General features: G+C 36.4%; 3 protein-coding genes and 1 long non-coding RNA gene across 15 annotated transcripts; all 4 read left to right on the top strand.

Moving 5' to 3' along the window:
• The first annotated feature begins 23,033 nt into the window (after positions 1 to 23,033).
• LOC129397596 (uncharacterized) lies at positions 23,034 to 44,266 on the top strand. The gene is made up of 3 exons (XR_008625156.2): positions 23,034 to 23,172; positions 25,188 to 25,265; positions 43,143 to 44,266. It is a non-coding gene; the product is annotated as an uncharacterized LOC129397596 (long non-coding RNA).
• A 12,383-nt stretch (positions 44,267 to 56,649) lies between these two features.
• Positions 56,650 to 202,651, top strand: MTHFD2L (methylenetetrahydrofolate dehydrogenase (NADP+ dependent) 2 like). Of its 10 annotated transcripts, none has more exons than XM_063603556.1 (9): positions 57,921 to 58,021; positions 59,789 to 59,822; positions 74,242 to 74,426; positions 75,017 to 75,139; positions 99,308 to 99,460; positions 100,797 to 100,904; positions 124,876 to 124,968; positions 180,986 to 181,111; positions 201,249 to 202,645. In XM_063603556.1, the coding sequence occupies exons 4-9, from the start codon at positions 75,094 to 75,096 to the stop codon at positions 201,359 to 201,361; spliced, it is 639 nt and encodes a 212-aa protein (XP_063459626.1). In that variant the 5' UTR covers positions 57,921 to 58,021; positions 59,789 to 59,822; positions 74,242 to 74,426; positions 75,017 to 75,093; the 3' UTR covers positions 201,362 to 202,645. The 10 variants fall into 10 exon arrangements, with proteins under 10 accessions (XP_003832373.2, XP_054967407.1, XP_034814558.1 ...); XM_063603555.1 differs by lacking the exon at positions 57,921 to 58,021 and adding an exon at positions 58,180 to 58,311; XM_003832325.6 differs by lacking the exon at positions 59,789 to 59,822 and having other exon boundaries at positions 56,650 to 58,021; positions 201,249 to 202,651.
• Positions 202,652 to 207,832: 5,181 nt separating this feature from the next.
• EPGN (epithelial mitogen) lies at positions 207,833 to 216,801 on the top strand. 3 transcript variants are annotated; one of them, XM_055111426.2, is made up of 5 exons: positions 207,833 to 208,124; positions 208,641 to 208,703; positions 211,724 to 211,844; positions 212,556 to 212,708; positions 214,119 to 216,801. In XM_055111426.2, the coding sequence occupies exons 1-5, from the start codon at positions 208,082 to 208,084 to the stop codon at positions 214,174 to 214,176; spliced, it is 438 nt and encodes a 145-aa protein (XP_054967401.1). In that variant the 5' UTR covers positions 207,833 to 208,081; the 3' UTR covers positions 214,177 to 216,801. The 3 variants fall into 3 exon arrangements, with proteins under 3 accessions (XP_054967401.1, XP_003832372.1, XP_063459627.1); XM_003832324.6 differs by having other exon boundaries at positions 208,641 to 208,730; XM_063603557.1 differs by lacking the exon at positions 214,119 to 216,801 and having other exon boundaries at positions 208,018 to 208,124; positions 208,641 to 208,730; positions 212,556 to 212,878.
• A 22,670-nt stretch (positions 216,802 to 239,471) lies between these two features.
• Positions 239,472 to 288,132, top strand: EREG (epiregulin). Its single transcript, XM_003832323.5, has 8 exons — positions 239,472 to 239,572; positions 239,858 to 239,941; positions 258,136 to 258,215; positions 264,423 to 264,634; positions 278,726 to 278,812; positions 280,269 to 280,392; positions 282,002 to 282,151; positions 284,078 to 288,132. The coding sequence occupies exons 4-8, from the start codon at positions 264,586 to 264,588 to the stop codon at positions 284,157 to 284,159; spliced, it is 492 nt and encodes a 163-aa protein (XP_003832371.1). The 5' UTR covers positions 239,472 to 239,572; positions 239,858 to 239,941; positions 258,136 to 258,215; positions 264,423 to 264,585; the 3' UTR covers positions 284,160 to 288,132.
• Positions 288,133 to 288,358: the final 226 nt, after the last annotated feature.

Below are 288,358 nucleotides of genomic sequence, written 5' to 3'. Positions count from 1 at the left end.
ATGCCATATGTATTTACCAGCATCCTGGGATTGGTTCCCTCTAGAGAAACAGCTATCGAGGAAATTTTAGTTCTAGAGGAATGTCAGTAAAGCATTTCTAAGCCTGTTTAGCTGATGTCTTCTCACTGGATTACTGACTTTTCATCATCAATTTCAATGACCCCCTCTCTTTAAAAATTAAGCTGTAGGCCTACAATACTCTGTCTTAATTCTTCCTGGTGGATGCAGACTTCAGGGATTTGGAGATATTCTGCCACTGCTATGAGAAGGGCTGGGAGTGGCACGAGGATGAAGAAGTGGGACTACCTTAGGAATAGAGTGTTTCCTGGATGCTGCAGCTGTAGAGATCACTTGATAAGGATGTCAGGGCTGAAGTCTCAGCCATACCACTAACTTGCTTCATGACCCTTGGTAATTTATGCTTTATTTGCTCATGTTTCTCCCCTGTAGAAGAGCTTATAATAGTGCTTGCCTCATGGGGTTGTTAGAAGTATTGATTGTTAATATGTGTAAACCATCAGTGCATGTAAAGTGTTATGTAAATATTTGTTAAATAACAAAATAGAAGTGGTGTTTCACAACCTTACTGATATAGGCTGGATGTTTGTGTCTCTTTCAGATTCAGATGTTGAAGCCCTGACTCCCTTATGTGCTAATATTAGAAGACAGGACCATGGGAAGTAATTAGGTTTAGGTGAGGTTATGAAGGTATGGCCCCCATGATGGGATAAGTGCCATTACAGCAAGAGATCAGTGAGCTTTCAATCTCTGGCTCTCTCTCCCTTTCTGCATTGTGAGGACACAGCAAGAAGGCCACCATCTGCAAACTGAGAAGAGGGCCCTCACCAAGCATGAAATCTGCCAGGATCTTAATCTTGGACTCCCCAGCCTCCAGAACTGTGAAATAATTGTTGTTTAAGCCCCCTAGCCTATGGCATTCTGTTATAGCAGTTCAAACTGACTAAGACACTTAACTAAACAGAAGCACTCTGATAAAGCCTTATGAACACACACACACACAAAGAAAGAAATATTTTCAAAGAAACATCTTCTAATTTAGCTTTAAAATTTTTCAGCATCAGAAATTTTAAAGGAGGGTGCATTTCTATCCTTATGGGATCTTACAACAATTTTTTGATCCGTTGTTTGTTTGAAATTTTAGTTTCAATCACTTTCCATATAAAATGAGAATAAGAGTAAAATTCTACCCTATCCATTTATTAGAAAAGATTTATGAAATGACTCTGCCTTGGGCATTAACAGCTAGCTGCCCAAACTTCTTTATTTTGTGCTAAAGAACTAAAGAACAATAGAAAACATCAGCTTATAATGATTGCCAGACTCATCCCTAAGTATTGATGTGAGTAAATAGAAAGAGTAAAATTGCTATTATCTACAGTAACAGCCCCTCAAAAAGATGAGAAATTTCAAGAATCAGCCCATCATTTGTAAAATTATGTACGTTATTCCTAGAATTTGTTTACTAAAAATTATTTGCTTTAGGAAGGGAAGTAGAATTCCTTTTTCTTTTCTTAATATACCACTTTCCATGATTTAACTTATGACAGCCCCAGACCAAGCTTCTGAAGTTTTTAAGGGTACCAGTGTTATGAAACTTACCATAATAAATTCCTTCTTGTCTTAATATGAGTTGAGTGCCACTGTTACAGGCACAAGTTGTAAACCCATGCAACTACTAACTCAAAGATGCTATCTCTAAAATGGAAGCACAGTTTCCTAAATTCCATTCTCCCCTTTAATTTTTATTGTATTTTTCAGATTTGACTAGTACAATCTAATATACCTGCAAAATGTAGGCTTGCTGCTCCATGCCGACCACTGACATTCTTGATACTTGGGCAGCAAAATGAGTGGTGTGGCTCTGCTTTACCGTGAATTGCCTTGAAGACTTTGCTGATATAACCTCCAACATATAGCTTGCTCCTCTAGAGGAACAGACTAGAAAGATAAATAAAGAAGTACAACTGATTTTAGAGATAGATCTGATGGAGGTTGAGATATGGGGCTCTGGAATTACAGAATAGAAGACAGATAACATGGTTCATGATAAGACTTGTTAGTCCTCACACTGTTTATGCTTAGTGACTCCTTTGCTTTCAGGTTTTGCTGCCACGCATACAAAGTGGACAGTGGTACAACCCCTTTGTTGTGTCTGACTGCATGAAGAAATATATAATTGACTTAGTTACATACTATGTGTATTTCTTGTTATTTTTTTCACTAAAGAATTAAGGCAGTCTCTCAATGACCAGAGCCTAGGAATACTTCATAGTATTATAAACATCGCAATTGACATGTTCTGTGGGGCTTTTGTGATTTTTTGAAAACTGTGGTTTATATTCATTGTGCTAAATTTTTCCTTACTGGCTCTGGCACCCCAGCTTTGGGTTGTGGTCCTGCGGAAGAAACATTCTTCCTTGTCTGTGGTTCTTTAGTGGATTGCTTGTTAGCTCAGGGATTGTGGCCACCACTCATCGAAACATGTGCTCTGGAGATAAAGCGCCAAAGGAAAAGAAGGGAAGTAATATTTATTTATTAGGTTCCAATTCTTGATTAGATGCAGTGCCTGAGTTTTTCAGTGTACTGTCATTTTAATAATTTCAAGAATGCTGGGAGGCTGGTATCATAAGTCTTATTTTATAGGTAAGGAAACTGGAGTACAAGGTCTTAGAAGTGGAATTAAATTCAAACCCAAGACTGTCTGACTCAGAAGCTCATAGCCAGTCTTTCTCTAGACAAGAAAGGAAGTGACTGGGGAAGAAGAGGACATGTAAAAGAATCTTAATTAAGTCTATGGAGGATATTTTATTATTTTTCAACCCTACCAGAAAACAATGCATTTATTAAAACATTTAATACAGTTTTGATTAGGAACCAAACAGACATGTAGAAGTGATGACAACTAGTAGCCTCCAGAGTCCCAGCAGCCCAGAGAATCTCCTGCTTATTGTGCCATCAGCCCCCAAATTCACTCCATGAAGTTCCCAGCAACTCCCAACACCATATCAGAATCTGATATTATGATTGAAGGCAGGCTGGGAGTGGTGTCTCACACCCGTAATTCCAGCACTCTGGGAAGCCAAGACAGTAGGATCACTTGAGGCCAGGAGTTCAAAACCAGCATGAGCAAGATAGTGAGACCCTGTCTTTATGGAAAAAAAAAAAATTGAAGGCAGATGGTAGCGTAGGTAAAGGATCTAGCTAAGCATCTTACCTCTAGCAGCTCTCAAAGTATCTTAGAAGGCGCTAATAAGAAGGTAGATACCACTATAAACTGTCAAAGCTTGGTCTGTCATCAAGAGACTAGAGCAATATTTCAATATCTATAAACTACAAGTCATGATCCACTAGAGGGTCATAAAGTCAGTTTTGTGGGTTGTAACCAGTATTTAAAAATATAAAGGGGCATTGGCTCAAGCCTGTAATCCCAGCACTTTGGGAGGCCGAGGCGGGCAGATCACGAGGCCAAGAGATTGAGACCATCCTGGCCAACATGGTAAAACCCTGTCTCTACTGAAAATACAAAAAAAAAAAATTAGCCGGGCATAGTGGCAGGTGCCTGTAGTCCCAGCTACTTGGGAGGCTGAGGGAGGAGAATAGCTTGAACCTGGGAGGAAGAGGTTGCAGTGAGCTAAGATTGCACCTCTGCACTCCAGCCTGGCAACAGAGCGAGACTCCACCTAAAAAAAAATAATTGTATATATATATATATACACACATATATACATACACATATATATATGAATAAAATAGGATAGAATTAAAAAATGCATATGCCATAATGCATCACATATTGTTAGTTTAACTGTTATTTTATGACACTTTTGTGTCTTATACAGATAGGTAACTGTGTAAAACTAAACACTTGATGCACAAGATGCAAAAACAGAACTTCCAGGAGTGAAAATATCCCTTCAGAGATGTTATTATATTGATCAAGGCTGTGACTATATAATAAGTTCCAAGTTTGTAGACATTATCTCCTGAGAATTTCCAATCAGGAAAAAAAATTGAAGCATATTCCATTTTAATGTCATCACTCCCTAAAAGTTTGCACAACAGGGAGTTCCAGTAAATTGCTGAGCTTTTCCCAGCAGGAATGCCAGGTTCGGATGTTCCTGCTGATAAGGGTGGCCACTTGGCAGTGTTCTCAGCAGAGTTAAAAGATTAACATAGTACCAGTATTGGTTCACTTAGCAGAATTTGTTTCAGTCCCTTGGTCATTTGGGCCACACTGACGAATTATTATATCCAGCTATGAATGTTGCTTGTGGCAGGTACAAAAGGGAAATAAAGAAAATATTAAACCTTAATACTTTACCATTGGCACCCTACTTCCTGGTGTGTTAATTTTTCAAAAAAAATCAATGGAAGTACCTGTTCAATTTTAACATTCTTTGTTTATTTTTGCCAAAATCTTTGTCTTTTCTAAATGTCTAACTCAACCTACCAAATTATCTATGACAGTACACAAATAACAATTTACTAATATGAAAATTATAATTATCAATAATAACTAATAACAAAAATGTTATTTTGTACATTTTTATATCTGGAAGAGGGCTGAGATTGTGCATGCATGTGCATATGTGTGTGCATGTGTGTGTGTGTGTATGTGTATAACATCTCCTTACACGTAGACACAAACTCAAGAGACAGATACTCAAAATATGCCCATGTTTCACATTATGAAACCACGGTATCTGCCATACTAACAAAATTGGAACCCAAAATATGGGTGAAAGAGAAACTTTGAATGTTTATACATAAGTGAGTGACATGGTTGTATTTGTATTTTAGCAATAACTTTTGTGGCATTGAAGGTAAAATGCAGGGGAAATATTTAGGTTACCTGGGATAATTTTGATATTTTCCAAAATTGTTTCTAAGATTTCTTATTGTGGGTCCACAATACCCCTTAGTTTTGGATTAATTTGACCCACAGAAGGTATTGAGGCAATACCTTTCTGAAAACTCCATATTTGAGCCTGAAGCATGCTTTGACTTTTTCAAGACCAATATGAATTTTATATGCTAACAATGTAACCACATTCTTTGTTTCTATTATAGAAGTTTGTTGAATTTAATACATATATTATTAATTTATAATACATAAATTATTTGTTGGATACAAATTGAAAGTCTTTGGACTACAGAGGAGTTTCTGTAATAATATATTTATCTGGGATGTAATCCTTTTCTGTTACATCTTTACTGTCATTTTTTTCTCTACTTTGCATGCATATCTACGATAAAAATAGATAGAAAATACAGTTTTGTGAGGTAAAACATTGTTAGCTCTCTTGTATACCTGCAACAATTACACTTGGAACAAAACAATAACGGTGGCTATATTTTAAATTTTAAGGTCCCAACAGTCCCTTATGAAAGTCTAATCTCTACTGTCCTTAAACTCATTTCCTTTAAATCAGATTAAATTTGACTATATGCCTTCATTCCACCAAGGAGAAAACTATTCAATCTCAGTCATTATTGTAGCTCCCAGACAACACTGAAAGTACAAAAGGTCCCAAGGGATTTATCCAAGCAAAATATTCAGGGCTGTCCATCTGTACTTTGACTTATACTTGTTTTCCATAAAAGGACAAACATTGATATGGTCATTTTAAGTGCAGTACTGTCCAGCTTTTATCCATTCTGTAGCACAGAAATCTTTGCTAAGGTTGGTAATAACAGTGCTTGGTAGTCTCTTAAGTACAAAGTACAGTCTTTCTTCCAGAGTCCTGCCACCTCCCTGGAAGGAGAGAGCAGCAAGGAGAAACAAAACTGTTAATTTTGGCAGTGTGTGAAACACTGTGAAGGCCCCTTTTCCCTTCCCACTCCTCCATCCCTGTGGCACACAGCCAGGAAGCAGATGAAGGATAGTTCGTGAGTTCAAAAAGAAGGGGAGATTTGAGAGTGGTAAGAAAAATAAAATAAAATAATGAATGATTCTCAAGAGAGGGAAAAGAGAGGCACATCCAAGGGATTTGAGGTTACTTAGCTAACTTTGAAAGTTTTGCCAACTGGTAGTCCAAGATTCAGGAATGAAGATTTTGAAATGAGAAATAAAATTAAAGTAGCTGAAAAGGTGGAATGGAGACTAGGAGCTACTTCTGTGCTCCAGTGCCCTTCTGGTTCTATATTTTCTTTTTGCCTTATTCAGATGTTTGCCAAACTAACATTCAGGCCATGTAGGACATTGACTAAACTGTCTCTCCTCTTCCTCAGTGCAGTTCTAAGGCTACACATATACCCAACCACTGGACTTATTTATTAAACAGCAACCATATCTCCAGGATTGAGGGAGCCACTGAGATCCAGAAATCAAAGTGTCTATTCCTTCCCTCACAACAGCCACACTCTGGTTGAGCAGACAGGGATGTCAACAGGTGATAATAACCCAGTGTTTATGCTAGGCATTGTGTATGATTACATATGTAAGGAACTGGGGATAAAAAGAAGGGCAAAATACTGAATTTGTCCTTAAAGTGCTTAAATTCTAAAATGTAGAATAAACAATTTTTTTAAAAAAATGTATTATGTTATGGTCAGTTCCATATGGGGTCCATTACTGCTCTTAGACTCAGGAAAGAAGGTCTCCCTGTCCTGAGCCTAAGCTTCAGAAGATCTCACTAGCACAACCTTGCAAAAAAACCACAAATGTATTAGAGAACCCCGGGGGCACTTCTGCCACCTGAGGAACCAGAGCCTAGAGTGGGCACCAAATGACCCTTAACCTCCTAAACTTCCTTAACACTAGATACTTACTTTCTTGATTAACGAAGTTCAAGCCCAAGGCTGAGATCACAGAGGGACACAGTGGGGAGCCTAAAGAATAATGATCATGGTGGTTGAGCTCCCTTCTGTTCTCTTTGGCTCTGGAATGACTATGAGGAGCTCGAAGCATATTTACAAACCAAAATTTTCACAGGGAACTTGGCCGAAGAAGCTTGGAAAAAGTCAAGAGGACCATGTATCCTTACTGCCGACTATTTCCACATTTTCCACATCTTTTTCTGAGATCAGTTAATAAGCATAACCCTAAGGAATCAGTCTACCAGATGCTTTTTAATTTATTCTGAAAGCTCAGTGTCTAGGTAACTTACCACAGATGACATATTACAATGTGTGAATATAGCATCAAATGTATGCTTTGTTTCTGCATCCAAGTAGTGCTTTAGGAATCTTATTGTCACTGCATTAGAAGAGTAAAATGTCTCCAAATTTAAATTAATTATAAATAAATGTAAGAAATGATTGAAGTATCATCTAAAATGGCACTATTGTCTATAGAACAAAAATTATGTGACCATTTCAATTATAAAAATGTAGTTACTAATTTTGCTGAAGTGAAGAAAAATAAATTTTATATAATAAATATAGAATAATAGAATAAATCTTAAATTATGCATGATTTTATTTTGTATGCATCCAGACATTGCCTACACAATAACAGAATACCCAGATATGGAATTACAAATTCATTTTTCTCTGATATTTTGCTGATTCTCATCATACAAATTCCATAACTTTATATATTTTTTAAATGTTATTAATATACGGTCATGTGTCACATGAAGATCAGAACACATTCTGCAAAATCTGTCATTAGGCTGTTTCCTCCTTGTGTGAACATCTTAGAGTCCACTTATGCAAACCCAGATGGTGTAGCCTACTCCACACCTATGCTATATGCTCTATTCTATTCTCCCAGGCTACAAGGCTGTACATCGTGTTGCTGTACTGAATACTTAGGCAATTGTAACACAACAGTATTTGTGTATCTAAACACACAAAGGATACAGTAAATATATATATTAATAGTACTGTAATCCTATGGCCTCACCATTGTGTATTCCATCTGTAGTTGTCCAAAATGTCATTATGTAGTGCATGACTGTATATCTGTGAAGACAGGAAGATCCTCAGACTCATTTTATTTAACATTTTGTTAGCTAGTTAAGAAAACCGTAAATATTTAGACAGAGAATCATGGGCCTCTCTGAACTCTCTCTCAAGACCCCACAATTGTTAGATATGGCCTCATGAAGCATTGAAGAGTGCATATGGAGGAAAATTATGAAAAATTATCCTAGAACAGATGACTGAAAAGATGAATTTTGGAAAAAATCTAGGTTATTATAACATATTTTAATTTGTACTAATTTTGACACCCCCTCAGAGGAATTTTTATGTTTTTGAAACAAGAATTATTTCTGTTTTTATCTACACATAGAGTTCATTTTATAAGTGCTTGGAGCCTGACAGAGCTTAATGAATTGAATAGGATGTTCTTGGGAAAGAAAGTATAGATAATATGTTTCAATGCTATCTATAGTATTGAATAGTATTGAGAAAGCCATTAATTTTAGTTAAAATTACCATTTTAATTAGTCATTTTATGATAACATAGACAATGGAAAGTGATTAAGAAAAATGAAGAATCAGCATTTCTTGATTCTTCAATGGACACTTGAAAAACTACAACACAAGGAAAACCCACTGTTTGATGGTCTAAGATCCTATCCCACTATGCTGACATTTGTCAAAACACTTAAATTGTTTGGTTTAAAAAAACTCCTTTTTATCCCTGCTTCTAATACAAAGAATATACTTGTGTTTGTTCATTGAAGAGTTTCTAAGTATTAGAATTTCAGCAACAGGAAATTCATTTCTCAACTTGTATTCTTCACACAAAAGGCATCAAATTGCTCATGAGTTAATAGGCTGACAGCTATTGTCATTTCCTGGTGGGACACTTTCATAGTTAGAGGAAAAGAAGGCTGAACACCAGATGCTGTTCATCATGTATTTTGGGATATGTTCTTGAAGGTCTGAGATTTACATTGAATTTATAAAGCAATGCCATTGAGTCAAGTAGAGAAGAATCTAGATTATAGAACAAGGCTGTGAAGTCAGATGGTTGTGCCAACAGTGTCTGCTGTGCTGAACCTTTAGCTCCCACTTCTCTCTCACATGCACTGAGTCAGAAAATGCTATTTTGTAGGCTGTAGCTACTTTTCAGGTTTATGACTCAACAAACTGAAATATTAGCCAAATGAAATATTGTTGTGCAATTCAGGCTGCTCACTCATAGCACATACAGTGTTGAATATAATCATCTGTAGCTTCAAATGTGATGGTCATGAGTCCACTAAGAAATGCAGAAAAGAAGCAAGAGGAGAAACAGTCTGACCTTAGCTGCAAAGGGCACCAGGATGCCAGCATGCTAGAGTCATGCTGGTTTCCCCCTTCATGGAAGTGACAGGCCCATGACAAATTTACGCAAATATGACATGGAAAATAATTTCTTGAAGAAAACTTCTTTTGCCATATGTTTCCTGGTTTTCTTCTGGTTTGGCCTGTGAATGGTATCAGTTTATTTTCGAGTCTAGTATCCAATATTCCTGGAAGCTAAGGCTGAGGAATGTTCATTTCACAGGAAGGCCAAGGTCTGATATGCAAGGCTGGGAGTGAGTGAGGCCCCAGGGCAGGCTGAGAACAGGAAGTGGTTTCACTGACATTCCATTCCTTTCTCTCCCTGACCACTCCCATCTCAGAGTGGCCAAGGATCACGGAAGAAATAGTAATTGTCATCTAAACCTCATAACAGGGGTGTCTGGCACTTGAGAGTTGACCCACTTCAATTTATTCAAGCTCCCACTCAAAAAAAGTCTCCTTGACTTACAGGATAAGAATACCAATTCTCTAAAGCAAAGCATAGTGAGAATTTCAGTAAAAGAAAAGAAACGAAAACCCCAGAAAAAGTATTCAGTAATTGAAGAGTCACCATCCCGAGGGTCCTATAGGAGCTCACCCTTGGTCGGTGAGAACTACTCAGTCAGCCTCACTTACCTCATTGCTCTGGCCAGCTCAGACAGGCTTACAAGAGCAGGTTATTAAATAGTCAGGAATTTTGATAGCCAGTTATTCATTGTTGGAAGCATAAATTTGACCACAGTGGGAGTGTTTATGGAAATCAGCAAATACTACAAATCTGATTTTTTTTAAATTTGAAAGCTGTTTTACCAACACACCACGGCTTATAGCTCTGCATAAACATAATCTATATCAACTTTATCCTCTTTTTCCTCCCCTTACTATAGCCTCTGTCCTCTGCCCTCATTATCCTCTGCTGGGATCTCTTGAATATTTTTTCCCCTTTAGCTGGTTTTCTCTTTCACTCATTGATTTGTCCTGGGTTTCATCATCTAGGCAACTCTCACGCACAGAAAATTCTTGGGAGTTGTTCTCACTAGACTGATAGCAATACCATTTTTATTTATTATTATTATTATTATTTTGAAACAAGCAAAGGCTCTAGGAATGAAATACTAGAAGATGAAGGATTTTTTTCTTCTGGATCATAAATCTGGGCATCCCATGCCTACATGTTCTGGGGCTCATGAGTCATTCTGTTGATCCCCAAATTGCTATTAATAGATACCAAGTGAAAATTTGGTATCTCTTCCCATCAGCCCTAATCTCAGAATGCATTATCTTTTCTAAGCAACAAATGAAGCCTGTGTGCACTAGCAGTTAAATGTGTATCTGCAGGAGGTTTAAATATTCCTAAGTGAATGTGGGAAGTGGTAGTGTATTTTGGAATTCAAGGGATCTTAGAAATAATCTAGTCTAATTTGCTCATTAGTCTGGTGAGTAAACAGAGTTTCAGACAGATTAGCAGTTAGTGGTAGAATCAGTACTAGAATTCAGATCCCTGGCTTCCTCTTCTGGGCATTTTCAAATCTGCAACAATGTCTATCTTAATTAACATTATAATTAGGACCAAGATAATCTTCATTCAACTCAACAAATATTTTTTGACTACCAGATATATTTCTATGTGCACTTATTTTATACTAGGTACTGTTCCAGGAGTTGAGACTACCAAGAAGTTCTCTAGTTTTTAGAGCATTCTTTTGAGAACTAACATTATTTGTATTAGTATGACTTAACTCTTTGTTCCAGGAAATTCTTACATAGAAAATAAAACTAAGCTCATGGAGAACTTTGCCATTTGCTTAAGGAAATTCTTCTAAGTCAGTTTATTCAAGACATCAGTTTGCACATCTGAGCCAGCAGATCACTCCTCAGACAAGTTTGCTTTTTCTAGCAAGACCCTCATCTGTTTTGTCCACTAACTCTATTATGTCAACAACTGTGCCCAATTCCAGTCCATTCCCTACCTTGTCAGATAAGTTTTAAACATTTTGAGTCCAATTCTCTGAACATCCTCCTTCTGAGACACTAAAATGCTGTCAGAGCATTGTTCTTCCTGTTGAGTAATTCTAATAAATTTAACTTTTCCTGATTGAAGGGGTTTTTTGTTGTTGTTGGTGGTAGTATTTCTGATGAATTGGCAGTTGATATGTTCTATTGGAGACTAGAACATAAGAATGGGGAAGGTGATACTTATAATAATCTATCTGGGTATAGTTAGGATCTTCACATGCCACACTACGTAGTGACATAATTTGACCTGGAAATAGCTGGTCAAATTGGCTATATTGATAGCAACAGGAGATAGACAAATTCTTAGGCAGACAGGGATGCGTCCCTGGTAAAACCTGATCTCCAAGCCAAAGACAGCCTGAAGCCTGAAAACTGAGCTGCCAGTTCGGGGTAGAGCCCATGATCAGAGTGAGAATTTCCTCGATGCCTTTTAGCCAATATAATGATACTTTTTCCAGGCCCACCCATGGACCAATCAGCATACACTCCCCCATTCTGAACCCATAAAAACCCCAAACTCAGCCTTACAGACAGCCACCTGCTTTTGGGCCTCCTCTCACACAGAGGACCATCCACTTCAAGTCCCCTCTTGTGTTGAGAGCTTTTCTGCCACTCAGGAAAATTCTTCTCTGCTTTGTTCACTCTCCAGTGTCTGTGTACGTCATTCTTCTTGGTCACAGGACAAGAACCCGGAACATGCCAAAAGGGTGTAACACATACTCCTGCTCACTGAGTTACAGGAGTGAAAAAAACCACTGGGTGCCACATGCCCTTATTTAGCAGGAACAAATGAGCTGTAACACAACACACCCCCATCCTCCAAGCTGCAGGCAGCAGGGAGAGCTGTAACATGCCTCCATCCTCCGAGCTGCAGGCTCAAAGAAGTGAAGCAGTTAGGCACTATTCCCTCCTGGCCAGCTTGCTGAACTACAAAAGCTGCAACATTTCTTGGGAGCTTAGACCTCAGGATTCCCCAGGCAAGAGCTGTAACATCACCTGGGGCTCCACAGTTGCTGGCATCTCTGAGTTTTCAGGTGCCACTGCATTCCCCTCATCTAGACTCCGGCTCCCAATGCAAAAGCTGCCTGTGGCATGCCAAGTTTAGCCACAGGCAAAACACAGAGTCCCTGTTCAGATGTGGGATCCAAGCAGGTAGCACAAGCTGAGTACAGCCCATCAGGCTGAGTGGGAAGAGTGAGCCCAGCAGGCCTTGGCAAGACCACAGGCAGAGGTCACAGCAGCCACAGAGATTTCCAGCTGGTGAAGCAGCACCGAAGGAGTCCTGTAACAGTATGTTAGTCTACAAACTTGGTAAATTCTCATTCTCTGTTTTCTGTGACATTTTGATTTTAAAAATTTTATTCTCCAATACATCGCAAGGACTGGATATCCTCCCCTCTATTTTGAAAGTATGGTGTCCAAATTCATAGGAGAAGGCAAGGGTAGGTGACTCAGAAGGCACACACACAAAAAAGAGTCATTGGAGGAACAACCCAGGAAGCCATAGAAGAATGTTATCCCAAACTAGATGGAAAAGTTTTGTTTTTATGTAATTTACAAAAACATTCTTATTATTTATTTGCTTAAAATTTGTCACCATTTTTTCAAAATTTTTTTTATAGAATGCCATCCTATTTAAACTACTATTCACAACATGAAATATAGTTACCACAAACATAAAAATAGCCAAGTGGTGGAATGGGAAGGAGGGACCCTGAACTGTTGACCAGGAGGTGGCCTCTGGTAAGCCTCACCATACCTTGATGAAAGAGCCCTCAAAACTCTCCAACTCCTTTGACTGTAATTCTGTACAATCTTCTAATTTAGATACTGATATAGTTTGGATGTTTGTCCCCTCCAAATCTCATGTGGAAATGTGATTCCCAATGTTGGAGGTGGGGTCTGGTGGGAGGGGAATGGATCTTGGGGACAGATTCCTTATGAATTGCTTAGCACCATCCCCCTTGGTGATAAGTGAGTTCTTGCTCAGTTAGCTCATGTGAGAGCTGGTGGTAGAGTCTGGGACCTTCCCTCTTCTCTCTTTTGATCTCTCTCTCACCATGTGACATTCACTGCTCTCCCTTTTTCTTTTGCCATGATTGTAAGTTTCCTGAGGCCCTCACCAGAAGCAGTTGCTGAAGTCATGCTTGCATAGCCTGCAGAACTATGAGCCAATTAAACTTCTTTCCTTTATAAGTTACCCAATCATGATTATTCCTTTATAGTGCTTTATAGTCCTTTATAGTGACTCATAAATGGCCCAATACAGGTACTTAGCCTTTTGGTTAAAAGATACCAACACATAGGTGACTAGATTGCAGATCATTGGCATTTTGAAATTGTTTTAAGTACCCATATTACTGTGGTTTATGCCAAATTGAATCTATTATGTAGAAACATGCCTATGAAACTACTTTCAAATTTGTACAAATATCAGTTTCTCAAAGAGTATATATATATATATATATATATATATATATATGCATGCACGTGTATGTGTCTGTCTAAAACACACCTGCTGGGAATTAGCATTAAGCTGAAAGACAAGGTCCAGCCCTTGCCCTAGAAGAGTTTGCAGTGTAGATGGAGACCACCTGACACCTCACCTGATCCCTGACAGCAATTCCAGGCCAACTTTCCTAAGCACTATGGGAATTCAGACTAAGGGCCAGATCACAGTTGCCTGAGATTCCATTGTGATGTTAGAATTCACATTCTCATTCTTATTCAATAGAACTGACTCGTTCACCAGAGCACCTATTATGTTCCAGGTGGTATTATAAGAACTTGGGAGACATCACCAAACAAAATAGAAAAATCCCTGCCCTTATGGAGCTGACATTCTAGTGGGGGCTTGGTTTTTCTCCTTGGGTACTGGGTTTGTTTTTCCATGATGAGCATATCCTATGATGCACTATAGCACTCAAGCAAGATGTCTGAAGCAAAGGAGGTGAGTCACCATAACTGGGATAATAAAACAGTTCAGGGAAGTAGAAGTTATTTTCTCTTATAATTTTAAATTGTGCCTTAAGCTCTTCTTTTGAAATGTTCTAGGCCAAAGTAATAATTCATGGATTCAGCACACTTTCCTTTGTTGAAAAGTGCTGCTTGTTACCCCTCAAAGCTATGTGAGAGGCTGTGTAGGAGAGAGTGGAGAGCAGGTAGCCTACTGGACCTACAGTTCACCATTTCAGCCCTGTAATTGACCAGCTGTGGGACCTCAGGTAAGCTGGCTAACCTCTCTCTTACCAATGGTAGATGAATATGAAAGCTCCAAACTCTCTCACAAACATAGGAGATTATTAGCATACAAATTAATGTCTAGGTTTGTGGGTCTTGAGGCTTCAGTGGAGGTCATGGGCAAAGCTGCAAAGAGCATGGGAATTAAAATACATGCTCCAGGATAGGCAGTGTGCTGGCTTTTTCTATGGATTAATTCATTTGATTCTCACACCAACCTCAAAAAGAAGGATTAGCCCTTGATAGACGAGGTAACTGGGACTCAGAGAAGTTGTAGAGCCAGGATTCTAGATCAAAGCATTAAGTCTTTGCTTCTGTGCTCTTTCACCTTGGCCAGGCAGCTGCCCTTGCCCAGTAAATGGTACATCACAGTAAGTGTTTTATTAAAATGCCATTTCCCTGAAACAAAGAAATGATGGTATTAGGGGGAGGGCAAGGGAGACATTTTGAGAATATTTAAGTATATATGAGGACTATTTCTTCTTCAAATATCTATCTGGTATAAAACTACTATTCTGTTACTCTAATTATTTTTTGACTACAGGAGAGACTGTGACAGAAATTCCATCAGTGGATTTGAGACTGAGTTTAGAATATTTATTTAAGTAGAGCTAAGTGTGGCAATATCAGTCATATCTATTAGTTTGGAGAAATGAAGAAGCTTTTTTAGTTATAGATCCAGACACCAATGCTAATACCAAATACGACAGCCAGTGTTCTTCTGTCGCCATAGTTGTTACAAGTATGAGAGCCTCCCAAGTCATTTATTGATTCAACTCCCTTTTTGTTTTAATGTTGACACACTAGTTTGTATGAACAATGAGCACACTAGCTCAGAAGAGGACAACAAGAATTAGCACGGATGGTTCTTCCCCTTGAGGGGGTGCTCTGTCAGTATGAACATGCCTTCATGGGCAGAAATTAGGAGCCCACTAGCTGTCAATGAAGAGTGCTTTGCTTTCCTTTCAGGCAGCAGTTTCCAAAGTTCCTCTTCTCCTTTAATGGCGTTGCCCTTTAGTGTGTGTTAACCTGTGGTTTGAAAGAAATACTCATGTATATTAGCAATGTAAATATAAGTGATTAAATTAAATTACATTTATCAATAAAAATAGCTATTATCGACAGCTGAATGCATAAAGTATGCAGCATCACATACGGATGAACTCACCGTTTGTCATGCTGCTACAGGTACATGCTCTACAAACACAGAAATTCTGATATTCTATGAAACATTATTAAATTCCAATTGAACATGATCATTCCAACCAAATAAGGGAAAAAAATATAAAGTATTTGTAATCAAAGACCCTGTATTGTTGAGTATATTCCTGAAGGAGAGGGGTTTGTTTTGTCTAGGATTGATATAAAGTGAATTATCTGCTTATGATTTTTCACTCTGATTATTGGAATAATATTCCCCACACTAGCTCCTGGATCTGTGCATTTCAACCTTGTCTCTTCCATACCTGCATCATTTTGGTATTGTGTATATTAGGATACATTCTGATTTCTGCATCAGAACCCTGAGTGAGTGTGCAGAGTAAGCAAAGGAGTATACCTGGGAGCCAGTCTCACACCAGGATGGCTAGTAAAAACAGAATCATTCATAACATAACTGTCAACCAATAAAATACATATCACTAAAGCTAAACTAAATTCGAGTACCCTCAACTCAACTTTCCCCAGCCACATCTCAAAAACATGTCTAGCTACTCCAACATCACCCAATATAAGGAGAACTGTAAAGAAATAAAGTCAGAGTGAGAGAAAAAAAAGCAGTCCTAATCAACTTGATTAAATATATGACTTCACAGCAAATTGCATAAAACTATATGACCACATGAGCACATTCTTAGAGCCCCTCCCAAGGCCCTGAAAAAAGCCTGAACTAGGGAGGGGCTCTAATTAGCTTAATGATACACTTACCTATGATTGTGGTTATGTCTTGATTTATCTGATTGACATTGTTTTTTAAATTATCTAAAAGTGTTCATCCTTATTTTTAGGTTAGCAACTGTGACCCTAGTAACTAGTAACAGTAACAAATGAAAGAAGATGCTCTTGTATGGCCAAAATGATGAAACAGACCTACATGATTTTATGAAAAGTTTTCCTTGGCTTTGGTTCAAAGAGATTTTTCTTTCCCTGACACTAAAGTGGTAGTTTGCACTAGGCATATAGATACCGTTCTATCTTTCTGGTTCTCCACTCAAATCACACTCATGTCTGCTACATTAAAATTAGCTTGTTAGGTTTTATTTCACCAATTTATAAAGTAAACCACATATTGTTTTCTCTTTTGTAGATGCTGAAAGCAAAGTTCATGTGGGAAATGTTTGGCAATAGCTGATTTATCCTCAGGGTAACAATATTCTATAACTCCTTTGATCTTGAGGCCTCTGTGATGGAAATGCTTGGAGAAAGGGATTTTAAAGGGAGATTCTGAAGTCCTTGGGAAAGTCCACAAGTGGACGGGGCTTCATAGCCATGACAACAAATGACATTGTCTAGGAAACAGTGAGTCATGGCATGCTGAGCTTAGAATGGAGCCAACAGAAGGAACCTGGCCTCGGACACAGAATCTTTTGGCTGCTGACCCAGAATGACTGTGAAAGACTAACACTGTTTAGCAGATTTTTCTTGAGTGTTTACTATGTGTGAGGTGCCTGGGATTCAGATTCAGCTACTATTGTTAAGAGGAAATCAACCAGGAAGTCAGTTAAGAAAAGGTACAGTGGGTTTTCAGGCTGCAGGGTACAGAAATGTTCCCAGGCCTGGAGAACAAACCTTCAGATCTTAATCTGTACAGGGAGGTGGAGGGTGAAAGAATGATCTTTCAGGAAGCGTTCAAGTAGGGCTGCTGCTTGGATTGAATTTTGAAGAATGCATAGGTTATATGCAGGATCTATATATAGATCAATAGCTTCCCTGAGCACATGTTCAAAGGTTCGAACATTTGGGGTCATTTCTTTGCAAGAAGAGTCACTCAGTGGCCTGAAAGTCCATGCAGCAACTTCCCTCATGAGAGCTGCTTCTGCAGCAGGCCCAGGGTTTCTAAAGGAGAGAGCACACAGATGTAAACACTCTGTGGTTCTGAGGACTGTCACCTCTTCTTTTCACCCATCACTTTTGTCTTAAGAACTCTATGCTCAACCCTAATTCTCAGTTTCTATATCAATTCCCACCAAACAGATGCAAAGTCCTGTCCATTTGCTTCCATGAACTCTGTACTTATCGATGATATAATACTCTGCTGACTACATTTTACTTGCCGCTTCATATCCTCACTAGACTGAAAGACCTATAAGGGAAGAGATATCTTATTTATATATCTTTCTTATATATCTTTCCCATATATCCTACTTACTGTTGTACTTACAACTCCTAAAACCGTGCTTGGTACATAGGATGTTGAAAAAGTATTTATGAAATTATGAATAACACTGATTCTATTAAATAACATTATTAAGTTAATGAACAAATAATTAAGTTTAGTAAAATATCAAAAGTTAAAGATATCAAAAACTAAACACTTATAGAATAAAAGTTTGCTTTTCTTGTCTAGTGAGCACATTAATACAGATTTTAACCCTCTTTTGTCCTCTCCTGACTCACACGAAAAAATACATAGGCCTCAGCTGTTCATTGGTGCCAGATAAAAATAAAGTACTTTTTAATTGTAATTACTGCAAAGGCTCTTCAACAGTGCACAGTATACCAGGAACTGAAACTTTTCTTATAAAACAAAATAAATATCAGTAGAAACAGAGCAAAGGCATTTCATTAAGTATTATGGACTGAATTGCATTCCCTGTAAATACATGTGTTAAAGTCTGAACTCTCAGTACACCTCAGAATATGACTGTATTTAGAAATAGGGCCTTTAAAGAGGTAGTTAAGGTTAAATGAGAACATGTGGATTGGTCTTAATCTAAGATGACTGGTGTCATTATAAGAAGAGGAGAAGACACCAGAGATGCAACCGCACAGAGAAAAGGTCATGTGAGCAGGGATCCCCAAACCCTGAGCCAAGAACTGACAGTGGTCCATGGCTTGTTAGGAACCATGCTACACAGCAGGAGGTGAGCCAAAGGCAAGGGAGCAAAGCTTCATCTGTATTTATAGCCGCTCCCCATTGCTCACATTACCTCCTGAGCTCTGCCTCCTGTCGGATCAGTGGTGGCATTAGATTCTCATAGGAGCGCACACCCTATTGTGAACTGCGCATGAGAGGGATCTAGATTGCATGCTCCTTATAAAGTCTAATGCCTGATGATCTGAGGTGGAGCTGAGGTGGTGATGCTAGCTCTGAGGAGTGGTTGCAAACACAGATTAACATTAGCAGAGAGGTTTGACTGCCCAGAGACCATAATAAATCAGTTGCCTGCAGACGTATATCAAAACCCTGTCAGTGAGTGGCAGGTGATAATTCAGCTGCATCTGGTGGCTGGCTTTATAGTAGCAAGTGAGTTGATGTACTTCAACTGTACAGCTGCATCTGGTGGCAGGCTTTAAGTCAGAATCTGACACTTATTTTAGTCCATGTGTGTCCTGCCCATTATTTTATTTGTCACTTCCATCCGCACCTCTTTCCTGCACTGCACACTTGTCTCAATCAGTTTTGGTAAGCCCACAAGCTAACCCTAGCCAAAATGAATAAAAACAATCATCACTGGAGAGTTTCTTTGAAAAGGGGGAAAGAACCAATGATGAGACAGCAGAAGATTCTAAGACTGCCAACAAAAAGAAAGCTGCATTTACAAGAAAATACTGACTGGGCGCGGTGGCTCATGCCTGTAATCCCAGCACTTTGGGAGGCCGAGGCGGGCGGATCACGAGGTCAGGAGATTGAGACCATCCTGGCTAACACGGTGAAACCCCGTCTCTACTAAAAATACAAAAATTTAGCCGGGCATGGTGGCGGGTGTCTGCAGTCCCAGCTACTCGGGAGGCTGAAGCAGGAGAATGGCGTGAACCTGAGAGGCAGAGCTTCCAGTGAGCCGAGATCGTGCCACTGCACTCCAGCCTGGGTGACAGAGCAAGACTCCATCTCAAAAAAAAAAAAAAAAAAAAAAAAAAAGAAAATACCATGAGTCCTACTTAAATTACAGGGTCATTGCACCAGATAATTCACATTCTCCAAGCCCTCTTTGTATAATATGTGGTGGTTGGCTATGCAACGAAGCCATGAAACCTTCAGAACTGCTTCACTGCATGGAGACCAAGCACCCTGTGTTAAACAAGACTTTGGAGTTTTTCAAAAGAAAAAAAAAAGCATGAACAAGAACAGAAGCAATTATTGAAGGCCACCATTTTATCAAATGTGTCTGTACTGACAGCATCATATCATTCGTAGTGGCTAACCACATTGCGAAAGTTAAGAAGCCCTTTGCTATTGGTGAAGAGTTGATTTTGCCTGCTGCTAAGGGTATATGTCATGAACTTTCAGGAGAGGCTGCAGTTCAAAAGGTGGCATGTGTTTCTCATTTGGCTAGCACATAACTAAATGATTAGATGAAATAGCAGAGAATGTTGAGGTACAATTGTTACAGAGAGTTAATGAGCCACCGCAGTACATGATTCAGGTTGATGAGTCTACCAATGTTGGTAAGGCAACAATGCTTACTTTTGTGCAATATATTTTTCAGAAGATGTGCATGAGGATATGTTATGTGCACTTTTGTTGCCAACTAATACCATAGCTGCAGAAATATTCAAGTCTTTGAATGATTGCATATCAGGAAAACTCAATTGGTCATTTTGTGTCAGTATATGCATGGACGGACCGACTGCCATGACTGGACAGCTTTCTGGTTTCACTACTTGGGTCAATGAGGTCACTTCTGAATGTAACTCTTCACACTGTGTCATCCGTAGAGAAATGTCGGCTAGCCAAAAAATGTCATCTAAATTTAACAATGTTTTGCAAGGTGTGATTAAATTTATTAACCACATTAAAGTGCATGCCCTTAACTCATATCTGTTCACACAGCTCTGCAAGGAGATGGACACAGAGCACACAGTCTTCTCTTATATACATAAGTGAGATGGCTTTCTAAAGGTAGATCACTGGCCAGAGTGTTTGAGTTATGAGAGCCACTCCAGAGATTTCTTTTAGAAAAACAGACACCACTGGCAGCACATTTCAGTGACACAGAATGGGTTAAAAAACTTGCTTACTTGTGTGACATATTCAACCTATTCAGGGAATTCAATCTTTCACTTCAGAGGAGAATGACAGCTGTGTTCAAGTTGGCAGATAGAGGGGCTGCATTCAAAGCCAAAGTGGAATTATGGGGGCAACAAGTGAACAGTGAGATTTTTGACATGTTCCAAAATTAGCAAAGATTTTGAAAAAGACTGAGCCATGGCCTTCTTTCTCCCAGCTAGTGCATGATCACCTGTCTCAGCTTTCAAAAGAGTTTAAGCATTATTTTCTAACTACAAAAGACCCTAGAACTGGGAAGGAATGAATCTGTGACCCATTTGTGAATAAGCCAAGTGAACTGACTTTGTCCATCCTAGAAGAGGATCAACTGCTTGAGATGGCAAATGACAATGTCCTTAAAAGTATGTTTGAGACAACTTCAAATCTCCATACATTCTGGATTAAAGTCAAGGTGGAATATCCTGAGACTGCCACAAAAGTACTGAAAATCCTGCTTCCATTTCCAATATCCTATCTTTGTGAAGTAGGGTTTTCTGCAGCGACAGCAACCAAAATGAGATTATGGAGTAGACTGGACATAAGCAATATACTTCAGGTGTCACTGCCTCCCATCACCTGCACATGGGACTATCTAGTTGCAGGAAAACAAGCTTAGGGCTCTCACTGATTCTACATTATGGTGAGTTGTATAATTATTTAATTATATATAATTATTTAATTATACATATATAATTATATATAATTAAATATATATTTAATTATATAATATATAAAAATATATAATTAATTATATATATGGTGAGTTGTATAATTATATATTATAAATGTAATAATAATAGAAATAAAGTATACAATAAATGTAAATGTACTTGAATTATCCCTAAAGCATCCCCTTATCCCAATCCACAGAAAAATAGTCTTCTATGAAATTGGTCCCTGATGCCAAAAAGGTTGGGGGCCATTGCATGTGAGGACACAATGAGAAGGCAACTATCTTCAAGCCAAAGAGAGAGTCCTCAGAAAAATGTCAAACCTGTTGAAACCTTGATCTTGGACTTCCAGTCTCTAGAACGGTGAGAAAATAAATTCCTGTTGTGTAAGCCACCCAGTCTGTGGCATTTTGTTACAGCAGCCCTAGCAAACTAATATATTCAGCAATTCTTTTTTTTTTTCTAGGACATAAACATATTTTAATGTCCTACTTCCTGGGGAGAAATCCTTTTAATTATTTTTGTGTATTTGGAAATAGGGGTTGCATTCCAAATTGTAGTCTACCATAAAGAACTACCTGAGGCTGGGTAATTTATAAGGAAAAGAGGTTTAATTGACTCACAGTTCTGCAGGCTGTACAGGAAGCATGGCTGGAAAGCCACAGGAAACTTATAATCATGGTAGAAGGTGAAGGGGAAACAAGCACATCTTCACATGGTGACAGGAGAGAGAGAGAGTGAATGGGGAAGTGCCACACACTTTTACACCACCAGATCTCATGATAATTCACTATCATGAGAAGAGCAAGGGGGAAATCCATCCCCATGACTTAATCACCTCGCACCAGGTACCTCCCCCAACACTGGGAATTACAATTCAACATGGGATTTGGGTGGGGACACAGAGCCAACCATAACAGGGATATATTATAATAAAACGTACTGAGAGGTACACAACAGCACCCTGGAATATTGCTGCCAAAAATGGACCTAATCATAAGGAAACATCAGATAAATTCAAATTGAGGAATTGTTCCAGAATAAACAAGACTAAAGCAACATGACAACTAAATGCAATACTTGAATCTGCATTGGATCCTGAAACAGTTTTCTCTATCTATCCATCCATTTATCCACCCATAACAGTAAAGGATATTATTGGGATAATTGTCATAATTTGAATAAAATCTATAGATTAGGTATTAGCATTACATCACCATTAATTTTCTAGTTTTGATAGCTGTATTCTGCTTTTATAAGAGAATTTTCTTGTTCTTAGGAAATACTGGATAATCTGGGCAAAAAAAATTCTGGAATTCTTTAGACTCTTCTTTCAACTTTTCCATATAAGTTTTAAGTTTATTTCAAAGTATGAATGCTATAAAATTAGGAATTCAAACAAAAATAATCAAATTGAGAGGTGTGTACATTTAACAAAACAGTTATATTAAATCAGGTTAAATTTTAAGCATGCTGAAAATTTGCTGAGACCTGGGAGTGTTTGTTTCTGCCAGTGTTAGTTTCAAAGTGCATAGTGGCATATTGAATTTTGTGTAATTTCCAGTAACATAGTGCAAGGATGAGTAGCCACACACATTTAGTGTTGCAATAATATAAAAAGCCTCAGGAGCACTCCAGCCAGCACAACAAGTCCCCAGGGACAGCTAAGCACTCCAGTGTCTAGGGGCTGTGGGAAACTGGAAAGAAACAATCCAGTGTAAATATGACTTCCAAGCTGGCTGTTGCTCTACTGCTTTCTTGGCAGTTGCATGCTTTCTGTAGCACTGTGTGAAGGTAGGCTCATCTTTCTAATCAATAGAGTTTTCTTTTGTCTAAATATGATTCTCCGAAAGCAAGGCTATCCAAAATGCTTTGAGATTTGCTTATTAAAACAAAAAAAATCCCCATTTGCATTCATTTGATGTTGTCATGAGTACAAAATAACTTTTGTGGGCCTTAGACATTTTTACCTTTGTGGGACTCTTCAGCCATCATAATATCAATACTTAAAATTTTTTTATGTAACTTAAAATGCTTCAACATTTTTTCTGTTTTAGGTAAAATTTAGGGGATTTTTATGGGCCCTAAAAATTTCTTTATTTCTGTTGTGAGAAAAAAATAACACTTTCTTAGGCTCTAAAACTTCATGTTTTTCTTCCGACTTTAAAGGCAATTAAAACAATTTCACGGGCTTCTAAAATTATTGTGGGCCCTAGGCACTATGCCTACTGGCCCTAATGCATAAGTTACCCCTAATTTGCATTAAATTTGGAATTATTTAGGTTCTATCTCTATACCTCTCAGAAAAGTGTAATATTTGCATTGATGTAGACATTTAGTTGCTAAAATTCACAACTTGTCCTATAACACATATATCACTATATATACTTATATTCATTTATAATTTATATTATATTCCATTGGGGGCCACAGTTGGTTAATATTGCCTGTTAAAATTGAACTAGGTAACCACGTATTTTTACTCAGTGTTCTACTGACAAAGGCTTAGACAGTAATCATTTTCTGCCTGCTTTGAAGAGTTTTGATGGGCCCTAGACCATCTTAAGATCCTGCTGTATAACAAATAGTGTGTTTTTAGCATGCGTTTTCTGTATTTGCTTTTTCATTTTATCAGCATTAAAAGTTTTTTTTAAAAAAAATACAAGTCATCTCTGTAAAATAGTCATGTTTCTGTTCATTCTTTCTGAAGGTGATATATCTGTTGATAAGATCATTGTTTACCTCCTATAAATAACATTATAGCATCATGAAGAATACTGCAAAATCAAATAGAAGAATGGCCATATGGATATAAAATATTAATTTTAATAAATTTATAGTTTTATGTATTTATATATATTTATATATTAGTTTTTATATTGACATTCAAAATAGTCAGTGAGAATCATTTTGAAAGAAAGGAAATTAATTTCAAGGGTTGGTCTAAAACTAGTCTTTCTATTTGTAGCAACCTGTTTCGTTAAGACATTTCTCATGGTCCTAAAAATCATCATATTCAAATTTAAAGGGTATCTAGCAGAGTTGTGCCCTTTGATGAAAGCAGTCCTTACTTCCTTGCTATGTTCACTGCTTCCATTGTGCCAAGTATTAGTACAGTACCACAATGCCAGTGCATGAGGACACATTTTATACCTTTGCATCCCAAATTTATTAAAGAACTCAGAATTATTCAGAGTGGATTATATTATAAAAATTAAGAAATCATGTAAGTACTTTCAAAAGTTCTTAGTTATTTTGCTTCTGTACATGTAGACTGTTTAGGTGCTGAGAGTACAATGGTAAACAGAACAGCAAAAAAAAAATTCTATCTTTACAAATAACATGGTACTGACATCTGGTTAGTTTTAGCTATTGTGTCTCCCTTGCTTCTGAATTCCAGAGCAATACTTTCATTTTTTTGATATAAGCAAATTCTAAAACACATTGTGGGGAGGTAGATAATCTGACATTTTGCAGAGTTAAAGTAATTAGAGAAGCACAAGAAAGTTTCGAAAATGATAATTACATTTGAAATAGGAATTAGCATGAGTGAAGCAACTCCAGGTACATGTTGATTAACCCAAGTAATATGACTCCAGGTATCCTGCGAATTCCTTTCACTGTGAAAGCTGCAATCAGTGGCCTTTGGAAGAGTAAGCGGGGTTGCTGCAGCTCCCAGAAAATTGTGAAAAAATCCTGTTGGGATCATTTCCATTTACCACTGAGCCAAATGACCATGATTTCCAATTGCAAAGGGATATCTAAAACCAGATAAGTAATTCACCTAAGTAGTCTTTCTCTCTCTTTAGTGTGAAGCTTATTCATGAAGAGACCTCTGCCTGAACATACAGCAAATGTAAGAAGGTTGTGCAGATAGTCTGAAGGAGGTGAGTTAGTTTTTCCCACTTTCTCAAATTTCTCAAATTTCATTTGTCATGAAACTAATAGGAAAGATTCACAAATGTCAGTTTAAGAGTTTTACCTGATGGAATCTCACTTTTATTTATTTTTTTGCTTCTATTTAAAAGCTTTTTTTTCAATGATAGAAAAAATGCTAGCGATAGTAATTTGCTTTTTTAATAATGGAAAATGTAGAGCAATATAGCAAACCTCAAAGAGTATTGATTTCTCAAAACAAAAGCATAACAAAATTTGTTTATTCTCTTTTAATTTACGGTTTTAAAAATTTTACTTATATTTAGAAATAAGGAAAAATTAATAAGAAAAAATTAAAGAGCATTCTTCCATGGTTTCCAAGAATTTCTTATTAAATATGTTAACAAAACTCGAAGTGAATAAAAGTTAGAGCTATAGCCTATGCTATTGGATACCCACCCATATCATCTGATCTGCACCACTTCAATGCTCACTGTTTTGTCTTCCAAGGGCTTTCTCTGGTTACCAGTGTCCACTATACTAGCAAGGCCCAGGTTGGAAATATTGGAAAATTAATGGCCTTGGGCGCAGTCTTTAACTAATGACCCACTAAAGCAGCGTACTGTAAGTCCTCACTTAACCTCATCAATAAATTCTTGGAAACTGTGACTTTAAATGAAATGAATAGCAAAACAGATTTTATTATAACTTATTTGATAGAAATAATAGTTAAGTTTCTAAGGCATATTTCTAGTCACAAAACATCATCAAACTGCCAAATAAAGATCAAAATAATTCTAATATTAAACACTGAAATATATGTGAACTATATATACATTTCGGAAAGATTAATAAAAACAAGATAATTACTCAATTTTTGGTGAATCTGTGAGTGACAAAGGTCATAGTAGTGGTGGGTGATGTGGGGAGGGATGTTTACTCCTTATCCTAGTGAGGAGTAAACATGAGTCTTCCAATATCCACACCTTGCTGTCCATCATCAAACCTCTTAAAATATCTAGTTTTGTTTCTAATGTCACACTTTTTCTCTGGTGTGTGTGTGTGTGGCCATAGACGTAAGAGGTGGATAGTGCAACTTTAAAGTTTCTTACAACAAAGTTAAGTCAGGGAATGAATATGTAAGAAGCACCCCCTACCAGTATATAATTCAAAAACAAACATAACAAATATGGTGCCCTCCCTGAGCTCATACGATATCTTTTATTGTCATGTACTTGTATGATTATTGTATACTTTATATTTTTTTATTTTTTCATTAATACATAATAGATGTACATATTTTGGGGATACTTGTGATAATCTGATACATTCATGATATGGTTTGGCTGTTTCCCCATCCAAATCTCATCTTGAATTTCAGTTCCCATAATCCCCATGTGTCGAGGAAGGGACCCGGTGGGAGGTAATTGAATCATGGGGGCGATTTCCCCCATGTCGTTCTCCTGATAGTGAATGAGTTATCATGAGGTCTGATGGTTTTAAAAGAGGCTTCCCCTTTGACTTGGCACTCATTCTCTGTCCTGCCGCTCCGTGAAGAGGTGCATTCTGCCATGATTGTAAGTTTCCTGAGGCCTCCCCGGCCCTGCCGAACTGTGAGTCAATTATGCCTCTTTTCTTTATAAATTGCCCAGTTTGGGGCAGGTTTTTATAGCAGTGTGAGACTGAATTAATACAATCAAATCAAGGTAATTGGGATGTACATCACCTTAAATACTTTTCTTTGTGCCAGGAACATTTGAATTATTCTCTTCTAGCTATTTTGAAATGTACAATAGATTGACTTACCCTACTGAACTATGGAACACAATGTCTTATTTCTTTCAATTAACTGTATAGTTGTCCTCACTATTCAATCTCTGTTCTTCCTCCTCACTTCCAACAATTCTTGGCCTTGGTAACCATCAATCTACTCTCTATCTTCATGATATCTACTTTTGTGTCTCCCACATATGAGTGAGAATAGGCCATATTTGTCTCTCTGTGCTTGGCTTATTTCACTTAACATAATGACCTCCAGTTCCATCTATGTTGCTGCAAATGACAGGATTGCATTAGTTGTTGTGGCTGAAAAATATTCCATTATGTATATATACCACAGTTTCTTTATACACTCATCCATTGATGGACACTTAGGTTGATTACATATTTTGGCTATTGTGAATAGTGCTGCAATAAATATGGGATTGCAGATACCTCTTTGATATACCAATTTTCTTTCTTTTGGATATATACCCAGTAGTTAATTGCTGGGTCATGTGTAGTTCTATTTTCAGTTTTTGGAGGAACCTCCATACCGTTTTTCATAGTGGTCATTTTAATTTACTTTCCCACCAACATGTATGAGGGTTTCCCTTTCTCTCCATCCTCGCCAGCATCTGTTATTACCTGTCATTTTGATAAAGGCCATTGTAAGTGGGGTTAGATGATATCTCATTGTGGTTTGGATTTGCATTTTTCTGGTGACTAGTGATGTTGAGTATTTTTTTCATATAACTGTCGGCCATTCGTATGCCTTCATTTGAGAAATGTCTGTTCAGATCTCTTGTCCGTTTTAAAATCAGATTATTTTGTTTTGCGCTATTGAATTGTTGGAGCTCCTTATATATTCTTGTTACTAATACTTGTGAAATGGATAGTTTATAAAAATTTTCTCCCATTCTGTCTCTTTACTTTGGTGATTGTTTTCCTTGATGTGCAGAAGCTTTTTAGCTTTATGTAATCTCAATTGTCAATTTTTGTTCTTGTTGCCTGTGCTTTGCCCAGCCCAATGTCCTAGAATGTTTCCCCAATGTTTTCTTCTAGTAGCTTCATAGTTTCAGGTCTTAGATTTAAGTCTTTAATTCATTTTGATTAAATTTTTGTATAGCCTGAGACATAGGGGTCTAATTTCACTCTATGCATATGGTTATCCAGTTTTCCCAGCACCATTTATTAAAGAGACTGCCCTTTCCCCATTGTCTATTCTTGGTGTCTTTGTAAAAAAATGACTTGGCTATAAATGTGTTTATTGATATCTGGGTTCTCTATTCTATTCCATTGGTGTACATGTCTGTTTTTCTACCAACCATGCTAATTTGGTTACCATACCTTTGTAGTATGTTTTAAAGTTGGATAGTGTGATGCTTCCAGCTTTGTGTTTTTTACTCAGGATTGCTTTGGCTATTCAGGGAATTTTTTAGTGTGTGGTTCTATATAAATTTGAGGATTTTTTTCTATTTATGGGAAGAAAGTCAGAATTTTGACAGGGATTGCATTGAATCTCTAAATTGCTTGTCATTCTTGAAGGCAGCATGTACTTGGGTCTTGTTTCTTTATCCATTCAGCACCTCTATAACTTTCAGTTGGAGAATTGAGACCATTTGTATTCAGTGCTATCATTGACAAGTAAGGACTTACTACTGACAATTTGTTTCTTGTTTTCTGGTTGTTCTGAGACTCTTCTCTTCCTTTATTACCATCTTCCTTAGTGGTTAAGTGATTTTCTCTGACAGTAAGCTTTTAATTCATTGTTTTTTTATTTTTACTGTAATGTTACAGGTTTTTGCATTGTGGTTACCTTGAGGCTTACAATAAACATCTTTTAAATATAACAAGTTATTTTAAGGAGATGACAACTTAGATCACAAATGAAATAGAAATAAAAGAGAAAACTAAAAAACAAAACTGTTCACAAGAATATTCAGGACTTGAACTCAGCTCTGGATCAAGCAGACCTAATAGACATCCACAGAACTCTCCACCCAAAATCAACAGAATACACATTCTTCTCAGCCCCACATCATCCTTATTCTAAAATTGACCACATAATTGGAATAAAACACTCTTCAGCAAATGCAAAAGAACAGTAATCATAATAAACAGACTCTCGGACCACAGTGCAATCAAATTAGAACTCAGGATTAAGAAACTCACTCAAAACCACACAACTACATGGAAACTGAACAACCTGCTCCTGGATAACTAAATGAAACAAATGCATAAATAAATAAGTTATTTAAAACCAATTAGAAGAAAGACACAACATACCAGAATCTCTGGGACACAGCTAAAGAAGTGTTTAGAGGAAAATTTATAGCACTAAATGCCCACAAGAGAAAGTGGGAAAGATCTAAAATCGACATCCTAACATTACAATTAAGAGAACTGGAGAAGCAACAGCAAACAAATTCAAAAGCTAGCAGAAGACAAGAAATAACTAAGATCAGAATAGAACTGAAGGAGACAGAGACACGAAAAACTCTTCAAAAAAATGAATGAATCCTGGAGCTGTTTTTTTTGAAAAGATTAACAAAATAGATAGACCACTAGCCTGACTAATAAAGAAGAAAAGAAAGAAGAATCAGATAGACACAATAAAAAATGACCAAGGGGATATCACCACTGATCCCACAGAAATACAAACTACCATCAGAGAATACTATAAACACCTCTACACAAATAAAATAGAAAATCTAGAAGAAATGGACAAATTCCTGGACACATACACCCTCCCAAGACTAAACCAGGAAGAAGTCGAATCCCTGAATAGACCAATAACAAGTTCTGAAATTGAGGCAGTAATTAATAGCCTACCAACCAAGAAAAGCCCAGGACCAGACAAATTCACAGCCGAATTCTACCAGAGGTACAAAGAGGAGATGGTACCATTCCTTCTGAAACTATTCCAAACAATAGAAAAAGAGAGACTCCTCCCTAACTCATTTTATGAGGTCATCATCACCCTGATACCAAAACCAGGCAGAGACACAACAAAAAAAAGAAAACTTCAGGCCAATATCCCTGATGAACATTGATGCGAAAATCCTCCATAAAATACTGGCAAACCTAATCCAGCAACACATGAAAAAGCTTATCCACCATGATCATGTCAGCTTCATTCCTGAGATGCAAAGCTGGTTCAAGATATGCAAAACAATAAATGTAATTCATCACATAAACAGAACCAATGACAAAAACCACACGATTATCTCAATAGATGCAGAAAAGGCCTTCAATAAAATTCTGCACCCTTCCTGCTAAAAACTCAATACACTAGGTCTTGATGGAACAAATTTAAAAACAATAAGAGCTATTTATGACAAACCCACAGCCAATATCATACTGATTGGGCAAAAGCTGGAAGCATTCCCTTTGAAAACCGGCACAAGACAAGGATGCCCTCTCTCACCACTCCTATTCAACATAGTATTGGAAGTTCTGGCCAGGGCAATCAGGCAAGAGAAAGAAATAAAGGGTATTCAAATAGGAATAGAGGAAGTCAAATCATCTCTATTTGCAAATGACATGATTATATATTCAGAAAACCCCATCATATCAGCCCAAAATCTCCTTAAGCTTTATCAGCAACTTCAGCAAAGTCTCAGGATACAAAATCAATGTGCGAAAATCACAAGCATTCCTATACACCAATAATAGACAAACAGAGAACTAAATCCTGAGTGAACTCCCATTCACAATTGCTACAAAAAGAATAAAATACCTAGGAATACAACTTACAAGGGATGTGAAGGACCCTTCAAGAAGAACTACAAACCACTGCTCAAGGAAATGAGAGGACACAAACAAATGGAAAAACATTCTATGCTCATTGATAGGAAGAATCGATATTGTGAAAAAGGCCATACTGCCCAAAGTAATTTATAGATTCAATGCTATCCCATCAAGCTACCATTGACTTTCTTCACAGAATTAGAAAAAACTACTTTAAATTTCATGTGGAAACAAAAAAGAGCCCATATAGCCCAGACAATCCTAAACAAACAGAAAAATGCTGCAAGCATCATGCTACCTGACTTCAAACTATATTACAAGTCCACAGTAATCAAAACAGCATGGTACTGGTAACAAAATAGATATACAGACCAATGGAACAGAACATAGGCCTCAGAAATAACACCACTCATCTACAACCATCTGATCTTTGACAAATGATAAAAATAAGCAATAGGGAAAGGATTCCTTATTTAATAAGTGGTGTTAGGAAAATTGGCTAGCCATATGCAGAAAACTGAAACTGGACCCCTTCCTCACACCTTAAACAAAAATTAACTCAAGATGGATTAAATACTTAAACATAAGGCCTAAAGCTATAAATGCCCAAGAAGAAAACCTAGGCAGTACCATTCAGGACACAGGCATGGGCAAAGTCTTCATGACTAAAACACCAAAAGCAATGGCAGCAAAAGCCAAAATTGACAAATGGGATCTAATTAACCTAAGGAGCTTCTGCACAGCAAAAGAAACTATCATCAGAGTGAACAGGCAACCTATAGAATGAGAGAAAATTTTGCAATCTATCCATCTGACAAAGGGCTAATATCCAGGATCTACAAAGAACTTAAATAAATTTACAAGAAAAACAAACAAACATGCCCATCAAAAAGTGGGTGAAGGATGTGAACAGACACTTCTTAAAAGAAGACATTTATGCGGCCAAAAAAACATATATAAAAAGAAAGCTCATTATCACTGGTCATTAGAGAAATGCAAATCAAAACCACAATGAGATACCATCTCACACTAGTTAGAATGGCAATCATTAAAAAGTCAGGAAACAACAGATACTGAAGAGGAAGTGGAGAAATAGGGATGCTTTTATATTGTTGGTGGGAGAATAAATTAGTTCAGCCATTATGGAAGACAATGTAGCGATTCCTCAAGGATCTAGAACCAGAAATACCATTTGACCAGCAATCTCATTACTGGATATATACCCAAAGGATTATAAATCATTCTACTATAATCACACATGCACAGGTATGTTTCTTGCAGCACTATAGCAATAGCAAAGATGTCAAACCAACCCAAATACCCATCAATGATAGACTGGATAAAGAAAATGTGGCACATATACACCATGGAATACTATGCAGCCATAAAAAAGGATGAGTTCACATCCTTTGCAGAGACATGGGTGAAGCTAGAAACCATCATTCTCAGCAAACTAACACAAGAACAGAAAACCAAACACCACATGTTCTCACTCATAAGTGGAAGTTGAACAATGAGAACACATGGACACAGGGAGGGGAACATCACACACCAGGGCCTGTCAGAGGGTGGGGCGCTAAGGGAGGGACACCATTAGGAGAAGTACCTAATGTAGATGACGGGTTGATGGGTGCAGCAAACCACCACAGCACATGTATACCTATGTAACAAACCTGCACATTCTGCACATGTATCTCAGAACTTAAAGTATAATAATAATGAAAAAAATGCTCTCCACTTTAACTCCACACCTCCCACAAACACTTTGAATTTTTATTATATCAGTTCGCATATTTTAAAAATATCTATTTTGAACAGGTTGTTGTCGCTATTATTGTTTTTGATAGATTTGTCTTTATAAGCTTCTTACTAGAGTTATGATTGGATTGCACACCACAATTAAATTATTAGCATATTCTGGGGTTGTGTTCATACTTAATTTTACCAGTGGGTTTTATACCTTGAAATATTTTCTTTTAGTTAGTACACTAATATGTTAGCATTTTTTAATTTCAGGTTGAAGAATTCCCTTTAGCATTTCTTGCAAGATGGGTCTAGTAGTGGTGAATTCTCTTAGCTTTTGTCTGTGAAAGACAATTTCTCTTTGTTAATGCTGCCCTATTTCCTTCTGGCCTACATGGTTTCCATTGTGAAGTCTGTTGCCAGATGAACTGGAGTTGCTTTGTTATTTTACTCTTTTGCTGCTTTCTGGATCTTCTCTTTGTCTTTGATATTTGAAAGTTCAATTATTATATGCCTTGGTTAGTGTTACTTGGGTTGAATCTGTTTGGTGTTCCCTGACCTTTCTATATCTAGATATTTCTGTCTTTCATGAGTTTTGGAAAGTGCTCTGTTATTATTTCTTAGGATAAGCTTTTCTCCCCTTGCTCTTGCTCAGCTCCCCCTTAAACACCAATAATTTTTAGATTTGGTCTTTTGAGGTAATTTTCTATATTTTATAGGTGGCCTTCATTTCTTTTTATTGTTTTTTTCTTTTCTTTCTTTGGACTGTATTTTCTTAATAGCCAGTCTTTGAGCTCACTGATTCTTTTCTCTAACCCATTCTGTTATTGAGATCCTCTAAAGAGTGTTTCAATTCAGCAAATGTGGTTCTCCGTTCCAAGATTTCTGTTTCATTTTTAAATTATTATTTCAATTTTCTTGTTAAATTTCTCTGATAAGTATCTGAATTGTTTTTCTATGTTATCTTGTAGGTCACTGAGTTTCCTTAAAATAGCTATTTTGAATTCTTAGTTATAAAGTTCACATACCGGTTTTCTAATCCCAAAATGGCAGCATAGAAGCAAGCTTGCTTCTCTCCCCTCCACCAGAAACCAAAAAGAAATACATAGCAGCAAGATCTTCACCAGCAGCAACCCAGAGATCCTGTATGAGGATGAGACAGTTCCTGTAGCTACAGAGAAGTGGAAACATTCTGAGCAGATGGTAGGAGAACCAGATTCTACATCCATGAGGCCTCTTCCCTGCATTACACCAGGCATCAGCAGTATGAAAAATCTGCCCTCAACTCATGGTTTCTGCACTGAAAAACGTGAAATTGAGATTGTCAACCAGCTTTCCCATCTTCTTCGGTTTCCTGCCAGGAGACCTGCCTTTGCCTTAAACCACAGGTAGCACTGTGACTGCCTGGAGGGAGAAATGTCTGTGAAGGCTGGCAAAGACAAATAGGGAAGCCAGGACTACCATCCTCAGCCGTAAAAACTCCTTGTAACTTGACCAAAGGAGATGCCAAATCAGTAGAAATCATGTAGCAAGTATGTTCCACAAGTCCCCTGGGAACACACCCGCGGCCAGCCTTCCCACAGTGCTAGGGTAATCCCTTTGGACCTCCTCCTTATGGGACAGGCAGTGCTAAGGCCATTTGCAAAAGTCAAGGTAAACATAGGCTTATGGCGCCACCTAGAGCCGAAAACAAGGCAGCAAGCTGGCAGTTAAGATTCATAAGCAACTGTATTCAATAAAAACCAAACCAAACTAGACAGATAAAGCTGGACTAAATAATTATTAATACAAATACATAGATGTATACCCACAAGAAACAACAGCAAACATGGAACCATAACCTTCTAGACAAAGCAAAGTTCCAGCGACTGACCCTCCTGAGATGGCGATTTGTGAACTCTCTGACCAAGAATTCAAAACAGCTGTTTTAAGGAAACTTTGTTATCTCTAAGATAACACAGAAAAGCAACTCAGATATTTATCAGAGAAATTTAACAAGGAAATTGAAATAATGATAAGCAGAAATCTTGTAACTAAGAACTACATTTGCTGAACTAAGAAACTCTTCAGGGGATCTCAACCGCAGAATAGGTCAAGCAGAGAAGAGAATCAATGAGCTCAAAGACTGGCTGTTAAAAAATAAACAGAGGAGAGAAAAGAAAAAAAGAATGAAAATGAGAGAAGGCCACTTACAAGATATAGAAAATTACTTCAAAGACAAAATCTAAAAATTATTGATGTTCAAGAGAGAGCAGAGCAGGAGCAAGGGTAGAAAGCTTATTCAAAGAAATAATAAGAGAATACTTTCCAAAACATGAGAAAGATAAAAATATTCAGGTACAGGAAGGCCTTAGAGCATCACATTAGTCAAATAAGACTAATGAAGGTATTTACTAATCAAACTGTCAAAGATCAAGCATAAAGATAAAACTGTAATGGCAGCAAGAGAAAAGAAGCAAGCAGCATATAAAGGAGCTCCAAATTATCTTTAGCCGGAATAAGAAAAAAAGAGAGAAGACCCAAATAAATAAAAGTAGGAACAAAAATGGACACATGACAACTGAGACCTCAGAAATACTAAGAATCATTAGAAACAATTAGGAACCATTACATGCCAACAAATTGGAAAATATAGAAGAAATGGATAAATTCCTGGACACATGCAACCTACCAATATTGAACCATCAACAAATAGAAAACCTCAATAAGTCAATAATGAGTTATGAAATCAAAGCCATAATAAAAAGTCTCCCATCAAAGAAAAGCTCACGGCCTGATAACTTCACTGCTAAGTTCTACCAAACATTTAAAGAACTAAGACCAATTCTATTCAAATACTTCAAAACGATTAAAGAGGAGACAGGGAATACTTTCAAACTCATTCTACAAGGCCAGTGTTACTGTGATACCAAAACCAGACAAGGACACATTTTTTTTTTTTTAAAGAAGCTAGAGGCCAATATCACTGGTGAACACAGATGTAAAAATCTTCAGCAAAATACTCATTTACCATTGTCAAGTAGAATTCATTCCAGAGATACAGGATGGTTCAACATATGCAAATCAATACATGTTATACACGACATTAACAGAATCGAGAATGAGAATCATATAATTATTTCAATAGATGCCATAAAGGTAAAGGCATTTGATAAAATTCAACATTCCTTTATGATAAAAATCCTCGACAAACTGGGCATAGAAGAAACATACCTGAAAATAATAAAAGCCGTCTATGACAAACCCATAGCTAACATCACACTTAACACGGAAAAATTGAAGGCCTTTCCTCTAAAGGCTAGACCAAGATAAGAATGCCCACTTTCACTATTATTTTGCTGTTATTCAATATAATACTGGAAGTCCTGGCCAGAGCAATTAGGTAAGAAAAAGAAATGAAGGAAAACCAAATTGGAAAGGTAGAAGTCAAATTAGCTTTGTTCATCTTATATGCAGAAAAACCTAAAGACTCTACCAAAAAAAACTGTTATAACTCATACAGGAATTTAGTAAAGTTGTAGGATACAAAATCAATGTACAAAAATTAGTAGTGTTTCTACACACCAAGACTGATCTAGCCAAAAATGAAGTCAAGAAGGCAATCTCATTTAAAACTACAAAGAATATGCAATACCTGGGAATCAATTGAAACCAAAGATGTGAAAGACCTACACAAGAAAAACTATAAAACTCTGGTGAAAGAAATAGAAGAAAGCACCAAAAAATTGGAAAAATATTCTCCGCTCATGGATTGGAAGACTTAATATTGTTAATATGACAATACTACCCCAAACAATTTCCAGATTCACTGCAATCCCCATCAAAATTCCAATGACATTCTTCACAGAAATGTTTTAAAAATCTGAAATTCATATGGAACTGCAAAAGATCCTAAATAGCCAAAGCAATCCTGAACAAAAAGAACAAAACTGTATACATCACACTACCTGACTTCAAATCTATTACAAAGCTATAGTAACCAAAACAGTATGGTACTGGCATAAAAACAGACAGATAAATAAAACAGAATAATAATCTGGAAATAAATCCATGCATTTGCAGCCAATTCATCTTCAGCAAAGGCATTAAGAACCTAAAATGGGGAAAGGTCAGCCTTTTCAATAGGTGGTGCTGAGAAAATTGGATAACTATATGCAGAAGAAAGAAACTAGACCCCTATCTCTCACCATACACAAAAATTAAATCAAAATGAATTAAAGACTTGAATCTAAGACCTAAAACCATGAACTACTAGAATAAAACTCTGAGGAAATACTTCAGGACAATGTTCTGGACAAAGATTTCTTGTGTAACCTCTAAAGCACAGGCAACCAAAGCAAAAATAGACAATTGGGATTACATCAAACTATAAAACTTTTGAATAGCAAAGGAAACAATCAACAGAGTGAAGAAACAACCCAGAATGGGAAAAAACAATTGCAAGCTGTTTATCTGACAAGGGATTAATAACTAGAGTATATAAAAATCTCAAACAATTCAATAGGAAAAAAATTTAAACCTTAATTTAAAAATGGACAACATGTCTGAATAGACACCTCTCAAAAGGAGACATACAAATGACTAACAGCTATATTAAAGTAATGCTCAACAGTACTATATATCAGAGAAATGCAAATTAAAACCACAATGAGATATCATCTCATCCCAGTTAAAATGGCTTGTATCAAAAAGATAGATAATAACAGATGCCGGCAAGGATGTGGAGAAAGGGGAATTCTCATACACAGTTGGTGGGAATTAGTACAGCCAGTACAGAAGATTGTACAGAGGTTCTTCAAAAAACTGAAAATAGAACTACCATATGATCTAGCTATTTCACTACTGGGTATATATATTTAAAAAATCAATATATCAAGAAGATATCTGCATTCCCATGTTTACTGCTGCATTATTCACAATAGGCAAAATATAGAATCAATTTAAGTGCCCATAAATGGAGGAATGGATAAAGAAAACATGGTACATATACACAATGGAATATTATTCAATTATAAGACGTATGAAAGCCTGTCATTTTCAGCAACATGGATGGAACTTGAGATCACTATGTTAAGAGAAATAAGCCAAGCACAGGCAAACAAATATGGCATATTCTTACTCTTGTGTGGGAGCTAAAAAAAAAGTGGATATCATGAAGATACAGATTGATGGTTACCAGAGACCAAGAATGGCAGTGGGAATGAGGGAAATAAGAGAGGGGGGAAAAATAATATAAATATATTTATTACCAATGAGCTTTACACTTAACAATGGTAAATTTTATACATAAATTATATATATATATATACACATACACTTTTTTATTTTAAGAAAAATAAATAAATAAGTAAATTCGGCTTTACCTTTCAAAAAAAAGTTGACATATCTCTGTCTTGTTAGGGTTAGACAATGGTTCCTTGCTTTGTCTGTTTGGGTTGGTCATGGCTCCTCCTTTGCTATTATTTCTTTTCGATGTACATCTATGTCTTTGCATTGAAGTATCAAATATTCCAGTCTTCTCTGTCTGGCTTTGTTACAGGCAGGTCTTTGTTGTTAGAGCTCCCAAGATGTGGCAGGCAGCTCCCAAGATGGGGGCGGGCTGCTCCCAATATGGCAGCAAACCTTTTGTCCTCTGACCTGGGGTTCTTGGCCTCACGGATTCCAAGGAATGGAACCTTGGGCCATGCGGTGAGTGTTACAACTCTATTAGAAGTTATGGGTCATGGTAGAGAACTGTGGAACCCAGCGACTAGTGTTAAGCTCAGTTAGGACAAACCTGGGCACTTAACCATGCAGGAACAATGGCGAGCCTTTAGCCCGATCCAGAGCGGCAATGGGAACCTCGCTGGATCAGGAGCGCAGCAGACACCCTGCTGGATCCGGAGGAGTGGAAGTCAATGGAGGGTCTGGGAGGGCAGCGAACAGCAGTGGTGGATGGTGAGCGAAAGCTCAGCTCGAGTGTAAGAAACATGGACCAGAAGAGTGTGCAGTAGCTAGATTTAATGGAGTGAAAACAGAGCTCCCATACAATGGGAGGGGACCCAAAGCGGGTTGCCGCTCCCTGCTCAAATGCCTGGGTTTATATCCCAATCATTGTCCCTCCCTCTATGCTCTCAGGCGATATAGATTTGACTATTTCTTTACCTCCTACTTTAGCCTAATTTGTATTTTAGTGAGCCGTCTTTACTACCTGATTGGTTGAGTGTGAGCTGAGTTATAAGCCCAGTGTTTAAAGGTAGGTGCAGTCACCTTCCCCAGCCAGGATTAGGAATTCTTAGTTGGCCTAGGAAATCCAGCTAGTCCTGTCTCTCAGCTTGTTTTGGTGTTTATTGGGTATGTTTGCATAGACAGTCTTTGTAATTTACCTGTAGAATTTCTTATTTGCTTTTCCACTAGGTCACTTTCTCCTATTTGGCAGTAGAATGTGTCTGAAGCCCAGGTTTGCCCTAGCTCTAGAAAAAGATTAGGAGGACCTGGGAAGGTCCCAAAGGTGATACCCTAGGGGATGGCTAGTGGGGATTCATAAGGAGGGAACCTATGGATGGTACTTCTTACAGCATGGTGCTGATGAACAGCTACTCTGATTTGGCATCTCCTTTGGCCAAGTTGCACAGCAGAGTATCCAGGGCTAGGGATGGTAGTGCTGCCTTCTCCTTTTGTGTCTGGCTGTCCTCAGGGGTATTTCTCCCTTCAGGCACTTGTGATGCTTCCTGTAGGTTGAAGCAGGAACTGATCTCCTGCCAGAGAGCCCCAGATGGTGGAAAAGCTGGTAGTCCACCTCCATCTCACTCTTCCCATGAGTTGGGGGAAATGTTCCACAAACTTGGTTCCAGGCAGACTGGGAGGAAAGCAGTCTTGGAAATGGAAACTTGAGTCTCTTACTGTCTGCTCAAAGTTTTTTTCACTTCTTTGTGGACCTGGGAACTAACTCATTCTCATATTTGAATTCTGGGATATTGTTGGTGATAAAGCACTGCTTCTGCTGCACTCCCCCAATTTTGACATGTTCTCTTTTAATTTTCCTTTGGGTCAAAAATAGTTTCTAATTTCTCTTTTCATGTCTTTTTCATTTCCTAGATTAGTAAATGTTTGTTGTCATTTTTAGGTACAAAATTAAACTGCCTTTCTCAGAATTTTGGCTATACCACTTACTAGATTTGTAACTTGGGTCAAGCTCCTTAATGTCTTTGAAGTTCAGTTTTATCACAGGTAAAATGGTAATAAGGGACTCTATCTTCCAGGGCAATTAAGGAGATTAAATGAAGTAATCAACCAGATGTGGTGGCTCATGCCCATAATTCTAACACTTTAGGAGGCCCAGGTGGGTGGATGGATTGAGCTCAGGAGTTTGAGACCAGCCTGGGCAACATCTACAAAAAATTAAAAAAAAAATAGCTGACATGGTGGCACATGCCTGTAGTCCTAGCTACTCAGGAGGCAGAGGTGGGAGAGTCACCTGAGCTCAGGCAAGTCAAGACTGTAGTGAGTCATGATTATGCCACTACACTCCAGCCTGGGCAACAGAGTGAGATCCTGTCTCAAAAGAGAAAAATATAAAAGATAAAAAAATGAAGTAATCTATGTAAAGCACATAGAAGAGTGTCTGGCATAAAGCAAACCTACAGAAACTGCTATTATTATTGGTAATTTTATTAGTTTTAATTTTATGTAATTAATTAACTTAATCCACACAAATACTCCTGTTTTTTTGGTATTTAAATTATTTTAATTTTCTCAATTATATATTTTTCACTTTGTGCACACCTTTTTCATGTTGTGCATTATTCATTTAGGCTATACTACAAAAAAGGCAATATAATTCAAGGACATTTTATTAGTCCATTCTCACATTGCTATAAGGACATACCAGAGACTGGGTAATTTATAAAGGAAAGAGGTTTAATTGACTCACAGTTCCACAGGGCCGGGGAGGCCTCAGGAAACTTACAATCATGGCAGAAGGGGAAGCAAAAGTGTCCTTCTTCACATGGCAGCAGGAAGAAGAATGAGTGCCCAGTGAAGGGGGAAGCCCCTTATAAAACCATTAGCTCTCATGAAGCTAACTCACTATCATGAGAACAGGATGGGGTAAACTGCCCCCACGATTCAATTTTCTTTTCCTGGTTCCTCCCACAAAACATGGGGATTATGGGAATTACAAAATGAGATTTGAGTGGGAACGCAGCCAAACCATATCAGGCATGAAGATATTTGTGGGTTTTTTAATTTATATTGTTAGATTACCTTACCAAATATGACAGTACTCATATTCTCAAATTTTTATGCTAGTTTTTGTAATATTTTATGAATGTACTTAGTGTAGCTTGTTTTTGCCCTAACTTCAAAGATGAAAACCAAACTTCATTATGTGACAAATTTTCTCATCTTATTAGGGTAGTTTACTGGTGCTCTAAGTAATAACTGAAATACGGCATTTTCAAGAAGGCCAAAGTTGCTCAGCAAGAATCGAGATAATTGGCTTAAGCAGGGTTGATTACTATTGTAGAAAGGATTAGAGCTAAATAATTATCCATAGGATAACATGAGATAACAGATGAAGTGGTAGTCCAAGCAAAATTCACATTCAAAGGCTGAGGTACGAATGCTAGAGAAAGTCAGGCCTGCTGCCAAATGTGAGTTCTCACATTCAGTGTGTCACTAGATTCTATTGCTCTTACCTCCTTAATGAGTTTAATCTGTCTCCTCCTTGCCATTCACAGTGACATAGCCTTAGTTCTGATGCTTATTGTTTCTCACTTTGATTACTAAAACAGTCTTCTAACCCTCCAAGGTCTTCCTTCCTTTAGTCCATTTACTCATTCATTCATTGAGAAACACTGACTTGACACAAAATTTCTGGCTCTACTCTCTTGTCACTCACTTGATCTCAAGTAAATTACCTAACCTTTTAGTGTTTTAGTTTCCTCATCCATAAAATAGGATAATTTTTGAAATAATATTATTCTTGTAACTAAAGGGGACCAAGAAGTTTTAGGACAAGTTCAAGATTTCATGGAGCAGAAGGAAATAAGGCTGCCCCTAAAAAGAACTTGGAGGAGAGTGGAAAAAAAAGAACAAAGTTGTTTTATGGGATTATCCCATCCATTATAGCTTAATTAGGAAAGCAATTACACAGTTAAATAAATATGTAATGAAATGATGTGTGTTGGCTTTCATTATGAAAAAAAATCAACTTAGATGTGAAATGAAATATGTAAATGGGAGAGTCTCAGCTTGAGCCTAAGCTGGGCTCACATTAGAATTCAGGTATGTCTAAAATTCATGGAGTCTCTGCATAAAGAACCAACGATTCTCCTATGAAAAACTCACTGTAATATCCCAAAAGGCTGAACTAGGTGAGGAAGTGAGGTCATTGGCTAAGAATGTTTGATTGGAGAGCATAGCTGCACTACAAAATTTACTTGAAGTCTTATGTTTTACCTTTTAAAATATCCCAAATTTTACACATTTTAAAAAATGCTAGTTAATGTTATGAGCTGAATATTTGTGTTCCCCCAAAATTCATACACTGAAATCTAATCCTTATTGTAACAGTATTTTGAAGTGGGGCCTTTGGGAGGTAATTAGGCTATGAGAGTGGAGCTCTCATAAATGCGATTAGTTTTCCTCTAAGAACAGACCAGTGGGCTAGCTTGCCCTCTTTCCACTATGTGAGAATACAACAAGAAGTCAGAAGTCTGTAACCTAGAAGAGGACTCTCACCAAAGCCTAACTACGCTGGCAACCTGACTTCAGATTTTCAGCCTTTAGAACTGTGAGAAATAAATGCTTGTTATTTAAGCCACCCAGTCTGTCATAATTTGTTTTAGCAGCACAAACTAAGACATTTAATATGTTAAAATATTTACTATGAAATAATTGACATGTATTATGGGAAACTGATGTATCAAGATAACAACATACTTATTCCATGGCTCCAAGTACCTCTTTTCACATTTCTGCAACCCCTACGTGCACTCCAGTTTTAGAAGCAATGACATGGTCCTGCAGAATGGGAGAGTCAAGAGGCTTCTTCAAGGTATTATTCAAGGATAATGGGTCAGTCTTGGACAAAAAAATCCCCTGAATCTTAGTAAAGATTCTTAGTAGATTCTTGGTACACTCTGCCACTCGAGTAATCTTTCTGTTCCAACCAATGACAGAGGTCTTGCAGATTTAAAAAGTATCAATGCCTGAAAAAGGTGTTGTCCGAAATCACCAATGATCATGGAGGATGGATGCATGGGTTACTGATTCTAACAGCTTTTGTATAGTGTCAGGGGTTAAGGTGGTGATAGGAGATGATGTCTTTGGTGTAGATGTCCACACTGTCTATATATTACCAGCATTAAGGACCTCTTCAAATACAAAACAAAAACAAACAAACAAACAAACAAAACAAGCATCAACAGGGGGTATCACAGTAAGTTGGGAAAGAATGTAGGAAAAATTGTAGGAGCTTAATGGTGACCAAGAGGAGCTGGAAAGCATACGTGCACTGATTCCTCACAGCCTTCAGAACGATCTGGCTAGAATTTGAGTGTAGAATGGAGTTTTCATATGGCTGGTGACAGTGAAGGCAAAGAAATATACTCTTTGAGAAAAATATTTGTGACCTTATTCTTTTTGTCTAGGCTGGTGCAGCATGGAAACACGGATTTGAACTCATTACTCCAATTTTCACGCTGAGTTTGGAAGGGTCCTAGAGGGTATGTGGAACTGTCTCAGGGGCCATGGATGGAAGGTGCAGAAGACTAAACAAGCACGGTTCCCTGGAACCCATGTCAGCCAAAGCAGCTCCATTTTCTATTTTCCTACTTTCCTTTTATACATTTGAAGTAAGATTTTTCATGTCAAATTTGGTTTGAAAAATGAATTTTGCTGCTTAGAAAAGAAAATCATTTAAAAGTTATCATACTAGAACATTGGTAAGAAAATGGATAGAGAAGAAATTTTTTAGGTTGTGGAAAATAAGATAAGCAAGAGGAGAGTCAAAAATTTTGAGCCCTAGAAGAATATCTTAAGATTGTTTTGTGCTCAATAATATATAACTTATGAGAAGAAAGAGAAAAGCATTATGTTCAGATAGGATAAGGAGAAACATTTATATGAATATATTTTTAAACTTCTAGTATGTAATTTCAGCGCCAAGTTAGAAGCTGTGCCTAGAATTTTGTTTTTGAGTATGAAATGAAATGAGAAGGTAGCAATTGGAAAAGACTAAATCTAAGAATCATTCCTGGAGAGGTATGGCAGAATAAGCTGGCCATATGCCATGAGTACATGGATTTGTGTATACTGCTCTGTATCCTGCCATTATGCTAAACTATCAATAAATCTGCTGTCCTTATCTGTATTCCTCAGTACATAAGATTTTTTATTCTCTCTGGTTGCTTTTAAGAATTGTTAGATGGCTGGGTGCAGTGGCTCACGCCTGTAATCCCAGCATTTTGGGAGGCTGAGGCAGGTGGATAACCTGAGGTCAGGAGTTCGAGACCAGCCTGACCAATATGGTGAAACCCTGTCTCTACTAAAAATGCAAAAATTAGCTGGGCATGGTGGCAGGCGCCTGTAGTCCCAGCTACTCGGGAGGCTGAGACAGGAGAATTGCTTGAACCCAGGAGGCAGAGGTTGCAATGAGCCGAGATTGTGCCACTGCGCTCCAGCCTGAATGACAAGGTGAGACTGTCTCAAAAAACAAAACAAAACAAAAAAAACAAGCAAACAAACAAAAATTATTGTTCACTCTATTAGTGGTGCTGGGTAATTTGATTACGATATGCTTTGGTATAGTTCTCTTTATGTTTCTTGTGCTTGACATTCATTGAGATTCTTAGATCTGTAGGTTTGTACTTTTCATCAAATCTGGAAAATATTTTACTATTTTTTCTTCCAAAAATGTTTTGGTTCCCACCTCCCCACTTTTAAGAACTTTAGTTACATGATATTTGGTGTCTTGGAGATGTCCCATGGCTCACTGTTGGCTTTGTTTTTTCTCTGTACATTTCATTTTTTATAATTTCTATGTCTTCAAGTTCACTAATCTTTATTTCTGTCATGTGAATCTGCAAGCACAGTAGCAGATCAATACCTATATAGAGACTTCCTATAAGAAAGAAGTAGAATTGTAGATAAGAAGAAATGAATGAATTAATAGTAAGTGCTGTAAGTGGTATAATTTTGATTATCCATAGCTAACAGTAAAGATATCTGATCCTCACCTCACACTGTGCATTGGAATCATTAATTAGAGATTTAAATAACAAAGTCAAAACTTTAAAAGCTCTAGACTAAATTAATAAGAATATATCGATATAATCTTGAAATAAAGATTGCTTCAACATTACAGTAGGTTCCAACCATAAAAGACTGATAAACTAGACTACAGTCAACATTCCATATTTGAAAAAAAAACCCCAAATCATTCTGTATTTGCAGGTTTGAATCCTCGAATTCAACCAACTGGGGGTTGAAAATATTTTAAATAGGCAATCAAAATAATACAAATAAAAAATACTGTACAACTATTTACATAGCATATACATTGTATTGATATTATAAGTAATCTAGAGATGATTTAAAATATACAGGAGGATGTGCATAAGTTCTATGCAAATACTTCACCATTTTATATAAAAAGACTTTAGTATCCTTGAGATTTGGTATCTGTCGGGGAGGCAGGGAGGTGATGTCCTGGAGCCAGTCTCCTAGAATACCAAGGGATGGCTAAACTTTCCAATTAGGAAACTCTATTTATTAGAGACCTGAAAGGTAAATAAAAATAAACTAAGAAAAAAATACATGTTACACATGCACCTAACAATATATTGACATTTGGACATATATAATTCCTATAGCAATAACAAAGTTACAAACTGATATGGTTTGGGTTTCTGTCCCCACCCAAATCTCATGTCAAATTGTTACTCCCAATGTTGAAGATCAGGCCTGGTGGGAGGTAACTGGATCATGGGGGCAGAGTTCTCATGAATGGATTAGCACCATCCCCCGCTTAGTACAGTATAGTCAGTTCTCACAAGATCTGGTTGTTTGAAAGTTTGCAGCACCTTTTCCCCTGCTCTCTTGGTCCTGCTTCTCCTCCTGCTTTGCCTTCCACCATAAGTAAATGCTCTCTGAGGCCTCCCAAGAAGTAGAAGCTGCTATGCTCCCTATACAGCCTGCAGAAACTTGAGCCAAGTAAACCTCTTTTCTTCATAAATTACCCAGTCTCAGGTATTGCTTTATAAGAGTAGGAGAATGTACTAATACACAAACCCATTGAAAAAGACACATATTTCATAGAACAAAAAACTAAAATGGTTAATAAACAGAGAGAAAGATGCTTCACACATTAGTAGTCAGGAAAATTTAAATTACGATTTCTGCAAATACTATTTGTTCTTCATTAAATTGGCTAAAATTTAAAAAGATTGACAAATCGAAATATTGCTAAAGATGTGACTCAATAATTTATTTCTTGCCACTAGGGGTAAACATTTCTAAGTTATTATCAGACAAGATCTGGTGTGTTCAGGGTGGTCTATGACTCCTAAGTTATTAAAAAATTATTACTAATTTTTAAATTTTTTAAATTGTGATAAGTTATACATAAAATAAAATTCACCATCATAACCATTTTAAGAATTTAGTTTAATACTGTTATGCACATTCAAATTAATTTGTAAGCAATCTCCAGAACTCTTTTCATCTTGCAAAACTGAAACTCTATATACGCATTAACAATAAGTCCCCATGCCCCTCTTCCCAATAACCTGGGAACCACCATTCTACTTTCTTTATGAATTTAACTACCTTATAAAATTAAATCATACCATATTTGTCTTTTTATACACCTTGGGGTAGTCTTATTTTGGTCAAATCCGTTTGGTGTTCTCTGATATTCCTATATCTGGATATTTAATCTTTCTCATATATGAAAAGTTTTTGTTATTTCTTTTGATAAGCTTTCTACCCCTTTCTCTTGCACAACTTTTGCTTGAACAGCTGTAATTCCAGATTTGGTCTTTTGAGGTAATTTTTTATATCTTATAGGCAATCTTCATTGCTTTTCATTCTATTTTCTTTTTCCTCCTCTGACTGTGTATTTTCCAATAGTCTGTCTTTGAGCTCATTTATTATTTCTTCTGCTTGACCTATTCTGCTGTTGAGAACTTCTAATGAATTCTTCAGTTCAGCAAGTGAATCTCTCAGTTTTAGGATTTTTAAATTTCAATCTCTTTGTTAATTTTCTCTAATACATTTCTGAATTGCTTTTCTGTGCTATCTTGGAGAATACTGAGTTTCCTTAAAAATGGTTCCCTGTTTGCTGTTGTTTCTTGTGGATGTACATCTATGTATTTGCATTGAAGGATTAGTTATTTATTCCAGTCTTCTCTGTCTGATTTCTTTGGGTTTGTGTTGGATATATTTGCTTGGAAGTTCTTTTCTTTTTTTTCTCCCATGCTCACCTGGGTAGAGGTTCTTTACCAGTAAGTCATTGTCTCCTTTTTGGTTCTAGGTCAGTTCTTTAAGCTCAGGTTCCCCTTGGCTCTAACAAACTCAGAACCCTGCTCCTGTCTAATAGAAGGAGTCCAGAAGGTTATATCCTGGCAGTGTGGGAAGGCTGGCTAGGGGTTCTTGTCTAGGGGAAGTGTGGGAAGAATCTTCTACAGCTTGGTGGTGCTGAACAGCCACTCTAATTTGGCATCTCCTTTGGGCGAGTTACAGAGCAGAGTTTCTACTTCTCCCCTTTTGTCTTTGGCTGTCCTCAGGGATATTTCTCCATTTAGGCATTCATAATGCTTCCTGCAGGTTAAGTCAGGGACATGTCTCCTGCCAGGGAATCCAAGATGGAGAAAAATCTGGTTGTCTACCTCAATCTCATCTTTCCAATTTCTCCACATCCTCCCAACACTTGTTATTTTGTTTGTTTGTTTGTTTGTTTGTTTTTATAGTAGCCATCCTAAAGGACATGAGGTGGTATAACATTGCGCTTTGGATTTGCATTTCCTTAATAATTAGCAATGTTGAGCATCTTTTTTTTATTGGCCATTTGGAAAAATGTCGATGTAAGTCCTTTGCCCAATTTTAATTGAGTTGTTTGGTTTTTGTTGAGCTATAGGAGTTTTCTTTTTAATATATTCTGAATATTAACCTTTCATCAAATATATAACTTGCAAATATTTTTTCCTGTTCTCTTGATTGCCTTTTCACTCTGTTGATTATGTCCTCTGCTGCACAGAAGTTTCTTACAATCCATTTCTTTGATCCATTTTAAGTTGATTTTTGTATGGCATAAGGGTCCAACTTCATTCTTTTGGTTATGGATATCCAGTTTTCCTAACACCATTTATTGAAAAGACTATCTTTTCCACATCGAATGATATTGGCACCATGTCAAAAATCAATTAATCATATATGCAAAGCTTTATTTTTAAGCTCTTTGGTCTGTAAGTCAGCTTCTACTTTTGTATAGGGTAGCTTTCTGATAAGTTTGAAATCAGAAAGTGTGAGACCTCCAACATTGTTCTTTTCATGATGGTTTTGGCTATTTGTGGTCCCCCCCCCCTTTTATTGCCTTTTCCCACACATTTTATTTATTTATTTATTTATTTATTTATTTATTTATTTATCTATTTAGACAGGGTTTTGCTCTGTTGCCCAGGCTGGAGTGCAGTGGCGTGGTTTCTGCTTACTGCAACCTCTACCTCCCAGGTTCAAGTGATTCTCCTGTCTCAGTCTCCCCAGTAGCTGGTACTACAGGAACATGCCACCACACCCAGCCAATTTTTGTATTTTTTGTAGAGATAGGGTTTCAAATTCTTGGGCTCAAGCGATTCATCCACCTCAGCCTCCCAAAGTGCTGGCATTATAGTCCCTTAATATTCCATATGAATTTTAGGAGAGTGCTACTAACTTTTAAAATTGAATATGCACATATCTTATGACCCTACAAATCTACTTACAGAGAAACTCTTGCATAAGTGCATCAAGAGTCATAAACATGAATGCTCACAGCCACATTTTTATTTTTACTATCATAAATAAACGGAGAAATCACTGGGTCTGGCTTGTTTACATTTAGATTTATCCCATTGCCTTTCCCTTACTTAGTCTTTTCTGTATCCCAAAAGGCTATATTTCTTAGGCCCCTTTGCTTTTTGGTTTCCAGGTAGGTTTGACCAATGGGAAACAATAGCCAAATATTGGAGTGTGAGAGAAGGGGAAACCCAGTGTATTTTTCTTCTTATCTTTCTGCTGTCTCCCTTGTGGACATAGCTTCCTCTGATCAGTCATTGCTTAGATAGTTCCAGGTCCTGCAAGGCAGAATTTGCCATGATTCCAGCTCTCATTAGATAGTTTTATCTTCTCAATTCTGATAGTGCCACTTGCTCCATCCAGTTGTCTCTCCAGATTTAGCAGTTTCAGTGGTTTCCTGCTGTTGGGTTATTTTGTATCCTTTTTGGCTTCTAAGTTCTTCCATTATATACTTAATTAAATCCCTATATTAAATTTCCTTTATTTGAAATACCTACAGTGGTTTCTGTTTCCTCCTAGATTCTGCCTAATACAAACTCAGACATTTGTTAATAGGCTGCTGAAAAACGAAATGCCCCAATTTAAGAATATTTAGCAGAAAAAAATGAATGAATTATAGCTACATGCAACAAAATAAATATGTTTTGGAAACACGGAGTAAAAGGGAAAAAGCAAGTGCTTGAAGACTGCATCCAGCTCAATATCATATGTTAAACTCAAATAACAAAACAAAAACCAAGGAAGACTGAGCATTATGTTATTAAAAGATGTATTTGTGATTAAATTATTTTTAAATCAAAACGATTAAACTACAAAATTCAAGACAATGATTACCTCTAATAAAAAATTGGGGATATGAAAGAAGCACCTAGATTTATTCATTGATATCAGAAAGGTTCTAATTCCTACATTGTGTGGTAGGTTCAGGAATATTCTTCTTGTTGTTATGCTTCATAATTCGCAAGGGTGTTATGTGTTGTGGTAGGTAGAAGAGTGCTCCCCCCAAAAAATGTTTATATCCTAGGTTTCAAAACTTGTGAATATATCACCTTACATGGCAAATGGTACTATTACAGATGTGATTATGGTTTGTAACTTTGAGATATGGAGATTATCTTGAATTAACCTAGTGGGCTCAATCAAATCATAAGGCCTTTAGAATAGAGACCCTCCCCTGGCTGTAGTAAGTAAAAGAGAGAGACAGAGAAAGAGAGAGAAATAATGGAAGAAGAGTAAGAGAGGGATTTCGACATTGTTGGCTTTGAAGACGGGGGAAGGGTGCCAAAGAAAGTGGGTAGGTTGTCTACAGAACATGCAAAAAGGAAGGAGATGGATTCTCCTTAGAGCCTCCAGAAGGAATACAACCCTAATTGACTATAGCCCTGTGAGACTCACACCAGACTTCTAACTTAAAGAAATGTAACACCATATGATTTTTTGTTGTTGTTGTTGTTTGTTTGTTTTTGAGACAGAGTTTTGCTCTTTTTGCCCAGGCTGGAGTGCAATGGTGCGATCTCAGCTCACTGCAACTTCCACTTCCCAGGTTCAAGTGATTCTGCTGCCTTAGCCTCCTGAGTAGCTGGGATTACAGGCATGCGCCACCATGCCCAGCTAATTTTGTATTTTTTAGTAGAGACGGTGTTTCTCTATGTTGGTCAGGCTGGTCTCAAACTCCCGACCTCGGGTGATCCGCCCGCCTCGGCTTCCCAAAGTCCTGGGATTACAGGCGTAAGCCACCGTGCCTGGCCAAGTTTGTATTATTTAAACCACTAAATTTGTGACAATTTATTACAGCAGCAATCGAAAGCCAATACATATATATTATTTGCATATTATGTTCTGCTCCAAACATTATCCCATAACTTAAAAAAATTAACATATGTTGTTTTAAATGACACACATCAAAACAAAGTGAAACAAAATTTAAATGTAAAAAGATACAGGTATACATGTGTATATGTATATGTGTGTGTGTATATATATATAAATATATACATGTGACACTTTTCATATTAAAACTAAACAAGGATAGGAGTAGTAATGTCTAACAATTACCATGGAAAACAAGAAGGCTTAACAAAATAAAGAAGGCCATTATATAATGATAATAGATAAACTATATGGAATCTCTAATAATCATTATCCCATATTCACTGATGAAATAATGCTATAATATGTAGTAAAAAATAAAGAAAAATTGGGTTCTTTACATATTCTTAGTCTTTAAAAAGTTGAACAGAGGAATTAGAAAAAAGACAATCATTGTAACATTGATTATATATTGACATGTATATAGATATATACAGTATATATAGTTAACATTATATTCTAAACCAGGTGCACTTTTTATACAGTTAATGGTATTATAAGACCACAAATAAACTATCAATAAGTTATTAAAATATGAAATTGGTAGTCACATTAATTATCATGAAATAAAACTTGGTAATCAATTTTTCAATAGAATCCACCATTCATTTGAAAATTAAAAATTATTTTCTCCTTATTACACAGATTCAAATCAAAAATCAATTTTATAGTTACAGAAGATTGTATAAATGACTAAAATGCAGACACTTGGATGAGTTCTCTGTACCTTAGCGATGTAGCATGCAAACTTTTCCAGGAGAACCTTAGATTTAGAAAAGCACTGCAGTTAGAAGTGTGGGCACTGGTTTCACACTACCTGAGACTTGAACTCCACTTTCATCACTTGATAGCTGTAGGTCTTGGCAAGTTATCTAGCCTGTTTTACCTGTTTCCTCATAGCTTCATTGTGGTGAGGGTTAAAAGAATAACTTCTGAAAAGTGTTCAGCACAGCCTTGGCACATAGCAAATTCTGGGAAACATATGCTGTTATTATTATATTAAATCTTCCCCCATTTGACTAAAAAACTGAGATATTTTATTGGGTATTGGATTAATAGATTATTTTAGTGAAAGTTGACATATTTACAATATTAAGCATCTTAGTCTTTCTATTAATTCAAGTCTTTGCATACATTACTCATCACAGTCTTAATGTTTCCTTCATAGGTTTTCCAAATTTTTATTGGAATGTCCCTACAGGCTCATTGTTAGGAATGCTATTAGCTGTTGATCTGAAATATTTTTATATCTAGTTTATTAAATGTTATTAGGAAAGGTTATTGAATTTTATCAAATACTCTTTCTCTTATTTTCCATATTTATGTGATATATTAACTGACACACTTCCAATATTATCCTAATTAACCCATCTTTGTATTATCGTTTAGTTGTGGTAAAGTTTTTCCTTTTATAATGCCATCAAATTATATCAACAATGTTTTCTTTCATATCCTAATAATTACATTTATCAGTTATATTGTTCAATAGTTTTCTTTTTTTGTATTCTTTTAAATTGGGTTGGAATATAATAAAAATACCTGGGAAATTCCTTCTCTATGATTTGGAAAGATTTTTAGTATGAATTATCATATTTTGAGGGCATAAAAAACTTCTGCTTTAGGAAGCTTTATAGTTGTATTTGATTAGTAGCTTCTTTTCCATTTCTGTCTGTTTTGGTTTTCTACTTCATGAATCAATTTTAATAATTTATATAAATATCAGGTTTTTAAAACACATATGCTGTAAAGTTGTTTATATTTTTATTGAGAATTCCCTTACAGAAAATATGATTTGGAAGAGCTCATGGAAAATTTTCTTTGACAGACAAGCACAATACTTTTTTTTTACTTTAAGTTCTGGGATACATGTGCAGAACATGCAGGTTTGTTATATAGGTATACATACACCATGGTAGTTTGCTGCACCTATCAACCCATCATCTAGATTTTAAGTCCTGCATGCATTAGGTATTTATCCTAATGCTCTCCCTTCCCTTGTCTCCACCCCCTGACAGGCCCCAGTGTGTGATGTTCCCTCCCTGTATCCATGTGTTCTGATCGTTCAACTCGTGCTTATGCATGAGAACATGCAGTGTTTGGTTTTCTGTTCCTGAAGTACAAACTTCTTTAAGAGCAGCTAGTGACAAGCAGGATACATCAATCTCTTAGTTAAATTTAAAACAAAAACAAAAAGAAAACACTCTGGGACAGAAAATATAATGATCTTAAAATATCCTAGGGAACTTGCCTCTTCTAGCTGATGCTGCCAAGCTAAGCTTCTTCAGCTCATTAGCTTCTGCTTCATCTCAGGCAGTAGCTACCCATGTTGTTTATTGCTTTGGCTCCACTCCTGGTTTTCTGGATCCTTGTTTATTCCTTGGCTGTGATTTTCCCTTGACATCTCAGTTTCTTAGTAAGCTTATCTTATGAATGGGCTTCTTTGCTATTCTCTGGAGTAAGCTATGCATCTGTCTGTCATTATTCAGTACCAACTCTGGTTGCCTCACAGCAACCTACTCCAACTTTGGTGGCTTTTGATGCCAGTGCTAACTGTTCACATTCTGATAATCATTTTGAAACATTTTGTTACAACAATGAATGCTATATAGTGAAAAGATAACTGATGATATAAATGGAGCCTATTAAATAAGATGCCCCAAGCAATGTCATGGACACTACAAATAATTACATGGATGCATATATCTCTGTGGCATAAAAATGTATTGTACTCTTTAAAGCAACTTCCAAAATTTTCACTGGAACACTTAAAATAATCATGGGAGAAAGTTTTTATTCCACATTAGCAACTAGCTTTCTTTCTCTGTAATTTTTAATCATCCCTGATTTAACTCAAAGGAATTCAATATTTGTTGAGTAGGTATTAGAAGCACATTGAGGATTAAAACAGGGAAAATATATCAGCTTTACCTTTTTCAGTTCAGGAGGAAATATTAATAAATAAATTAATAACTACAAATAGAGCAATAAATAAAACTTGGATAAAGTCCACCTTTAAAGATTCTCTCCTGGTATTGATTCTAATATATACCTACCCTGGCTAAATAGACATTTTAAAAAATAGACTTTATTTTATAGAACAGTTTTAACTTTACAGAAAAATTCAGAAAATAGTACTGAGTTTCCCATATGTCACACATCTAGTTTTTCCGATTATTAACATCTTACCTTATATGATAAAATGAATCTATATTGATACATTACTATTAACAAAAGTTTATACTTTATTTAGATCTTCTTCGTTTTTCTGTAATGCCGTTTCTCTGTTCCAGGATCCAATCCAAGATATCACATTATATTTAGTTGTCATGTTTTTCTAGGTTCTTCTTACTTGTGACAGTTTCTTAGACTTTCCTTGTTTTTGATTATCTTTACAGTTTTGAGACATACTCTTCGGGTATATTGTAGGATGTCCTTCTGTTGGGATTTAATTGTTTTTCTCACGATCAGACTGGGGTTACAGGTTTTGCAGGAAGATTGCAGAGGTAAAGTACAATTCTCGCCACATTATATCAAGTATCCATCCTATCAGTATGATATATTGGTGTTGATGTTAATCCTGATCACTGTCTGAGGTAGTGTTTGTCAGGTTTCTCCGTAGGTAAGTTACTCTCTTTTCCCATTTTCTAAACTGAACTCTGAAAGGAAGTCACTATCATCAGTTCCCATTTAAGAAGTGAAGAATTCTACTCCTCCTTCAGAGTGGAGTATCTACATAAATTTTAGGAATTCTGCATCATGTTTCTTCTCTCCCACATTTATTTATTTATTCAATCACATATTTATTTATATGATTATGGGCTCATGGATATTAATTTTATACTTTGGGTTATAATCCAATACTACTTTATTTTACTACTCAAATTGTTCCATCTTTGGGCATGAGGAACCCTTTCAGTTGGCTCCTGTCCCTGACATATCCCCATCAATGTGGGATTTATTTGAGTTCCTTACTTTCCAGAATTACACGATGCTCTAGGATCATCTAATATATTTCCTGAGCCTAGAATCAGCAATTTTTCCAAGGAGTCCTGGTTCCTGTTATTGTAGAATGACATTAGAAACCAATATCTGGGCTGAAGGTGTGCTTATTGCTTTCGGGTGTTGTTTTAGGCATTCTCAGCTGGCAAAGCAAATAAATATATGTATGTAAACTAACTCCTGAATATTCATACATCTATAAATATTTGTATATGTAACCATCTGTATTTGTATTAAGCTAAAACTGATGTTCCCAACTCTAATCCATTATCATATGGATTATTCTAGCCTCCTCCCATTGCTTATCTGTAAATTGCCACTCTAAAAATGAGGAACCTGGCTCCTATCATCCACTTCCATTTAAATAACTGTTTAATTCTGGTATACATGTATAGTCATATCAGAATTGGTAATGTAAATCAACAACTTTATTAACTAGAGCACAGTGCCTATGTGCAGTTTCTTCTATTGTTAGATTTTTAATCTTGCAATTCCAAAGTTATTTAGGTCAGCACCTTTTCCGCAGTCTTTCCCGTGAGATTGTTTCATGTAAGTGTAATACAGTTAGATTATCTTGTCACAACCTTCATTCCTTCCTGGAAACCACCAACCTGCTAAATAATGTATTTTTTCCATTCCTCACAGCACATTTATTTCAGTAATTCTGTTATGTCGGTTCTTAGCATGAGCACAGTGTTACATGATTTTCATGCATATAATCACATCCAAAACAAGTTCTAAACTTTACACTGTAAACATTCTCATCATGTGTATAAATATTTTAATTGGTGTATTAAGTTTTGCTAACTGATCAAATTTGGAAGATATAAAATAATGTCTATTCTAAATTGTGTAGTGAGAATTGTTTGTTAATTACATTTCTACAGTGTTAAATAAAGTAAGAGGCAAATCTGTCCTGAAAGCATGTCAAACTTTAGATAAAACATTAAAAAAGAAACAAATCTGTTAACAAATGAATGTCTGCAATAAAGAACATTAGATTTTTAAAATCTATTATCATACAAAAATATAAAGGGTAAATAGAATCTTTGTTGATAAAATATGAGGTAGCATGGATTCACCCCTTTATTGTCTGAGAAATGCAACAGGAGTAAAGAATATTTCCTTACCACAAATAATTTTCAGGATGATGTACATATTTCTTTTTGAAATACTTGTTTAAACAAATGTCCCTCCACTTTTTAGTACTGAAAAAGCCATTCCATGTGATTTTTTTAAAAAAACACTTTTACACATCTAGATAAAATGTGTAAAATGTTTGTATGTATTTAGAACATACAAACAAAATTTAATGTCTTATTTTTCTATGCAAGTCTTGTGGAGAATAAACAGAGTCTTGATTCTGGTAACACTGCAGAAAACATAATTTTCCAATGTGAATAATATTTTTTAATATGGTATACTTTGTTTCCCTCTTCGTGTTGTAAAGTTCTGTAGGTTTTGACAAATGCATAGTGTCACGTGTCTAACATTACAGTATCATACAAAATAGTTTCACTGTCCTAAAAACCCTCTGTGCTACACACTATTCAAACCTCCACCCTATCTTCTTAACCTTTGGCAACCACTGATCTTTTAACTGACTCCATAATTTTGCCTTTTATAGAATGCCATATAATAAAAATCATGCAGTATGTAGCCTTTTCAGACTACCTTCCTTCACTTATTAGTATGTATTTAAGGTTCATCTATGTCTTTTTATGGCTTGGTAGCTTGCTCCTTTTCATTGATGAATAATATTCCATTGTATGGATATTTCACCGCTTATTTAAGAACATCTTGGTTTCTGGAGAATATGAATAAAGATGCTATAAACATTCATATGGTGGTTTATTGCAGACATATTTTAAAATCAGTTGGGTAAATACATAGGAACATGGTTGCTGGATTGCATGGTTAAATGATATTTAGCTTTGTAAGAATCTGCCAAACTGTCTTCCAAAGTGACTGAATCATTTTTTTATTCACCAACAATGAATGAGAGTTCCTGTTGCCACACATCCTTGCTAGCATTTCGTATTATCAATTTTTTGGACTTCAGCGGTTCTAATGGGAGTGTAGTGGTATCTCACTGTTTTAATTTGTATTTCGTTAATGATAAATGACATTGAATATTTTTCCATTTTTTTTGACCTCTGTATACCTTTTTTGGTGGGTGTTTTCAGATCTTTTGCTCACTTTTAACTGAGTTGCTTTTCTTTTTTCTTTAATTGTTGAGTTTCAAGAGTTCTTCGTATATTTTGGGTGTAAGTCCTTGTAAAAATGTTTTGCGAATATTTTCTCCCAGTAAGTGACTTGTTTCTTTATTATCTTAACAGTGTCTTTTGCATGGCAGAAGTTTAAATTGTTTTTTTTCTTTTATGAATTGTGATTTAAGTGTTGTATCTAAAGTCTCATTGCCAAACCCAAGGTCACCTAGATTTTTTCCTGTATTTTCTTCAAGGCTGCTTATTTGTGTCAAATGGATTTAGATCAGCCAGGAAAGAGTAGGGTATCCCATTCTTATTGATATGATTTTAAAGAGCATATTTTCTGACAGTCTATGATTTTAAAAAACAAGTTTTCTCAGTAAAAGTGCAGCTATGAAAGACGTTGTTCTGACTCAACAGCGGCAGCCTGACCTTGGGAGAAAAGTTGTTTCCTGTTAACTTCCCAGCTGGTTTTATCTGTGACTGTTTTTTGTGTGTCTGTCTTAAAATTTGCACAATGAATGGACAGTCTAATGTTTTACTTTTTCAGAGGGAGCAGATATTTTGCTTCCTCACCACACAAGCTCACCACACAATGCAGGGTTCTTAGCCTGCATCGACTTGATCATAACTCAGGAAAAGACAGATATTGGTCAATATTTCCTTCCAAAAGTGGAGATGATAAAGTAGAAGTATAGAAATCCTAAAGTCCAGACCTTCCTTGTTCAGCCAGGTTTTGCTCCTTCTCCACACACCTTTGTTCTTTTCTCCAACTTCCAAGGAATCTCACAAAGGAAGTGGGAAACAATGAACCTATTACTTCTTTCCTGCTTTAAATCCAATTCCACGTAGTCACGGAGACTGTTGGGCAGGATCTCTGGCTTGGTGGAAAGTGGGGCGTGCTGCCTAAAGTGATAGTTTGGAGGCCTTCTCTGTGCCGTCGCTATGGGAATGCCAGCTATATGTTGGCTGGGTGCGGGGCCCAGTCGCCAGGCCACACTGCACGCCTCCACATCCTCAGAGGGCCCGGGACTTGGGTCCTGGCCCCGCCCCCTGCGGACCCGGCACTCTGTCAGTTCCGTCCCCGGTCCTGGGAACCGCTCTTTACCCCACTCTGCGTGTCTGCCGGAACCTGGCTGGGCAGCGCTACTTGCTGCCCTGCCAGGCCGGGTGAGGGCGGAGCCAGGCCTCCAGCCGCGAGGACTGGAGTCGCGGGAGGTGGAGCCCCAGTCCGGAAGCCGGGGATCCGCGGCCATGACGGTGCCGGTCCGCGGCTTCTCGCTGCTCCGCGGCCGCCTTGGCCGAGCGCCGGCGTTGGGCAGAAGCACAGCACCCTCCGTAAGGGCACCGGGAGAGCCCGGGAGTGCGTTCCGGGGCTTTCGGAGCAGCGGTGTGAGGTACCAGGGCTGCGGGCGCCGGGTGCGGAGCCGCTGGCGGTGGGAGGTCGGCGGGGGCGCGGGCGGCGCTCGCGCGCGTGGGGCCCAAGGCTCGTGGGCGGCCGCGCGGCGGCGGGCTGGGTCGAGGACAGCCTTGTCTGTGAGGTGGCCTTGCCGGTCGCGCGGGCGAGTCGCAGTTGTCTCAGCTTGGGGAACGAAAACGTGCTCTGCTCTGGGCTCTCGCACCAGAATGTTCCATCTTTGCAGCAGGTGCACTTGATTTAGGAAGATATTTGAGGCACTAAGAAAAGGTAGTATAAAAACACGTGGTCGGCTTGGTCAAACATTTGTTTTTACTTTGGTTATTTTAGTGTTTCGTAAATAAAGGAGTAGGCGTTGTCCAGATGACTTACTAATGTTTGCGTTTCTGAATTCCTTTGTTAATAGTTTTGTCTAAGTCTTTTCCAACTCTAAAATTATTTATGGTTTCACAAAACCAAATATCAATCCAGATTTCTCAGTCTTTTCATGTATGGCTCTCCCTAAACCTCTGTCAGGTGATGAGACTTAGATTCATTACATGTCTTGGTTGCTGGCAAGAACCATGCAAATACAACAGGGTACGCACTCTTCTATCTTATACTTTACCAGTCTTAGTTGCAAAATCCGTCTTAACAAGATGAAAATATATCTTCTTGACCCAGAGCTTGTGAGTCCAGAAGAGCCTCTGTTTTCAGACTTTCAGGGCTTCCAGAAATGCGCTTTCATTGCCATTTTACGTCCAAAATTGTGTCTCGAGTTTTTGTATCCGCCAGTGCCCAGCACAATCCCTAGAAAAGCAATGACTGGTAACGTGGAAACATAGATACTGTTTATTTAATTTAAATCAGTTAACTCCCTATTGTGTACATTTAGATCTTAGTCTCGAGTGTCTGAATTTAAAAATTACTTCCTATAGGATTTGCTTTGGACATAATTTCTTGTGACTAGGTCTTCCACAAGGATATGTGAGAAAATAACAGTGAATCAGAGCTGTGTAAGCTGTAGTAGGTTGGGTAAGAATGTTCCACTTAGTTTGGAACTACCAGCTAGATCTACTACCTAGGAAAAGCAGATTCTGTAGAATTCTATTTGTTTTAAAGAATTGAGGAAATTATTTGCCGTCACTCTAAATTACTTGTTTGTATCATTATTTTTTGAATTTCAGTTGTTTGAGGGGTGCTTTTCAGGGTGAGGATAACTTGTTTCAAATAGTACAACTTGATTAATTTCCCTTTGTCAGCTTGCTGTAAACAACTCCATCTCCCCATCTTCTCCATGACCTGCATACATTGAATGGAAGTCATTACAAACAACAGTTACAACCCCAAAATTTGGTTGTAGCCACTTGCTTTGTACACACACACCAACTCATGTAGAATTCAAAACTTTTAAGTTACACATAATGACCTCTTTATAATTTAAAATAGTTGAGTGCAAAGGTTTTGGAAAGCTATTATCCCTATGCACTGTAAGAGTTACTAATTTCAGCCCAGCTGCTTTCAGTTCCACTTGATGCAGATTATAGTTATAAAAAAAGTAATATATTTTGATAGTTTTTATTTTTTAAAGAGGGCACTAGGCAAGTTAAGATAAGGCGGGGGTTTTGACGCCCTCTTTGTACTGAATACCATCTCTGAAGATGAGGTTGGCCCCAAGGTTGAGAAACACCTGTGGACTGGTGGGTCTCGGGTGGGGAGGAATTCGGACAGTGTGTTGATGCTTATTGGTGTCTCTTTTCTCTTCTAGGACCAGCAGAGAGAAGAGATTCCATCTTCCAGAGGTTGCCACTGTCTGCCTCCCCACTTGTCCCCATCCACAGTCATCTTTTTTATATATATAATGACACGTTAGTTGTCTAGTTCTTCATAGTTAATGTGGTTTAAGTCTGACATCTTTTCTTTTGCCATGAAATTTACACCTTAGTGTTATTCTCACTGAAAATTGCCTTTGAGTTTGATAAACTCTTATCCCAGTGATATTGACTGTTTTAAATTAACAGATTTATCACCATTTCTGAGCTGTGTAGGGCCTTAATTGAAAAAGTATCTTTGTTAATTTTTTCACATTTTGGCCACATGCCTATAATAATGGAATATTTACAGTACTTTTTAGTGGGGAACTTTTTTAAGTAGAATTTCAATAATTAATGTTTGATGGAGTTTGGAAGTTACCGTATTTTGAAGTATCGTTTAACATTCTCCTCTCAATGAGTTTTCCTTTAAAATTTGCAGTGAATTTGTTTTCCTGTTTATGCATGAGAATTTAGGTCTTATTAATTGGGGGAAATTAATGTTAAAGTAATAAATAAGCCCTTGTTGCAGCTTATTGTTTCTTGAAATGAATTAACTATCCAGGCAAAAGGTTAAAAATGAAAAAAAAAAGTCTTTGTAACTAAATTTTTCCCATTTTATTGTGGTATTTGAGGAGTTTACAAATCAAAATGTCCTGGGTTAAAAGGCATCACATGAGTTTGTGCCCATTGCTTTTCAGTGTGAGGAGTCTGATAGCAGCCCATCCCATTTGGGTGGGAAGGTTATAGACCTTGCACATTAATGCCATGCTCAAAGCAGATTTGCAGGTATCCTGCAACACAGGGACTTTCAGAAAACCCGCTTTGGCTTATTCTACCTGAACTACTTATTTTAATTAACTAAATGGATATCCCAAGCATTCCATGTTTATCCTGTTGCTCAGTGAATCCTCAAATCGTTAATTTGGTAGATTCTCTTTTTTGTCTTCATACTATTATTTCTTTTAGCTTTTAAAAAAATTGTGTACTGCCTACAGGTCTTTATGGAAGTTTCACCTTTCTTTGTGTCGCACTGGCATCGGCTGTATAATTTTTGCAGCTAGACCACATTTAAAAAAAAATCTACATTTTTGGAACTAGTAAAAGATACTTATTTGTGTTATTTAAGTATTCATGTCTTTTACCGTGGGTAGTTAAGTTTAATAATTTAAAAAGACACATTTTATCAGTAACAATGTTCATTTTATTTTTCAGACTCTTCCCTCTACTACTTACTCTGTATTTCTGTCTCTTCTAATGACTAGGAAAGGCAGTTTCTCAAAATCATCTTCTATTTAGTTGGCAAATGTGATAATGTGGGTGGTGTTCCTATCTTCCTGCTGTACCTGTTCTACTGAAATGAGATATAATAGCCATCTGGCTACAATTTTGATTTCTAAGAAGTTCTTATGTCATTTTAAATTCAAAAACTAAGTATTTCAACATTTGGTCTCTCATATCTTAAGTTTTATTTTCTTTGTTCCAGCTGTTCAGAGATAGTGTGTTCTAATATCTCCACAATCAAGATTTTTGACTAAAATGGATCAGTACATGAAAAAGAGGGACTAGTATTAATTTTAGATCTTGTTAGTTAATCATGGTCTTACTAATAATTTGGCAAGTTCTTTAATGACCCAAATCTTTGTATTTCAAATGCCTTGAAGTTGTTATTCTTTCCTATTAGTACCCTGATGGGAGGATGAAAACAGCAGAAAGGAGCAGCACCAGATGATCTTTTCATGGGCATGTACTCTTTCAAGGAATCCCATGGAGCTCAGTGAAATTACACTTTGGCTTAGAGATAATTAAGTTGTGGAAGGAGGTTTAAGAGAGGAGCTTAGGTGAAATTTGAGCTGTAAATGAGTATGCTAAATTAAAGAAATGATTAGTAATAAATGAGATTTGCTATTAAGAAATTCACTTTGGATCTGAGACAACATTTTACATACAATGTAGAAAACTTTATGGTCAGAACAGAACACAGTCTGAACCTAAATTAACAGTAGTGTTAAACAATTCAGGGCAGGATATTATCCAAGAAGGCCTAGCCAGCTGCTCTACTTAATGTTACATCATAAGTGGTTTCTGTGTTGCTATTGTTTTTATTAGCATTTCAATGACTGTGTCATATTACATTAAATCAATTGGCTCTAACTTACCTAACCATCTTGCTGCTTTTTAATGTCTAGTTCTTGGAAAATATGTAATAATTTACTCTCAGATTGAGGTCATGTCCTTGTCAATGTCATACCAACCAGGTTTGTTCACTGCATCATCTGAACACTATGTAGGTTTCTATAATTAGGCTCATTAGAGTGTTCCTAGATCCAAAGACTATCTAAAGATCTAAAGATTCATAATTCTAAAGTGAGGGTGTGTGTATAGTTTACAACAGATGTTCTCTCCCCACTTTTTTTTTTTTTTTTTTTTTTTGCTGTTTGTGATTAACTGGAACTGCAATGAATGCCATCATGCTTTTAAGGAATTCAGTTGTATTGTTGAAAAATACAATTTTCTTAATATCTAAGGAGCTCTTAGTCAGTGGTAAGCACTTTGCTGAGATTTTGCATATACAGTATGCCCTTCGATCCTCACAACAACTAAAGGAAGTAGATAGACACTATTACTATTCCCAGTTAACAGATTGAGAAATTGAGGCTTAAAGAAATTAAACTTGTCAAGTTGACACAGTAAATACGTGGTGAAGACAAGGCTTGAACCCACATCATCTTTCCGGTGTTCTTCTCTACAAGCAGTTTATAATTATTGACTTATCTCACTTTTTCTTCTTTTTGAAACATTTATTAATATTAAATCTCATACAACTTTTGTGAATCTAGAAAGCTAATTTTGCATGTAAATTTTAAAATTATTTTGTTAGATTCCCTCAGTTTGAGATGTTCTTAACCTGGGACCTTATGGATAGAATTCAGAGGATCCATAAACTTGGATTGGAGGTTACTAACTTCTGATAAATTGAGCATTTTTTTTCCATTGTTAGTGTTGGCAACAAATACATAATATCATCAGTACATGTGACTTGCTAATATAATTTACAAATATTTCAGTATCACAAAGTTGAGGCAGATACCACAAAACATCATCTGCACATCACTATTTTGTTATGGTAGTTAGACCTACCACTAGATCCTGTTATTTAATACTTTTTAAAAAAAGCATTTGATAATATTTCAGTAAAACTGGTTTTCCTTGTAATCTGTATTTTATATTGAATGTTTAAAAGGATTGTTCTGAGAAAGAGTCCATAGGTTTCAGCAGATAGGCCAAGAGCTTTTGTGGCACAAAGCTTAGCATCTAAGGTTCTTTCTGACAAAGTTAGTTTGAAAACAATGGATATTGTTTAGTACAGAGTCAGAAAGTTAACTAGTTAAAAAACTGGATATGAAGAAGAGTCATATATAATGAAAAGGTATTTTACTTTTTATTGATTTGCAGATGTAATTTCTAGTAAAATTACTTCAAGATGTGAATAGGGTACTTGGGGTATGAAACAAATTTTTTTAAAGAGGCCATAAACTTAACACTTGCAGGTATTCATTTATTTTAATAACACACTTCAAAAGACTCCCTATACTGGTGATTGGTTTTATTCCCTATGGAATTTTGCCCTGTTTTGGGGGGGTTTCATTTCTATTGTACAAACTCAAGACATCGAAGATATGCCCTAAGATATAAAGCAATTAAACTGTATGTTAGGGCCTGGGTAGAGCTTGGAATTGTTAATCATTCTATTAGGATTTTTCGTCTTTTTTTGTTTGTTTGTTTTGTTTTTTGTTTGAGGCAGAGTCTTGCTCTGTCACCCAGGCTGGAGTGCAATAGCACGATCTCGGCTCACTGCAAACTCTGCCTCCCGGGTTCATGCCATTCTCCTGCCTCAGTCTCCCAAGTAGCTGGGACTACAGGCGCCCGCCACCACGCCCGGCTAATTTTTTGTATTTTTAGTAGGGACAGGGTTTCACCGTGTTAGCCAGGATGTGTCTTGATCTCCTGACTTCATGATCCGCCCGCCTCAGCCTCCCAAAGTGCTGGGATTACAGGCGTGAGCCACCGTGCCTGGCCAGGTTTTTTCAACATTATAGAGATAAAATGGTTCATTGCAGCTCTAGTTGAAGTCGTGAATAAAGATGAGATTGAAACTAAGATATGGATTTGCCAAGTATACGAATTAAATAAACTCTTGATCTTGACTAGGTTTTATTTGTTGGTAAGCTACTTTTTTGTGGAAGAGTATTTTGATACATAGAAATAATCCTCCCCCTTTGTTATTTTGCTCTAGTTTATTAAATACATCATTTGATTCTAATAAGCGTAGATAAGGTGGTTAGTTTATTTTCTGGAAGTACAAGTAAACAAGCCCATGGAAACAGCACTAAGTGCTGAAGACTTTCTGCTCTCATAATGTTTCTGGTTATCGAAATATGTCTCCATCTGTAATTTAGCAGAAACTAAGAGAAAGAGCCACTTTTGCAAACCAGCCCATGAACTTTTAGCCAAATCCTCTTATGTAATGTAAGGTCAACAAGAGAGTATTCCCATTATATAGATGAAGAAATTGCATGCCGTTGAGAGAAGCTAAGTGACTTGCCTAACTTTATTATTGCTACTAATGGTAACCCAGAGCTCTGATGCTCAGGACTTCTAATTTCAGGTGAGTAGTTTGTACTACATAGTGCTGCCCTGCTACTCACTAGCCACCACCTCCCTTCTTTAATTTTTGCCTCCTGATGAAGCCACATTTCGTGGCTAGCCCAGCAGTAGGCTGGGCTTTTGGAAGGGAGGGCACCTTTTCTTGCCTTTGGGGGAAGGTCATTTCTGCCTTTGTGGGAAACCACCTGAGCAAGTAATGACAGGGCATATCATGTAAACAATATCTAAGGGGTCAAATGGATTTTATTTTTGATATGCATTAATGGCAAGGTCACTATGTAATTTTTTTGGCCAAACTAGCACATTTTTTAGAGTAAAAAGGGGCACGAATGTAATGAAAATTATATATTTGGAATATCTATTGGCTTACAAATATATTAGTGAACTTATAGAATAGTTTCAGACCATTTTCAAAATTAACATTTTAAAAGATAATTTATATCCTTATATGTTAAAATAAAAATTTATATTACCTGAACATTCAGCATCAACAATTATTCCTGGTGCATATTCACATGCTTGAATCAGTTTTTTAGCTGTATCTTTTAACACCTTGATACTGATAATTTTCTGAAAAAAGTTAATAAGATCTTATGCTTTATTTATTTATTTTTTTTTGAGACAGAGTCTCTCTCTGTCACCCAGGCTGAGTGCAATGGTGTGATCTTGGCTCACTGCAACCTCCGCCTCCTGGGTTCAAGTGATTCTCCTGCCTCAACCTCCCGAGTAGCTGGGACTACAGGCGCATGCCACCATGCCCAGCTAATTTTTCTATTTTTAGTAGAGACGGGATTTCACCATATTGGTCAGGCTGGTCTTGAACTCCTGACCTCGTGATCCACCCGCCTCGGCCCCTCAAAGTGCTGGAATTACAGGCGTGAGCCACTAGGCCCGGCCCTTATGCTTAATTTTAAAATTAAATTTTCTGCAATTTTCTTAACAGTTGCAAATAGAATCTTTGCTTTAGACAATGGTTATTTTAGTTTTAAAGGTACTGTCTCTATAGATGCTGAAACACCACATAAACTGCTAAATGGAACAGTCTTAATTCTACATTTTGCACATTGAAATGGGAAGATATTTTAGCCTAAATATTTTCACAGGTGCTATCTTGATGTATCTTTTCAAAGTACTTTTCTTTGACAAATATTTAGATAAAAGAAATAAGTTGTTTTTGTGTATGATTTTAAAAATAGTTTACCATATTTAGATAGGGAAAAATTAAAGTTTTTCTCAATTGTATTCCAATGTTTTACAAAATGGTAATTTATTCCAGGAAATTTTATTCAACAAAAAATATGAGTTCCATCAGAAGATTCTTCTCAGACATTGAACTATTTAAAATTGCTATTATAGATGTATTTATTTACTAATTCTGCTGTATACAAAGTTCCACAAACTAGCTAGCTTGAAACAGCAGAAATCTGTTTTCACACTGGAAACAGTGGAAGGAGGCTGGAAGTCTGAAATCAAAGTATCTGTAGGCCCACACTCTGTCGACTAGCTTCTGGTTATTGCCAGCAGTCCTTGGTGTTCCTAAGGAATTTGCAGCTGCATAACTCCAGTCTTTGCCTCTGTTGTTAAATGGTTGTCTTCCCTCTCTGTCTTCACTTCCCTTTTTATGTGTCTCTGTGTCTTCTCTTGTAAGGACAGAAATTAAAATTACTTGTGCATTGTTTGAGCTATGATTTTTTAAATTAGTTTACTTCTTCCCTTCCTTTTGAAGAGATAAGGTTTCTGTTTGTAAGCTTTGGTTTCACTGATTACAATTCACTAAAAACTTTAAATCTGAAGGTGTCCCTACCCCCATTTGGTCTGTTTGTTGAATATGTTGATTAATAATGACCAACAACTTTTGAAAAAAATGCAACAAGTGTTGCCCATCCCAGTGCCAGGCCAGCCCCCACAGACACAGCTTGTAGGCCAGTCCTTGCAGACCCAGGCTCTAGGCCTGCACTAATGCCGGGGCAGCATCCAAAGATTCCAGCTGAGCCTCTGCAGACTTAGGCATCAGGTAGAAACTCATGGACCCACACTGTAAGCCTGCCCCAGTACCAGGTCAGCTTCCATTAATTCAGGTCCAAGCCTATCCCCAGGGACCCAAACTCTGCACCCAACCCCATGGTTCTAGGTACCAGGTCTTCCCCTGCAGATCTAGGTACCAGGGCCATTCCAGAGGACCCTGGGCAAGCCTAGTCCCCACAGACTTGGGACCAGACCCATTCCAGTGCCAGGCTGGTCCCCATGGACTCAGGCTCAAGACCTACCCCAGTGCCAGGATGGCCCCTATGAACCTAGGCTTCAGGTCTGTATTTGCAGACCAAGGCTCCAGGACTACTCCTATATACCCAGTTGACAGCCCACCCCAGTGGACCCATGCACCAGATTAGCCCCCTGTGAGTTGAAGTATTAGGCCCACCACCTGCTGACCTAGGCATCACCTGCCAACTAATCCAAGGGCTTTAGCAGCAAGCCCACCCATGGACCATGCCAGATGGCCCATCAAGAATCTCTAGATCCACTGACTGGTGAAGGGCTTTCCCTACTGAAGCCAGTTTATAAAGACTGGAATAGGCGCCTACTTCTTCAAGCTATAGACAGCAATGAAAGGCCACAGGCTTACGAACCATTAGGGAAACATGGCACCACAAAAAGAACAAAATTAACAATAATTGACATAAAGAAATTGAGAGCTACAGGCTGCCTATCCAGAGAACACAGGTAGACAACTAGACAATATCAGTGATTTAAAATACTACAAAAGGGTAAAAACCAGGTACTGTGGGAGCTCACAGCAGATTCCCAGGGTACAGGGTTGGGAAAACATTACAAGAGTGTTTTATAAGCTGAGACTTGAGCAATGTGTGGGACAGACTTGGCAAAGTGGTTGGAGAGGTGAGAAAGGGAAGGAAGAGTGTTTCAGGCAGAGGGAATATTATATGTGAAGGTCTGGAGAGAACATGGTGCAGTTCGTGAATTAAAATATGACTGGTGTGTAGTGCGTGACTCACTAAGCACAGTGTTCTTTAACAGTGAGGCTAAAGTAGCTCATGCAGAAGTGTGTAACCCATAGGGGATTGGGATTTTAGTTAATTTTTTCCCCCAATTTCTCAGGTCAGAAATGTTAGAGTCATGTTTGCCTTCTGTTTTTCTTTTTTTCATATCCTACACCCAATCTCAGTTAACTCCCAAGGGTTCCACTCTCAAAATAGATTCAGAATCAGACTACTTAGCACCTCCATGGCTACCCCTTTGCCTAACTCCCCATGATCCCTTGTTTGTTATACTACACTAGCTTCTTAGCTGGAGTCTCCACTTCTCCCCTTGATCTCATAGAGTCTATCCTTCATATTTTCACCAGTTATTTTAAAAGTGAAAGTCACGTCAAAATCTCTAATTGGCTTCGTGTCTCACAGTAAAAGCCAACATCCTTTCAAAGGCCTGCAGGGCCTTATATAATCTGATGTCCCATTCCTTCTCTGACTTCATGTCTTATCCTAGTTCACTTGTTCTTTCCACTGCAACCATTGGCCTCTTGCTATTCCTCAAAGATTTCAGGTATGCTCCTTGCTAAAGGCCTCCATACTTGTTCTTCCCTTCCCTTGGCCTAGAATGCTTTTCTTCCAGAAATCTACATGACATTCCATTCATTTCTGCCCACATGTCACCTGATTTATCAGAGAAGTGATATCTTAACCCACCTATGTAAAATAACTCTGGCCCTCAGATAAGTCCTTTCTCTGCCTCATGTTACACATATTAAATACTTGTTGTTTTTCAATTTGCTTATATCTTCTTCAACTAGAATATAGTTTCCATAAAAGTAGGTAATTGTTTTGTGCCCTATTATTTATATTCCCAGTGCCCAAAATAGTTTTCAGCACATAGGAGACTTTCAATATATATTTGTTAAGTGAATAAACAATGAGCATGTGGTGGGGAGTTTTAACCAGGGAGGTGCTGTAATTAAATTAGAAAACAATCACTCTGGCTGCAGTATGGAAAATGGATTAGAGGAGATCAAGACAAGCCGGAGAGAAATTTTAGGAGATGTATTATTCAGGGGCTGAACATTTGAATTGTTGCTGATGTTTAACCTTTTTAGCTTTTCAAGAATTTTCATGTTGAAAAATCTAATTTGTTTATGCACTAAAGTAATGAGAATGTGTGAGTTGACTAGTTCTTCCAGCACATGGACCAATACAGGCACTCTCTCATTGGACCTGCATTAATTTGAGGTTGCTTCATTTTGCCTCTTATAGTGACTCCTACAGAGCTAGGCTTGCTGAGTCTCTACGGTGACTGATGGAGTCAGTTGGAGGGGCCAGTTGCTACTGAAAATGCTCAGAGACCTAACTCCTAATTTACCCATAAACACCAGCTAGCCAGGCTGTATCATGTCTGCTATAATTAGTTAGCGAGCTGACTTAGCACCTCAGTGCTATAATTTAAAGTAAACCCTGAACAGTCTTAGACTTGAGTATGCACGGTACAGTTAAGTTTAATCTGTATACAGGTTGTCTCTTTGGAGTCTGGGAATCAGTTTATGCTATTGGTCTTCTCTGACAATCTCCAGGTCACGCAGATTTGTACTGTCTAGGACATAATTAGCCTAGATTATACTCAGTGATTGCCAGCTTCACAGTGGCCTGTGAACAAATTATTTTGTTTAATGTGAGTGAATCAATAATGTGTCAGCAGTAGCATCACTACTCACATGCTATAAAATGCAAGACAGAGTTCAGATGTTTTTATATTTTAAAATAGAATGTATATTCCTTACTGTGTTAGGTGATTACTAGTTTTTTTAACAGATGAATCTGCTTCTATAATAGTGTTCTACCCTAAGAAAATATTGCTGACACAAATTGATTTATGGAAAGTTTTATTTGCTACTACTTATAAATGAGTTGTGCTGGAATTTGTTGCTGTATCTGCAGTTCTTAGTATTTGCTAATATACAAGATCCTTGTTATCTTAGTGCCAAAAGGCTACTTAAATGAATTCATAAAATATCCTCACCAGAAATTCATAGGAAACAGTGAAAAAAGTTTGTTACTTTACTTTGAAAAATAAAAACCTCAAAAGTTTTATTTTATTTTAACTTGATTTGCTTATAATTACATACAAAGTATTGGAAGGTACAAAGCACAAGCTACAAAAATCACTCAAGAAATATTAGATAACCTGAATTGCCCTCTATATTAAGGAATTTAAGTTTGTAGGTTTAAACCTTCCCAGAAAGAAAACCCCAGAATCAGATAGCTTCATGGGTGAATCCTACCAAACATTTAAGCGAGAAAAAAATGCCAATTCTTTACATACTCTTCCGGAAATTCGAAGAGGATAGAATTCTTCCTAACTCATTCTATGAAGCTAGCATCATCCTGGTATCAAAGCTACATGATAACATTATAAGAAAAGAAAACTACAAACACCTCTTATGCATGTAGATGCAACAATTTTAACAAAATTTCAGATGAAATCCATGATAGTCTGGAAAGGATAGATACATAATAACCAACTGGGATGTATCCCAGGAATGCAAGTTTGATTTAACATTTGAAAATTAATCAGTTACCATATTAACAGACGAACACTCGAGAAAAACATATAATCATCTCAATAGACATAAAAAACACTTGGCAGTAGCCTCATACAAATTCTCACCAAACTAAAAATAGACATAAATCATAAACTGAATGTATAACTTAGGCCCATAAAACATCTAGAAGAAAACGCTGGAGAAAACCTTTGTGACCTTGAGTTAGGCAAAGATTTCTTTTATACAACACTAAAAGCATGGTCCATAAAAGGAAAAAATAATGAATTGGAGTACATTAAAATTAAGAACTGTTCTAAAAACATGAGAATAAAAAGGCAAAGCACAGACTGGGAGACAATATTTCAAACCCCATATCTGATAAAGGACATGAATCTAGGATACACAAAGAACTTTAAAAAAACCCAAATGTCCAACAACGATAGACTGGATTAAGAAAATGTGGCATATATACACCATGGACTACTATGCAGCCATAAAAAACGATGAGTTCATGTCCTTTGTAGGGACATGGATGAAACTGGAAACCATCATTCTCAGCAAACTATCGCAAGGACAAAAAACCAAACACTGCATGTTCTCACTCATAGGTGGGAATTGAACAATAAGAACACATGCACACAGGAAGGGGAACATCACACTTTGGGGACTGTTGTGGGGTGGGGGGAGGGGGGAGGGATAGCATTAGGAGATATACCTAATGCTAAATGACAAGTTAATAGGTGCAGCACACCAACATGGCACATGTATACATATGTAATAAACCTGCACATTGTGCACATGTACCCTAAAACTTAAAGTATAATAATAATAAAATTAAAAAAAATTCAAAATAGGAAACAACCTACTAAACAATGGGCAAAAGACTTAATTATTTAATTCACTAAAGAAGATCACAGATGGCAAATAAGCATATGAAAAGATGTTCAACATCAGTATTCATTAAGGGAATGCAAATTTAAAGCACAGTGACATACCACCATATGTCCACTAAAATGTCAACAGTTTTAAAACCTGACCATCTGAAGTGATGACAAGTATATGGAGCAACCAGAACTCATATAGTGTTTGAAGGAATGCAAAGTTGCAAAGTGGTACAGTGTTTTTGTAACATAACAGTTTTTAACATATTTAAATATACACTTACGATGTGATCTAGCCATTCCCCTTTGAGATATTTGCTCAAAAGAAATTAAAGCGGCCAGGAGTGGTGGCTCACACCTGTAGTCCCAGCATTTTGGGAGGCCAAGAGGGGCAGATCACTTGCAGCCAGGAGTTCGAGACCAGCCTGGCCAACATAGTGAAACCCCGTCTCTACTAAATATACAAAAATTAGGCATGGTGGCGTATGTCTGTAATTCCAGCTACTCTGGAGGCTGAGGCATCAGAATCATTTGAACCCAGGAGGCGGAGGTTGTAGTGAGCCGAGATGTTGCCACTGAACTGCAGCCTGGGTGATAGAGACTCTGTCCCCCACCAAAAAAAATTTTAAAGCATATGTGTACAAAATATATTAAAGCATATGTGTTATAAAATGTTTGTAACAGCTGTATTTGTCATGATCAAAAACTGGAAAGGACCCAAATATCCATTAATTACAATTGAATGGATAAACAAATATTGGTATATCCATACAATGTAATACTACTCAGCAATAAAAAAGAAATGAACCATTCAAACATGCAACTATGTGAATTAATTAAAAAATAATTATGCTGAGTGGAAATAGCTGGCCAAAAAAGAGTATGTAGTATTTGATTCAATTTTTATAAAATTATTGATAATACAAACTAATATATACTGAACAAAAGAGGTCAATGGTTGCCTGGAATGGTGAATTGAGGAGTGGAATCTGGCAGAGACAGGTGGAATGGCAAAATTTTAAAGGTGCACCCGGAAAGTTTTGGGAATGATAGACATGTTCATTTTCTTGACTATAGTGATGGTTTCTCAGGTATATACATATATTAAAACTTAAACTTGTACATGTTAAATATATCCAGTTTATTATATGACAATTATACTGAATAAATCTTTTACAGAAATAAGACAGCAGAACAAGATTATTATATCGAATTCATCATGACATTTCATGTCTTGAAAGCTATTAAAATTTTAATGAAGAGTAGACAAAATTAGAATCAAAAGTAGAGTTTACTTAGAATGTCTAGTTGTGATTGTATTGTCTAACCAATTTGCTCAGTTATTTACTCATAAATTATGATTGTTATTAAAATACACTTTTATGGTAAACTAAAGTGGTTTTCAAACATGGTCATACACAAGAATCACATGTAGGAAATTATTAGACATGCAGATTTCCAGGTTTTTCCCCTGCCCCCAGGAATTCTGAATTGTAGATGTGGATTGTGGGGTCTGGGAATCTGCAATTTCAGGCAGTTTTTGATGTGTGTATCCATAGACCACGCTTGGAATTGCTTCTTAGCAGAACATTGTTTACATCAAAATTGCATGAACTGAGATGAATGCAGTGGAAGACTGGTGCCATGCTATAATGGTGTATTTTTGATCAAGTTCTACCTATACGTCCACAAACCTGCTAGAGAGAGCAGTTGACTTATTTGGAAGGAGCACAAAGTTTGCATTTTGTGTGTTGTCGGATATTTATAGCACCCGCCCTCATTAGAAACTTAAAAGTGTACAGATACCACAAAGAATTAAGGTTTATAAGGGCTTCCTTTCCTCCTCCTCTTTCTCTTCTGCTTCTTACTCTTTCCCTTTTCCTCCTTTTCATAATATTTATTGACCTACATTTGATGTTTTTTGTAGTAATCATGTTTTTACCGGGCCATTCAATAATGAAAGGACAGGGGCAGAAGGAAGAAGGGACCACCTTCTACTTTATCAGATACCTTTAAAAAAATAAACACACAGTAAGAGCAATGTAATTCACCACTTTAAAGTTTGAGGTCATGGAGAGCAGAAAAGCCTTTCTAGAAAGTATTTCTTTGTGCCTTTCCAGAGATAGTTTATATCATCTATCAAATTATGGCACTTCTTACCTTCTGAAATACTTATAAACTGCCAGGAAGTAATCTTCTGTGGAAACTTACTCCATTAGAAATGATGCCATTGCATTGGGAAGGAACTAACCTATCAGTTTACTGACCTGATCCCCACCATAATCAGTGACAAGCATGGCAAGACTCACAGCTGTTGTCCGGGGCCATGCCTGGGGCCATGGAATAACATTTTTCTTTGAGTAAGTTAAAAGAGTTGTGTAGTATGAAGCTCATGACTTCAGAGTCTTGTGCTGGATATGCTAACCAAAAACGAACTGATTTCGCCTTAGGGTCACAAGATTGTGGGGCTACGTGTATACATAGTGGAGTCCAGTCTTCAAGATGGTTGCCAGTTTTAACTAGGCTGTGCTGATTGATCTGCCTCTTTAGAAAAAATAGCAGAACTTTAAATTTAGGCAATATTATAGTCCAGATCTTGAGTATGTGGTTTGATAATTTATATGAATACATAAATGTGTGTATATGTATATACATATGTATGCATATGTGTATATAATATATATGTTTTATATATGTATGTGAAAGTTGTGAAGAAATGTACACTGTCGTTAGCATCTTAGTCTATTTGAGCTGCTATAACAGAATACTGTACACTGGTTGGCTTATACAAAAACAAATTTATTTCTTATAGTTCTGTAGACTGGGAAGTCCAAGGTCAATACACCAGAAGGTTCAGTGTCTGGTGTGGGCCTGCTTTTTGGTTAATAGATAGCTGTCTTCGTGCTATGTCCTCACATGGCAGAAGGCACAAGGGAGATCTCTGGAATTTCTTAAAAGGACACTAATACCACTTATGAGGGCTCTATCCTCATGGTATAATCACCACCCAAAGGACCTACCTCCTAATACCATAACATTTGGGGTTAGGATTTCAACATATGAATTTTGAAGAGACATACACATTCATTTTATAGCAGATAGATTTTACTGTAGAACTAAATAACAGAGTTGGAATCCTTCACAAAATTATAAAATATTTATGAACCTGAAGAGTAGGTGTCACTATAATTGAAAAAAAAATCAAATTTTGGGTGCTTGGAGAATCATGGTGGTTTTATTGAGTTTTGTACCTTAAATTTGTGCAGTTGAATGTTTCTTATTTTCTTTTTAGTATTTATTGTTTTGCTTTCCACAGACATGAAGCCATTATTATATCAGGAACCGAAATCGCCAAGCATATCCAGAAAGAAATACAGCGAGATGTGGAATCATGGGTTTCCCTTGGAAACAGAAGACCTCACCTCAGTATAATTTTAGTGGGAGATAACCCAGCAAGCCATACATATGTCAGGAATAAGATAAGAGCTGCCTCTGCTGTAGGTGGGTGTGTGTTTTAGTTGTAATTACTACTAAATATGTTTTCTGTTTTTACTTCAAATCGTGATAATTATGAATGATAATTATCAAATAAGTGCCATTTGAATTGCATGTATTATTATTAAAGATTATTCAGTTACCAAAGCTTATGTTAATTTCATATGAATTTTCTTCAAATTTCTTATAGGGTTAATTCAGTGTGTTTTATATTCTATGGCAAGATATGCAAAGGATAGTTTACATCTAAAAGGCCTGCTTTCATTATATTTGCTTTAATCAAATAATAAACCTGGCTTGTTCACTCTGTTAAACTTGGCCTAATAGTTGTGTGGTAGTGATATTTTTATTCTCTTCAAATCTACTAACAGTAGCTTATCTCAAACAAGTACAAATTGTCACCCGGCATTCCAGGCCAAAGAATACATGTGGATCAAGAGGAAACACCTGTACTATTGGAGAAATCCTTCCTGATGATGCATGGAACATCAGAACCTTTCACGGCAGTAGGAACAGTCCCACACTGTGTCAGACACTATTGATGAAAAACCATATTCAGTTAGTCAAGTGACCTTCTCTACCTGTTTTTCTTCTAGGTATTTGTAGTGAGCTCATTCTAAAACCTAAGGATGTTTCTCAGGAAGAACTTTTGGACATAACTGATCAATTGAATATGGACCCAAGAGTCAGTGGTATATTAGTTCAGTTACCACTACCAGGTACATAATGCTCCTCTTATTTATCTGATTTTGTTAAAAGTGAAACAAAGGGCATCTTTCAACATCATATTATGATACTGCAAGTAATTTATAAAATACATTCAGAAGGAGACTAGCTATTTTACTAGTAATAGGTGTAATAGTGATTTCTGAATGATTTGTGCTTACATGGACAAAATCCTTGAAAGTGAAATATAAGCATTGGCAATACATACACTCCTTGCTTTGCACAGTAGTATGGGACCCTAAAAATGACGATGTAAGATGAAACCAGGTAATGTGATCTTAATAATCAAAGGTAAAAATAACAATTTTTCTGTGGCCTTTAAAACTTCTTATCCAAGCATTGAAAACTCTCCTACTGTGGTTCATAAATGTATAGGGAAATGAATAATTAGTAAAACTAAACTAATGTTTTTTAGTACACTCTAATTTAAAACATTAGAAACATTGAGAAAGTGTATGATATCTTTGCAAAAGCTCGTCAAAAGTAGTTGGAGCAGTGTTTGTCTTCTATCTAATTCTATAACTTATCATATGGAATGGGCATCTTTTCTATGTCTTGGTGAATTGAACTGTTATATTCCTTTCAAAGTTTATATTAGCTCCCAGTATTTTGTCTATTCTACTTTCAATGTTGTGAAATTTCTCTGAGAGTTCCTTAACATTTAAAGGAATTTCAGTATGAAGTTTCACATTGGCATCACTTCATCTGAGATGTTGTTGTCTTTTTTATTACGATCACTTTCCTCGTTTGTGTGATGGATTCACCCTCATTAAGTTCCTCTGGCTGCGTAACTACGTCTCTCCAAAGGATTCAGTGTCAGCATTCTATGGTCAGCTATTTCTCCTACAACTCCATTTACATTAAATTAGATTCCTATTGAAATGACTTTGTTTTTTATGTTTATCAGGCTTTTTCAACATAAGACTTACCTTCGCTTCATGCGGGCCTAGGTTTCTCTTGTCTTTGTTTGCTGTTGTTCAGATCTTCTACTTACATCCAGTTTCCATCCCAGCATTATCACATTTTGTTTCTTTGCTATACTTTCACTTTTATAGGCTAATCCCCTCTGTCTGTTATCCACTTTTGTAAAATATCATGTGGGTTTATCTCTGGGAAACATGGAGAAAACAACACTTTGCCATCTATGTTTGATGATTGTAAATGTGCAGTGACCAATCATTTGAAAGAAGTGCTATGACTGGTCACTGATCATCATCTCATCTGTTATTTCTGTAGTGATTTGTGGACTAAAGAGCTAGCAGCTCTTGTATAATTACTATGAAATTTGAAATGTGTTATTGGAGGACTAGTATTATTTAACTAAATTGTTGTTCTGAAATTTGTGCATATTTAAACTGCACAAAATGAGGACTGCAGGTATAGTATAGGTTACAGTAGCTTTGTAGTTTTGAGTTCTGTAAGCTTTGATTAACAATTGTGATGTGCAAAAAGTAAAGCTATATAATGCTATTATATGGGATCTTTATGTGGTATTAATATTTTTCTTTATCCAGCAATATAATGTAATATCTTACTTAGCATATGTTATAGCTTTTGTGCTGTTTACATTATATCAAAAATTCATACTTCTAATTCTTTTCCTCCAATATAGCTGCACTGACAAAAATCATCAAGTTAATAAGAATCTCAGAAGCTATCAGTTTCCCCCTGAGAAAAATGCTCTGGCAGATAATGCTTACATTAATGATGTTAAAGTTAGTATAGTGATAGTATCACTTACCTTTAAAACTAGAAAAAAAATTCAACACGTGCAGCACTCTTATATCATAGGAAAATGAGATCTAGAGAAGATCAGGAGTTTATTAACATCACAAATCTGTCCAAAAAATTTTAACAGTGTTTCTTAATTGTTTGATTCACTCACAATGAATCTCCTGTTGGTACTGTATTTATCAAGCAATCTTCTTATAGTTTGCAGTTTTTGAAATTTTCTCTACTTGGCATTTCTATGACATTTCAATAACTGTATAAACGTGTCACAACATTAATTCTTAAAATGTCCATTCTACACAAAATGACCTGAAAAGACATTTCTTAAGAGAAGACATACAAATGGCCAACAGGTATATGAAAATGATAAACTTCACTAATTATCAGGGAAAGGCAAATTAAAACCACAATGAGATATCACCTCACACCTGTTAGGATGGCTGTTATCAAGAAAATGAGGTAAGTGTCAAGGATGTAGAGAAAAGGAACCCTTGCTCACTGCTGTTTAGAATGTAAATTGGTACAGTCATTTTAGAAAACAGCATGACAGTTCCTCAAAAAATTAAAAATAGAATACCGTATGATCAAAAAATTCAATTTCTGTATATATATCCAAATGTCATGATATCAGTATGTCAAAGAGATATCTGCACTCCTAAAGTAATGCTGCACATTGCAGCATTACTTTAAGATACATAATCAACTTTAGTGTCTATCAGTGGCTGAATGGATAAAGTAAATGTTGTTGTATATATACACTATGAAATAAGAATCAACTTTTTAAAAGAATGAAATCCTGTCATTTGCTATAACATGGAACCTGAAGTATATTATACTAAGTAGAATGAGCTAGGCACAAAAAGAAAAACCTGCATGATCTTACCTGTAGAATTTTTAAAAGTAAACTCATGGAAACATAGAGTTAATGGTGGTTACCAGGGACTGAGGACTGGAGAGGGGATTGTGGAGATGTTGGTTAAAGGATACAAAATTTTAGTTAGACAGGAATAAGTTGTGGAGGTCTATTGTACAACATGGTGACTTAGCTAATAACAACATACTATATACTTGCAAATTGCTGAGAAAGTAGATTTTAAATGTTCTCACCACAAAAATACATATCTTGACTTAGCTGTTTCATAATGTATACATATGTCAAAACATTGTACACCACACATATCTACAAATTTTTCTTTGTTAATTTAAAAGTATTAAAATAGTCATAGTTTTCAAAGTACATTACATTTAGTTTGTCACAGATTTCTAACTACGTTGGATTGTTTGTCTTAATAAATTTATATCTGTAGAAATTTTACCCCTTTTGAGCAACATTCCTTATTTGGTGAATTTATTAGCAGCTCGCTGCTAGATGGCACTGGTGATTTGTCTGTATTAAATACTAAATTGCCTGAGTCCTGTGCTAGAGACTAAATTGTTTGAGTGTCTCAAACAGAGAGTGTGAGAAGCATAGAGCTAAAGTGACCGCAGTGATTAAAAAAAAAAATCTGGATGTTCTGAGAAAGGGCAGTTTTCTATGTAGCCAAAAAGCCAATAATGCCAAAATTGTGGCTAACATTTATTACATTATGACACTTTTGTATGCCATTTATATTACAAATGGCACTTTGTATTTATTAACCCATTGGATCCTCACAATAATCCTGTGAAGCTGGAGCTATTATATATTTTTTACTGATGAGAAATTTGAGGCATGAAGAGGTTAAGTAACTTCTTCCAAGTTCATGGAGTTGCTAAGTAACTGAGTTGGGATTTGAATCCGGGCAGACTGGCCCCCATGCCAAGAATACTCTTACCGATTATATTAGCACCCTCACTGGCACATCAGTGTTATCTAGTGAGTCATGTGTGCTTACTATGTGGCAGGCACTCCCTTACCTGGATTATTTTATTGAATCCTACAAACACCCTTATATGATAAGAATTAACTTCTTCATTTTATAGTTAAAGAGACTGAGACACAGGGAGGTTAAGTGAATTGACCAGTATTACCTGTTAGTAAATGGTAGAGCCAAGACCCAAACCCAGATCAACTGATTTCAGAGCCTGCCTTTTAAACTTCTTGTTATATTTTACTGTCTCTCAGAACATAGTAAGGCATAACGTAAGCACATATATTTCAAACATTCACATACAAGTTCCTAGCACATGTAACCACCAAGTTGCTGATCATTCGGTTTCCCTGTTTCCATACTTATAACCTATATTTTTTATGGTTTTTACCTTGCTCAATAATGGTATTCCTATTTTTATTCATAATTTCTTTTTGGTAAGGTTTAAAAATGATAGCAATGGGATTAAAGACATATTAAATATACTATTCCTTTCAAAGTAGCCTCTATTTTAGTAATTGCGCTTTGGTACATTTTTGCTAGCAGAAGATACTATTCAAATATGGGTATATACAGTCTGAATTTATAATGTGGCTTTGTGATTTACTGACTGTTACTTAACTTTGATGAGTCTTACTTTTCTCATAAAAAGAGAATTGAAAATCGACCTTTTATACTACATATTGGGAACATATAGTTTGTTAGTTAATAGAAAAAGTTGGTTAAAGTAGAAAATTGTAAAACAATGCATATGTACCTTAAACATTGTGTTATATAATAAATAATTTAAATATTCATTCATCAATCTTTAACATAGATTAAAAGCTTTCTGGAGCCCACTGATTGAACTTCTGCATCATCTTCTGGCATTAATAATACTTATAATTCATTGCCTGTAATTTTCAGGTTGCGGTGTAACAGTGAAAATTCATCTAGATTTTCAAAATGTCTCCCAGTCTTCAAAGTCGCCTTGCTGTTACCTAAGTCATACTAATTCTTTTTAGTTCTTGAGAGTCTTTCCAGATCATTCAGCTTAGTTTTCTTACAAATAAGAACTGTTCCCTTTTGCACTCCATTGTCATTTATTTATATCATTTTTACCTATGTTATAGAATTTACTATGAAAAAACTGGCAAAGACAGGCTGGGAAATACAAAAATTGTCTCTTGGTTATGAAACTCAACTGATAGGGTTAGGAATAGTTTATTAACTATTCTCTGATATGTCCAGCAAGGGCTGGGCATCAGCCTTCATGTTTTACAGAATAAATGGAGCTCATTAGTTATTTTGATAGATTGGCTGTATAGAAGTAGATGAATACAGCCTCTCCTGTGTATATCTCATAAGACTGTTATAATGAACAAATTAAACAATAAGCAAATGAAAAAATGAATGAGTCTAGTTGATTACACCTTCAAGCTTAATAATATAAAATTATTTTCTATAATTTGGTTAGTAAATGTGTATTTCAAATTATTTTATCATTAGAAATCTGAGATTTCTCACAATTAGGGCAATGTCTTGAGTAAAATAAATTCCAAGTTAGAATTATAATTCTAATGTTTGAAGACAGGTTTGCATAAGAATTAAACAGAATGTGCAGGGAGTTTCCATGCATCTCATTTGAGCAACAAGCAAAGAAATGAGATAGAATTCTGTACTGTTTAATGGTACTGGGGTTGTCACAAGCTAAGCCTTGTTTATGTTCAGAAGCTGTGCAACTTTGTTCAGGATTTGAAATACTCGGGATATAAGAGTACACAGCCTTGCTGTTTGTCCAGTAGCTGACCCTAAAGCTAAGGAGAAATAAAAATGACCGAATGCAGATGCTTTCCTACTCCTGTCCTGACCGTGCAGAGATTCTTATCAATAAGTGGTCACTTTGTCGAGGTAAGAAAGGGGTCTGTTATTTATGTTATATTCTTTTTTTCTTCTAAGTAGGCATTTTATTTTTTTTTTTAGCTTTTATTGAGTTATATGTATTAAACTGATATCATATTAAAAGTTAAATTTTTGGAGTATGTATCTTTGTATAGAGTAAAGTAATTAGAAAAATAGTCTTTTAAAACTGGGAACCAGTGGCATCCTTTTCAAACTAGAATAATAAAAGGGAAATTATAATATTCAACAAACTTGAAGCACACTGGAATTCTGCTATAAATATTTGTTATAGAATAGAATTTGGTGCAGGGTGAATTTGATTTAAGAGGGTTTAAATTATATGAACTGTGTGAAAACATTTAGATCTAAGGCTGAAAACAATTATCAACTCAATGAAATTTTAATATGGTATTTCACAACTGTGACTTCATGACAGCTGTTACAAGTGTCAAGAATGGTAAATATGTACTATTTACTAATGCCAACACCGTACAGAAGTGCTTTATATGCAATAAATCATTTATTACTCACAGCAATCCTTACCAGTAGATGCTATTTCTATCTGAGGTTTGTGGTTAAGGAAAAAGAGTGAACTGAGTAACTGGTGTGAGTTCACTCAGTGAGTAAGTACCAGAGCGTTGTCAAGAGAACCAAGTGTAGCATCCTTCGTACCATAGTCACAGTCCTACAGCAGAAATTTAAGAGAGCATCAAGAGAGATGCTTGCTTACCCGCTTTGTATTTACTTGCTCTCTGAGAAGTCTACTTCTCATTTATTTCTGGAACACAATTAGGTAAACTCTATCTTATCTATCTTTTTCTGAAATAGTTTTTCAAATGTTCTCTTCAGTTGTCTAGTTTGAAGCCTTTGAGGATTAGCACCTTCCAGTTTATTCAAGGGAATTGGACAAAGAAATGAGAATGAACTATAGGATTAAAGGATAAAACTAAAGAAGGTGAGTTAGACGAGTTTGAGTTCATGGCGCAGATTTAACATAAAATAATCGAATAATTAGTAGGCATAAAAAGGTGGATATCGACCTAACTAGTAAGCATGGAGATATGTGTATTTGTCTAAAACTCATTTCTTCATTTGGGGAAAAAAAGTATTGCTATAATTACTTTTCATGAGAAATTATCAAATTTATGTATCCAGAACACTGATTATTATTAAAATGTTTGACCAGAGTGGGAATTTTTTTTTATCATTCTGAACTCTTTCCTATTTTATTCTGTTTAATTCAAGATGGTTTCTAAATTTTAATTTTACTTTGTTTTAGAATTTATATTTCCTTTCTCCATGGGAGAAACCCCAGTTCTGTGTTTGAGTGTATAGAATAATTCCACATAGGGAGAATTGCAGTAAACATTATAACCCTGTAATCTGCCTTGTATCTGTTAGACAATTAGTGAGTGCTGTTGAAGAAATGAGTGAATCCTGTAGTTTTTCAGCACCACTTTTTTGTGTGTTAAGTCTCATCCTTCTGCATATGTTTCTACATGTAAGAGATTAGCGCATAAACAATTTAATTGATCAAGATTGGTGAAGATCTTGTGCCCGCACCCATGAAAGTTTTCTATAGCTATATAGTATCTATTGTATACAGGCCATGTTAGGAATGCATATTTTATAACTTGAATAATGTGTTAGCCTCTTACCTCTTCACTATATTGGTTATCTTTCAAACATACAAGGGCTGAGTTCTTTCTCCCTTTAGATCTTAGCGTAAATGTCATTGCTTTGGGGAAGCTTTTCCAGCCCATGCCCCCTAAGTTGTTTTCATTCTGTTGTTCTCTATTTGGAACCTCCTTTTTTTCTGTGACAGAGACAGTTTAAGTTCTCCAAATATCCACATGTCCTCTTATATTTTGGGGCTTCTCTTTGCAATTAGATTGAGGCCATGTGACTACTGGACAATAGATTGTAAAAGGAAGAGACATTTTTGGAACCACTTCCAGACTGAGACGGTTAAAAGCTGTTGTGCCCTCCTCCTTCACTTCTGTTTCTGTTGCATTGTTCTTGGAAACTAGGTATTATAGATGGTTGTAAATTACAAAAAGTAGGGCAGTAGAATTCTTATTGGACTTGAGATGAATAAGAAATAAATACCCTTTTATAAATGACTGGGATTTCAGATTTTTTTAAATCTATAAACTCACAGATCAAAGAAGCTCACCAAACTCTCAAGCTCATGAAACATGAAGAAAACTATGCCAAAGAACACCATAATCAAATTATTCAAAACCACTGATAGAAAAAAATCTTAAAAGCAATAAGGGGGTTGGGGGAGGGCATTACATACAAAGGAACAAAGAGGACAGTGACAGAATATTTATTGATAGAAACAATGCAAGCAAGAAGACAACAGAACAATATCTTTAAGTATTAAGAGGAAAAAAAACACCTGTAAACCGAAAATTCTATACCTAGTGAAAATACCTTCAAAAACAAAGGCAAAAAGTCTTTTATGAGACATGTGAGGAAGAGAGCTCAAAACTAAAAACAATTATTTACTAGCAGACCTATGATCTAAGAAATACTAAAAGGCCCGGGTGTGGTGGCTCATGCCTGTAATCCCTGCCCTTGTGGGTGGATCACTTGAGGTCAGGAGTTCAAGACCAGCCTGGCCAACATCGGGAAACCCCATCTCTACTGAAAATACAAAAATCAGCTGGGCATTGTGGTGCACACCTGTAATCACAGCTACTCAGGAGGTTGAGACAGGAGGATTGCTTGGACCTGGGAAGTGGAGGTTGCAGTGAGCCAAGATCATGCCACTGTACTCCAGCCTGGGCAACAGAGCAAGACTCCATCTCAACAACAACAACAAAAAAGAGATATTAAAGGAAGTCCTTCACCTAGATGGAAATGATACTAGATGGAAATATGGATCTGTCCAAGGAATTAAGAGCTCTGGAAGTGGTAACTACTTGAATAAATATATATTATTCATGTATATATATGTTATAATATATTGTTCTTATTACTCAGATTATTTTAGAAGATAATTAATGTTTAACCAAAGCCAAAAACAATGTAGTTTGTGGGTTGTAACATACAATTAAAACGTATGGCAACAATAGCACAAAAGTTTGTATGGAAGAAATGGTGGAATATTATTGTTTGATTCCTGTAATATATGTGAAGTGACATAATATTACTTAAAGGTAGCCTGTGATAAGTTAAACATGTATAATATGAAACCGAAAGCAACCATGAAAATAACACAACAAAGAGTTATAGCTAATAAGCCAACAGATAAGAAAAAGTAGAATGATCACAGATATTCAGTTAATCTAAAGGAATACAGAACAGTGGAGAAAAGACGACAAAGATGTTAAATTTATTCCTAGAAAATGTAATGTAAATAATCCAATTAAACATCAGAGGTTGTCAAATTGGTTAAAAATCAAGTCCCAACTGTATGTTGCTTACATGAAACTACACCTTAACTATAAGGACACAGGGAGGTTAAAGGAAAAGACTGGGAAATATATGCCATTCTAACATGAATCAAATGAAAGCTGGAAGAGCTATTTAATATGAAAGTATATTTCAGAGCAGAAAATATTACTTGGGATAAAGAGGTCATTTCATAATAATTAAAGAGTTGGTTTATCAAAAGTAAATAACAACCTTAATATCTTATATACCTAATAAGAAAACTTCAAATTACATGAACCAAAAGCTAATATAATTGCAAGGAAAAATAATCAAATAAAAAATTATAGCCATGTTTCAAAACTTCTTAATAATGGAGAAAACAAGTAGACAGAAAATCAGTAAAGAATATAGAATACTTGTAGTATGATATCAACCAATTTGACATAATTAAAATTTATAGAATACTCTCCCCCAAATGGCAGATAATACCCTTTCTTCAAGTTAATGTAGAATATTTACCAGTATATACCACATTCTAGGCCATAAAACTAATCTCAATTTTAAGAGAATTCATGTCACACAAAACATGTTCTCTGACCACAATGGAATTAAATTAAAAATGAGTAACAAAACCTTCTGGAAGGCTGTGCACAGTGGCTCATGCCTATAATCCCAGAACTTTGGGAGGCCAAGATGGGCAGATCAGGAGATTAGTAGATCGAGACCATCCTGGCTAACACGGTGAAACCCCGTCTCTACTAAAAATACAAAAAAAATTTAGCTGGGCGTGGTAGCAGATGCCTGTAGGCCCAGCTACTCGGGAGGCTGAGGCAGGAGAATGTCCTGAACCTGGGAGGCGGAGCTTGCAGTGAGCCGAGATTAAGCCACTGCACTCTAGCCTGGGCGACAGAGCGAGACTCCATCTCAAAAAAAAAAAAAAAAAAAAAATCTGGAAAATCCCTAAATATTCGAAAAGTAAATAGCATACCTCTAAATAACCCCTGTGTCAAATAAGAAAATGAAAGAGAAATTTGAAATTGTTTTGAACTTTTTTTGAAAATGTAACACATCAAAGTTTGTGGGATTCTATTAAAGCAGTACTTAAGGGAAATACACAGCACTAAACACATATCTTAGAAAAGAAAAAAAGGTCAGAAATCAGTAATCTCATCTTATACTTTAAGATGGTAGGAACATCAGAGCAAATTAAACACAACATAAAAACAAAAAAAGAAATAATAAAGAACAGAGTAGAAATTAATGAAATGTAAAATAGAAAATTAATAAAAATCAGTAAAACCAAAGCTAGACCTATCAAGGAAAAGAATAGATACAACTGACCAATACCAGGACTTAGGGTGGTAATATCACTACAGATTCTACAGATATTAAAAGGGCAATAAGGGAATATTCTGAGTAACATTATCCCAATTAATTTGACAAGTTAGATGAAATGGACAACTTCCTTGAAAGATATACATTACCAAAGCTCACTCAAAAAGAAATGTCTTAATAGCTCTGTTAAGCAATTGACTTTGTAGTTCAAATCCATTCCACAATGAAAGCTCTATGTCCAGATGGCATCCCTGGTGAATTTTACCAAATATTTAAGGAAGAATAGTGATAAAGTAGAGGGAATGCTTTCTAACACATTTGAAGCCAGCATTACTCTGTTACTAAAAACCTTGCAAAGACATTACAAGAAAGGAGAATTACGAGTCGGTATCCTTCATGAAGATAGATTCAAAAGGTATTAACAAAACATTAACAAATCAAATCCAACAATTTAGAAAACAATTCATCATGACCAAATGTGTTTTCTTTCAGGAATCCAATACAATTTAACATTAGAACAGTAAACAATGTATTTTACCATATTAACAAGCTAAAAATGAAAATCATATAATCATTTCCATAGATACAGATAAAGTATTGGATAAATTTCATCATCAATTCCTGATGAGAAACTTTCAAGTAACTAATAATAGAAGAGAACTCTTTCAAGCTGATAAAGGGAATGTATGAAAAATCTGTAGGCAACATCATAATTGATTATGAAACACTGAGTGTTTTCCTCTTACAATCAAGAAAGTCAAGGATGTCCACTATTACCATGTCTATTTAACATTGCACTGGAAATTCTAACTAGCACAATAAGACAAGAAAAGCAGATGACATGATTGTCCCGTGGAAAATTCAAGGGAATCCATGAAAAAAAAAAAAAAACAGCTACTAGTACTAATAAGTGAGTTTAGCAAGATTGAAGGATACAAGCTTAATATAGAGGAATCGATTTTTATTCTGTATACTTTCAACCAGATATTGAAATTTTAAATATACATTTATAATAGCATCAAAAATATGAAATCCTTAGGCATAAATTTGACAAAAGATGGGAAAAACCTATATATTAAAAACTACAGAACATTTCTGAGACAAACTAAAGGAGGCCTAAATAAATGGATTAATAAACCATGTTTATGGATCAGAAGACTAAATATTGTTAAAATACCAATTTTCCTCCAACTGATTTGTAGGTTCAAGGTGACCTTTGGTAAAAACTTGGGAGAAACTGAGTAAAATTCATATGGAACTGCAAATGACCTAAAATGGGCCAAACAATTTTGAAAATGAGTAACATGGAGGATTAACATTGCCTGATGTCAAAATGAGTTATAAAGCTACAGTAAGCAAAGCAATGTAGTATTGGAATCAAGATAGAAAAACAGATCAATGAAACAAAATAGAAAGTCCAGAAAGAGATTCACACTTATATTGATAACTGATTTCTGACAAAAGTGGAAAGGCAAATAAGTACAGAAAAGAATGCGATTTTCAACAAATAGTACTGGCTGGAACAATCAGATATTCAAATGCAAAAGAATATCTAGAAAAGAAATGCTAGAAATTAAAAACACTCTAACAGAAATGAAGAATGCTTTGATGGGCTCAACTGTAGACTGGAAATGGCCAGGAAAAGAATCAGTAAGCTTGAAGTTATGCCAGTAGAAATTTCTCAAAATAAAACACAAAGAGCAAAAAAAACCCCAAACCGCTCCAGAATAGAATGTCAAAGAACTGTGGGATATTTTCAAAAGGTACATGCATTTGGAATAGCAGGAGAAGAGAAAACAGGACAGAAAAAACTTTTGAAATAATCATCGCTGAAACTTTCTAAAAATAATGACGGAGAGAATAGCAAGAGCAAAAATGGTAAAAGTTTTTGAACAGACACTTCAAAGAAGAAATACAAATGGTAAATAAGCATATGAATAGATGTTCAACATCATTAGTCATTAGGGAAATTCAAATGAAAAGTATTAACAAGATACTACTGCAAACCCATTAGAATGGCTGAAATTAAAATATCAACTGACTATACTGTGTGTTGGTGATGATGTGGAGGGATAGTAACCATCATGTTCTCCTGTAGTGGAGATGCAAAATGGTACATTTTGGAAAACTGGAAAATAGTTTGGCAGTATCTTAAAACGTTAAACACACACACACACACACACACACACACACACACACACACTGGTCCAGCCGTTCCGTGCCTGTGTATTTCCCCAAAAGAAAATGAAACATATGTCCATACAAGTATTTGTATATGAATGTTCACAGAACCTTTATTTGTGATAACTAAAAACTAGAAACAACCCAAATGTTCATTAGCAGGTCAATGGATAAATAAACTGTGATATTCCATACAATAGAATACTACTCAGCAATATTAAGGAACAAAATATTGATGCATATTACAATATAGATTAATCTCAAAGTAATTATGCTGAGTGAAAGTATCTAGACAAATAAGAGTATATACTCTGTGATTCCATTTAAATAAAATTATATGAAATGAAAACTAATGAATTGACAGCATATCCGTGGTATATTAGTCTGCTTCATCTATCATAAGAAAATACCATGGAATGACAGGCTTAAACAGCAGAAATGTATTTTCTCACAGTCTGGAGGCTGAAAGTGTGCAATCACGGCGCCAGCATGGTTGAGTTCTAGTGAGAAGTTTCTTCCTAGCTTGCAGACAGAGCCTTCTCATTGTGTCCTCACATCATGAAGAAAGCAAGTTCTCTAGTTTCTCTTCTTATAAGGACACTAAATCATATCACAAGGGCCCTACCCTCATGAACTCATCTAAATCTAATTGGCCTCAGAAGTCCTATCTCTAAATACCATCACATTAAGTGTTACAGCTTTAATATTTGAATTTCGGGGGGACATAATTCAGTCCATAACAAATGTTTGTAGATAGTTGGGGCTGAGGGGATAGGAAAGAGAGGAAAGGATTATGAAGAGAGTAGGAGGAAAGTTTTCAGAATGGTAAATATGTTCATTATGTTGACTAGGATTCTGGTTTTATAGGTATATATATATATGTGTATATATATGGGTATACATATGTATATATATGGGTATATATATGGGTATACATATGTATATATATGTGTATATATATATCAAAACCTATCAAATTGTACTCTCTAAATGTATGCAGTCTATTATATTCAAATATTCTTCAATAAAGCTGTTTATCAAAAATGCAAATCTACTAGAAATAGAAAAAATACAATAAAACTATATAGTAAAGGACTCAAAAGAATGACAGGCACAGGACTCAGGATGAAATTTACATCTGTTTGGAGCAGGATGGAGAATGGACTAATTGGGTAGACTATAAGGTTAAATATAGATTAAGGTTAAATATAGATCAAGGTGATAACTTTTGTTTGGGGTAGTAGATTTGCACATGCCTAATTTATTATGAAAAACTAATTTAAATTGCATTGTGTTTGGACCAATATTGAGGTTGTGTCACAAGCCCGTGAATTATGATTAATCCAATTTCTGCACTTGAAGTTCATTCAAAGAAAAAATACCCAATATTTTGTTTCAAATTCTTTTTGACATTATTTGTTTAGTCACATAGAAGCAAAGCCATCCTCACAATATTATTTATCCAACTTAAAAAAAAACTTTCTCAGAGGGAGGTTTATATCAAAGAGCTTATGAGCAAGGGGAAGAAAAGTGAAGACCACTCTCTTGCATGTAAAGTATGTTAACCACATGATGGCAGCATTGAGCAAGCAGTGTTTTTCTTCCCTTTTTTTTTTTTTTTTAAAAAAAAAGATTAATGGTTTACACTGGAAGGTGAGTAAATCACTGAGATATAATTTACATAGCAGTGGGATTGGTTGGTGTCTATAGCCACTTATGTCTCTCTCTCTCATTCATATTCATGTGGAAACCATGCCCAGAGATTTTTAGTGGCTCAAATCTATAGAATTACATCTTTTTGAACAGTTATTATCAAAAATTTGTTATATCATCTAACTTGAGATGATTTGCTTTTCACAATATCTTCAAAATCATGAATTTTTTGAACAAGTTACTTTTTTATTTTTTTCTTTACCATTATATCCTCATCTGTTTTTGAGTGTATTCAGCTTGAAATGATGACAAAGCATTTACCAAAATCAAAAGGCCCTATGGAAGATGGATATTTCTCTGTGGAAAGTATTTTAAAATATCTAGTTATATGATAGTTTTCTGACCCTCATCATTCATTTACCAGGTCAACGAATATTTACCTAGAATTTATGTAACTCTGTACTAGGTACCCGGGGAAAAGGTACCTTTTAGTCAGGGTACTGACGAAATAGTCAGAAAGCAATTTGAGAGTAAATCATTGTCCTTGAAAAGTTTGCAAGCAAGATTCCCAAAAAAAATCTTTTCTTTCTCCTTGTGTGTTTAAAAGAAGCTTATTAGAATTGGCATGTTCACTAATCTAAGTGTTTTCTTCTATAGAATACACTATTTCAAGGACAGTACTGTATATTTGACAGAAGTTACCAAGGGCTCAATAAACCAAGGTGTCCTTAACATTGCTTACAAGAACAAGGTAATTTTAGGATCTCCATATACTCTTCAGGTCACTTAAGATAATTATATAGGGTAAAGGTTAGCAACCTTTGCGTGATGTGTAGGTTCCAACTTCATTAATTTTTATTTTTTATTTTTTTACATCCTATGAAGTAAGCCTGCCTGGGGACATCCTGGGGCAGTTTTCGTGGCTGTAGGAGAGGCTCAGAAGGGTGGAGAGCCAGACCCACCTTTTTCCGGCCTAGAGAACTCCTTCCAGTCTACCTCCAAGCTCCACTGTGTTCTCAGAATTTGGGGTGGAGTAGCTCAGCGAGGTTAGAGTGTGTTCCCATTCCTTTTCTGTCCCCTTGTCCCTTGATGTTGAAACAACTCTTAAATAATAGTGGGAAAGTGGTAGGCTACTCTTAGAAAATAAATCATTGAGAGACTATAGGTAGTTTGAGTAGGCAGACATTTATTCCATTAAAATATAAATTCCAGAGGCAAGAATTTTGTCTGTTTGCCTCACTTATATATTCATTTTTGTTTTTTGTTTTTTTGAGACAGAGTCTCGCTGTATTGCCCAGGCTGGAGTGCAGTGATGTGATCTTGGCTCACTGTAACCTCTGCCTCCTGGGTTCAAGTGATTCTCCTGACTCAGCTTCCTGAGTAGCTGGGAGTACAGGTGCTGGCCACCATGCCCATCTAATTTTAGTATTTTTACTAGAGATGGGGTTTCACCATGTTGGCCAGACTGGTCTCAAACTTCTAACCCCAGGTGATCTTTCAACCTCAGCCTCCTGAAGTGTTGGGATTACAGCTTCCTGAAGTGTTGACGTGAGCCACTGTGCCTGGCCCTCACTTATATATTCTAAACCCCTACTGGTAATATGGTAGACATTCAGTAAATATTTGTTGAGTAAATAAATGATTGAATTTTCAAGGGCATTGTATACACACTCAGGATGTGGACTTTGATCTATTAGCATAAAGCTTTACCTGTTTTTTTTTTTTCATGTCCAGAAAGGAAGAAGTAAATGAAAAACAAGAAACATGAATCTTTCACCTTAAATTTATGTTGGAGGATGTAATAGTACCAGATAGTCAATAAGGTAGATGCAACAATATAAAAAATTATGATTTTTAACGTAAGCCACCTTTGGTTTTTCTTTATATTTTTATTTTTATTTATTTATTTATTTATTTATTTTGAGATGGAGTCTCGCACTGTTGCCTGGGCTGGAGTGCATTGGCTTGATCTCAGCTCACTGCAACCTTTGCTTCCCGGGTTCAAGCAGTTCTCCTGCCTCAGCCTCCCGAGTAGCTGGGATTACAGGCACCTGCCACCACGCCCAGGTAATTTTTTGTATTTTTAGGGTTTTGTATTTTTAGGGTTTCACCATGTTGGCCAGGCTGGTCTCAAACTCCTGACCTCATGATTCACCTGCCTCAGCCTCCCAAAGTGCTGGGATTACAGGCATGAGCCACCGTGCCTGACCTCTTTGTATTTTTAAAAGGAGGATGTTAGAGGATATAGAAGGATCAGACATATTTTCCTTATGGCAGCCTGTTCTTCTTACTGTGTCCAGCTGCCCACTAATTTTGTCTCAGTTTCTTCATCTATAAATTAGGGTTAATAGTAGCCATTTATTCAATAAATATTTATTGAGTGCCTGTATGGTCCAGGCACTATTATTTGTACTGTGGATCAGTGAAAAAGAAAAAGACAGAAATTTCTGTCCTTTTGAGTAGCAGAGGAGGCGGTAAAAAAAAATAAATATAATAAATAAACAAATATATTTACTAGATGTTGATATGCTATCGGAAAAAGGAAGAAGTAGATCATGGTAGGAGGGATAGGATGTTGGAGGACAGGTTGTATTTTTATCTGACCGCCTCCCAACATATTGTTATAAAAAATTCAAACATACAGGAAAACTAAAAGACTGGTACAATGAACACTCATATGCCTTTAAACTAGATTCTGTAGTTGTTAACATTATGCTATATTTGTTTTGTCACATACCTATCCATTTGTTCCTTCACCCGTCCATTTTATTTTTGAAGCATTTAAAGGTAAGAACACTTAATATACCCCTAAAACTTTAGTGTATACATCATTAAGATTCATTATTTATGTTATGTGAAATTTACATGCATTGAAATGTACACATCTTATATGTATTATTCCATAAGTTTTGAAAAATGCAAACTCTCATGTAATCTAAACCCCTATCATATTATGGAACATTTTTGTCAACTGAGTTTCTTCATGCCCCTTCCCAGACAGTTGCTATCTCTTTCATCCTCACACTCAGGTAGCCACTGTTCTGATTTTTTTTGTATACATATTCCATTTCAATATCTTACTTTGTAAAGTGGCTGTTTAAAATGTTTAAAATGTTATTTTAAAATGTTATTTATTTAAAATATTATTTATTTTTAATGATTTAACTTTGAGTGCTTTTTTTTATATATCTGGTTACAAGTTCTTTAACTGATAGGTGTTTTGCAAATATTTTCTCCCAGTCTTTGGCTTACCTGTACATTTTCTTAATGGTGCCTTTTGATGAGCATAAGATTTTAATTTTTCTTAAGTTTAATTGGTGGTATTTTTATTTTATGCTTTATGTGTTTTGTGTTATTTTTAAGAAACCTTTTCTTACACCCAGCATACAATGATATTCTTCTAAATTTTCACCTAGAAACTATATAATTTTAACTTTTATGTTTAGATTTCTAATTGATTTCTAGTTAATTTTTCTGTGTAGTATGAAATAGTCATCATAGTGAGTTTTGCCACCCCACCCCCTACAATATAGCTGCCTAGCTGTTCAAGTACTATTTGTTGAAAACACTTTGCTTTCGCATTGAATTACTATGGCATTTTTGTGGCATTCACATTCTATAAGTGTGACTCTAAAGCTGGGCTCTCTTTTCTTGTTCCATTGATCTATTTGTCTGTTCTTATGCCTGTATCACACTGTCTAGATTACTGTAGCTTTGTAGCAAGTCTTGAAGTCAGATATTGTAAATCTTCTAACTCTGTTTTCAAGATTGCTTTGGATATTCTAAGTCCTTTAAATCTTCATATACATTTAAGAATCTAACAAAAAACGACATAGGATTATGATTGAGATGATTGCAATGACTCTATAAATCAGTTTGGGAATTGACATCTTACCATCATTGAGTCTTCCAATCTATGAACATGGTATGCCTTTTATTTATTTATGTCATTTGTCAGCAGTCTTTTGTAGTTCTTATTATAGCTGTTATTCTCAAATTTTAAACAATTTACTCCTAAGCATTTTATGATTTGTCAGCTATTGTAAAGAGTATTTATAAAATTTCATTTTTCTGATAGTTACTACTTGTATCAGGAATTCAATTGTTTTCTTATATTGACTTTGTAATCTTGCTTAATTCACTTTATTAGTTCTATTAATTGTTTTATAAATTTTTAAGCATGCTCTGCATAAACAACTATGCCATCTGTGATCAGAGAATTTTACTTATTCTATTCTGATCTCTATGCCTCTTTATTTTTTTGTTATCTTATTACACCCACTAGGCCTTCCAACAAAGCATTAACTAGAAATTGTGGGAGTGGACCTTATTCAGATCTTGAGGAAAAAGGTTCAGTATTTCACTATTAAGTAGGATGTTAATTGTAAAGTTTTTTATAAATGCCTGTATCAGATTGAGGACTTAAAGATTTGCTTCTCCTCTGGTGAACCACAGGTACAATCTCTGGTAAGTTATCTTATCCTTAGATGAGCTTCTTGGGGTTTGTTTCCTGTGTGTTTGTTCAGGGGTCATTCAGAGATACAGAATTTGTATACAATGTATGGGACTCCTTTCTGTGGCTTTCTCCTTTCCTGGATATATCGCTTCAATTTTCAACTACGGTGTTAGCCCCAAACTTCATCTTTTGATCTCTTAAGCAAGTAGGACTGAATATTTCTATCCAAATTCTAGCTGTCCTGTGGCTAGAAAAGCTTTTAAAGTGGAGAACTCTTTCAGTGATTTTTTTTTCTTTAAGCTATCTACTTTCCTCTACATCTGTTTGTTTTTAGTGACTTTCCATTTTTTTCAGATAGTTGTTTTTGTATTTTTTCAAACGATTTTACTGAAGTTTGCAGTTGTTTTCTGTAAGAAGTTTAGTCCAATATAAGCTACTTCACAATCACTAGAAACTGAACCTACATTTTTAAATAGTGTGGTCAGAATTGTCCTCACTGATGTTAATCAAGTTTAGCCTAAAGCTGCCTCCTTACGTATTTAAGATTAGCCTAAAAGTTTTTCTGTATATTGTGAACTATAACAAGTAGAGGTGTAAACCAATCGTGGCCCACACCTGTGCCAATCACTGAGTTTTGGCCAATCAAGTGTAGCCAGCTGCTCCAACCATGTTCAAATAAGGCAAACACTGAGCTGTAACCAATCCAGTTGTTTCTGTACCTCACTTCTGATTTCTGTGTGTTGTGTCCCTTTTTTTGTCTACAAATCTTCTTCTACCACGTGGCTGTTCTGGAGTCTCTCTGAATCTGCTGTGATTCTGGGGGGCTGCCCAATTCGTTAATTGTTCATTGCTCAATTAAACATCTTTAAATTTAATTTGGCTGAAGTTTTTCTTTTAACAGTGAGAATGTGGTATTTAAGAAAACATTTGAAAGAAGGGAGGGATTTAGCCTAGGTGACAGTTCTTTTTTAGGAAAGCCTTCCAGGCAGATAGAAAGCTGTAGCTAAGGTGGCAAAATGCCTCATGTTTTCAAGGAACATCAAGGGGACCAGCTTGATGCTCACAGATTGAGAGAAGACGAGAGTAACCAGTGATGGGATTAGACACATAGCTATGGTTTTGGTGCAGTAAAAATCATGTAGAGCCTTGTTTGCAATTTTTAAGGTAATAACATTGCAGGGTTTGGAGAAAAGCAATGTGATCAAATATGTACTTCAAAGGTATAACTCTATTGCTGTTTTGTGAATAAATTGTATGGTTGCACATATAGAAGAAGGAAACTAATTAGGAGGCTGTTTCAAGAATTGACAGGAAGAATAATGTTCACTCAAAGTAGAGTAGTATCATGAACATGGTGAGACTGATAAAGTGCTAGATATATTATTATGAAGAAAGTCAACAGATTTTCCAATGGTTTGGATGTTAGGTGTGAGAGAAAGAGGGATATTTAAGATGACTCCAGGTTTTCTTGGCAAGTAGCACAGAAGGATGGGTTTCCCATTATGAACCCTGAAAATTTGAGACAAATGTCAGTTTATTTTGCCAAGGTTGAAGACATGCACCCATTAGACAGTCTCAGAGTCCTGAAAACATGTGCCCAAGGTAGTTGGGCCACAGCTTGGTTTCATACATTTTAGGGAGTCATGAGACATCAATCAACATATGTAAGAAGTACACTGGTTCCATCCAGAAAGGCAGGGACAACTTGAAGCAGGGGAGGAGTCTTCCAGGTCACAGGTAGGTGAGAGACAAATGGTTGTATTCTTTTGAGTTTCTGATAAGCCTTTCCAAAAGAGGCAATCAGAACATTCCTCTATCTCAGTGAGCAGAAGGATGACTTTGAATAGAATGGGAGGCAGATTTGCTCTGAGCAGTTCCCAGCTTGAATTTTCCCTTTAGCTTAGTGATTTTGGGGGCCCAAGATTTTTTTTTTTCACACCATCAACTGAGATGGAGTAGTTATAAGTGAATCAGTTTAAGACAGACTGTGTCCTAAAAGGCTCACATTCATAAATGATAGAGATAATTAAACAACTAATATCATTAACTGAACTAGTGTGCTAAGTATTTTTTATAGCAGTTCCATGGGAAAGCAGAGGAAAAAAATATTGTTTCAATTTGTGATCATTTCAACAGGGGGCAATTGATCAATGCATTGAAGAATGAATAGGATGTGAAAAAAACTGAGAAGAAAGGATTAGTAGTGAAAAAAATCATCATGAGCAATAGCAATGCAGAAGTTAATGCTAAGGGCTTGGGGAAAGGACATGGTTTGGTGTGACTAGAGTGGAGGGCATGTGATGATGATGGTTGGTAAAGGTATGGAACACACAGAAAAGAGACTATAGGAAAAATAAGCTAAAGGACACAATGTTTACTATACGGATGAGCTTGCACTTATCCAACAGATGTGGGGGAAGTGGAAGGTGGTATTTTTAAACAGTAATGTTGTAAAAATCTATAGGTGGAAAATAAGCCAGTAATTTGTTTGTTCCTTTTTTTTTCTGTTCATTGTCCAAAGGCAATTAAGCATATTATAAATACATCGCAAAAATATATATTCAGTGGCCAGGCTCAGTGGCTCATGCCTGTAATCCCAGCACTTTGGGAGGTCGAGGTGGTGGATCACGAGGTCAGGAGTTTGAGACCAGCCTGGCCAATATGGTGAAACCCCATCTGTACTAAAAATACAAAAATTAACCAGGCATGGTGGCACATGCCTGTAGTCCCAGCTACTCGGGAGGCTGAGGCAGAAGAATCTACTGAACCCAGGAGGCGGAGGTTGCAGTGACCTGAGATCATACCACTGCACTCCAGCCTGGGGAACAGAGTGAGACTCTGTCTCAAAAAAAAAAAAAAAAACCCGTACAAAACATATATTCATTCAATATAGTAAATCTACAGTGTCCTAAAGGCATTATCTGAGCTGTTTTATTACAGTGGTTCAGATTTTGATTTGATGACTTCTGTTTTTCCTAGCATGATTTAATGACTTCTCATAACTTTAAATAGAAGGGGGGAAAACACAAAGTGAATAAAAGCAGTTTTATCATTCATTTGGGTAAGATATTAAATGGTTTGTTGTTTACCAATGTATCCTGTGAATCAAACATGTTGTATAACTGCTGTGAGAAAATTGATGCTATTAAGTCTCACGATGTTTTTTCTGTTCAAGTTATGTGCCCCAAGGGTGAGATTTTGGGAGACTTTTAGTAACAGTCAGTCACAAACAGGAAATGTATTTATTTCTCTTACTCATATAACAAAAGGAAGTAGGATTACCTGTAATCCTAAATGTAAAATGTTTGATGCTTTTTTGCATGTGCTTAGACAAGTATTACTTAATCTAGGAATAGTGTTATATTTGGAGCCCTAGGAGAAACAATACATTTCTTGGGATATTTTAGAGTTATCAAATGTCTTATTAGGAGTTGGGAGGGAGGCCTCTGTGATTTTAATTTTTAATGGTATTTAAAATGATTAATATTTATTATGACTTCTGTATGATACAAAAGGAAAAACTGATCTTAGAACAAAAAGATATGGATTTAAATTCTGGATTCTTAGTAGTGATTTGAGATTGACTCTAACTCCTTGAACTTGTCTTTAAAATGGGCATGATCATACCTTTTCTACTTTTATCCCCAGTAACTATGAAGATTAAAAGGAAATTGATGTAAAGGTAATATAATCATTGTAAAGCACTTTTTAAATGTAGATAGAGTAGTTCAGATTATTGCTATATACTGTATACTACATAGTAATAGGTAGATCTCTCCTGGAAAAAGATATATGTTAGATTTAATACACTGCTGAGATAGCAGAGTTACATAAAAATGATAAATGAATTGGTTTTCTGGATTTTTATGATCTTCACTTTTTTCATCTACTCATATGGAGCTCTTTTCCTTTTAGATTCAGGTTTTATGAATCTGCTATACATTTTGTATGTCCATTCATCTGTCTTTTAAACTACTAATACTTAAATATTTAAGACAAACCAAAATGGTGATCTGAATTATGATCTGAGTTGAAGTTGGCATATGCAAGAGGACAGATCTGTAACCACCAGTCTCTAGTTCTGGCTTCCAGATTTTCAGATGCTTACATTTCTTCTCAAGTATTTCAGCTGGTGTGTGAACTGAAATATTTGTTACAGCTTTAATGTTATTTTCAGTGAATGGGAGCACAAAAAATGGTAGATGGCAAAATACAGTGTAATTGAGGCTTATTGTTTGGAGAATGGTTCTTAAAATCTACAAAGAGTCCTTGTTGAGTTCTTTTTAATCAGTAGCCCAGCCCATGCTTATATTAGCCAGTTTTGAACTTAGAAATAAACTAATTTGAGTCCTAGCTAAAAATAGATACTCCAAATATAGTTGTTTTTCTTTTCATCTATAAAGCTTTTCATTTCATTGTAAAAAATATCCATGTCATGAAGCTTCCGCGTGAGTGGTAGGTGATTTAAAAATGACTTATCATCATCATCACCTAGATTTTTTTAAAAAAAGAACCAGTATTTTTACCCTCATGTAATAAGTTAAATATGTATTCTTTTAAAAGTTTGACTAGAATCTATATGATGATCTCCAAGCTATAGAGAAAATAGATGGAGGCCCTGCTAAAACATTCTAGACTGAATGCAGTTATTAAAAGTGAAAAACTATTGAATGGAGAGACTTTCCAAAGACTCAGTTTCTATGTGAATATGATTCAAATGAATACTTTTATATATTTCAAGGACTTTTGTAATCTAATCATGGTTAATTAGCTTGACTTAAAGTAAGGTAGCAGTAGCACACTTTTAGAATACAAAAGATATAAAACCCAAGGCATAGCTTTCTGAAAAGTTTGAACTTGGACTTTTATAATGTTTTAAAGAATTATGTCTAAATCGCATTATATAATGGCCGAATAAACTTTTACATAGAAAATATACTTTTAGTATATTAGGCACATGGGTTAATTGTTAGGTTAGTGATAATTTAAACTACTCTGCATAGAGTAATAGGAGCCTATTTTATATTTCTATACTTACTTTTAAAAAATGAGATGATTGGCATCCCATATTTCATTTGATTACTTTATTACTCAGGTTGTGTTCTTTTTCTTCCATATAGCAAATCATAGTAATATTTTTTATTTCACTGTGACAATGCTTTAGAGAAAAGATGTGTGTGTGTGCATGTGTGTTTTATATTAGATTTTTTGTTATGTCATTTAAGAGGAAGCTAAGAACTCATGATGTTATGACTATTCTTAACAGTAACAAACCCCTTTTAATCTCCAATATTCGAAGTATTTAATAGAAGCCTATTAGGAGAACTGTCTTGTGTCATAGAAATGTGGATTCAAACCCTGTAAATATACAGACTTACTGAAACAAAGACATGACACCTGGATATTACCAGATCTCATTGGTATTGTTTAATTCACAATTTTTTTTCTTTCACCGGTCCAGCCACTTTTAGCTCTGGAATAGCATATACTCCAACTGCAGTTCATTACAGCCATCAGTCAAGAGCACTTTGGCTTACTATTTTGGTGGCAAATAATAATAATAATAATGACTTTACACCTTTTTTAGAGCCGAATTATAAGTGATGTGGCTTTAGATTCTCAGATTTCATTTTTCAGGCTACCAAATAAATAACAATTTTAAAATTAGACAAATTTTATTTATTTTTCAGACCACGTTGATGAGCGAACAATATGCAATGGAATTGCCCCAGAAAAAGATGTAGATGGATTTCATATTATCAATATTGGAAGATTGTGCCTTGATCAGCATTCTCTCATACCTGCCACTGCCAGTGCTGTTTGGGAAATAATAAAAAGAACAGGTTGGTAATTTGTGGTCTGCAGGACATGGATGCTAGGTGCTGAGCTGAGCCTTTGTGCACTGAGACTTGATGGGACCACCTCAGTCCTATAGAGTGACAGAAAATCATAATCCATAAAACGTCAGTGTACAGAGAGATATAAAATTGTAGAAGTCAAAACATAATACAATCCTGGCTAACACAGTAAAACCCTGTCTCTACTAAAAATACAAAAAATTAGCCAGGTGTGGTGGCGGGCACCTGTAGTCCCAGCTACCTGGGAGGCTGAGGAAGGAGAATGGCATGAACCTGGGAGGCGGAGCTTGCAGTGAGCCGAGATCATGCCACTGCACTTCAGCCTGGGGGACAGAGCAAGACTCTGTCTCAAAAACAAAACAAAACAAACAAAACAAACAGAAAAAAAAATCCAAAATAAAATGAAACGAAGAGCATTAGCCAGATTATAGATAACTGCAGTTGCAACTTATAGGAAGTGAATTTTCCACACAGTAGTGGTATATGTCTGCCTTTAAAATGTAAACTTCATGCATTTTGATGAAAACTTTTCTAAAATATATTTTTCTGTACCTTTAAAAATATGTTCTGATCACATAGTTATCATTTCTATTGGCTTGGGTTTTAATTTTAAACATTTACCCTTGTACTGTACTGGATACGGTAATGCTCTCACAGACTCTTATAAAAGAAGTTTTCTTTCTGAGAAAGTTGTCTTTCTGAGAAAGAAAAACTTCCAAGGGAAAACAGATCCTAGAATCATACTCCTACACTGTGAGTACTGGAAAATCCTTAGTTCTAACTTCTTTGCTTTACTTATGAAGAAACTGAGTCCAAAAAAAGTAGAAGGTTCTACAGGCTTTATTTTTTTACATCTTTCTAAGTCTGTAAGTTTAGTGCTTCTTTCCTATGGAGTAAAATGCATGAGCTTTGTGGAAAATGCCTCTTTTCTTACTTGTTTTGTTCCAGCGTTGCTCAAAATTTGATTGCCAATTAAGTTCGACATCGTTGTACTTTGCTTATTTTATAATTAGCAGTTAATATATGTTAAAACTCTACTCTTCTAACTCTTAATGTGACTCTCAATGTTTAAAAGCAACTTAATGTCAACTTAAGAATGTCTATGGTTTTTAATGAGTACATAATCAGAGAAGAAGTGACAAATCAAAGAAGCATAAAATGAATTATTTATAAATAATGAATGTGCTCATATTATAGATAAGCCACATAATAATTCAGATTTAATTAGAAATTTTTAAAAGAATGTTTCAGTTGGCTGTACAAATGTTTAATTTACTTCTTGTTGTCAATTCTGCATTTAAACCGAACTCTGTATTTTAAGGAATTCAAACATTTGGAAAAAATGTGGTTGTGGCTGGAAGATCCAAGAACGTAGGGATGCCTATTGCCATGCTTTTACACACTGATGGAGAGCATGAACGGCCAGGAGGTAGGTAGAACCTTGCAGATTCTACACTCTCTCGCAGTGTTCTTACTTCTTACATCATCAAATAAACACTTTTGATAATGCAGCTTATTATATTTGTGGGTTTATGCAGTTCAAAGTCTCCTTTATTCCTCATTTAGTGATGTGAGAGTCTTGAAAGTGACTGTAGGAATTACTGAAAATATGTGGCCATTTTCTCTATTTTTTTTTTTTTTTGGCTATATGCACTTTGTTTAAATAATTAACGATCAGACATTAAGAAAGGTGCAAAGCTACTAGATACAAAAGATTCACATGCCCTCAGGAAATAGAAAACAAGACATCTCTTGGATGTAGAATTCCTATAGTGGCAAGGTCTTAGCACTTTAGAAATCAGCTAGTTAGTTTATTTTACAGACAAGAAAGCTGAGGCTTAGAGTTGTTATCTGATTATATAGGTTAAACAAATAGTCATTGTCCTATGAGTAGTAGTGACACTCCAAGTCACTGACAAAGCCCAGGAAGATGTGTTAGCCTTAGAGAACATGCAGCCATTCCAGGTGTTGGTCATCTGAAGATCATCCCAAGACCTTGGTTTCTTCAGCAGTCTAATAGCTAGATACAGAATAGCTTCCCAGAAATTTGCAGGGGTCTGTCCCACAGACCCTGACCCAACGATGGATGAATAAAGTACACTGACACACAGATATTCTGCTTTACCAGTCCAGCTGAGCATCTGGGCCGCTTACAGACTCCACGCACAGTGCTGTAAACAGTTGCGACTATGGTCTCAATCAGTCAGCAAGACTTACATTTATTCAGCAAAGATTAATTGACAAAGGCTTGGGTCAACACCACTAGAGTGTAATTGACATTGTGGACTTCCCAAGTAGAAAGCAATTAAGCGCCCATGGTAGATCAAAGGTTAGTCTTAGGACCACACGAGTAAACAAGCTAGTTAGGTAAACTCTCCACATTCCTTTGTTTCTACTCTAGTTTATTTAACTAAAGATAAGGGGACTAGGCTGCCTTCAGACTGATTTATTACTGAAGTTATGCAAACCCTCAGACCTTCCAACAAGGTTTGTGGCTATTAAAACTAAAATTTTTCCCACCAGCCTGACTGAACCACCACAGAAATGGAAATGGAGATGGAATGAAAAGGAAATACAGCAAAGGGGTGATGGGGCATTGTTCGTGGTTGTCTGAGCCAGTGCTGTGGGAGGAGGGCACAAGGGTTATTCAGCTTATCACTGTCTGCTAAATTCTGCATCTTGTTCTAATCTAGGTAAAACACCAAGTTTTCATGTTCTTAATAGAAGTAGTTATTGGTTTATCTATGTGTTAGAGACGTTTTGTACTTTCTTTACCATTTATTACTTCTAATCTTTCTCCCCCTAATTTTTGATACAGTACTTCATTGGTTTCTCTAATTCCAAAGAAGAGGATGGGCTACTTTTCTGCTTGCTTTCTAATATTTAACCAGAATGATAGACACCTATGTGCTCATCATGTACAGCACACGCACACATGCACACATGCATGCACACACACAGCATATATATAGAGATTTCTTATTATTAACCTTGTTGAATTCGAGTTTCCTGATCTCAAACTTTCAATAATACTTGTTTTAGGATCTTGATTGACATGATACTTATGACATAATTTTTAAAACACAAAGCTCTGTGGAAAAATAATCCCAGTATTAACTTATCTAAAATGATGAATGATGACACTTTTGAATAATATTTTCCCTTTCTATGCCTAAAGAATTAAATATTGCCAGAAATCAATACATATATATGTGAATCACAGTAAATTAAGACTTGATAATGACTCCAGATAACTTTAAAAAGCCTTAGTTTTGAAGAGCTCTTAGCCCAAATCCAGTGGTATGACAGTTTTCATGGTACCCATCTCCAAAGTTGCATTCCTAGTTTCACTGTTCACTTCTAGCTTAGTCTATTGCTGCTTATCTCTTTCTCTCTCTCTCTGTAAATAAAGATAGTGATTCTTATTTGCCTTTATGTAATAATTTCTGTGTCTTACCTAAGCAAGGTGTATTAGTCTGTTCTTGCATTGCTGTAAAGAAATACCTAAGACTGGGTAATTTCTAAAGAAAAGAGGCTTAATTTGCTCACAGTTCTGCGGGCTGTACTAGAAGCATGGAGGCATCTCCTAGGCCTTTACGAAGGCCTCAGGAAATGTATAATTGTGGCAGAAGGCAAAGGGGGAGCCAGCATTTCTCATGGCTGGAGCAGGAAGAAGAGAGGGGGGAGGTGCCATACAATTTTAAACAACCAGATATCATGAGAACTCACTGTTGCAACAATAGCACCAAGGGAGATGGTGTTAAATCATGAGAAAGTGCTCCCATGATCCAGTTACCTCCCACCAGGCCCCACCTCCAACACTGGGGATTACAATTGAAAGTGAGATTTAGGTGAGATTCCTGTTCCAGCCATATCACAAGATAAAACAATCAGTAATGTTTACCTAAGTATACTATTTCTTCTTGGAAAATTTTGACCAAGAGCCAATTTGCAGTTTTTTTTTTCATTTGCAATGTTGTTTTTATCTGTAACATAACGAGCAACAGTGTATTGCTCCGTGATTTGCTCAGTACTTTCTCTTAAACCATCCTCATTAATTCTCAGTAATCCTAGCATATATTAATGTTATTCCCATTTTACAGCTAAAGGAAATGAGCTTTAGAGACTTCAGAGGACTCATCTAAGGCCATGCAAGGAAACAGGCATTCTGGGGAGCTGGGTTCTGACTTTGTGGTTAAGAGGATAGACATGGAGTCAGGCCCCCTCCATTACCAAGCCCTGTGATCTCGGGCAAGTCATTTAATCTGTGTAGGCCTCCGCTTTCCTCATCTCTAAAATGTCAATAATATTAATATCTCCTCAACTTGGTTATTGTGAAAAGTAAATGAAATATTAATGTAAATCACTAATTACTGTGCCTAACATATAGTAAGTTAAGTAAGCTATTGGTGCATGTAGCTGTGGCATTATTACACTTAAGTCAATAATAATCTGTAGCCATTCTAACTATCATGTGTGAAGTAACATGATCTGAGATTAATGATGTGATTTTTACCTTTATTTGGATTTTATTTTCTTCTGGTGGATTTTGTTTTTGCATTTTTTGGATCATATCTGATCTTTTCTGTAAAAATTTGAATAAACTCAGAATTTATAAAAGTTTATAAAGTATTTGATTAGAAATAGGACATCATAATTCTCCAAATAGTACTTTACAATATATTTTTAATAGGTATCAATATATTGCATGCTAATTTCTTGATAAATTTCAATCTTGAATTATATATTTGTCTATAAAATGCCTATCAAAATTTATTTACCTCTTTTATATGCAATTTTAAACTAGGTTATCCTGTGAATTAAACATTTTAATTTATTTTTTATCATGTATGATTTATTTATAGATGCATACATATGCAGTAAAAGCAGTAAAGGAAGCATGAGAAAGATAAACACAAATTGATGGTGGCAGTGACCTCTGGGGAAAGAATTATAGGATAAAAACAAAAACATATATACTTTAAAAAGTATTATACTTCGTGTTATGAAATATTCTCATTTGAATGCATGTTAAAATGGAATAAAAGTAGAATAAGTTATAATACTGGTTACTTAGAAACCAGATAATTAAACTTACCTTTATTATAGTGGTACCTGGGTGCCGTTAGAATTACAGTAACTAAAAGGTAACAAATTATACTAAAAATGATATTGGAAGATTTGCAACATGGGTGGTTTTTAGTCTCATGCATATTTAAGAGGAGTATGATGACATGTATTATTAATATAATGAATCATTGAGAGCTGCTTACTGAAGGTTTGGAGTCTGTGGGAAAGTTAATATTTCAAACATGCGTGTCTGTTAGGGCAATAATTATGGGCAGTGACTCCATGTGCATTGTTAGCTAATGAAGATAATGAAGGAGGACTAACTCGGCAAATGCATATCTATAGAACTTGTTCTAATGACACTCAATGTTGAGCATTCAGCTCATGCCGTGTATTTATTTCTTTTCCAGAAGACATGCAGAACCCTAGTGATTCATTTTTGTCTTAAAGCCAAAGATAATTGTACTAGAAGAAAAATGACCATACTGTAATTTAGCTTGATTGATATGTGTCTACCTATGGCTAGCTTTTAGTTTTGTTATTAAGGACATGGATCCTAGCTGTTTCTTGAGTATTTTTTTTTTAATTCCCCAAGGGCTTGAAATATTTAGAGGAATGAGAATGTGCTAAAATCTTAAAGTAAAGGGATAGTGCTGACACTCAATACAACAAGGAAGCAAGGAAGGAGTTACCTTCTGGTGAGAACAGACCATCACAGAAGGCTTTGCAGAGGATGTAGCACTTTAGCTGCTATGTAGTTTATAAAGAGTAGGTGAGAGATGGTTCCTGTCCTCCCAGAGCTATAGTCTTGGTGGTGGTGATGGGGGAACAAGGGGATATGATATACAAGTATGGGTAATTTAAATTTTAAATAGTCAGTGGCACAAAATAAAATTTGGCATCCCTAAATAAACATTCTATGTGCTTCTCAAAACTCATGGCTAATTGAGGTGACATGAAGAGAATGAGCTCCACTAATTATTAGAATGTTTGAGTACCATTGTGACCACCTGTAGATCATTGTATATTTGTAACCAAACACGAGTCCAGATGCTCTCTGCTTGTGTAGTCCAACAAGAGCAAGGCCTGGTAGAAAGACAGTAACTTTATTAACCAAAACTAGTAAAAAAAAAAAAAAAAAAGGGAAACAGCCAGATTTCTATCCAAAGTAACTCCTTTGATTTGGGGCAGGGTGGTGGTGGAAGGCAGAGGTTTAAAAAGGGAAAACTTGATAAAGAAGGCATGTAAGAATTGGGTGGAGTAAATGTCTGTGTGTCTTGTTCTGGTGGCTAACTTGGGTCGCAGTCCAGCTGGAGTGTGGGCTGATGTCATCTCAACAACGGCTGGGTTGTTAACCAGGGGCCTTGAAGTAATCTCTGGAATTTTGTGGCTGGGTCTTCAGACTTAGTCTGTCTGTCTCAAGATTAGCTCCTGGAACTTCTAAGAAGGCACATAATTAGATACTAGCATACGGTTAGATAGATATGAAGGGAGTATATACTGTGAGAAAGGGAGAGATGTGGAGTCTTTTTTAAGGCTAAAGAAAGTCTTCTGTAATTTGCCTCAAGGTTGTATCCTGAAACCCAAGAGAAAGAAAAAAAAAGTTGAAAATGCATTTTGAAGTTAAGCTGCCCAGTTACATTTTTTTTTTTACTTATTTGTATGTAGTCATCTACCAGTTTCACTTTCTTTCAGAATGAAAACTGAATACCATTGGTTTTAGCATAGTGTCTTTATTTTTAGATTTACAATGAGGAAGTAAAGTTTCCAATTTCTCTAAAACATTTATTTTTCCTTCAAGATTACAAATTGTCATAATGACTAAGGCATTATGGTTACTAACTGTCATAAGAGGATATAGAATCAGATTTTATTTCATATTCTTTTATTTTAATTTTGAATTTTTACTTTTGAGACAGGGCCTCACGCTGTCACCCAGACTGGAGTTTAGTGGCATGATCACGGCTCACCGCAGCCTCAACTTCCTGGACACAGGTGATCCTCCTGTTGGGAGCACGGTTGTTGGGACCACAGGCACACACCACCACACCCAGATAATTTTTTGTATTTTTCGTAGAGATGGGGGTCTCCTTATGTTGCCCAGGCTGGTCTCGAACTCCTGAGCTCAAGCAATCTGCCTGCCTCCACCTCTCAAAATGTTGAGATTACAGACGTGAGCCACTGCACCCAGCCTCATATGCTTAGAGTAAGTTTCTCTTGGCATACTTTTATTTCTAAGTAGGACATCTCTTCTAATTAGGTGAGATTTCCCTAATCAGCCACAACATGGAGTTGTATGCCGCTCCTTTGACTAAAAGGTTCTGGCATCATTGGAGTAATATTGATGCTGGCTGATTTTTAAAGAGTATTTTGACAGGGCCAGCAACCAGCTGGTTTTGCTTAGAGTCCAGTGGGTCTGGTGTTTTTCTTGATTTCATTCAGCCAATACTCATCTAGTACTTATTATCTGGGAAACACTGTGGGATACTACTGCATCCCACAGAAAAAGACTTAGTCCTGTCTCTCCAAAAGTTGACAGTCTGAATCATCAGGATTCATCTTTGCAGTGGGTGTTTTCCGAAGGCACTGCCTCTGCATTGGCATTCAGTTTTCACACTCAAGCTGTGCTGCTGCAGCAACTTACTGTATCTCAGGTAGTTTTTCTTCAAGAGGCACCCTATCTAAATGGAAAATGACAATAATTTTTGCCAGTTGAATGCCTTCCCTTTGTGAGAATTAACCCCAGTTGTGAAAAAGAACTTTTTTTTTTTTTTTGCCAGCCTGGAAGTTTTATCTCCCACCTACAGGACATAATAACACAGTAGTGGATGCTTGAGGCAGTGCAACGTGATGTGAGTGGTATGTGTGATTAAGCTCAGCCTGGTGGCAGGTTGAGCCAAGCTCTTTTAGGTTTCAAAGAGAGGAGCCAAATAGGAACGCCTAGGAATGCAGGAGTCATGCAAAGTGATCACACCACTGAGACTGACACTCTTAGTCTTATTGGCAGTGGAGTGGCTTGGGATGTTTGCTGCCTCTGGGGAAGGAACCATTGTCTAACTGGGGCAGGGGATGGCAGGTATTTAGTCTCTGCCACTCTCATCCCACTACCCCCAGCTTAGAAGGAAAAGATGTTGGGGATATTATGTTTTGTGATGTCTCTACATTGATTAGACTTTACTGAATTACATATTTGAATTTGGGTAGTGGAAGACTGTAGAAAAGAGCAAATGATAGTTCTATTCTCATTTTCTAAATTGAATAATAGGAGCACTGTTTCATTTTCAGTGTCTTCTAAATTCAGTGTCTTCTAAATTTCAGTGTCTTCTAAATACTAAATTTCATTTTCAGTGTCTTCTAAATTCAGCCATTTAGTATCTGCACAGCACTGCACTTGGAAATTATATATTATTATCAGACAACTGGGACTATCACACTGTTGAAAAGAACAGTAAAGCTTATTTTAAATGGAGAGTGAAGTCCGAATCTTTTTCTTTCAATTCCTCTCTTTCTCCATGACCTCATAGTGTTGTAGGACATTTTTCTAAGTTCAGCTAAAAGCCGAGTTCTTGTCATACAACCAGGAAAAATTAGGTTTGTGGACACATAAAAGGGTGAGAAAAATGGAATTTATTGGGTGAAAAGGAAAAACTCAGTAAAGTGAGAAGGATTCCGGTTAACAGGCCCAAATCTCACCAACTGAATCCCAGATTACCACCCAGGAACAGGAAAGGCCAGGCTCCTACCAATGGCAAATGGCATGAATTTCCATGGCTCCAACCCATTCTCTCAGAGCGCCACCCAGTCAGAAGTTCTCTAAGGAGCCCTTTTTGCTTGGCTGTCTCATTTCGCCCTCTAAAGAAGTACATCTAACTGCCATTAGAATAAGGATTGTGATAAGGACAAAGGCCAATCTTAACTGCTTGCTGCTGACAGGGGGTGCTGTTTTGGGGAAATGTCAGTCCAGTCTCCCTCAGAAGCCTATCTAAGGGTCCCCAGCAGAAGGGGTCATTGTCTGAGGCTCCAGTTGCTTGACCATTTGGAGTATGATGGCCTGCAGGTGAGAAGAGACAAACTGGATTATTAGAAAACATGTATCAAAACAAAACAAGTTGGGGCAAGGACAGCTCAAAAATCCTAGACCTTTTACCAGTTTGCACAGGGAGAGTGAGGCCAAAAGCCTGACTGGTTAAAAAACAAAAAACAAAACAAAACAAGAAAAACGTTTAAGTTCTGGGATACATGTGCAGAACGTGCAGGTTTGTTACATAGGTATACATGTGCCATGGTGGTTTGCTGCACCCATCAACCTGTCATCTACTGTAGGTATTTCTCCTAATGTTATCCCTCCCCTTGCTCCCCACCACCCAACAGGCCCAGGTGTGTGTGATGTTCCCCTCCCTGTGTCCATGTGTTCTCATTGTTCAACTCCCACTTATGAATGGGAACATGTGGTGTTTGGTTTTCCGTTCCTGTGTTAGTTTGCTGACAATGATGGTTTCTAGCTTCATCCATGTCCCTGCAAAGAGCATGAACTCATTCTTTTTTATGGGGGCATAGTATTCCATGGTGTATATGTGCTACATTTTCTTAATCCAGTATATTATTGATGGGCATTTGGGTTGGTTCCAAGTCTTTGCTGTTGTGAATAGTGCTGCAGTAAACATATGTGTGCATGTGTCTTTATAATAGAATGATTTATAATTCTTTGGGTATATACCCAGTAATGGGATTGCTGGGTCAAATGATATTTCTGGTCCTAGATCCTTGAGGAATTGCCATGCTGTCTTCCACAATGGTTGAACTAATTTACACTCCCACCAACAGTGTAAAAGCATTCCTATTTCTCCACATCCTCTCCAGCATCTGTTGTTTCCTGACTTTTTAATGATCTCCATTCTAACTGGCATGAGATTGGTATCTCATTGTGGTTTTGATTTGCATTTCTCTAATGACCAGTGATGATGAGCTTTTTTAAATATGTTTGTTGGCCACATAAATGTCTTCTTTTAAAAAGTGTCTGTTCATATCCTTCACCCACTTTTTGATGGGCTTGTTTTTTCTTTCTTGTAAATTTGTTCAAGTTTCTTGTAGATTCCAGATATTAGCCCTTTGCCAGATGGATAGATTGCAAATTTTTTCTCCCATTCTGTAGGTTGCTGTTCATTTTGATGATATTTTCTTTTGCTGTGCAGAAGCTCTTTAGTTTAATTACATCCCATTTATCAATTTTGGCTTTTGTTGCCATTGCTTTTGATGTTTCAGTCACGAAGATATTGCCCATGCCTATGTCCCGAATGGTATTGCCTAGGTTTTCTTCTATGGCTTTTATGGTTTTAGGCCTTTTGTTTAAGTCTTTAATCCATCTTGAGTTAATTTTTGTATGAGATGTAAGGAAAGGTTCCAGTTTCAGTTTTCTGCATATGGCTAGCCAGTTTTCCTAACACCATTGATTAAATAGGGAATCCTTTCCCCATTACTTTTTTTTGTGTCAGGTTTGTCATAGATCAGATGGTTGTAGATGTGTGGTGGTATTTCTGAGGCCTCTGTTCTATTCCATTGGTCTATATATCTGTTTCGGTACCAGTACCATGCTGTTTTTATTACTGCGGCCTTGTAGTATAGTTTGAAGGCAGGTAGCATGATGCCTCTAGCTTTGTTCTTTTTGTTTAGGATTGTCTTGGCTATACGGGCTTTTTGTTGGTTCCATATGAAATATATTTTTTTCTATTTTTGTGAAAAAAGTCAGTGGTAGCTTGATGGGGATAGCATTGACTCTTTAAATTACTTTGGGCAGTATGGCCATTTTCATGATATTGATTCTTCCTGTCCATGAGCATGGAATATTTTTCCATTTGTTTGTGTCCTCTCTTATTTCCTTGAGCAGTGGTTTGTAGTTCTCCTTGAAGAGGTCCTTCATATCCCTTTAAGTTGTATTCCTAGGTATTTTATTCTCTTTGAAGCAATTGTCAATGGGAGTTCACTCATGATTTGGCTGTTTTTCTGTTATTGGTGTATAGGAATGCTTGTTATTTTTACACATTGATTTTGTGTCCTGAGACTTTGCTGAAGTTGCTTATCAGCTTAAGGAGATTTTGGGCTGTGGTGACAGGGTTTTCTAAATATACAATCATGTCATCTGCAAACAGAGACAATATGACTTCCTCTCTCCCTATTTGAATACCCTTTATTTTTTTCTCTTGCCTGATTGCCCTGGTCAGAACTTGCAATATTATATTGAATAGGAATGGTGAGAGGAGGGGATCCTTGTCTTGTGCTGGTTTTCAAAGGGAAGGTTTCCAGCTTTTGCCCAATCACTATGATATTGGCTATGGGTTTGTCATAAATAGCTCTTATTATTTTGAGATACGTTCCATCAATATCTGGTTTATTGAGAGTGTTTAGTATGAAGGGGTGTTGAATTTTATTGAAGGCCTTTTCCGCATCTATTGAGATAATCATGTGGTTTTTGTCTTTGGTTCTGTTTATGTGATGGATTCCGTTTGTTGATTTGCATGTATTGAACCAGCCTTGCATCCCAGGGAGGAAGCCAACTTGATTGTGCTGGTTAAGCTTTTTCATGTGCTGCTGGATTTTGTTTGCCAGTATTTTACTGAGGACTTTCACATTGATGTTAATCAGGGATGTTGGCCTGAAATTTTCTTTTTTTGTTGTGTCTCTGCCAGGTTTTGGTATCAGGATGATGCTGGCCTCATAAAATGAGTTAAGGAGGAGTCCCTCTTTTTCTGTTGTGTGGAATAGTTTCAGAAGGAATGATACCAGCTGCTCTTTGTACTTATGGTAGAATTGGGCTGTGAATCCATCTGGTCCTGTTTTTTTTTGGGGTTGGTAGGCTATTAATCACTGCCTTAATTTCAGAACTTGTTATTGGTCTATTGAGGGATTTGGCTTCTTCCTGGTTTAGTGTTGGGAGGGTGTATGTGTCCAGGAATATATCCATTTCTTCTAGATTTTCTAGTTTATTTGTGTAGAGGTGTTTATAGTATATTCTTCTGGTAGTTTGTATTTCTGTGGGATCAGTGGCAATATCCCCTTTATCATTTTTTGTTGTATCTATTTGATTCTTCTCTCTTTGCTTCTTTATTAGTCTGGCTAGTCGTCAATTTATTTTGTTAATCTTAAAAAAAATAACATTTTTTAATACTCCTGCATTCCTTGATTTTTTGAAGGGTTTTTTGTCTCTATCTCCTTCAGTTCTGCCCTGATCTTAGTTATTTCTTGTCTTCTGCTAGCTTTTGAATTTGTTTATTGTTGCTTCTTTAGTTATTTTAATTGTGATGTTAGGGTGTCGATTTTAGATCTGTCCCACTTTCTCCTGTGGGTATTTAGTGCTATAAATTTTCCTCTAAGGACCACATTAGCTGTGTCCCAGAGATTCTGTTACATTGTGTCTTTGTTCTCATTGGTTTCAAATAACTTATTTATTTCTGCCTTTATTTCGTTATTTACCCAGTAGTCATTCAGGAGCAGATTGTTCAGTTTTCATGTAGTTGTGTGTTTTTGAGTGAGTTTCTTAATCCTGAGTTCCAATTTGATTGCACTGGGGTCTGAGATACAGTTTTTTATGATTTCCATTCTTTTATATTTGCTGAGGAGTGTTTTACTTCCAATTATGTGCTCAATTTTAGAATAAGTGTGATGTGGTGTTGAGAAGAATGTATATTCTGTTGATCTGGGGTGGAAAGTTTTGTAGATGTCTATTAGGTCCACTTGCTCCAGAGCTGAGTTCAAGTCCTGAACATCCTTGCTAATTTTTTGTCTCATTGATCTGTCTAATATTGACAGTGTGGTGTTAAAGTCTCCCACTATTATTGTGTGGGAGTCTAACTCTCTCTGTAGGTCTCTAAAAACTTGCTTATGAATCTGGGTGCTCCTGTATTGGGTGCATATATATTTAGGATAGTTAGCTCTTCCTATTTCATTGATCCCTTTGCCATTATGTAATGCCCTTCTTTGTCTTTTGTGATCTTTGTTGGTTTAAAGTCTGTTTTATCAGAGACTAGGATTGCAACCCCTGCTTTTTTTTGTTGTTTTCCATTTGCTTGGTAAATATTCCTCCATCCTTTTATTTTGAGTCTATGTGTGTCTTTGCACGTGAGATGGGTCTCCTGAATACAGCACACTGATGGGTCTTGACTCTTTATCCAGTTTGCCAGTCTGTGCCTTTTAATTGGGGCATTTAGCCTGTTTACATTTAAGTTTAATATTGTTATGTGTGAATTTGATCCTGTCATTATGATGCTAGCTGGTTATTTTGCCCCATTAGTTGATTCAGTTTCTTCATAGTTTCCATGGTCTTTACAATTTGGTATGTTTTTGCAGTGGGTGATATCAGTTTTTACTTTCCATATTTAGTGCTTTCTTCAGGAGCTCTTGTAAGGCGGGCCTGGTGGTGACAAAATCTCTCAGCATTTGCTTATCTGTAAAGGATTTTATTTTTCCTTCTCTTATGAAGCTTAGTTTGGCTGGATATGAAATTCTGGATTGAAAATTTTTTTCTCTAAGAACGTGGAATATTTGCCCCTACTCTCTTCTGGCCTGTAGTGTTTCTGGAGAGAGATCTGTTGTTAGTCTGATGGGCTTCCCTTTGTGCCTTTGTGGGTAACCTGACCTTTCTCTCTGGCTGCCCTTAACATTTTTTCCTTCATTTTAACCTTGGTGAATGTGACGGTTATGTGTCTTGGTGTTGCTCTTCTCGTGGAGTATCTTTGTGGTGTTCTCTGTGTTTCCTGAATTTGAATGTTGGCCTGTCTTGCTAGGTTGGGGAAGTTCTCCTGGATAATATCCTGAAGAGTGTTTTCCAACTTCGTTTCATTCTCCCTGTCACTTTTAGGTACACCAGTCAAACATAGGTTTTGGTCTTTTCACATAGTCCCATATTTCTTGGAGGCTTTGTTCCTTCCTTTTCATTATTTTTTCTCTAATCTTGTCTTCTTTCTTTATTTAATTAAGTTGATCTTCAATGTCTGATATCCTTTCTTCCACTTGATCAATTCTGCTATTGATTCTTGTGTATGGTTCACAAAGTTCTCGTGCTGTGTTTTTCAGCTCCATCAGGTCATTTATGTTTGTCTCTAAACTGGTTATTCTAGTTAGCAATTCCTGTAACCTCTTTTCAAGGTTCTTATCTTCCTTGCATTGGGTCAGAACATGCTCCTTTAGCTCAGAAGAGTTTGTTATTACCCACCTTCTGAAGCCTACTTCTGTCAATTCATCAAACTCATCCTTCATCTAGTTTTGTTCCCTTGGTGGTGAGGAATTGTGATCCTTTGGAGTAGAAGAGGTGTTCTGGTTTTTGGAATTTTCAGCCTTTTTGTGCTGGTTTTTCCTCCTCTTCGTGGATTTATTTACCTTTGGTCTTTGATGTTGGTGTCCTTCAGATGGGGTTTTTGTGTGGACGTCCTGTTTGTTGGTGTTGATGCTACTCCTTTCTGTTTGGTAGTTTTCCTTCTAACAGGCCTCTCTGCTGCAGGTCTGCTGGAGTTTGCTGGAGGTCCACTCCAATCCTTCTTTGCCTAGGTATCACCAGTGGAGGCTGCAGAACAGCAAAGATTTCTGCCTGTTCTTTCCTCTGGAAGCTTCATCCCAGAGGGGCCCCTGCCAGATGCCAGCCACAGCTCTCCTGTATGAGGTGTCTATTGACCCCTGCTGCAAGGTGTCTCCCAGTCAGGAGGCACAGGGGTCAAGGATCCACTTGAGGAGGCAGTCTGTCCCTTAGCAGAGCTCGAATGCTGTGCTGGGAGATCCACTGCTCTCTTAAGAGCTGGCAGGCAGGAATGTTTGTCTGCTGAAGCTGCGCCCACAGCCGCTCCTTCCCCCAGGTGCTCTGTCCTGGGGAATGAGGACAGAGTTTTATCTATAAGCCCCTGACAGGGGCTGCTGCCTTTCTTTCAGAGGTGCCCTGCCCAGTGAGGAGGAATCTAGTGAGACAGTCTGGCTACAGCAGCTTTGTTGGCTCCGCCTCCTTCAAACTTCCTGGTGGCTTTGTTTACACTGTGAGGGGAAAACTGCCTACTCAAGCCTCAGTAAATGGTGGACTGCCCCCCTGCCACCCTGAACAAGCTCAAGCATCCCAGGTCGACTTCAGACTGCTATGCTGGCAGTGAGAATTTCAAGCTAGTGGGTCTTCGCTTGCTGGGCTCTGTAGGGTGGGATCCGCTGAACTAGACCACTTGGCTCCCTGGCTTCAGCCCCCCAGAGGGAACGGTTCTGTCTCACTGATGTTCCAAGCGACACTGGGATATGAGAAAAAAACTCCTGCAGCTAGCTTGGTGTCTGTCCAAACAGCCACCCAATTTTGTGCTTGAAACCCAGGGCCCTAGTGGCGCAGGCACCCGAGGGAATCTCCTGGTCTGCAGGTTGCGAAGACTGTGGGAAAAGCGTAGTATCTGGGCTGGAATGCATCGTCCCTCACATCACAGTTTCTCACAGCTTTCCTTGGCTAGGGGAGGGAATTCCTCTACCCCTTGTGCTTCCTGGGTGAGGTGATGCCCCACCCTGCTTCAGTTCGCCCTCTGTAGGCTGTACCCACTGTCTAACCAGTCCCAATGAGATGAGCCAAGTACCTTAGTTGGAAATGCAGAAATCACCCACCTTCTGCATTGATCTCGCTGGGAGCTGCAGACTGGAGCTGCTCCTATTTGGCCATCTTGCCAGTCACCTTCTTGTTACTATTCTTAACTTAAAACTAAAAATTCCACCCTCATGAGCAGATAGCAATGTATAAAACACAATGCAAATGAGAATAGTGAAGAAAAAGGGGAGGAGAGGGCTGGAACTAAAAATAGAGCCAAAGACTTTTACTAAAGATAGGCATATTATTAGGTCTGCATAGATATATTCCTACTGTCAAGCATACTGCATTTTATATAATGGTGCTGAATGTACGTTTGGTGAATTTATTTAATTGAGTTTGAACTAGATGTGCTATGATTGGGTCACTAATTTTATCCTGAGAGCTTGTTAGCAGGAAAAAAAATGACAGTTATCCAATGAATTGTCTTTAAGATTAAAAAGAAACATGTGCTCAATAAAAATAAAACATTTTTCTAATATTAAAACTAAAGTATTTCTCCTAAGGGATTTTATAAACAGAAAACTATAAAATAAATTGAATAATATTCATAAAATGCTTGTTAACAAAAGGGCCACATTTTATAGGGCAATTTCCTTTATCATTTAAGCACAGATTAAAGCTACCATTGGCAACATTACTCTTACCTCCCTAAACATTTCTTCTCATTCTCTGTTTCTGGGACATTCTTTTCCTCCCAACTTTTAAACCAGCAGTTCTCAACTTTAGCTGCCCACTAGAATCATCAGGAGGCTTTAAAAATAGAGCTACCTATGCCCAACACAGATAAAAATTAAATCAGAATCATTAGAAGTAGAACCTGAGTGTCAGCAAGTATATTTTAGAAGGCTCCATGGAAAAATCCCAGTGTGGTCAGTGTTGAGAATGATTTCTCAAGGAAACATTGGAATGACACCAGGACTTTTTTATTCATAGCCAGTCCCTCAGTGGGCCTTTGCAGCCCTATAGCTTTAAATATCATTTCTATCTCCTGTATACTTTAGACCATATAACCACTATGCACTTGAGAACTCCAGTTGCATGTCTAATACCCATCTCAATCTTATATGCAAACCTTCACTCCTAATTTTACTCCCCTTAGTTTTCCCCATCTTAGTTGAGTGGTACCATCAGTTTTTCTGATTGATCAGTCAATCCTTGACTTCTCTCTTTCTCTTACATCCTTTGTCTAACATTAGCAATCTGTGTAAAATATGCCTATGATATCACCACCTGGACTAATAAGATCCTAGTTAAGACAACTTCTATTTCTCACTTGGAACACTGAAATATTTATGAACTAGTTTCCCTGCATCCACCCTTGTCCCATCTTTCATTCACAGTCTGTTTTCCACATCGTAGGTCTTGATCACCCATGTCTTCCTGTAACACCCATGACAACATGACACCAGAATAACATCCAGGTTCCTTACCACGATATGCAAGACCTTATATGATCTGTCCCTGGGCTGTATCTCCTAACTCACTTCCTACCATTCTCATGCCCCATCACTGACCCCTGCCCTAGCCATATCTGCTTTCCTGGAATATGTCTTGTGTGCTTATTTCTCAGTGTCTTTTCACCTGGTTTCCTTTCTTCCTGAAATGCTTTTTTTCCCCAAGTTACTTACATAATGTATTTCCTCACTTCCTTCAGGTTTTTGTCCAAATGTCACCTAGGGTTGCCCCTGACCACCTTACCAAAATTGCATTTAGTGTCTATAGAGTTTCTCTGTAGAAAGGTTATTTTTAGTTTGTTTTTATAATTTATGTATTCATTGCTTAAAGATGCAATAGTAGCTTGCAGAGATAAAGAAATATTCAAATCTAGAATCTTTTGGCTTCATTTGTCTAAAAGAGATCTCAGGCTTCTTTTTTTCCATTGCTGTTCTGTGCATGATTACTGAGTTTTCCTTCCTGTGATTTTCTCTCAGTGATTTCTCCTTTAAACCACACCGTGACATGAACTAATATATTGGGAATGACTCAGATTTTCCGTATCCCGAGAAAGTGACAAAGCAAAACTCTACATGTGAGGTTCTAGCTCAGATTGGTTTGCCATTTTGCTTTACCTGCTGATTCAGGATCAGGCAGGTGTTTGAAGATTTGCCTCATGGGAAAGGAAGTTGAGACTTATTTTGTGTTTCTGTTGAAGACAGATCTAGAATCATGGTAGAAGCAGCAAAAGGGTAGACTTTAGCTCTTATCATGAAATTTCTTACGGTCAAGACTAAGTAATATGCTCTCCTCATATTTTTTTGGAAAGTGGTTTATCAATGGGAAAGGATACAAAAAGCATATTTAAAGGGGAATTGAGGCAGAAGCGAAAGAAATTTGTACTCACATTAACAATCTGTCTTCCCTGACACCTTCACCTGCCCCATGCCCTTCTCAGATGGAGTAAATAATGATGCTCTTGACAACACTGTAACTTCTACCTCCTTCTAACATGGAACCTAGCACACTGTATTGTGATTCTTATTTGTGTACCTGCTTTCCGTATGAGAATAGAGAATTGTGTATTCTCATTGCCTAGCATGATTCTGGTATGTTTTCTATAAATTTTTTTTTTAGTCATGATTTTTAGTTCTTTATTCTTCAATAAAATGAATTATTTTCCAGAGACAATAGTTAGAATGCTTGTGAAATCTTTCTATAAGTAAAACAGAAGAATCATGTTTTCAGTGATGGCTGTAGAGTTGCATAGGAAAACATCTTACTATAGGAGTAAAAGACACAGAATCCAGAGTTGAAAGCTGGCACATGGACAGTGCTACTCATTGCCAGTCTTACCGGGAACATTCCATAGGGTCTGGTTTTTTAGCTTACTCAGCAAATAACTATTTCATTCTGCTCAGAGTGAGGCTAGAGAGCCACTGAAAAAGTATATGCAAGTTTTGCAAGGGCGCGGCCAAGACACAACCAGAGAATCCTGTTTAAGGGATTTATAGGATCATTTATTGATTATTGAATAAATGAAGGTAGGGAATGGCCCGGAAATGTCCAAGAACAGTGAATTCCTCATTAAGGTAATTTCAAGCCCCCCCCCCCCACCAAAAAAATGATACTAACAAATGAAGCACATTGTGCTGTTTGTTCTAGCTTTGTTTTTTTATAAATAGCAAATATTATTTGCTTCAAATTGGCATTCTGTGCTCATGACTAACAACTGTTTGCTAGTTAGAAAACTGCTCAGGTGGGTCCTAGTTGATAATTCTTGGTTGAATCTAGATTTTTACACAATAAAAAACATATCTTGTCTACCTATTAATTACTGATTTCTAAGAAAACTCTAAGATTCTAGAAGATAGAGTCTAAGTACAGAAGCCCTCTGTATCTGTGGGTTCCACATCTGTGGATTCAACTATCTATGATTAAAAATATTAGAAAAAATATAAATAACAACAAAAATAATATAAAAATAGTATAAAACTATTTACATAGCATTTACATTGTATAAGGTATTACTTATAATACCTAAGTAATAAGTAATCTAAAGATGATTTAAAGTATGTAGGAGTATATGCATAGGTTATATGCAAATACTATATTATTTTATATCAGAAACTCGAGCATTTGTGGATTTTAGTATCTGCCAGTGCGGCAGGGGCCCTGGAACCAGTCCCTCCCAGATACTGACAGATACTGAGGGACAACTCTATTTTATTCTTCCTATGTCTTAGAAACATATTATAAAACACTAGGCACAAAATAGTTACTTATAGACTCTGCTTATCTAGTTCTGTGTGATAGAAAATGAGGCCCTAGCCCACAGTGTTCTCATATGCACTCTAGAAGGATACAACTGTGAGTGTGGGAAAAAGTCATCTGAAGGTCAGAGATATGCATCACTCTTGAGTACCTGCTGCGACTTGCTAGTACTAGCTGCCCTTTGGAAAAAGCTGAGAAGACAGAAAAAAATTAGGTGCAGCAAGCCAGAGGATTAGTTGAAGACAATTAATGGACGATAAGAATTGAATATAGGAATGACAAGAATTTTCACATGCCAAGGAAGATGAGTTAAATAAGAATAGGTTTAAGAGGAAAGCTAGGTGTCAGGACCAGGAACAGGCATCCAGGTGCTCACCAGCAAAGGTCAGAAGAGTCTGAGGCATTATTTGAACACATTTGCTTTTAGCTGTTTGGTTCACCTCTCTTCATCATCAGGTCTTCCGAATGACAGGCTGAATGCCTTTCCATGGTTAATATTGGTATAGTCATAAACTCTGATCAATCAAGTTCAAATATGACTTGGATAGTTTCTACGGACATCAACAGCCAAACTGACTGAGGAATATCAAGTTAACCTGATAGTATTGAAAAAGGAGTGAAATTACCTACAAGGGTTTTCCATGCAGATTGAAATTTATCCTGATATACTTTTCTTTTGCCTGAAACTTTACAGATTGTTACTTATATGTGTGTACAAATCACTGGATTTCATGTCTCTGTCAAATTCTTGATGAAATAATCAGTACTGATGGAAATGGGAAGTTTCAGTTTCATTTTGGTTTTGATTTTTTTTTTTTTTTTTTTTGGTAGGGATTTGGGAGGCTCTCATTTGGAATCAGAGAACACTTGAGTAGGTTGTTAAGGTATTAAGGAACATTTTCAAATGTAGGAGGCCAGGACTAAAACAGAGATGGGTGGGTGCTTTAGAATTTTGATAACCTTGGGATGGTTATAAATATATACTCAACATTCTTGAGGGTTTATAGTGAGTGAAAGAAAAAGAATAACCAAGGGAGACTTTTAGACTTTTACTGTAAATAACTGGGCAGAATGTGGTACCAACTAAAATAAAAAAGGCTGCTAGTTGCCTCTCATTGTTCTTCCTTTTCAAAGTTTTCCTAATTATCTTTGATTTTTCTATATTAACCTTAGTATCAAATTACATACTTCCAAAAAGTTCATTTTTATTGGACTTTGATTATATTTGTAATGAATATAGGTGGAATTCTAATCTTTATGATATTAAACACTCCTATCCAAGGGCATAGTTTATCTTTCTAGTTTCTTGGTCTTATTTATATCTTTTGGTGTTATTCTGGAGATTTTCTTTTACTACATAGATTTTGCACATTTTTTGTTACGCTTATTTTAAGTATTTTATCTTTTGTACTGCTATTATAATGGGGCCTCTTCTTACAATGTATTTTCTAAGATGTTATATATGAAAGCTATTTACATCTGTATATTTGATTTTTACTTGATTAATTTATTGAATTAACTCAATGTTTCTTATTGTAGTCTGGTTTTTCAGATTTATCAAGTACATTTTAACTTTTATGGTTTTTTTTCTAGTTTCATTTGTTTATTGTTCTTTAATTTCTACAGTTAAATGATTCATTTTCTTATTTCTGTTTTATTGATATAATAATTTGTCCACAATTTTTTTAACATTGCTTTATATTTATTTTATAGGATTTAATATGAAGTGTTTTCATTATAAATCTTTCTAAAAATTTTGCAATGTTGTTTTGTTTTATTTTGACCCAAGAATTATTTAAAAGAATTTTTAAAAACTTCCAATAGAAGGGTCTCCTTATGAAGGATCTTTTTTTTTCCGATTTTGTCAATAACTATAATTTTACTGAGTTGTAATCAAATAAAATTATAGTCTATCTAATTATTTACTTTTTGGTATTAATTAAAATTTTCTTTGTAACCAAGTTTATACCATTTGCACATGAGAAGAAAAGGTATTATTTATTTTCTGAGTTTGATATAGTCATATATATAACATTAGTTAAGTTATTGACATTTTCTGCATCCTTGATCTGTCATGAACTGAGAAAGTTATTCAAAAATAAATTAAACAAATACAATATATTTTGTTTCTATATATATCTCCTGTAATTTCAGCTTAAAGGAATTCTATTTCTTTTTCTTATGTATTTATTATTTTTCTATCTTTATTTGAATCACTCTTTTACTTTATAATGTGTGCCTCTTTGTTTTATTTAGTGCTGAATTTTTGTTTGACAGAAAGCATTATTTTTTGGCATTTTCCTGCTACATGTTTGCTTTCAACATTTCTAAATTCCGAATAACTTTGTTTTATGTGTATAATGTATGCTGTATAGAATTAGCAAAACATATAATTAGATTTTGCTTTGTAAGTCAATTTGAAAATATTGTTCATTTAAATAAATGACAAGGAAATTTATATTTGTTTTTATGATAAATATATATGGTAAAACTATCATATTATTTTCTGTTCTGTTTATTGTTTTTATTTTTTACAGTTTTTTCTTTGTGCATTAAAAAAATTTAAGAAGGTTTTTATTACCTTAATAATTACAACATTATATAGTACTCTTAATTCTCTATTTATTTATAGGGTGGCTACTGATACTCTAGTACAATAAATAAATGATAAAATGTTTTTATTTTCTCCCCTCATTCCTTTTGTCTCCGACCTGCTATTTGCCAGTAAAAATTATTTGAAAAATATACATTTTTTTATTTTTTACTTTATACTTTTAAATGTTCTTATACTTTGATTATCTGGTTGGTCAGCTTTTAAACATTTGTTGATTCCTATTATTACATATTAGGCGGTCAACAAACTTTCTCATCTTTGCCCTTTCTCATTCTAATTTTGGTAGTTGCGTTATTTCTGCATAGTAAAAGCAAAGACCATTTACATTTGTCTGTGTTTTAGTCTGTTTTGTTCTGCTATAGCAGAATATCACAGACTGGGTAATTTATAAAGAATAGAAATTTATTTCTGAATAGTTACAGAGGTTGAAAGTCCAAGATCAAGGTGCCAGCATCTGGTGAGGGCCTTCTTACTGCATCATCTCATGATGGAAGGCAGAATGGAAAGAGAGGGCAAGAGCAAGACAGAAGTGGGCTGAACTTGTTCATTTAGAAGGAACCCACTCCTGCAATAACAGCATGAATCCATTCATGAGGGCAGAGGACTGGTGTCCTAATCACCTGTTAAAGGTTCCACCTCTTAATATTGTTACAATTGCAATTCCATTTCAACATAAGTTTGGGAGAGGACAAACATTCAAACCATAGCAGTTTGTTACCCCAATCCTCACACTTTTTTAAAGTCTTGATCCTATAATCATAATCAAAACTTTTAGCAGTCCTTTTGCTAGTTTCCTCAGACATACTTTGATTAAGTAAACTGTGTCTTTTAGCATGTTCCTTAGGAAAGACTTATGGGAACAATATTTCCTGAATTCTTGCATTTTCAAAATTGTTTGCAACTTTTAATCTTGGAGGCAGATTTGACTGGCTATAAAATCCTTTACTCTCATTTTTTTACATGAATCATTTGTAGATACACAATGAGATACCATCATCTCACACCACAGTCAGAATGACTATTATTAAAAAGTCAAAAAATAACAGATTCTGGCGAGGTTTCAGAGGAAAAAGAATGTTTATACATCATTGGTGGGAGTGTAAATTAGTTCAACCATTGTGGAAAGCAGCAGGGTAATTCCTCAGAGACCTAAAAACAGAGCTGCCATTCGACCCAGCAATCCCATTACTGGGTATACACCCAAAGGAATATAAATTGTTCTATCATAGACACATGCAAACGTTCATTGCAGCACTATTCACAGTCACAAAGATATGAAATCAACCTAAATGCCCATTAATGGTAGACTAGATAAAGAAAATGTGGTGTGTGTGTGTATATATACACACACACTACATACACACACACACATACACACACCATGGAATACTATGCAGCCATAAAAAAGAATGAGATCACATCCTTTACAGGAACATGGAGCTGGAGGCCATTATCTTTAGCAAATTAATACAGGAACAGAAATCCAAATACTGCATGCTCTCACTTTTAAGTAGGAGCTAAATGATGAGGGCAAATGGACACAGGGAGGGGAACAACAGACACTGAGGCTTACCGGTGGGTGGAGGTTGGGAGGAGGGAGGGAATTAGGAAAACTAATTAATGGGTACTAGGCTTCATACTTAAGTGATGAAATAATCTGTACAATAAACCCTCGTGACATGAGCTTACCTATATAGCAAACCTGCACACGTACCATTGAACTTAAAATAAAACTTAAAAACAAATAAAAATACATAAATAAATATTTTTGTATAATATTTGGTCATAGTGTTCAACTTTTCCATGACATTTTTTGTTGAGTTTATTGGTACATTGCTAAGTTCTTAAATTTTTTTTGCCTTTGTTTTGCCTTTTGTTTTGGTTCTGACACTTTTTAAATGTATCTTTCTATTGAATTTTTAAAAATTTGCATATGGTAAAATTTACTCTTTTTGGTGTGCAGTTTCATTAATTTAGACAAATGCATGTAGTCATCTATTAAGTTAATTAGTCTAACACCATTAGAATCAGAACAGCTTCATCACTCCCCAAATTCCCCTGGGTTTGCTCTTGCATAATATCCTTTTATTGATGCTGTGTCACATCCATTTTTATTACTCATCATTGAATGAGTTGGATTTTTTAGATCTACTGTTTACAGGACACTTCTGCTGGGGGTTAGAGGAGGTCCTGTGCAGCCTTCTGACTCCTTTATTACTTTCACAGAGTCAGATTGCTTTCTTCTAAAATAGCCCCTCTATGTAAGTGTGTTCCCACCCACTCTAAACTATACTGGGTCCCGGAAGGCTCTTCTGCCTTTATTTCTATTCTCACTGCCCCAATTAGGAAAGCTATATTTTTTTGCACTTTGGGATAAACTTTTCACAGAAGTGTATTTTTGCAGTCAATTTCAGAGATCTGCCGCTGCCGGCCATGTTGTCATTCTCCGCATTTCTTTGCTGCCTTTCTCCCTGTATGGTATCTACTAATTGCTGCTTTTGGTAACTCTTAACATGTTTTTGGAGTCTGTAGAAATTAGGTCTTCCAGTTTTTCTAAAAATGGTGATCATGTAACTTTTGTTGTTTTGGTTAACTGTGTAGCATTTGCACATCTTCCAGGAGAAGACAAGATGCAGTCTTAGCCATATTCTTACCAGAAATCCTCTTGACTGCACTTTATCACCAACTTTCCCTCACTCTCCTTTCATGACTCACACTTTAAATATTGGAATCTCTTGCCTCTCTTGTTCTTTCAACCCTCCCTTAAGGTTTTCATATAAAATCTTCCTGTGATGTACCATAACCTGTGACAAAAAAATTTTGCTGTTTTCCAAATACCCACTTTCAAAGTTGGTTAGTTTTTTCCTGCTATTCTTTTAGCTTGGAATGCCTTTTTCTTCCTTACCTGATTAGAATACTTCTGCTCATGCATTAAGACTTAAAAAATGTATTTCCTCCTTTAGGAATCCCTCCTAGACACCTTCTCAAGACAGAATTAATCTCTCAGTTATGCTCCCACAATATATTGTCCCATTTTTTGTTCACTTATCTTATTGCTTTTAGTATTTGTTTGCTTGTCATTATGAAGACAATGAGTATCCTGTATACTAATGTATTAAGCAGTCAACACAGAATTTTCAAATTCTGTATTTCAGGGACTCTACTTATAGCTCTCCTGTGATGATCGGCACTTACCCTAATTTGGTCTCATTGATTTTCCTTTCATTTAATTGAAGGGTACAATATTTTGGTTCCTCTTGGTTTTCTTGTCTAGCTTTTGTGCTCAAAGTGATTTAGTCATGTCAAAGTAGCCTTTCTATTCTTAGGAAATAAGTGAAACTCTTCTAGATTTAGAGCATTTATAAAATTTTTAAAAGTTCAGTAATCACTGATAGAAATTCTTCTGTATTCCAGGTGATGCAACTGTGACAATAGCTCACAGATACACCCCCAAAGAGCAACTGAAGATTCATACGCAGCTGGCAGATATTATCATAGTTGCTGCAGGTAAGTCCTTAGTGACTGTTATTTTTTGGAATGTCATCAGCAGAATAATTCCTGCCCTAAATGCTGACATGTTTGAAAGCTTTTTGAGAGAGTTAGCTGTATGTATGACTAACTTCTGTTGATTGGATTCTGTCTCTTGGCAATCATTATATCAGTCCATTGTGCCTATGTTAGCATTTGTTACTTCATTATGGAAAACCCAAACAGCTTTTGGGATGACAGATTAAGCACAAGAACAATGTGCACTTTGCTAATTGCTTTGACAAACATGGTTTAACAGCATTTACGGAAAAAGGTTGGTGCAGGTAAATAATACATTGTAGCTATGGAGAACAATAAAACTTGTACTTTCAAGTTGTATCAAGGAACATAGAATGTTCAGGTGAGGGGAAAAGATAGTTACTATGCTGCCCTAAACACAGCCAGGCTGAAGAATTATGTTCTGAAGTCTAGACTTTAGGGGAATAGTTGATGGATGAGACCATGTCCAAAGGAGAGTATCTAGGATAAGAATCTTTCCAAAAAAGATGACATATGAAATTTGGTCTGATGAACTGAGGATGTTTGGTCTGGAAGAAAGTATGACCTAAAGAGATACAACAACTTTTTTTTTAACATAAAGAAAAAAACCCAAGCCCAAACTTTTATAATAATAAAAGCTGCCTCAAAGTCACCAGTTCTTGAGATAGTAAGTTCCTTATCACTACAGTGATTAGCAAAATAGATAAAAACATAAGTGGCATTTCATAGAGCATTATTTGTCAACGTTTATTGGATTTTGCCCCATTTTGGTTGACAAAAAAAAATCCCCTTTCAACATTATCAAAATATTTCAATAAATTAAACAACATAGCTAAAAATGCATGTAAACAGTTGTAATTATTTTGAGCATATGTTCTTTGGGGAAGGAATTACATTCTTTCTTTACTCCCTACCATTTAAAGGACCATTGCAGAGAATGTCTGTCTACTGAGTACTAGGTTGGGTTCATTGTGTTTTAATGCTTCCTTCAATGATGAGACTCTTTAATTCTCTATTTTAATATATAAAAGAAAGTTTTATGGAATATATGTATATGTATACTTATTATATTTCATAAGATTAAATTTATTTAAATTTGTTTGTGTTTTCCTACAGGGTAAGTTAACAAGAACATAGAAAAGGCTGGAATATGGGGCTTGTGTATGGATAATTCACTTACAGATATTTGAGAGTTTATCATTTACTCTGATTTTAATTAAACGTGTACTTTTGAATAGCAAAGATAGTACTAAATTCATTCAATTGAATACTAAATTCATTCAATTGAATATTATTTATTCAATAAATATTGGACCCTTCCTATGCAGCAGTATCTGTTTTAAATTTTAGGAATACAGCAATGGATACAAATGATGAAATGCCAGCCCTCGTAGAACTTACATCTTAGTGGGAGAGAGAGCAAATAAACAGTAAAATATAACGCCAGATAATGATAAGTGCTATAATGAAACTGGATGAAGGAATAGTGTTTTGGGGATACTGTTTTAGATTGATTGATTGGTGAAGATCTTTCTTGGGAGGTGACCTTTTGAGTAGAGTTCTTGTCCTGGCCATTCTCCATTTGTCCACCAGCCCCAGTGTCTGCCCTTCCCTGCCCTGGTCTGGCCCTGAGAGGCTGACTAATGAAGATGGCCTCACCTGTGTTCCTCTAACACTGGCTCCCAGCAAGGTTTGGCACTAGTAGGATATCTGAAGGAGAAGAAGAGAAATGTCAAGTCATGGTGTTTCTTCTCTACTCTTTTCCACTTCTACTGTCTTTCTCTTCCTCCTGCATCGATAACTTTTGCTCAGCATCCTTTCCCCGACAGCTAAGGCTCTCACTGGGCTGCAGTAACACCATTTCCTCACCCCTACAGACCTAGGAATGGTACAAGCTTCCTCCAGTTTCTAATCTCTAAGAGCTGCAACAGCTTTTGTTTTTATCTTAGCCTGAATATATCGCTGTAAAAATTATTTCATTACTATATGGGGTGGATTCTGCTTCCCATGGAGATACCGACAGAAGCAGATATGTATGAAGTAAAGGCACAAACCATTCCTGGGGGAAGAGCATCCCGAGCAGAGGAAACAGCAGATACCAAAGTCCTTAGGCAGGAGCATGCTTGATGTATTCCAGAACACAGGTCTTTGACGGCTTATTATATTACTCTGATTTTAATAAAATATTAATAAATTATGAGGATACTAGTAAGAAATGTTGTTGGGAAGGTAGCCAGGGTTAACTCATGAAGGACATTGTCGGCCATGGTTAGGATTTTGATATAAGCCAAGAATGGCTGACAGCAGATCAACATGGTCTGACTTAGGTTTTAAAGGACTGATCACACCTTTAAAAACATATCAGACCTCATGTCTGCAGTTGTGTCAAGAACTGACTTTAGAGGTGTAAAAGTAGAAACAGAGAGGAGAGGTATTGCAATTTCATTTAATGGGTCTAGATTTTGCTCTAATTTGTTTTGTATTTGAACACATAGTTTCAATCAAATTTAATAAAATATCTGATTCTTCTATAGGCCCTTTTCTGGAACCTAGAATATATACATGACTGCAGGAACAGTAGTTGGCTCCTCATAGAGTAAAAGTAGAAATGTTCTTTTTCCCAGAAAAAAAATCAGTAAGCTGGTACAGATAACCATACCACATTGCCTGTTTTTCCAAAAAATTACATTTGGGTGATATCAAATGCAAATTTTTGAACTGCATTGACAGAAGTCAGGCATGTTTAGAGAGTTAGTAAACTTTTTCATACCACAGATCAGCATTAAGTGAAATACTGCTTCAGCCACTGATACCTTCATGGCAGATAAGTATTATACTGACTTCTTTTTAGAGACACTTCTGTTCACACACAAGACACAGAATTTGTTGAGTAAAGAGGAATTTGAATGCTCATCTTTGTCCATTTCTAACCTTAGGCAGAATGAAGTTTACATTATCCTTAAAAGGTATTATTTGACTAATGTTAACAGCTTGTACAGAATATTTGACTATTGTCCTTAGATAACATTTATCAAATATTATATTGAATGAGTATTTTATTCTAGTGGAGGAAAATCTCTCATCATGCCTTCCTACTCGTGGTTTGTTTTATTATTATGACAAATGGCACATGGGTGATCACAATCCACTTGCAAGAAACACTGATATTCTCTTGTAACTAAGTCAAAGCTTATGCCATAATGCCAACACTGTTGTCCTCCTTGAGTTTATCCTCTCTAGCTTTCTTTGTAAAGGCCTAAATCAGCCTTGAGTACAGATATTTAAAAAGAAGACAGGAAAAGAAAAAGAAAAGGAAAATAAAGGAAGAGAAGGACAAGGAAAACTCAAGCCTATATAAAATAAACAAGACAGGAGCCAGGAGGTACTCAAGCTTTAGGTGTGGTGGGTGTTGAGGCTGTCCCACAAGCATCCCGCTGAGGGTATTTTCTTACCACCAGAGGGCGCCAGTCAGGTGAGCAGCTACTTCAGATGTAGCCAAGTTGGCCATACACCATGCTAATACTAGTTAGAAGACATTTTAAACAAAGACAGTGGGAAGAAGTCCTGTTCCTTGCTTTTTTATTTCACCTTTAATGCCTCTTACTAAATACAAAAGTATGTTGAACGTAGAAGACAGATTTGTATGTAGTTCTGCAGTCTTCTTGAAGAAATAAATATTTAGCCAGTGGGAAATTTAGGGGAAGAAAACTGAGAATTTATAAGAAATAACTAAAGATTGCTACATTTCCAGTTAATTAATAATCACCTGGAGAAGTTAGGGATAAAACATGTAGGCATTTATAAATTATAGAAAAAATGTGAGTGAATATAAAAAATAAATCCCATATAACCAGACAATAGGAATAAAGTATTGCCAGAATGACCATATCATGCATTGTGTGTGGGAAATAAACAAATACAAATAGCAGTGGGTATTTAAAAAGGAAATAGTGATCTAATGGCAGAGGTAGCCAGAACGGGGAGGGCTAGATCACTGTCATAATGAGAATGTCAGCATATATGGAAACAACCTCATCTAGGAGAACTCAGGGTAGAAGGAGGAGGATTGCGTGATATATATCAGAAAGAATGATAATGTCTGAGAGATGAGAGTGAAGAATGTGGTGATGAAATCTTGACACAATCTTGAAGAAAGTAAAAGAGGAAATCCTGTGTGAAGATCCTGAGACATGAATATTAGCTTATTTAATATTAATGTCATCCCTCCAGTTTCTCATAGTACTACTCCTACTGGCTTATATATCACTCACCTTTTTAAAATTGCCCCCAAAATTGAGATTTAGACTCAGTTAGAAGCTTAGATCTGCAGAATCAGACCCTGTCACACTATGCAATTAGAAGTAAGTAGCTTCAAGTCCCTACTCAAAGCCAAATCTCTGAGTTCACAGAAAGAGTTAACAAGTTTCTAGAGTACTTTAATGTACCATGGTTATAGCACATAGTACCTGTTTATAGTTGTTATCTTCATTAGACTACAGCAGGTAAAGGCGTGGTATTTTTTTTTAAGCTTGCTAGGTAAGTGCTTAGAACAATATCTAACACATAGTGGTTGCCCAGTAAATGTGAGCTGTGTTGATTTTGAGATTATAACTACAATAAGAACTTTTTCAAATTGATACATATTTAGCCGATATAATCTAATTTTTTAAGATGGAATTATTCTAGTTGTTGGATTTACACAGTGTAGCATTATTTTTGGGAACTACCAAATTATTCCAGTTTGTCATCATAAAGTAGTTGCTAAAGCAATAAAAAGTGAAATATTTATTCATGAAAGAGTAGTTCATGTCATTAAGTGTATGAATGGAGTGATTTAGGTGTAAATGTTAAGATTAAGAAATGATGGGAAAGGTGGCCGGGTGCAGTGGCTTACATCTGTAATCCTAGCACTTTGGGAGGCTCAGGTGGGTGGATCACCTGTGGTCAGGAGTTTGAGACCAGCCTGTCCAACATGGTGAAACCCTGTCTCTACTAAAAATACAAAAATTAGCCAGGTGTGGTGGTGGGTGCCTGTAATCCCAGCTACTCAAGAGGCTGAGGCAGGAGAATCACTTGAACCCGGGAGGCGGAGGTTGCAGTGAGCCGAGATCACACCACTGCACTCCAGCCTGGGCAACAGAGCAAGACTCTGTCTCAGAAAAAAAAAAAGAAAAAAGAAAAAAAGAAATTATGGGAAAGGTGAAGAAAGAGTAAGGAGACTATTACATCTAAAGAACAGTAAGAGTATTGGATGGTTGAAAGGGGAGGAGCAGTTTAGGGAAAGGCTAAATCAGCTTTGCACAAGCTACTGATAAAGAAGGGAAAGCTAGCCAGTATCAATTCTAAGATCATGTTGGAGATCATTGGGCTTTCTCGTATCTGCTTTAAGGAAACTGTAGGCTATCCTAAGTCTGTAAAATTCTAGGAATCTTCATTATTCAGCAGGATAGGCAAGTTTTTTTAGACATTGTCCACATTACCCTCCACCCATCTGAGTAAACTCTGAAACTATATTCAGGAAATGAGCTGCTGAGTCAATGCCACTTGCATGTCAAGCTCTGGATGCAGTGTCACGGTGGTGAAAGCTGGCATTTTTGGCCACTAAGCCATCCCTTCCAGCGTGACGAATGAACCTTCACAGTTGTAACTTTAGAGTGTCTATTGCAACACTTTTAATGACAGATACCATGATATAAAACAGGATAAATGGGCAATTTAGTAACTCAGAATATTCGTACTTACTTGTCATAAAGTACAAAGTGACCAACGAATTTCCTTTCACCACTTCTCCAATCATATTATCAAGTCTTAGAAACACTCCCATCAAACATTATCCTAGGGCTCAATAGGGTTTTCCCCCAGGTGTATTTCCTCCTCCTTGAAACAGGGTTCGTAATTTTCAGGAAACCAGGACATGGAGAAGTTCCAAGGGGTGGGGCAAGGAAATAGCTCCACCATCCCCACAGCTCATGCAACCCGGGAGTACAACTTGCTCACTTACAGCCCTGAGTGCTTCCTGAGTGATGCCAGCACATTTCATGGCTTCACTCATACTATAGTCCTTTCCATATCTCATTTCTTATTTGTTATTGTCCAGCTTGTCCTCTTTTGCTAGCCTCTGCTACTCCACTTAAGGGTTCCTTCCCTCCTTCCTAAAAGTTGTCATTATTTTCATGGTACAGAGTAGTGAAAATGCACAGGCCTTTCTAAAGTAAGAATTCCAGGATTTAAATTCCAGCTCTGAGACTTGCTGATTGTGAACTTGGTCTCATTTCTGAATCTCAATCTGTTCATTGATGTGATTTAAATGATAATAATAAAAGTAACCTTTCATAGCGATGTCTACTTTATATTTTTGATCTTAACTATGCGGATCTAAGTAGAATTTCCCATATCTAAAATGATGCCTTTTACTTATTGAAAGGCATTTTAGTGTGGTTTATGTGTCATACCAAATAAAGAATATTTAACACTTCTCAAAAAAAAAAACCTTTTGCATAGTGTAATCAAGGTAGCCAATCCATGTAAAGAGCATAGCACAGTGCCCAGTATATTGCAAATATTCAATAAGTGTTATGTGTTGTGTTCTATGTTAGGCATTGCGTGTGAATATTTAAACAATTTAGAAATGATAAATCAGTTGATTATTAAGCTACAACTTAGCATAACTAAAAGAATATACTTCTTGGTTGCTTTTGATACTAATACAGTATCAGAGTAGAGTAGTTCTTATAAGCATAAATAAATTAAGAAGTGACTTACACATGAGGGACCAACTTTATGGAAACTTTATTTTTATACTTAAGATGTATGCCTTCTCAGGATGACATCAGCACTTGTTCATAGTTGTGTATTATGTTGTTCCCTGGATGAATTCCTTATTGCCTCTCCCTCCTTTGGAACAACCTGACTTTGAGAGGGGAGATAGGGAAGGCCGAGGCACTTAGATGAAAGGGATTTTTTTCTCTCAGGCCTTTATCCACCATCCCAGTCTCCCTCTCTCTCTCTGTTTCTACCTCATCTTCCCACCTCAGGCTATTCTGGCCCTCACAACCCATGCCCAAAGCCTAAGTTACTAAGTAAGCAAAGCTTCCCTGGCCTGCAGTGAGCTTTGTCAATACCTGAGAGGGCAGCCTGACTACTGATATTTTTCTTGGTGTCAGTAATACATCTTTACTGCAAAAACTTAGAAAACTTGGACAATAGAGAGGGAGGGAAAGAACCTTAATCCCAACCAAAGTGAAATAAGGTAAACAATTTGATGTTTGACCTTGTACTGTTTTATATTTATACATAGATCTAAATATTTAAACAGTTCTTTTGCCTTGTATATACTATTTGTATTTAGCAGCTCTACACCATGTACGTGTTTCTTTATAAAATGCTTTCTTCCAAAACAGACTTCTAATGACTCTATAGTATTGAGTGCTATGGATATACTAAATTTTATTTATTCAGTTCTTGACTATTGGACATTTAGATTGTTCCCTGAGTTTTACTGTTATGAATAATGCAGCAAACAGCTGTAAACATCTTAGATTATTTGCACAAGTAACCTATAATATTTATCATATTGGTCTTAAGTTTATTTTCTTAGTAATTATTACTTATATTCTAAAAACAAATGAACATTTAAGCTTGGTGTATAATAAAGGCTTACACATGTGTTTAATATTAAAGCATATTTCATACCTTACCTGTGCATTTATGTAAAGTTTTAACAGAGAGAGGAGATAGCTGTGTCTCATTTGTAACCCATTCTCCAGGCCTGTTATCATTACCAATCAGTATACTATGAAGCTTTAGATCCTTATCTTTCCACAAGAGAAGATAGAAGCCTAGTGTGTGGGGAAAGGGACTCAAATATGAAGTAGGGTGTAGTATCAAAAGAAACGTGGTCTTTAAAGTAAGGAGGGTTTGGTTTTAAATTCAATTTTAACTTTAAAAATCACATCTAACTCTCTGGGCTTTATTTTCAGCTATCGCAAAATGGAGGTAGTAATACTAGTGTTTATAAACTGTCATGAGAATTACATGCTTAGCACATAATGGCTACTAAGTGAAGGTAGTTTCCCTTCCCTTCATTCTCCTATTGTGTGGTGAGCCTGTCACTAAAATTACAACATGTTTTAAATGAAAATATATGAAAATTTATTATCTATTATGAAAAGACTTTAACTTTCTGATACTTTGGTAATATAGACTGTACAAAAACATGTACAAACTTTTATATGTTTCCTTGCTCGTTAGCCTCAAATAAGCAAAAACATTTTTCCAAGATTGATCACCTCAGAACCATCACAAAGTTTTATTTTTTTTTTCTTCATTTGACTGAGACCCTTGTGTTTTTCTCCTCAACTTGTTCTAATTACAGGGACTTTTGAAAAGGGGGAATCTTTTCATGTCTAGGTGTTTTCAATCTATGGTATTAGTACATGGTTAGCTGAGGTTGATTTTTTTTCTTTTGAGGCTCTTCTCTCAACACATATATATGTACTACTTCTGATTTTTCATGAGTAAAACAAGCATTGATAGCAATATCCAAAAAAACTTCAGTAAAGAACAATTTATATCAAAGATCTTTCTTCACTGTGGAGAATCACAGACTTCCTTGGAAATATACTTTAGATGGTCAAATGATACATCATTTAAACTTAATTCTATTTGGGTCCATGCAATGTATATCATGGGCTTGGGAAGAAGTGAGGTTCTTCCTTTCAAGTTATGTCTGTAGCCTTTGATATTATCACTTTGTTATATTTTTATGTCCAGGTCTTTAAAAGGTTTATGTTAGGAAATACTTAAATATACCCAAAAGTGTATAAGAATAATGTTAATTAAAACATTAACACTTATGTTATCAATACCTAAATTTGACAGATGTGAATATTATGTATATTTTCAATCTACCTGTTTTATATTTCTATAACTTGTTTTGACTAATGCTATGACTTTCAAGTTTGCCCATGCTAATAGATGTAGCACTATTTCTATAATACTCAATTGCTGAGTATCCATTTTCTGCTGATGAATATGTATGCTATTTCCAATTTATTGCTATTATGAACAGTTCTGTAATGTTTAAGTTTATACATATTTTCTTGGAGACTCATTCATTCATCCATCCAGCAAATACTAATTTTGCCACTGGTACATATTAAATAGCAGGCAATAGAAAAATATATATATATAAACTTGGTTCAGCTCTTGAGAAGTCCAGACACTAGTGGAGGAGAAAGATGTGCAAACAAATTAGTGTAATACAGCTTGCTAGTGCAATATTAGATACATGTGTGTATGTATATGTACATGTCTATCTGTTTAGAAAAGGAGACAGTGTGTGTGCGTGTGTGTTTATGTGTGTAAGAGACACAGATAGATTGAAAAATAAAAACAGAGAGAGAGAGCATCATTGGAGAGGAAGTAATAGCTCTTTTCCTCTGACTCTGAAAAGTAAATGAATGAGTCGGGTTTCATCCCACAGAATGAACAGAAATTCACTAGGCAGAATAAAAGGCAATGAGACTTCTGGCAGCTTAGAGCTATAAAATGCTATGCATATAGCAAAGAAAATATTTACTCTTTCAAAATGACAGGTGCCTGTCTGTGAGTTGTGAAAGATGAAGCATAACATTTAGGAAAAACCAGATATCATAATAAATTAAGAAATTTTAATTTTATCCTGTAGGTCATAGGCAACCTTTAAATAATTAGAAGCACTGAAATAACATCATATTTGAATTTTAGAAAGATCACTTGGATAGCCCCTGTGCAGGGATAAAACTGGAAGTAGCATTGATGTAGTTCTACACTAATACAGAAGTAGATGAAAGTGAGAAGGAAAAACAGGAAGTAGACTAGAAAGGCTTACTGGCTTTAGAGACTAAGTATATGGTGTTGCCATTAACAAGGAAGGTATATAGAAAGGAAGCAAAGTTTGGGAGAAGTAAAGATGAGTGAGTGGGAGGAGATAATTAATTCAATGTGAATGTGTTGAGTTGATGACACTAGGTGTTATATTCAGGTGGAAAAGTCCAGGAGAGGGTTGAGATATGTGGGTGTGGGGTTTGGGAGAGAGCTCTGTTCTGGAGTGATAATTTTGGAAGTCATTAATATCAGGGATATTGGACACGAAGGCATGGATAAAACCATCTAGAATAAGTCTGTTTATAGTGCATGGACTGAATTTCTATTTCAGACATATTTGAGGTGTGTTGGTTGATATGGTTACTTCTATAACATTGCCTTCTTGCTTCTGTATACCTAGTGCCAATGAAAGATAGCCTATTCTTATTCCAGCATCTACTTCAATTGATTGTATAAGAAAAAAACTGGTATTTTTATGAAGCTTTGTTGTTTCATACCTGTTGTTCTTTTGTAACCCCGACCTTTATCAGCTTGAAAGCATTGTTTGAGTAACATGAGAGAATGTATTTGATAAACCAAAATGTGCCATATAGTGGAGACAAAATTGTGTCCTAAAAATAAAATGATGGACTTTACTTCATAAATGTTTAATTTTTTACATGTAAAAGATTAAATTTAAACTTCTTTAATGTAATGTAAACTTCTTTAATAAATGTTTCCAGCAGGCAGAATTTTTTGTTTTTGCTTGCATTTGTAGTCTTTGCATACTGGATTTATTGTGACCATCTAATGCTCAGTTAATTTCTATTATCTGACTTGTCCAGGTTACCAACTTGACCTGATTTTTACAGTTTTATTGCTCACAGCCTATTATATCTTCACAGCACTTTTTTCTGTGACCAACAGCCTGGTTTTAGTAACTCTGGATTTCCCATGTCCATTATTTGATTATGTTAATGCTTTCTAAAACACAAATAAATTGTTTTCTCAGTTCCTTATGGCTTGATTATTTGATTTCTAAACCAGGTTGCCTAAATTTTGCTTGAAACATCTATTGACTTATTCACTGTTATTGCTTAAAAACTAGGACCTGAAACGAAAGTTCTACATGCAATGGATGCGCTCGCTAGTTTTTTCTAGCCATCCAGTGTATTCTCTATGGTCTCACCTTGTCCTTTATTCCTTCACACTTGTGGTATCCATTCAACTTCCCTGGGGCTCAGGTCAAGGCAACTTATGACACGCCAGGGTCTACATTGCTAGTATGGATTGAAAGCTTTCTGTCTCTAGCTCAGTCATGCCAGTAAATGATTATCTCTGCATGAAAAACAGGATAGGCTTCACATATCTAATAGAGAGTGGTGCGTAACGCACATATATTTTTCCTAATGTGTCAGTAGATGATTAAAAATCATACTTTAACTTTTATGTGCCTTTTTGGATATGACCCATGAATATTATCACTCACTTCATCAAGAGACTCCAATAAATGCTATCTGAACTTACACTGAGGAGGAGGTATAAGGCATTTTTCCCCACTATACTTTCAGTGGATTTATCTCTTTTTAGGTTTTTTTTTTTAATAAACCTTACTTTTATGGGATTATATGAAGTTGTACTTTATAGTTGTAAAAAAGTCGTTTAATAACACCCATATCAGGCATAAAATATGCCTTTACATTTTGTAAAATTTAAATATGTTGTGGTAACATGGGTTGACAAGGGTGCTTTCGTATAAAGGATAAAAGTCCTCTCTCAATCATATTGTGAAGTATAACAAAACAATAAAGAGGAGAAGGAGAAAGGAAATACAAAGAAAGGATCTACATGACATGTGATGAGTAGGGAATAGTAAGAATTATAGTGGGACAGCACTGGAGTGAAATCCACTGTTCTGTGACCTCCAGCAGCCAGGACCATGTCTTATTTATATTTGTGTTTCTTGTACCTGGTGAAGAACCTTGCTTTTAGGACTAGAAAACTCCCTGTTCAATGAATGAATTCCTTTCTTTAGAAGTCAAGTGCTTAACCGGTTAGGCACGGTGGCTCAAGCCTATAATCCCAACACTTTGGGAGGCCAAGGTGGGCAGATCATTTGAGGTCAGGAGTTCAAGACCAGCCTGACCAACATGGTAAAACCCAGTCTTCACTAAAAATACAAAAATTAGCTGGGCGTGGTGGTGCACACCTGTAATCTCAGCTACTTTAGAGGCTGTGGCAGTGAGCTGAGATCGCGTCACTGCACTCCTGCCTGGGTGACAGACAGACTCTGTCTGAAAAAAAAGAAGAAGTCAAGTGCTTATCTTGGTCTTGGTTTAAACTTTTTTCCTAGAAGGTAAGGAAGCTCTTCATAGGGGAAGATGATCCTTTCAGGACTCATTCAGCCTTAGATTCTCTTTCATACCTTGTTTGGGACTGTTCCACTTCATGAAAGCTTAATATGGCATTGCATCAGCACCACTGACTCAGAGCTTGCACCTGCAGAGTTCAAAAAAAGGTAGGGGAGAGGCAAAGAATTAACTGAGAAATTACTGTCTTCAATGAAAAAACTAGAAAATACCATTGCTTTACTTTCTACTGTGGGTAGGAATGTAAGCCTTTCTGTAGGTGAAGTCATCATTCCAATGGTGTATTCAGAGCATGGTGTTACTGAATGTCTGTTGCAGACAATGTGTTGACTATCAGAAAGTGAAACAATTTTCTTAGATCTATAGTCATTATTAATTGTGTCATTTTAATAGCATCAGCATATCTAATTAATACCTAGGAAAATTGATATTTAAAAAATGTAGTGATCAAAATGTTACATGTCAGTGCTTATGTAATAATCCATACAGAGGTGGTGTTTGAAATGTACTATGGAGACTCTGACGGAGCACCTGGCTACCTGCTTTAGGTGTGGCTTTGGTTCTGAAGTAGAGCAGTTCTGAGAAGGAAGGAATGTGTATTGGTATATATATGTGGTGCGTTCTAAGGCAACTTTCTATGAAAGTCCTTTCTTTTTACTCATTTATGTAGTTAAAGACATAAATGTTAGACTGAAACCATAAAAACCCTAGAAGAAAACCTAGGCAATACCATTCAGGACATAGGCATGGGCAAGGACTTCATGACTAAAACATCAAAAGCAATGGCAACAAAAGCCAAAAGAGACAAATGGGATCTAATTAAAGAGCTTCTGCACAGCGAAAGACACTGTCATCAGAATGAACAGGCAACCTACAGAATGGGAGAAAATTTTTGCAATCTACCCATCTGACAAAGGGCTAATATCCAGAATCTACAAGAAACTTAAACAAAGTTACAAGAAAAAAACAACCCCATCAAAAAGTGGGCAAAGGATATGAACAGACACTTCTCAAAAGAAGACATTTATGCAGCCAACAAACACAAGAAAAAATGCTCATCGTCACTGGTCATCAGAGAAGTGCAAATCAAAACCACAATGAGATACCATCTCACGCCAGTTAGAATGGCGATCGTTAAAAAGTCAGGAAACAACAGATGCTGGAGAGGATGTGGAGAAATAGGAACACGTTTACATTGTTGGTGGGAGTGTAAACTAGTTCAACCATTGTGGAAGACAGTATGGTGGTTCCTCAAGGATCTAGAACTAGAAATACCATTTGACCCAGCGATCCCATTACTGGGTATATACCCAAAGGCTTATAAATCATGCTACTATAAAGACACACGCACATGTATGTTCATTGTGGCAGTATTCACAATAGCAAAAACTTGGAACCAACCCCAATGTCCATCAGTGATAGACTGGATTAAGAAAATGTGGCACATATACACCATGGAATACTATGCAGCCATAGAAAAGGATGAGTTCATGTCCTTTGCAAGGACATGGATGCAGCTGGAAACCGTCATTCTGAGCAAACTATCACAAGGACAGAAAACCAAACACTGCATGTTCTCACTCATAGGTGGGAACTGAACAATGAGAACACTTGGACACAGGGTGGGGAACATCACACCCCCAGGCCTGTCGTGGTTTGGGGGGGCAGAGGGAGAGATAGCATTAGGAGATATACCTAATATAAATGACGAGTTAATGGGTGCAGCAAACCAACATGGCCCATGTATACCTTTGTAACAAACCTGCATATTGTGCACATGTACCCTAGAAGTTAAACTATAATTAAAAAAAAAAAAAAGGCTTCTGGATCTGTCTTTTACTGAAGCACATTTCCCCCACATTTATTTTTGTTTAATTCATAATTGCTCATTTTAAAAATGACTTACCTCTGTTACAAAATGTGAGAATTAACGAGTACTGTGCAGAAGTGTGGGCTTTATGATTGTGGTTGGAACAAATTCAAATAACTCATAGTTTTTCTCTGAGTGTGCAGATTGCAGGCAATTCACTTAGAATTTTATTAATATGTGCCTTTCAGATGAAGATAATAATCAATATAAGAATCAGATATTACATTGTAAAAAGGGGCAAGTGCATTGCAGTAATGTTTTTGTTGAGTTTCTATTATGTGTTTCATAATTCCTGCTTATATTTATTTTAACAAAAATCAGAAAGATTCCTTGTCTCTGTAAAATACACAGACACATACACTCCCAAATCCACATTACCATATACATCCTTCCCGGGGTAGTTGGTCAGGATATACTTAAAAATAATGTGGTGCACCATATCAAAAGGAGTGAGAATCCCTCCATGTGTACTAAGAGTAACATACATTCTTGTAGGTCACTAAGATACCACCCCCAAATTTACTTCTCTTGAATAAAAAAACATTTGAAGGGGTTCCCCCTCCTCTACTTAATGATAAGTTTTATGACGTTATAGTGGAAGCTCTGCAAAGGGTTTTGGGCAGTTTGGAAAGAACTCGGGAAATGGCGTTAGTTTTACTGCAGCCTAGCTACAGAATTAGATAGTAAACATAAGTACATTTCTGCAAATACAAATAAATATTTTTAAAAACTTTTTTGGGAGACAAGCTTGTTAACTAACATTATCTCGGTTCCCAAAATACTACCTTTAGAAATTTATCCTAAAGAATCATATTGAGGCGTACAGAGATAACATACAAAGGTATCTGTTATAAATTTATTTATGATAGCAAAAAGTGGAAACACTCTAAACATTCAACAATGTTGGAACATTTAATGGATGATGGATGATGGTGTATATCTATAGGAATTCTATAGATGCAATGAAATTATATTTTAAAAAACATTTGTATTCGATTATATTCATTACAGAAAGAGATATGACCACACACAGTCATGCATACACACTCACAAACAGAAAACAAAGATAGAATTAAAAAATACAACTTGAGACGTTATCTCTGGTAGATAAATATATATTCCTTTTTATCATTTTCTGAATTCTCTAAGTGAATTTTCTAAAATGTATTGATTTCATATTATAAAGCAAAATAAAGAATATTTAGATGACCCATTTCCAATCACTGGCAAGATCCTGCCTGCTGTCATGTTGTTTTCTGCAGCTGTTACTTTTTAATATAGAGGAGCATGGAAACAATGTAGTAAACTGAAATTGCTTGTCTCCTGCAAACTACCAAACACCTTTAATTATTTGGCTTTTCTTGTGACAAAGTAATGTGAATTAAATGGATAAATCATGTAGTATGTGAATTATTCCTCAATAAAGCTTTTTAAAAAAGACAGGGGAGACTGGAAGCCCTAGGGATACTAAAATAGAGGATAATTTCGGCTTTCAAATTCATTTCCATATATGTAGTAGAAAGAAGTCATCTAGTTCTTAATTAGCGCCAAGAGGAAGGAGTGGGGCAAGAATATGAGGGAAAGAGATAGAAAAGAAACCCCTCTACCTGCTCTCAATTGAGTTCCTTATTTTACCATTATCAAATGATTTTTTCTATTCTGTCTTGAACATTCCTTATTGCTGAGCTCTTTCCTCAAGCCCGTAGAATTATCCAGATGACATTAATAACTTGTTCTATAATATTATGGTCTGCCAAAGATAAATCTATATTTTAACTGAAGCATGTTTTGTAATAAATAGGTGCAGATCCATTTTTCCCCAATATCATTATTTAATTTTTAATTTTTTGTTTTATTTATAGGGTCTCTCTCTATTTCCCATGCTGGAGTTCAGTGGCGCAATCATGGCTCACTGTAGCCTTGACCTCCTGGGCCCAAGTGATCCTCCCACCTCAGCCTCCTAAGTAGCTGGGACTACAAGGTGCACACCACCATGCCTAGCTAATTTTTGTATTTTTTGTAGAGAGATTTCACCATTTTGCCCAGGACCTCTCCAACTCCTGAACTCAAGTGATCCACCTGCCTCAGCTTCCCAAAGTGCTGAGATTACAGGCATGAGCCACCACACCCGGCACTATATAAGTATTTTAGACCTTAGAAAAACCTATCTAGTTTTAAATTTGTCTTAATTTTCTTGACATTGCTAAAAAAAGAAGCATGTATATCCATTCATGCAATATTCCTCAGCAGTGAAAAGGAATGAACTATTGATACAGCAACCTGAATGAATTTCCAGCAAATTATGAAGTAAAAAAGGCAATCTCACATGTTCTTTGTTCAATCACAGAATATATGATTCCATTTATATAGCATTCTTGAAAGTGACAAAATTAGCGGTTTCTGGGAGTTAAGGACAGGATGATGTGGGAGGGAACTGGGTGTGGCTGTAATAAGGCAACATGAGGGACCCTTTTGATAATGGAAATGTTCTATATCTTAACTGTATCAATGTCAATATCCTGGGTATAATATTGTCCTGTAGTTTGGCAAGATATTATCATTGTATAGTATCTTGTATTATTTCTTACAATGGATGTGAATCTATAATTATCAAAAAATGACAATTTAATTAAAGCATATAGTAAATAAGTAAAATAATAAAAACAGACTACAAAAATGGTCAAAAAAGCATGTATAGGGACATTTAAACTTTTCTGTATGATTAAATAATTAAAATATTCTCATATTTCTGAGTATCATGGTACATTATTTTTAAAAACTTAGTGGTTGGTAGCAAACAGATTTTAATGTAATCTTTCAATATAGAGTTTTAGTATAGGCTTATCATTTCTTTATTTAAATATCAGTGTTTACAATGTTTATTATAATAACTAATATTTTTTGAGCATTTCTGAAACATCATCTTATTTAAATCTTCCAACATTCTTATGAGGTCAGTAAGGTTATTATTTCTATATTATAGATGCAAAAAGTTGAGGCTTAAAGTGAATTGATTTGCTTATGATCATACAATAAACTAGCTGAATTAGGATTGGAAACCAAGTCTGTCTTACTCTAAAGCTCCTGATATTGATTCTTTATTCTGTTTTTGGCTATGGCTGCCACGATTTTGGACAGTGGGATGTGCTTTTAATTTTTCTTGTTTATTTGCTTTATATCAAGTGTAAGTGTTAACATATTTGAAAGAGTGGGCATCAGCCTTAGATAGCTGTTGCTCAGGAATTTATAGTTATGTTGGTCACATGTCTCTTTTCCTTGGCAGTACTTTTTGATAGAACTGAAAGGGCATATTTAAAGAAAACAAAAAACCAACATGTGTTTAAATTTACAAAAAGTTTGCAAAGTTCTAACTACAATTCTATAACTCTCTCCTAATGTATAACATTTCACATTCATATTTTTAAATGGAGCTTATAGTCTACTCTAATAGACACTAATCAAATGACAACATACAAATGTAACAGCAAAATTTGAAAACTGATGAGAGAGAGAGGTGCAGGATGCTATAGGTACCTATAGAAGGGGACTTGGTCAAGTGTTAGGATTGCTGTGGCACAGAAGGCCTCCCAAAGGATGTGGCCTCTCAGCTGCCATATGCTTTTTAAGGGTTTATGATTAGTAGCCAAGAAAGACTTTTGTAGTTTTCTTTTACCTGTTTTAACTATGCATAAATCGGATATATTTTTATCACAGCGCATTTCAGTTATGCCAGTCATCTTCCAGATAGTATGTTTCAAGCTCCCTGAGTACAGGAACTCTGCAGGTTATCTTTGTACTCCCAAATGTGAGGATACTGTCTCATCACATTCCTATTTGGCTAAATGGGATGGGATTGTTATGGTAGCATAAAAACTCTGCCATGAAGACCTTTGACCTATTTGAGGCAAAGTCTTGAAGCTTTCTTAAATCCACATTTCTGGACTTTGCTGATTTTTAAAAACAAATATTTGGTTTATTTTGATATTTTGTTGTTTTATTTGTTTGATTTTAATAAACTTTTTTTAATTTAAAAAATTATTCCTTTGATTTACAAGATTCCACCTCAGACCTGTTCAGAGTTTCTTTCTCTGCATGTTTTTCATGTTGCTAAATGAATATGAATATGTTGTTTTATTTTTTGTTTGGTCCTTACATCACAAGTATATCATAAGCACCTATAAATTCTCCCAAAACAAAGCTTGTAGGCAAGGTAACAGAGCCACGCATTAAATCCCTAGGAGTAAAGACAGCATTTTTATTCTCTCAAAGCACCCGTTCTTTCTTGACTTTGGCTTGTACACAGACCTCACCTATTATAGTGGGCTCTGTGAAATTTGGCCCAAAACACTGTTGTTTTTATGCTTTGTGGAGGATCAAAATTATAAATAACACTGCTCAATCTGTTGGTAGGTGTGACAGAACAATCTCTTGTTACTATTTGTTCCTACTGTTGTTATGTGATTATCATATGTTTAAGGTTGGGCCTGTGGGAGAAAATGCCACTCCCTGTTTGTTGGGGGTGGGTTCTCAAATGACGAGTGAAGTCATTTGTTACATTCATGACCACAATCTTTCCAGTCTTCCGATCAGAAAGATAGATGAGTGGGTAGTCTTTGCTTGGTGGTAGAGATAGAACCATCTATTTATTTGTTACATTCATCACCACAATCTTTCCAGTCTTCTGGGAAGTGGTATAATCCTCAGATCAGAAAGATAGATGAGTGGGTAGTCTTCACTTGGGGGTAGAGATAGAACCATCTATTGGCTTTGCAGGAAATGGGTCAGAGTGCTGAATCATCTGCTTTTGTCAATGGGAAGGAAGATATAAAAGCAAAGTCTAGTAATAGGTTCCAAAGGCACCCAGGTGAGTTTTAGTGAATTTATACTAGCCCTCTGTACTAAGCCATAGTTTGATTTCAAGCAAAAGCAGTATCCCCACTGTGAGCTTGACAGCTTTCTAATACTTAATGTTTTTTTCTCATGAGATCAATAGTGCTACTAATGAATGTAATTTTTATATTGTATAATGATATGTGGCAATGTGGAATATCCACAAAACTCAATGAAATGCTATTTTCCAAATAAGCAATACATAATGTCATGGAATCCATTCAAAATGCAAGACAGACCAGTGGATTTTAGCATTACAGATTATGGAGTATGAATATTACAGAGTTCATTGAAGTGGCTTCAAATTCTACATTGCAATTAACGTTTAAGAAACTATCACTTGTCAAGTTTTGGTATAGAATCAAAGAAAGATATCCACAATTATCATAAAAGGCTAGTAAAACACTCCTGCCTTTTCCAACTACATATGCATATGAAGCTGAATACAGAAGAAGATTTAAGAATCTAGCTGTTGGCCGGGTGCAGTGGCTCGCGCCTATAATCCCAGCACTTTGGGAGGCTGAGGCGGGCTGATCACAAGGTCAAGAGCTCGAGACCATCCTGCCTAACACAGTGAAACCCCGTCTCTACTAAAAATACAAAAAAATTAGCCAGGCGTCGTGGCGGGCGCCTGTAGTCCCAGCTACTCTGGAGGCTGAGGCAGGAGAATGGCATGAACCCGGGAGGCAGAGCTTGCAGTGAGCTGAGATCGCACCACTGCACTTTAGCCCGGGCAACTGAGCGAGACTCAGTCTCAAAAAAAAAAAAAAAAAAAAAGAATCCAGCTGTCTTTCTGTTAGGTTGGACCTTAAAGATTTTCAAAATTGTAAGAAAGTGCCTTTTCTTCTTATTTTTTAAAAATTTTGGAATATATAGTTAGTTGAAATATTTATTTTAACATGTAATAGACATATTGTTTTTCAAAATAAATATTTAACTCATCAATTTTAATTGCTTATATAATATCATTAAATATAAGTCATTAAGTATATGTTAATATCATTAGATATAATTATTGGATTTTCAATAATTTTTTTTATTATACTTTAAGTTTTAGGGTACATATTCACAATGTGCAGGTTAGTTACATATGTATACATGTGCCATGCTGGTGTGCTGCACCCATTAACTCCTCATTTAGCATTAGGTATATCTCCTAATGCTATCCCTCCCTCCTCCCCCTACCCCACAACAGTCCCCAGAGTGTGATGTTCCCCTTCCTGTGTCCATGTGTTCTCATTGTTCAGTTCCCATCTATGAGTGAGAACACGCAGTGTTTGGTTTTTTGTCCTTGTGATAGTTTACCGAGAATGATGATTTCCAGTTTCATCCATGTCTGTACAAAGGACATGAACTCATCATTTTTTATGGCTACATAGTATTCCATGGTGTGTATATGTGCCACATTTTCTTAATCCAGTCTATCATTGTTGGACATTTGGGTTGGTTCCAAGTCTTTGCTATTGTGAATAATGCCGCAATAAACATACGTGTGCATGCGTCTTTATAGCAGCATGATTTATAGTCCTTTGGGTATATACCCAGTAATGGGATGGCTGGGTCAAATGGTATTTCTAGTTCTAGATCCCTGAGGAATCGCCACACTGACTTCCACAATGGTTGAACTAGTTTACAGTCCCACCAACAGTGTAAAAGTGTTCCTATTTCTCCACATCCTCTCCAGCACCTGTTGTTTCCTGACTTTTTAATGATTGCCATTCTAACTGGTGTGAGATGGTATCTCATTGTGGTTTTGATTTGCATTTCTCTGATGGCCAGTGATGATGAGCATTTTTTCATGTGTCTTTTGGCTGCATAAATGTCTTCTTTTGAGAAGTGTCTGTTCATGTCCTTTGCCCATTTTTTGATGGGGTTGTTTGTTTTTTTCTTGTAAATTTGTTTGAGTTCATTGTAGATTCTGGATATTGGCACTTTGTCAGATGAGTAGGTTGCGAAAATTTTCTCCCATTCTGTAGGTTGCCTGTTCACTCTGATGGTAGTTTCTTTTGCTGTGCAGAAGCTCTTTAGTTTAATTAGATCCAATTTGTCAATTTTAGCTTTTGTTGCCAATGCTTTTGGTGTTTTAGACATGAAGTCCTTGCCCATGCCTATGTCCTGAATGGTAATGCCTAGGTTTTCTTCTAAGGTTTTTACAGTTTTAGGTCTAATATTTAAGTCTTTAATCCATCTCGAATTAATATTTGTATAAGGTGCAAGGAAGGGATCCAGTTTCAGCTTTCTACATATGGCTAGCCAGTTTTCCCAGCACCATTTATTAAATAGGGAATCCTTTCCCCATTGCTTGTTTTTCTCAGGTTTGTCAAAGATCAGATAGGTGTAGATATGCGGCATTATTTCTGAGGGCTCTGCTCTGTTCCATTGATCTATATCTCTGTTTTGGTACCAGTACGATGCTGTTTTGGTTACTGTAGCCTTGTAGTATAGTTTGAAGTCAGGTAGCATGATGTCTCCAGCTTTGTTCTTTTGGCTTAGGATTGACTTGGCGATGCGGGCTCTTTTTTGGTTCCATATGAACTTTAAAGTAGTTTTTTCCAATTCTGTGAAGAAAGTCATTGGTAGCTTGATGGGGATGGCATTGAATCTATAAATTACCTTGGGCAGTATGGCCATTTTCACGATATTGATTCTTCCTACCCATGAGCATGGAATGTTCTTCCATTTGTTTGTATCCTCTTTCATTTCATTGAGCAGTGGTTTGTAGTTCTCCTTGAAGGGGTCCTTCATGTCCCTTGTAAGTTGGATTCCTAGGTATTTTATTCTCTTTGAAGCAATTGTGAATGAGAGTTCACTCATGATTTGGCTCTCTGTTTGTCTGTTATTGGTTTATAAGAATGCTTGTGATTTTTGTACATTGATTTTGTATCCTGAGACTTTGCTGAAGTTGCTTATCAGCTGAAGGAGATTTTGGGCTGAGACAATGGGGTTTTCTAGACATACAATCATGTCATCTGCAAACAGGGACAATTTGACTTCCTCTTTTCCTAATTGAATGCCCTTTATTTCCTTCTCCTACCTAATTTCCCTGGCCAGAACTTCCAACACTATGTTGAATAGGAGTGGTGAGAGAGGGTATCCCTGTCTTGTGCCAGTTTTCAAAGGGAATGCTTCCAGGTTTTGCCCATTCAGTATGATATTGGCTGTGGGTTTGTCATAGATAGCGCTTATTATTTTGAGATACGTCCCATCAATACCTAATTTATTGAGAGTTTTTAGCATGAAGGGATGTTGAATTTTGTCAAAGGTCTTTTCTTCATCTATTGAGATAATCATGTGGTTTTTGTCTTTGGTTCTGTTTATATGCTGGATTACATTTATTGATTTGCGTATATTGAACCAGCCTTGCATCCCAGGGATGAAGCCCACTTGATCATGGTGGATAAGCTTTTTGATGTGCTGCTGGATTCGGTTTGCCAGTATTTTATTGAGGATTTTTGCATCAATGTTCATCAAGGATATTGGTCTAAAATTCTCTTTTTTGGTTGTGTCTCTGCCCAGCTTTGGTGTCAGGATGATGCTGGCCTCATAAAATGAGTTAGGGAGGATTCCCTCTTTTTCTATTGATTGGAATAGTTTCAGAAGGAATGGTACCAGTTCCTCCTTGTACCTCTGGTAGAATTTGGCTGTGAATCCATCTGGTCCTGGACTCTTTTTGGTTGGTAAGCTATTGATTATTGCCACAATTTCAGATCCTGTTACTGGTCTATTCAGAGATTCAACTTCTTCCTGGTTTAGTCTTGGGAGAGTGTATGTGTCGAGGAATTTATGCATTTCTTCTAGATTTTCTAGTTTATTTGCATAGAGGTGTTTGTAGTATTCTCTGATCGTAGTTTGTATTTCTGTGCGATCAGTGGTGATATCCCCTTTATCATTTTTTATTGCGTCTATTTGATTCTTCTCTCTTTTATTCTTTATTAGTCTTGCTAGCAGTCTGTCAATTTTGTTGATCCTTTCAAAAAACCAGCTCCCAGATTCATTAATTTTTTGAAGGGTTTTTTGTGTCTCTATTTCCTTCAGTTCTGCTCTGATTTTAGTTATTTCTTGCCTTCTGCTAGCTTTTGAATGTGTTTGCTCTTGCTTTTCTAGTTCTTTTAATTGTGATGTTAGGGTGTCAATTTTGGATCTTTCCTGCTTTCTCTTGTGGGCATTTAGTGCTATAAATTTCCCTCTACACACTGCTTTGAATGTGTCCCAGGATTCTGGTATGTTGTGTCTTTGTTCTCATTGGTTTCAAAGAACATCTTTATTTCTGCCTTCATTTCGTTATGTACCCAGTAGTCATTCAGGAGCAGGTTGTTCAGTTTCCATGTAGTTGAGTGGTTTTGAGTGAGTTTCTTAATCCTGAGTTCTAGTTTGATTGCACTGTGGTCTGAGAGACAGTTTGTTATAATTTCTCTTCTTTTACATTTGCTGAGGAGAGCTTTACTTCCAAGTATGTGGTCAATTTTGGAATAGGTGTGGTGTGGTGCTGAAAAAAATGTATGTTCTGTTGATTTGGGGTGGAGAGTTCTGTAGATGTATATTAGGTCTGCTTGGTGCAGAGCTGAGTTCAATTCCTGGGTATCCTTGTTGACTTTCTGTCTTGTTGATCTGTCTAATGTAGACAGTGGGGTGTTAAAGTCTCCCATTATTATTGTGTGGGAGTCTAAGTCTCTTTGTAGGTCACTCAGGACTTGCTTTATGAATCTGGGTGCTCCTGTATTGGGTGCATATATATTTAAGATAGTTAGCTCTTCTTGTTGAATTGATCCCTTTCCCATTATGTAATGGCCTTCTTTGTCTCTTTTGATCTTTGTTGGTTTAAAGTCTGTTTTATCAGAGACTAGGATTGCAACCCCTGACTTTTTTAGTTTTCCATTTGCTTGGTAGATCTTTCTCCATCCTTTTATTTTGAGCCTATGTGTGTCTCTGCACATGAAATGGGTTTCCTGAATACAGCACACTGATGGGTCTTGACTCTTTATCCAATTACCAGTCTGTGTCTTTTAGTTGGAGCATTTAGTCCATTTACATTTAAAGTTAATATTGTTATGTGTGAATTTGATCCTGTCATTATGATGTTAGCTGGTTATTTTGCTCGTTAGTTGATGCAGTTTCTTCCTAATCTCGATGGTCTTTACATTTTGGCATGATTTTGCAGCAGTTGGTACCTGTTGTGCCTTTCCATGTTTAGTGCTTCCTTCAGGAGCTCTTTTAGGGCAGGCCTGGTGGTGACAAAATCTCTCAGCACTTGCTTGTCTATAAAGTATTTTATTTCTCCTTCACTTATGAAGCTTAGTTTGACTGGATATGAAATTCTGGGTTGAAAATTCTTTTCTTTAAGAATGTTGAATATTGGCCCCCACTCTCTTCTGGCTTGTAGAGTTTCTGCTGAGAGATCCACTGTTAGTCTGATGGGCTTCCCTTTGTGGGTAACCCGACCTTTCTCTCTGGCTGCCCTTAACATTTTTCCTTCATTTCAACTTTGGTGAATCTGACAATTATGTGTCTTGGAGTTGCTCTTCTTGAGGAGTATCTTTGCAGCGTTCTGTGTATTTCCTGAATCTGAATGTTGGCCTGCCTTGCTAGATTGGGGAAGTTCTCCTGGATAATATCCTGCAGAGTGTTTTCCAACTTGGTTCCATTCTCCCCGTCACTTTCAGGTACACCAATCAGATGCAGATTTGGTCTTTTCACATAGTCCCATATTTCTTGGAGGCTTTGTTCATTTCTTTGTATTCTTTTTTCTCTAAACTTCCCTTCTCGCTTCGGATTTTCAATAATTTTTAAGAACATAAAGGAGTTCTGAAACAAAAAAGTTTGAAAATCACTAACTTGCATAATCACACTCTCTAATTTAATTCATGTCTCTGTTTAAATGGTATATGTGTAGAGAGGCCTATTTAAAAATAGCAGTCTTTTTTTTCTAACACTTATCATTACCCAACATTTTATTATGTATCTATTTATTTGTATGGTTACTGGCCATCTTCCCTATGAAAATGTAGACTCCATTAGGGAAGGAATTTTTGGCTGCCTTGTTCATGGTTTTATCCCTCACACCTACTATACCACCTAGCACATAGTAGCTATTCAGCAAATTTCTATTGAAATATTGGAAATATTTTTCTATCTTGATATTGTTCTACTATTTCCTGGATAGTGCTAAAACTTTAAAGGTTCTGCGTGCAGTTCCTCTTAATTATGCCTTGCATCTTTGCTAATGATATTTTTGAGAGCTTCTAATAGGTTGTTATACTCCCTAGCAAATCCAGTCAGTTATTACATGGTGTTCTCTTCTCTTGCTTCAACCCCTTCATAACTATTTCCCTACAACACACATCTGTATGTGTGTGTTAAGATGAGGTTCTATTATTCTTGCCAAGAACAGCTGCCCAGCAGACACAGTCTCCCAACTGCGCACTCCATTTTAGATATGCTGAAGCCCTTTAAGTGGAGCTGCCTGGAGTTCTGTGGCAAAATGGGAAAAATGCCTCTCCCTTATGTTATTCCCTCTCAGAGTTGCACCAGCATATTACAGAATTTTAGGGAAATATCCCTTGTATTTTTTATTTATGGCTTCTCCTTCTCCACAACTTCAGATTGACTCCCTAGGAGCCCGGAATAGAGTCCAATCTGAGTGATGAACTCTAAGATCTAAGATGAACTCAGACTCATCTCTCCTCTAACAATAAATAGTATGCTGGGTTAAGCCTATCATGTGGATTTCTGTCATGTTCATTTCTCCAAAATCATTAGATACATTCAGTCATGGTTTTTTACAAGAATTCAGTGTAATGCAAAACTTGTGGTTCTTGACATTTTCAATGGATAAACCAAGTCTCTTGTAAATAGAGGATGTACCTGAACTGTAATGTGGTCATTTGCACATGAATCAGCCTTTCTCTTCTCCTAAGTACATGATGAGAATGAAATGTTTTCTATCATTTGGTGGTTGTGATTGTACTCCAGCTTCATCACCAACCATTGTCTTCAACATACATCCTATACTCTAATTATCCCAAACTCTTTTTAGCTTCCTAAATCTTTCCAATTTTATTGGAAATCCCTGCTTTTTTGTGTAGTCAGATTCTTCTGTTCAGAGTAGTTTTTTCACCTCATTCACCTGATGTACTTATAGCTCTCAACAATCAGCTCATGCCCTCACTTCCACAAATATGCCTGAAAAACATGCCCTCACTGCCACAAGCCAGGCTAGGTATCCCCCTCCCTAAACCCTATTGTGCTTGATTTCCTTCACACCCTGGGCATTCCTATATCATAGTGCCATATTCTATTATAGCTATCTGACTCTCTTTTGTGACAATGCGCTCCTAAACAGACCATGTAATTTTCTCAATTTCTGAATTTCCAGTAGCAAACAAAACTATTTTTAAAATTAATCAGCATACTTGTTCTAGAAAACAAGAAAGAGAGGTCTCTGTAGACTAGAATAAGGATGTCACCTTAATAAAAAGCAGTGGGGAACAAATGAGTTCAGAACACCCTGAAGCTGTGAAGCTAGTCCACAGGCAAGGTGGGTGATGGGACCCAGGTGAATGCTTGGAAAAAACATTCTTTATGCCCACACAAGTTGGGCATATAGCTGAGAGCCCTGTCTGCACAACTTGTATGGTGCTGGGTGCTGGGAAAGATGCCACCTCTTTCTCTACTCTTGGCTACTTGGAATAGCAGCACCTTCTGCCATATAGCTTGCAGCTCCTGCAGCAAATTTTGTACAGTTATGGGAGTCTAAAGCTAAGCAAGAACAAGTCTAGAAATGAATCTTTGAAGACTGGCAGCCGTGACTGCAAGGCCTGTTCTGTACCAGACTATTATTGGAGCCTTGGCTAAGGCCACTGCAAACTTACGGCAAGAGACCAGGATCCTGTAGGATGAGATATCTCGGGAGTCATAACAACATAGGCACTTAACAAAGACAAGGACAAACAACAGACTTGACAAACAGAAAACCTGAGGGTGAGGAAAATAGGCATACAAGTGCAAACAAAATGGATTTTAAGTATTTTTATGGCATTATGAAGATAAAAAAGGGATTATAGCAATGAGAGAATAACAGTTTATAAAACAAGAATATGGGGTTATATAAAATTGATAATTATGAAAATGAATTAATTAGAAATATTTAAAATGAAAAATATAGTTATTGAAGTTAAAAAATAAAACTTTAACACTAAATAGCAATATGAACACAACAGAAAATAAATCTTCTGGAGTAATAAACTGAACTCATCCCAGAATTCAGCACAGAGAAATAAGTATCTAGAAAACATGGCTTGTGATATGGAACATAAGAAATTCTGACTTAAGAGTTTCAGAAGGTGATACTAGAGATTATTAAGATGAATATAGACATAACATTTTAAGGGAAATCACTGATAACTTCACAAAGCTAAAAGATGTGAGTCTTGAGTTTAAAAAATTTACCTATTTCTGAGAAATATTAAAATAATTATTTTTAGATACATATCTTAAAATTTCAGAACATTAACAATCCTAGAATTTATAAGGGGTAAGGAGAATAACTACAAATAAACTAAGATCTAAGTGATACCTAATTACTTACTTATTGATGGTTTTAGATGTTAGAAGATGATAGAGTAATAGTTTCAAATTTTTGAGGAAAAAAAATTAATTTAGAATTTTACACCCAGCTAAACTGTCACTCAGTAGAATGGTGCAATGAAGAAATTTCCAGCTATATAAGGAACCAGAAATCTGATTTCCTTTACAATGATTCTAGTAAGCAGTAGTAGAAGAGAAGATGCAAAAGTGAGCCACTCCCCCACCAAAATATATATGTTCATCTGAGTGCTGACTTGTAAAATAACATTAATAATTATATTTGGGGTGACATCTGCAAGATTGCAAGATAGGAGTTTCTAGCACTTGCTTCCTCACAGAAACATGAATTTGAACAAACATCCATTGCAAGAAAATATCTTTATAAGAGCTAAGGAATGTGGGTAAGATGTTATAGCACATCAGTGGAACATACAAATAAGAAAAGACAAATTAGAGAGTATAGGAAGGACATTTTTACATTTCCCACATCACACCTTCCTCAAGCCTCCTGCTCTATGGAAGAAGGAGAGTGAAGTGAACCCTCAACTTCGCTGCAAATCGCAGCACCAACCTCACCCCAGTGAATCCCAAAGCTAGGCCACCTCCCACAAGCATCAGGCTTCAGGCCACCACCATGGCCCCAGGCTCCAGGCAAGCACCAGAGGACCATAACCCAGGCTTGTTCATGCTGATACAGGTTTCATGCCCACCGCAGAACCAGGCTAGCTCCTGTCGACCTAGGCTTCAAACTACCCCATGGCTCTGGGCTGGAGGCCAGCACCAGAAGACCAGGACCCAGGCCTGCCCATGCAGACTCAGGCCCCAGGTCTACCTCACCACCAGGCTGGCTCCATGGACCCAAGCCCCTTGCTTACCTCTATATATCCAGACTCTAGGCCTGTCCCCATAGTGACAGGCACCAGATCTGCCTTGTGAACCCAAACACCAAGACTTCCTCAGTGGACCCCAGTACCAGGACAGGGTCCATGGACTCAGGATGAGGTCCATGCCTTCAGATCCAGGCACCAGGACTGCCTTACGGAAAACCAATAAATGCATTTGGGGACGTCTAGAAGAAACAGAGAACAAAATGTGGGCAGAAAGCTTATTTAAAGAAATATTAACAGACAACTTCTAAAATCTGCAGAGGGAAATGAATATCAAGATCCATGAATCCCAAAGAGCCCCAAATAAGTTAAACATAAATATTGGCTGAAAAATTTTCAAATCTGCAGAGGGAAATGGGCATTCAGCTTCATGAAGCCCTAAAAAACTCCAAATAGATTGAACCAAAAGAGTTATATACCAAAACGCATTAAAATAAAAATTTCAAATGTCAAATGCAAAAAAGAAAATCTTGAAAGCCACAAAAGAAAAGTGAATCATCTTAAACAAGAGAACCCGCATAAGATTTCTCAGCAGTGGATTTCTCAGCAAACCTTGAAGGCCAAGAGAGTGTCATGGTATATTCAAAGTGCTAAATAAAAACAAACAAACAGAACTATCAACTAAGTATAATATATCATCAAAACTGTCCTTAAACAATAAAAGAAAGAAAAAACTCCCCCACCTCCAAAAAAAAAAATGCTGAGGGAGTTTATCACCACTGGACATGCCTTAAAAGAAATGCTAAATTGAGTTCTTCGAGTTGAAATGAAAGTATACTAAGAACATAAAAACAGGTATAAAACTCATTGTAAAGGTAAGAATATAGTCAAGTTCAACATACTCTAATACTCTAACAGTGGTGTGTAAATCACTTTTAACTTTAGTATGAAGATTAAAAGAGAACGGTATAAAAAAAGTAAAAGTAATTATACCTACAAGAATTAGTTATTTGGCTGGGTGCAGTGGCTCCTGCCTGTAATCCTAGCACTTTGGGAGGCCGAGGCGGGCAGATCACCTGAGGGCAGGAGTTCGAGACCAGCCTGGCCAATGTGGTAAAACCCCATCTCTATTAAGAATACAAAAATTAGCCAAGCATGGTGGCAGGTGCCTGTAATCCCAGCTACTCGGGAGGCTGAGGCAGGAGAATCGCTTGAACCAGGGAGGCGGAGGTTGCAGTGAGCTGAGATCATGTCATTGCGCTCTACCCTAGGCAAAAAGAGCGAGACTCCATCTCCAAAAAAAAAAAAAAAAAAAAGAATTAGTTAATGGGTATACAGTATAAAAAAATGTAAATTGTGACATCAGTAACATAATTTGTGGGGGAAGGAGAAGTTAAAGTGTAGAGGTTTTGTATACAGCTAAAGTTAAGCTGTTATCAGCTTGAATACAGTTGTTAACTCTAAGATATTTTATGTGAGCTTCATGGTAACCACAAAGAAAAAAACATGTAGTAAGTAGATATATAAAAGTTAAAGGAATCAAAGCATAATACTACAAATATCATTAGTCACAGAGGAAAATGGAGAAAGAAGAAAGGAACTAGAAAACAGTAAGAAAATATTTTTTTAAATAGTAAGTTCTTTTATCAATAATTTTAACTTTTAGATTCAGGGGATACATGTCCAGGTTTTTTACAAGGGTATATTGTATGCTGCTGAGGTTTGGGGTATGAAATGATTCCATTGGTCAGCTAGTGAGCATAGTACCAATAGTTATTTTTTCAGGCCTTGTTTCCCCCTTCTCTTCCACTTCTAGTAGTCTCCAGTGTCTACTGTTGCCATCTTTATGTTCATGATTACCTAATGTTTAGCTCCCCCTTTTATTAATAAATAAGAACATGTGGTATTTGCTTTCCTGTTCTTGAGTTAATTCGCTTAAGATAATGGCCTAAAGCTCTATCCATGTTGCTGCAAAGGACATAGTTTCATCCTTTTTTTGTGGCTGTGTACCATTCCATGGTGTATATGTAGTATGTTTTCTTTATCCAGTCCATTCTCTATGGACATCTAGGTTGATTCTATGTCTGCTACTATAAAGAGTGCTGCAGTGGACATATGAGTGTATGTCTTTTTACTAGAATGATTTGTTTCCTTTTGGATAATACCCAGTAATGGGACTGCTGGGTCAAATTGTAGTTCTGTTTCTGTTTTAAGTTATTTGAGAAATCTCCAAGCTGCTTTCCACAGTGGCTAAACTAATTTACATTCCCACCAACAGTATATAAGTATTCTTTTTTCCCCCAGCCTCACCAGCATCTGTTGTCTTGATTTTTTCATAATAGCCATTCTGTCTGGTATAAGATGGTATCTCTTTCCTCTCTTAGCCTCCTGAGTAGCTGGGACTACAGGCGCATGCCACCACACCCAGCTATTTTTATATATTTTTAATAGAGATGGGGTTTCATCATGTTGGCCAGGCTGGTCTTGAACTCCTGACCTCAAGTGATCTGCCTGTCTCGGTACCTCCCAAAGGGCTGGGATTACAGGTGTGAGCCACCATGCCCAGCCTCAATGTTTATTTTTGTTGCAATTGCTTTTGAGGACTTAGTCATAAATTCCTTCCCAAGGCTGATGTTCAGAATGGTGTTTCCTAGATTTTCTTCTACGATTTTTATAGTTTGAGGCCTTATATTTAAATCTTCAATCCATCTTGAGTTAATTTTGAATATGGCAAAAGGTAGCCAATTTCATCCTTCTGCATATGGCTAGCCAGCTATCTCGGCACCATTTATGGAATAGAAAGTCCTTTCCCCATTGCTATTTTTGTCAATGGGGACACCTATAACCATTTGTCATAATCAAATGATTGTCAGTGGGGAAACGTATAACTATTTGCTATAATCAAATAGTTATATGTGTGCAGTTTTATTTCTGGGTTCTCTATTCTGTTCCATTGGTCTCTGTTTTTGTACCAGCATCATGCTCTTTGGGTTACTATGGCTGTATAGGTTGAAGTTGGGTAATGTAGAGTTTGAAATCAGATAATGTGATGCTTCCAGCTTTGTTCTTTTTGCTTAGGATTTATTTGGCTATTTGGGCTCTTTATTGGTTCCACATGGATTTTAGAATTTTTTTTTTCTAATTATGTGAAAAGATGACATTGGTAGTTTCATAGGAATAGCAATGAATCTGTAGATTGTTTTAGGCAGTATGGCCCTTTTAATGATAATGATATTTCCAATCCATGAGCACAGAACTTTTTCCCATTTGTTTGTGTCACCTCTGATTTCTTTCAGCAGTATTTTGTAATTCTCTTTGTAGACCTCTTTCACCTCTTGTTTATATGTATTTCTAGGTATTTTGTATGTGCTTGGCTATTGTAAATGGGATTGCATTCTTGACTTGGTTCTCAGCTTGAATGTAATAGTAAGTTTTTACCTATAAAAATTACTTTAAATATAAATGACTTAATCCAATCAAAAGACATAAGGCGGATGAAAAAATAAAAAAAAAGTTCAACTATATTCTGTCTACAGGTGACTCACTTTATCTTTAAGGACACACAGAGGCTGAAAATGAAGTGACGAAGAAAGATATTTCATGAAAATTGTACCCAAAAGGGAAAAGAACAGACAAAATAGACTTTAAGTCAAAAACTTCAGTTAATTATATCAAGAATTAGGATTCCATTAATTAGAGGATATAACAGTTATAACTATGTGTGTATCAAACTTTAGCAAACCTAAATATGTAATATAAAGCAAATATTAACAGAACTGAATGGAGAAATATACTTTGGGAAAAAGCTTCTGGACTTTGGTTTGGGCATTAGTTTTTGGGATATGACTGCCAAAGCACAGGCAACAAAAGTAAAAATAGACAAATGGGATTTTATCAACTTGAAAAGCTTCTTCACAGCAAAGAAGACACTCAGAATGAGAGATTTTCAAATCACATATCTGATAAGAGGTTAATATCCAAAATATATAAGTAAGTCATACAACTCATTAGCAAAAAGTCCACATACACACACACATACATGATGTGATTTTCTTAGTGAGCGAAAGACTTGACTAGACATTTCTCTAAAAAAGGCATACAAATGGCCATTGGGTATATGAAAAAGCTCGACATTAGTAATCAAGGAAATGCAGATCAAAACTGTAATGAGATATTACCTCACAACTGTTAGGTTGGCTATGCTGGAAAAAAACAAAGGTTACAAATGTTAGCAAGGATGTGGAGAAAAGAAGTCCTTGTTCTGTTAGTTTAAATGTAAATTGGTTAAGCCATCATGGAAAACAGTATGGAGGTTCCTAAAAAAATTAAAAATAGAACTACCATATTAACTAGTAATCACCCTTCTAAGTATGTAGCCTATGGAATTGAAATCAGTATCTTGAAGAGATAACTGCAGTCCTGATAACTTGCAGCATGATTCACAATAGCCAAGATATGGAATCAACTTAGGCATTCATTGATGGATGAATGTATAAAGAAAATATGAGATAGCTAGAAGATAGACACATAACACACACACAGACACACACAAACACACAGTTGATCCTTAAACAACATGGTTTTGAACTGCACAGGTCCATTTATACACAGATTTTTTTTAACCAAATGAAGATTGAAAATACGGTATTCTTGGATGTGAAACCAACAAGGGCTGACTTTATATATATATGAGTTTTTCAGGACTAACTGCAGGACTTGAGTATATGAGGATTTTGGTATATGTAGGGAGTTCTAGAACAAATATCAGATGTATTTCAAGGGATGACTGTATATACACACACATAAAATTTATGGAATCGATACAAAGTTTTTAGAATTTTATTTATAAAGTATGAAACATCTAACATCATATAGATTATAGCAAATTCGATTTAAACATTCATCATTAAAAATGAAATAATTAGTTCTATGGTGACAATATGAACATAAGTATCAGTGCAGAACAATATTTTTTATTAAGTCAGGAAAACTATGGACAGGGAGATACTTCCAGAATGGTGGTGTAACCAGTCTGTGAACCCAGTCCCCAGTAAAAAAAATAAATAAATAACTTGTGAAAAATATTTTAAAATCATTTTAAAACTTTAGAAATTCATCATGGTCATATAGCAAATGCATAAACATTTACTCAAGAAAATCTACTAAATCTCTGTAAGAGAAATGCAAGTCTGTGGCATTTGAGCCATGACCCACTACTTTTTTCCACCTATCCTCTACCAGCACAGTATGACAAAAACTTTATTCCAGGCAGTTGCAGCTAAGAACACAAGGCTCTCTCTCAGATCCCAGTCTGGCATCTCTCCAGAAGGAGCAGGCTGCCAGAACTTTTTATCTCCCCAAGCCTATATTGCAGAAGTTCCTATTTAAACAAAGCAGCTAAATGTAGCGCTCCATTTTCCCACCCAGCACCCACTCATAGGGTAGAAGTTATACATTACATGTTGCAAGTCAATAATGTTGGGTCTAATTCATCCTCATCTCAGCACAGGGTAAAGGTTTTGTTCCAGAAGACAGAAGCTGGGAAGACCAGGGGATACCACCATTCATCCTCACTCCACTCCTCCCCACCACCAGCATGAACTAGTAACAGGATTATCATTCTAGCAGCACTGGGCCACTGCACCTGCCCCTGAGGCACAGATCTGGAGAAATGTCTAAGAGTTTTGCTTTGAAAAACAGGTAGTCTGCAAAAACAGAGAGCCCCATAGTTCTTCCTAAGAGAAGTTTATTTGAAACAGACCATAGGTACATTCAAACCTGAGGACCCTGTCAAAAACAATGACAATTTTGATATAAGATAATTTGCAGGAGACTGGTAGTCCATGAACACAACAAGCTAAACCATAGATCAGCTATATGTTTAACAGAGAGAAGTAGGGAATGAAAAAGCCTAGAAAAACTCTCTTTGGGTTAGAACAAAATACTGGCCTCAAAGATTGCGCTACAAGGAGGCTTGAATATAATTGATTAGACATTGGAGTCATTAATCCCCTAAGGTATTGTTGAAACAGTAGAGCAATCAATTGACAATGGAGCCTAAAATTAGATGTGATACCAGTAGAGGTAGAGTAGCATCTTACAGAGAGACAGGGAAAAGATAAAGCCACCTAGAGGAGTATGATGAGCCTTGGGGAATGGGCACTTATGATCATGCTCCACTACAGCCATTCCCATGCCAAACCCTCTGGGCTCTAGGCAGACTGTAGTTCTGGCTCTGCCAACTCTCCTGGAAGTTCTCTGTGGCAACTCAATTGCCTGTGGATATTGTGGGGCCTCCTATAGCTAGGATCCCAAAGGTCTGTGGCAAGAGTGGGCCACTCTATGTCTGTTTTACTCACCAATTCTCTTGGAGCCAGTTGGGGCCAGGAATGAGTCTTGGTGTTAGGCAACTTGATTGGGAGTTCCCAGTTTTCTACACTGTCAGCCCTTGGCTATGAATCCTCCCTGTATCCACTCTCAGTGCCTTCTTTCTGAAGATCTGTTTGGAGTATGCTGACCTACTTGATGGTCTTGTCTCTCTTGGTGCAAGAAGCTCTTCCTGTCTGTCTAGTCAGCCACCTGGGCTCTCTGATCTCTAGGTTAAATATTAAAGCCTAGAAAATATTACCAAATTTGGCCCAAACAGTACAAAAGCTATTAAGGCACTCACTATAGAATGAATTAAAATAGTAAGCAGAATACTTTATGTTAACGACATAAATACTAGATAGTTTCAAGATCATTTCTATTGAGTCTTCAAACAATAAATCATTTGTGTCTTGTGAAGTGTGATTCATGAGAAGTGAAGAAGGAGGAGGAGGGGCAGAAACATTATTTCATTCAATTTATAAAACTACGATAGTCATATCAAAACAAGACAAGGACATCAGGAGAATTTAAAAACCTTTGTTCTAGTCTTATTACAAATATTAGCAAATTTAAACCATAGTGTATGAAAAGAATACAAAACAAGAATTCAAAATTTTAAAAATATTACTCATAACCTTCTATAAATGCAGAAAAAAGCAGTTATTAAAAGTGTATACCCATTTGTGTTTTTTTTAAAAAAAAACAACAAAAAAAATTAAAAATCTCATTTCAAGCTATCAATATTTGGTGCTTTAAAAAAATCTAATAAAGGGTATCAACTGAAAATAAATAGAAAAATATATATATATATACTCTGTTGTAAAACACTAGAATTATTCCCATTTATATAAAGGTGGGACAAAGATAACAACTATTACTTATATTTTCCAGCATTGTATTGTTGGTGTTCCTGGCTAATGCAACAAGTTGACAGACATGAGTTAGGAGACAAAGACTTCTAAGAGGAGACGAGGTGGTGTTCTTTGAAGGTATGATAGTTTATCCATAAAGCTCAAGATAATCAACTGATAAAATATTAGAACTAATGAGAAAGTTCAGCAAGGTTGCTGAATACAATAACAACGTAAATATAGGTAGTATCTACAGATATCAATAACATATAATTAGAAAATGTAATAGAAAATATATTCCACTCACAGTAGTAATAAAACTATAAAATTCATTGGAATAAAACTAAACAGAAACAAGAATATAGAAAGAACTTTTCAAATATATAATCAAAGGGAAAAGTCTGAGCGAGTAGAGCTCTAACCCATGTTTTTGCATGGGAGAATTTATTCACGTAAGAATGCTATTATTGCCAAATAAAGCAATAAATTCCATACCATCCAAAGGCTCATGATTTTGCACAGGAGTGGAAAGATTTATTCCACAAAAGCATTATCTTATAAATAATGTGACCATATGTCATGATTTATTTGAAATAGTTCAAAATTATGCCTAGCAACTTGTAATTATTATTAGCATCCACATATTTATAAGAATAAAGATTAATTGGAAGAAAAAGCGTAAGAAGACTTTTTCCTTCTGCTTCTTAGCTTTCCCACTTGCAAGTTGTGTGAGCTTGCTACCTAAGTTATAAGTTACTCAAGCTCTCTGTTCCTCAGTTTCCTTACCTCCGAAGTAGGGATAATAACATCTACATCATATATTGTTCTAAGGTCAAATAGAGATAATACGTGTAAAGCACTTAGAATGCTGACTGACTCAACAAATGTTAATTATTATGAACAGAGTAGTATTTTATTCTGTCTCAAATCATATTATAAAGAACTGGTAATTAAAATTAAAGCATAGGCATAAGAAAAGACAAATATATTAATGGGGAAGGATGAAAAAAAACAGAAACACACATTCGTATGTGTGAATCTATGTAAATAGGGTAGTGTCATTAAACGCTGGGGAAAAACTAAATACTTCAATCAATAGTATTAAAACATTTGACTTCCCATTTAGGAAAAAAATCTAGTTAAACTCCTACTCACCCCATACATACAAATCTATTTCAGACAAGATAAAGAACATAAATTAAAAACAACAAAAATAAAAATTATTGGAGAACTTAATAGAACTTGGTCATAAATTTAGAGCAGGTAGGATTTTCTTAGAAAAGATACACACAAATATACAGACAAATATGCGAGTAAAAATAAACAGAAAAGCTGGACATATATATATATATAATTCCTAAAATCTATGGAACAAGTGTCTCTTAGAGTTAAAATTTTAGCATTTTATTGGGAGAAAATATTTGCATTATACATAACAAAGAATTAGTATGCAGCATATATAAATATGTTTTTAAAAATATGGTTGAAAATACAAAACCCTAACTTTTAAAAGAACAATTTATAGGAAAGGATATTTAAATGGCTAATACACATATAAAAATTGCTCAATGTCACTGATAATCAGACAATTGCAAATTAAAGCAAAACAAGACACTGTTTGCACACATCAGATTGGCAAAAAATGAAAAGCTTGATGATATCAAATGTTGGCAAGGATCCAGGGAAGCACATACTTGCATATGCTGCTGATGAAGTTATGGTTTATTATAGTCCCTCTAGAAGGTAATTTGACAATGTTATGAAATCTGAAAATGTGCACTTCATATGACCTAGAGATTCCATTATTTTTCCAGATATCTAAAAATACCTGACCTGTATATTCAGAAATGTGTATTACAGCTCGTTGGTAATAGTAAATAATTGAAAGCAGCTAAAACGTTCACCAATAGAGGAATAGAGTGTGTACTTATCTCTCAACTCACCAAGTTGTTTACATTAAATATGGACAGCTTTCTGTATGTCAGTTACACCTTAGTAGTTTCAAAATTTTAATCCAAATGTAATCCTATATATATGTGTATATATATGTATACATATATATGTATATTTATGTGTGTGTGTGTGCTGTCTTATTTCTACGTTCTCTATTCTGTTCCATTGGTCTGTGTGTCTGTTTTTGTACCAGTACCATGTTGTTTTGGTTAATGTAACCCTGTAAATATAATTTGAAGTCGGGTAGCATGATGCCTCCGGTTTTGTTCTTTTTGCTTAGGATTGCCTTGGCTATTTGAGCTCTTTTTTGGTTCCATATGAATTTTACAATTGTTCTCTCTAGTTCTGTGAAGAATGTCAACATTCTCAAATCTATAAATTGAATCTATAAATTGCTTTGGGCAGTATGGCCATTTTAATGATATTGATTCTTTCTATCCATGAACATGGAATGTTTTTCCATTTTTTTGTGTCATCTCTGATTTCTTTGAGCAATGGTGAGTAGTTCTCCTTATAGAGATCTTTCACCTCCCTAATTAGCTGTATTCTGAGGTATTATATTTTACTCTTTTTGTGGTAATTGTGAATGGGAGTTCATTCCTGATTTGGCTCTTGACTGGTGTTGTTATATAGGAATGCTAGTGATTTTTGCATATTAATTTTGTATTTTGAGACTTTGAGGAAGTTGTTTTTCAGCTTAATAAGCTTTCTGGCTGAGACTGTGGGGTTTTCTAAATATAGGATCATGTCATCTGCAAACAGGGATAGTTTGACTTCCTATTTAGATGCCTTTATTTCTTTCTCTTGCCTGCATAATTCAGTATATTAAAAGGGCAATGCATCATGACCAAATAAGGTTTATCCCAGAAATCTCAGATTAGTCTAACTTTGAAAATCTGTCCATGTAATTTACCATATTAGCAAACTAAAACAAACAAAAATAAAAATACCTTAATAATCTCAGAAATCACATTTGACAAGATCTATCATCCATTCCTGACAAAAAAAAATTATCAGCAAACTGGGAATAGAAGGGGACTTCCCAACCTGATGAAGAACATCTGTGAAAACCTTACAGTTTTCATACTTAATGGTGAAAGAATGAATGCTTCCCCCTAAGATCAGGAATAAAACAAAGATTTTCCTTCCCACCACATCTATCAGCATTGTATTGGCAGTCCTATTCTATACCATCAGGTAAAGAAAAGTAATATAATGTATACAGACTAGGAAGGAGGAAGCAAAACTGTCTTTGTTTTCAGACATGATTATCTATGTAGAAAATCTAATGTAATCTATGAAAAACCTACTAAAATTATAAATTAGCAAGCTTACAGAATATATGGTCAACATAATGACATAATTATGAATACCTATGTACTCAACCCCTCCAACCCAAGAACTAGACTATTCCAAGTAACTTACGTCTAGTGTGTGCTTCTCCCTTATTCGATTACCATGCTTTAAAAACATTTCAGTATTTCATATATATATTATATTTCATGGATGCATAATATAGATAAAGGAATGAGAAAAAATTAGAGTGTTAGAATATATATCCACTTAGTAAGAGATAAGAATGAGGATTAAGTTTGAGAGATGCTTTATCTATATCTGTTATTCTAATATTTTTAAGGGCAATGAATTTATAGTTCAATTGTTTTAATATTTTTAAGTACAAACTTAAAAAAAAAGACTTGAGGTAAATATTCCAAAGTGCTTATTATTGGTTGAGTTTCAGCAGCGTTAATATTAATGGATTTCTTTTTTTTTTTTTACTACTTTGTTATTTGTTTCTATACCTTAATATGTTATTTAATTTTCTAGAAACAAAAAGTAAATTGATTTATTTGGGATTATGAATGAGAAGTTCTTGTGTACAGTGATTTGAAGGAGTAATAAGAAACCTTCCATATTATCACATGTGGAGATATTAAGATCTATTGGAAAATAAATTCACTGTACATGTGTAACACATTTTAATTGATGAGTATATATCAATTTATAACCCGTATTTCAAGTATTTTAGTTATAACTGAGAGTAAGAACTTTTTTTTTTACTTCATGCTATTGCTGTGGAAGAAATCATGTCAAAACTCAGTGGCTTAAAACAATAGTCATCATTATTCTAACCCACATGTCTATGGTTTGGTGGGGGATTGACACACTAGGCTGAGCTCAGCTAATCTCAGATTGATTCATTCATTTGTTTGTAATTCAACTGGCTTATTTATGTGTCTGCAAGTCTGCCAGGGCTCTGCTCTAATGTGGGTTTGTGTGATGCACTGTAGCTGTTCCACACGTGTCTCATCCTTATCCAGAGACCAGCATACAGGCCCAGATATGACCTTCTCATGGCCATGGCAGAAATGGCAGAGGGTAAGTGGAAACGTGCAAGACCTCTTAATAATGTGTGAATAACTGTGGCATACTCTCAGTGTGGATTGGCTGTGATATTTTTGATGTGCCAGGCAATGTGCTACACACTTTATATACATTATTCATTTACTTCTCTATCCAGTCTTATAAAGGACTGCTATTATCGCAATTATACAGGGAAGGAAACAGGATTACATGGACACTTGTCCAAGGTTATTGAGTTATTAAGCTGGAAAACCTGAAATCTGAACTTGAGCCTTAGATTTTAGCCAAGGAACAAAGGTACCTAGACAAGCACTTAAAATTGCCATGGCTAATATTTTTGTCATGGATACTATTTTTGTCATGAATAATATTAAAATACATTGTATAATAGTACTTTGGTATATCATATGATTTGCTAAGCTTAATATTCTCTATATCAACATTTGTCCAGCAAGATTTCGAGAGCAATACTTTGTATGATGGGTGAAGAAGAAATGCAGTTTGCCTAATTTGCAGATGTGGAGACGTCATTACTATTTTTCTTTTAACAAACAAAGCACCATTTAATTTTTCTTTCAAAGTGCTTTAAATATGTTGAAGTCAATTATTTATGTGTTAGATTCTGATATTTGTATATCTGATTTAATTTTTAGAACAGTTCAGTAATTTGGTAATCAATGATTCAGACCATTGTATCTGTACACATCCATTAAACACTCCTTTCTCAAACTTTATTGACTTTTTCATCACAACCTTTGAAAGTTACTGGAACATAGCAGAAACTCAAGCTTCATCTATGTGGACTCTTATGTTGTTCCAGAGGTTTCATATAAGTATCAAGACATGGTAGGGGCATTTAGTTTTCACTATTATGTTTCTAAACTCCCATCAAATGAGCTAGTCATCATCTGATTTGGTCCTTGTCCAACTGCCTACACATGCACTTGCAGAAGTGCCCCTTTTTGCCCAATTGCTTTAATCTCTCTATTACCCTGTCATCCTTAGGTACACAGGAAATGCTAAGACAGTGTCTAAGGCATCTGCTTTAGCCATCCTTCCATCTATTTAATTATTTGGGACCATACCACCTTTCCAACCACTACACAGGCTATAGGAAGAATATATTTTTGTTTTTGGATTTCCAAAACCAAAACTAGGGATTTTGCCAGTTCTCCAAGACACAGCCCAGGGAGCATTGACTAGCAACATCTCCCTGGGAACCTCTGAAGTCTAAGCTCTCACCACTTCTCCAACTCTCCTGACTTTTCGAACTCAACCCTTCCATTTTCTTGTTTGAGTCTCTGTTCTTCTAAAGCGCTAGGCTTTTGAAATCTTGAAGCTAAGAAGTAAGGTCTCCACTTCTCTCCTGTCTATCACTTTTCTGAGTCAATCAGCACTGAATGCCTTAGCTGCTGCTAGAATGCTTAAAGGTTGTAGGAGAAGGGAAAATCTAAGACTGCATAAGAGGGGAATACTAGGGATTGTAAAAAAGTAATTTGTTTTCTAAATATCAGGCCTCATTTCTTTGTATTATCTAGACTATCTGGCCTTCAGGAGGTACATCGTTGAAAGAAAGAAATTGGACTAATTGGTTTTTCAAGTTGAGCTCTGGGGAACCTAAAGGGATTTGGCTGGTAGCAGAGCTCCCCTCTACCTCTTTTCAACTAATATACCTCTCCTTGCTTTGATCCTTTTACATACTGACCTTGGTAAACAATTTTCCTTTAAATAAATGTTTCTAAAATGTTTGAAACCCATTCCATTCGACTTTAATACTCTGTGAATAACATGGCAGTTGGTAATATAGACCCTTGCCTATTGTCCCTACTGGCCTGCAGTCTCTCCTCATTCCCCAAGTGCACGGGTGTCTGTTTGCAGGAAATACATTTCTTTTTTCTATTCTATTCTATTCTTTTCTTTTCTTTCTTTCTTTTTCTTTCTTTCTTTCTCTTTCTTTCTTCCTTTCTTTCTCCTTTCTTTCTTCCTTTCTCCTCTTTCTTTCTTTTTCTTTCTCCTCTTTCTTTCTTTCTCTTTCTTTCTTTCTTTTCTTTCTTTTCTTTCTTTCTTTTCTTTCTTTCTTCTTTCTTTGACAGCGTATCACTTTGTTGCCTAGGCTGGTGGCGCCATCGTGGCTCACTGTAGCCTCAATCCACTGCCCACCCCTGCCCACCCTGGCTTAAGCAATCTTCCCACCTCACCCTCCCAAGTAGCTACATGCACCACCATGTCCAGCTTTGTTTGTTTGCTTGTTTGTTTGTTGTTGTTTGTAGTGACAAGGTTTCCCTATGTTGCCCAGGCTGGTTTTGAACTCCTGGGCTCTGGCGATCCTCCCACCTTGGCCTCTTAAAGTGCTGGGATTACGGGTGCCCTCAGAGAATAAGGTTTGATTGATGGGAGGAAGAAAAGAGAAGCACACATTTGGACCCCACAGGTCCATTGACTTTGCAGAAATATGGTCCAAGGCAGAAGGTGATGGAACTACTTGAATGATCCTATGAATTTCTGAATATAAGAGGATTCCAAAGCCCTAGACGATCCAATATGGCACAGAGCAGAGCCCTACTGGCCCTGAGCTCTGTAAGGAACCTAGCACCATCCTGGTACCACAAGGAATAGAAGCTTTGGGGGCATTCAGATATTGTCCTTGGCATGAATATTATTCTCATGACAGGCATCATAGGCATATCTGTTCAGATAGGAACCAAAGAAGCCAGAGAAAAGAAAAAGAACAGGAAATGTTCTGTGGTCACTGCCACTGACTCACTGGGTTGTAAACACTTTTTGAGGATTTCTAGAAACAACAGGAGGATACCTGGGAGAAGACACTGAGGTTTTTGTATTACTAATATAGGCTCTATTTATCTAGGATGCATTTAGCCATTATATTACTGTCTGCAAAGCAAATAATGCTGAAGAGTTTTTCCAATCTAGAAAGAAGCATACATTCACACAAATTCCACTCTAATTATTATCTTTATTTATGTAGTAGGACAATTTCCAGCTGAAGAAGTGATCCACCTGAGTAAGCATTTCCATGGTGTTCCTTTTATATCTGAGTTAGAGTTCTGGTTTTGTTCCCAGCCTTACCTCTGACTCATCATTGTGAAACCAAGAAATCATTTAGCCTCTCAGCACCTCAAAATCTTTCTTCTGTGAATGAGGATAATGGGTAAACCTTTTCTTGCTTCACTGAATTGTTGTGAAGTTTAATTAGATAATGTTTACACAGTCCTTTGAACTCTACTAATTAAAGTGATGTGTAAATATGGTGCTTCCTTTTATCAGGATGGCTTGACTGAGCCATTTCATGAAGAGTTACAGATGACTATGATAGGAGTATCCATAGGGAAGTGATTAATTTTTTTTAATTCATGGAAACTCAATTCTGAGATTATCAAATACACATATGAAAATATCCAGTTGCGGCTGTAATTAGTGAGAATAAGGATATAGCCTCCCACTAGCTGAAGAGCTAATGGTCACACCTTCACATTAGGGAAAGCTTAGCTCCTAGGGTGTAGACTAGTGCTCTGTTTGCTTTAGGTATTGCTATCATTTTTTTCTATGTTACCTTTATTCGGTATATTTTTGCCTAGGCAACATTGGTGATTTATTTTATATTTGTCATATAATGAATCACAAAATAGCATATTTACAATCCCTTGATGAGAAAGACATAAACTTTAAAGTAGTGTGAATCTATATAGATGATCCATTGGTTCATTTACTTATCAAAGAGATTTTCACCTGAAACAGAAAAATCTTAGATAAATCAGAAATCTTCTTACTAAGTTTCCCAAGGAGACTGTTTTACTCTAATATTATCATCTCAATTACTTTTGAAATTCTGCATTAGTAAGAAACCCTTTCTTTTGCCAGAAATAAGTTGATAAAAGGATTAATTAGCTTGGGGGGAAAAAACACAAGTTTTTCTCCATAAGCCTTCTTTGTGCGTTAGTGTATAATTATCTTTGTTAGATAGAATTTTCTAAATGATAATATTATAGGTATGTAACAATTCAATTTCGTATGCTACTGAATTACTCAGAATTTGGAGTTAATATAGTTTATTGGAAACTCAGATAACTAATATGGGAGTTTTGAAAACTACTAAATATCATAATGGGAGTTTACAGCAGGAAATGTTTCTATAAAATCTAGTAGCTTGTTTTTTATACTTGTAATGCATAATAAATACATTATATATAATAATAAATAATGTATAAATAATGTATGAATAAATTATGTCTACTTTCATTACCTATGTACTTCAGGGATATGTCTGCTGATGGACCAGCATAACATAAAAGCACTTTGAACTGTTTGAAACTTCAAATTCAGAGTCTGATTTTGTATCTTCTGAAATATATTTTCTGCCTTAAATCCTCACCAGTATGATATGATTAGAATTACACAGAAATTTGAAATTATTTAGGTCCAGGCAGAAGACTTGTGAAAAGTGTGATAGTGCCTTAGTAAACTCTAAGGCATAATAGCAGAGGTGTATTGTTTGATATTTCCAGAAGAAGGCAGATAAGTATAGATTATTTTGATCCAAGGAGACACTAAAGAAAACAAAATACAGATCTAAAACTGTAAAACATGTAGCCTTAGGATGCACAAAGATAAAATAGAATTCAAATTTGCTACCATGGAGAATGAATATTCTATTTACGGACCTAAGGTCCTGAATGAATCTGTATCCCTACACAATGGGGTTTTTAGGTATTCTTTTTTTAAATAGAAAGATAAATGTTAGTTTTAGTCATTAGCTAGTGGTTTTCTTTTTGTCCAAAATTCATTTTATTTTTTTCTTTTTATTATTATTATTATTATTATTATACTTTAACTTCTAGAGTACATGTGCACAACGTGCAGGTTTGTTACATATGTATACATGTGGAATGCTGGTGTGCTGCACCCATTAACTCGTCATTTAACATTAGGTATATCTCATAATGTTTTCCCTCCCCCCTTCCCTCACCCCACAACAGGCCCCGGTGTGCGATGTTCCCCTTCCTGTGTCCAAGTGTTCTCATTGTTCAATTCCCACCTATGAGTGAGAACATGCAGTGTTTGGTTTTCTGTTCTTGCAACAGTTTGCTGAGAATGATGGTTTCCAGCTTCATCCATGTCCCTACAAAGGACATGAATTCATCATTTTTATGGCTGCATAGTATTCCATGGTGTATATGTGCCACATTTTCTTAATCCAGTCTATCATTAATGGACATTTGGGTTGGTACCAAGTCTTTGCTATTGTGAGTAGTGCCGCAATAAACATACATCTGCATGTGTCTTTATAGCAGCATGATTTATAATCCTTTGGGTATATACCCAGTAATGGGATGGCTGGGTCAAATGGTATTTCTAGTTCTAGATCCCTGAGGAATAGCCACACTGTCTTCCACAATGGTTGAACTAGTTTACAGTCCCACCAACAGTGTAAAAGTGTTCCTATTTCTCCACATCCTCTCCAGCACCTGTTGTTTCCTGACTTTTTAATGATTGCCATTCTAACTGGCATGAGATGGTATCTCATTGTGGTTTTGATTTGCATTTCTCTGAAGACCAGTGATGATGAGCATTTTTTCATGTGTCTGTTGGCTGCATAAATGTCTTCTTTTGAGAAGTGTCTGTTCATATCCTTCACCCACTTGTTGATGGGGTTGTTTGTTTTTTTCTTGTAAATTTGTTTGAGTTATTTGTAGATTCTGGATATTAGCCCTTTGTCAGATGAGTAGACTGCAAAAATATTCTCCCATTCTGTAGGTTGCCTGTTCACTCTGATGGTAGTTTCTTTTGCTGTGCAGAAGCTCTTTAGTTTAATTAGATTCCATTTGTCAATTTGGCTTTTATTGCCATTGCTTTTGGTGTTTTAGACATGAAGTCCTTGCCCATGCCTATGCCTTGAATGGTATTACCTAGGTTTTCTTCTAGAGTTTTTATGGTTTTAGGTCTAATATTTAAGTCTTTAATCCATCTTGAATTAATTTTTGTATAAGGTGTAAGGAAGGGATCCAGTTTCAGCTTTCTACATATGGCTAGCCAGTTTTCCCAGCACCATTTATTAAATAGGGAATCCTTTCCCCATTTCTTGTTTTTGTCAGGTTTGTCAAAGATCTGATGGTTGTAGATGTGTGGTATTATTTCTGAGGGCTCTGTTCTGTTCCATTGGTCTATATCTCTATTTTGGTACCAGTACCATGCTGTTTTGGTTACTGTAGCCTTGTAGTATAGTTTGAAGTCAGGTAGCATGATGCCTCCAGCTTGTTCTTTTGGCTTAGGATTGTCTTGGCAGTGCGGGCTCTTTTTTGGTTCCATATGAACTTTAAAGTAGTTTTTTCCAATTCTGTGAAGAAAGTCATTGGTAGCTTGATGGGGATGGCATTGAATCTATAAATTACCTTGGGCAGTATGGCCATTTTCACAATATTGATTCTTCCTATCCATGAGCATGGAATGTTCTTTCATTTGTTTGTATCCTCTTTTATTTCATTGAGCAGTGGTTTGTAGTTCTCCTTGAAGAGGTCTTTCACATCCCTTGTAAGTTGGATTTCTAGGTATTTTATTCTCTTTGAAGTATAGCTAGTAGTTTTAAGAGGGTATTATGTAAGTTCAGATAGAGGTCAGTCTGAAGCTGGATAGATGTAGCCCCAATAATGTTGATGATAATACCAAAGTTTTACCCACAAAAATTCTGGCATCGCTTTGATATCTTCAATTTGGGCTTGATTTGGATACAAAGGTATTGGTAAGTCTACGTCGCTATCGAAACTAGCTATGAATAGGGCATCCTAAGGGATTTTAAGAAAGAGATAAATCAGGACATCATTTAATCTGGCAACTCCCCTTTCAGAGTATCAAATTAACAGGTGTGGGATCACGGAGGAGGAAAGACTGTATTTCTGTTCTAAGCCTGGACATAAGGAATGTTTAGGAGTTATTGGAAATGCCCACCACCTGCATAGTATGTTTATTCCAAGGGGACTGTTGAATAAGAATAGAAGAGTTTAAGGCTAATATGGTCATACCTATATCAATCAAAAGGTTGTTCTTTTAACATTATAAGAAATTCTCCTTGTGAATTTAAGGGTAAAATGAGAAACTGGGCATTTGATTTCCTTTAAAGCACTTCCATTTTTACATCCTTCATTTTTTCCCTTTATTTTTAATATATTAACTTTTTTGTCAGTGTTCTTTCTGTTTACAGTATCTGCAACTGGCTTTACCGAGTAACTCCCTGTTCAGGGAGTATTTAATGATTGGTAATACCGGACTGTTTTATCTGTAGGGGCCTGAATTTGATTTAAGACTTATTTGATTTTTGTGCCAAGTCCCTTTCAAAATGTTCAACAGGGTGCTAGAGGTCTGGCAATAGACTGTTTCCCGTTTCTGCTTTTTCTTGTGTTTTAACTCTTTTATTTCTGGCTTAAGGTCATTCACAAGAAAATGAGCAGAAAGTGAGGCTTCATCTGAATCAGTGTTTACTTCTGAATTCTGTCAAAAGGTGTCAAATAACCTATCCTTGAACTCCCTAATGAACTGATTCTTTCTTTGCTTATAGGACTGAATCAGAGTCCAATCTATGTTCACAGGAATGATTTGGGGGATAGCTTCCAAAAGACATTCAAAATCTACAGCTTGCAAAATCCCTCTGATTTCTTATGCAATTAGGAATCTTTGTATTATGCCTTTTTATCCAGTTCTTTTGTATCTGGGCATATGAAGTAATAGATATCGATTTGAGGAGTATGGGTTTTACATTCCTAAAACTATTCCTGATGTCTCTGCAAATTTTATCGTGGTGAGGCTTTGGGTACATTTTAATAATGGCTTTTAGCTCAGAATGAGATGAAGTCTTAAAATTAACAATAAGAGTTTTTTTCTGTTCTGACAGGGGCTTAACTTTATAAAATAATGCACTTTAGGAGTTTCTGGACAGCCAGAAGAAAGGGGGAACAAGTCAGAAGGAGATGGAGAAACACTCTGGGAGAAGAAGAATAATAGGATAAAGGCCATTAAGTTTGTGTTGAAGTTTGAAGGAATCTAAAAGAGATTAAGTATTTCACTTTTATTTTTTTGCCTCAACAAAGGAATCTTTTAAGGGAATCATTTTGAAGTCTGAATAATTTTGAATACTTCCTCAAACACATTAACAATGCAGATCATTGGATGTTTGAAGTTTTATTCCTTTATGTTCTAAGGCACCTCTCAAATGTACACTTTTGTTCATATCAAAACGCCTTGAAAATGTCTATTATAATTCTAAATTATCTTTAGTGAAACTAAGCCATTTAGAAAGATAATAAATATAAGAATTTGTGTTATGGTACAAATACATGTACAAAGAAAGAGTCTGTCAGAGGGGGAATGGTCTTCGGTTTAAACTGAGCCAAGTCCAGCAGAGTCTAGGAACCATCAGGTGAAAGTACTGCTGTGTACCTCCTGCCTCAGCCCCCCATGGCCTGATGGCTGGGCCTTCTCCAGGTGCAAACCTCACACGTGCAGTTTTCACAGATAGTAAGGTTTGGAGAGATTTCACGAGACAGACTGGGAAAAGCACTCATAAGATTTTGGTAAGTGGCCTCAGGCAAAATTTTTCCAGAGTTTTCCATAGTTCAGAGGAACTTTCTGAATTTCTCAGTCCTCAAGAACAGTTTGATTTTTTTTTTTCTTTTTTCAAGTAGAGATGGGGTTTCACCATGTTGGCCAGGCTGGTCTCAAACTCCTGACCTCAAGTGATACACCTCCTTCAGCCTCCCAAAGTGCTGGGATTACAGGCATAAGCCACTATACCCAGCCTGTCAAAATCAGTTTGAGGATGGATTTATCTGGTTTACACCCATTCCCTTTCTGTGAACTTTGCTTTTATAGAGATACAAAAAAATGATAGGGATAGAGATATATAGTGTAGTTAATAATAAAACTGATTTCTACCAAGGATAAAAGTTATTCAAATTTGGTCAATCAGAGGATTCCTTAAAAAGGGCTTCTTATTCATAGAAGACAAAATAAATGCAGTTCATGGGGAACTTTAAATAACAAAATGTATAAGAGGTCAGACTCAATGTGAGCCATACCTCATCATAACAGTAGGAGAGACCAACAACTCCTTATCCTAGCAGGAAGTTCAAAATGCCACAAGGCACTCCTGCTTTTTGACTCAAGTCTTGGATCATTTACAACAGAAGTTCTTGACTAGATCTTTGTGGATCTTTAAGATTATTGAATGCTGGTTCCCCAAAAAAATCACCGAAACAATTCAATGATATGACAAATCTTAGTTTATGGTTACTGTAGCATGGGTGAGAACTGCATTGACAGAGCCTTAGTAGCAGTGGTATGCTGAAGCTTGCTCCACCAGCCTGTGAGATTGATTCTGAGCATCTCTTCCGCAATCCATGTTCAGTGAGGTCACATTAGTAGCTTGAAGTCAGCCATGGTAGGACTATTTATGTTGTAGAAATCATCAAATTCTACACATCAGAGATAGTTTTTCTCCTGGAGAGCCAGTTAAACTTAGTAACATGTTAGGGTGTGGGGGCAAAGTTGAAATATTTATAAGATGTTAGAGTTTGTTTCAAAGCAAGTCTTTATTTTTTAATTTTTCTACTTTAAGTTCCAGGATACATGTGCAGAATGTGCAGGTTTATTACATAGGTATCCGTATGCCATGGTGGTTTGCTGCACCTATCAACGCATCACCTAGGTTTTAAGCCCTGCATAGGTTAGCTATTTGTCCTGATGCTCACCCCACCCCCAACAGGCCCCAATGTCTGTTGTTGCCTTTCCTGTGTCCATGTGTTCTCATTGTTCAACTCCCACTTATGAATGAGAACATGCGGTGTTTGGTTTTCTGTTCCTGTGCTAGTTTGCTGAGGATGATGGCTTCCAGCTTCATCCATGTCCCTGCAAAGGACATGATCTCGTTCCCTTTTGTGGCTGCATAGTATTCCACAGTGTATATTTACCACATTTTCTTTATCCAGTCCATCATTGATGGGCATTTGAGTTGGTTCCAAGTCTTTGTTATTGTAAATAGTGCTGTGATAAATATATGTGTGCATGTGTCTTTATGATAGAATGATTTATAATCCCTTGGATATATACCCAGTAATGGGATTGCTGGGTCAAATGGTATTTCTGATTTTAGATCCTTGAGGAATCACCACACTGTCTTCCACAATGGTTGAACTAATTTATATTCCCACTAATAATATAAAAGGGTTCCTATTTCTCCACTGCCTCACCAGCATGTTACTTCTTGACTTTTTAGTAATTGCCTTTCTGACTGGTGTGAGATGGTATCTCATTCTGCTTTTGATTTGCGTTTCTCTAATGATCAGTGATGTTGAGCTTTTTTTTTATGTGTATGTTGGCCACATAAATGTCTTCTTTTGAGGAGCACCTGTTCATATCCTTTGCCCACTTTTTGATGGGGTTGTTTGTTCTTTTCTTGTAAATTTTTTAAAATTCCTTGTAAACTCTGGATATTAGACCTTTGTCATATGGTAGATTGCAAAAATTTTCTCCTATTCTGTATGTTGCCTGTTCACTCTGATGATAGCTTCTTTTGCTGTGCAGAAGCACTTTAGTTTATTTACATCCCATTTGTCGATTTTAGCTTTTGTTGCAATTGCTTTTGGTGATTTCATTATAAGTCTTTGTCCATGCCTATGTCCTGAGTGGTATTGCAAAGCAAGTCTTTTAACATGCCTTATGGAGGCTTGCTTAGAATTGGATGATTATAATATGAAAGTTTAGGATTGGTGGATACAAAGAGAGGGTTTTGAAGCAAGGGTTTCAAAACATTCTACAGAATCAGCTGTTTGATGCTACCTACTGAAACATCAAAAGATTTGATATTCATTAAATGAGTTTTTCTTAAGTTCCTGCGACAAAATCACTTTCATCTTTCATCTTTCTGAGCAAGAGTTTCCTTGAGTAAGAAAGTTATGTAGATGAGGACAGCTGAATAATAAAATAATGTTAATATTACAGCTTTTAATATATAAGCTATGTGAGCATAGATGGTTTTGGTTCTCACATATAACGCTTGAGCCCTCAAATTATGTATAAAAATTAAGGATTGGTTCTATGGAATTATGATAGCAACAACAGAAAAAGTAAAGCTCATAGGAATAATTCACTTGAAATCATTCATTTTCAACTCTAACAAAAAGAAAAATATCCGGATTGTGCATCCTAATGGTATATGTCTTTTATTTATCTAATATTTAAATCGATTTTGATTCTGTTTTATCCAATGACAAGAATTTATATTGCATTTGTATACTTGGGGAATTAAACACATCAAGTCTAAGAACTTTCTTTCCAATATCTATAAAAATACACTGATTGAGCAACTATATGCTTCCGATCATTTGCCTCTACGAGACAGCAATGTAAGTAGACTACTTAGTGTATTTAACATAACTAAAATAGAGATTTTGTATGTCTGTCATAATTCCAACCATTAAATATAATTTATATAATTATCTTCTTAAGTAGAATGAATGATAGAGTCAAAGGTCAACACAACTTCAGAAATGAATTACTTGGGAAAAGAAAGAGGAGTTTTTTTTTAGTTCGAAAGGACAAAGGAGAATGTTTAAATCATAGAATTGAAAGGCATAACGAATACAGAAGTTTGTGAGTCTGGCAGAAGCTTAGAGAAGACCTAGATGCTTCTGCAGTCCAAACACCATGAGGACAGCATGGAGGAGCAAAATGGGTCCCAGTACCTCTATCGCTTGCATAAGAATGGTGAGACAGAACACTCACACAAATCAGCCAAAGCAGATTTTTTTTTTCACAGATATGCAGCAAGAATAAACAGAAGCCTAGAATCCTTGGTGAGCCAGCTTCCCAAGGCTCAGGAAACTGCCGAGGGCGAATGGGGTCTTATCTGTGCTTGCCCCATTGTGACACAGCTGAGGGAACTCAATACACCCTAGATACCACTTGAATTGCTGAGCTGAAGCACTGAGGAACATCCCGTTCTAAGAGGGAGGAGGACATAGCCTAGGTTGTACCCAACACTTTCTCTTTATCTCAAGATGCCCCACTGTAGTTACTAGGATGCCCCATTCTAGAACTAGAATGGGATAAACAGAAAGTCACTGTTAAGTGGCAGGGGAAAGAGCTGGGGCAGCCAAGGTCATCTGGGGATTTGTCCTCCTCCAACTAACCTTCCCAGTTCAATCCCTTCTTTATTTTGAATATTGCTAATAAGGAATAAGGACAATATACAGCTTCTCTTTGTGGTATATTATATTATCCTTAGAATATTCTTTATACTGAGCTAAAAGATACTCCCTCCCTTTGTGTTTTTTCCTTTCTTCTCTCCAAAACCATATAGAGTAAAATCTTCCTGATTTGCAGTTTAACATATTGAAGAAACTACTATAGTTATTGGGGTTTTCTCGTTTTGTTTTTAGGTGTATGCATTTGTTTGTTTGTTTGTTTGTTTCTGAGATAGGTAGCCTAAGTTCATTTAACCATTCCTCTAGTGCAGAGGGTTTCACTGTGTGGTCAGTGCACTGGTGATGGTCTGTGACTATTTCTTACCCTCTGCACATATGTTATAGGTCTGCAAGAAGATAGGGAGCTTGCACCAAACTATAAATCAACACACCACTTATTTCACTGAAAAATTCTTGCTACAAAAAAAAATAAAGTTAGCTGAATTAAACTGTGTTTATTGAGATAGTTGCTTTATGTTGTAGCACAAGATTTTATCTTATTGCAGATCACTAATAAGGAATTGAACCAGCTAGTTTGATAGCAAGTGATAAGAATTTGACATGATTTCTAGACTGATTCTAACCATTCTTCCCTAGACCAGCCTCCGAAGTACAACCAACTATTCCAGAGAGTTTGCTAAAAATATATTGGAAAATATTACATCCTTGTATCTGGAGACCATCTTAGTTTTGTATTGAGTTTTTAATCAAGTAGAGCACTTCATGAGAATTATACATTTGTTCCCATTCAGATTCTTCTTGATACTTACAATCCGTCATTCCAAAATTACAGCCCAGTAACCATTCTGTCCAATTTGATGTCATTTGCAAATATGGGCTATGTAGCTACTGGTATGTTAAAAAACAAAACAAACAACTACCTTTAAAAAAAATTTTTCCTGAGTCCATGGCTCAGCTGATCAGTTATTGTGACCTTGACTCACTCATTTCTGATGATCTTTCTGGGGCCCGATCAAGCATCTGCCATCACTGGTTGTTGGCAGGGGGCTGATCAGTCTATTATGGCCTCAGCTAAAGTGACTCAGCTTTCCTCTATGGTTCTTGTATCCTTCAGTAGGCTAGCTTGGGCTTGTTTTCATGGCCATGACGTGGTTCCAAGAGAGATAAGAAGCACACAAGACCTTTGTAAGGATCAGTCCCACCGCTGGCCTAGAGTAAAGCAGAAAAAAGGTGAAAATGCATCTGGAGGAGAACAAAGATAAAACCATCACAATGCCAATGTGTTCTTCCAAATTATTTATTATAATTTGAACATGGTATTGACAAATGCTTTTCACAGAAGACCTCAATAGACCTTACAAATGCATTGGTCAACAGTTTTGTAATATGTTATTTAGCTACCTATGACTCTACCAATAGATGCTTTCATCTAACCTACATTTTTCCATTCATAAGAGTTCAGTGAAAAGTTTTCTAAAATTTGATGCTGTAATTAAGAAATTACCTATCGTTTTCTGAACACAAATGACCATCACTGTATTATTTATAATAGCAAAATATTAGAAACACTGCAGGAATGAATACATTTTTATGGTAATCCATACAATTAATTAGTTCATATGGCTCCTAATTTTCAAATGAAATGGGAAAATGCTCACATTTTAATTTAATGACAGAGTGGTAAGATACATAGTGAGACACAACATTAAGGAAATACAGGTTTCATATTTTATATTTAATATATAAATATTTTGAAATCCTAGAAAGGAATACACTAAAAATACTAATACTTATTTTCTTTGGATAGTAAGATAACAGTGATTTTTATTTTCATGTTAAATTTTTATATATTTTCCAAATTTTCTACAGTGGATATATAAAGCATCATTATCCAAAACAGACAAATATTTAAAGTTTTTTTCCATTTTGTAATTTTCCTGGGAATTAAAATCAAGCTCACACTTTCCTCTATTTTGAAAATTTTGCCATTTGTTCATTGCCATTTAATATTCTCTGAGATGTTATAATAATCAGAGGGAGATTGGGATCTTTGCCATTAGCATAGTAGCTGGACTGTAATAACTATTTTATGAATATTTTTATCTTGAACTTTTTTCTGCAGCTATACTCAACATATGTCTTCTTTTTCTATTGGATGCCAAGAAGAAACAGGATTTTATGACTATCTGGAGCAATGCATAGTACCTATGTCAGAACCAATAAAAAAGATAAGTTCTATATCACAGGATAGGAAAGCAAGGGAAAAATATATCTCAAACACTGGTGACTCTTCCGTTACATCATTATGAGACTAAGGAAGCTATCCTACAGCTATATCTATGTTGACACTGACCATTTGTTTATAGCCTTTAAACTCTTGCTAGCAGTAAAAATCATGTTACAAGGTGACATTTAAGCCACCCGTAATGCTTAAATGGATAGTACAGGTGCTAGAATGTCTCTAACAATGCAGTGGGTAGGCTTTTCCTGCAGGAGATCTAGAATACGAATGTGAGAACATCACCTACCGACACCATGTCCACTAGAAGCATTGTGATAGAATGATAAAGATGATCACAGAGTCTTTGATTCTCCTCCCATTGAGAAGTGGAGTCTCTGTTCCTCCTCCTGATCTGAGTGGACTGTGTTACTTCTTGACCAATAGTATATGACAGAAGTGACATTATGCTGGTTTCCCAGTCCAAGCATTAAGAGGCTGGTAACTAATACTTCTTGTCTCCTGGAACACTCACTCTTGGAAGCCAGCTGCCAAGCTGTGAGAAACCAAGCCCCATGAAGAGTTCATGCATATGTGTTCCAGTTGACAGCCTTAGCTATGCTCCCAGCCAATCACAAGCATCCACTGCAACCATGTGAGTGAGTCCTTTTAGCCTGGTCATGTCTTTAGATGACTCTAGCTTCAGACACTATCTGACTCCAATTACATGAAAGATCCTAAGCCAGATGCATCCAGATGAACTCAGTCAACCCACAGAACCATAAGACATAATAATAAATTGTTGCTTTAATCTATTAAATTTGTGATTGGATTGTTCAATGTTTTTTTTTAAAAAACTGGAACATTAACCATTGTTAGCTGGTACTGTTGTATTTGAAACAAAACTTGAAAATAATTGCAGGAAATAGATGGTTGCATAAGATCTCTGTATAATGTTGCATAAGACCAATAGTGAGGAGAGCTTACTATACATGACACCTTTCAGAATCATATACGGACATCGTGATTCAAAGAAACCAAGAAAAAATAAAAAGAAAGCTCAAGGTAGCACTTAGCACTGCACATTTGGAGTTGATGAGATGCCATTATGAGTATGGCACTTTACTGTTTATGACAACCCTGGGGAATATGAATTATTATTATCTTCATTCTTTCTTTCCCCCTCCCTTCCTTTCTATCTCTCTCCCTTCCTCCCTCCCTTCCTCCCTTTTTTCTTTCCCTCCTTCCGATTTCCAAGTTGCTTTCACTGTGCTCCACTCCACCACACCTCAGCAGGAGCCTGTCTCATGTCCGCAATCTCCCCATGCCATTCATAGTATGTGACATACAAAAGGATGCTGCTCAAGCAGGTATCCCTGTGATGTCAGGTGAGCCATCTCTGAAGTGAGAGGCTAGCTCCTGCAGGATTTCATCCTCAGAAGTCCTTATGTGCTGCCTTAATCATCTTTGTTCTTCTCTCGGATCAGAAATCATCAATGGCCTGTTTTTTAAGGAACAATGTATTACACATACATATGTGTGTGTGTGTGTGTGTGTGTGTGTGTGTGTGTGTATTTTTAAAGCCTACCAAAACAGATATGTACACCTTTGTTATGCTGAAGGACAAACAACTCTTTTTGTTTTCAGGTATTCCAAAGTTGATTACGTCTGATATGGTTAAAGAAGGTGCTGCTGTAATTGATGTGGGTATCAACTATGTCCACGATCCAGTGACAGGAAAGACAAAATTAGTTGGAGATGTGGACTTTGAAGGTAATAAACCAATATCTTTTAATAGGTGAAGAAGATAAAAAAATTCCACCTTACATATTTTAAAAATAGAGAAGTTTCATTTATGGAGGAATTATTAACTTATTAATCATCACCTCTTTCTTCTGAGGGAAAAGATTTTAATCAGACTTAAATATTTACTTTCTCCCTCCCTCTCTCTTTCCCTCCCTTTCATCCTTCCTTTCTTCCTTTTCTCCCTCTCTTCTAATTGTTTCATTAATATTTGGTTTAGGGATCAAATTTCTTGTAGTACAGTTTTTATTGATAGAATACAGCTGGCCTTTTATAGACCTGGGCATAGTTTTGAATTTTGGGAGTTGACATCTTACTCTACGCTTAGTCAAATATGCTGTATGCTCAGCCATTCACTCTTAGAGCCAGAAGGCACCTTAGGGTGTGTCTGCCAACCCTAACTACATTTCAGATCTAGGTAGTTATCTAGATAGTTGAAGTCAGTGTTTTTCACTTGTGTTTTAGAGAGAATAAAGAAAAGGAACTAAGCTAAAGTTTTTGTGGTCAATGAAAGATACAAGGCAACAAATATGTAGTAGTAAAAAAAAAAATTCTAACCCAGTCTTCTCTTTACAAAAGGGGAAACTGGGCCCCAGTACTTCTAGATGCCTGACCTGCTAATCTGATTTTACTTCCGTCATCTTTGTCATATATTTACCTGCATTCAGATTTTCAGTGTGCCTAGGAGTCTTAGATGTCTATGAAGGCATGAATATAGTAAAGTTAAGTGGTGACATTTTTATGTTAGAAATATTTTTTGTATAAGAGTGATTATTCTGGCCAAAAAATACAGTGCCACATCAAGAACTTTGTTAGTTATAGGTGTGTCCTTCTTACAGAGAAACTGAAAAGAATAGGTGATGCCATTTTAAAAATAATTTAGATTTTGATTTTTCACTTAGAACCTGGTCATCAGGTGATGGTTTACCCAAGTTCTAGCATATTGTTGAATAAAATAGAAAATGCAGATAGTTAGAAGTGTCCTAGGGTACTGGCCCTATATATGTGAGATTTTAAGATACATCAGGGACCAGATCCAAGTAAGCCATTTGAGCCTAAAAGAAAAAGAAAACCATAAGGACACATATGTGCAACAATGCGTTCTAGAGACAAAATGGTGTAAATAAGAGCAAAGTACAGATGTACCTTACCAAAGAAAACACTGCTGCCCTCATTGACTCTAATACATAGGGTCTCTGACATGGTTGGAACTCTATTCTAGCAAGGATGGCTCTTGACATGAACATGTCTATCTGTATGTATATACATATGTCTGTGTGTGTGTTGTGTACATGCTGAAATCACTAGGGAATGACCTCATTTATTTATTTAATCTTCCATGTTCAATCACTTAGGCCAGATATGAGTAACTTATTTGAATTTCTCAACTTGAAAGAGTAAAGTGCATTTTATTTTAAAACCTGGCCTTACTTATTTTCTTTACTGTCATTCTGTTTCTTGATAACATTATAGTTATGCATTCATTGCAAAATTACCACATTTGTGATGCACCCAGATGTCATTGACAACATGAGATAACCAGCTTGAGGCAAGAAAAGCAGGGATGTTTGCAGTTCACAGCCTTGACTGCCGGTAAGGCAAGCTTACCCAGCAGTTCAGTCCAGTGCATTTTACAAGACTCTTCTCTCATAGAGTATTTTTTTGGTCTCATGTCACTTCCATGCTTTCTTCTTTTTTAAGTAAGAATGTTTTTTACTGAAAGTAAAAAGTATTCTGAAAGCAATTTTTACATGAGCATTTTTGGTGGGTGTATATGCTTAGGAGCACATATACTCACTTCATGTCACATGAAGTCTAACTTGTTAATGACTATTAAATCAAATTGTAGTTCTGTGTATCTAAGTATATATAAAAATTTTAAAAGGAGATGGAAAAGAGACAAAGATATGAGATGAACAGGGCTGGGAGACCTAGCCTGTTGCCCTATAGCTTTGCCACCTCACTAGCTGTCAGTGTTATCAGTTAAATGATAGCAATTATATTAGTGGCTCCATTCAGCTGTACTGTTTGGCGTATCTTGGACATCCAACAGAGCATTACCAAACGATCGTGTAAAAGCACAGAAACTTTCACCTGGAAGGTCGAGCTTTTCTAATCCTCTCATAAAAGACACCCATATGATTAGTTGTATCTAGCTTGCCAGCCTGCTGGTTCATGGAGCAAGAGTACTAATGAGGACCTGGACTTGGTAAAGAAGGCCTTGCCAGTGAGGCCATGACTCAGCCACCCATAGGAGCAGGCAAGTGATAGGTTTTGACATGTTGCTCTTCAAGTTGTTCATCAGGACTTAACCTGAGGTGAGGGATGATCCCCCAACTGAGAGGGAGGAACTTTAAGATCGGTTATGCCACAAAACTCGTAAGTAATATTTGGCTTCAAATTGCCACAGGGAAAGTGTGGTGGCTGCTTTGTGAGTATCGGTGAAAAGTTTCACTATAACTATAGCCAAGATAAACAAAACAGATGTAGATAAAATCAATCGTTGAAGTAAATCGTCCTTGCAGAAATCTTTGTTTCATTAGTAAAGAAAACTGGGTGACCCAGTTAAAAGTAGGTAACATTGATGGGAATGAATTATCCACATAAATAAACAAAATGGCTGTGACGGAAAGGATGACAATGTCCCAGAGGATGTAAAAAACTTCACATTAAAGGAATCTGCAGTGATATTTCATGCCATTCAAAGGGCAAAGGATAAAATGTTGGAAGCTGATTCATACTTAGAAAGGAATCTGCCAGTTCACCAAGGCATAGAAAAGATGCTTGCTCCTTCTAACTGGTGTGAGATGGTATCTCATTGTGGTTTTGATTTGCATTTCCCTGATGGCCAGTGATGATGAGCATTTATTCATGTGTCTTTTGGCTGCATAAATGTCTTCTTTTGAGAAGTGTCCGTTCATATCCTTCGCCTACTTGTTGATGGGGTTGTTTGTTTTTTTTCTTGTAAATTTGTTTGAGTTCTTTGTAGATTCTGGATATTAGCCCTTTATCATATAAGTAGATTGCAAAAATTTTCTCCTGTTCTGTACGTTGCCTGTTCACTCTGATGGGAGTTTCTTTTGCTGTGCAGAAGCTCTAAAAATCAGGAAACAACAGGTGCTGGAGAGGATATGGAGAAATAGGAACACTTTTACACAGTGGGACTGTAAACTAGTTCAACCATTGTGGAAGTCAGTGTGGCGATTCCTCAGGGATCTAGAACTAGAAATACCAATTGACCCAGCCATGCCATTGCTGGGTATATACCCAAAGGATTATAAATCATGCTGCTATAAAGACACATGCACACGTATGTTTATTTCAGTACTATTCACAATAGCAAAGACTTGGAACCAACCCAAATGTCCATCAGTATTAGACTGGATTAAGAAAATGTGGCACATATACACCATTGAATACTATGCAGCCATAAAAAAGGATGACTTCATGTCCTTTGTAGGGACATGGATGAATCTGGAAACCATCATTCTCAGCAAACTATCGCAAGGACAAAAAACCAAACACCGCATGTTCTCATTCATAGGTGGGAACTGAACAATGAGAACACTTGGAGACAGGAAGGGAAACATCACACACTGGGGCCTGTTGTGGGGTGGGGGGATGGGGGAGGGATAGCATTACGAGATATACCTACTGTAAATGACGAGTTAATGGGTGCAGCACACCCACATGGCACATGTATACATATGTAACAAACCTGCACATTGTGCACATGTACCCTAAAACTTAAAGTGTAATTAAAAAAAAGACTTAAAAAAAGATGTTTGCTCCTAATCATCAGTTGTATGACCAAAAGAAGGCAAGCACCATTCAAACTATGCTTTGCAAAATGTTTACAGAGAAATAAAACACTTCAGTTCTCAATGTTTCCAACATTTTAAATTGCATTCGTTTTTTTAAATATTAGTTTAATTTTGCTAGTAGTAGTAGTTTTACTACTAGTAAATAGTAATATTTGTTTTACTATTATCAGTAATATTAATTTTACTACTATTTTTAATCCCCTATACATTTATAGACCACAGTAAGAGAACTTTTAATGTTTTGACAAAAAATTTTTAAAGGTCACTAAACAAATATAATTTCTCCCATTGACTATTAAAATTGCTTTGCACTGTTTCAGCAGTCATCTTTGTGGTCTTACACTACTGTGAAAACTGAGCACTGCTTGTATTTTTCTCTGTGTCTAATTAAATCTCACGAAATTAGTGATCATATAGTTCAAATTCATATCCAATGCCATAATCACTTCTACATGATGATTCAGTTGTTTGGTTACAGTTTCTCACTGTTACTATTACTGTCTAGGTAGGTTGTTCACTGTGGAAGGTAATGTTTGCTAAGCACCTTGCCAACCATTATGTTCTTTTCCTCAACATACATCCAAGTTAGGCCTTTCCTGCAATGCCATGCCTCTCTGGATGTTTTGGGAAATAAATAGGACCTTAAAGTTGTTACTAAATTGAAGTGCTATTTTGTTTTGTATTGATTTCCAGTTACAGAACTTGACAGTTCATCAATATGTCCAGCTTCTGACAAATGCTTAACATTCCTCTTCTATTACTTGAACATACTTCCTCCCTCCTAACTTATGTCATTAAAAGAAGAAACAGTATTTAAAAGCATCTGTGATAACATTATTTTGCATGTCTAAGAATTATTTTTCGTTACTAATAATCATGCAGCGAATAATTATTCATTTATAAGTTTATGTTTGCTATATAGATTATTACTTTTTTACACTTAGGTATACCTACTTTCACAGGCAATTTTTTTAAACCATTTTCTATTGTAGCTTAGAAAGAAACTTCATACATTTCTGACAAAGAAGGCTTTATTCTCAAAAGATAGAAATGAGATTATGTGCCATGAGTAGTAAATAGCTTCTTATGAATAACACATCGGAAAACCGTATGTAGTCCTAGACTCAAAAACTCTTAATTATACTGTTCTTAATTCATCAAATGGATTTGATCAGCTAAACAGTCTAATTAATGACTTCCATGCTGTTAATTCAATTAACCATGCTCTTATGGGTGAATTATTGGGCCTCATTTACTTCTCATAGCTAACGCAAAGACATTTCTCTACCCTTTTGAAGCTTTAGTAGCTTTGCTTCAATTTTATGATGCTTCCTGCAGGGATTGAGGTGGAATAAGAACTGGAGTGTCTATTCCCTGTTGCCTGCCATCTCTCCTCCCTGTATTCCAACTCTGACAATGCCTTTCCACTTATTGGTTTATACTAAAACAAGGAATGAAACAGACAGGAAAGAATTGGTGTTGTAAAGAAATCAAAGAGACAGGAAAGAGAAATGATGTGTAGGCATTTTTGTTAAAATAAAAATAAATGAGGTTAATGTTTAAGAGTGACTTTCCTCTCTCTACTGTCTTAACATAATTGGATAGTAAAATTTAAACTGGTAAGTCTTTGTAAAGGTGATAAGTCTAATGTAAAGGTACATTATATTGTTGATGAAACTGGTTTAAATTACAAAAATAAAGAAGTCACACTTTATGGAAAAGAATGTCTACTCCTCTAGCGCAACTGACATTATCATTGTATTTTGTACTAGAGTTGCTTCCAGATATTTTATGTATGCATCAACTATATAGTTTGAGGAATATATGTGACTTATGCACTTAAACTTGTTTTACTGATTTGCCATGCTGAAGTTCTGGTTTGTGGTTATGTTCAGTGCATATATCATTATTTGGTTCATCCTTTTTCTATTGTTAAACTCTTAGGTTGTTTCCATTTTTTCCTTTTAAGTATTATACTTGAGTATAGGTGAAGGGCTGTAACAAAGGGGAACCAAAATGCATTGACTCAAGATAATTTGGCTAGCCAGGCGTGGTGGCTCACACCTGTAATCTCAGCACGTTGGGAGACCGAGGAGTGTGGATCACTTGAGGTCAGGAGTTCAGGACCAGTCTGGCCAATGTGGTGAAACCCCGTCTCTACTAAAAATACAAAAATTCGCTAGGTGTGGTGATGCATTCCTGTAATCCCAGCTACTCAGGAGGCTGATGAAGGAGAATTGCTTGAACCTGGGAGGCAGAGGTTGCAGTGAGCCGAGATCGTGCCACTGCACTCCAGCCTAGGCAACACAGTGAGACTCTGTCTCAGAAAAAAAGATAATTTGGCTCTTTCCCATAAAAGTCTGGAATTAGGGAGGCAGTCAATGGAGTTAGGCAGCTATACTTCATTCAGGGATACTGTTTTCTCCTATCCCACTGTTTATATTAGTTTTCCAGAAATGCCATAACAAAGTACCACAGACAGAATGGTTTAAACAGAAATTTACTTCTTACAATTCTGGAGGCTGGAAGTCCAGGATCAGGGGATTGATAAGGATGTTTCTGCTGAGTCAACCTTGTCAGGTAGATGGCCATTTTCTCCCTGTGTCTTCTCATTGTCTTACCTCTGTATGTGTCCATGTCCAAATTTCCTCTTCTTAGAAGGTTGGATTAGACCCTATGCTAATAACCTCATTTTAACTTAATTTTATTTTTAAAGACTATGTCTCCTGAAACAGTCATTCTGAGGTACTGGGGTTAAGACTTCAACATCTGAATTTAGAGGGGACACAATTCATCCCATAACACCGTTCCACCTGAGTGTTGTCCTTATCCACATGGTTGAAGTTGAATTGCCTCCTCATTTATGTTCTCTTCTAAGGAAAAGTGAAAGAGAGAGCCCAGAACAATAAAATCCATCTTTAATAAAATTGAACTAGAAGGTGCATGCATCACATCTGCTAGCTTTCTACTGACCTGAATATAGTCATGTGTGGAGTACAAGGGATGTGGAATCCATAGTCTCTGAATGGGAGGCTACACTTTGGTAAATAATAATCTACCCTTTACATAAGAACTTGAAGACTAATCTCTTACTTAGGGTAGAAAAGAAAGATATTTATTTATCTAACATCCACATATCATTCAGCTTACCTATCCAGAATTCATTTTGTTCTGAAAAACCTCAGGGGACAATCTCGTCATTGTCTGATTGCTTTCTAATTGGTTTCAAAGCATGCTCCACTTACTAACTTTTTTCTGAGGTTTTAGTGAAATCCTAGTGTCACTGAAGACATATCTTGGCTCAGATCTTACCCTGAGCTTTCCATGGATCTTAGATACACAGATTTGCAATAACATTTGTGCAGGTAATACAACCTCACCTAAATGTCTTTAATTCTAACTAAACTGTTTATTATTCAGTCATTGATATAGATTTGATACGTTTTGACCATGTTATACAATTTTGAAAATTGTGTCAGGTCCCTTTTGTGACTTTCATTTTTTATATCTCTATCTTCACTGGCTTATTTTCAGTCTCTTGATTATTACTGTTTTTAGTATAGCCCTTCAGATTCTTCAAATTAGGTTCATTCATTTAGTTGTTCAATGCTATTGAGCATCTGCTATGTGTCAGGCATTTTTATAGTCACTTGGGATACAACAGTGACCTAAAGAGACAAAGTACTTACTCACCAGTAGCTTCCGTTTTGGTTATAGGAGACAGATAATAAACAAATACATACATATCTATATAACAAGGCAGTGTCTTAGTGATACAAAAATAAAACAAGATAAGAGGGCTAGAGAATGGTGGCGTGGAGTTTCTTAGAAAAGGTGGTCAGGGAAGGCTCATGCTAACCTGAATAAATGAAGAAGGGAGTCATGGACAGATGAGGGAGCAGCATTCCAGGCAAGTGGAGCAGCAAATGCAAGACCTTGAGGGGGGCCTGGTTGGCGGTTTTTGTGAGCTGCAAGGGGGCCATTGTAACTGAAACAGTAAGTAAGGAAGTGAGTGATAGAGAATAAAGTCAAAGAGGTAGCAGCAATCCCATCTTATAGACCAAGGAAGGATATTTGGATTATACTCTAAGGCAGTGGAAATCCATTGGAGGATGTGGGGCAAAGAAATCACATTTGACTTGTATTTTAACAGTGTCACTCTGGCTACTGAATGACACATAGGCCGTATAGAGGTAAAGGTGTAAATAGGGATACCTGTTAAGAGGCTATTGTAATTATCCAAGTAAGAAATGATGGGGCGTGGACCAGGTTGTAATGGGTGAAGATGTTAAGAGGTGGTTAGACGGTAGATATAATTTTAAAGGAGAGTTGGAATGATTGGTTAAACAATTAGATATGAGGGAAAGAGAAGAATCAATCAAGTGTGACTCAAAGGATTTTGGAATAAGCAAGAGTGGAGGTGCCAGTTCTGGAATCCTCTTGAGATGAATCTTAAAGGTTCAATGAATTTTACTCAAGTATGTGTATTTAGGGTAGATAATGGGCAAAAGAGAGGACGGGGCTCTTTCCTGGTAGAGGGAACAGAGAATCAAAGGAAAGGAGGAAACATTACAAAAGGCTTTATGCACTCAATAGCAGACCCAACATGGGCTGTTGAAAGAAGGAAGTATGATATTGTATACAATTGTGAATTTTCCCCAAATATCTGTTGCCTTATTTTGAATTTTTCAAAAGAATCTCCACCGGGCAGGAAATCTCCCCTATAAAGGGACCTTTTAATTTGAGACTCCATCTGGCCAAACCATTCCTCAAAATTCCAACCGAATAGTCAAGCATAAGGTCAGGAAAGGGTTTGGAATTACATAGAAGCTCAGTATCATTATCCTAAGAAACTACTAGAGATGAGGTGAAAACCCCTGGAGTGCTTTGTAAGCAGCTTTCTATCTATGTTTTCTTTTAACGCTTTGTATTTGAAAGTTTGGATTCATCTTTCACTCCCTGCTCTTTTTGTATTATGTCCAACCTTTCATAAAAGACTATGCTTTGGAGTCAAGCTAACTTGGGTTTGAATCCCAACTCTACTGCTTAAAACAATTATGATCTTAGGTAAATCATTTCACCACTCTGAGACTCAATTATATCATCTGAAAGATTGTGATAATAATTTCCATCTTATAAAGTTGTTGTGAAGATTAAATGAAATAATCACCTTACATAAGCTAGTTAATGTAGGTGAATTGCCAAGCATAATGCCTGGTGAAAGACAGTGTGTGTGTGTGTGTGTGTGTGTGTGTGTGTGTGTGTGTGTGTGTGTATGCGCGAGGGTACATTGCTCACGTTTTCTCTCCATTCCTACGAAAGTATTAACCCAGAAGTATACAACTTCACACTTCAGTTACCACCATCCTCCTCATTACTTTTCTGGCCTAAACTCTCTTCCAGTGTAGTCTGTTCTCTTTGCCCAACTCTCATATGAATCAACTTTAAAGCACTCATGCTTATTCCCATCTTCTCCTGACTCTCCTTACATGTTTAATTTGCCTTACTCATTTTGCTCTTAATGCTATACTGCGTTGCACTTTTACTTAGTTGTTCCTAACTAGATTGGATGCCTCTGTAAGGTTAGCTTCCTGTCTTACATTTATTTTTCCTTTTCCTTTTTTTTTTTTTTTTTTGAGATGGAGTCTTGCTCTGTCGCCCAGGCTGGAGTGCAGTGGTGCGATCTTGGCTCACTGCAGCCTCCACCTCCTGGGTTCAAGCAATTCTCCTGCCTCAGCCTCCTGAGTAGCTGGGACTACAGACACACGTGCCACACCCAGGTAATTTTTGCATTTTAGTAGAGACAGGGTTTCACCATGTTGACCAGGATGGTCTTGATCTCCTGACCTCGTGATTTGCCCAGCTCGGCCTCCCAAAGTGCTGGGATTACAGGCATGAGCCTTCGTGCCTGGCCCATTTCTTTTATATCTCTGTCCCACACCAAATTTCAGCCTTCTTATTCAGACCACTGGTTATTTGTATGAACATTCTCTGTATTTAAAAACCGGTGGTATCATTCTTACATTACAGAAATACTCCCCTCAAGTTAACTTAATGGGAACAAAAGCTTTCATGCAGAGTAATAGCAACTATGTCATTAATTCAACAACACATATTCATTAATGATACATTCATTGATTCTTCGTTTATTTACTCAGCACATATTTTGTGAGTGCTGCTTCATACTAGGCACTATTTGAGGTCCTGGGTATATCTGTGCACATGATAAATAAAGTGCCTGGAATTTATGTTTTCCAGATTATGCAAAGTAAGCTTATATGGAAAGTAGTTTCGCACTGCTTACTCCCAAGTGTGTGTTCTACAACATGGGAAAGTAAGTGTATATAATCAGTTTCTAAGTAAACAGGGATGGTTTTTAACTGTATCATTTTTACAAAACTATTAATCTGTGATTACAAAGAATCAAATTAAAGTGACTCCCAACCACTTCAATGTCAATCATTTAATTTGATGATATGGCTAATCAGTCTGACTCAAAATATCTACATTTTGCATTAGATAATTATAAAGTAGTTCAAAGCTCCAGCTTTTACTATAAGAGAAGATCTTATACTTTAACCCAGAGGTAACTTGTTCCAATCCTTTAGAAAAGTTGATGAACATTGTAAAAGCCCCTCTGTGAGACTGTTATTAACACTGTGATCACAGAACCCACACTGAGCATTTCACGAAACAGGTAGAACCACTGATGGTCACTATGAGATTCCTATCATTAGTAAGCAACTGCCTCCATTGTGGCTTACAACATGGACAGAATGGTTACTGTGAAGTCTAGGCCTTTGAAATCAAATCAACTTCTAGAGACTTCTATTTAGTAGATGTCTTTGACATTGGATCATCTACCTTTATAGAGAAGAGTTAAAGTTGAAACAAAAAATACATTCACAGGAACAAGAGAAGTGACTAATGCCTCTGCAAGTTTTTCTTCTTTGCTTGAACTGTGATGAATTTTTTTTCTAGTTGTTTCTCAGTGATCCATATTAAAACACAAATACCTATGGAAGGGAGATTTTATCTGCTCCTATCTCAGACTACAGAGATTAAGGCCCTGCCAAGAGATTTGGAGGATACTCCAGAAAGCTTTATCTAGTTTACAGATTTGCCACTCTGATACAAATATTCAGTGACTTCAGGCAAAAGGGATTGGGGGTGAGGAGGGAAAGGATTGGAGACAATGACAAGAGTGTATGATGATCTTGTATTTTTAAAGACATCATGAAAGGGAGATATTTTTAGTAATTTTCCCAGCTCTTAATAGAACTACCAGAAATATCATAGCAGTATTGTTACTCCTGCTTACTAAAATGGAATCTGGCAATGACAGCTGACAGCATCCATGGTCAGAAAGAAGGTTTCACTGATAGGTTATAGCTAGAGTTCACAGAAAGCAATTTTTTTTTAGTAGAAATATCTTTTTTTATTTTATTTTATTATTATTATACTTTAAGTTTTAGGGTACATGTGCACAATGTGCAGGTTTCAGAAAGCAATCTCAAACTTTCTCCAGGTGACTGACGTGCTATTTGGTCCCACTAATTGTCTTCTAAGTGGTATGAGTGGTATTTTTTTCTAAGTGGTATGAGTGGTATTTATTTTGTTTTTTATGGTTTTTTGAATAGGTTTTTAAATTATTATACTTTAAGCTCTAGGGTACATGTGCAGAACGTCCAGGTTTGTTACATAGGTATACAAGTGTCATGGTGGTTGGCTGCACCCATCAACCCATTGTCTACATTAAGTATTTCTCCTAATGCTATTCCTCCCCTTGCCCTCTACCCCCGACAGGCCCCAGTGTGTGATGTTCCCCTCCCTGTGTCCATGTGTTCTCATTGTTCAACTCCCACTTATGAGTGAGAGCATGCGGTGTTTGGTTTTCTGTTCTTGTGTTAGTTTGCTGAGAATGATGGTTTACATCTATAATACAGATGACCAGATATATACAGATTTAATTTAATGTAAAGGAAAATAAAACTTAGCCACCCTACAAATACAAATTGCAAAGTAAATACATTTCTACCACATTAGGACAATAATCCTCTCTATTTCATTACTGACCACAGGATGCCACGATAATGAACATCTCAATATATTTAGAAAACTTGTGGAAACCTCAAGATTCAGCAACCAGATGAATGTAAGAAGAAATATAGTAAATTCCCTCTGGAGCACTTGATTCCTGGTTGCCTTCCAAGTTCAATGGCAAGCTACTGACTTGTTGAGGAGCCCTCTGCTCTCTGGTTCACCATGCTCTTAAGTGTCATTTTTCTATCAACCATATGAGAAAGTGGAGTGTTTTCTGTATTATCTCCTGAGTCATACTATTTCTACAGTCCTATGTCATTCAGGTTTTTCTGGTTGTTATTCCTGTACTTCATTTTCCTGAAGCTTGTCTCCCCTTCATTAGAGTGGATGTTTGAGAGGCCACGCTTAAGTGGCTTGCATTTAGAAGCATGGGAAAATTCTTCAAGCATTTAATTTAGACAATTACATATGTATACCAGGAGGATGAAATTCACATGAGAGAAGCAAGAAATTTTTGTTCTGCTGCCTTGCCACAGATAAGGAATCATCCTTCTTCTTTTTGGGGGAGGGAGTTGACTTTAAAAAATAATTATAGCATTGTGGAGAACTGACATGGGCCATAGAGTACTTCTTTAAAAGAGACAGTGAAACAGACAAAATAGAAAGACAAAACAATACTATAGGAACGTGAAACATCAGTTCTTTCTCCACTCCAAAAATAAATTTATAGAGAACAAATATATTCTTTAACTTTGCCAGAATATACAATTTCCAAAATATACTAGCAAAATTCTGCTTAGATACATCTGGAAATGCCATTATTTGGGACCTTTGGAGTATATATAATGTACTGAAGTAGAAATTTACTATTTGCCAAGGAATTAGAGAGTATTCCAACAAAGTATCTTAAATAAGAATCTGAATTGTTCAATTCTTGGCCCTGGGAACCTGGGAACATAAAGTTTCCAAATGAAGCAATGACAGAACACACCAGCTGGAGACACCCTGTCATGAAGGATGGATTGATGGTGCCAAAAGATTCATGACCACGTACTTTCTATTTTATTCTTACTTAAGTTTTTAAAGGGCATTTTAGTGTCCTTTATGTTGCTATTAGTATCCTTCATGAGTACATTTTATGCATCCTGTCATCTATGCCACCCTTGGATTTTTTTGGAGGCGTCCATATAAACTGGATGATTAGTTTCTTCCATCATCTCTATCATCACCTCAAATTTTAAATATGAAAGAACCTCTGCACTGTACCTATTGTTCTTATACTGACATTGAAAGATGGTTGTGTTCAAGTTAGAATCAAGTAAATGATGCCAAGCCAAGTTTTAGTTCTTCCTTTTAGAAATCTGAAGCCAATAACATAGGGGGGAAAGTCATCAGCCACATAGGGGAGAAGAGAGAACACGGAAGATTAGACATGCATGGCAGGCTGAAAAAGAATTTCTTGAGTAATGATTTACTGGGATGCAATAGCCTGAAACTTTATGAAAATGCAAGATGAATTTATCCTTCACTACTTTCTTCTAAAATTATTTAGTAGTATACATTTTTCTCACAAGTTTTTCATATGACAAAAATGATCACTCCTAAATATGTAAATAGCCAAGTTTATTCATGAAAGACTCTTTTAAAAGCTTATTCACCCTGAACACAGTAACTACAGCTACCATCACCCAACCTAAGTTTCTTGACCCCATATAGCCCATGATCACCTCCCCGGCCTCCTCTCTTTCTTCTCGCTGTTTTCATCATGTGCTTTGGTCATAATGAAGTCATTTCACCTCCTCCATTATATTAGATTTAATGTCAGATCCAACCCACCTTTGCTTTTACTCTTCCCTGTGTCTGCATTGCTTTCTCTCTCCCTTTCTTCCCTGCTCAGGTGTCCATCAATCTTGCAGCTTTTCTGCAGCTTTACAAATCTTTCTCTGATCCCCATATCGGATTTATGTTTTCTCTTGAGGTACTCCCATAAGAGCCTGAATTCATTCCCACCTTAGTGAATCTCAATTTACTTTGTAATTTTTGTGTTTATTTCCTTTCCTTTCACCCCATATATTAAACTCACTTCATTAGAGAAATGTGCAAACACAGAACAGTTTCTTCATTTGATTTTATGCTGCCTGAAATGTTTTCCCAAATGTTAAAAATACTTTAATCATTTCTTTTAAATTAATATACAAAATACTTGATATTTTCTATGAGTCTCTACATAACTAGACACTGCCTACCTCTTCCATGTCATCTGCTTCAACTCTGTCTTTCCTCCTACATCTCAGCCATACTGGCCTTCTTCCTGTGTTTCCAAGAGTTCAGGCTTCTTTCTACCTGAGGGAAGCTTCTTGCCACCTTTATCACATTGTCTCCCCTACACTGTCTATTCTACACCTCTCTATTCCACATGGAAAAACTTGGCATGGATATGCCACATTAATACACAGTGCTGTTCAGGCCCAGATCCTCTTGACACCTTCACAGTACAGCACACATTTCATGTGTAGCACATATCACTGCTGTGGCTCAATTATTATTTAGGCAATTGTCTTTTTAATGTCCATCTTCCCAACTAGACTAAAAGCTCCACGAGGCAGTAACTATGTCTGTCTTGCTCAAGGAATAATTGTTACGAATCTATCTGGTCCAGTTTATGGCATGTGTGGGAACAGTGACTAATTGAATATAGGGCTAGAACATGATGCAAAATAAAGATGTTGGGCCAGAAGATAAAAGACCTTGATTGCCATAACAAAGAATTTATATTTTATCCTAGAGACAATGAAGATCCATCAAATGTTTATAAGCTGAGATAATCAAATCTGTGTTTTAAAGAATAACTCTGGCAGCAAATTATATGGCTGACATGGTGGACTGGGAGCCAAGAGGCTACCATAGTAGATTATAAAAAATGGCCACACATTTATTTTGTCCCCATGTGTACATCCCCTTTGCAAGGTGACTTGGCCACTCCTCTTACTCCAAGTCTTTGAATTTCAACTTGATCATGTGCCTTCCTTTGGTCAATGGCACATTAGCAACTCTTATGTAAGCAGAAGTGTGAAAACCGTTTGTACATTGGGGTTTGCCTGGTACTTGCCTGGGAACCTGAGGCCATCATGTAAAGTAGCCATACTACAGCAGTGAATTCCAACCAGATTTTAAATTTTCTCCATTCCGTTTATATGTATAACATTCCTTTCCCACCATTAGAAATATCTCTCACTTCAAACATTAATTCTCAGTGGTGCGTACTGACAATGTGCAATATTGGGATAGGAGGAGGCATATGCAGTATGACTTAATCTCATGAGAGATTCCACTATGCTCTATGAATGCTAATTGAAAGTCACTCTACTAAGTCTCACTGATAAATGAATGAACAGTTAACTTAGCCTGGGGAGTTAACAGGCTCCACAAAGAAAGTGACATTTATGCTGGACCTGAGAAGGAAGAATAAATATTCATCAGCTGGAGAAGTGAGAGAAGGGCACATTAGACAAAGAGAATAGTATGTACAAAGGCAAATCTTACATCCAAAATGACTGTTTTTAAATCTTTTATTTTTGTACAACTGAACACACACCCTAACATTCTTAATTATGCTGACAAAGCTATAGCACTTTCAAGGAAATATATGGAATTACTTTGCAGAGTCTAAAGTTTGCAGAGAGGTCATCCAAATAAATTATTATGATAATTATTAACTTTCCTCAAAACATTCTTATTTTCAGGAACTTACTTTAAACATTTCCATGTCATTTTCATCTAAGTCTCATTCTCCAGAGCAAGTTTAATGCGGACAATAAGATTTGGTGATTGTTTATTTGTCTCAATTGTCAAATAGTTTCAGTAGGTCTAAAATCATGTTGACTTTGTGAAATTGACTTTGTGAAATTGAATCTAACCCTGGTTTTGCCATACGTCTTCATTAATCTCATATGAAAGGGCTGATATAAATCAAGATCTCGTACCTCATTCCCATATATACCAAACTTCTGGTATTCCCTTAAACAGACACAAATATGCCCTCACACCTACACCCACAGTAAATTAAGTCGCTGAAGGAAATTACTATCATATAATGCTTCTGTATTTCTCTTTAATGGAGCATGTAGAACACCTTTTCCCTACACATAATAGGATTAATATTTAAAAGCATCATCTTCAGCCAAGTGCAAACCTTTGTCTGCCCTCAGGGAAAGACTAGCCAATGAGAGGTTATTCTGGTGATGTAATGCTTGTTACCTTGCTCTCTTTCAGGCATGATTGGGGAAGATGCTTTTCAGAACATCAAACATGAATAGAATTTAACTCTTTCTCACGTGACTAATTTTAGCACCTAAGCCACCTGCAGTATTTCATAAATGTGTTGCTTAAGATCGCCCTGAAATAGTTATGCAAAATCATTAGAGTAGAGAATTTTTGTTAAGCATTGACATCTGTATCCACTGGCACTTGCCAATAACTCCCCACCTTTCTTGAGAGATCACTTACTTCTGTATCCTGATCCTTACGTAAATAGGCAAAGAATATATTAACACTAGCCAGCAGCAGATAAGCTTATTATTTCTTTCTCAGACACAGATACTCATGAAAATCAAATCAAAAGGAATAGAAACCTAATATGTGTTTTCCAAAGTCAAATTAATCACTCTGTCTCTCATGACCATGTACAGGGTTTATCTTCATATCCATATACTTTATTTCAAAAACAAAAAAGATTTAAGCAAGTATTTTAATAACCAGGTGTGTTTACAATGATATTATAATCTTCTGCCTCGTGAATAATTTTCAGGTCTCTATTGCTGCTACTAAATGTTTATTAATGTTCAGAGAAGCCCTAGCCCAGATCAGGTGAAGACTTATTAACCCTTACATAGTCTGATTCTATGAAAACTGATAGGCAGGACAGGGTGAATATGTGTTGGTTTCCACCAGCGAAGTATGCAAAAATGCAGACACTGAGCTAGAAAATTTCAGGCGGATATTATTTCATGTAGTATCTCATTCCCATTCCCTCCTCCTCCACCCAAACCTCACTTTTTGAGCAAAAGAATGCAATAGTAAGCATGTTGTCTGAAAAACATAATTTGGAAGAGGAAGATAATGATACCTGAGCAGACCAGTGGTTTATCTGATCTGACACCAGAAATAAAGCAACTCAGACTGCTAAGCCAGCTGTGTAATTTGAAGTGTAATATGTAGTTCAGAGATGATGAACTATGAGAACTTATAGTCAAAATGTTGGAAAATTAATATATTAGAATCTTTTCCTCTTCATTTCTTTTTTCCAGAATATCCTGCTAACACTTTGAGAAAACTGAGTTAATTTTTGGCACTTGAGCCATTCTTTGGACTTTTCTACTCGTTCAGGTCATGATAATACAGTTGCATTGGAATGGGGTGAAATTATGGGATTATAGAGCATTTCAAACCTGGCTGTGAATAATGTCTGTACATATAGGAGAGTGATAAGTCATTGTAACTTCACTGAGCCACAGTTTCCTCATCTATTAAAATGAAATAATTAAATATTAATTATTAAAACAGTATAATTCTTGGCAAGTAATTAATAAGTACTCAATTGATAGTAGCTATGGTTTTTACTATTTTTTCATAGACAAATAATATCAAAGCTGCTTTATCTTTCAAAGTTAGAAACCAAACTATATAAAAATAATTTTATACCCACAATAGGTTTTCTGATATAACAAATTGTATGCCACTTTTAAATTTTGAAATAAATCATTTTGTTTTCCATTGAAGATTCAATTTGCACTTGATTTTTACTTTCCCATATTATTTAGCAGAATTTTATTTTTATATATTAATATTTCAAAGTCAGTGCTTTACAAATATATGACTTTGTGTTCTATTAGTATAAATGGTAGTAGTAGTGTAAATAGTAGTAGTACTGTAAGTAGTAGTAGCAGCAGCAGCAGCAGCAGCAGCAGTAGCAGTAGCAGTAGCATAAATGTTACTTCTAAAGACCTGCCAAGTTTTAAACGCATTGCTTCTCCAGTGCTTGAGAAAAGGTCCTGGAAGGCATTTCTCAGGCCATTAAGTCAGCTTATTGAAAAGTGGAAAATGCAGTTTATCACCCTAAAGCAAAATGAGTAGCTCAAGTTTTTCAGTAAATTAGCTTAAACTAAATTGATATTGTTTACATCCAGTGAAAAGCACTGACACATTTCTGCAAATTGATTTTAGATTTTAAGTAAGGGCAATTTAAGTTCACTTTCTCAAAATCTGAGTGCCTAACCTGTGTATGGAGATATTCTAAGATTAAAAACAACCACCACAATGACTTGGCTTCTGCCTTCTAGATGCTGGTGTCTGGTTAAGGGAACAGACAGTGCACAGTGTCTTAAGTTCCATAATGGAGGTGGGTATAAAATTATTGGAAATATAGATGGTGGGGCTTTCAATTCAACACTGGAGGAATGAGTTTTTCAGGAAAATTGTAGACAGGTGACATTTCATTGGCTTTCAGGAAATAATGGGTTTCTTGTTTGGATAAGATGGAATAATGATCCAGGTAGAAGGAACAGTTAGAGCAAAGGAAGAAAGGACTAAAAATTCATAGCTGTTTATTGAATGGCTATTGACCCATTCTAATGTTTCTATAGAATAGAATGCATTAGATGGAAATGTGGCAATGGAAAGGTTGTGCTTTCTGTATAGAGATGCTGTTTGGAAAACTGAAATATTACCTTCCAAATCATAGTATTCTTATATTTTCTTTATAGCATCCCATCAGAAAATTCATAACACATGTTAACTATATATATTTTGTGATGTGATTTAAGCTTACTGGACCTTTCTTCAAGTAAAACAATGTTATTCCTTTGCTTTTCCTCAGATTTAAAAAATTATTCCAATGTACTATTCACTTCAAATAAAGTAAAGGTAAATTCCACAAATCATCCTTCAAAAGGGCAACGTAAGTTGTGCAAAAATAATACTAAAGATATAGACAACATCTATTGATTTTGATTCATGCAGAAGTCTATATGAGCTAATTGTAAAAGGCAATACATCTAAATAGCATGTGGTTAATAATGTCAGATTATGCATTAAAGAAATATTGTCTATGCTAACTTTTTACTAAATGTTGTTTGGAAAAACTTCATTGCTCTTATTCACACAGTAAACCACCATACCATCAAGTAAATGAATGCAGTAAGTCATTCACCTTTCATACTGTGGGTGTGAAAACATTCTTAAATAAAACTTGCTGAGAGTTATCTGCCATTTTCTTTAAGTATACAGATTCTCCATGACTTATGATGGGGTTACATCCCGGTAATCCTAAGTTGAAAATATCATTAGGTCAGAAATGCATTTAATACACCAAAGATCATACCTTAGTCTAGGCTACCATAAACATGCTCAGAACACTTACATTAGCCTATATTTGGACAAATAATCTCATAATGCAGTACATTGTAGAGTATTGGTTGATCATGGTTGTTCACCTTTGTGATCTCATGGCTGACTGGGAGCTTTGGCTTATTACCACTACTCAGCATCTTGAGAAGTATCGTATCACATATCACTAGCTGGGAGAAAGGTCAAAATTCAAGATTTGAAGTATAGTTCCCACTGAATCTGTATGGCTTTTACACAGTTGAAAAATCAAAAAATTATAAGTGAAACCATTGCAAGCTGGGGACCATCTGTATTCACTGAATAAGTTTCCATACCTCTGAACAGGACTATGTATGTGTTCATAATTCAAGTATATTTAGTGATACTTATTAGACTTGAATTGAAATGTATTATCCACACATACCTTGTGATATTGTTATAACAGGAATAATTCTATTTAATAAATGGTATGTGCTCAACTTTCTATATTCTATGTCCCTGTGTCCCTTTTGTGACCAGTATCATGTATTTTAGAATTAGTTAACTAGAATTACAGGTAACTGGGTCAATCATGGGTTTCATTATGTAAAACAAACTGAGCTGCATGGAGCTTGAACCTAGGTGTTGGTCCATTTTGGTCTTTCTGTCCACCTTAGATATCATCCACAGAAGTATTCGTCTAAGTGAGTGTGAGCGTGTGTGTGTGTGTGTGTGTCTGTTTATTACAGCCTACTTGATTCTAAAAATGATTTGTATATATAATGAAGAAAGAATCACTATATTCAGCATGTTTAAAAATAATAAAATCTCAGATATTTTCAAATAAAGAATATCTGTTTGTTTTTTTTCCTCATCAGCTGTTAAAAAGAAAGCTGGCTTTATCACTCCAGTTCCAGGAGGTGTGGGACCCATGACAGTGGCAATGCTTCTGAAGAACACCCTTCTGGCAGCTAAAAAAATCATTTACTAGATCACATGAAAGGATAAAGCAAACTGAAGTCATGCTATTTGTTTATTTGACAAAGGGTAAAACCTTTATATTTTACTACAAAGTTATTTATTTCTACATGGTATTTATTTTTTCATGGGTGAAATCATTGTGAATCAAATGATTCACATAATTTTATGCATTTCCTGCTAATTTATTTTGAGTTTTAAGAAAACAACCAAAACAATTCCAATGAAAATTTTAGTAACGATTGTTTATTTTGAGGGTATTTGTTCATAACATTAAAACAATAAAGGGCTCATAATAAATAAATATATTTTTGACACAATTAAATATTACATAGAGTATGTTTACAACAAATATCCTGTCAGCCAAATGGTTACCCGTATAAAATGTAACTTAGGTTTTGCTACTTGCATGCTAACATTTTTAATATATTTTATGATCTATGTCATATGCTAAAAAAGAGCTTGCTTACTACAAGAAAAATATTGAAATATTGAAAATATTGAAAATATTATTATTGAAAATAAAATCTTGATTTCAACTATCCCCCAAATGCATCCTATAAGTCCATCCTAATGAGAAATGATGTTCTATTTAAGGAAAGGAAAATATTCCGGGAAGGCAGAAAATGCAATGCTGTTTGGAAGTGTAATGATTTTATCACATTGTGAATGACTACTAAGAGTAATGATTATATCACATTGTGAATGACTACTTGCCACAGTAAAAATACATGAAGAATGTGTTAGGTTTAAACTTCGTTTCTTTCTTCTAAAAAATATTTGGATAGCACCTTCACTGAGCAATAGTGGAAAAATCAAAAAATAAGTAAACAGAAAAAACTAAAGTTGTATTTTCCCACAAATATAGTATGAATGAGGTCATATTAAAGAACAGCAACTGTTAATGTTTGTTCACAAATTCAGAAATCTAATAGGAAAACATGATACTTTCAATGTGCCAAAACTAAACCTTAGTATACAACTAAAAATCTCCTGCCTTCTTGCCTACCCATCTTCCCTCTGCTGTTATAGAATTTGTTCCTCAAAGTAGATGCAACGTTTCTAACACAATTTAAATTAGGAAATATATATGAATGTCATTGAAGTCTGTTTTGAGACTGCTAAAGCTATTAATTGATACTGTGTTTTTATGCCCAAATCCCAGTATGTTTATGTACCAGTAATGACTCTTACCCAGCGCATGTCTTTATCAGTGTGTACTCGTGATGATTTGTGTGAAAATAGACTTGATGTTTATAATTAATACCATTGCAACTGTATAATAAAAGCAATTTGAAGCAAAGCTGTATTCTTTTTTTCTGTAGATACAAATTTCTTACCCATTTCCTTACTACATCCTGGAGAAATGTACAAGTTTCTAAAATGTGAAAGAAAAGTTTATATAGCATATTCCACAGTCAGTTCAGATCAATTGTTGTCTGATAAACCTGATGGAAGTTTAAATTTAAAGTTTCCAAGCAAACATTCAGAAAGGGCCTCTTTAATTTTTAAGGGTTCCTGACTCCCAAAACAAAGTGACTAAAATACATGTATGTGGAAAATGTGAAGACTGTAATTTTGAGCTCTACCTCAATAGAGGCACAGGAAGGGTACCTTTGGAATATCATTCAGAATTTAGACTTCCCATAAACTAATTAAAATGCTGTAGAAGAAAAATTACTCTGACACTTGTTTAAAACAGTCAAGAAGATGTTAACACTATTGCAGTGGACGAAGGAGATTGAACTAACTATGAATACAACATAGACAGCAAGAGATTTATAGCCAATGAGCAGAGCTAGGGGGTTGGTGGATGGAAAATTACTAAGAGGAACTTTAGATATTCAGGGTAGGGGGATTCTTGCTAAACTGGCTTGTCAGGATGCTTGATAACAGCAGGCCAAAGACTTAGATATCAAGGGAAGAGGATTAGAAACTAGATAAAATAGCAATGGTGAGGGACCCTCCATAAACTGACTTAACAGGATTCTTTGCTAAAACTGGGCTCCATGGGTCTAGATCAAGACCTGATCAGGGAGAGAGCTCAGAGGAGCCTGACTAAGATTCGGTGAAAGAGTCAACATAGTACAGAGGTAAAGTCAATTTATTGGAACCATAACTTTACAAGTATTTGAAGTCCTTAAAAGATAGACATGTTGGTCTTGTGGAGGAGCATAGAGATGGTTTTCTTCTCCTATCATATCTGTATCTGTAAAGTATCTGTAAAGAGCGCCCTAAAGAACATAATAAAGTTACAGAAATGATTATGAGCTTACCATATATGTATGAAAGCAAGAGTTGCAATTAGACGAAAATGAAAGGTTTGTTTTGGAAAGTGGTACAGCTGGATAAGTATGCAAAAATAAATTAGAGGAGTGGATAAATCAGAATTTGGCAGTATTTAGCAAGTTACCAGAATTGTAGTTAGAGGTCAGAAGATGTTATCATTGACTAACATGAGGAAATTGTAAAAGGGAGCTGACTTTGGAGTAGAGATAATGTGTTCAGATTAAAATATGTTAAGTTTGAGGTGATGACATAATACATAGATAAGAATTCTGAAGTAATATCAGTCTAGGAAGAGGATAAGAATTCATAGTTACTGATAAGAATTTAGGACTCGTCAGCATATACTGACACACTAAATTCCTGGCCTTGGTAACCATTATACACACTCTGTGTCTTTCTACACTTGTTCAATAGTAACAACTATCCTTAACTGAGCACCTAGCATGTGCTAAATACTTTCCTCTTTTGTTCTTCTCTTTCTTTCTTTTTTTTTTTTTTTTTTTGAGACAGGGTCTCACTGTTTCCCAGTCTGGAGTACAGTGGTGTGATCACTGCTCACTGCAGCCTCTACCTCCAAGGCTCAAGCAATCCTCCCACCTCAGCCTCTGGAGTAGCTGGGACTGCAGGCGAGTGCCACCATGCCCAGCTAAGTTTTTAATTTTTTGTAGAGAAGGGTCTCACTATATTGCTTAAACTGGTCTCAAACTCCTGGGATCAAGCAATTCTTCTGACTTGGCCTCCCAAAATGCCTTTTTTTTTTGTCTTTGCTCATTATTGACAATCTCCATTTGATAGATGAGAAAATTATTGACCCTCCTGGTTATTAAAAAGCCTCAGCCAAGGCCAAATAGATAGAAAAGGTGGAATCTGAATTCACAACAAAGTCTGTAGGGATGATGTGAGTCAGAAGCCACTCCTTTTACTACTACACTCTGCCTTCCCTCAAGTCCTGCCCTCACCCCGAAGTCCTTTCTCTTATTACTAGGTGTCTAAATCCTACTTGCTATTTAAGATTCACTTCAAATGAAACTTGTCCATGAAAAATGTCAGTCCTCAGCTCTCAGAGCTTTTATGCACACATTCATGGCAGTTGTCACTCCCTACCCAGTACTGCAGTTATGTATGTACTTTGCCTAGAACCCTTTAGTTCCTTGAAGTCAGAATCCATGCATGATTTCTCTATTTGTCTTACAAATATCATCTCACACAGCCTAGTGCCATGGATATAGTAGTCATTCAATATTTTATGAATGAATGCAACTGAATCCATGAAAGTGATAGAATAAACTTAGAGAGAGAATCAATGAACTGATCACCATTCTCTGCCAATGACCAGTAATAAATTTTGGTTAAGTTAGTGAAACAGCCAGGAAAAAAAGATAGAAAGAGGAGGGAAGAATAAACTTTCAGAGATTCTCTCTTCTAGCATAAACTTCTAGAAGAAGAGAGATAAGTAAATTGAAAAGACTGGAAACATGGCATGAGAGAAAAGTAGTAGTGGAGCTCTTAGCCTCTCATTTCCTTCTCCTTTCTCACCCTAACCTGCTTTAATGCATATTAAGAATGAATAAAGATATCAGAAAAACCACCTTACAGTATCCATCTGCCCCCCATTCTTTAGGATTTGGAGAAAGGACTTTTGGGTGAGAGGATTGAAGATGTGAAGGGAGTGGACTTTCCTGTAAAGATTGTTAAGTGGGAGCCATGAGTATGGGCCCCAGAGGAAAGGCAACATGTTTGATGACTTAAAGTTACTTTCTGGTATACTCCATAAGCTAAAGCAGAAGATGGGTTTCTATATTAAGTGGCCCAGTTTACCAGAGAGGCTTCAGTTCCATCTCTCAGCACAGATGTGAGTGAAAATCACAGTTAATTAAATATTTAGTTTTTTTTCTAATAAAGGTAATTTATTTAAAGCTTGATTTTAGGAGATAATTGAGGGAATTCTTTTGAGATCAGTACAACAACTACTACAAGAGAACACAGCTAGGTAAATGGAAAGACCATACGATTTAGAATCTGTAAATATAGAATTGAAGTCCTTTTTTTTGTTCGTTTTGTTTTGATTTGATGTTTGAGACAGGGTCTGTAGCCCAGGCTGGGGTGCAATGGTGTAATCATGGCTCATTGCAGCCTTGACCTGCCAGGCTCAAGTGATCCTCCTACCTCTGCCTCTCAAGTAACTCATGCCCAGCTAATTTATTTTTTGTAGAGTCGGGGTCTTGCTCTGTTGCCCAGGCTGGTCTCAAACTCCTGGGTTCGAGCAATCCTCCTCCCTCAGCCTCTGAAAGTGCTGAGATTACAGGTATGAGCCACTGCACCTGGCCAGGATTGAAGTGCTGACTCTAGGCATGTCCTTTGGCAAGTCACTTAATTCTTTTGGGCCTCAATTTGTCATTTGTCATGTGAGAATAGAAATAATGCCTATTTATTTCCTTATTCTCTGAAGACAGATTCATTGAGTATTTACTAGATGTTAGGCACTGGATTTGTTTGGGCCAGGGTTACTGGAGAAAGAATTGAGATGTGTAGGGAAACCTGTAAAGTGCAAAGGACTGCACTAGCTACAGTTAAGAGTTTTTACAAAGATAATCTTTGTACTTTGATGTCTCAGTCTTAGAAATAAACTATTTAATCCCAGCACTTTGGGAGGCCAAGGTGGGTGGATCACGAGGTCAGGAGATCGAGACCATCCTGGCTAACACAGTGAAACCCCGTCTCTACTAAAAATACAAAAACTTAGCAGCGCCTAGTGGCAGACACCTGCAGTCCCAGCTACTCGGGAGGCTGAGGCAGGAGAATGGCATGAACTCAGGAGGAGGAGCTTGCAGTGAGCTGAGATCGCACCACTGCACTCCAGCCTGAGTGACAGAGCGAGAAAACATCTCAAAAAAAAAAAAAAAAGTATTTAATATGAGTCCTAACATCTCCCTCCAGAAACTACAAAAAGAATTGTGATGGTTTATTTAATCTTTTGTAAATGATTTCTTTTTAAATTCTCAGCAATGGTGCAAAGACGATTGTTCAATTTATAATTCAAATGTTATTTGCCTGGGAAATATATTATCTAGAAATTGACTTAGTAATCAACAGTTTTTTAAAAACCTACAAAAGTAGAAATGCAAAATGTAGACACATTTAAAGCGAGCCAAGTACTATTATATTATTTTAACTTTAAAATGATGACTCCTGTGGCAAGTGATTGCCCAAGTTATAATGAGTTCAACAAGCTTGTTCTTGTGTGATTTCTAACACCACATTTATATTTGAATAGTGAAAGGGCTCCTTTCTGGTAAATCTAATTTGCTGAGTGGACATGATGCAAAAGATAACCTATCTTGACTTGAATATGTTTTTAGGGTTTTGAGGTTTCAAGTTTCAAGAAAATACAAGGAATTGAAATTCCAGACAGAAAGACTCAATGCCTCAGGAAGATATATTTATAAATCATTTATATTAATTTGGGGCAAGTGAAAATTTCTGTAGTTGTAAAATATAGTTGTAAAATATTTTGGCCTTTAAAGTGCCACTTTAATAATTACAACTAGATGAACTTGAGAAATAATTTGAATGTTGTATTAACTTAGAAACTTTCTATTCATTGGATGTATCCAAACTAAATGTCATCTTAATTTTCTCTTAATGGAGAATTTTAATATTATTATTATTGCTATTATCATTATGTTGGTACTTTACTGGTTCTCTGTAGCTTAATCATTGGGATGCAGATTTAAGCATTGTTGTTCCTGGAATATGGCAGCCCATTTCATTTACTCAGAAAAATGTTAAATAGCAGGATGACAGAAAGGTGAATATTATACTATTAAAAATAATTTTATTTACAGCACTTGTCATAGTAAAACTAAGAAACAAACACTAAAATGGAATATGAAACCTCTGTGTTTTCACAAATTTAACTGTTCTCTGCAACTAAATTAACAAATTATCTTGATTTGAAATGGAACTTATAGTCTGTAATAAAAGGTGGTATAACCAACTATAGTTTCAGGTATATTTCTTTTAGAAACAGGTTATGCTGCTTCCTAATTTGCAGTTATGTTTGTTGAACTCCCGTATAGGTTTCTAGCATAGTTTGAGCTGGTATAGTTCTCTTCACACCAATGGTAGCCTTTCCTGAAATTACATTTTGTTCTTGTTGTTTTAAGTACTTTTACATACATGATTATGCCCACAGGTAACAGGAAACCAGTGTTTCAAAAGAAAACTTGATCACATTGCTAGATAATACAGGTATTCTAACCAAGTGCGTGAGCGCCCAGAGGCTTTCTGCTGCTGCCAGAAGTACATATTTTTTTGATTGGTAAGAACTGCCAGATGACGCTTCATGAAATATAAATGCAACAAAGACTCAGAGAGCTCAATAAAAACCTTCCACCCGTCAGTCTAGAAGGATAAGAGAAAGAAAGTGAAGCAACTACAGGAAATGGCTTTGGGAGTTCCAATATCAGTCTATCTTTTATTCAACGGTAGGTAATTTCCTTTTGTTTTGTTAACTTTATATCAGTGTAAAATGTGAATAGAATTTATTTTCTCTGCATTAGAGAGAAGTTGGCTTCTAACAGTTGTTCTTTATGACAAAGATCAGAGTAATGAATCTGTGGATTAATTTAGTTTCTTATGTCCTGTATGTTCCTTTCCTAATATATTTTGACACCTTTTTTGAGACCTCCAGAATGTTTGCTTTATACAATTGAAGAGTAATTGATACATTTAGCTACTATACTATAGTGTTCTTATTTTTTAATTAATATGTAAATGTATCAATAGTCTTAAATATTGGGTTTTTATTTGCTTTAATCCTAATATAGTCAATGGAATGGATGAGAAACTGTAAGTATGTTGCCCTAGTCACGTTATGGATTTCAACTGTAATAAATTAAAAAAATAGAAATTGGAATAAACAGAATAAGAATACTTTCCATCTGTTGCTTGTACATAGAAGGAGGCTCTCTGTTAAAGATGCTTTTGCCCCCTTAATACAGCAATGACAGCACTGACTGAAGAGGCAGCCGTGACTGTAACACCTCCAATCACAGCCCAGCAAGGTAACTGGACAGTTAACAAAACAGAAGGTATTTTCTTCCCATTTTCATATTTCACAAGACTTTTCTAAAACTTGGGAGAGAAATTTGGATTGTGATAAAAGCAATATTGGCCATTTTTAATATATATTTTATTATTAGATAATCAGCTCTTTTAGCAGGATGCTGTTAAATTGAAGTGACAGATAAATGTGCCAGGAAATAATTGCCTTTTTAAAAGGAGGAAGTTAAGCAAATGAGACAAAAGCTGTCTTCAGTTACTGTCTTGAATGTGAAACAGGCCACATTTTCTGCTTCATTTCTGCTTGGTTCCCAATAACCCCTGTGTGTACAGAGACAGTTTGTCCCCATTTTGGCATTCTTGATGAGCGGCATTATATTTTGATCTGTGATTATAAGCTTTGATGCCAAAGACATTATGGCTACAAGATGAACAGCACTTTCCCTCATCTTTGGAATGACCTTTTTTTCTTGTTTGCTTTGGAGTTTTTGTTGTTATTTTAGCATATGCTGTATTTCCTAACCACTTGTACCCAATTTTTGTTGTTGATGGTAATGATATATTTTCTTTTGCACTTAATTATTATCACAGTGGCTTCTGGATGCTCTTGAGCATCAGCGTTCTTTCTCTAATCTGTTTAAACTCTTAGAGGTGAAACTTGGAAAGCTTGTTGCTTACCAAGACCTGTGACTGAGTGGTTATGATTCTTCTGCAAATCACATCCTGATTGCTATGTGAAGGCTGGCAATTTGATTTAGGACAGAGGAAACAATGTCTTACACTCAGAGTCAGGCAAATAAAGGAAGATTGTCATATCTCAGTGTTCTTCATGTCACCAATAATTTAAAATTTTAAATGATTGTCTCGAAATATTTTACCCATTTGATTTTTTGAATATCTGTTGATTTGCAAAACGAAATCAATGTGGGTTATAGAATAACTTTTAGCCAACTATTTGTCTTCTAAGCCTTCAAACAAAGAGGAAACACCTTATTAGAATTATTATATTCAGTACTATATTATACTGGCCTGGCACAGTGACTAATGCCTGTAATCCCAGCACTTTAGGAGGCCAAAGCGGGCAGATCACCTGAGGTCAGGAGTTTGAGACCAGCCTGGGCAACATGGTGAAACCCTGTCTCTACTAAAAATACAAAAATTAGCTGGACATGGTGGCGCATGCCTGATGAAGGAGAATTGCTTGAACCCAGGAGGTGGAGGCTGCAGTGAGCTGAGATGGGGCCATTGCACTCCGGCCAGGGTGACAGAGTGAGAGTCCGTCTCAAAAAAAAAAAAAAAAAAAAAAAAAAAAAAAAAAAAAAAGAAGATAATATACTGCAGAAAATTAAAGAAGCATAGTTTTCTCTCAATGACTGACTTCGTAATAGCATGCTCAGTACTAAATTTTTTTTCTTCCTTAATGGTGAACAGCAAATAAAATATTTTGAGTTACAAGTAATAATAATGGTAAAAAGGAATCCAATACAGTCATCCTCCGTTATTGGTTGAACATTGGTTCCAAGACCTCCTCCTCCTGCCCAGAGGGTACCAAAATCCACAGATGCTCAAATCCCTTATATAAAATAGTGAAATATTTGCATATAACCTATAGACACACACCCATGTACTTTAAATCATCCCTTGATTAGTTATGCCTAAAACATTGTAAACGCTATGCAAATAGTTGTTATACTGCATTGTTTAGGGAATAATGACAAGAAAAGAAGTCAGTACATGTTATGTACAGATGCTTTTTTTTCAAATATTTTCCCTATGAGGTTGGTTGAATCCACAGATGTGGAACCTACGAATACGGAGGTACAACTGTATATCATTTCTGTATTTTTCCTTTGCTTTCTTGATGGAGAACTTTAATTTTTCCTTTTGTTTTTTATCTAACTTAAAAATATCAATCTAGTATCTTAGAAAAATTTTTATAAAGTTATGATCATTCTCATTCTTAGGGGAAAGATGAGTCTCTCTGGTATAACTTTTCTTTAGAAATGGCTTAATTCTCACATTTTTCTACCAAATCTAGTTTCAGGCTTAGTTAATCGAACTTGTTTAGTCTTGAAATAGAAAGCACCCAGCACAGTTTATAATGGAAAATTCTCACTGCCTGAGAATTAATTATTAAAATGATAAATTATATTCATCCTATTCAACAAAATGAACGTGAATTAGAAGATAATGTGTGTTCTCACCAAAATAAAGTAATACAACATAGTATTTTGTTTGTAATCTTAACATCTAAAGATTTAGCATTTTTAATATAAAAAAGAATGCCTTTTAAAACTGTTTTTTCCCTACAAACAAGTAAGATTCTCTTAATCTTAGCAAGGCAAATATGGTATACCTTTATCATAATGATGAGGAAATATGTTTATTTATAAAAATGACAAGTAAAATGCCATTAATTCTGTTTGAGAAAAATTTAAGAATCAATAAAGTATGCCCCAAAGGACTCAATTAGGCAATTTTACCTAAGGGTCACTCCCACTGCATAAACACCAAGAATGGCATAGGTCTGTCTTTTGTACATCAGAGAATCAGGAATAAGAATCTTGTTTATTATCTCACAAGTGTAAATTCAAATCTTCGCAAGTGCTGACTTCTCAGGTGTAAAGGAAGAAAATCGAAATATTATGTGAGATCTTCTATGTTAATTAGTATTCAGACACAAGTCTGGGAAGCATCGCTCAAAATAACCTGCTAAGACTAGAACCAATGCTGCCACCTTTTGGTGAATTTGTTGCCTTTTCTGTCTTACTGCATTGCTTCTAAAAAGTGAAACAATCATCAATCCACCTCCATCCCCTAATTAATTAATAATGTGTCATATGTCTAGATGATATTAACCCAGCCCTTGTGAATACAACCTGCTAAGAGAATCAATAGTTTAAAGGACACAGCACCACCCCCAAATATCCTTAAAATTAAAAATTTATTTACATATGTATTAAAAATTTACCATAAAAGTAAGACACATTTCATTTGCTAACATTGTATCTCCTTTTCCTAGCTGACAACATAGAAGGACCCATAGCCTTGAAGTTCTCACACCTTTGCCTGGAAGATCATAACAGTTACTGCATCAACGGTGCTTGTGCATTCCACCATGAGCTAGAGAAAGCCATCTGCAGGTAAATGCAAAGAAATATCCAAGTCCTAGAGACAGGAGATGAGTTTATGTCTCTGTTGTTTCATATAGTACATTTCCACACTTTTCTCTCTTTAGTTTAAAAGGGTGCATAATCTGAACATGACTTGACAGGCCTCTACATATTTGAATATCTAAGGAATCTTTTGTCTAAACTATTTAATTCTCATTAATTAAAAACATGGTTCCCAGATTAGCAGCATCTCTTGAACCTGGGTGCTTGTTAGAAATGCAGGATCTATGCTCTACCCCAGAACTATTGAATCAGAACCTGCATTTTTAACAACATGCAAAGGTGATTTTAAGTTTTGGGGTTGTTTTCAGGATGAAATGAAGCAAACTAAGGCAAAAACATTACAGGAATATGAAGTTCTAGAGCAACTAAGATACTATTTTTATGATCATGATTTGCTCAGTATTCGCCTATGGAAGAATAGGCTAATGATTTTTCTAGAGTAAATTATGCAAGCATACTACCTTTTCCCTCTACTAATGAAGGGAAAATATGGGGCCTTAATGATTATTGGAAAATTCATAGCTGCTTCATTGCCCGTAACAGATTGGCTTTCATTTGGTATTTGCCTCTTTAATTTAAATTTCTTATTTCCATTTATTTTTTTAAATTTATTGAAACAGGTTATTTGTATTTCTACCACCGTAGGTTTAAAATTAAACTTTTTTTCTTTTTTTAAAGGTGTTTTACTGGTTATACTGGAGAAAGGTGTGAGCACTTGACTTTAACTTCATATGCTGTGGATTCTTATGAAAAATACATTGCAATTGGGATTGGTGTTGGATTACTATTAAGTGGTTTTCTTGTTATTTTTTACTGCTATATAAGAAAGAGGTATGAAAAAGACAAAATATGAAGTCACTTCATATGCAATCATTTGACAAATATTTATTCAGGCCCTATAATGTGTCAGGCACTGACATGTAAAATTTTTTTAATTAAAAAAGAGCTGTAATCTGGCAAAAAGTTTCTATGTAATATTTTTCATGCCTTTTCTCATAAACCCAGACGAGTGGTAAAAATTTGCCTTCAGTTGTAATAGGAGAGTTTAAACATACAGTCTCCCTTCATCCTATCTCTGTCTGCCCATATCAAAATTATAAATGAGGAGGACAGCAGGCCCCAAGAAAGTAGGGACTAAGTATGTCTTGTTCAAAATTGTATATTCAGTGCCTTACACTATGCCTAGCACACAACACACACTGAGTAAATATTTGTTGAGTGAAATAAAATCAAGAAACAAGTAAAAACTGAATAAAAATGTGTGACAAACATTGGCCATTTCTTCCCAGACGTCAACTGGGGGTATCTTCAGAAGATACTGTCTCCTGCTAAAAACCTAAGAAGATAATCACAAATAATTGTAATTATTTACATATTCATTCTTATTTCTTGTTTTTTTCACATGAGTAATTTTTCCTTAAATCCATGTAACTAGGATAAAGTCAAGAAGTAAAGTGAGATACCCTAACAAAAAATATAAATACATTATTTCCCTTGCTGTACTCTAATAAGTTGTCATTTCTAAATGACCAAAATTGCCTGTTCAAAATTAGAAAAGTTTGTTTTGCTTAACAAATGCATTTTAGAGAGAATCAAATCTATATTATATCAGTTGTAGATTTGCCTAAGAGACCAAGAAATATAATAATAATAAGGGGGAGGAGGAGAGGGTAAGACTTTTCCACATTACTAAGGTGGCTCTCTGAGGTCAGATTTCCTAGAAGCGGAGCCTTCAGATAGAGATTGCTGTGCATGTGATTGGTTGAGGGAGTACTCTACCTTTATTTTAGGTGAAACCTGTAATAAAGTAAGGAAAGCAGATGGAGCACAAGAAGAAGCTAAGCAAAGATGTGGCTTTAACTGAAGTGTAGCCCCAACCTGATTCCACAGGGAGATCTAGAATGTGAATAGCAGTGTAGACCTCTCCCAAGGAGATGAGGCATCTGGATTTCAATATCCCAAATTATTCAATCATGGATTCATGTGGGGTAAAGAACAGGGGCTTGTAATCTCCCAGTAATTTCCTGGCAGGGCACTCAGTTGGCCATGGGCAGACCTTGGGAGAAGACTGCTGCCGTGAGCCTGTTAATGCCCACAGCTGCTGAGGGATGGGTTGACCAATGGGTAAAGGGGATCTGGATGGGACACCAAGAGCAACTGCTGCAGGGTGCATTTATGTAAGCTTCAATGACCTATATGAACCACAGTCGAATTCATATGGAAACCAATGCTCTGTTTCAGGTGTCTAAAATTGAAATCACCTTACAATGTCTGTTCTGGAGAAAGACGACCACTGTGAGGCCTTTGTGAAGAATTTTCATCAAGGCATCTGTAGAGATCAGTGAGCCCAAAATTAAAGTTTTCAGATGAAACAACAAAACTTGTCAACCTGACTAGACTCGAAAATAATGAAAGTTGGGATCACAATGAAATGAGAAGATAAAATTCAGCATTGGCCTTTAGACTTTGCCATCCTTAAGGAGTGATGGAAGCCAAGTGAACAAGCTGCAGTGACACAAGTCAAATTCATAGTTTCACTCTGGGTTTTTTGTTGTTGTGTGGTTATTATTCTCACTACAGAAGGACTGAGTTTCATGCTCCTGGCTGTGTCAGATGTGAGTTTTCATGGGAATAATAATCAACCTTGCAGCAAGCCAAAGCAATGCCTCGCTTGGGTTCTTCATGTTCTTACTACCCAGCGTTTTTTACCACCTAGATGGGCCTCTCTAAGTCTATTTGCTCAATGAACCTTATCCCAAACTTGTTGTTTTCATGGTGTCTAAAAGAATGTGATGTCAGCTTTTAGAATGAAATCAGTGTTAAGGTACCTCCAGTGAACCAAACATGTGTCTTAAATCTAAGCCACTGAAAACAGAAGGGAATGTCCAAGGCAAATACAAATCATACACAGCTTGTAACAACATACAGCCTTTCTATGTGAAATAATGGAATAAACTAAAGAGTTTCTGAAGACTGAAGCTATCTGGATATCAAGTCTGGAGTAGGCAAAGCATTTCCATTTCTACATGGATTATAAAACTTTGTGTTGGACTCATTGGTCCCTAATGCTTTTGTTCATCACTTCTTCCAGTTATCAGTGGAATTACCTGGTGACCATTCATTTGGACCGAAATCCTGGAAGTCTCCTACTGAATAAAAGTCTACAATTGGCCCTAAAATAGAAACTGAAAAACAGGACATAGAATTTTTTCACCAGACGACAGCATGTGGAAACTTTATCATTTTTGAACACTTGTTAACAGATTTGCACATAGAGGGAGAGAAAAAAATGGAGTAACCGTCAAAATAATAATAATCAGTATCCAGGCCAGGCGCGGTGGTTCACGCCTGTAATCCTAGCACTTTGGGAGGCCGAGGCGGATGGAGCACCTGAGGTCAGGAGTTTGAGACCAGCCTGGCCAACATGGTGAAACCCTGTCTCTACTAAAAATACAAAAATTAGCTGGGCGTGGTGGTGCATGCCTGTAATCCCAGCTACTCCAGAGGCTGACACAGGACAATCACTTGAACCCAGGAGGCAGAGGTTGTAGTGAGCCGAGATGGCAACCCTGCACTCCAACCTGGGTGACAAGAGCGAAACTCCATCTCAAAAAAAAAAAAAAAAAAAAAAATCAGTATCCTTCCTCTTAGTTATATTTCTGCCACTTAATTCAAACAGTCATATGCAGGTCGCTTAATTTATTTGTGCTTTTGTTTCATCTTCTACAAGGCCCTCTTAGCTCTAAAACTTGACAGTGGAATAAGGAAATGTTTTTCCAAATCTGCATTGCCGGTGAGATCCTCAACATCAGCATGTTGAGATGGACCTCAACCCCACCTCTAACCCTGAAACACTACTCGATATTATCTTAGGTATGTTTTAGGGTTAGTTTGTAAAATAATAATTTATTTTTGAAGGAAATATAAAATATTAGAGAGTAATAATAGCTATCATTTTTTAAGATTCAGTCTAAAACAATGGACTCTTTTTTTTTCCATTTGTGATGTAGATAAGCAAGACAATTTTGATCATGAGTGGTGAAAAGAGGATCAAACTTGACTATTCTTGCAATGGCAGTCCAGCAACAAGCCTTTCATTTACATTAAATTATAACTTTTCATTCATTCCTAAACCAAACTTAAAATTCTGCTTTCCTTTGAGTAGAAGGTATTTAACTTGTTTTGTTTTTCCTTCAGAAGGAATTTAATGCAAACGGATTGCAGTCAGCACTTTCTGAATGTTTTCACACAGTATGCAAAGCTTACATCATACCAAGGAGTGGAGAGTTGAAGTTTCCTCCCGGTGACTCCAGTGACAGACCACACCTAGAAAGCGTTTCTCTTCCTGAGTATTTCAAAAAGATGTAAAAGAGCTGGGGAGAGTATGGGAAGAAACAATACAGGATTGCCTTTAATTAATTAAGAATTGCCTCCTGATAAAAGGAAAAAGAAATTAATGCTGGAGTATGGAGGGGTGATAACCTTAAAGATTATAAATATTTGTTGTCTATAAATACTTATAAATTATAAACACAATATAATTAAAATTAGAACATCAGGAAAAGAATTAAAATCCTCAGGTTGCAAAACCAAAATGTTAACCAAAACAAATACTCATGAGATTCAACTTTGTTCACCTATAGAATAGTACTTATTAACAAGATAAAATCTACCCTGTGAGACTGTATGGAAACTCACAGTGTGGCTTATGATAACCATCTGTTTATGATATTTCATATAAAACAATCTTGTGATCCTTGTAGTTCCTACCATTAATTTTGTAGGAAGGAATCTCTGACATTCCTATGGAGCTAGAACCACATCTGTCAATGTTTAAGTACCTAAGCAGAACTTAAGAGGAAAATGCATAAATATAAGATATTTGGAAATTGTTTCATTTTTTTCTATATGTAAGAAGACCCTAAAAAGAGCCTTTCAGTAAAGTTTGTGCTTCAGAACTACACTTTCCGCTATCAATCAGTTGTGTCATTAATTGAGGGTGGATTATTTAGGAAACAAATGCCAACATGTTTCTGGCATCTTTGACTACATTACACCAGCCAAGAGGTTCATCAATTTCTTTCATTCCCCATTTTGTCACTTCCCTTCGTCTATCCTCCAATTATTTGAGAACACATCCTTAAGTCATCAGTATTCATGAGTGCTTTATTATTTAGCATTTCAGAGTATAATGAGGATGGGGCACAGAATATAATGTCAGCCATCCTGGAGCCAGTAAATTTGCAAAAAAAGTAATTAAAAATGCTTGTCATTATATTCTCTTTCCCCAAGGTAGCTTTTTGTATAGTTGTGTTTTCATAAAGTTTGAAAAGGATGAAATTATAACATAGTTTATCTTTTAGTCTTTCCTGGCACAATACAAATCTAATCCTTTAATTTTAACATGTTCGTTTTGGTGATGTCAAGATTTCCATTCATTATATCTAATTGAGAAAAAAGTCATAAGAAAATAACAAACATCAGCAATTTAAGCTTTTGATGTTAAACATGAGGACAATTCATCTATGCAGAGGACCATGAGGAAGCCATTTAATGTCTCTGCATTACAAAATGTAACATGCTTTCTGTGAAGTGATATAAATATTGGTATCCTACTACCTACACTCATGGGAAGGGTTACCAAAATCTGTCTATTGCAAAACATCACTCTTTCTCGCTTACATCATGGCTGCATGACATCAGGACATGAGTAGCTGCCAAGATGAACTATAAATGTTGAAACTTAATTTGCCAGTGTCTAGCACTGCTAATCTGGGTGAGCCCACATTTTTGTCCAAATCTTTGGCTCAGACCTATTCAGTAGCACATTCAGAAATGTCTTTTCTAAATTCTGCATTTTTATTAAGTATTCAATTTTTATTAATTATTTAATCAATCAGTGCCCAGCTCAGAGTATAAGAGCTTAAGCAGTTAGTTTTCTAAGAATTTTAAGTCTAGGCCCCTTGAGAATATCCATGTGAATACAAGTAAAATAGCATTATATTTTACTTCTCTTCCAAAACTAAACATGATGGATGTTCCAGATTGTCGACAATACCCACAGCTTCCAAAGAAACATCTCATAAAGATTAGAAATGTGATTATGTGTTAACAAGAAGAACTGAATTGTTCAGTCAGGTCTTATCTAACCACCTCATGGCCTTTCTTTGTCATTTTTTATGTCTCAGATATTATTGGGGCATACGTCATCTAGATTAAAATTTGGTTAAGTCTACAGTCAACCAGCTGTCAAACTAGCAGTATTACTGATCTTTAAGAGGGTATTCTTCTTTTTTTTGTTTTTTTTTTTGAGACGTAGTCTCACTCTGTCACCAGGCTGAAGTGCAGTAGCACAATCTCAGCTCACTGCAACCCCCGCCTCCCTGGTTCAAGTGATTCTTCTGCCTCAGCCTCCTGAGTAGCTGGGACTACAGGTGTGTGCCACCACACCCAGCTAATTTTTGTATTTTTAGTAGAGACGAGGTTTCACCACGTTGGCCAGGATAGTCTGGATCTCCTAAGATGGTATTAATTAGGATTCACATCTTTCTGAAAAGAAAAAAAGTGGCATCTCTAGATCTTTAAAATCACACTAAAAATTCATTCAATATTAAGTTCCTTAACAAATCAAGTTAAAGCAATAATGTAATACAGTAACCATTTATAAGCACTTGCAATGTTTGAAAGCATCAATTGCATTATTTTAATTAATCCATGCTTGTGTGTAATTGAGGCTTAGAGAAGGGAATCACTTGTTCAAGGTCACAGGGCCTCAGCCTGAACCAGATGCATCTGATGTCAGAGTTCTTCATCTAACATCTAAGCTCTATATAATAATGCTTCCCAATATTTTATGAAAAATATTACTGTTGAGGGATAATTTCTTAGTGAACTTAAAAGTATGCCCAAGTAATTAGTATGCAATTGAAAAAAGTTATTTTCTTAAAATATAGAAAATAATAATTTTTTTTTTGAGATGGAGTCTCGCTCTGTCGCCAGGCTGGAGTGCAGTGGTGTGATCTCAGCTCACTGCAACCTCCACCTCCCAGGTTCAAGCGATTCTTCTGCCTCAGCCTCCCAAGCAGCTGGGACTACAGGCGCCCGCCACCACACCCAGCTAATTTTTGTATTTTTAGTAGAGACGGGGTTTCACCATGTTGGCCAGGATGGTCTCAATCTCTTGACCTTGCGATCCGCCCGTCTCAGCCTCCCAAAGTGCTGGATTACTGGCGTGAGCCACCACACCTGGCCACAAAATGATAATATTTGTCATGGATCAACCACAAAATTCCCCTGCTGTCGTCTGCAAATCATTAAGATATGTATAACACCCTCAGGGTGAGGTCAGATCAACGTCAAGTGCCTGCTGACAGTTGAGTGCACAGTCTGGGGAGAGACTGTATACTGTAAAGGAATTCTGGCTTATCCTCATGACTCAAGGAATGAGGAGTATTCTCTTAGAGCACTCTCTTGGAATATTGGGAATATTCTACTCTAACCTGTAGCCAGTATTCCTAGAGAATACTGGAAATATTCTAATCTAGCCTGTAACCCTTGGCTACAACTATTTCCCAACATTTTTTTAGCTTTATTGAGACATACCTGACTCAGGTTGTTTTTGAGATGAGGGGTGAGGAATCCAAGTGGTTGTCATGTCTACAGTAAAATCTCATCAACCCCCTTCTCTCCACATTATCCTCAATCCTACCCCAGCCCCACATGCACCTTGCAGAAAAGCAGTAAGTAGCGGTGGTCCAGCTTAGGAAAAAAATTGGAAAATAACATTTTAAAAAATCTGTGCAATAGTTTGGCACTAAAATGACCGGTCTTCTAGTTCAGCTGTGTGATCTGAACTTTACTGGGACTCTTTGGATATGATATCCTTGCCTGTGAAGTGGAGAAGTTAGACTCTGAAGATGACCTCCACATTCCCTTCCTGGTTGGAAGTTGTACATTGGAAATGTGATGCCGATAAGCAGATCTAGTCCATGGACATATTCCCTTTAGCTTTCGTGGTGTTTGTTTTAAATCAAGCCCACATTTAAAAACTAAGCTCTTTTACTATTTTTAAAAATCTAGCCTCTTTTGAAAAATAAAAAATATAGAGCTCTGGTCCTGTTTTGTTTGTGCCAGCGCTCTATATCTTTTGTAACTTTGGTTAGAAGGAGCATGCCTCAATACCCAACTGCTGCTGCTGCTTAGGCTGCCAGTACAGGGTCCTATGGGCCTTTAAGTCTGCAAACTTGCTTCTTTGGTTTCATTTTAATCTTTCCTCATCTAAATTCTCCTGAGTCTAATCATCAAGATGCCTGTAGAGGGCCCCATTGTACTGCAAACCTCATAAATTATAAAGGAGTCTCAGATCAAAGAGTCGCCCAAGAATGTGCTTATTAGGAGAACCCACACTCACCTGAAAACCGGCAGGGATGGCATCTGGTGACTCAGGCACTGCCCTGCCCACGCCTTCAGTCACTCTCTGCTATAATCCTTGCCAGATCTGTCTTTTCAGTGCACATGCTTGCTTATGTTGCCTCCCAGCTTGAAAACTGACACTGACTCCCCATTGTGCACCATGTTTAGCAAGGACTGTTCAGCCTGCATTGTGAAGCCCTCTCCAGGGAGGCTCAGGTGGTCTGTCTTTCTCATCCCCCCTCGCCCTATGCATATCATCAGCTGTGGCCAACCACTGCTCTATGCTCTGCAAATGGGCCACACAATCCATTTCTGTGTTTTACCGTCTCTACTGTTCCTGCTACATGTATTACCCTCCCTCACCTCTGCCAAGATCACATAATTTTTTTCAAATGCTGCCCCCTCCTTAAAGAATGGTGTTATTTACAAATGTCATTTCTCCTTCTTTTGAATTTCCTTGACATCTTTCTCTTTTTTTGTACTTTTCAAACACTTACATTCTGCCTTGTATTATAATTACTTATGTTCTTAGCTAAGTTCCAATGGTAATAATAACAATGAACTTCATTTATTAAATTCACATCATAGACTGGGCACAGTGCAAAATAATTTACAGATAGTATCTCCCTCAATCCTCAGAGACATCCAGGTGAAAGGTTTTATTAGGGGTTGTGTTCAACAGTGGTTAAGAAGACAATTGTCTGGAGTTTAACAGACAGGTTGAAATCCGGCTTCACTCCTACTAGCTGTGCTACCTTAATCAAGTTTTTTTTTTTTTTACTTTTCTAAGCCCAAGTTTTGTCATTTGTAGAAATGGGACAACATTTATATCATAGATTGTTTTGAGGTTAATAGTCAGTGCTCAATGAATGTTAGCTATTTTATTACAATTGAATTCCATTTTTCACATTAGGACAATGAAATTCAGAAAGTTTAAGCAACTCGTTCAATGATATGCACCCAGTAAGTGGTGGAACCTGGATTTGGCTGCAAGGCTGTCCAGTCCCCAGGCTTTGTGGTCTTAATTAGTGACAGGCAGGTGAGCACATGGCTGCTGGTCTCTCTGAATACAAGTCCTGCTGCACTTAGCACAGTTTGGCCATGGTTGAGTTTTCCCAGTGTTTTTTGAAGTGGGATCTGCATTCTCAGAGAGCTGGGTTTTGAACTCCAGCTGTTTATCAGCTTTGTGGTTGAGAATAAATTATTTTATCCCTCTAAATCATAGTTGCCTCCATTATAAAATGGGGAAAATAATCACACCCACAGGATCATTTTAGGGTTAAGTTAAATCAGATAGCTAATACAGGTAAAATTCATAGAACATAGCACTCATTCAATAAATATTACTTATTATACTTATAAATCATCTAAAACTCCCATTGAAACTCTTAATGACACTCAACACGGTAAGTTTTGTTACAAGGTGACATGTATTCCTAAAAATCATTACACTAAAAAATTGAGCAGGATATCCTACAGGACTCATTCAAAAATGGGGGTTTGAGAAACAATATTCAAAAAACTTTGTCAGTAACACATTAAAAACACCAAAAAAACTCTAAAAATGGTAACACAATTTTATACATTTTAGGTGGTTAAAATATACATAAACAGTACAATAAACATGGTACATTGTCTTTAAAAAGACCTGCAGTTTGCTTGTGGAAGTGGGTATTGGCAGGGATTAGCTTGTGAATTATTATCAAGTGATGGAAGAGGGGTTTTTAAAATTGGGTGGAAAGTTATAACAGCAGATGTGGTTGAGTGTGGTTTATAACTCAAACATGAGCCAAGATCGCTGGTAGATATTTGAGAATCGCACACATGTATGCTCTCTCTTATGCTGCTCTGCTCAACAGTTTTCCTCCTCGTCTAGCATTTCTCTCAGGTGAAATGATACCTAAGCAAACACAAAGTTCCTGTTATGTGCAGATTATTCTTTATGTTGGAATAAACTCACGCTTTCAAAACAAGCATTAAAACAGAACTGACTGTACCTTGAAATTATCACAACCCTTGTATCTCAGTCTCAACCTTCATGATAATTATTAAACATTTGAAATATTCTGATATTAGGCACTCAGGACCTTGGGACCTGGGGGTTATCATAACCCTCATTTCTCCACCTAAATTTACAAGTGTCAAGGACAAAATTCCAAAGCCCCATATTACTGTGGATTCAAGTTCTCATCATATTATTTGTACTTTTTTTCAAGTTATAAATGATTAGAAACCTTTATGACTATATTTTCCTTCTTAAATCAACTAACATTCAAAGATGGTTTTCATCCTAACATTATCAACTTACTGTATTAATAGGAATAGCTCCAATTCTTCTTCTTTTCCTTGAGACTTATTCCCCTCTGTTTTACCCTCTGAGCAAACTGTTACTTTTATTCAAAAGTCTTTAAATGGCATGGAAGAAAAACGGTTTTGCTTCCTTCAGCAGTCTATATTAGGCAGTATATTAGCCCAAACTGCAGATCTTACAGTAAGAAATTGCTTAAGAATTGATGAAACATTTGATTAAAAAAAGGAACAATTAAAGGAATCTATAAGAAATAAGAGAGTCAAACTTGGTATATACAGGTATTAGGGTCCCCCTTTTGAGTCTAACACATGTTACTGTCAGGGTTTAGGTCTGCCTAGGTAGGCTAAGCAAACAGGTGCATCTGCATACTGGTGCTTTGGGTAGACTGAAGTCCATTTGCTTGAGGAACTAGAGAGCTTCCGATAGGTGAACATACCTTCAGCTGCTCCTTAAACCTGATTAGAATTGATTTATCTTCCAGTGGTTTGTATTTGCATGTTGTAAAAATTAAGTTTTTTGTTTGTTTTTGTGCCTTCCCAGCATCCATGCCCCTTCCAAAAACCACACCAATTTTGCTGTGGAGTACCATTCTCCTTCACCTTCATTGCGCCTGGTTTAGTTGTGCATCCCTCAATTCTCATTCCAGAAGTAATCAAAGCATTCCATTACCCCCAGTATTACTGCTATAGAGACAGGAACAATACAGAGTGGTCGCAAGAGAATAGAAAATTCCAGGCAGCAGTTTTACATAACTAGCAAAAAGAAACTGTTGAAATAGCTGCAGAGGCTAGGGGCTGATAAGACCCTGAAAAACAGGGTGTGGACCAAGCTGCCTAAGAAAAACTGGACACAACATGGTGGATTTGACCTTGCTGTTACCTAGGACCTCATTATATGCTCATTAACACACTAAATCACACACCCACAGGTGCCACGACAGTTCCAGGAACACACCTATTTGGTGTAAAAATGGGTGGCACCGAAGTTAGAGAAATCTTCACCTTTTTCAAGGAACACTCATGAATATTCTGTTCCTTGGTTAAAGAAACCCATAAAGGTAGAAGTCTCAAACTCCACTATACAACTCTGAGTACACCCACACTCTCCTTTCTTGAGTGTGTACTTTTCATTTTGAAATAAATCTCCATACTTCCCCTATTTTCTGACTCATCCTTGAACATTTTCTTGTGAAGGTGTCAAGAACCTGGGCACCGGCTGGGTTCCAGTTCCCACCAACATTTGGGAACTTCCCCCAGCCAGCAGGTATTACTAGCATTGACTGAGTGGCATGCATTCCACCTAAGCTAGTTCAGTGAAAATCACTGCTGGGATTTTTATTGATACCCTCTCTGGGAGGTGATGGGGAGTTCTCTCTTTCAGATTGCATTGTTAAATCAGCAGAATCACATCTTAGATTTTCTAAAGCTGATCAGTGCTACTAGAGAACAATAGGCTACCTGAGAATGAAACTACCACAGAGAGAAGCAGGGAAGATAATCAGGTTCCTAACAACATTGTTTGAGCCCCTGATTTGAGCCATGTTTTGAATTTCCAGGTTTGCCTTCGGATTTCTTTAGATAAATTAGCCATTAGGGTTCATCATTATCTTAAACATTAACCATCTTCCTAGGCGATCATGTTTACTCAAAGATTAAAGTAGAAAGTTCTGAAATTTGTGCTCCTTAGAGCTTCTTTAATACATATATACAGTCTCACATTTTCATATAAGCCCAACTCATTTTTTAAATGAAAAGCTCAAAGACTAAAAAATTTGCACATACAGTGAAAAACAAAAATATGGCACTTTTTTTTCACGTTAGAGGATCTGGATATTAACATTGCTGTTAGTAACCCACATGGTTATGCTGTTTATAAAGTATGCTTTCTAGATGCATCCATGAGTCCTTTACAGAAAGGCTTTTTTGAACATTAGTTTGTAACCTTCTAAATCAGTAGCAATTTTTAATTTTTGATTACATAAAACCACTGGCTCCTATAAATCAGTTTTACCATATTCCAGACTTGTGTAAATAACAAATATTTTCCTACTTTGTGTATTAAATACATGGCAAAAAGAGTTCCAGCGTTCTGCAATAAGTCTCCAGATAACAAATAAACTGAAAATTCTGTTTTTCTAGAACATCCTTCTTAACTTACTTAAAACAAGAAATTTGGTTTATAATCTTATACAGAGTATTTACGATGAGAAAAATTCAGAAAAACTTGAAATCATGAGGCATGTTGAAAAAAAGTAATTGCCCATTACTGCACTGAACTTGAAAATGAAGCAGTTAAGGCGGGCTTTTAACCACAGTTGGTGAACCAGTAGTGGCAAGCAACAGCAGATTTATAAATTTTAAAAAAATAGTGAGATAATTAATTAAAGATCAGTTTATTGCTTTGAAGCAAATGACCCAAAATCTTGATGTTTCTTTAGTGAGAATATCCCAAGAAATAAATTCATAAAAATCATCAGTCTCACTGTGCATTTAAAAACTACCAGCCACATTGGAAAGAAAATCATGTCCATTTTGCAACTTCAAAAAGAGAAATAACTAGGTAGAATGGAGAATCCAATTAGAGGACCAAACTGAAAATGGCTTAAAGCCTCCTTCAATGTCAATGTCAGAATCACCTTGGATAGCAAAGTGGATCTAACTGGAGAATATTTTATGAGACCCCACCTTTATCATACGACCACAAGCTGAAACCAAGCTGAAAAAGGTGACTTTATAAAACTCTCATTTGAATATTAAATGAATAATTGGAAGATTGAGTTTAATCTAAATTTGTTTAACCTTAAAATTGAATGGGAGCCAATAATTTAGTTATTGCCTTTTATGTAGTTTTTAAATTTGCCTTTTTTATAAGGATGGTGTCTGTGATGACCTAGATTTGTTAACCATTTTATGTAAAACAACTGAAGACATTTTAAAGCAGACAAGTGAGTTTTTGGCATACTTGGAACTGATTGAAGAAATGATACAGTGTTTAGACGTATAGGTAAAATTTATGGCACAAAGGTTTCTGATGGGATAGCCCACATCAAAGCTATTGTGTGTTGTAATTGGACTCTAAGCCCCACTTCAAAGATTTTGCTTGATAATTTTCTCAACGTGTCTAATGGATTGGCATAAATGTTAAAATTAAAATAAGCAAATCAAAAATTACAGTAGTTCGAATGTTCTATTTTAGAGAAATCTGTAATAAAATAAGAATAAATTAAGATGTAATAAAATCAGATTTTGAAAATTTGTACTTATATGCTGGTATAGAAGAGCATAGGAGGTACTCATCAGTCTTCAAATCAAAAATTGAATAATTATTTTCTATATGAACAACAATAATTAAAAAGTAGCAGCATCACAACAAAAAATTTAAACAATAAAACTACAAAATGACAGTAAATCCATGGCTTATTTTAAAATTGTGCTTAAAAGTTGGCTAAAACAAGCAATATGTTTAAGACAATGCTCAGTGAACTAATGTGAATACTTTTGTAAATGATGAATTTAACTGTGTGTACTTTTGGCCATTCATTTTAGGATTACTTCTACCAATGATATACTAGTAATCACATTACTTAAATTATAAATTCTAGTAATTTTTGTACTTCTTAGCCAATTCATGAGAAAATTGTAAGCAATTCTCATCAGATATTTTAGGGTTACTTTATAATGAAACCCCTCATTAGTCCTAAACTCTTTAAATTCATTTATATTTAAATCACCTCTATGTTGCCATCTCTCCTTGAAAAACTGCCTGCATTCCTGGACTTTTCTTAATTAAATTCTATAGATCCAGTTTATAAATTTCAAATTCCATGATATATATATATAAAGATACGTGTGTGTGTGTGTGTGTATATATATCTCTCTCATAAAATGTGTATACACACACTTACACACTTTTTTATTTTTTAAGAGACAGGATCTCGCTCTGTTACCCAGTCTGGAGTGCAGTGGCATGATCATCATTCACTGCAGCCTTGACCTCTTGGGTTCAAGCAATTTTCCTGCCTCAACCTCCCATGTAGCTGGGAGCACAGGCTTGTGTCACCAAGCCTGGTAACTTTTTAAATTTTCTGTAGGCATGGGGTCTCCCTATGTTGCCCACACTGGTCTTGAACTTCTGGGCTCATGTGATTCTCCCACCTTGGCCTCATAAAATGCTGGGATTAGAGGTGTGAGCTACCACCCCCAGCCACATGACATATGTTAAATTCCACTTGCCTTCACTATGTGTAGCAAGAATAAAACTGTTCACTGAATTCTAAGTATCAGTTGTTCTACAAATGAATGTGGCCTTGAAATAAAGGAATGACGAGCCTACGCAGAAATCTCCATACTCTGGATACCTTTCTTGGTGCGTTGACTGCCATGCTCTTTCATGCCGCCTCATATCAATGGCTCTAAATATTTAATGTGAAAAGTAATCATGTAAAGTTGGTGTTTAATAAAATAAAAATTTCCAGGCTTTAACAGAAATAAAGAAAATCAGAATTCCAGTAAGCAGTGCCTAGGAGTCTATATTTTCAAAAATAATATATATCTTTCCTATCCCAATTAGTCATAGGCACGCCCTGTTGAAGATCTTTGAAGGTAGAAATGAAAAGCAAACAAAATAACCATTTTCTTCGCAAAGAGACTATTACTCCTAACTCTGCCATTTTAAAACTTTATGCTTTCAAAAGATGGCGAAAAATCTGAAATATTGAGCACCAGAGATTTTCTAACAGATTGCTTTCAAAATATCCTATTCAAAGTATGTGGATAGACTGTTGATGTAAAATTTAGCCATAAAAATTTTTTGGCTTCAAACTTACGTAGGAAATTTGTTATAGCTTGTTGAAGAGCAGCGTGAATAAAACAGGAAGCACAAAAAATTATTCCAGCTAAAGTTATGTGTCATGGCTTTTCCTGTGTGTCATCCATGTAAAGTTCTTTATATGCGAGTTTTTATTAATGAGAGACTGCCACACAAAAATGAGAGTCATTCTTACCAAAATGTATGAGAAAGAAAAAGTTCCCTGTGAGGATATGTCTGAAAATGTTCTGAAATGTCAATTAATGCCAACTCCTCTTTCTGTGCTGGCACTAGTAAAGTGCTATCCTTTCTTTCTCTTCAGCATACTCATTTTGCTAATTTGCTGTTCACTGCCTATTATGTGATTCTAACAGCATCTTTTCAAAATTACAGATGGCTATTCAAATATCAGCTCTATTGAAAACCTTGGAGTACAAAATGAGACAGCTTGAACCTCAACCATATCACTTCAGCAGGAATGTTCATTTAACACTAACACAACTCTGTTACAACAAAACGATGTATTACAGATTTCCTGTATTTTTTTGTTTAGTTAGCAGAGCAATAGAAGCTGATGCCATCATTGGGATTCATAACATAATTGTGTAAAGTTCTTTTTCTATGGCTTTTGATATCATCATAGTTATAACATTTTCCTGCATACATTTTAACCTGGAAAACTATTTGAGTGTCAGAAGTTGCTACTACGTGACTGAACTCAAAAGACAAAAATCTCTAAGTGTCAAAAAGAGAATGATTTCTGGAGTCATAGAGCTGAAGTTGAAGCATCATGTGGAGAAAGGAATTGTGGTTGGGATTGTATTAGATAGATGCCTCAGGGCATGGTTAGCCTTAAGATGCCTTAGGATGGTTATGATCTCATGAGAAGATGGAGCCCTGAGCTAGGAAATTTCTATTCTATTTATGATCAAAGACCAGAAAATCTGCACCAGACAGTCAAGATTTCAATAAATGTGAAAAAATTGCACAGGCTGTGGGTAGAAACAGAGTCAACTCCAAAAAATCAGAACTTGAATATATACCAAGAAGAAGCAGGGGCCTGAAATCACATTACTCATGTGGCATAGTAAAATAAAAGAAGTGTGTATGGCAGTGTAAAATACAGTGTAAAAGAAGTGTGTATGGCAGTGTAAAATAAAAGAAAGATTCAGAACTAGTGGCCCTCACTGCACCTAAGCAGAGTTATACATAGACAGTCTTATGGAGAAGTTCTATAGCAAATGGTATGTGATGACCTTCCAGAGAACAAATTCCAACTTAAGATGACCTCATGAATAAAAATTATAAAACACACAGATAATTTCAGAGGAGAGGGTGTCCATAGACCCAGCTAGCATGGAATTCATACCAACGTAATTAGAGAAATTATGATCTAACTGGCCTTTTGAAAAGTGGAGCTTAAAATGTTCAGAGACAAGAAAGGAATCGCCCCCGTAAGATAAGAGCATTATATGGATAAAATAGACAAGTAAAAATCCTACAGTTAAAAACACAGTCTTCAGTATTTAAAAACATATCTTGTAAGTAGAATAAGTACTACAGTAGGCACAGCTGAAGAGAAGATTAGAAATATGGAAGACGATCTGAAGAAATCAGCTAGAATGCATCACAAAGTAAAGACATGTAAAGCATGAAAATTTCAGAAAAAAAAAAGCCCAACATGAGTTCCAGAAGGAAAGGCTAGGTTAGAGGAAATATCTAAGAGATAATGGCTGAGAACCTTCAGAATGAAAGCAGGATATAAATCTTTAAATTGAAGTTGTATTCATAGTCTTAAAACTTAGTTTAAAAAACATAGTTTAAAAACTTCAAAGCCATACACACAAAAAGAAATATTACTAAAAAAGAAAACTAGTTAATTATAATGGCAGTAGATTTCTCATCAGTGAAAGTAGATGCCATAATACAATGGAATAAAGTATTCAAAATACTCAGGGGAAATCTCTGTTAACATAGAATTCTACCACCTTTGATAGTAAGAACAAAAAAATAGACATTCACCCACAGCCACAAAGGATCTTGGTATTTCTAACAAGTAAACTCAAACCACTTATGTATAATTGAAGCTACAAAAATTCAACCATGGCCTATACAACAAGTTAATTTCACATTCTTTTCAAGGACAGACAAAGTTTAAATGAAAAGTTTTCTAGGACAAATATTTTAACAGATATAGTTTTTTAAACAAACATTTTGTGACTCAGGATTATAAATCAACCAAATTTATAAATTATTTTATTCTTCTTAGCAAACATATGGAAAGAGAAACTCAACTTTATGATGATAATATAAAAAACAAACAAAGACTTACCACAATGGTTCATGCTTATAACTTCAGCTCTTTAGGAGGCTGACGTGTGAGGGTCACTTGAAACCAGGAATTTCAGACCAGCTGGGCAACAAAGGGAGAACTCATCTCTAAAAAAAAATTGTTTTAAATAAATTAGCTGAGTGTGGTGGCACACGCCTGTGGTCCCAGCTACTCGGGAGGGTGAGATCGGGGATGGCTTGAGCCCAGGAGGTCGAGGCTACAGTGAGCTGTTATTGCACCACTACATTCCAGCCTGGTGATGAAACAGGAATTAAAAGAAATTAAATAACGTGTAAGCGAAAACTCAGTTGTATGTAAAAAAATCCAATTCCCCCTGAGAAAGAAAAAGAGGTGGAGTCCTTTAAAAATTAACGCCTGTTTTTCTCTCTGTGGCTAGTGAGTCTTATCTCTCTCTTTCCCAGGCATTGCAAAGATCCTGTTTCTCTAGCTGTGCAGTTGCAAGGTTACTAGGCAGATAAACTCAAGTCGTAAACTATGTTTTTCCTTGAAAAGTTAGAAATAATGTAATGAGTGTCTCAATTGAATAACAGTCTTTGTTTCTCACTTCTGTAATATGCTTCCCCCTGCAAAGATCTCCCCCTGCCCCATGAAATGCTTAAAAGGTAACCTCACTCTTTGTTTGGGGCTCAGTCTTTTTGGATGCTAATCTGACTAGGCCAGTGCACCTAAATAATAAATAATATATATCCTCTCTGGCCCCTCAGTCTCTCTGATTCCTAAATTATCCCACTGCAGTGACACAATGAGATCCTAAGAAAACAAACAATAAATTTAATGTAATTTTGTAGTAATTCACCAGTTAATGTTTGCTTACTTTCTTTTTTCTATATAATCTATGTTATAATCAGAGGTTTACCTTTCCAAAGACTAATGGTAGTTGTCTTCTAATTTTTTTCAAGTTTCCCCATTAAGCTCATCCTTAGGGCTTATAAACTCCTATTGTCCTTCCCAGCAAAGTCTACGTTGAAGAACGTAGAGCTTATAATATTCTGTATCTACAGAAGACTAAGAGTTTAATATCTCTTGTATTGGTTCATTCTCACACTGGTGTAAAGAATTACCTGAAACTGGGTAACTTATAAAAAGAGATTTAATCAACTCACAGTTCCACAGGCTGTACAAGAGGCATGCCTGGGGAGGCCTCAGGAAAGTTACAATCATGGTGGAAGGGTGAAGGGGAAGCAAGCATGTCTTTACATGGTGGCATGAGAGAGAGAGAGAAGTGGGAGTGCCACACACTTTTAAACCACCAGATCCCACGAGAATTCACTCACTATCATGAGAACAGCAAGGGGAACGTGCACCCCCATGATCCAATTACCTGCCACCAGGTCCTTCCCCCAACATTGAGAACTGCAATTCAACATGAGATTTGGGTAGGGAGACAGAGACAAACCATATCACCTCTAAACAATACTGAAAAGACTGCCAATGAATGTATTTCAACAAGATGAAACAAGAACCCGGGAGAAAAAAATACCATGCAAGTATCAGTGATGAGCAAGGAAGTCAGAGATATGTGTTTGTCAATTACCCAAAATAAATATTGAGTAGAAATTAAAATTAATTTGTGACAACATTTACAAATTAACAATGTGAAACTTAAACACCAGACAACAATAATAAAGGAAGATTGGAGGGAGAATTTAGAAAGGAGTTCCGGTGTGCTAAATTCTTGTCTTGTTCAGATAAAGAACAAAGATATTGACTAAAAAGAGACCATGTTACAAAATTATAAAAGCTAAGAATGACTGTAAAAGATATAGTTAACTATTAATATCATTAAATATTTATGTCTTAAGGAGAAGTACTATGTATCACTTTTAAAATAGGAGAGAAACTAAAAGCAGGGACTCCAGTGCTACAAAGCTTGGGTTTCTTGGTGCTACCATTTACAATACATAAACCTTGGGAAAGCTATGTAAGCTCTCTTCACCTCAGTTTCTTCATTCATAAAATGGGGATAATAGTAGAAGCTAACTCATAAAATTGTTATAAGGATTAGCTAATAGGTGATTTAATATACTAGTTACATATGCAGTTATGACTTAAATATATGGAAAGCACATTGAACAGAGTATAGCAAGAAAAAAATACTATATAAATTTAGGTATTTTATCTATATTATCTAATTTCATATGTTAAAAAGAATTGGAAGCAAATATTAAAAATTTACAATTTACAAGGTGGGTATATAAATATTGAGTAGATAAATCTTTGGACTACATTTTTAAAATTTATCCAAAAAAAAAAAGGCAGGAGTAAAGAAAGAAAGGGAGGGAGAGAGAAAGCTGGGAGGAAAAAGGGGAAGAAAAACTTCAGGTGACTACTCAGTAAAGAGCAAAAGACAGGAGATATTTCTGTTATTGTGACCCAAAAGTTGTTAAGGCCTATAAAATGCAGATTACACTTGGATTAAACAGAAACATATTAACATAACCAAGTACTGTAATGATTTTAAGGAGAATGTTGAAAAATGGAGGACACTTACCTAGAAATACCCAAGTATAGCTGCCTGTCTCTTAAAACTCATGAAAAATATTGATCATAAAATTGAAACATTTATGAAAATTATTTCTTATATCTGTGCTGCAAGATTACATAATGAACAAAGACAGGTAAAACTCATCTCAGAATGGAAGAAAATTAGCTGCATCTTCTGTTTCAAGTAAGATTGAATATTTTCCTTTGTTTATTGGACATTTGTCATTCTAGTTTAGTAAAATGTTGGTTCATCTTCATAGCTTATTTATCTATTAGGTTGAACGATTTTTTAATTTAGATATAAAAAATTTAAAACACTTCAAATATTAACCCTTTAACATTTGTGTTGCAAATGCTTATTCCAAGTCATTTCCCCATTTTTATTTAGTCTATATTTCTCTTTGAAATACATAATTTTAAAAGTGATATTTTCACATAGAAAGATCTTTACCACAAGTTATTTTTGCTTTAGAAGGTTTTCCATTCACACACAAAAAAGTTGACTTATTTTATTTTTTAAAGATTCTATGTATAGCAAGATGAAAATTTTAGTTCTTTTTAAATTTATCATGACTCGTTTGTCACGTATCTATTTATTATATATAGTAAGGCAAAAAATGTATACTATATATATTTACTTTGTATTCATATTTCCAAGATTAAATTCTATTTTCTTGCTCACTCTTCCTCTTTTAGAACCAGTCCAATACATATATTTAATAAGTACATCTATATAAAATGCTTGGAGTTCAGGTAAAGTTGAATATTATTATCAAGCTTAATTTTCAAAATTGTATGCCTGTTAAGCTTCTGAGAAAACAGAGCCAGGCACAGTGGCTTACATCTGTAATCCCAGCACTTTGGAGGCTGAGGCAGGTAGATCACTTGAGCCTAGGAGTTTGAGACGAGCCTGGTCCACACGGCAAGAGCTCATCTCTACTAAAAATATGAAAATTAGCCAGGTGTGGTGGTGCATATCTGCAATCCTGGCTACTTGAGAGGCTGAGGCACAACAATCACTTGAATCCGGAAGTTGGAGGTTGCAGTGGGCTGAGATCTTGTCACTGCACTCCAACCTGGGTGACAGAGTGAGACTGTCTCAAAAAGGAAAAAACAGTTCCCTTGTAGTAGATCGTATATGAACATGATATAAAGGATAATAAAAAGGGTATTCAGATAATGGTAGTACTTCCTTCCATTATTGTTTCCTAACCACTAGTTATACTTTTCAGAGATAAAAATTATTTTGTATCACTTCACATATTTTCTAAGCATAAACTAGTGACACAGGATTCTGTTGTTCAGCATGCAGAGGGAATGGCACCCAAGCAGCTTCTTTTCTTCCCTGTGGCTCCACCAGCAGGAGGGAGCGGTTACTGTGTTACAGGAGTTTTTTGGGGGTACTTAGCCAGCCGGAAATCTCATAGCCAGTGGCGTCTCTGCCCCAGCTTCGCTCATGACCACAGGGTTTGCTCTGCCCAATCAACCCAGTGGGCTACACTCAGCTCGCGCTACCAGCCCAGAACCTGCTCCCGCTGCAGCTCTGCACTCAGCTCGCTATTGGTCCAGGCATGTCGCAACTGGCTTCCACCTTGGGCACTGGTGTCTGGATGAGGGGGATGTAGTGGTGCCCAAAAACTCGGAGTGGCAAGCAACTGCGGAGCTCCAAGTGGTGTTATGGCTCTCACCCAAGGAGTCCTGAGGTCTGAGCCACCAAGAGATGTTATAGCTCCCTCGCGTTCCTGCCGCCTGCAACATGGCAAACGGGGGTGTGTTACAGATCATTCGTTTTACAGTTCATTTGTGTTATATGTCGTTTGTTCCCGCTGCCCACAGGGCGAGTTCTGGGTTTTTGTCCTGCAACCAAGAGGAATTAGGTACGCAGACAGTGGAGAGTAAGCAGCGTGGAGAAGAATTTTATTGAGCAACAGAAGGAAAGCTGTCAGTGGAGAATGGACCCAAGGGAGGGAAGTCATCTGCGTGAGAGGGGGCCCAGAAAGTGAGTAATCCAATGTATGGCCCAGTTCAGGGTTTTCATTGGCTCAGAAGAGGAGAGTGAATTCTGACTGGTCCATGGGGAGGCGTGGAAAAAGCACCATTTGACTGGCTAAAATGCGTTGAGGGTATTCTCACTCTGGTCTTGGACGCTATCCAGAACTGTCTGCTGGGTTTTCAGGCTTCAGGCTGTCTTTGGCTTGAAGGTCGGCTTTCACCGGGGACCTGTCCCTATCTGCCTAGGAATCTGTCTGCCTCCTTTTGCTATCAATCCCTCCTCTGAAGAGGTACATCTAACTGCTGTTAGGATACAGACAGTAACCGCTCTTAACTGCTTCATGCTGACAGGGTGCACTGTTTTGGGAAAACGGCAGTCAGATCTCTCAGAGGCCTATCGAAGTGTTTCCCGGGTAATGGGACCAGGTAATGGGACCCATTGCCCGTGGCTCCATTTGCATGACCATTTGGAGTTTGATGGTCTCTAGGTGAGAATAAACAAATTTTACAAGGAGGTTAAATATGCGTGGACCAAATATGTGTAGTATACAAAGAGGAGCTAAAAGGAAAATCTCTATTGCCAACGATAACAGAAATAAGAAGTAAAATAGACTAATCATTCTGAAAACAATGTTGTGGCCACAGATATTTCACCCCAGTGAAGGAAATTAAATCTTGTATGGGGGAAGGCAATTAAACTTTAGAAGAGAGATAGCTGTTTAGGAGAGTAGATAATCCCAGGGACATTCAGTAATAAGGAGTCCTTGGCAAAGATGCCTTATGGTGAGGAACAGAACAAAGGTGAGTACAGCAAGCATAGGTGAGATTATAAAGAGGATATCCATTGAAGTTTAATCATTGACACTTAAGTTTTGTTTCTTCACACTGTTGCTTCGGGTGCTCTTCTGGGTCAACAGAGGTAATTCCATCACTTTCCCAGACTTTACTCGAGTATAATTAATCCAAGAATCTATTCCAGTGAACTTTACTGACGTAGGAGTAGAAAGAATTACAGTGGAAGGCCCCTCCCAATCTAGGCCACAGAGAGAGAAAAGGAAGGAAGAGCCTTCACCAGTACTAGGTCCCCTGGGTTGAATAGAGGTGGTTCTACTTCACGGGATTGGTCCTCCGACAGTTGTTTCAGTTCCTATTGGAAATGGGCCAAAGAAGTTACATGTCTAATCAAATCAGGGGTTTGTTGGTTTAGCAAGAAACCACTGGTGAGAAAAGGCCATCTATACATCGTTTTGAAGGAACTTAAACCCAGCTTCGAAAGTTGTTTCTCACACATACTAGTGCCATGGAAAGAAGAGTAATCCAGGGGAGATGAATCTCTTTAGACAGTTTTCTGAGGTGCCTTTTGATAATATCATTTGTCTTTTCTACGATTCCTGAGGATTGTGGTCTCCAAGCACAATGAAAATGATATTGCATGCCTAGTGCCTTTGAGACCCCCTAGGTGACAGCTGCTTTGAACAAGGGGCTGTCATACCATACTGGAAACATTAGTTTTGGGCTTTTTTAACCTAATATTATGTATTTGTAGATTTTTCAGTGCCAGTGTATTCAAGGCTGTGTCATTTATTCCAGAGTTGTAGAGTACTGCCTTGTTTGATGCACCATGTTGATTAACCAGTATTTAGTTCATGGATATTAACATTGCCTCAAGTCTCCTGTCAGAACAAATAAGACAATTCCTACTATTCTTACTATTACAATCAGAAGATATTTCAGTAAGATGGCTGAAAAAAATTTATATATACAATTTAATGGCATTCCTATATATAATCAATAACCAATTAGAATATAAAATGGAAAACAGTAATCACAGAATGATTTTTAATATCTTTCAATAAATTTAATAAGAAATGTGTAAAAGCCCTATGAACAAAATATTAAAATGCTATTATGGGAGATAAAAGAGCATCTGAATCTATTGGAAAATATACCCACTCTTGCATAAAAACACTCAGCATCATGATAATGTAAATTCTCTCTAAGGAAGGCCTTGAGATTTTATACAACAATAACAAAACAACAACTGGTCAATTTGTGAAACAGACTGGCTGCATCAATAAAGCAAAACAGAATCAAAAGATAGGAAGCAATAGAGTAGAGTCTTAACACTAAGATAACATTACAGATCAGTGCATAAGAACATAGATTATTCCATAAATGATGTTGAGAAATTGAGATAGACATATAAAAAATAAGCTGTTTACTTACTCTTTGCACTAAAACAAATTTTAGATGAATCAAGTATTTAAACATAAAAATGAAGCTATGAAGGTACTAAAGAAGGCAAGGGAATTTTTTAAATAATATTTAAGTGAAAGCCTTCTTGAGTGTGGACAAGGAAACAGAAATTGTAAAATAAAAGACAAATAAATTCAACCACACAACACGTTATAGGTGTCAAAAAAGTATCATAAAAAATCAAAGTCCAAACAAAATACTGGCAAGACATCCCTAAAGCAAAGGACCAATTTTCTTTATATAAATGATGTTTTATTTCTGTTTAATGGTGTAGCCCTCGGGTTGATAAAGAAATGGAAACATTATCACATTTTAAATATAAGAAGCAATACATCTTTGAGCCAGCAACCTTGGTTCTAGGAACTTATCCTTATAAAATATGCTTTCATATCTTCAACATGATACACATAGTCGGCTGGACATGGTGGCTCATGCCTATAATCCCAGCACTTTGGGAGTCCAAGGCAAGAGGATCACTCGACCCCAAGAGTTTGAGAACAGCTTGGCCAACATGGTGAAACTCCATCTCTACTAAAAATACAAAAAATTACCCAGGTGTGGTGGTGCATGCCTCTAATCCCAGCTACTCAGGTGGCTGAGGCAGGAGAATCTCTTGAGTCCAGGAGGTGGAGGTTGCACCGAGCCAAGATTTTGCCACTGCACTCACAGCCTGGGCAACAGAGCAAGACTGTTTCAAAAAAAAGAAAGGAATAATAGTCTTACTTTCCTCCTAAGGGGTTGTAAAGATCAAATCTATATTAGGTTGTTTGAGCTGCCATAACAAAATACTACAGATTAGGTGGCTTGAAAAACAAAAGGTTATTTTCTCAGCTTTGCAGACTAGAGGGCTAAGATCAAGGTGTCAGGCAGTTTGGTTTCTCCTGAGGCTTTTCTTTCTGGCTTGTGGACAGCCGCCTTCTAGCTCTGTTCTTTCCTCTGAGTGTTCTAATGTTTCTGGTATCTCTTTGTAGGCCCAAATTTCTTTTTCTTATGACACCATTCAGATTGGATTCTGGCCTACCCTAACCACCTCCTTTAAACTTAATCACTTTTTTGAAGACTTTATCTCAAAATACAATCACATTCTGAACTACTAAGCACTAGGACTTTAACGTATGAATTTTGGAGAAACACCATTTAGCTAATAAGAGATCACTGTCCATTCTGTTTCAAACAATAATGTTTTTATCCTGCTACTGCAAAATTACCCTCACTCAAATCAGTGGAATCAATGGAATTAGTTTAGCTAGTAGGAATGCTAAAATAATGAAAAAAATAACGGCTCTGTGAATGGAAGGATTTGTTTGTGAAATTTGTTATATTTCAATGCCACTCATAATATCATACACTCTGTGACTAAGGTTTAAGTGAATAAATAATTTTATGAGTATTTAAAGCAAATACTAGTTGACTTGTAGTTTTATAGGTAACTACCAAATTACTGAATCTTTCAGACGTTTTCTCAGATTATTATTATGTGTGCTTTCAAGGGTCTTCTTGGGACTTTATTTAATCCATTTAATAACTTAGCTGTGTCCTTGAAAAAATAAGACTTCAGATATGCAGCCATTCCAAAAATGTTGTAATATTTATAGTTTCTGAAAAAAATTCTAAAGAAAAACTTAAGCTCAGGCTTATAAAGTTTATTTTACAGCATTTACAATATACAATTGATATCAACTCAAGAACCAAAATGAAAAAAGATGTTATGCTTATCAATAAACAAAAACCAGATAAAGAAATAATCAAATTATTTATTTCTGTTTTCCAGCTTGGATACGTAGTAAACTATAAACAGTTAAAAGTGAAATTAATTCCCATATTATACCTGATGGCTTTTAACACAAATAAATATCTTCTTTTTTTATTTATTACCTATCCCCCAGACAAAGAAGTTTAGACATTTAAAAAATACTATGTCTTATTGCTCAATTCTCTTTTGTAAAAAACAAAGATCTTCCCCACATTAAATTTTGAAGAGTTGGTGTTTATAATTAAGTATCTTCGTGATTACCCAACAACTGTGCATACGTGAAAACATTGCTTAGCCGTCATGACATTGCAACACTCTTTACAAATGAGGAAATTCATATCCAGTAAACTTTTATTTATTTTGCAATAATATAAAGGACCCTTTCTAACATTTAGTGATATGCTGTTTATCTGAAATCTTTGTCATGGACAAGGATTGTTTCTTAGTCAGTGTGAGTATGTGTGTGTGTATGTGCCTGTGTCTGTGTTTAGGGAGAAATGACGTATTATGTCCTGAGTACCTTCTATTCACCAGGCATTATCTTCAGCGCTTTGAATATGTGAAATTATTTCAATCTCAGAAGTATTTCATGGTATATGTTCTGTTAGCTCCATTCTATAGATAAAACTATCACTCAAGCCTGTTAAACAACTCCAACTTAGTAAGTGTGGGATCTTTAAACTTCACAAATGAAGTTTAAAAACAGTGAGAAGCACTGTTACGTATGCACATTGGCAGAGTTATGTATGTGCATTAGCAGAGTCAAGACCCCAAGAAGTTACCTAGTCTTTACATAAAATGTCACCGAAACATAGATATCAGTCTATCCTCCCTCCACCCTCCAAAATATTCAAGAATGACACTATACCAATTATTTGTGATCTATTTCAGTATCCATTCTTAACTGCCAGAGTACATCCTGGAAGCCCTTAACCCCTTAAGAACACCCTGTTTTGTCCTGTCTTAGCTGAAAGAGAGAGTCTTTTCACCACCACTCATAATTGAAAATTCTCTTTGTACTGAAAGCACCTATTCCTTTTTCTGTTCTTAGTTGTCTGCTCAGCCCAGAGATTCTGGCAGGGACACTGATCTGAACCTGTTCTCATCTCAGGTTTCTCCAGGGGTTCCCAGGACAATCCTGCCACCAAATCAGAACATAAAGTAAACTCCTGGAACAGCAGATCTGTCAACATTAATCAAATACTTCCATGTTTGTATTTCAAATAGGAATGACTCTGAGTTGGACTAGATCTCTTCATGCTTACCCAAGCTATCTTACATATCAGCATAACTGAGAATTCAACAAGGAGGTAAAGAGGAACAATGGGGTAAGTTTAAATATCTCCAAATTTTTCAAAATAGATAAGTGAAAGAAATCTATGAGGTTTGTATTTATTTTACCAGCACATTTATACTAAAACATCCAACAACTATATTTTTACCACTACATTCCTATGACTATATCTATGACATAATTAGTGTTCGTTCTTAAGTGCTTAGGTGATTATAATAATAGTTATTGTATAGCTTCTTTGCATATCTAATATTGTCTTTGTTTCTAGTTACAGACATTAGATCCAAGACACTTAGTCACTGGGTATTTTCTTTTTCAGATCTCTGGTTTTACTGTATAAATCTATCAGCCAGTCACATTCTTACATGTCTATTTTAAGTATGGGAGAGGCTCCAAAGAGAAGGTGAGTTCACAGACAGAGGTTGAATAAATGCAAACTTCTGATTGTCAATGATGAAGTTGTTAAATATTACAATGATTTTTGATGGATTTTTTTGCAAATTGGAAAATACATGAGTCAAGATCATTTGGGGAATGCTGTTAAGAATGAGATTGAACATGCAGTGTTTGGTTTTCTGTTCCTGTGTTAGTTGGCTGAGAATGATGGTTTCTAGCTTCATCCATGTCTCTGGAAAGGACATGAACTCATCCTTTTTTATGGCTCCATAGTATTCCATGGTGTATATGTATCACATGTTCTTTATCCAGTCTATCATTGATGAGCATTTGGGTTGGTTTCAAGTGTTTGCTATTGTGAATAGTGCTGCAATAAACATATGTGTGCATGTGTCTTTGTAGTAGAGTAATTTATAATACTTTGGGTATATACCCAGTAATGGGATTGCTGGGTCAAATGGTATTTCTTGTTCTAGATCCTTGAGGAATCACCACACTGTCTTCCACAATGGTTAGACTAATTTACACTCCTACTAACAGTATAAAATTTTTCCTATTTCTCCACATCCTCTCCAGCATCTGTTTTTTCCTGACTTTTTAATGATCGCCATTCTAGCTGGTGTGAAATGGTATCTCTTTGTGGTTTTGATTTGCATTTCTCTAATGACCAGGGATGATGAGCTTTTTTCCATATGTTTGTTGGCTGCACAAATGTCTTCTTTTGAGAAGTGTCTGTTCATATCCTTCACCCACTTTTTGATGGGGTTGTTTTATTTTTTTCTTGTAAATTTGTTTAAGTTCCTTGTAGATTCTGGAGATCAGCCCTTTATCAGATGGACAGATTACAAAAATTTTCTCCCATTCTGTAGGTTGCCTGTTCACTCTGATAATAGTTGCTTTTGCTGTGCAGAAGCTCTTTGGTTTAATTACATCTCATTTGTCTATTTTGGATTTTTTTGCCCTTGCTTTTGGTGTTTTTTTAGTCATGAAGTCTTTGCCCATGCCTACGTCCTGAATGGTATTGCCTAGGTTTTCTTCTAGGGTTTTTATGATTTTAGGTCTTATGTTTAAGTCTTTAATCCATCTTGAGTTAATTTTTGTACAAGTTGTAAGGAAGGGGTACAGTTTCAGTTTTCTGCCTATGGCTAGCCAGTTTTCCCAACACCATTTATTAAATAGGGAATCCTTTCCTCATTGCTTGTTTTTGTCAGGTTTGTCAAAGATCAGATGGTTGTAGATGTGTGGCATTATTTCTGAGGCCTCTGTTCTGTTCCATTGGTCTATATATCTGTTTTGGTATCAGTACCATGCTGTTTTGGTTACTATAGCCTTGTAGTATAGTTTGAAGTCAGGTAGCGTCATGCCTCCAGCTTTGCTCTTTTTGCTTAGGATTGTCTTGGTTATACAGGATTTTTTTTGGTTCCATATGAAATTTAAAGTAGTTTTTTTCTAATTCTGTGAATTCTAATACTGTGAAGTCAATGGTAGCTTGACGGGGATAGCATTAAATCTATAAATTCCTTTGGGCAATATGTCAATTTTCATGATATTTATTCTTCCTATTCCTGAGGATGGAATATTCTTCCACTTGTTTGTGTCCTCTCTTATTTCCTTGAGCAGTTGTTTGTAGTTCTCCTTGAAGAGGTCCTTCACATCCCTTGTAAGTTGTATCCCTAGGTATTTTATTCTCTTTGTAGCAATTATGAATGGGAGTTCACTACACAGGGAGGGGAATATCACACACCAGGGCCTGTCAGGGGGTTGGGGGCTAGGGGAGGGATAGCATTAGGAGAAATACCTAATGTAGATGACAGGTTGATGGGTGCAGTAAACCACCATGGCACGCGTATACCTATGTAACAAACCTGCATGTTCTGCACATGTATGATTTGATAAATATTTGGTTTCAGCTCCAATATGTAAAGATCTTAGAAGTTATTACTCTTATCCTTACAATAAGAAAAAACTGAACAAGCTAAAAATAAACAAATTTTCTTAGATCTCTCAGAAAACTGAGGCCACAGGGCGAACTACCACCCCAAAATCCAGCAGATGAGTGAATCTTGAGAGTCACTGCTGAAATATGTTTATCTGAAGCAGTAGCAGCTGAAGTCAAAAACTGGTAGAAAAAAATGGTAAATTGGTAAATTGGGAGGCTGAGCATGCAGTAGTATAAGAATAAGAAACAGACAACTGTTGACAGAAGTCTTGAAGAACACACTTTAATGGGATTGATCTCTAGACAATCCATCAGGTTCTCATGATGAAGATGTGAGAAGCAGCCCCTCCTGGCCCTGGCAGGAGGAGGGAAAGCATAGCCTTTGAAACATGCACAGAGCATTCTCCAAAACAAAGGCCTCCTCTCCACAAGAAATACTTTACCAGAGCCTTATCCCACCTGATGGAAGGATGTTATCCTACTCCAGCTCCCTCTAGTCCTCTTTACTCATTAGAAGGAGAAAAAAAGCTAAGAAATACCTGTGAAGTTTGCAGCCTAGGAACACAGACTTACTAAAAGACATTATGCATAAGATTTTTGACAAAAAGAATTCTGTGAAATATTTAAAGAAGTTTATTCTGAGCCAGTATTAGTGACCATGGCCCAGGGAATGGTCTTATGAGAAACTGTGTCCAAGGCAATTCAGTTACAGTTTGAGTTTATATATTTTAGGGAGACAGGAATCATAGATAAAACCACAAATCAGCATATGGAAGGTATACATTTGTTCAGCCTAAAGAGGAGGGGTATCTTGAAGTGAGGAGGGGGATTGGGAGGAGCACTTACAGGTCGATGTTAGGTCATTCTTGCATAGCTGTAAAGAAAGATCTGAGACAGGGTAATTTATAAAGAAAAGAGGTTTAATTGGCTCACAACTCTGCAGGCTATACAGGAAGCATGGTTCCACCATCTGCTCAAATTCTGGGGAGGCCTGAAGGAGCTTTTACTCATGATAGAAGATAAAGTGGGAGCAGGCATATCACATGGTGAGAATGAGAACAAGAAAGAGTGTCAGGAGAGGTGCCACATACATTTTGAAAAACAGATATCCTGAGAACTCACCCACTATTGCAAGGACAGCACCAAGCCATGAGGGATCCACCCCCCAGTGACCCAAACACCTCCCACCAGGCCCCACTTCCAACACTGGGGATTACAATTCAACATGTGGTTTGGCAGGGATGTATATTCAAACTATATTATTCTTCCCCTGGCCCTCCAAATCTCATGTCCTTCTCACATTGCAAAAACAATCATGCTTTCCCAATAGTCCCTGAAATTTATTCTTAACTCAATCCAGTGTTAACTCAAAAGTCCAAAGTCTCATCTGAGACAAGGCAATTCCCTTCCACTTCTGAGCCTATGAAATCAAAAACAAGTTATGTACTTCCAAGATACAATGGGGGTGTAGGCATTGGGTAAACATTCCTGTTCTAAAAGGGAGAAATCAGCCAAAAGAAAGGGGCTACAGGCCCCATGCAAGTTCAAAACCCATCAGTGCAGCTCCAAAATAATCTTTTTTGACTCCATGTCCCACATTCAGGGCACACTGTTGCAAGGGGTGGGCTCCCAAGGCCTTGGGCAGCTCCACCCCCTGTGGCTTTGCATGGTTCAATTCTCATGGCTTCTCTCCCAGCTTGGAGTTGAGTGCCTGTGACTTTTCCAGGCACAGGGTGCAAGCTGCTGGTGGGTCTACCATTCTGGGATATGGAGGATGGTAGCTCTCTTCTTATAGCTCCACTAGGCAGCGCCCCAGTAGGGACTCTGTTTGGGGCCTCCAACTCTACATTTCTCTTCTGCATTGTCCTAGTAGAGGTTCTCTGTGAGGGCTTCACCCTGGCAGCAGTCTTCTGCCTGGATGCCCAGGCCTTCTTATGTATCCTCTGAAATCTAGGTGGAGGATGCCACGCCTCCTTTACTCATGCACTCTGTGAACTTACAGGCTTAACCCACATGGATGCCAGTAAGGCTTACAGCTTGTTCCCTCTAGAACAGTAGCCTGATTTAGCTGGACCCCTTTGAACAGAGACTGGAACCAGAGGTGGAGTGACCATGATGTGAGGAGCAGCTTCCTAAGGTGTTGCAAGGCAGTGGTGCCCCTGGATTAGCCCTGAAAACATTCAGTCCTCCTGGGTTTCTGTTGCAAGGGGCTAGCTACCTCAGAGATCTTTAAAATGCCTTCAAGGGCTTTTACTCATTGTCTTGGACATTATCATTCGATTCTCTTTTAGTTATGCAAATCTTTTTAGCAAGTGGTTGCTCCAAAGCCTCCTTGAATTCCTCTACCAAAAGAACTTTTTCTTTCTCTGCCACATGATCAGGCCACACATTTTTCAAACGTTTATGCTCTACGTTCCTTTTAAATACAACTTCCAACTTCAACTCATTTCTTTGCTCTTGCATCTTAGCATAGGTTGTTAGAAGCAGCCAGGTTACATCTTATATATGTTACTGCTTAGAAAGTTCTTCCTCCAGGCTGGGCACAGTAGCTCATGCCTTTAATCCCAGCACTTTGGGAGGCTGAGGCTGGCGGATTACAAAGTCAGGAGTTCAAGACCAGCCTGGCCAACATGTGAAACCCTGTCTTTATCAAAAATACAAAAAATTAGCTGGGCGTGGTGGCGGGCGCCTGTATTCCCAGCCACTTGGGAGGCTGAGGCAGGAGAATTACTTAAATCCAGGAGATGGAGGTTGCAGTGAGCCAAGATCACACCATTGCACTCCAGCCTGGGCAACAACAGCAAGACTCCATCTCAAAAAAAAAAAAAAGAAAGGTCTTCCTCCAAATACCCTAGGTCATGTCTCTCAAGTTCAGACTTTCACAGATCCATAGGACATGAACAGAATGTAGCCAAGTTATTTGCTAGGGCATAACAAGGGTGAACTTTGCTTCAGTTTCTAATAAATTCTTAATTTCCATCTCATACCTCATCAGCATGGACTTCATTGTCCATATCACTATTAGCATTTTGGTCACAACAATTTAACCAGTCTCTGAGAAGTTCCAAACTTTCCCTCATCTTCTTCTCTTCTTCTGAGCCCTCCAAACTCTTCCAATCTCTATCTGTTACCCAGTTCCACAGCTGCTTCCACATTTTCAGATATCTTTATAGCAATATCCCCAATCCTTGGTACCAGTTTTCTGTGTTAGGTCATTCTTGCCCTGCTATAAAGGAATATCTGAGACTGGGTAATTAATGAAGAAAATAATTTTAACTGGCTCACAACTCTGCAGGCTGTACAGAAAGCATGGTGCCAACATCTGCTTAGCTTCTGAGAAGGCCTCAGGGAGGTTTGACTCATAGTGGAAGGCAAACCAGCAGCAGTCACATTACATGGCAGGAATGGGAATGAGAGAGTGGGGTAGGAGGTGTCACACATTTTTTTTAAAAAACGTATCTCCTGAGAACTCATTCTCTATTGTGTGCACAGCACTAAGCCATGAGGGATCTGCCCCTATGACCCAAACAATTCTTACCAGGTCCCATCTCCAACCCTGGGGATGACAACTCAGCATGAGATTTGTCAGGAACATTTATTTAAACTATATCAAGGTCATAAGTGGATTCAAATATTTTCTGATTGGCAATTGGTTGAAAGAGTTAAATTTTGTCTAAGGACTTGGAGTAGAAAGAAATGCTTGAGTAAGATAAGGGGGCTTGTGGAGACCGAGGTTCTTGCTGTGAGATGAAACCTAATAGGTAGCAGTCTTCAGAGATAATAGATAGCAAATATCTCCTTTTGGACATTAAAAGATATGAGACTCAATTTATCTCTCCTAGATCAGAGAAAGAACTGGCTGCATTAATTGAGATTCTCTACTGATGCAAATTTTCCCCATAAAAGATTGCTTTGCAGGGCTACTTCAAAATATGTAAAAAATATATTTTAGGATAAAATATTTTTATTTCCTTCAGGGTCTGCTATCTTTCATGTGATGCTATACCTGAGTCAGATTAGAATTTGATATCTTATTGCCACATAGAGTCTGTCAATCTCATGATCTCTGTTTTAATGTTAATGCTGGTCAGTTGTGCCTAAATTCCCAAAGGGATGGGGTTTAATGAGGCACTTCTGACCTCCCTTCCCAACATGGCCAGGAATTTAGTTTTTCAGTTTTCTCTGGGATCCCCTAGGCCCACAGAGGATCTCTTTAGTGGGTTGGGGTGGCTTAAAATTTTATTTTTTGTTTTACAGAATATAGGACATTTCCCTTTTTATATCCCTCACTGGTACACCAGTGGTTCTCCAGTATGGTAACAGTGGAATACAGCTAAAAGAGCAGCTGAAAGGTGGACAGACTGTCTCCACGGAGGAGTACTTAGGAAAGTCCAAAGTAATGATGAGAAACAAAAATGCAAAACAAACAAACAACCCCCCCAAAAAAAACTCTAGAGGAATTTAAAAGCCTATATACCCAACTTTCTGTTACCTGATATATCATGCCCTCCTACTTTCAACAAAAAAATTACAAGGCATGCCTACAGGCAAGAAAGAGCACTATATGAAGAGATAAAACAAGCATAAGAACTCAGATATGACAAAGATATTGGAATTATGAGATAAGGAATTAAAAATAACTGATTATTATGTTAAAGATTCTAATAGGAAAAGCAGACAATATGAAAGACTTGATGGTAAACATAAACATAGAGATGGAAACTCTAAGAAATATCTAAAAGGAAACACTAGAAACCATAATACTATAACAGACTTGAAGATTACTTTTGATGGGCTCCAAGAGTAGACAGGACATAAGTCAGGACAAGTGATAAGCAAATCAGTGGACTTGAAGATAAATCAATAGAAACTGCTAAAAACTGAAATTCAATTAAAAAAATAGAATACACAAAAACAGAACAAAGCATCCAAGCATATGGAAAAATTTCAAAAGTGTAGCATTTACATAATGGGAATATTATAAGGAAAGGAAAGAGAAAACAGGGCAGAAGGAGTATGTAAAGTAATAGTGGTTAAGAATTTCCCCAAATTTATGACAGACAACAAAATTCAGATTCAGGAAGCTCAGAGAATACAAAGCAAGGTAAATAACAAAACAAACTAGGACTAGGCATATCATATTCAAACTGCAGATAACCAAAGACAAAAGAAGAATATTGAAATAAACTAGAGCAGAACATTCCCATAGAGAGCTAAGAATAAGAACTGTAATAAACTTCCAATCAGAAACCATGCAAACAATAACAAAGTGAAGTGACATAATTAAAAGAAAGAAAGAAAGACAGAAAACAACCACCTAGAATCCAATATGCAGCGGCATCACCCTTCACATGTGAAGGAGAAATAAAGACTTTCTGAGACAAAAACTGGTGGAAGTCATTACCAGCAGACTTGCACTGTGAGAAATGTTAAAGATAGCTCTTCAGGGAGAATAAAAATAAAACTTGAATCTACATAAAGAAGGAAGAACATCAAAGAAAGAATGTGTGAAGGTAAATAAAACCTTTCATTTTTGATCTGGAAGATAACTGATACATAATGATAAAGGGGTTAATTCTAAGAAGATAGAGCAATCCTAAGTTTGTATACACCTAGTAACATAGAGACAAGCAATGCGAGGCAAAATTGGTAGATGTGAAAGGAGAAACCGACAAACTGCCATAATATTTGGAGACTTTAACACCCCTTATTAAGTAGTTAATATATCAAGCAGGCAGAAAATCAGTAAGGATATAAATGACCTGAAGAGCACTATCAATCAATATGATCTAATTGACATTTATAGAATATGTCCAACAACAGCAAAAAACACGTTCTTTTGAAGCTCACATGGAACATTCATCAAGATAGTGTACATTCTGGCCCTTATAACACATCTCAACACAACCTCAAGTTTAAAAGAATAACAATTATACAATAAGATTTTAAAGCACTCAAAATCAATATTGGAATTAAACTTGAAGTCAACAACAGAAAGATAGCTGGAAAATTCCCAAATATTTTGTAATGAAACAACACACTTCTAAATACTACATGAGTTAAGGAAGTCACAAGTGAAATTTAAACATATTTTAGACTAAATGAAAATAAAAATACAACTTACCAAAATTTGCAGGATACGGACAAAGCAGTGTCAATGCAGAGCTGGGAAGTTCTGCTGGTTTTAGGTGGGTTTCCCCATGAGTCTGGGATTTGGCTGGAGGTAGGCTAATCTAGACTGGTTTTATCTGGGGGCTTAGCTCTGCTCTACAGGACTCTCTCCTTCCCCCTGAGACCTGTGACTATCCCAGGCATTAGTTTTGCCAGTGCTGTCAAAGGTGCGAGAAAGCAAGCCCATCCATGCAAGTACTTCTCAAGCCTCTTGCTTGCATCATATCTGCCTACAACCCATTGGCTCAAGCAAATCATATGGCCAAAACCAGAATCAAGAAGTAGGGAAGTACCTTCCACACATGGATGGAAGTGGGGCTAAAAGAGTGAATATCTCAGAATAATAATCTATTACAATAATATTGCCAACTTCAAATGGTTATTGTAAGTATTGAATTAAGATATTAAGTTATGTATTTATGTAAATTCAGCATAGTAGTTGGCACATAGTAAAAGCACCACCATTTTTAGCCATTTCTATTACTTTATTAGCCTCTGGAAATAAAACACGCATACTTCTTGTCCTCGTAGTGCTTATTAGTAAAACAGATGTTGCATATGTAAAGATAAGAAATGCCAGGTGTTGTGGGCAATATTTGGGAACTTTCTCCAGAATGAAGACTGATCTTGCATACAAGCCTAAAAGTACTGGCAATTCAAGTTCAAGCCTAAGTAAAATTACAAATATTCCAAATTAAAAAATGATGAGTTCATGTCCTTTGTAGGGACATAGATGAAATTGGAAACCATCATTCTCAGTAAACTATCGCAAGAACAAAAAACCAAACACTGCATATTCTCACTCATAGGTGGGAATTGAACAATGAGATCACATGGACACAGGAAGGGGAACATCACACTCTGGGGACTGTTGTGGGGTGGGGGAGGGGGGAGGGATAGCATTGGGAGACATACCTAATGCTAGATGACGAGTTAGTGGGTGCAGCACACCAGCATGGCACATGTATACGTATGTAACTAACCTGCACAATGTGCACATGTACCCTAAAACTTAAAGTATAATAATAAAAAAAAATAAATAGAAAAAAAATAAAATAAAATCTTTAGAAATGACAATAAAAAGTCAAATTTTAGTATTAAACTCTTGAATGTCATGAGTTTACTGTATTGCATTAGTCTTTAATCCAATCTTGGTCATTTTAAAAACAGTAAAAACCTTGTATGATTTATAGTTTCCAAGTTAGTTTACAGTTTCAAAGTTCAAAATGGCTAAACTTTACTGAACTCTTACCATGGGCCAGGCACAGTTTTAAATATTTTGTGCCTATTTAAGACCCACAACATTTTAGGAGATAGTGATCCTATTATTTCTGCTATACAAGGGAAGAAAATTAGGCACAGAAATATTAAATGACTTGCACAAAGTCACACAACTAGTAAATGGGGTAGTCAGGATTTGAACCCAGCTGGCACCAAGTTCATGTCTTTAGTTCCCACCCCCTTCAATGCTTTCCCATATATCATTCCATTTAACATCACTTCGCTCATTTATTTAAAGAATATTAATAGAGCACAATAATGTTCCATGTACAGAGCCAGGCACTGGAGAATATGCAAAAAAGTGCAAGACATAGGGCATGGTTTGCCATCCAGAAAAGGAAAGAATTTAAAAAGTGTTCCTCAGGCCATTCTAGCATGGCCTAGAGAAATCCATCTTCCCTCCCCAAGTCTTTATTTAATCTAGAAGAGAGAAGAGTCTTTTGGGAAACTCCACACACCAGAATTCTCCAGGTTATCAGTAGGATCCCAGGTACAACAGACCTCCATAGATGGGCTTGCTTTCTTGTGCCTTTGATCTATATTTCCCTTGAAAAAAAAATTCTTGATTGTTTTCTTTCATATGGTTTTAAAAACAAGGAGAAATCCCTTTTTACTCAACAGCATTATATTCTGTTGTCATATCACAAAGAAACTGTGCCCCTACATCCTCAGTTTTCTATAGAACCAGACACTACAGGTTGTCAATTGGTTTACTCAACATTCTGGCCTTTTCTGTTCATCCTCTGGCTAGGAAACATTCTGAGTTGTTTGCCTTTCATGTATCCACTCAGCCCAGTATCGACTCAGCCCCAACTAGTGATGCTCACTTCAAGCTAATACTGCCCAACCATCCTCCCATTTGGGTGACCCTCCTCTCTATCTGATAGACGATTTAGGTTAGGAAAAGATGTTATTTTTGGCTCTGCAGGCCTCTGAGAGTGGAGGCCAATTGTCAGCCTCAAATAGTCTACTTGTTTGGACTTCTCAGCCAGCTCCTGTAATTCTCATGCAAATGATCCTCAAATCCTGGACCTAATGCTTCCTCACCAGAGCATGGGTTACTGTGAGATGAAGTGTCTGCATGTGTTCTCTACTTTTGGAGTCCCGTTTAAGCTAAGGAGATGTGACTTTCTTGGAGGAGGGGTTTTATAAAGTTGGCTTGTGATATGGCTTTAAACTAAGAGGCTTATTAACCCAACGTAGTTTGATGCTGTGTAGTCAAAAGTTAAAGCCAAACTGGGATCAAGCAGAAACTAAGCTAAAAGTGAGTTGAAGAGTGCTGACAGTCTGAAGGGTGAGACAGTCTCCAAAGGAGGAGGAAGAGCCACAAGGGGATTGGTGACTAGAGGACTGAATTGATGGAGAACAGTGTGTAATATTCAGACCATGATCAGTGAGAAAACCTGGTGCTTGGGCAGTAGTTAGGAGGTCAACTCTATGGCAGAAGTAGACCAGTCTTGCGATGTAAATGGAACACCAGAAAGGCCAGGGATTTGAAATCTAATAATCCTAGTTTCAAATCCCAGCTTCATCACTGCCTGATATTGAATGTGTTATTTAACTTTCAGGTTTTCATTAATAAATTGGCGATTATTATACCAAGTCCATGAATCGTTTTGAAGATTAAAAGAAGGAACATGTCTAATGTACCTAGCTTAATTTTTCACACAATCTGAACATTCAATAAATACAAATTTTCTCTTTCTTTGCTTCCTAGTCTTCTACCCCTCCCCTAACTGCACCATAATCTTGATTCATCTTTATAAACTGGTTTTGTTTACCTGTCTTAAACTGAGTGATTTTAGGAAGTTCTGATAACCGTTTTCAATTCTTTCTAATTAGTTTAAAACTGTGGAATGCTACCTTTGTGCTTGAAATATCACACATTTCTCTAGGAACAATATGGCCCATTCTGACGAACTGATAAAGTCTAATTTTCCTTTCGACTAAAGTGAAATGTTCTTTATCCAAAAAGCCATGAAGAGTAAAGCAATAAATAAAGTATCTTGGCCTTAAGAAGGTAAAATTTATTCCCTTACCAGAAACAAAACAATGAGCACTCAAAACTTAGCATTAAATTCTGAGCAAATTCTGAGCAAAACTTAACATTGAATTCATGATTAAAATACAAGCAAATTATTTAAACAAATTCACACAAGCCTGTAATATTAATTCCAAAATTAATGATGCTATATTTAAAAAATGTAAGGGAAATTGCATTATTAGAAACTCTAAGGGCCCAGACAAGTTTTACTGTACTTGTACCTAGAGTATTCCTTGAAATGAAAAAATCATATGAGAAATCTTTTTTTACAGTAATTTTAGATGTAGTAGTTTTTGTCATACAGGATTTAACCTATAAGTTAGGGAAATTATAATGTACAGAGGTAACTGTCAAACTTTTTAAACCAATAATATGTTTCTTTAAATGAAATGTTATGTGGAAGACCTATATACATAATAAAAAATAGCAATAGTGAGAGTGAGAACCTGGAATTTATCTTCTTCAGAAACACATATTCTCTCTCCAATGTCTGACCGCTACAGAGACTCTTAGCCCCCAGCTCCCTCAGAAAGCTCCTAAGGCTTCAGGATCCACAAGATAGTCACTGTTCTAAAGCACCATCAAACCACTTTTTTTCTAAATTGCTTATTGTAACCAATTAATGTGTCATTAAATAAATTTTAATAAATCTCAGCTATATTTTAGCTTTCAAATGAAATTTAAAAAGATTAAAGTGGCTTCTCAATAATTTCTTTTTAAATATTTATTTCAGATATAAATGAATATATATTCCTGGGTATGTTGCATCATAATTTAAAAAGGATTTTAGGTCTAGAAGACCACATACTACTTCATGAGGTTGAGAAAACCTCATAAAAATGGTAACATTTTGGTAAGGTGATTTTTAAATGACAAACTTCCAACTCTAATAAAATATAATGAAAGCATATTTAGAAGAAAAGTTATAACTAAACACATGTATAGACCAATCAATGAAGAAGTTGGAAGCAAGAATTTTGTTAGCAATAAAAAAAGTAGCTGGATATTTTTAGCAGTTTATTTATTTATAACATTATAAGTTCCATGCTATTTTTGTATCTATCTAAAAAGTGCTTTGGTTTCAAACCTAAGATTATTGAATAACTTGGCCTGTCTCTTACACTCTAAGTCCTTTATAGAGAAACATATGTGAAAATATTTCAAATGCTTTAAGTGCAAAAAGTGGGCATAGCAAATAACTTAGTAAATCCGTGGAATTGGGTGATGTGTCTTCTCCTCATAGCACTGCAGATGTATTTGTCTTTTAGGTTCCAGCATCATTCCTGTATTAATTTTCAAATAAACATCCAAAAGAGATCAGTTTCTTTTTATGTGGAGCACAAAGATATTGTGTTGGTTAGACTCCAATTGCTGAGTTGCCAATAGCAGTCCCTTGGCTCCTTAAGCTACACAGTATTTTTTTCAAAATGATGCATCTAATTTCTGACCAGCTTTTCTTAACATGATTCGAGATGTCATAAAGTCTTCAAAAAGCAGCATATTCTGAAGATTTCTTAAAGTATTTCTTCTGCTCAACAGGCTCCACCAAACCCATTATATGACATTGTGACTTGTGAGTGATACTGATCAATGTTGAGAAGTAATCTTATGTGGACTGGTTAATGGGCAACCCTTCCTTACCATTGGCCCTAAATTTGAATCGTAGGTCTCTAACAAAACTGGTCTGGGAGCTAGTTGAGATAACATACACATCATTAATGTAACAGGAATCACAGTTGCAATAATTATTAATATTGTAGTGTTTGATTACTATCAGATATAGAATGACCTAGTTCCAATCTAATTTTCATCTCTTCCTATAACCTGTAAAACCAAATAAAATGACTGAGGTGCATTCCAATCAATTTAGAAAGTTTTCTTTTTCCTTTTTGCCAAGGTTGAGGATATGCCCCGGATAAAGAAACACAAGCCAGAGCAGAATCTGTAGCCTGCACTTTCTTCAAAGAGGATTTTGAGGGCTTTGATATTTAAAGGGGAAAAAGTGGGCAGGAGGGGAAAGGGGAAAGAAAAAAAAGATGGAGGGTATGATCACATTGTTATGACAGTTTGATTAGCCTTACTGAATCCACATGTTGCACGTAAAAAGAAGGGGTGGAGGAAACAATTATATATTTATCTCGTGCTCAGTACACCTGCAATTTACATAAATCAACATCGAGTAGAGGAAGAAGTCAAGTATACATTTGGCTCAGGATGGGCAGGGTGCAGGGGACAATTTCTGGTTTTTCTTGTCCTGTACCCTGAAGATAAGTAGTTTATATATGAATACATAGTCAGGGTGAGGGAGGCCACCGCAAAGACATGTGGCATTCTACATGTATATCTATCAGTTAAGCAACAAAAGGAAAGGCAGTTTTGTGTGCGTGTGTGTGTGTGTGTGTGTGTGATTCAGCTTCCACACTTAACTTTTCTCTTTTGGCATAGTGAATTTGGGGTCTGGAGATTTATTTTCCTTTTACAAATCTATCAAATGGAATTCAGCTTTGGTAATCAAAAAATTCATTCAACAACCATATATTTACTGTCTACTACATGCAAAAAAAATACACTAGAGACAGCAGGGTATCCAAACACAAGGAAGGCGTCACTGTGGCTTCAAGAATAATCAAACCTGGCATTGAAGAGGACACAACTTTTAAATCAGCACTAAGAAGAGCAATAGCTAGTACTTATTGAGTAACTTATATGTGCCAGGCAATGTTCTAAAATTTTTTACTTTAGTACTTTCATTTTCACAACTGTCTTATCATCTCATTTTATATATGAGAAACTTGCTCAATGTCACACAATTACTTAGCAGTGGAGCCTGTATTCAAAGGCGGACATCTAAGAACCGTCACCCACTTCTAGTGTGCCATGCAGCCTTTCTGATACAAAACAAACGATATATGTAAAACATTATGGGGATTTTTAAAGATGTAAAAATACACACCCAACTGCAAAATCATGACTTCTTAAATGGGATGGTTTTGCAAATAAAAGTTGAACTATAATTGAGATTTTAACATCTAAACACAGGGATGATGGTAACCAGTTTAGAATGAGAAGGGGAACAAAATCTGGAAGTCAACAGTTAGAGTGGAGAAAATGTTTTTGCTATGATTTTTAGAAAGTCAGTTATAACCTGTCTTTTGACATATTTAACAATGAAGAAAAGGTGAACCTGTTAAAGGTTGTGATAAAGTGGAGGACTTTGTGAAGGCTCGGGGAAGATGGGACTTAAGTATGGTGAGAAAGAAAAGAAAGTAGTAGGATAAGAGACTGGTAAAGATTTAAGGGAGAATAATAACCAGACAAGACTCAGAAGGAGGTAAGAAGCAAGTCAATAAAGAATACATGAAGAGGGGCCAGGAAGAAGGAGTCTTCTTTTTAAGAAATGGCAATGAAGAACAATGTGGTAAATGAGTTAATATAAAAAGTCAGAGGATATAGAAAAAAGCTACTATATTTAACAACATCTTAAGTTCTGATTTAAGAACAAAAAGTACTCATGAAAGATATTTCTCAGCTTACTTTCTTTACATGGTACTTTAATGCCTCCAAAATTACGTTTATTTATTTATTTTTTTGAGATGGAGTTTCACTCTTGTTGCCCAGGCTGGAGTGCAATGGTGCGATCTTGGCTCACCACAACCTCCGCCTCCCAGGTTCAAGCGATTCTTCTGCCTCAGCCTCTCGAGTAGCTGGGATTACAGGCATGTGTCACCATGCCTAGCTAATTCTGTATTTTTTTAAATAGAGACGGGGGTTTCTTCATGTTGGTCAGGCTAGTCTCAAACTCCCAACCTCAGGTGATCTGCCTGCCTCAGCCTCCCAAAGTGCTGGGATCACGGCGTGAGCCACCGTGCCTGGCCTGTTTTTTATTTATATATTTATTTTATGGCGCAAAATGATCAGTGAGGTCAATAGACATTTACCAATTAATTTATTTACCAAATATTTACTGAGCATGTATTGTGTGTCAGAAACCATGTTAAGTACCAAGAATATAAAATAAATAAAAAAAGAGAATTATCTCTTTCTTCTAGAGCTTTCCTTTTAATGGGAGAAGCAAAGAAACACATATATGAAGAAGTGATAAGTTTTATGATAGAATAAGTCCAAAATGTAATGCAAGGTTATCACTCAAGTAACCTAACATGGTCCAGGAAGATCAGGGAAGACTTCTGAAGGAAGCGGTGTTTAAGTAGAGACTAATTTGAGAGTTGACCAGGACAAGAAATAAGCAAAAGTACCAATTAACTTGATCTCAAGTGTCATATAAAATATTTTTAATTCAAAAGTCACAAAAGTGGAAATGTTATATAACCCCAAGGCTTCAACCCTCAAATTTACCCTCTAACATAAAAAAAAATTCCTACCTTGTTGTTGTACTATTGAGTTTGATTTAGTTTTTTCCTTCTAAATATATTTTATTGACCTGTGATTTTGGAGGGTCAGGGTTTCTCAGAGCTTCCAGAGACCTAGGTACAGCAGATGTGTTAATAAAGAGCAGAAAGTTTCATCTTTGAGTGCTCTAATGTTCACGAGACTGGCATTACAGGTAGCTATAAAGAGAAGGGTAGCTATAAATGAACAACCATTTGTTTTGGAGACCCATGGTATGTGGGATATATGTTTTCCAAGTCCAAAGACACACCTTGTCATCTAGGTAGGACACAGATGGCCTCTAGGGTATTGGCTCAAACTTTACATAAAACTTAGATATTCTGTTGGTGAGATTTGGAGTTTCGTTTAACTTCATTTTTTTCATATACTCTTAAGAACACAGTTGCACTGAGTCAGAAAGAACAGATCTACAGTATTATTTCTTCTGGTACAAAGGTGGTAAGTTAACTGGATGTTATATGTAAGTGTGTTTTGGAAGATATCTTTAGAGGAAGGAAAATTAATGGTGTTCCAGGAAGTTTGTGGGGTTGACTGGTGAGATGACAAGCGTTTTGAGGGATTCTGAGGCTGGATTTATAGTCTGAGAGAGACATAGTCACTTGAAAGTAGAGTCTAGAAGCCTTAAGAATGATTTTCTTTCATTTCATCATTTTTCTGATATGCCATTCTGAGGTTCAAATCAGTTCAAGTTCCATAGCACCATGTTAACACTGAGCACGTTGACTCATATTTGTTTCTCAGTCTCAGCTTTTAGCCCTCACTGAAGATAAAAGTTTTTCCCCCAAAATTGAGGTAGATTGGAAAGGAATAAGAAGAGAGACCAATAAATTTAAATAAGGATTGAATGTAATATTAAGTATAGAATATCAGAGAATCACTTTGTTCCTAATCTCATTATTGCAATGTGCAAGAATACTTTTCTTAAGTAGGAATAATGTTTACAATTGCTATGTAGTATTAGAGAAAATTATTTTTGATGTTTCTTTCAAATTAAATAGAAAAATATAAGTATGCATGTCATAGTAAGATTTACCATAAGTAGCTTTTCTATCCCATTCATTTGAATATATCGTAGGTTAGACAAAGGCCCACATGGAAGAATGATTTATCTCTACTACCTGAGTTTTACACTTACACTTTGACAACTTACAAGAGGCCCAGGCCGTAAATGTCCTCATTCTGAAGCTCACTCATATCCATCCTCACTTATGGATTATTTGGAATTAGAAGAAATACATGATTTTATACGTCTGTAATTTGACTTATATCCTCTCTATGCTTCTGAACTTTCTCCTGAAAGGTTACCGGTGATCTCATTACTGCCACATCTTTTCCTCCATTCCTATTGTTTTGACGTCATTGTTCCACCTGCTATTGGTGCCTATGCTTCCTCTTGGGAACACCCACCTCCTTCTCCTTTGAGAATCCAGCGCTATCATGACTACTCTTACCATTTTTAACTCTTTTGTATCTCCTGGCCCTAAACAAATATCTGATGTGTATTATTGTCAATGATTATATCTTATAGTTTTGTCTCACTCTTTCATTAAACAGAATCTTATTTGAGTGCCATGAATGACAGAAGTAACTATCTGCAAGGTGTAGAGATAAGGCTAATATAGTTTCAATGTCATAAGGCCAAGGGACTCAGAAATGGTGAGAAACAGTATTCAAACCTAGGACTTCTGACTATTAATTTGGTGTCTTTTTGGCTTGACTGATTATTTTCTTTTCTGGTATTTAGAATATTCAATTTATATACTTTTCTCCCATCAGAAAAATTGAAACTTTCTTTATGAATGTGGTTTGGGTCATACAACAAGATTGACTTCTTAATCCTCAGCAGGATCTGGATTTTCTAGCTCCTAAATCCTCATATTGTGTTCTGTGGAGTTCATGATTCATATGTTTTAAGCAAAGGGAGGAACATAAAAAAAGGAAAAAAAAAAGCCTAAGCAAAAATCTTAGGAGAGATGAAGTCAAGATTTTAGAAAACTGGAGAAACCTGTTTATAAGATGTATAATTTTTCCATATCCTGAGGACATTATCTGTGCTATCACTCTAGAATATTTTAGCCAATACCTTTGCACACTTGCCTAAGGTTGCCTAATGTTTAAAGGCACATACAGGTCAAGAGATAATGAAGTTGTGGTTCTATATTCTTAATGTGGTACCAAGTAAGCTATGTGATTAGAGATCATGTAGTTCAAGCCTACATTTTAAGGATGAGAAATGTCTGATTCAGAGAGGTTAAATAACCTACGCAAGATCAGGTAACAATTTATTTTCAGAGTCAGGACGAGAGCTTGAATCTAGAATGTATAGTTCAATATTCTTTCTCTTTCCGTGTTTTAGTTAAGACTAAAGCTGTTTGCTTGTAAAGCTGCATTGATTTGGGATTCTTTCTGGACCAAATGAATTAGAATCCTGGAAAGGTAAGGCCCAGATATAATTATATATTTTTGAAGCTGACCAAATGATTTAAAAATGTATCCACAGGTGAGAACCAGAGTCCAATAAATCTTACAATAAAATTTTAATAATTTACACAAATAATCCCTTACAGAGTAAGATGCCCTAGAAGATATAATCTTACTTAAGTGTAATTTTATTGGGGGCTATTTAAGTTCAAATATATATTACAAGTAATAAAGACTTTAATGGCTATTGTTTTATTGCATTCACTAGCAATGTTTTACTGTCTGTTGGTGGTAGTGATAAACAGAGAAAAACATACTAATCATGAAAAAATTCTTGGAGCTTTTTTGGCATTGCACTCAGTCGTCTGCGTATTTTACCTCCAGAGTCTGCATAAATTAGGTACTGCTTATTGAATCTTAGATATAGGAAGTAATTCAGATATCTTTAAGGAGATTGAAAGACAAGAAGATTTCAAATTTAAATATCTACTATGTATGTTTTATCCTTTTTCTGCATCTGAGAAGAACATTAACATTAATATTTGTAAAAAACACATAAATCCACATATGATTATGAAATAATCATGTAAATGATTGACAAGTAAAATGCAAAGTTCCTCGAATTGAATATATGCATTTAAATGGCTGTCTTGTGGTTGCATGAGACATAAAATGTTGAATGATGGCTTTTTGAAAGTTAGCATTTTAACTGTTAAATGTTGCTTAAGGAGTAGGAAACATACAATTATATGCAACTAGGTGTTAGCTAAACATAAAACATGAAAAAGCAGTCCTTTAAGTAGGTATAGCTGCATTCCTAATTCATCATCACTATGTGTATAAATTACTGCTGTGTGGGTTTGCATAAGTGGCTGAAGGGGAGGTTCTTCTATTATTAGGGCGCAACTCATGGCAAGTATAACAAGCAGCAGCTTCAGAATCATCTAGGTTCCTAAAATCAAATACTATCTGGCCTTTTAATATTTTGTGATTACTGGGTAATTTTCCAGAGAATTATGTTGATGAAATTCACGGATGTCATTTTTGCTGTGACATTTTTAGAATAAAATGGTTTTCATAAACAATGAGCAATAAAAAAGTGTAATTAGCAAATGCTTTAGCGATGGAAACTGAAAGATTGGCAAACATGATTTTCTTCTTGATAAAAAGACAACATATAAATTTCTTTTTCAGAAAAAAGTAAAAACTATCTGCAAAGGAATATGAATGTTCTTTGCAAGTAATCTGAGACTAAAAAACTCCAGAAACACAGATTTTAACTTAAAAAATGAGAGGATCATATGTGTAACAAACTCTGAACTTTAGGTGCACTTAATGCTACACGCTAAAGCAATATAATATGATAGCAAAGAGTATAGATGCTGTAGTCAGGCTGCCTGGTTTGAATCCCATCTCTGCGATTTATGAGCTAAAGAACCTTGGGTGAATTTCTTAATCCTTTTTGCTTTAATCTAAAAAATGAAATAAAAGAGTACTGACTTCATAGGGCTATTTTAAGGAATAAATAAGCAGATATATTTATATTTTATTTTATTTTACTTTTTTGAGACAGGGTCTTACTCTGTTGTCCAGGCTAGAGTGTAGTAGTGTAATCATGGCTCACTGTAGCCTTGACCTCCTGGGCTCAAGTGATCTTCCCACCTCAGCCTCGGAGTAGCTGGGACTACAGGCATGTGCTACTTTGCCTGGCTAATTTTTTTTATTTTCATTTTTTGTAGAGACAAAGTCTCACTGTTTCCCAGGCTAGTATCAAACTCCTGAGCTCAAGTAATCCTCCTGCCTCAGCCTCCCAAATTGCTGAGATTACAGTCACGAGCCACAGTGGCTGGCCACCAAATATATTTTGAACCACTTAGTGAGTTATAAGTATCATGTAGAAATATTTGCTGCTATTATTCTTATTATTTGTTATATCTCATTTAGATTTAAGAACAAGTATCCATTACTTTCATGTTCCTTTCCACCTATAGTTTTGAATAAATAGAATAAATTGTATTTTAATGAATCCTCTCATCTAATCAGCTATTGGCTAATCAGCCATCCATATCAGTCACTCAATACTCAAATGGTATGTAAATTTTTAAATGCGTTGGAGTCATTTTTCATTTCAGAAAAACTCTCAAATTATCAAGTTAATAAGAAAATGTAATTTAGATTTCAGTAAACTTTAAAACTTTCTTAGTTCTTGTTTTCTTCTACATCTAATTTTCTATTGAAAGAAAAACAAGAGAATTTACTTTATGAGTTCTTAAACCAATTCAAGAATGGATTAGTCCACAGGAAAAATATTTTTTAAAAAATCTATGATAAAAGCTATTTAAGTAAAATAGAGTATTACTACATTCAATATATGTTTCTTCCTTTTCTCTATTTTGTCTCTAACTGGATTGTTTTTGGGGTTCAGAATTGCAACTTTCTCTATATCTACGTATATCTCTATAGAAATGCTATTACAGGCCGGGCATGGTGGCTCACACCTGTGATCCCAGCACTTTGGGAGGCTGAGGCAGGTGGATCACCTGAGGTCAGGAGTTTGAGACCAGCCTGACTTACATGGTGAAATCCTGCCTCTACTAAAAATACAAAATTAGCTGGGTATCGGGGTGCATGCCTGTAATCCCAGCTACCCTAGAGGCCCAGGCAGGAGAATCACTTGAACCCAGGAGGTGGAGGTTGCAGTGAGCCAAGATCGTGCCATTGCACTCCAACCTGGGCAACAAGAATGAACCTCCATCTCGAAAAAATATATATATATCATAAAAGGCATAAATTTTTCATTTACATGGAGCTTGCTAAAAATATCCTGTATGATTAACATGCAATTAAATTTATAATGTTAATTAAAAATTAGCATCTGCTAGAACAGAATTCATATTTAAGGTCTTTTTTATATTAAATGTAACAATTTGATCTTGAACACGTTCCTAAATTTTTCAAGTTCTTAATTGTAAAAAGGCAACCCAATACCATTTTATCTCAGTGGTTTTTGCTAAGGACTGAAAAACAACTTAAAACATTTTGTGTTATGTAAAAACTAATTCACTCAAGTAGCTATGCTCATTTTTTTAGTTAGAAAAGCAGTAATTTCATAATAAATAAGTGCCAGTTATAGTCAGAAGAAACAATAACCTGAGGGAAAAAGGAAGAGATGGAAGAATTATAACGTGTTCTATGTCCTTGTCTGTTGCTAAATGCTGGTTCTATGGGTAGGGCCCAGGGCTTCATCTGAGTGCAGTCTACAATAGGTTTAATACTGATATCAGTTTGGGGCCTGTGTGTGTATGTTCCCAGTCTAGGATTTCCTAATTCTTCTCATGAGAGGACTCCCTTTTAATTTAAAAGGATTATTTTTCGCAAGACTCTTCTTCCCCATTTAACGGTGCTTATATGTTTGTTATATATCAATGAAAAAACACATGCCACAAAGCATTTATGAATTCAGTATCAATTTAAAATGAATACATGTTACTAATTACAATAGAGATTTAACGTATGTTTAAAATAGTATATATATGTGTGTGTGTGTGTGTGTGTGTGTGTGCTTTAGTCTATAGATAATTCGATTTACCAACCCCTTGGAAAGGAATCCCAGTACATCTCAAACTGGGAATTGCTGACATTGCTGATGTATTAAAGTGACTTCCTAATTGGAAAATTCTATATGACCCGGTTATTTTCTTCCCAAACCATTCTATCTTTAAATAAGCTTTGTGCCTTTAAGAGGAATTATGATTATACCGCATACTATGTATATATATTTAAATGAACAATTAATGAAAATTGTTCCCAATTATTTAAAAAAAAAAGAAGAAGAAGAATACTATTTTGCGGAGGCAGTGCGTGCAAATCCTCTGATGTGTCATGGTGGAGTCATTCTCAAAATCTAATGGCTAGAAAATTGAGTAAACATAGAACTAATAAAGAAAAGATTTCTTCACATCATATAAAATCAGCCTACAAAAGAGCACCTTGCTGTGGAAGATTTTGAGACAAGCACAAGGATTTTTTTCACAGTGATGATATCTCATGCTTGCAGGCATTAGTTACAAAGTTAAAAAATTCCTCTTCACATATCAATACCATAGAAGTGACTGTTGTCAATTATTGTCAGCATGACCCCATTCTCCCCATCACATCCCCACCATCTTTCTTTTCAGCATAAAACACACTATATTTAAAGAAACAAGCCATTAATCAGGATTAAAAACTCTTCCTCTCACTCTTTGCAAGTACCTGATAGAAAATGCTCCCAGTTGACATTCCATTCATTTGAATTCTGCTTTCATTCCTCAAAAACACTGGGACTATTTTTTTTTCAGATCCAATTTGTAGGACAAAAACCATTATATAACCATAAAAGTCACTTTTCCTCTTTCTAATTTATGAAACTTGTGATCCCTACCAATGCTCCATAAAACTATAACCCATTTCTAATATCATCTTCCTTGGTTCCATTTCTTCTTTTCCAAAATAAGCTATTAAGTGAGAAGTCACTCACTGCCTTCTTTCTTGATAGATTTGGAAGCTAGACTTAGGAACCCAGACTACCTGTATCCTACTGTTCATTGATTCATTTAACTTACAAATATTGACCAAGTACCAAGTACCACCATCTTAAGCATCAACGTTTGCATATAATGGTAGGCAATTTTAGTGAGCACTAACTTGGTACTAGGCACTCTACTAAGCACTTTCATTATTTTCCTATGCGCTGGATACTATTATTATCCCTGTTTTACGTATGAGGAAGTTGAAACAGATTAAATAACTTGTCCAGGAATTCACATACAGACAGTTTAAATCTTAACCCCTGATAACATGATGAAGTATTTGTTTCTAACAAGAGCATTCTGGACATTAAAGGGCCTTAGAGTATGAGAGAAAAAAGCCAGAAAAAAAAAAAGGAATAGTAATAATAATTTTTTAAAAAGTAGATATAAAAAGGTAAGGAGTTAACATCCATTAGATTCAATTTTCTATTCAAATATGTATATTTACATACAGTACTGCTGAATTGACTCACAGTTCTTAGGTCCTATAGAGGAGTGCAGTGAAAAGGAAGACAATTTACACAGTACAGAGCTGAACATAGGACTTACAAACAAAAAAAAAGTCAAGGAATACAAAGTAGCTTCCCCAGGTGTAAAGTACCGGGTCTAGAATTCTATGAGGCTAGGGAGAAGATAAACGACAAAAGCTATAAGAGATCAGAATGAAAAGAGATCCACAAGCCTAAGAAGCCCAGGCCCTTGAGGAGAACCATGAATTTGAGCAGGATTTCACTAATTCCTTTAAAAAGTAGCCATTGCCTCAAAGTACGACTCCATCAGCATAGGCAGGACAGTGGGAGTGAGGAAAGGCTTAAAGAGTTTTCCAGCCTGGCTGGGGTCAGACAATTTGCCTGGGGAAATAGTGGGAGCTGAGGTTGAAAAGACCGATTGGCTTCACGTTTGTGGCAGGCCTTGTCCAAAAAGCAATAGGAAGTCGTTGAAAGGTTTTGTGCAGGGGAGCGACAGGATTAAGGCACTACTTAGTAGGAAGTCATATCAAAAGCAGCAACCTGATAAATGGCAAATACGACAGAAGGAAAAAAAAATAAAAGGAATTTTCTTCACAGTGACTCGACTTTGAGGTAATAAATGCCTGAGCCACATTGGAAGCAGGGGTCTCAGAAGGAAGGCGCAGATGGGGAAGGCTTTTCTGGGCGGTGGCGTTTCAATGCAAGGAGGGCGCTTGAATCACTGACAGACTTCAAGTTAAGGGAGTTTTCGTGGCTGAGGTTAGTAAGTCACACGCACAGCTCTGCAAAGGCATGTATGGGGAACGCCAGCCTTGGCTAAAAGACTGATTCAAGTTATGTCCGTCACCCTGAGCAACCAAAACCACCCACTGCAGGGCAGGTGACCCCACAAAGCAAACCAAGCCATCTGGTCCACGCTCCCCACCTCCGGGAGGGAGATGGAAAAGTTTCGGGAGTAGTCCCCGGCCAATCGGAAAGACATTTTTTCATTCCTCAACCACTACTCTCAGGTGCTCCAGGGAGGGAGGATGACTTCCTGACGGTCCTCCTGCCGCTCCTCCCTCGGGCCAATTATGAAACTCTGGGCACTCTTGACCTCACCCCGTTAGGGCCCGGGAGGGGCTCCCTAGTATAAAGTTCGCAGCACCAGACAGTTGAGCTCACTTGCCTGATATTTCCAGTGTCAGAGGGACACGGCCAACGTGGGGTCCCTTCTAGGCTGACAGCCGCTCTCCAGCCACTGCCGCGAGCCCGTCTGCTCCCGCCCTGCCCGTGCACTCTCCGCAGCCGCCCTCCGCCGAGCCCCAGCGCCCGCTCCCATCGCCGGTGACCGCGGGGAGGAGGATGGAGATGCTCTGTGCCGGCAGGGTCCCTGCGCTGCTGCTCTGCCTGGGTAAGTTCTCCCCCTCTGGCTTCCGGCCGCCCCAAAGAGGAGACAAATAAGGAAGGCTCCTGTGCATTTGTCATTCGACAAGTACGGAGATGTCTCCAGGTTCAAGTGTGCTCTATTTAAAATTACGTCTTGTTTTGTGAGTCTGTCTTCCGCTATGGTGGGACTGGGGGTGGGGACTGGGGATCGATGTTAAAATGCCTTTTATTGGTGAATTAATTATTGGCATATATGTTATGCATGGATTGAAATATCTCCTTATTAAACAAAATAAAAAGTTGTTGAAAAAGCTTTTTTTTTTTTGAAAAGTTGCCAGTCCTAGAAATCTAAAGGCCTGGAACGCACTGTTAACATTTCATGTCTTGTTCCTTTTTGTTGGAAAGTGGGGAATAGAAGCTAGCGTAAGAAATTTTTTTGGGGGGGTCGGGGGGGAAGCTTTTCTCCTCTGTCTTGGCGCTCAGTTTTCTAAAACCTAGCCTGGTTTAGCTTTCCCGGAGGAGCTGGTATGCGCCAGTGCCAGTTGGCTGAGCTCCAGACACAAGAGAAATAAAACACTGGTCGAGGGTATCTGGAGCAGAAGGGCCCTGGGCAGGTCCTGGCGCTCCCCACCGCCCTTCGCCCCTACACCTGCTGCTTCCGTTTTCCCCTGCAGCCTCCCAAGCAGCCTCTGGAGCAAGCGTTCTGCACTTGCTGCTAATTGCACTCCATAGCCTGTGATCGCTGAGGGTATTTTAATGCCAGTCTTCCTATTTGAGATGATTTAGTTCAAGGGGAGAAATTTCCTAAATAGCCTTTCTGTTAAAAAAAAAAAAAATTACTTCTTTCCAATTCCTTAAACTTCAGTTTAAGGAATTTGAAAGAGTTTGAAGTCGTATATGAATATCTTAATAAAAACATAAAAGTTACCACCAGTCTCATATTCTCCCTGGAGTTGGAATGAGGCTGATTCCCCAGACATTCTAACTCTACCTGTGAAGGATGTGACTGTTAAATTGTTATTTTGACACACCTTATCTCAGGGGTTGAGAGACCTAATGAAATGCATACTATGCATAATTGAAACTTACAAGTCTAAGTCCAGGAACACAAGTGGAAACTAGATATGTGGTTTCTGCCAAAACTGAGCTAAGAAAGACTTGCTAGAAGATTCTCAGTAAACAATGTGGCTTTGCTGTCTTTGTTTTGAAAAGAATTAAATTAGAAAGGTGACAGTCTTCCTAGAGTTAGAAATTAACCTCGAGGTCAGAATAACTTAGCACTTATTATTTTCCCCACATGTAAGGTTGCATCTGAACAATGCACATGTCTGTTCTGGGTGTTTCATCGAATATTCTAATTTGAGACAGCAAGAGCCTGTGAATAACCTGGTTACTACCCACTAGTGTGTGTGTTGTGTGTGTTTTTGTTGTCATGAAAGTGCTTACCTCCTTCATTGCATTACTTAATTATAGTTCATCTATTTCGTCAGCTGCCAAGCCCATTTCCAAATGAGTTAGGTCAGTTTCTGTTTTCCCAGTTTGTTTGGATATTTCTCTGCCACTAGGAAAGTTCCTGTTTCAAGTTCTGTATTATATCTCTAAACTCTATTCAGTTATGCAGAGCTCATAGCCTTATTTTGGCAAGACCACCTGTTATTTCTGAAATTGCCTTCTTTCCCCCAAACAAAATATTTCCTAAAAATACTTTTCCCAAATCTTGTCCTTCCCCCTGCAAAAAAGAGCGAGACATTTATTTTAAATTTTAGCATACATATTATAACTGCTTTATGTAGTTATGACTAGGGAATAAAGTTCCAGCCTCCACCCTTAACACATACAGATTTAAATTGCTACGCACAATCATTTGGTTACTTTTAAATTTTACACGTGTTTAATATTGAGGTTCTTGTTTTATAAATTGGGGAACTGTGGCCCAAGTTCACATAGAAAAGTAGTGACAAAGTGAGAGAGTCCACACTTGGGCTACTAGCATATTTGGCCTACTGAACATTAAGTAGAAGAGTTGAAATACTGGATAACATTTTTTAAAATAATCTATAATTTTAGAGCAGAATTTTGTCTTTTTTAATCTTGTGATTTTTCTAAAGAGAGGAGGATAAATTTTTATCTTGAATTCTGCAGTTATGTTCAGGGGCTTTCTATTTAACATCAAACATTTTTATTCATGCCTACATGGGTTTTTGAATATGTTCCTGAATGACATCTCCAAGACAATTTAGTCGTACTTCATCAATGAGAGAGAATTAAGCAGAAAAAAATATTCTTTTTTGAAAATATAAGAAGCATAAATCTCAATGAGACAATAGGCTTGTCTTTGATCATTTCTGTTGACCCTAAGAGTTTATGAGTTACCTGAGTCTTGGCACAACCTGAGATGACAAATCTTGTCAGAAAACATGATGACAGGCCTTTCCTGTCTGGATTTTGACCAGGTACCCTCACCACCTTCTGCACAGTCTTGCCATGTGAGCAGCTTGGGTAATTGGGGTGTCTGATTCAGCACTAAGACCCAAATCCAGGAGTTGAGAAGAAAACTAACAGTTACTAAATGCCTACTGTGTGGCAGCCATGTTGTGTATTAGGTGCTTTAAATACATCATCACCTCTACTTCTTAAAATAACTGTGTGAGGTAGATTTGATTAGCCCAGTGAAGTCAAGTACCTTACAAAGACTCAGAGATAGTAAAAGGCCAGGTCACTCTGTGATAATGAGGAAAGAGCCAATGAGATTCAGGGTTAGCAGGAGCATAATAAACATAGCAGATTCTAATAGAGAAGTTCCAGAGTAGCCTGGGGCTGCTCCAGGGTTCAGACCCTCTCATAGGCACAGCACATGTACAAATGGACTTTCTGACTCTGTGCAAAATCAGGCAAATAAAACGTGACTATTCTCTTAAGCTGTGCTAAAATATGTTGAATTTTTACTTAATGTTCATAATTTCTAATCAACAGAGTTCCCCTAAGATATGATTTTTATTATGAAGCAGTCATTGAAGTCAGTTGACTGGGGCCCTTATTTTTATATTTTCCAAGGTTTACATTAAGTAAAGCAATAAAGAGGGTAACTTATGTCTGTTCTATTCCTTGTATTCTTTGTATATTATTGAGAATTGGATATAGCATCGATAAGGGATCAACTTGGGATCTATAGCCCATTCCTGTTAACTGTGAGAACGTAAATGTATTTCCTTGGTTTAAAAAAAATAACAACACTCATATAATCACTTTGGAGAAACTGAATTTGAATGTTTTCTGTCTATTTTTGCAAAAGAATCTCCCATTTCCTGGTTAATGTTCACGTGAAAGATGCAAATGTCAAGTAAGAAATCCTCTTCAAAGAGAATGTAAATTAAGGTGGGGTTTCCTCATCTGTCAGTTTTTACTTTGAGTGTAGGCCTGTACAAATCGTCTAATTAATATGGCTGTAACTGCTGCTGCGAACATTCCATCGGGAGACAATGAGAACGCTTCCCAATGGTGTAATAGAAGAGATCCTTAGGGAGGAGTAGTCTGACAGCCATTGCCTTGACATGGCAATTCTGGAACCTTTGAAAAAATGAAGTAATGCCACATACTCAGCGTCTTCTGGAGATGCAGTTTACGTAAGACTGGGTGTTTAGTTATAGGGCACATAAAGGTTGAGTGGCCTTCTAGGTTAAAGTAATGATTTAACTTACTAGGATACTATTTATAATACTCAGGATGATTTGATAATTGTCCAGAAAAAAATGGATTTTTTAATATATCTCATAAGACTCTTAATATATAGGTTTATCCTCCATCTCCTTTTTTAAAAATTTCAGTAGCATTTGGGGTACAATTGGTTTTTTGTTACGTGGGTGAATTCTATAGTGGTGAATTGTGAGATTTTAGTGCGCCTATCACCTGAGTAGTGTACATTGTACCTAATGTGTAGTTTTTTTTCAATCCCTAGCCCACCTTCCACCCTTCCCCTTCTGAGTCTCTAAAGTCCATTATATCACTCTGTATGCCTTTGTGTACTCATAGTACATAGTACATAGTACTTATAGTACACAGTACTCATAGTACACATAGTACATGTATAAGTGAGAACATATGGTTTTTGGTTTTCCACTCCTGTGTTACTTCACTTGGAATAATGGCCTCCAGCTCCATCCAATTTGCTGCAAAAGACATTATTTCATTCCTTTTAATGGCTGAGTAGTATTCCATGGATATATGGATGTATTCCATGGAGATATATGTAATATTCAGACAGAAAAGTATTAAACATTAATCTCTTATGTTAAATATTCTCAATTTTAAATTTGAGGCATGAAAGTGATTGATACGTGCACACACACACATCTTTATATATGTAAGTTTTATAGTCTTGAACTAAGAGGCATAGTGTATAGTGTATAAAACACAGATTTCATGCACCAGTTTTTTCTTTCATACTTTCAGAGAGAGTGATTTATCTCTGAGCCTCAGTTTTCTCATCCGAAAAAAAAAAGGTTGTCCACAATAACCTTGTCAGGTAATTGTATGTAGATTTAATGGATAAGATGATACATGAATTCATAGAAAGCACTTTTAAAATTAGAGCTGTCATCATCAAAATGGTTTCTTACAAAAAAAAAAAAAAGCCTCATTTAGTCCTCAGGATGCCTTTTTAGCCCAGAAAGTTATTATTGTTCCCGTTTTACAAATGAGGAAACAGGAGTACACAGCATGTAAGGCTTTGGGTTTGAATACGCTTGTATCCTTTACTGTCAATGCCCTCAAGTCACTGTTTACTTTTGGTGAAAGTACTCATCCTTTAAGACTGAAAAAGGAGCCACTTCCTTAGGCACTTCTCTGATAAGCCCTGACCCTCCTCCATTGCACCTTTCCCATTCCTTTCGTCCTATGGCCCCTGTCACACCACACACCACACTGTAAGTGTGTGTATAACTCTATCCCTCCTTGCTGGTGCTATAGTCATCTTTTATCATTTCTATTGTGATAGGCTTATATTAAACACAATTAATGTTTGCTAGATGGATGATCTCATTGATACTTTATTTGGAGTTATCACCACTATGTTATAGACTCAATTAGCTGCACTTTAAAAATGTATTTAAAAATATTAGAAAAGATATTTTAAGAAGCAAAATGCCTTGAGGTTAAGTAACAGTTTTGGAAAATTCAATTCTGTTGTTGTTTCTGATGAAGTCTAATAAGTTTTCTTCCCTCTCTTTCACATTTTTATCTCTTATTATATTATTATATTATTCAGTATTAACTGAAGATATTTGTGTGTGTGTGTGTGAGAGAGAGAGAGAGAGAGATAGAGAGAGAGAGACAGAAAGAGAGGAAGAGAGGAAGAGAGAGGGGTTACTGAGCTATGATATGACTGAATAAAGTGGCAGTGATATGACTGCCAGTGGCAGAAAGAGAAGCATTGTTTTAGAAATTAAAGAAACCTTAGAGAAATCTAATCCAAACTTCATTTCACCCTCTACCCCACCTCACTCCTTGTTCTCTGTTTTCAGAGACAAGGCAACTCAGTTGCAGGGAAACAAAATAAGTATGTGAGCTAGAACTGGATTCCATTTCTCATGAGTCTAATGCAGGGTTTTTCAACCTTGTCTCAGTTGACATTAGGGACTAAATAATTCTTTGTTGCAGGGGGGCTGTCCTATGCATTGCAGGGTGTTTAGCAGCAACCCTGGTCTCTACCCACTAGATGTCAGTAGCATCCCCAGTTGTGACCACCAACATAGTCTCCAGACATTACCATGTGGTAGCAATGGTCCCCAGGAGCAATTTTGCCAACGAGGGATACAATTTTGCCAACCTTGGTTGGCAATTTTGCTCCCGGTTTAAATCCAATAACATAAAATATACTTTTTTTAAATTGCTGTTACACATTGCCACTCATACTTCACAGTTTGGAAAATTAGTGCTTGAGTTACCAAGACAAAATTAATTTTAATGGTAATCTGGATACAAATATAAAGCCCATTCTCATGTTTAAAAAATCAGCTTGGCAATATTTATTGCTGATTTTAGCACCATTCACATCTAATAATGATGAGTCTTATTTACGATGGAATCATGAATACTGTCTCTGATTATTCCTTTGATAACCACCCTCTACTTCCTTTTACAACTCTACTCTCTTAGCTCTCAGCAAACTTAATTTTCTTTTTTCTCTAATTTCTTTTTCTCTTTTCTTTGCCACTTCTGTCTGCTCTCTACCACTTGTTTCTCAAAGTTCTGTTATTTTCCATTTCATACTATTTTCCTTGGAACATATAAATGACTTCCATTCCTTTAAAGGTAGTATCTCCTCATATGACTTTCAAATAGACTTCTCCTAATCTCCAAATAAATTCTTATTCCTTTGCTGTATTCCAAACAGCCTCAAAAATATAAATAGGTAATACCTATAGATAAACATTAAACTCAAATATGTTCACTCCCTTCATGCCTTCATGCCCAAATGCCACCAGAAGCCTGCTGTCCTGCCTATGTCTCCTCTTTTTTTAATGGCAGCATTCTCTGTTTTTTTTTTCTGACTAGAAACTTGTCATCATCTATAAATTCTCTCCTTTCCTTACCACCCTTAGGGGTCCAACTTCTTTAGGTCTATTTAGGGCAGGAACAATGTCTTTTGTACCAGTTTTCTTTCCAGTGTTTTGTTCAATATCTTGCATGTAGACAACTCTCAATAGATATTTATTGAGTAAATATTATTTGACAAATGTAGTTACTAAAAGCAAGGATGGGGTAAGCTGCCCTCCTTTTTGATGATTGGATTGTAACTAAGCCCATCCCACCAGCTATCATGCTATGGAGGCATATGTGGCTCTCACTGAAGTCAAGGTCGCCAATGTCAACTCAAACTATATTTTCATAAACTATATTATCTGAAAGTAGAATTCCTTAGCAGCCTGCAGTGTGTGAGTTGTATTATGTGGGTTCTCTGAATAAAAAGTAATTAACTTCGAGTCTTTTGAAATCATCTTTAATGTATTCCCTTTCTCTTGTTTTGTGTGCGCTCACTGATTAAAACTTTTATCCTTGCAGATTCATGTTTGGCCATAGGCATCTACAGAGAATACAATATAGTCAATATGCTTCTCAAAATGCCATTAAATATCCAGGCTTCGTGCCACAATGTGGCCATAATGAAAAGAAGGCAAATTGCAGACACTTATATTCCAAACTGTTGCTCCTTCAGGAGATTTTTCTTTTGGAATAATAATGTAAGAATAATTTAAGTTGGATTTATAGAAGTGAGAAGCCCAATGGAAGGGAGTCAAGGTAGAAAAGGTTATAAAAAAGCTCTTCTTATGTAAGATTGTCTTGAGAAAAAAATATGTTTCCAACAGAAAATTTGAAACAATACTCTATAAATGAAGCTTTGGCTTTTAGGGGAGGCAAGTCCCACCTTTAGAGATTTTAGTCACAGAGTTCCAAACACTCAGATTAATTTAAATTGTACTTTTTTTTTTTTTTTTTTTTGAAACAGAGTCTTGCTCTGTCACCAGGCTGGAGTGCAGTGGGGTGATCTCGGCTCACTGCAACCTCTGCTTCCCGGGTTCACGCCATTCTCCTGCCTCAGCCTACCGAGTAGCTGGGACCACAGGCGCCCACCACCACATCTGGCTATTTTTTTTTTTTTTTTTTTTTGGTATTTTGGTTTCACCATGTTGGCCAGGACGGTCTCGATCTCTTGACCTCATGATCCACCAGCCTCGGCCTCCCAAAGTGCCGGGTTGTACTCTTTACACAAGAGTTGGTATGTATTCTCCTGCATTCTGGAAATACTTCCGTTATGAACAAGATATACATCTTTAAATTCATATTTAGTGCAAAATAGATAATTCCCTTATATTTTGACTCACTGATTCTTTATTTGACTAGCTTTAAGTATAGCATTGTATGATAATATGTAAGCGAAATATATTAGCATTTGAAGTATGATTTAGAAATGACTACCTAAATTGGAGAGTATAACTTACTGCTTATGACTAGAAACACATGGCATATTAATATTTTTGCTACTTGACAAGGAAGATTCTATGGCTATTTTTCAAAACTCAAAATTAAAATAATTACTTATTTTTAACCTGTTATATTAACCTTGGGTTTCATATGTTTTATCTCAAATTGCTATAGACCGTTTTTACACTTAGGTCTTAATGAAGTGCAGTTATAAAGCTAACATTAAAAATATATAGGAATAGAATTATTACTGGCAGAAGGCAAGGTTAGTTTTCTATAGATTTATATATATATGTGTGTATATATGTGAGTGTATATATATATTTATAAGTAATATATGTATATATGTGTGTATATATGTGTTCATATATATTTATATATAAGTAATATTTATAAGTATATGTGTGTATATATAAGTATATACGTGTGCATATATATATCTATACACACACACACACATATATATATACTCTCTGAAAAGTAGGTTGCTACTAGAAGGTGCTGACAGTCTTTTCAATATCTGATGTGATAATGAGTTTTAGAGTTATTTTGACCAAGGTGAAGCAAGAGCTTATCAAATAGTGGAATTTAATTTAAAAAAAAAGACATCCAAAAACAGTGAAGGCATATTCACTCCTTAAAAGCACACAAGATCCAACAAGCCTATTATGTTATAGACAAATTCTAAAATCACAGACTGCCATGGAAGATGGTAGAAAATGAACAGTCTGAGTAGGTTGGCGTGTGACCACAGCAAAAGTGTGAACAAAGAGGATTTTGCTATGTGTTTGGGCTGGACAAATGCTATGATTCTGCACAAGTTTGCTTTTCTGGTCTAAATAGCCTAAAAGGTTAAACTGGGAAAATGAGATGCATTTCTTTTATTCTGTAATCTATCTGATTTTAATTTGGATCATTTTTATTTTCTTGATTGTTTTCCAGAACAGTCATTTTAATGTAAGATTTGCAATTATTTTGCTGACTTGGCTTGGTCATCCAGTCACCAAATCCTAGCCTCCTCTGTACTGGCCTCCTTCTGGATGAGCCCTCAGTGTGATCCTTAGGAAGCAAGATCAATCCAGGCACAATGGCTCAAGCCTGTAATCCTAGCATTTTTGGAGGCCAACATGGGAGGATCGTTGAGCCCAGGAATTCGAGGCTGCAGTGAGCTGTGATTGCACCACTGCACTCCAGTCTGGGCAAATGAGTAAGAGCCCCCAAAAACAAAATAAATATAAATAAAAATGAAGCAAGGTCAAAAGCAACCGTATGCAATAGGAAGTACATTTTCTACATCTGGCATTTTGTCTGACTGTTGGGCAACCACTTCTTAGTGCTCCAGGGCCCACGACATTTACTGCTATTGCCATTCCTGTGATGGCACTCAACCTCTCCCACGCGCGGTCCCCAATATTGTGTAAGGGTGTGGGCTCGGTCCTGACTCACAGGGAAGAGGCGATTTGTATCCTCTGAGTCACTGGCACCACTTCCTGCTGGCACATCTGAGATTTCACTGAAACATAATCTGAAAAATGAAGGCAGAGAGATATATAGGTGAGGTTCACATTCCTAAAACCCATTTGGAAATTTGATAGAAACAATGACCTCTGAATGCATTTCCATTTTTGTAGCTGTATTGTAAAAGAAGCGCCAACTGCCAATTTTGAGTTTACAGATCATCTGTGTTATATCACCTGGCAAGAAATTCCTCTGTATCTTAGTTACCAATGCCACCAGACAAGAAATGCCACCAGATGTTTTTTTTTGACACAGATACTATCTAAAATATTTAGTATCGTAGTGAATTATTTGCTTAGGAAGAATCTACTGTCAAGAATGAAAAAGCCAAATATAGTATTTGAGGTCCAATCATACAGAAATTATGTTCAAACAACACTAAGGTCATGAAAAGCCTGACATTAAGGAAATATATGCATGCTTTAGCATTTATTCCCTCCCTGTATGACTCATTAAAGTAATGACTAGCGATTCTTTTTTTTTTTTTTTTTTTGAGAGGGAGTCTTCCTCTGTCGCCCAGGCTGGAGTGCAGTGGCGCGATCGATCTCCGCTCACTGCAAGCTCCGCCTCCTGGGTTCAAGCCATTCTCCTGCCTCAGCCGCCTGAGTAGCTGGGGCTACAGGCGCCCGCCACCATACCTGGCTAATTTTTTTTTTTTTTTTTTGTATTTTTAGTAGAGACGGGGTTTTACCGTGTTAGCCAGGATGGTCTCGATATTCTGACCTCGTGATCCGCACGCCTCGGCCTCCCAAGGTGCTGGGATTACAGGCGTGAGCCACCGCGCCCGGCATGACCAGCGATTCTTAAGGTTAACAGGATAGTGGATGTAATATTTCTCTGGAGATAGATTTTTTATTCATTGGATCGCATTCACTCTTCTACCCTAGTTTGCAAGTGTTTGGGAGCAGACGCATATTGCAGGAACATTTGAGAACCACTATTTTAAAGCAATAGTGCTGTGCAGATGGACATGACTTAGAATTAATTTTGCTGTTTTCTTGGCCACATCCATCCATGATGGAATTGCAGTTATACACTTTAATTTGAAAGGAACATTTAAAATTACATACGATTCCACCTGTAAAATATCCTGCTGTAGGATTAATGCAGCAAGTCTCACAGAAACTATCCTGAGCGATGGACTGTGTCCAAGGGAGCGTCACAAGTAAGGAAAGCCCAGTTTTTGTGGAGGCACACCCTGGGCTGAACATTCTTTAATTAACAAAGACAAATATTTCACCTGTGGCCTGAACAACTGGAACAAAGTTTCCAACGGTGGAAAAACTAACAACTACTAAAAACCTTTAAAAAAGAAGACTAACAGCAACACTCCAAAGTAAGTTGGATTCTATAATAGTTGCAGGTTGCAATTGGAGGCAATTCCAAACAGGAAAGGTTAGGCTATAGTTTATGCAAAGGACAGAGAAACTAGCTTCAAATGTGCATTTTTTTCCCCTGGCTAGCATTTTCCTGGAGGGAGAATTGGTAATGTCTCCTCCAAAGCTTTCCTCAGTTGAAGAAATATGTAGGAATAGGAATGTCAAGGATGTAAGCACGTGCAACTAAAACTCCAATTTGTATTGAGGAAACTGTATTAGTTAAAGGATTTAATTCTTCAGTAGTAAAAGTATGGTGAAATTATTATTGGGATATAAAATAAAATTGACTTGAATGAGAATCTAGCTTATCCTCCATAAAAAGCTTAGTGAAATAGTTTTCAACTCTGTTCAACTGACAATGAAATCTAGGCTTTAGCTATTTCTTTGCCATTCAAGAAAAATATATTTTTTTGTGGTTCCACAAGAGCAATTGAAGCAGCATTTATATTGTAGAAAAAGCATGGAGTGGGGAGGGGATAATTCTGAACTTTAAAGACAACAGAATTTTCAAATCGTTGAAGAATAGGAGACTTGATGTCAAAAGATAAATTTGTAACTCTTCTCTTCTGTGGTCACAAGTGATCTTAGACAAGACATTTAATTTAAATACACTGAGGGTATTTGAGACTAATAACTACTTCACAGAATTAAGTGTGAAATTTGATATATGAAGTTATACATTATGATGCTGATGCCGATGTGTAATTTACTTTTCAGAACCCAAAAATATACAATCGGCTTAACAGATACAAGCCTTCGCTAACTGAGAAAAAATAAAATTCTTGTATTACACGAATTAAATCTTTCTTTACAGTACCAAATTACAGAGATATACAAACTTGTTATAAACCAGTAGAGGGCACTGTCCACATACACTGCGAAAACCAGAGGCTAGAAGCTGAGAGTCAAGGAACATTTATGGGATGTGTCAGCCATTTCAGGAAAAAAAAAAAAAAAAAAAAAAATTAGTTTATTTCACTGTATTCTCCCCCAAAATCTATAAGATAGGAAAAATTAACACCCAGAAAAGTAAATTAATTTTTTTTCAAGATCACGTAGCTCAAGTTTTCCTCACAAGACTGCCTTTCCACCATACTTTGTGGCCTCCATGTTGGGTTAAGTACTCTACTTCAATTACAGCTACCATAATTTGTTCTCTGTGATGTCCATTATACTCCAGTATTATTGCCTATTTCCAAATTCTATAAAGTGGCCCATTTAACAATATGTATCCTTGGGAAAAGTTATTTAAACTCTTTATGCCTTAGTTTTCTCTAATGGGGATAATAATAGTATCTTCCTCAAATTGGCACTGAGAGGACTAAATAATATAGTACAGATAAGGTGAATAGGACCATACCTGGTTGTATTAGTTTGTTTTCACACTACTATAAAGGACTTCCCTGAGACTGGGTAATTTATAAAGGAAAGAACTTTAATTGACTCACAGTTCTGTATGGCTGGGGAAGTCTCAGGAAACTTATCATGGCCGAAGGCGAAGGGGAAGCAAGCCCCTTTTTCACAAGGTGGCAGGAGAGAGAGGCGGGAAGTAGGAACTTCCAAACACTTATAAAACCATCAGATCTCATGAGAACTCACTCACTATCCTGAGAACAGCATGCAGGAAACCACCCCCATTGATTCAATCACCTCCCTCCTTCGACACATGGGGATTACGGGTCCCTCTCTCAACACATGGGGATTGCAATTCCAGATGAGATGTGGGTGGGGACACAGAGCCAAACTGTATCACTGGTACATAGTACATGTTCGAGAGATGGATCGTCCTCTGTCTGAACTGTGAAAGAAATGGAAAGTTGAATATATTTTGTTGCCTTTATGGAGGCATTAATCATCCTTTCATAACAGTTACCACTTACTTAGCTACTTCAACGAAACAGGTTGATTCAAACTCTTCCTGTGCTTACAGAAACTGGATTCTCAGTGTGGTTCATCTGGCATGCCTATTCCTTCTCATATTAGATAGGATATATTCTGATTTTACCTAGATTACATTTACCTAGCTGCCAATCAGTCAAGGAGAATTTTCAGGAGTAGGAAGTCATTCTAGTTATCACGCACCCTAGGCCAATAAGCACCGGAATCCAAACAAAAATGTCCAACCGACTAAACAAAATAACATAGGAGGTATTTATTCTCAAAAGACAACCTTTAGGGTGTAGAAAAAGCAAGCTTAACACACATGTCATTATCCCCCACAGTAGGTATTATTCATTTCTTCAAACAAAATATGTCTAATTTTTTTCAAATCTCAGTTCTGAAATTCGTTATTCCCCAAAGCAATTGCAAGCTGAAGCCATTAATTAATTTAGTGGAGCTTAATTGCTGCTACTACTACTACTACTACCACCACCATTAGTATTTACTATATAACAGTTACTTAAATAAATTGGAAAGAGTGTTTGAAGTGCAAATACCTAAAGCTTAAACAGAAGCAGCTAAAGCTCTTAAGTAAACATCTGTGAAATTACAAGGGTTCTTCTTATGATGATTCCTACACAATTCAGAAAGTACTTGAGTCATTCTTGATATCTATGTTCCAAAATTTTATCTTTTCACTGAATACACATGATGAAACAGCTGATTCAGACTCTTCCTATGCTAATAGAAACTGGATTCTAGGGCTCAGTATGGTTCATTTGGGATGCCTGTTCCTCCTCATATTAGACAAGATATATTCTGATTTTACCTAGCTTTCACTGTATTAATTAAAATCTAGACTCACGTGTAATGCAATGCAAAGAGTAACTTAGGTACATAAATCAATAATGAATGTTTCTTAGGTTGAGTTTCTTGTTGTTACCGTAAGTGGAAACCGATTTTTTATTTAGAGCCTTTTTTTGTGATGGGGTCTAATTAGGAGCATTTCTCTGAACACATGATGGAATAAACACAGTGGAAATTCTCCAACCGATGTGCGTCTTAAGAAATCAAACTTCAAAATCAAATCTTTGACAATGTTACTGTGAAATATTTAGAGCAGGTCAAATCTGTAACCGTGAATGTAATGCCAAGGCTTTTATCCTTCCATAGAATAGCTGGGGGAGTTTGTATTTTCTGTTACATGCCTGTTTCGGTGAATTATTTTGTTTTATGGTTTTGATGGACCAAATCTGTGAAACAAAACAACTCTATAAGTACTGCAGTTATGTAGAAATTTGATCAAGATTTCTTTCCTTAACACATTAATTATATATTCGATTTTTCTTCATAAATAGGTTTCCATCTTCTACAGGCAGTCCTCAGTACAACTGTGATTCCATCATGTATCCCAGGAGAGTCCAGTGATAACTGTACAGCTTTAGGTAAGCCCAAGTTTGTCAATGTGGCATCAAGAGACTACATATTTTTAAACAGAAATATAAACTCAGACTATAAGTATGTGATAATTTAAAAAAAGGGTAAGAATAGCTGCTATATTACTTTTTAAACCACCATATAAACTAATGTTCTGAAAAAATTATATAAAGGAATAACTGGTAGGAGAGGGACCGGATAAATTATATACACAGATTTGATTGTGAAGAGATAGGGAACAACAACAACAAAAAATTGCATTCCCTTTGGCCGTCTCCTGGCACTTTACTGCGACACATCCTCAGAGACCACACTGACTGGATTCCAGGCAAAACAGCAAAACAGGAAAACTTTGTACAGAGTAGGTTCTCTGTCTCTCTCTTTCTACCCCTCACTCTCCCTTTGTAAGAAGAACAAATGATAGTGCTTTCTTTCTAGGCACAGTGTTCATTCAGAAAACATTTATCGAGTATGTAGTATGCACCAAACGCTGTGCTAAGGCATACAGATACAAAGATAAGTAATACAGTTTTTTCCCCTCGAGGACTGTGGACTCCAGATATGGTCCAAGGGGGATCAGCTTTATCTTCATTCTGAGTTATTGAATCAAGATAACTGAGTTATTTTGAGGAAGCAGGATATTTTCCATAACAACTTTATCTTTTGTCCCTCACCATCAGGTTCTCTGGAGGTTTGGTCAGCCTCCTCCGCATCACCTTTTTTTTTTCCTTCTTTGGTTATTTGGGCAAGAGTATTACAATCAAATTGCTATTTTAAAAGTAATTTTATAAGCATCTTTCACATTTTGGTATCTAAAGTTTTCTAAAGTGAATTTTACACAGAGGCTCCTATTTTCATTGCTGTTATTTGTCTACCAGAGGCCTTTCTCACTCAGGGTTTGTCTAGTTTGGATTCAGGCCTCATTATTAGAGATATTGGGAGACTGGTTAATTTCATTAATGGTAACCTCAACAACTTGAGAACATACACCAAAGCCAGCCTTACTGATTAAAAATCCACTGTAGAATTAAGCTCCTTTGAATTAATTAATGGTATGAGCTTGCAACTGCTTTGGGGAGTAATAGATTTCAGAAATGTTTTGGGACTTGAGAAAAATTAGACAAATTTTGCTTGAAGAAGTGAGTAACACCCACTTGGAGGATAATGACATGTGTGTGTTAAATTTGCCTTCTCTACCCTTACACGTTGTCTTTTGAGACTGAAATCCTTTCATGTTATCTTCTTTGGTTTAGTCTGTTGGATATTTTCCTTTGGATTCAAGTGTTTATTGATCGGTCTAGGGGGTGCGACAACTAGAGTGACTTCCTACTTCTCAAAATTCTCCTCGACTGATTGGCATCTGACCTGTTTTGTAGAAGTAGCTCAGTGGTTACTGTTATGAAAGAGTGAGAAATTCTTCCATGAAGGCTGCAGAATATATTCAACTTTCCACTTCTTTTACAGTTCAGACAGAAGACAATCCACGTGTGGCTCAAGTGTCAATAACAAAGTGTAGCTCTGACATGAATGGCTACTGTTTGCATGGACAGTGCATCTACCTGGTGGACATGAGTCAAAACTACTGCAGGTAATATGTCAGAAATAAACAAACACAGTTTGTAAAATTTTGTTTTATAGATTTAGGGGTACAAGTGCAGATTTGCTAGTGGATATATTCAGTAGTGGTGAAGTCTGAGCTTTTAGAGTACCTACCCCTCAAATAGTGTGCATGGAACCCATTAGGTAATTTTTCATCCCTTAACCCCCCCAAAACTCTTCTACCTTTTGAAGTCTCCAGAGTCTATTACTCCACTCTCTATGACCATGTGTACACATTATTTAGCTCCCACTTGTGAGAACATGTGATAAACAAATGCAGTTTTACTCTTTGTATTTCTATTTTTATATTTTGAAATTACCCTATATTTCCATGGGCTGTTAAAAGCAGTATATATATTATTAGAAACTTTTCTGAGTTTTTAAAAATTAGGTAGTAAATAGTAGCTTTTAAATTGCACACATATGTCAGAGGTGCAGAGCAGGGAGGGCTTCTGATGCTTCTCACACTTGCCAAGATGGTGTCTCTCTGCTTTGGATCTTTTCCTTCAATTTCTATATCAGGTATTGTTTTAAGAATTGATTCCAGGCCGGGCGCGTTGGCTCATGCCTGTAATCCCAGCACTTTGGGAGGCCGAGGCGGGCGGATCACGGGGTCAGGAGATCAAGACCATCCTGGCGAACACGGTGAAACCCCGTCTCTACTAAAAATACAAAAAAAAAAAAAAAAAAATTAGCCAGGGGTAGTGGCGGGCGCCTGTAGTCCCAGCTACTCGGGAGGCTGAGGCAGGAGAATGGCATGAACCCGGGGGGTGGAGCTTGCAGTGAGCGGAGATCATGCCACTGTACTCCAGCCTGGGCAACACAGCGAGACTCCGTCTCAAAAAAAAAAAAAAAAAAAAAGAATTGATTCCAGGCCAGGCGCGGTGGCTCAACCCTGTAACCCCAGCACTTTGGGAGGCTGAGGCGGGCAGACCACTTGAGGTCAGGGGTTCCTGACCAGCCTGGCCAACATGGTGAAACCCCGCCTCTACTAAAAATACAAAAATTAGCCAGGCGTGGTGGCGCACGACTGTAGCCTACTCAGGAGGCTGAGATAGGAGAATTGCTTGAACCTGGGAGGCGGAGGTTGCAGTGAGCCGAGAGATCACGCCACTGCTATCCAGCCTGGGCGACAGAGCGAGACTCCATCTCAAAAAAACCAAACAGACAAACAAACAAAAAAAGAATTGATTCCACTGATTTAGACAAAAGGAATCTCAAACCTGTACAACTTACAAAACACCACTGTAGACTGTCAGCCACCATGACAGCTGAACACATCCATCATTTAATACCACAATTTAGCCCAAGAGCTATGTGGAGCCCTTTTGTCATTACTCGCCCACCACTGTGGACTGTCAGCCACCATGACAGCTGAACACAACCGTCATTTTAATACTACAATTTAGTCCAAGAGCTACGTGGAGCCCTTTTATCATTACTGGTCTAACTCAATCTTTGAAATCCTCTTTACAATCTTTAGCAAATTTTGTTGATTTCTTGCATTACAGTGTGATGTTAGTCCTTATAAAACTAATTCATAACCATGATTTCCTTTTTAAATAACTGATCTTTCTTTCTTCCGTATTTTCCTTCAGGTGTGAAGTGGGTTATACTGGTGTCCGATGTGAACACTTCTTTTTAACCGTCCACCAACCTTTAAGCAAAGAATATGTGGCTTTGACCGTGATTCTTATTATTTTGTTTCTTATCACAGTCGTCGGTTCCACATATTATTTCTGCAGATGGTAAGTCAGTGTGGTTTTATACTCTGCTTTTATAAATTACTTTTACATAATGCAGACCTATAAACTGGGTAAAAATATGGATAAAGTATTAGAGAGATAAGATCAAACCTGTACAAGTGATATTTACGAGAGCTGAGAAACTATTAAGTATTATGCCCAATACCTGAGTGATGGGATCAGTTGTACCCCAAATCTCAGCATCATACAATATATCCTGTTAAGAAACCTGCATATGTACCCCCGAATCTGAAATAACTTGAAATTATTTTTTAAAAATATGTTTTTGCTGCAGAACATCTGGATTGAACTTTATTATCAGCTCTGATACTTATTACCTATGTGACCTTACATAAGTCAAATTGAGAGTATCAATTCCCTTCTTTATAAAATATGGACAGAAATTCTTATCTTACATTAGTTATAGGGTGGTTGCTTTTAGTATGTAATATGATATTTCATGTGAAAGTAAATCATAGGAAAGGTGCTACTGTTATAGTTAACCACCTGAATTTAATTCCTCAAGTCACATTTTTTATTTTATAAAAAACAACCTTGTAAATTAATAAGCTTAGAAGCTTGGGTTATCTTACAGTTTAAGGCAGACTGGTGGAACTATTTCTAGACAATTATAAAAAATGGTTGTTAAAAAATAGTTTGTGTCAGTCCCCCAAAACAGTTGTACCTCATCCTCATGTGCATTATTGTCACAAGCTGAAAACAGAAAAATAGAAAGTGAACATTGAAAGTATAGTTTGGCATTTTTTTTAAGGGTTAGGAGCAAAGGATGGGAACAGTGTGAATTAATTAATAACAGTTCCCTTTAAAATGTCTCCATGAAACATATTTTGAAACAGGTACAAATTACTCAAGGTGAATTTACGTTTTTATTTTTCTGTGAAAGTAGTGCACTTCCAATTTTGAAGGTCTGAAAGTGTGCTACTTTCATAATATTAAATTTATTTTGTCCACATTTGACTCTAAGTATCCATCAAATAATAATGCCTTCCTAATAAGTTGCCATGACAGAACTAAATATTATTAAAACTGAAATATGCCTGCAAATCTTTGACCACAATCCTTTCCTTTATAGATGGGGCACTGAGGTTTAGAGAGGTTCATTCAAATATCCCAGCTCATATAGTTGACAAATGCCAGAGTGAAGAACAAATTCTTTCTAATTCATATTCTTCCAGTAAACATAGACATGATGTGGTTTCCTCAAAGCTACATGTCTTATTTCCAAAATAGGGACAAAATAAACTCAAAAATATTAGGAAAATAGCTTAATGAATAAATGAAAGAAGATTCTAAATTATGATAAATCTATGAATCCTAGCTATGAGACCTTGGACCTTGGGCACATTATATACAACCCATTTGTATTTCACTTTCTTCATCTGTAAGATGAGGATGGTAACAGCAAATGTGAGGGTAAAATAAATAATGCATGTATAGCACTTAGAAAATTGTAGGTCACCAAATTAGTGCCTGATAAATATTATTTTTATTTTGATTAGTGATAGCATTATATCTGTGTGATGGGAAGAGTGTATTAATGTAGCATGATTTGTAAATATTCATTCCTTAGAAGGGAGGAAGGAAAAAGAAAGAGAGACAGGAAAAGAAAACCTAAAACTCAGACTTAAATGTGGCCACACGCCTCTTGGAATTTCACAATATTCATGATCACGTTAAAGACTTTGAGAAACTCTTTAAGTGTATTTTATCATTTCATTCCAAAATTGTTTGACTACAGCACACCACCTCTTCATCCCTCTTTTTTTTTTTAACATTGCCCAACCTAAATCTGTTCAACTTTGTCATTTTGGAAACACTATGCTAATGTCCTTTGGAGTCCATATATAACACACTTGTTCCTTTGCTATTAACTGCAGTGCTAACAGTTTCGTTTGTGAATATTTCCAGGTACAGAAATCGAAAAAGTAAAGAACCAAAGAAGGAATATGAGAGAGTTACCTCAGGGGATCCAGAGTTGCCGCAAGTCTGAATGGCGCCATCAAACTTATGGGCAGGGATAACAGTGTGCCTGGTTAATATTAATATTCCCATTTTATTAATAATATTTATGTTGGGTCAAGTGTTAGGTCAATAACACTGTATTTTAATATACTTGAAAAATGTTTTTATTTTTGTTTTATTTTTGACAGACTATTTGCTAATGTATAATGTGCAGAAAATATTTAATATCAAAAGAAAATTGATATTTTTATACAAGTAATTTCCTGAGCTAAATGCTTCATTGAAAGCTTCAAAGTTTATATGTCTGGTGCACAGTGCTTAGAAGTAAGCAATTCCCAGGTCATAGCTCAAGAATTGTTAGCAAATGACAGATTTCTGTAAGCCTATATATATAGTCAAATCGATTTAGTAAGTATTTTTTTTCTGTTCCTCAAATCGGTGATAATTGGTTTGACTGTACCATGGTTTGATATGTAGTTGGCACCATGGTATCATATATTAAAACAATAATGCAATTAGAATTTGGGAGAAGCAAATATAGGTCCTGTGTTAAACACTACACATTTGAAACAAGCTAACCCTGGGGAGTCTATGGTCTCTTCACTCAGGTCTCAGCTATAATTCTGTTATATGAGGGGCAGTGGACAGTTCCCTATGCCAACTCACGACTCCTACAGGTACTAGTCACTCATCTGCCAGATTCTGCCTATGTAAAATGAATGGAAAAACAATTTTCTGTAATCTTTTATTTAAGTAGTGGTCATTTCATAGCTTCACAATGTTCCTTTTTTGTATATTACAACATTTATGTGAGGTAATTACTGCTCAACAGACAATTAGAAAAAAGTCCACACTTGAAGCCTAAATTTGTGCTTTTTAAGAATATTTTTAGACTATTTCTTTTTATAGGGGCTTTGCTGAATTCTAACATTAAATCACAGCCCAAAATTTGATGGACTAATTATTATTTTAAAATATATGAAGACAATAATTCTACATGTTGTCTTAAGATGGAAATACAGTTACTTCATCTTTTATTCAAGGAAGTTTTAACTTTAATACAGATCAGTAAATGGCTTCTTCTAGAATGTAAAGTTATGTATTTAAAGTTGTATCTTGACACAGGAAATGGGAAAAAACTTAAAAATTAATATGGTATATTTTTCCAAATGAAAAATCTCAATTGAAAGCTTTTAAAATGTAGAAACTTAAACACACCTTCCTGTGGAGGCTGAGATGAAAACTAGGGCTCATTTTTCTGACATTTGTTTATTTTTTGGAAGAGACAAAGATTTCTTCTGCACTCTGAGCCCATAGGTCTCAGAGAGTTAATGGGAGTATTTTTGGGCTATTGCATAAGGAGCCACTGCTGCCACCACCTTTGGATTTTATGGGAGGCTGCTTCATCGAATGCTAAACCTTTGAGCAGAGTCTCCCTGGATCACATACCAGGTCAGGGAGGATCTGTTCTTCCTCTACGTTTATTCTGGCATGTGCTAGGACAACGAAGACATAATAGGCCATGGCTGACCTCTGGAGCACCAGGTGCCAGGACTTGTCTCCATGTGTATCCATGCATTATATACCCTGGTGCAATCACACGACTGTCATCTAAAGTCCTGGCCCTGGCCCTTACTATTAGGAAACTAAACAGACAAAAACAAGTAAATATATATGTTCATATACATATTGTATATGTAGTCATATACATATTGTGTATATATATATTCATATACAAACATGTATGTATACATGACCTTAATGGATCATAGAATTGCAGTCATTTGGTGCTCTACTAACCATTTATATAAAATGTAAAAACAAGAGAAAAGAAAAATCAATTAGATCTAAAGAGTTATTTCTGTTTCCTATTTAATATAGCTGAAGTCAAAATATGTAAGAACACATTTTAAATACCCTACTTACAGTTGGCCCTCTGTGGTTAGTTCCACATCTGTGGATTCAACCAACCAAGGATGGAAAATACTTAAAAAATAATACAACAACAACAACAAAATACATTATAACAACTATTTACTTTTTTTTTTTTTTTTTTTGAGACGGAGTCTCGCTCTGTTGCCCATGTTGGAGTGCAGTGGCACGATCTCGGCTCACTGCAACCTCACCTCCCGGGTTCAAGAGATCCTCCTGCCTCAGCCTCCTGAGCAGCTGGGACTACAGGCGCATGCCACCATGCCCGGCTAATTTTTGTATTTTTAGTAGAGGCGGGGTTTCACCATGTTGGCCAGGATGGTCTCAATCTCCTAACCTTGAGATCCACCCTCCACAGCCTCCCAAACTGCTGGGATTACAGGCATGAGCCACCGCACGTAGCATTTACATTAGGTATTATAAGTAATGTAAAGATGATTTAAGTATACAGGAGGATGTGAATAGGTTATATGCAAGCACTATGCCCTTTTATGTAAGTGACTTGAACATCTGTGCCCGATTTTAGTATGTGCAGGGGGGCGATCTGGGAATCAGTCCCCTGTGGATACCAAGGTACAACTGTATTTATTAATGCTTACTAGATGTGAAGAGAGTCTGAATATTTTCAGTGATCTTGGCTGTTTCAAAGAAAATCCATTGACTCTTCAATAAATCAGCTGCAATCCATTTATTTCATTTACAAAAGATTAATTGTAAGCATCTCAATCTTGGTTTGTCAGTTTATCTTAAGCATGTCAATTCATAAAAACAAGTCATTTTTGTATTTTTCATCTTTAAGAATGCTTAAAAAAGCTAATCCCTAAAATAGTTAGATCTTTGTAAATGCATATTAAATAATAAAGTATGACCCACATTCCTTTTTATGGGTGAAAATAAGACAAAAATAATAGTTTTAGTGAGGATGGTGCTGAGTAAACATAAAAACTGATTTGCTCTCAGCTGATGTGTCCTGTACACAGTGGAAAGATTTTAGTTCACACTTAATCTAACTTCCCCATTTTACAGATTTCTCATTATATATATTTCTAGAAGGGGCTATGCATATTCAATGTATTGAGAACCAAAGCAACCACAAATGCATAAATGCATAATTTATGGTCTTCAACCAAGGCCACATAATAACCCAGTTAACTTACTCTTTAACCAGGAATATTAAGTTCTATAACTGGTACTCAAGGTTTAACCTTAAAATTGAGATTTCCTTAACCTTAACCTTAAAATTGATATTATATTAAACATACATAATACAATGTAACTCCACTGTTCTCCTGAATATTTTTTGCTCTAATCTCTCTGCCGAAAGTCAAAGTGATGGGAGAATTGGTATACTGGTATGACTACGTCTTAAGTCAGATTTTTATTTATGAGTCTTTGAGACTAAATTCAATCACCACCAGGTATCGAATCAACTTTTATGCAGCAAATATATAATTCTAGTGTCTGATTTTTGTTAAATTCAGTAATGCAGTTTTTAAAAACCTGTATCTGACCCACTTTGTAATTTTTGCTCCAATATCCATTCTGTAGACTTTTGAAAAAAAAGTTTTTAATTTGATGCCCAATATATTCTGACTGTTAAAAAATTCTTGTTCATATGGGAGAAGGGGGAGTAACGACTTGTACAAACAGTATTTCTGGTGTATATTTTAATGGTTTTAAAAAGAGTAATTTCATTTAAATATCTGTTATTCAAATTTGATGATGTTAAATGTAATATAATGTATTTTCTTTTTATTTTGCACTCTGTAATTGCACTTTTTAAGTTTGAAGAGCCATTTTGGTAAACGGTTTTTATTAAAGATGCTATGGAACATAAAGTTGTATTGCATGCAATTTAAAGTAGCTTATTTGACTATGAATGTTATCGGAGTACTGAATTGTATCAATTTGTTTGTGTTCAATATCAGCTTTGATAATTGTGTACCTTAAGATATTGAAGGAGAAAATAGATAATTTACCATATATTATTAATTTTTATTTATTTTTCTTGGAAATTGAAAAAAATTGAAATAAATAAAAATGCATTGACATCATGCATTCAAAATCTTCACTGACAATGCAGCCTCATTCTTGCAATTTTTTCCCCACAATACATTAAAGGGTTTAAAAACAGTGACAGGGATATAATGTGTGTAGATATAATGACTCAATGGTGTTAATTTGGGAAAACATTCTATAAATGTATCACGTTTTATAGCCAGCATAGTGAAGAATTTCTTGAACTAGAAGGAGCCACATTAGTTATAAAATTCTAGGTGTTGGCATTTAAAAATC

This window comes from Pan paniscus, chromosome 3 (assembly GCF_029289425.2).
Source record: "Pan paniscus chromosome 3, NHGRI_mPanPan1-v2.0_pri, whole genome shotgun sequence".
In the NCBI taxonomy this organism is placed as follows: domain Eukaryota; kingdom Metazoa; phylum Chordata; class Mammalia; order Primates; family Hominidae; genus Pan; species Pan paniscus.
Note: the sequence above shows the minus strand (reverse complement) of the source record. Positions and strands in the feature narration are given on the sequence as shown.

What these genes read in the sequence shown, in the direction of transcription:
- MTHFD2L (XM_003832325.6), top strand. Translation starts at nt 57,570, where the DNA reads ATGGGAATGCCAGCTATATGTTGGCTGGGTGCGGGGCCCAGTCGCCAG. An exon ending in AGTTCAGTTACCACTACCAG is followed by an intron (nt 75,140 to 99,307) that starts GTACATAATGCT and finishes TTTATTTTTCAG; the next exon opens with ACCACGTTGATGAGCGAACA. An exon ending in TATTATCATAGTTGCTGCAG is followed by an intron (nt 124,969 to 180,985) that starts GTAAGTCCTTAG and finishes TTTTGTTTTCAG; the next exon opens with GTATTCCAAAGTTGATTACG.
- EPGN (XM_003832324.6), top strand. Translation starts at nt 208,082, where the DNA reads ATGGCTTTGGGAGTTCCAATATCAGTCTATCTTTTATTCAACG. An exon ending in AGTCTATCTTTTATTCAACG is followed by an intron (nt 208,125 to 208,640) that starts GTAGGTAATTTC and finishes CCCTTAATACAG; the next exon opens with CAATGACAGCACTGACTGAA. An exon ending in TACTGCTATATAAGAAAGAG is followed by an intron (nt 212,709 to 214,118) that starts GTATGAAAAAGA and finishes GCTCTGTTTCAG; the next exon opens with GTGTCTAAAATTGAAATCAC.
- EREG (XM_003832323.5), top strand. Translation starts at nt 264,586, where the DNA reads ATGGAGATGCTCTGTGCCGGCAGGGTCCCTGCGCTGCTGCTCTGCCTG. An exon ending in TGATAACTGTACAGCTTTAG is followed by an intron (nt 278,813 to 280,268) that starts GTAAGCCCAAGT and finishes CTTCTTTTACAG; the next exon opens with TTCAGACAGAAGACAATCCA. An exon ending in ATGAGTCAAAACTACTGCAG is followed by an intron (nt 280,393 to 282,001) that starts GTAATATGTCAG and finishes ATTTTCCTTCAG; the next exon opens with GTGTGAAGTGGGTTATACTG.